The sequence below is a fragment of the Pseudophryne corroboree genome, chromosome 3 (assembly GCF_028390025.1).
Source record: "Pseudophryne corroboree isolate aPseCor3 chromosome 3, aPseCor3.hap2, whole genome shotgun sequence".
Classification (NCBI taxonomy): Eukaryota; Metazoa; Chordata; class Amphibia; order Anura; family Myobatrachidae; genus Pseudophryne; species Pseudophryne corroboree.
Window position 1 is genome coordinate 643,608,046 of NC_086446.1, and position 287,670 is coordinate 643,895,715.

Sequence of the window (287,670 nt, forward strand, 5' to 3'; positions counted from 1 at the left end):
GAGCTGCTCTGCCTAAATCATCCAAGATCCAATCAGCATAAGGAGACGAATTTGAGAATCACAAGATCCTCGACTCCCGCAGACGATATGGTCGCCTCCAGTACATGGTTGATTGGAAGGGATATGGACCAGAGGAAAGATCTTGGGTAGAAGCAGAAGATGTCCATGCTCCAAAACTTCTTCGGACATTTCATGCCAAGTTTCCTACTAAACCATATAGGTGTCCGGAGTCCACCCGCAAAGGGGGGGGAAATCTGTCAGCATCCGGAGTCTTACTGGTACGCTGGGGCCGCGGGGCTGGCTTCTCAGGCACCGTGCGGGCAGCGGCGGAGGTAGGCTGCTGCGCCGGGTCCGAGGGCAGCAGTAGCAGTGGTGAGGGGGTCCGCTTGTGGGGGCGGGTCGCTCTTGCTAAGCCATTGCTAGGAGACCAGGGGCAGTGAGCTGTGTGGCTATGCAGAAAGGTCTACATTACTGGGCGCCGCCATGTTGGAGACCAAGTTTGAGGCATAGTTCCTATTTCCTGTTTCTTCCAGCCAATCCAGGGGAAGTTCTCCCTATAAAAGGGGGCTGGTTTAGGACAGGGACGCCAGTGCTTCAAGTTACAACCCTGTTGTAGGTGCTTTAGCCTGTGCTCCCAGGATTCTTGCCGTATTCTGGTTACTCCTGACCCTGCTTGGCCAGTTCTCTGTTTCTGCTGCAGCCCTGCCATTCCTAGCCTGCTGCTGCCTGTAGAAGCGCTCCTGGAAAATCCAGTCCAGTAAGACTCTTTGGGCACGGTCGGTCCCGGGTCTTCTGCCTCGTTTTTCAAGCCACACTCCACAGATCTTCATCTCCAGCCACGTCTTTAACCACCATCCACAGTTCCGCAGTTCATAATCTACAGCCTCGTCTTACAAACCACAGTCCACAGTCCTCTGTCTCCAGCCACGTCTTTAACCACCATCCACAGTTCCGCAGTTCATTATTCACAACCTCGTCTTTCAAGCCACAACCCGCAGTTCTTTGTCTACAACTACGTCTTTAAGTCATCGTTCACCAGCCACAGTTCTCTACCTCAGCTCTATCCATAAGAACTACAATCCACTGACTCTTAGCTCCTCCTACGTTCTTCATTGCCCCTCATCCCATGAGAAGGAACTATATCCAACTCCCTCATCTCGATCATCCACAGCCAACTACCTCCTTGGGCAAGTCTCAGCTGCCGGATCCTCAAACCTCGCTAGTCGTGACACACTGGAAGTATGTATTCCACACCCGGTAATAGATACATGCAGAGGCCAGCTTCCACGCTCTGAGCATAGTCTGGAGAACAGAGTGAGGGAAACCTTTGTACCTTAGGAGGGATGATTCAAGAGCCAAGCTGTCGAAGACAGACGGGCTAGGTCCGGGTGTAGACAGGGACCCTGAGACAACAGGTCTGGTTGAAGCGGAAGTGGAAAGGGAGCATCTATGGAGAGTCTCTGGAGATCAGACAACCAATAGCGTCTGGGCCAGGCCGGAGCTACCTCAGTCTTGCTTGAATTAGTGCGGGACCCGAGGAAAGAGGGAAACTGGAGGGAAGAGGTTTGCCAGACAGAAGGTCCACTTCACTGCATGGGTGTTCATGAAGGCTGTTTCATGATCTCTTGTTCTGGACCCGTACATGGGAACCTTGTGGTTGTGTCAGGAGGCCATGAGGTCCATGTCTGGCAGGCCCCACTTGTCTAACAGAAGCTGCAAGACCTCTGGGTGTAGAGCCCACTCACCTGCATGCACGTTGTAACAGTTGAGGAAGTCCGCTTCCCAGTTGAGGATCTGTGGGATGAACACTGCCGAGATGGCTTGGAGATGCCGTTCAGCCCATCAGAGGATGTGAGCCGCTTCCTGCATTGCCAACCGACTGAGAGTGCCTCCCTGAAGATTGAGGTATGCCACTGCAGTGGTGTTGTTGGACTGGTCCTGGATCACTCTGGATCTGGATCGGTCTGCCTGGAGCTCTATCCAGGGCTCTATAGACAACTCGTAGCTCCAGGACGTTGATTGGTATGCAACTTTCTGTGGGAGTCCAACAGCCCTGAAAGGAGTGTTGCCCGTTCACTGTGGAGACTGGCATCCATGGTAAGAAGTACCCAATCTGGAATCCAGAAGGGTTGACTCATATCCAAGTACACTATCTTGAGCCACCAGGTTAGACACTGTCGAACCTCCAAAGAGAAGACAATCATCTGGGACCTGATCAAATGCAGTAGTCCATTCCACCTGGACAGGATCAGGTGTTGCAGGGGTCTGGAGTGGAACTTTGCGTACTCCACCATGTCAAAGGTGGAGACCATGCATCATGGGACTTGCATGGCTGGGTGGAGTGACACTCGGCGACTATGCAGTAACTTAAGTACTCACTGTAGTAGCGTTTGAATTTTGTCTGCTGGCAGGATAATTCTCTGGACCTGAGAATCCAGGAGAGCTCCCAGATGTAGCATCCGTTGCAAAGGTGTGAGGGATGACTTTTTCAAGTTGATTAGCCAGCTGTGTTGCTACAGGAAGACAATAATCAGCTGAAGATGGTGGTGAAGGACTTCCAGAGAGTATTCTGAACCCCTGATGATGCAACTGTGCTGTCATAATAGCGATAATTTTGGTAAAGACGCTGGAAGCAATAGAAAGGACAAAGGGCAGTGTCCAAAATTGGTAATGCTGTTGGAGAATAGCAAGCTGCAGGAATCACTAATGAGAGAATGCTATAGGGACATGGAGATAAGCATTCTGAACATCAAGAGACACCATAAAGTCCATGGAAGGGGACATAGCTGGGACTAGTATAGCAGAGTGTACCTGCTTGAGAAATCCCAACTGCAGCGGTTGCAAGGCAGTCAGCTATCTGACCCAGTAATTGTGAAAAGGAAGCGCAGGAGAGATCCTACACTGGGGCTGGAGGAGCTGGTTGGGCAGGCGAGATATAGCAAGATGCAAATAAACCATTCTATACAATGTCCTGAGGGGATAAACCCGCTGAAGAAGACCTGTATGAGACCAACAGAGCTGCAGCAGCCTCCTTGTGACCCTTGCCTTTGCTAGACATAGCTGCAAGAGTAGGACAAGCACACAATATGGCACTAGGCAGTGTTCATCAATGGCAGTACTGTGACAAATTTCACAAACTCAGGGAGCTGGGAAGTATTAGAAAGCCCCAAACATCTGTTCACAGGGTTGAAAGAAACAAAGGGAATGGTATAAGCTGACAGTAGAAAGACATCAGACAGCAGACCTCGCACATGTCACAGACAATGCAGAATACAATAAAATACACTGCAATGGGCACTAAATCAAATACACAGACCATAGTGGTTGGTAGGATATAGCACTGTGTAACCTGGCTCCTAGGAGAGGCATACAGGGAGACTGGACCCAGTGTTCCCGGAGACCTGTAGCTGCAGAGGTGAAAATGGCTGCCGTGGGCAGGGCTGGACTGGCCCACAGGGGTACAGGGGAAGCCCACAGTGGAATGGCGCCCTGAGCTGGGGGAGGAGCCGCAGGGAAGAGGGCTGACCTCCCCTATGCAGACTTAACCCACCAGTTCCCTGGCCTCATTAAGTACACCTGTGCCAGTCAATTTGCCCTGGTGGTTTAGTGGAGTCCCAAATGAACCGTTGTCCACACCAGCCCCTCCAGTCTGTTTCCTGAGGACTTCCTACAAGACACAGGTTCCTGCTTGTGGGAACCTGCCTTACCTGTCCCCTCTGTGCCAGCTTGCAGTCTGGGGTCCTCCGTGGGAGCAGGGGTGTAGTGAGGGTGGCACCAGTGGAGCACAAGCTCCAGGTGCTGGCAAAGTTAGAGGGCGCACCGCCGCCTCCCCCCCTGCTGTGCTGCGGACCGTTGTACAGGCAGAGCAGGAGAGGGATAAAAGAGGGTGCGCACATTAACTCGGACTTTGAGACTAGGTAAGGAACAGGGCAGGCCAGAGGCAACAGCAGGAGATAATGAAAGCCAGTATATGCTGGAGCTCTGTCTGTCCTCTGTATATGGCTCATTGTGTGCTAGCACCTGTGCAGCAGAGTTACGTCTGTCCTGCAGCACCACTCTCTGTCTCCGCTGCTGCAGCACCTCTCTCTGTCTAGCCCAGATGCTGCAACACTTCTTTCTGTCTAGCCCAGCTGCTGCAGTACCTCACCACCACATGTTGTCCATGACCCAAGTCCAGTACAGGGGAGGGGGGCACCAAAACATACCCTTGCTCTGGGCACCATGGCACCTAGCTACACCTCTGCATGGGAGCCATGCTAGTAGAGGTCCCAGGGGCCCTGCCGGAATTACCAGGCCTAGGGCTGGAATTTTGGCGCTGGTTGGGGGTGATGGAGCAGCAGCACTGGCGTCCAAAGGACTACCTAGCGCTGCTGCTTTTGTCAGAAGAGAGAAAAAATAATAATAATAAAGCTTGGGAGCAGCCCTACTGTTTAAGCGGCGAACCAGCTCCTGCCAGCACCAAAACAAAACTGAAGTGCCTGAGCTGTTTCAGGGGTATAGGGGGAAAGGACTGGAGCATCCTGGGATATCTAAAGCTTTAACTGTTTGGTGCCCAGTCCTTACCACCACCTACATCCCATTGTCTGCCCTGTGGAGCCCTGTGGAACACGAAGAAGAAACATAACTTTTCTGTATTACAGGGTAATATTGTCTCCTGATCTCTAGTCTAAAAATAGTTTAGGGCCACATCCATTCTTTCAAATGTGGGCTCTTCTATCCATACAGGTGAGCAATAGGCCTGTAGGGCCCACCCACACATGTGCAGTAACACCCACACATGTGGGCCCACCCACACATGTACAGTAACATGTTTTTTGTAACACAGGGTAATGTAGTCTGGTGATCAGACAGTAAGAAATAAGGATCCCCACAGTGGCGGTACTGTGACACTCTTAGAGTAAAGATAACTGCAGTCTACACATCAGGGGGTATATTTACTAAAATTTCGCGTTTGTCCGATTTGTGTTTTTTTTTTCTAAGTCCCAACACGGGAATTTACCAAGCACAAATCTCGGCAGTGTTTGGGCTATTCGTAATGGTTTTCACGGCTAAGTTCAGAAATACGAATGAATAGACCATAGGCCAAACGCAGCTGTTTGTTCATACAACACGGTAATTTAATATTCATTCGTATTTGGGTGTTAGTCTCTGCTTGCTCAATTGCGGTTGTATTTTTTTGCGATTCGTAAAAAAAAGCAGCAAAAAAAATAGACCTGCTTTTTTCAGGCGTGTTTACATGTGTTGCAACTCCAAAATCAATCACACCTGAATTAGGATGCCTATAAAAGGAACTTAGGCCCAAGTCAAACAAGCTACACTCACAAATGGCTGCTGGAGTATGGTGCAGTGATCTTCTGTGTGCTGTGGGATTCCTCAGACTCAGACATCAGCCTGTAAGTAACCAGGGCCAAGAAACTGATCATGGTCAGCAGGTTGTACAGGTTCCGCAGAGGCTGCGTAGGCCTCGTTTTTTTAGGGGGCGTTTAAACTTGAATGCATTGTCCGATGACAGGGTCATACAGATGTTCCGTCTAAATCGTAACAACATTTTCCGTCTGTATGACCTTGTCAAACTGGGCCTAGATCCTGACACAGCACGCTCTCTCGCCCTGTCTCAGGCCTGCACAAACTCCTGGCTGTGTTGCACTTTATGGCTACTGGGAGCTTTCAGGCTGTGTCTGGGGATGTCATTGGAATCTCACAGGCCACCTTTTCAAGAATACTGACACAGGTGACATATACCTAACAACCTCCTCTGTTTGTTTGATGTTATAATTAGTCTCAGTGTCCAGTGATGATGTTATGTCATTAACTCACATTTTTTATTTTTTAACAAATATACACACAGGTGTTGGATGTTTTGCAGCCCCACATCGATGCCTCAATCTGCTTCCCTACCCAAGAGTCTCAGTGGCATGCTGTCAGGGTAGCTTTCTATGAGCTTGCTGGCATGCCCAATGTGCTGGGAGCTATAGATTTCGCACACATTCAGCTGAGACCACCTAGGGGCAGGAAGCACATCTATACAAATCGTCATCTAGACCACTCAACAAATGTGCTGGTGGTTTGTGATGCAAATCTAAAAATAATGAGGATTGTTGCTGGTTACCCTGGGGGCTGCCATGACTCCTTCATCCTCAGTCAGTCATCCCTCTGTGATAAGTTTGAGGATGGACAAATTTGAATTGTTTTGGGTTTGGTATACTAAATAAAAAAGCACTGTGTTACTTATGTGTTGTTGTATGTTAACATGAAGTACGTTACTATATCTGTCTTTCAGGTGATGGAGGATATGGCTGTTTCTCTTGGCTTCTAAATCCATTGTCCCAACCTGATTCCCCTGCTGAACACAATTACAATAATGCACATAAGTCCACGCAGAATGTGATAGAAAGATGTTTTGGGGTGCTGAAAGCGAGGTTTCGGTGTCTGGATAAGTCTGCTGGGCTTTTGTTGTATAGTCCCTTGAAGGTGACTCAAATTATGTTCTGCTGCTGCTTTCTTCATAACATGTGTTTGCACCAAGATCTGCCACATGTTGATGATGATGAGGAGGATGAAGAAAGCAGCCAGCAAGCAGAGTAATTAGAGTCATCTGGCGACACTTGGAGTACAGATGTAGGGAGGCAGGTAAGGCAACACCTCATAAATAAACATTTTTAAGGTAAGTATGTTTTGCATCTTTCATTTATTGTGTAAGGCTAAATTTGGTCAGAGAATCTATCTGTTAAAAACCTTTACTCAGAATGTGTCTATCTCCTTTACACATACAAACATACCCTTGCTATATGTTTTTTAAATGCAGCATGTGTATTGCGTTGTTTGAAATTGTCCACACATCAGAATCAGAGTCACGTGTCTGAATTGGGGTTGAATATTCATAAACTTAAAAAGTGATTTACTTTAATGAATATTAGAAACCTGGCAAAAAATGATGATGTCATTTACTTTCTAAATGTGTGTTACTTACTAATGCAACACTTACACACATTTATTAACTTAGCCTTGCCGCATACATGTGTCCCTATGTGTGGTGTACCATTTGATTTAAGGAACATACAAAACTGTTTATTTTCTTGGTTTTGCTGAAGACAACTTTCTGTTTTTGAACACATAGTTTACAACATTTTATTACCCACTTTCATGTTTGTTTTTGTTAAAAAAATTTCTTTGGTTGTGCCTCATGTTTCAGATTCACATTTATTCTTTTCACCACATGCAAAAATGTTAGAACAGTAATGTCCTTCATTTTGAACCATAATGTTCAAATGTGTATTCTAAAATTGAAGGACAATATTTACACACACAATTGTGTTCTTAGTGTCATGTCCAATATATAATACATTTAAAAGAGTTTGCATTCACAATGTAAGTTGTATTGGTCATGGAATAATATGGCTGGCTGCCAATTAGTATGGCTGCAGGAGCTTAGATTGATTGGAATCTAGAAAGAATCATTATTGGAATCAAATATACTGGTCTTAATTCTGCAGGCTAAAGACATTCTTCTTGGCTGCCAATTAGTATGGCTGCAAGAGCCTAGATTAAAAGGAATCTAGAAAGAATCATTGGGGGTAATTCCAAGTTGATCGCAGTAGGAATTTTTTTAGCAGTTGGGCAAAACCATGTGCACTGCAGGGGGGGCAGATATAACATTTGCAGAGAGAGTTAGATTTGGGTGGGTTATTTTGTTTCTGTGCAGGGTAAATACTGGCTGCTTTATTTTTACACTGCAATTTAGATTGCAGATTGAACACACAACACCCAAATCTATCTCTCTCTGCACATGTTATATCTGCCTCCCCTGCAGTGCACATGGTTTTGCCCAATTGCAAACAAACTTGCTGCTGCGATCAACTCAGAATTACCCCCTTTTGGAATCAAATATACTGGTCTTAATTCTGCAGGCTAAAGACATTATTATTGGCTACCAATTAGTATGCCTGCAGGAGCTTAGATTGATTGGAATCTAGAAAGAATCATTATTGGAATCAAATATACTGGTCTTAATTCTGCAGGCTAAAGACATTCTTATTGGCTGACAATTAGTATGGCTGCAGGAGCTTAGATCAGGGGTTCTCAAACTCGGTCCTCAGGACCCCACACAGTGCGTGTTTTGCAGGTAACCCAGCAGGTGCACAGGTGTATTAATTACTCACTGACACATTTTAAAAGGTCCACAGGTGGAGCTAAGTATTTCACTTGTGATTCTGTGAGGAGACCTGCAAAACATGCAACGTGTGGGGTCCTGAGGACCGAGTTTGAGAACCTGTGGCTTAGATTGATTGGAATCTAGAAAGAATCATTATTGAAATCAAGTATAGTGCATGTATTTCTGCAGGCTAAGATCAATGTGCAGCTCAAAGAACATTTCCCTCCTCACCCAAAAAAAAAAAAAAAACAGTTCACGAAACAAAATAACCCACCCAAATCTAACTCTCCCTGCACATGTTATATCTGCCTCCCCTGCAGTGCACATGGTTTTGCCCAACTGCTAACAAAATTCCTGCTGCGAACAACTTGGAATTACCCCCGTAGTGCCCCTGATTCATATTACATCACATAGTAATGTCCCTTATTCAGGATACATCACTCAGTAGTGCCCTTTATTCACATTGCACTACACACTGGTACCCTCTATACATGTTATACCACACACAGGGGCGCTTTAAGAGAAGAAGAGGCCTGCAGCACTGCTGTCGTCAATGCGATACTCCAGAGGGGTGGGTATTAAAAAAAAATCTTTGCAGCTGCACCCATTATAGATAAGCCAGTAGCCACACTGTAGTGCCACTTATACACATAATGCCCACAGAAGTACCGCTTATACACAAAATCCCCACAGTAGTAGTACACTTATATACTGAATGCCCACAGTAGTAGTACACTTATATACTGAATGCCCGCAGTAGTAGTGCCCCTTACACATAATGCCCATAATAGTAGTGCCACTTACACATAATGACCACAGTAGTGCTGCTTATACACATAATGCCCACAGTAGAGCCGCTTTTACACATCTCTGCCTCTGTCAATCCAGCAGCTCCCCACCTGTGTCCCTCCAGCAGCTCCAAGTCTTGTATCCCTCCAGCAGTTTCCCTACCTCTCTTGTCCCTCCAGCCTCCTCTCATCTTGTCATCAAGATGCACAGAGCCAGCTGCTCTTCATGCCTCCTCTTCACTCCAGCAGCAGTGACAGCATGACATCACATATGCTCTGTTGGAAAAGGAAGCCACTGGGACCTGGGGAGGGGATGAATGCTGACCAACACACAGCATGTATCAGTACCAGGAGAGATGGGCTGTAGATGGAGGAGGACCATGGAGCCACCAGGACCTGAGGAAGGGGGAGGTGGCTGCAGCTCATCAGTAACACTAGCGCCGCCTACATCATCTATTGATATAGGTGATGGGGCAGGTTTCTTTGAGAATTACTGTGCAATGCAATGGAGGTGGTGGAACTAGTTCCTCCTACCATTACAGGTGGTGGAACTCAACTCCACCTCTCCCCCCCCACACACACACACACTTTAACCCCTGGCCATGAGCAACTTCTCCACTGGCTCACTTCTCCAGTTTTATCACTGCTTAGTACATGTCCCCTAAGTTCTTGAATTATACATTATACATATGTTACCTTATACTGCACAGGACTATGGTGTATTCTCTACAGTGTATTGCTGTTATTAATCCGCTACATAATCATGCATGCACTAACAGTATTTACTATATTTATTAAAGGGCCCAGACCATGCATTCTCTAATGGTTAGGATAACAAATATGCCAGCTGGCCACACCCCCTCTGAAGACTGGTCACACCCCTAAATTTGGGCCCTACCACTGTGTTCCCCTGGTGGGCACTTCATGCCCCAGTCCGACACTGCGTATATCACTCATGAAATAATGTGAAAATGACTCATCTGCCAGTTTTTGAACATCGAATGGCTGTTGCCACTCACAGCAGCAGCAAAACAGCTGCACATGTGAAGTGTCCGAGGGCGCAATTGTATACACAGTGGATCAGCGAGCGCAAGGCCTGTGGTTGTAAACAGCTGCTGAAAGATCATGTTTTCATGGGAGTGTCTGGGCCTTTTGATTCGTGTGGACAGTTAGTAGATTCCATGCCTAGAAGAATTCAAGCTGTATTAAGGGCAAAAGGTGACCACTACCGCGATGGTCATAATAAGTTGTATGTTGTAGTACTAGCTGTAAATATTTTACAAAATCTTTTAATAAAAGTTAAATTTGAATTTACATAATCTTACAACTCACATTTCATGTACAGATTGTGCCCCTTTCTCAGAGAACTGTTCTGTCCTCTCATTGGGCCTAATTCTGAGTTGATCGCAGCATCAAATTTGTTAGCAGTTGGGCAAAACCATGTGCACTGCAGGAGGGGCAGATATAACATGTGCAGAGAGAGTTAGATTTGGGTGTGGCGTGTTCAAACTGAAATCTAATTTGCAGTGTTAAAATAAAGCAGCCAGTACTTACCCTGCACAGAAACAAAATAACCCACCCACATCTAACTCTTTCTGCACATGTTATATCTGCCTCCCCTGCAGTGCACATGGTATTGCCCAACTGCTAACAAAAATCCTGCTGCGATCAACTTGGAATCACCCCCATTATGTTTGCAGTCCACGGGGGTGATTCAGACCTGATCGCTAGGCTGCTAAAATTGTAGTCCTGAGATCAGAGAGTCACTGCCCACTGGGAGTGTATATTTGCCGTGCAAGTGTGCAATCACATGTGTACGCCAAGCAGCTAAAAAAATTCCTCAGTCAGCGGACAGCTGCAAATCCGTTCACACCTCACTCAACAGTGAATGGTTTGTACCAGTGTGTGCGCAGCCCAAGACTCACTCCTACAGTGCAATGAGAATGGGCTGATCGGGGCCGGAGCTGACGTCACACACTCTCCCTGAAAATGCTTGGGAACACCTGTGTTTTTCCTGACACTCCCAGAAAACGGTCAGTTACCATCCTCAAACGGCCTCCTCCTGTCAATCAGCATGCGAATGGCTGTGCGATTGGAATTTTTGTACCAGTCTGTCGCTGCAAGCGACGCCTGTTGTTTGCCGATGCTCATGCGCATTGCGGTGCAAGTTAAACGCTGATCGCCCGCTGTGCAAAAACACACAGCAGCGATCAGGACTGAATCGGGCCCTATGTTCCCTACCAAATGCACACTAAGGTATTTTTCTTGCAAGCCAATTAAGCTACTAATATATTTTTGGGTTGTGGGAGGAAACTTGAGTACCAAAAGGAACCAAAGCAAGCACAGTGAGAATATACAAACTCCACAGATAAGACCATGGTGGGAATTGAACCCAAGTCTTCAGTGCAGAGACAGTAATGCTAACCATTACACCAACCATGCGCCCAGTGTTTTGTACACTGTCCATCAACCCCTCAAAAACTGTATGCTCATTTAAATAACAGGTTGTCTTAAGGCTTGAGATTAGTCCAGGACTGCAAGGAAATAGTCCATGCTATACAGGTGGAAGTGTGTAGTACATACTTACCGACTATTTATGTTTCCTTTCCAGGCGAGGATGTGAGGGGATGGGAGGGATGTACCAGTCATGTCATTAGGCCCCACCCCCTCACAGTAAAATGAATAAGGGACTGGGCAAAAATTATGGTATTACCGTAGAATAGTGCCATTAGTTCCCATCCCCACCAACGGACAGTATTTATGCCTCATTCTACCCACTTCACTAGGAAGTGGGCAGAATGCAGGAGGGGTGGCCAATCTTCCAGGGTTGCGGGTACTATCCAAAAAATTGTGAGTCTCCTGCAGTGGTGCAAGTAGAAAAAATGTCTTACGGGTACTGTGTGCGCGCGCCTAAGGCGCGCGAGCAAAAAAAAAAGGGTGTGGCCAAATGCCACATGGGGCGTGGCCAATGAAAATGGGGGCGTGATACACATATGGGGGAGGGGCAGATACACGTATGACCCCAATAGTGCCAGATACACGTTGCCCCACAGAGCCAGATATACATTGCCCCACAGTGCCAGATACACATTGCCCCACAGTGCCAGATACAGAAATGCCCCCAGAGTGCCAGATATACATTGCCTCGCAGTGTCAGATACACGTTGCCCCACAGTGCCAGATATACATTGCCCCACAGTGCCAGATACACATTGCCCCACAGTGCCAGATACACAAATGCTCCCACTGTGTCAGATATACATTGCCCCCCGTGCCAGATACAGAAATGCCCCTACAGTGCCAGATATGCCCCCAGTGCCAGATATCCCCCAGTGCCAGGTATACATGCCCCCCCAGTGCCAGATATCCCCCAGTGCCAGGTATACTATACATGCCCCCCTGTGCCAGATATCCCCCAGTGCGAGGTATACATGCCCCCCTGTGCCAGATATCCCCCAGTGCCAGGTATATATGCCCCCCTGTGCCAGATATCCCCCAGTGCCAGGTATATATGCCCCCCAGTGCCAGATATCCCCCAGTGCCAGATAGAAATGCCCCCCCCCCAGTGCCAGATATCCCCCAGTGCCAGATAGAAATGCCCCCCCAGTGCCAGATATCCCCCAGTGCCAGGTATAACATGCCCCCCCTTCCCTGCTCACCGCTGCCGCTGGCCGCTGCCGTCCTGTGTGAGGGAAGGAGAGCGCAGCCTGTGCCTCTCCTTCCCCTCAGTCTCCGGCGGGTGTCTCACAGTTTAATTCAGCGCGATCCGTGAGCCAATCAGAGCTCGCACCGCGAGCTCTGATTGGCTCACGGATCGGCGCTGAATTAAACTATGACACCCGCCGGAGACTGAGGGGAAGGAGAGGCACAGGCTGCGCTCTCCTTCCCTCACATCAGCGGCGGTGCGAGGAGCGGCGGCCCGTCGGTGTGGGTACGGCGTACCCACGGCTAAATTCTTACGGGTACGCCGTACCCACCCGTACCCGCCCACTTGCACCACTGATATATACACACACACACTGCCCCAGGCCGCTGACACTGTTTTATAGTATATATACATATATTTATATCCTAAACTAGTACAGACAGTACACTGTACTAGTCTAGTATATATATATACTATTAAAACAGTGTCAGCAGCCTGGGGCAGTGTGTGTGTGTGTGTGTGTGTGTGTGTGTGTGTGTGTGTATATATATATATATATATATATACACACACACACACACACACACATGGACTGTTTATAAATTTACACTGAGTGTGTACCTCACTCAGGCAGTTAGGCTGCTAGCGCTCCAGCTCCCAGCTCAACTACAAACTGTGATGGCTCTCGAGCCTCATATCTGCTGCTGACAGACACCTATCGTACTCTACACATTTACAATATAAAACATTACCCTCCGTGGCGATAAGCTCCGCTTCACAAGCCTCCTCACACCCGCCGTGCGCAGCCAGCCCTCAGCCGCGGGAGCGTGATGACGTCATGATCACGCTCCCAGCAGGCTGAGACGGGGAGGCGCCAATGCGGAGTCGCACAGCGGCAGCAGCGGGACCTGGGGAACACTCACAGAGTCACATGATCAGTCACACAGTCCAGTGAGCGGCGCGGCCCGGCGGAGTGGGTACGGCGTACCCGCGGCAAAACTCTTAAGGGTACGCCGTACCCGCCCGTACCCGCCCACTTGCAGGGCTGGTCTCCTGCAGGTTCCAGGTGAGTAGGCAAGCATGGTGTAGCAGATCTGGTACTAGACTGGATGGGCATGGAGGGGTTATCATGAAAAAGAGAAATAAGAATTTTGCATGTACAGTATATTAGTTAATATTACTTTTCATATTGTTCAGTGGCTCTCCAATATCTATAAACCATAGTCATGCAATATCACACTATGGGTCAAATGTACTAAGCCACAGATTGCAGGAGCCTGCACAATTTCTGCGAGATTGCTGCTTTAAAACTATCTGGCCAGAATCATGGGCTATTACATTTGGCCCTAAGGGACAGTTACAATCTACTTAATTCATCTACATATTTAATCTATGATTCTGCTGTGATACCCTACAATAGGACTATCTATTTATGTGGTGGTATCACACACATAATAAAGAAAATATGGCCACCTATATGTGTACCAATGGGTGGTACCCCCCCCCCCCCCCCCCCCCCCCCCCCCCCCCCCCCCCCCCCATCCCCTTCCCACTGTAGCAAGGAAGGAGCTATTTGGTGTCACGCTGAGCCTTAGGGGCAACTGTACTAAGACTTTAAGGGGTATAATCATGCAGCAGTGAAAAGAGTGGAGAAGTGAGCTAATGGAGAAGTTGCCCATGGCAACCAATCAGCTGCTCTGTATAATTTTATAGAATGCATTTCAGAAATGTTATTTTGAGGCTGATTGGCTGCCATGGGCAACTTCTCCACTGGCTCACTTCTCCACTCTTTTCACTGCTTCATGAGTAGACCCCTAAGAGTGATATAGTGGGGAGTGATAAAATACCAACCAATCAGCTCCTGTCATTTTTCAAACACAGCCTTTCTCATACGTCCTAGAGGATGCTGGGGACTCCATAAGGACCATGGGGTATAGACGGGATCCGCAGGAGACATGGGCACTTTAAGACTTTGAATGGGTGTGAACTGGCTCCTCCCTCCATGCCCCTCCTCCAAACTACAGGTAGATTCTGTGCCCAGAGAGACTGGTCACACACTGAGGAGCTCTACTGAGTTTCTCGGAAAAGACTTTATGTTAGGTTTATTATTTTCAGGGAGCACTGCTGGCAACAGGCTCCCTGCATCGTGGGACTGAGGGGAGAGAAGTCAGACCTACTTCTGTGAGTTAAAGGCTCTGCTTCTTAGGCTACTGGACACCATTAGCTCCAGAGGCTCTGATCACTTGGTACGCCTAACTGCTCGTTCCCGGAGCCGCGCCGTCACCCCCCTCACAGAGCCAGAAGAAAGAAGCCGGGTGAGTAAAAGAAGAACAGAAGACTACAGTGACGGCAGAAGACTTCAGTGTCCCAGAGGTACCGCGCAGCGGTCGCGCTGCGCGCCCATTGCTCCCACACACAAGCGGCACTACAAGGGTGCAGGGCGCAGGGGGTCACCCTGGGCAGCAATATACCTCATATATTAGCCTGGCAAAGAGGTATACAGTGCATAGGCACTGTATACAGACCCCCGCCAGTATAAAAATTTGAAAAAGTAGCAGGACTGAAGCGCGCTGATAAGGGGGCATGGCTTAGTCCTCACAGCTCTATCCAGCGCCATTTTCTCCTCCCAGAGACGCTGGCCCTGCCAAAGCACTGATGAACAGCTCACAGTGAAAAACGGGGGGGGGGGGCACAGTTGTTTAGTGCAATATATGTAAAAAAATAAAGTACTATATATAATGAGCATGTGGTAAATGAGCTGGTAAACGTTTTCTGTGTTTTCCCTTATAGCCAGTGTAATGTTGGTGGGTGTTTAGTACGCGTGTGTCGGCATGTCTGAGTGCTGTGCCCCAAACGGCTATGGGAATCCCTCTGTCGGCACCGCCGACTCCTGATGGTACTTGATTCATGAAATTAAGTGTCAACATGTCAGTAGTTGTATGCTTTTCCAAAAGAAAACACTATATGGGAGACACAGGCGTGTGTGGGTGACCCTGTCAGCACCAACTAATCTGACTGGGTATAAGTTAACATGATAATGTGATGTATTTCAAAAAGCTATACCTGTATATATATATATATATGTATATGTATGGTACGGTTGCATTGATCTGTGGCTCGAGCACAAACGTAGTAATATTTGTGGAGGGCGTAATATTAATAATATATATATTTCCCTCAGACCCCTCGGGGTCGCAAAAATGTTACTAGTTACTACTCCCTAGTTACTACTCCCTGTTGTCAACACGAATAATATGTCAAATGTCGACCATAATGTTTCCTGATTAGATCTACAACACGGCATTCAGTACATGTTTCATACACATTAAGAACGTATTAATGTCACTAGGGACCCTGCTGTTCCTGACAAAAAAAATAAATAAATAAATAAATATATATATATATATATATATATATATATATATATGAGATATGTATATATAGATATATGTGTGTATATGTGTATTTAAATTTGTATATTTATACAAAAAATTTATAATGAATGCTGAAGTAAACTTTTCCTTCTCATGTGCTGGTCGCTCTGTTGAATAACTCTAGGTCAGCCGTGTCAAGATGGTTTCAAATCATCACGAGGAGTCCGAGTGTTTATTCTTTTCCCGCCGTGGATAGAATAAAGTGATAGTCAACCCCTGTTCTGCACGGGGCCCTGTCATAAAGGATCGTTTACAAGAAGCTAAGTGATATTTTAATTATATGCTTTGATTATACTTGCATTGCATGCGCAGGGGGGAGTGCTTGTATTCAGAAATGGTCGGTTACTTTGTCATCCGATTTAATTACCCTGGGGAGAGATGGGATACTCCTTAAATTGAGTCATATCTAGAACATTGCAGCATACTGCCGTGCGACTACAAAGGATGGGACTCTTGGGTGCGCGGGCCACTTCCATGGCGGTCTCGGCTAGGAGGGCGTTGTGGATTCACCAAAGGGATGCAAATGCTGACTCCAAAAAGAAGTGGAGTCTCTTCCCCATGAAGGTGAAGCCTGGTTTGGTGATGGCCTTGTTAATATGCTCTCAGCAGGTGCCACGGGTAAGTCTACCTTCTTGCCCTATGTTCCCTCACAACAGTTGGTGACGCATTGTTGTAGGATGCAGTCATTTCGACCGAATAGATAAGGATTCCCCTTTCATTGTAGGTAAAGGCAGGGCCGGTGCAAGATTCTTCAGCACCCTAGGCAAATCTTTGCCCCCCCCCCCCCCCACCCAATACACGGTGGCAGCGTCTACAGCCACCACCTGTTACTAACATAAATGTCAGTGTCACACTAAAGAGATATTTTCTCCCACATCCTCCCCCCTCAGAAAGCTGCCAGCTGCAGTATTGATTAGACTGTAACAGTCTATAGTACTTGTTACTAGATTTCTCTTCTAATAAGTAACCGTCTCTGCTATTATAGCTGCATAATCTATAATAGCAGTCATGACCAGTTCTAAACCTTGTGGCGCCCAGGGCGAACGTTCCTTTTGGTGCGTTCCCACTTCCCCATCGAAATCAAGGACAATGTGTGCCAAAGGTGTGCAACAAAAATATAGGGGCATGGCTTCACGGAGAAGGGGAGTGGCCACAGAAAAGTACCAATTCACATTACAACACACAGTAGTGTCTGTCAGTCACATTACACCACACAGTAGTATCCCTTATACACGCCAGGAAGAGCCCCTTATACATAGTGCACCAGGTAGAGAACCTTATACACATTACGCCAGGTAGAGCCCCTTTTATACACCTAACACCAGGTAGAGCCCCTTTTATAGACATTGCGCCAGGCAGAGCCCTTTATACACATTGTGCCAGGTAGAGACCCTTTCATACACATTGAGCCAGGTAGCTCCTTATACACACTGCACCAGGTAGCCCATTAAATACACTGTGCCAGGTAGCCCCTTATACACACTGCACCAGGTAGCCCATTAAATACACTGTGCCAGGTAGCCCCTTATACACACCTGGCGCAGGTAGCCCATTATACACATTGCGGCAGGTAGCGGCCATAGGGGGTCATTCCGAGTTGATCGTAGCTGTGCTAAATTTAGCACAGCTACGATCATGAACTCAGACATGCGGGGGGACGCCCAGTACAAGGCTAGTCCACCCCGCATGTCAGTGCCGGCGCTCCCCCCCCCCTGCAGAAGTGCAGGCATCGCACAGCGGTGATGCCTTTGTACTTCAAGAGTTGCTCCCGGCCATCGCAGCTTTAGCGTGCTGGCTGGGAGCTACTCATCGCTCCCCGGGCTGCAGCAGCTGCGAGTGACATCACGCATCGGCTGCGGGCCACTCCCCACACGGTCCGGCCATGCCTGCGTTGGCCGGGCCGCGCCCACGAAACGGCGGCCAAACACCGACATTTCGCCCCCTCCCGCCCATCGACCGCCTCTGCCTGTCAATCAGGCAGAGGCAATCGTAGCGCAGCGATGGGCGGCCATGAGCAGTTCTGACCCGATCGCTACACTGTGAAAAACTGCAGCATGCGATCGGGTCAGAATGACCCCCATAGTCTTTAAGCCTACTCACAAATTGCAGTTGGTGTATGACTAGCTGTGGGGTCAGTGCTGCTGTACTTACAAAATTGCTGGCTAATGGCTATCCATGATCGGTTGTGTCTATGTTGCCTTCGTGCAAAGGACCTGGACGTGACAAAGCGAGTGGGCAGGAGACAACTTCCGCCCTTACAGCTCCTAAATGTTTTCTTCGTTCTCCGTTCGTTTGGGGTATTTTTTTTTCTCTATGCAGCATTGGACCCTCGCGGGCTCGCTTCCCTCGCCACGCATCGGGCTCGGTGTCTCGCTTCACTCGCCACACTTTTCTATTCCAAATAGATTGTGACATGGACCCAGGGGATTATGGGAAAGGTCCTCTGCACGAAGAGAATCTAGACGCTACCATCCATGATCTCCTTTCCAGGAAATGCTCCCCCGACTCCTCCCTCTCTCAGGCCAGGTCTGGTGTTATAGGCTGCCTTGCATGCAGGAGCCGAGTCACTTCCTCCGAGTCACCGCCCCCTGTCAGTCAAAGAAGCGCTCTGACCCCTTCGTTGTCACTGCTGTTGCAGCTAAACTGGAGCCGACAAAGCCGCCTCAGGGATGACTGACGCTATAAAGGTATAGCTGCCACCAGCTCACCCTTGTGGACTGCGCTGCCTCAGCTTCTGCCTGCGCCGTCTACAACCGCAAAGACTCTCAGCGCCGCCACTATGTTTATAGTCTTGCTTCTTGCCGTGGACGGCGCTGGAAGCTTAGGAGTGAGCCGGCGCAGTGCAGGTGCTGAGCGCGCGCGCCTGCTAGCCATGACGTACAGTCACAGTGGTGGCAGCCGCTGTTAGGATGTTCAGAGGCATACTTTTTTTTTTCTGTTCCACTCAGTGACTCAATGCCGCCCTCTAAGTGCCGGCGCCCATAGGCAGCTGCCTAAAGCTGCCTAATGGTAGCGCCGGCCCTGGGTAAAGGAAGGTAAAAAAGGTAAGAGGTCAGCTGCCTTTTCAGGTTCACAGGAGCAGAAATCATCCGTTGTTTTCTGCCACGTCCACTGCAGGATGTTGGCTCTATCTTGCGGGGGTCCACACCGGTGGGACCACGTCTAAAACTCTTCAGTCAGTCGTGGAAAGGACATGGACCAGTGAGTTAAGGATAGAGTCCCTAGGGGGACATACAGGAGTTTCCAGATGATCCCCTCACCGATTTTTTCAAATCGACCTTACCGATCCTCCTCAAGACAGGGAGGTAGTATGTGACGCAATACAAGAGTTGTGTCAGGATCAGGTCATTGTCCTGCTGTTCCGGTCATAAAAAAAAAAAAAAAAAAAAAGAGAAGAAGCTGTTATTCAAGCTTTTTCGTGCTCCCGAGGCTGGACGGCTCGGTCAGACAAATCCCGATATTCCTACTTAAACTCCATGAGGGAATCTCATGGCAGGGTTCTCCACTCTGAAAGAGTAGTAAGGAGGTCTAATTACGGTTTCTTCCGCATTAGGCTTACCTGAGGTTTGCGATTCAGGATTGTTGTTACCATTTCACCAGGGTGATGGCGGCATGATGGGTTTCCTTCGATAGTAAGGAGTCATAATTATTCTGTACTGGATCGCTCTCCGAATTACGGAGAGCTCAAGAAGCCAAATTGTGCAAAACGTTGTTTTCTACTTGACAGTTCTTCAACAACAGAACTTGCCAGAATCCCTGTTGGTCCCAACGACGCGGTGATCGGCTTGGGCAATATTATTAGATGCAGTACTGAGGAAAGTTTATTTGCTTCCAAAAAAAAATAAAAAAAAGGAAAGCTCTGAGAATTCCGAGTCTGGCAGTCCTGCAATGGTGTCAATCCGTCAATACATTCAGTTGCTGAAAAAGATGGTTGCGGCCTACGAGGCCATTCAGTGGGCAGGTTGCAGGCCTGAGTGTTTAGCGGGACCTGTTGGACAAGTGGTCCGTTTCCTACCTGGGATAATCATGGTTTCAAGACCAGTATCTCACTCCTGTGGTAGCGGCGCAATTCTCACCAAGGACAAGTGTCATGTTAGGATACTTGTCGCCTCATTAACGGTCTAGAGTTAAGTGCCGTTTATAACAGTTTTCTACAGACAAAAACCGGAGAAGAAATGGCAGAAGCCAGAAAGATTTTCCGCTGGGTGAGGAATACATTTACGCGCTCTATCAGCGATGTTCGTTCCAAGAGTGGACAACTGGGAAGCAGACTTCCTCAGCGGACACGTTCTCTGTCCAGGAGGATGGAGTCTTCATTAAGCGGTTTTCACAGAAGTGACAAGTCTTTGGAGAATTCCGCAAATAGACATGGTGGCATCTCGCCTCGACAAGAAACTTCAGAAATATTGTTCCAGGTCGAGGGTCCCTCAAGCGATAGCGGTGGACGCCCTAGTGACACCGTGGGTGTTTCGGTCGGTCTATGTGTTCCCTCCACTTCCACTCTTTCCAAAGATGTTAAAGATTATAAGAAGAACAAAGGTTCAGGTGATCCTCATTGTTCCAGACTGGTCAAGGAGGGCTGGTATCCGGATCTTCAGCAGTTACTCATAGGAGATCCCTGACCTCTTTCTCTACGAGAGGATCTGTTATAGCAGGGGCCGTGTGTGTTCCAAGACTTACCGTGGTTTCCATTGACGACTTGGAGATTGAACGTCGGATCCCAGCCCGAAAGGGTATTCCCAGTGAAGTCATCCCTACTCTTCTTCAGGCAGAAAAGAAGTAACGCCAAAACATTACCACCATATTTGGAGGAATCTATGTGTCTTGGTGTGAATCCAAGAAGGTTCCTACGGAAGAATTTCAGTTGGATCGTTTTCTCCATTCATTTCTAACAAGATCGGGTGGATGCGATCTTAGGTTGGGCTCGATTAAGGTTCAGATTTCACCCTTATTGGTTTTCTTCCAAAAACTTGGCCTCCTTTACAGAGTTTCAAACTTTCGTAAAAGGAGTCTTACACATCTATCCTCCCTTTGTGCCTCTGTGGCACCATGGGATCTTTATGTGGTGTTTCAGTTCCTGCAATTTCTTTGGTTGAACTTTTCAATATGGTTGAGTTGAAATTCCTCACTTGGAAAGTGGTCATGCGGTTGACCTTGGCATCTGCAAGGCGGGTGTCTGAGTTGGCGGCTTGGTCTCACAAGGGCCCTGTTTAATCTTCCATGAAGATAGAGCGGAGTTGAGAACTCGGCAGCAGTTTCTGCCAAAAGTGGTTTCATCGGTTTTACTTGAACAAACCTATTGTGGTGCCGGTGGCTACTGACGCCTGGGCGACATCGATGTATCTCGATGTGGTCTGAATTTTTTCATTTTGTGTTGCCAGATTGCCTCAGATCAGGAAAACAGGGGATCTGTTTATCCTATATGCTCCCAACAAGATTGGGGTTCCTGCTTCCAAGCAGACTATTGCACGCTGGATCTGTAATACGATTAAGCTGGCTCATTTTACGGCTGGATTGCCGTTACCGAAATTGGTGAAGGCCCATTCTACCAGGAAGGTGGGCTCATCCTGGGCGGCTGCCCGAGGGGTCTCGGTTTTATAGCCTTGCAGAGCAGCTACTTAGTCGGGTTCAAACATTTTTGCAAATATTCTACAAGTTTGATACCCTGGCTGATGAGGACCTCTTGATTGGGCAATCGGTGCTGCAGAGTCATCCGCACTCTCCCGCCCATTTTAGAGCTTTGGTATAGACCCCATGGTCCTTTTGGAGTCCCCAGCATCCTCTAGGACGTATGAGAAAATAGGATTTTAATACCTACCGGTAAATCCTTTTCTCTTAGTCCGTAGAGGATGCTGGGCGCCCGTCCCAGTGCGTACTGTATCTGCAGTTATTGGTTATGGTTACACTCATGTTGTGTTTCTTTTCAGTCAGTCTGTTGCTGACGTTATTCATGCCATGGCATGTGGTATGCTATTATTGGTTGTGTTTACACACAGGTTGTGTTACATTTTCGCTCAGCATATTGCTGTATATTTCATATGCTGTTGGCTGGTGTTCTATTGAATGCCACGTTCTGCAGCATGTTTGAGGTGTGAGCTAGTATGACGCTCACCGTGTTTAAACAATAAATTCTTTCCTCGAAATGTCCATCTCCCTGGGCACAGTTCTATAACTGGAGTCTGGAGGAGGGGCATAGAGGGAGGAGCCAGTTCACACCCATTTAAAGTCTTAAAGTGCCCATGTCTCCTGCGGATCCTGTCTATACCCCACGGTCCTTTTGGAGTCCCCAGCATCCTCTACGGACTAAGAGAAAAGGATTTACCGGTAGGTATTAAAATCCTATTTTAAAATGGCAGCTAGGCACTGATTGGCTGGTATAACTCTCCAAGGCTTACTACATCCCCCTTAGTGTTTGCAGTGCATCAGATCTCCTGTCTTCTAGCAGCAGCTGAGGTGCCACCTATAGTGGAGTCAGAACTGACGCTTTGCTTGCCCTATGTACAGCATCTTGTAAAAGGGGTAGCAGAACAGAGAGGTCCTGGCGGAAGTCAGCGCTGAGTGGTGGCGCAAAGGTCAGAAGCACAGGAGCAGGCATCAGAACAGAAAGATGATGCGAGGATGCACTGATGAGCCCTGGAGCTGATGAGGGTGAGAGGTCTAGTCAGAGACTGACTCCAAACAAGCTTGGAGGTGTCAGGGGCTGCTATTGGCCTCGAAAGGTGGAGCTGAAGTCCCAGGATCTGCCCACCAGACGGAAACGTGCCTTTCCCTGAAGCCAAGCTGCTGCTGTCATTAAGAAGGCAGACCTGGAGGTGGCTAGCGGGTGGCAGAGTCAGACCCCCTAGAGGAGCAGCTTGGAGTGAGGCGATTACCCTCAGAAAGACAGCTGCAGAGTACCTGTGAAAGTAGCGCTGTCCTGGCTCTATGTAAGGGAGCCTGCTTCTGGCACTGGACCATTTAACAGGTAACTTCAGCATTCCACAGACTACTGACAGATTATGTCAGCGTGCCATACAAAACAAAAAAAACCTGAGAGTACTTAACGGCTGCTGATCATTCAACCCGTCAGTCCTGTTAGGTTGCATTCTGTAGTGATCTAGATGGACTTTGAGTGTAAATGCATGGCATTCAGTCAAACAAGTGGCTCCAAAAGTCATGAAGTATCTGACCCAGGGGTGGATTAAGGGGTCAGGTCACCCCTTCCCCACTGCCCACCAATAACGTCACTGCTCCCATCATTTCGGGGCCAGTACAGATGCCTCGAGGCCACCAAAGCAGCTCCAACTTCACCCCACTACCAGCTCCTGGATAACAATTTGCTGCCCATTGCCCCACTCCCATCAGTTGCAAATACAATACAAAAAAAAAAAAATTAAATAACAAAAAAATTTGCTGGCCCTATGCATGTGCCTCATGTGCTAGTGGGAAATCCACCATTAATCTGTCCCTAACATACCTAAGCTAGATCAGTGTTATTTTTGTAGTGGTTCAGCAGCATAATTCCCCACGTCTTTTCTGATACCTACAATTATTGTAAACTGGATGAAAGCAAATTATTTTAAAAGGAATCTTAGACATAATTCAACAATTAAATAGCTGGAGCTCAAACACTAGATAGGTCCCTTACCAATCTACCCAGGGAAAATAATAAACTGTGGGCCAAATGTAATAGAGTGAGAGTTTCAAAAAGTGAGAGATTTGGTAAGGTTTTGCAGTTTTTTTTAAAGTGTCAATCATTTACACAGCTAGATCGGGTGGTACTCATGTGACCGCCGGTCAGCTGACCGACAGTCACATGACCTCCTCCACCAGCCCGACGGGTTACTATCCCGATGGTCGGCATGCCGACCAACAGGGACTATTTCCACTCGTGGGTGTCCACGACACCCATAGAGTGGGAATAGAACCCGTGGCGACCGCAGGTCGCCACCGAGCCCGCAGCGTGGCAAGCGTAGCGAGCCCGCAAGGGGCTTGCTGCACTCACCCCTCCCCGCCGGGATCCCGGCGTCGGTAAGCTGACCGCCGGTCACCAGTACTACACCCGCTAGATCAACCTGGTAAATGATTGCCACTTTAAAAAACAACAACTGAAAAACCTTACCAAATCTCTCACTTTCTGAAACTCTCACTCTGGGGGTCATTCCGAGTTGATCGCACATAGCAACTTTTTGCTGCCCGTGGGATCAACTAGATGCTGCCTATGGGGGAATGGATTTTTGCATAGCAAGGCAGCGAACGATTGTGCAGCCGAGCTATGCAAAAACATTTTGTGCAGTTTCTGAGTATCTCTGGAGTTACTTACCCGCTGCAATGTCTTCAGCTTGTCAGGTCCTGGAACGGATGTCAGACACCTGCCCTGCAAACGCCTGGACACGCCTGCGTTCGCCGCACCACTCCCAGAAAACGGTAAGTTGACGCCCTGAAATGCCTTCCTCCTGTCAATCTTCTTGCGATCGCGGTAGCGATCGCTTTCTTCATTCTTCATGTCGTTGCCCGACGCGCCTGCGCATTGCGGCTGCCGCGCATGCACAGAGCCGACCCGTTCGCACCGATGCAAAAAACAGCAGCGTGCAAACGGGTCGGAATGACCCCGTCTATTATATTTGGCCCCATATGTTCAGCAAAAGGAATAGACTCCCTTAAGGGGACTAATATAGTGCTGCAGTTGTGTTTTCTAAATGTTTATGTAGTGTGATTGGATATATACACTGTTAAGTATAGGAATATGCAGGTATAGATTGAAACCTCAAGTTAAGAAATGATTTGTGGAATGTTTAATGTTACAATATGTTCATGTAATTTGTTGCAAAAGAAAACGTAATTTTGAATGATACAATGTTTGCACTGAAAAAAACCTATTCTACCAAAATAGCATAAGTGCCAGAGTTCAGTAAGAAAAAAAAGAAAAAAAGAAAATGTGTATTTGTTTGTGAATTATGTGTAAATATTTATTGTTTGGAGATATATAGTGTATGTTATTGAAGCTGAAATCATAATTGTGATTATCTAAACCTATCTGAAGAACTGCATTCTATTTGGAAACAACTGTTGTAACTGGGATGCAGTTAAAATGCCAGCTGTTGGCAGTTGGCATTTTACCATCGGCCAGAAGCCCAACACTGGCCTGGTATTCCCACTCAGTTGGTGGGTCCAAGCCACCAACAGAGTGGGAATAAAACCTGTGGCGAGCAAAATGAACCACTGGGCCCGAAGCTTTGCAAGCACAGCTCGCGGGCTGCGAGGGTACTTGCTGCTGGCATTCCGGCAGTCAGGATATCGCTTTCGGTATACTGACAGCTGGCATCTTGTCTGTCGGTTTCTCATACAGGATTCCTGTAACCCACTGTGTCCGTACGACCCTCCTTATCTTTCTGTTCTATCAAGATGATCAACAGAACCTGTACAAACAGCAACAAACCATCTAGGCCTGGTGAGGTTTTAGAGCATTACAACACAAAACAAACACATACACTATCCAGCGGGATATTACACTTACACTAAAGCAAATTGGCTTTGAGGTTGTATCCAAATATATTACACTTTCCAAAGCAAAACATGTGAGAAGGCTTTAGAAAATGGTGTTTTAAGTCCTCAGAATGTTAAACTATAATGCAGGCCAAGTATGATTCTACCTGGTCTTGTGGTTGTAATTGTTAGGATTGTCATTATTAGATACAATTAGTGGTGGATTTTACCTAGGGGCTAGAGCTGCAGCTCCCCCCAGGACAATCCACCACCTCAGTGGGCCAATTGTAGTCTGACTGCACTAGCTACATGGTGTCTGGCAGTGACTTTCCATTTGAAGTCTACCTGCCATTTACACATAGGACAGGCAGTCCTCATGGACTGCCAGTACAGGCTGTGATAAACAGAGAGTGTGCTTCCAGTGGGAAGCCACTCCCTGCCTTTCGGGCAGCCCTACCCATTTTCTATGGACTGCAGCCGATGCAGCCCATAGACGCCGGTGTTTTGCACATGCGCCTGTACCTGCCAGATCCCGGGGTGGTCTCCTTCTCTCCAGACTTGTGCAGCAGAAGCCCCCCTCATACAAGCAGGTAGGAGCCACTGCTGGAGACATCAGCTGTAAGTTTTTGCACACTAAACACATTTACTTTTGTAGCAAGTCTTCCTGATGCACTATATACAAAATAAATGGCAGTGGAAGACACCATGAAAATAAAATCATTTAAGAAGAAATAGTTTTAAAGCTAGAACTGCAAATAATAAATCAGAATCTGAAGCCCCTTAAGGGGGGTACTCACGGGAGAGATGTGTGCTGAGCGATCTTAACACAGACCGCTCAGCACACATCTCTCACCCCGCTCAGCACAGCGCGATGTGCTGAGCGAGGGGGAAAGCCGACGGGGGGCCGCTCACTTCACACAACGGTGAAGTGAGCGACCCGCTAGATTGAGCCTGCATGCAGCTCAATCTAGCATCGGCGATAGCGATGCGCGGGGCCGCGCATCGCTATCGCTGGAGGGCATACACACGGCAGATCCGTGCTTAAAATCTAAGCAATCTAGCAAGATTGCTTAGATTTTAAGCACGGATCTCTCCGTGTGTACCCCCCTTGACACACAGGGAGAGATGTGTGCTGAGCAATCTAGCACAGACTGCTCAGCACACAGTGCGATGTGTGCTGAGCGAGGTGGGGAGGGAAGACAGGGGGCGCTCATTTCACCCATTGGTGAAATAGATACCTGTTAGATTGCGCAATCTAGTACCGGCAATTGCGAGGCTCGGAGCCACGCATCGCTGTCGCTGTGGGTAATACACACAGAGAGATCTGTGCTTAACTTCTAAGCAATCTAGTCAGATTGCTTAGAATTTAAGCACAGATCTCTCCGTGTGTATGCCCCTTAACAAACAAGTGTAATACTGTGTTGTATTTAAGTTTGCTACATTTCAAAAATAAATATCTGGGACACATTCTTACGTTTTATCAATACATTAATATAAAATCGACACAATAGACTGTGGTCCACATAAGTTTAAACAACCTTCCCAGACTTGGCTGGACTGAGCGTTTAGCTGTAGGATTAGTTGCTGTGAGTAATATTAAGCACTGCTAAGGAGGTATAAGAATGGGTGGCAAGGTGTGGCTGGAGAGCTGCCAGTCAGTCTTTGACCACAGCATTGAGACTGGCAAAGGCTGTACTTTGTATCAGCTGAGAGGCACCTGATACAAACTAAATAGTAACTGCAACATCTCTGCATCATGCAGACAGTGCATACACTGTACCACAAACACAATGTGCCGTCTTACATCTTCTATACTCCAATACCCTGGGGCAGGCCTGGCCAACCTGTGGCTATCCAGCTGTTGTGAAACTACACATCCCAGCATGCTCTGTCACAGTTATAGCCATCCCAAATATCAAAACTGTGTCAAAACATGCTGGGACTTGTAGTTTCACAACAGCTGGAGAGCCACAGGTTGACCAGTCCTGCCCTGGGGAAACACTGCCAGCCTGTATACACTTCCTACACTCCAATAACCTGAGGCAGCACTCTGCCAGCATATTTACTTATTTATTAACAGTTTCTTATATAGCGCAGCAAATTCCACTGCGCTTTACCATTGGACACAATGATAAAACAAAACTGGGTAATAACAGACAATCATAGAGGTAGGAAGGCCCTGCTCGCAAGTTTACAATCTATAGGGAAATAGGCATTGATACACAAGGAGAGGTGCTATCTATTGCATAGTTGTCCACTGTATTGCAAAGGTTCTAGGTGGGCTGCATGATATCACATCAAAGCAATGATGAACCAGGGTCAGAAGGAAGGGAAAGTGAAGAAAGAGAAAATATGTGGAGGACATTTGTGTGGATTGTACAGTGGGGATATAATTGGATAAGAATGCTTATGCAGGTTGAGTGAGCGGTTCTGGAATGTGATAAGCTAGTCTGAAGAAGTGAGTTTCCAGGGAATGCTTGAAGGTTTGGAGACCAGGGGAGAGTTTTATTGTGCATGGTTGGCCATTCCACAGAGAGGGTGCAGCCCGAAAAAAAGTCCTGCAATCATGCATGGGAGCGAACAATAAGTGTGTATGAGAGATGTAGATCTTGTAAGGAGCAGAGACGTCAGATTGGGAGATAATTTGAGATAAGCAAAGAGATGTACATTGGTGTAGTTTAGTAAATGGCCTTGTGTGTGAGCAAAAAGAAGTGTTATGGTAGACTTACCATTGTTAACACTCTTTCTGCAAAGTATACAGGGTTCCACAGGGAAACATTGGGGTGTAGAGTGGATCTGGATCCAGAGGCACCAACAGGGAAAGCTTCAGCTGTCCCAGGATGCATAGGGGCCTCCTCTATAACCCTGCCTCCAGGCACTGAGAGCTCAGTTTTGATAAAGAGTCCAATGCAGGAGCAGTCAATAAAGAAGGCAGATGTTAGTCACATAAAAACACATTTTCACGACAGGAGAAGGTACCAGTGGCTAATGCCATACAAACCCAGAGAAGGGTGGGCGCACTGTGGAACCCTGTGTACTTAGCAGAAAGAGTGTTAACAATGGTAAGTCTACCATAACACTTCTTTTCTGCAGCAGGGTACACAGGTTTCCACAGGGAAACATCAGAGATGTCCTAAAGCAGTTCAAGGGAGGGGATGCGCCTGAGCAGATGTGAGAATCTGGCGTCCAAAGGAAGCATCCTGGGAGGCGAAGGTATCAAAGGCATAGAACCTAAGAAAGGTGTTCACAAAGGACCACGTAGCCACTTTGCACATTTGTTCTGCATATGCGCCACGGAGGGACGCCCACGGAGGTCCAACTGACCGGGTAGAATGGGCCTTAATCGAAGCTGGAGCTGGAAGACCAGCTTGCTTGTAAGCATGTGCAATCACCATTCTAATCCATCTGGCCAAAGTTTGCATGTTCGCAGGCCAGCCACATTTGTGGAAACCAAACTGGACAAAGAGGGTATCCGAACGCCTAATGGAAGCAGTCCTGTCCACATAAACACAGAGGGCCCTTACCACATCCAAAGAACATTCTTTGGTCGACAAGTCCGAAGAGATAAAGGTCGGGACCACAATCTCTTGGTTAAGTTGAAAGGATGACACCACCTTAGGTAAATAACCCGGGCCGAGTTCGTAGAACCGCCCTGTCATGGTTAAAAACAGAGCCGGCCATAGGCATAGGCAAACTAGGCAATTGCCTAGGGCATTTGATATGCCTAGGGGCATCAGCAGCTTCTGCTGATTAAAATGATATGCAGCATGCCTATATTCTGTGTATGCAGATACAGCCACAGTCTCACACAATATATAGGCATGCTGCATATCATTTTAATCAGCAGAAGCTGCTTGTGCATCCTAGCCACATAGCAATGCAAATAAGTTGCATTTTCATAAAAAAAGGTGCCCGACCTTAGCATTGAGGCAAGATTTATGAGGACACATCTGTATCCAAGCAGAGGCAGAGGTCACAGTGTTAGTGGCAGTGTGACTGCTGTGTGCATGTGAGTGGGTTGGTTGTGCAGTAGTGTACGGAATATGTGTAAGGAGCATTATGTGTGTCATGTAAAAATGCATTAATAATGTGCAACATATGTGTAAAGGGGCACTGTGTGTGTCATTATGTGTATAAGGGTATTAATAATGTGTGGCATATGTGTAACAGGGTACTACTATATGCGAGTCATTATGTGTATAGGGGCACTAATAATGTGCAGCAAATGTGTAGGGGGCACTATGTGTGTCATTATGTGTATAAGGGCATTAATAATGTGCGGCATATGTGTAAGGGACATTATGTGTAAAAGGGCATTAATAAAGGTTGTCATAATGTGTAAGGCACATTATGTTTATAAGGACATTAATAATGTGTCTCATATGTGTAAGGGGCATTACTGTGTGGAATTATGTGTATAAATGCATTACTAATGTGTGGCATTATGTGTATAAGGTGCTCTACTATGTGGCATTGCATATAGAAAGGGCACTACTGTGTCGTCTAATGTGAATAAAGAGCAATAGGGTGTGGTGTAATGTGAATAAGGAGCAATTCAGTGTGATGTAATGTGAATAAGGGGCTCCACTGTGAGGAGTAACGTTTATAAGGCAAAGTGATACTACTGTGGGATGTAATATGAATTATGGACACTATCGCATGATAAAATGTGAATAAAGTTGCAGTACTGTGTGGTGTAATTGGAATTGGGGTTACTATTGTGTGGCCATGACCCTTGCCAGCAAAAACATACCCCTTTTTGGGTTGTGCGCCCAAAGTGTGAACTGTTCCTATTTAAAATATAGGGGGTACAAACACCAATATAAGGACTGCTATGGGTGAGGGGTAATGGTGCTGGGAAAGAGGTGCAAGGACAGAGGCGGAACCAGCAGTGGTGCTAGGGGGCACCAGCCAAACTCTTGCCTAGGGCATCATATTGGTTAGGGCCGGCTCTGGTTAAAAATCAGAAAGGGTGGACGACTGGATACAGCGCCCAAGTCCGACACCGGTCTTGCAGAAGCAATAGCCAGCAAGAACAGGACTTTGGCCGTGAGCCACTTGAGGTTCACCGATTCAAGAGGTTCTTGAAGGGCTTTCAATTAGAGATGAGCGGGTTCGGTTCCCTGAGAACCGAACCCCCCCTTCCCCCGAACATAACATCTTCCCGTCATACTCGGAAACCAGAACAAGGAAAAACTTCATCATCCCGCTGTCGGATTCTCATTAGATTTGGATTCCATATAAACAGCCGTGCATCACCGCCATTTTCACTCTGGACTTGGAGAGTGTGGGAGACAGACCTCTGTCTCTTTGTCGGTGGTGGTGTCGGGTGGGGTTAGGGTGTGCTCTGTAGGGGTGCTGCTGCAGTCACTGTTGTGTACCTGTGCTGTGTTAGGGGTGCTGTCCTGGCTGTCACTGGTGTTTCATGTGCTGCAGCTGTACATGGGTGTTGCTGTCCTGGCTGTCACTGTGTTGTACAGGGGGCAGGGGCACTGTAAAATATAGGGGTGCTAATGTCTCAATAACATTACCCTGGCCCTGTCTGCTATAAAAATTCAGGGGTGCAGTTCTTACATATTAAAAGCACACTGCTCCTGTATGCTGTGAAATATAGGGGTGCTGATGTCTTAATAACAGTACACTGGCCCTGTCTGCTATAAAAATTCAGGGGTGCAGTTCTTACAAATTAAAAGCACACTGCTTCTGTATGCTGATGTCTTAATAACTTTACACTGACCCTGTCTGCTATAAAAATTCAGGTGTGCAGTTCTTACAAATTAAAAGCACACTGCTTCTGTATGCTGTTAAATATAGGGGTGCTGACGTCTTAGCAACATTACACTGGCCCTGTCTGCTATAAAAATTCAGGGGTACAGTTCTTACAAATTAAAAGCACACTGCTCCTGTATGCTGTGAAATATAGGGGTGCTGACGTCTTAGCACCATTACACTGGCCCTGTCTGCTATAAAAATTCAGGGGTACAGTTCTTACAAATTAAAAGCACACTGCTCCTGTATGCTGTGAAATAATAGGATTTTAATTACCTACCGGTAAATCCTTTTCTCATAGTCCGTAGAGGATGATGGGGTCCACATTAGTACCATGGGGTATAGACGGGTCCACCAGGAGCCATTGGCACTTTAAGAGTTTGAGAGTGTGGGCTGGCTCCTCCCTCTATGCCCCTCCTACCAGACTCAGTCTAGGAACAGTGCCCGAGGAGACGGACATCTTCGAGAGAAGGATTACACAGATAGTGGCGAGATTCACACCAGCTCACACAACAAGGCAAACCAAGTTAACTAGCTTGAAACTCAGTAACAGCTGAAAAACATTTCTTAACCAAGTAACAATGCAGTACAAAACTAAAAACAAAGTCGTACTGAATCAAGTAAACACTGCAGGATAACAAAGCGCTGAGCGGGCGCCCCGCATCCTCTACGGACTACGAGAAAAGGATTTACCGGTAGGTAATTAAAATCCTATTTTCTCTTACGTCCTGGAGGATGCTCGGGTCCACATTAGTACCATGGGGATGTACCAAAGCTCCCAGAATGGAAGGGAGAGCGCGGAGGCTCCTGCAGAACTGATTGACCAAACTTTAGGTCCTCAGAGGCCAAAGTATCGATCTTGTAGAACTTAGCAAACGTGTTCGACCTTGACCAAGTAGCCACTCTGCAATGTTGTAAAGCGTAGACACCCTGGGCAGCTGCCCAGGAAGAACCCACCTTACAAGTAGAGTAGGCCTTAACTGATTTTGGACCTGGCAATCCTGCTGTAGAATACGCATGCTGGATAGTGAACCTGATCCATCGAGAAATCGTCTACTTCGAAGCAGGACCCCCAAGTTTCTTGGGATCATACAGGACAAACAGAGAGGTCGATTTTCTGGGATGAGCAGTCCTCTTCACATAAATTTTCAAAGCCCTCACAACATCCAAGGACTTAGATGTAATTGAGGAGTCAGTAGCCACTGGCACCACAATAGGTTGGTTGATATGAAAAGCCAACACAACCTTTGGAAGAAACTGCTGACGCATCCCGAGCTCAGCTCTAGCTTCATGGAAGATCAAATAGGGGCTGTTACACGATAAAGCCCCCAACTCCGACACACGTCTAGCAGAAGCTAAGGCCAACAAAGTGACAGCCTTCCATATGAGAAACTTGACCTCAACCTCCTGTAGAGGCTCGAACCAAGCCGATTGGAGGAACTGCAACACCACGTTAAGATCCCAGGGTGCCGTAGATGGCACAAAGGGAGGCTGGATGTGCATGACCCCTTTCAAGAAAGTCTGAACCTCAGGGAGAGAAGCTAGCTGTTTCTGGAAAAAAATGGATAGGGCCGAAATCTGGACCTTTACGGATCCCAACCTCAGGCCCATATCCACACCTGCTTGCAGGAAGAGGAGAAACCGTTCCAGTTGAAACTCCACCATAGGAAACTTCTTGGCTTCACACCAAGAGACATACTTGTTCCAAATGCGATGGCAATGTTTAGATGTTACTCCTTTCCTAGCCAGTATCAGGGTAGGAATAACCTTGTTTGGAATGCCTTTCCAAGCTAATATCTGGCGTTCAACCTCCATGCCGTCAAACGTAGCCACGGTAAGTCTTGATAAGCATACGGACCCTGTTGCAGTAGGTCCTCCCGAAGAGGAAGAGGCCTCAGATCTTCCAGCAGAAGACCCAGAAGATCCATGTACCAAGCCCTTCTTGGCCAGTCCGGAGCAATGAGGATTGCCTGAACTCTTGTTCTCCTTATGAGTTTTAGAACTATTGGAATGAGTGGAAGTGGAGGAAACACGTACACTGACTTGAACACCCACGGAGACACCAGGGCATCCACTGCCACGGCTTGCGGGTCCCTTGACCTGGAACAATACCTCCAAAGCTTCTTGTTGAGACGGGAGGCCATCATGTCTATTTGAGGTAGACCCCAAAGATCCGTCACCTCCGTGAACACCTCCGGATGGAGGCCCCACTCTCCTGGATGGAGATCGTGTCTGCTGAGGAAATCCGCTTCCCAGTTGTCTACACCCGGAATGAAGATTGCCGACAACGCCAACGCATGTTTTTCTGCTCATAGGAGGATTCTTGTTACCTCTGACATTGCAGCTCTGCTCTTCATTCCGCCCTGTCGGTTTATGTAGGCCACTGTCGTTACATTGTCCGACTGTACTGGAATGGCTCGATCTCGCAGAAGATGAGCCACTTGGAGAAGACCGTTGTAGATGGCTCTTAGTTCCAGAATGTTTATCGGAAGACTGGATTCCAGGCTTGACTACCTTCCTTGGAAGGTTACCCCCTGAGTGACAGCGCCCCAGCTCCTGAGACTTGCATCCGTGGTTAGGAGGATCCAATCCTGAATCCCGAACCTGCGGCCCTCCAGAAGGTGAGGTAATTGCAGCCACCATAGGAGTGAAATCCTTGCTTTTGGCGACATATTCTCTGGTGCATGTGGAGAACCCGACCACTTGTCTAGGAGATCCAGTTGGAAGGACCGAGCATAGTAACATAGTAACTAAGGTTGAAAAAAGACAATTGTCCATCGAGTTCAACCTATTTGTGGTCTCCTTTGCAGACTTATTATAGGACTATTTTTATGTTAGGACTAGTTATATTAACTTTATTGCTTGCCTATGCACCATAACCTTGAATATCTTTATCCAATAGGAATTTATCTAACCCTTTCTTAAAGGTGTTGACTGAGTCCGCTGTTACTACTCTCTCAGGCAGGGAATTCCAAACACGTGTTGTCCTTACTGTGAAAAAACCTTTTCGCCTCAATGTGCGGAAACTCCTCTCCTCTAACCTAAGCGAGTGACCACGTGTCCTCTGTGCTGATCTTATAGAAAACAGGTCCCTCCCGAGCTCTGTGTATTGACCCCTTATATATTTGTAGATGTTGATCATGTCCCCTCTTAGTCTCCTCTTTTCCAATGTAAACATGCCTAGCCTTGCAAGCCTTTCCTCATATTCCAGCGTCTGCATGCCCTTGATTAGTTTGGTCGCCCACCTCTGAACCTTTTCTAGCTCCAGGATTTCCTTTTTGTAATATGGTGCCCAAAATTGCACACAGTATTCAAGATGTGGCCTCACTAGTGATTTATATAATGGGAGTATAATACTCTTGTCCCTTGCATCAATTCCCCATTTTATGCATGCTAATATCTTATTAGCCTTCTTTGTTGCACTCCTGCTTTGGGTACTGCTGCTTAATTTGTTATCTATGTGAACCCCTAAGTCTTTTTCCAGTACAGAATCCCCTAGTATTACCCCATTTAGTATGTAGGTGTAATTTTTGGTCTTGCCACCACAGTGCATTACCTTACACTTGTCTGTGTTGAATCTCATTCTCCATTTTGCTGCCCATGCTTCCAGCATGAAACCTTCCATACTGTAGAGCCTCGTAAGAGGCAACAATCTTCCCCAGAAGGCGAATGCACTGATGAACCGATGCCCGGGTGGGCTTCAGGACGTCCCAGACCATTGTTTGAATCACCAATGCGTTCTCCTCTGGTAGAAACACCCTCTGTACTTCTGTGTCGAGGATCATTCCCAGAAAAGACAATCTCCTTGTTAGCTCCAAATGTGATTTTGGAAGGTTCAGGATACAACCGTGTTCCCTGAGCAGATGAGTCATGAGAACAATGGACTGTAATAGCGTCTCCCTGGAGGATGCCTTTATCAGCAGATCATCCAGATATGGGATTATGTTCACCCCCTTCCTGCAGAGGAGAACCATCATCTCTGCCATCACCTTGGTGAACACCCTCGGTGCTGTGGAGAGGCCGAATGGTAGTGCCTGGAACTGAAAGTGACTAACAGTGCGAATCGGAAATAAGCTTGATGCGGCGGCAAAATCGGAATGTGGAGGTACACATCCTTGATATCCAGGGATACCAGAAACTCCCCCTCCTCCAGACCTGAGATCACCGCACTCAGAGACTCCATTTTGAATTTGATCTCCCTCCATTTCAAAATTGTCCTGACCGAACCATCCGGTTTCGGTACCACGAAAAGGTTCGACTAATAACCTTTGTTTTACATATGAGGTGGAACTGGGACAATGACCTGTGAATTTTCCAATTTTTGGATGGCTTCCTGTAGTACAGCCCTGTCTGCCAATAAAGATGGGAAGCCTGATTTGAAGAAATGGTGAGGCGGGAGTTCTTGAAACTCCAGTCTGTACCCCTGGGACACAATATCCTGTACCCAAGAATCCAGACCGGATGACACCCCCACCGGCCCCTCCTCCAGGCTGTGCGGTCCACCGTCATGCTGAGGATTTTGATGTACCAGAAGCAGGCTTCTGTTCTTGGGAACCTGCAGTAGCAGGCTTTGGGGATTTTGCCCGACCTCCTCTAAAGAAGGTGTTAGAAGGCTTGATCCTCTTTGTATTAGCCGTCTGAAAGGACTGCGATGTAGATGAAGAAAAAGGTTTCTTCGTAGCTGGCGAGGCTGAGGGAAGAAAAGGTGACTTACCCGCGGTTGCCGTGGAAATCCACGCATCCAACGCCTCCCCAAATAGAGCCTGACCTGTGTAGGGTAGGGTCTTCACACCTCTCCTGTATACCGCGTTGGCAGACCATTGGCGTAGCCAGAGTCCCCTGCGAGTTGAGACAGACATGGAAGATATCCCTGCAGCCATCGAACCCAGGTCTTTCATGGATTCCACCATAAATCCGGCAGAATCCTGTATGTTACGTAAAAACAATTCAACGTCACTGTTATCCATTGTATCCATGTCCTCAAGCAACGCACCTGACCACTTTACAATAGCTTTAGAAATCCATGCACAGGCAACAGTAGATCTCAGTATCGCCCCTGAAGCCGTGTATATGGATTTGAGCGTAGTGTCAATTTTGCGATCTGCCGGTTCTTTTAACGCGATAGATCCCGGGACAGGTAAAACCACCTTCTTTGACAGTCTGGAAACAGATGCGTCAACTATGGGTGGGTTTTCCCATTTCTTTCTATCCTCCTCAGGGAAGGGAAAAGCAATCAGAACCTTTCTTGGGGTCTGGAAGTTTTTCTCTGTGTTTTCCCAGGATTTTTCAAATATAGCGTTTAATTCTTTTGTCACTGGGAAGGTTAGCAAGGCTTTCTTATTATCTGTGAAGTAAGCCTCCTAAACCTCAGGTGTTGTGTCAGCAATATTCAACACATCTCTAATGGCCTCAATCATCAACTGCACTCCTTTTGCAAGAGATGTCGCCTACCGCAGCACATCCTCATCACCGTCTGCCGTGTCAGAATCGGTATCCGTGTCATCTTGTATAATCTGGACAAGAGCACGTTTTTGAGGGTGTATGCTAGGGGCCCCAGAAGGAACAGAACCGGACCAAACCGCCATAGAATTCTGTTGCAGTCTCAGTCTGTGCTACCCTAGTAGGAATCTGAGAAATCATACCCTTAAGAGAGGCTAACCACTCAGGCTCCCTTGCAGGGATCTGTGATAAAACAGTACAATCCTGATTACATGGAATGGGATCATCCTGAGAGGAATTATCCTCTGCAGCATATGACACAGAGTCCCTAGACATGGCTTTTGGAGACAGCAAACACTACATACACACACACACACACACACACACACACACACACAGAAAGGACAGATACAATCTCCCCCTAAGAATGCTAAGAGAGCCACAGAGATTGGAGGCAACCCACACACAGTGCTTTTTTAGATAGAGGGAAGCCACTACCCAGCGCTTACTGTGAACCTTAATAGGCTACACTGCATTTACACAGCCCCCCCCCCCCCCCCCCCCTCCCACCTCTCTCTAAAACCCACTGGTACCGTACAAGATAGCTGGAGTTGATTTGGAGGGACAGCTCTCCCTGTCAGTCTCCACATTGATCTGCAGGCAGGAAAAATGGCACTGAACGCTGCTGGGTCCACTCTGAGGAGAAGCTCCACCTCCTTTCATGGCACTGCTTCCCGCTCCACTGTTCATTTATACTGGCCTGAGGATTTTGCTGGTGTAGGAACCGGGGCCCCTGACAGACTTCAATACCAGTGTAGGGTACGGCGCTGGCTCAGGGCACCCCTCACAGCGCCGGACTAAGTACCGCTGAGCCTCCAGAACGCAGTTAGTACTGCGCTCCCACCCTGTTGCCGCCATCTTCACACTTGCTCCCTGCTTGCTAGGGTAGCCGGTGACTCACTCGCCACTTGAATCTTCTGGCTCTGTAAGGGAGTGGCGGCATGCTGGGGGGTGAGAGATCACCTGTGGCGGCGAACGATCATTTCCCTCAGGAGTTCAGTGTCCTGTCAGCGGAGATAGTGGCTCAGACCCCTCAGGGCAGATACAACTCCCCCCCTTAGTCCCATGAAGCAGGGAGGCTGTTGCCAGCAGCCTCCCTGTGCCTATACTCTAGTAAAATAATAAAACCAGAGAAACTCCTATGGAGCTCCCCTAGCTGTGACCGGCTCCTCCGGGCACATTTTCTAAACCGAGTCTGGTAGGAGGGGCATAGAGGGAGGAGCCAGCCCACACTCTCAAACTCTTAAAGTGCCAATGGCTCCTGGTGGACCCGTCTATACCCCATGGTACTAATGTGGACCCCAGCATCCTCTAGAACGTAAGAGAAATAGGGGTGCTGATGTCTTAATAACATTACACTGGCCCTGTCTGCTATAAAAATTCAGGGGTGCAATTCTTACAATTTAAAAGCACACTGCTCCTGTATGCTGTCAAATATAGAGGCGATGATGTCTTAACATTATACTGGCCCTGTCTGCTATAAAAATTCAGGTGTGCAGTTCTTCTAAATTAAAAGCATACTGCTCCTGTATGCCGACGTCTTAATAACATTCCACTGGCTCTGTCTGCTATAAAAATTCATGGGTGCAGTTCTTCTAAATTAAAAGCACACTGCTGCATGCTGTAAAATATAGAGGTGTTGCTGTTCAAATTACATTATGCAGTTAAATATAGGGGTGCTGACGTCTTAGCAACATTACACTGGCCCTGTATGCTATTAAAATTCAGGGGTGCAGTTGTTAAAAATTAAAAGCACACTGCTGTATGCTGTAAAATATAGAGGTGTTGCTGTTCAAATTACATTACACTGGCCCTATATGCTATAAAAATCCATGTACACTGGCTCTGTCTTGTATGCTGTAATAATTCTAGGATGCAGTGAAAAATCAATGTACACTGGCCCTGTCTTATATGCTGTAATTTTTCTAAGGTGCAGTGAAAATCAATGTACACTGGCTCTGTCTTGTGTGCTGTAATTATTCTAGGGTGCACTGAAAAACAATGTACACTGACCCTATCTTGTATGCTGTAATAATTCTAGGGTGCAGTGAAAATCACTGAGGTGTTGCTGTTCAAATTACATTACACTGGCCCTATATGCTATAAAAATCCATGTACACTGGCTCTGTCTTGTATGCTGTAATAATTCTAGGATGCAGTGAAAAATCAATGTACACTGGCCCTATCTTGTATGCTGTAATAATACTAGGGGGCAGTGAAAATCAATGTACACTGGCCCTGTCTTGTATGCTGTATGCTTCAAGAGGTTCGAATGGAGGCTTTTCAAGGGCTTTCAATTAGAGATGAGTGGGTTCGGTTTCGTGAGAACCGAACCCCCCAAACATCACGTCCCCTGCAAGTGCTAGTAGGAGCACCGCCAGTCCAGTTGCTGATATTGAGATTGAGGATGTCACTGAAGAAGTACACCAGGATGAGGAGGATATGGGTAGCTGGAGCTGCGGAGGAAGTTGACAATGAGGATTCGGATGGTGATGTGATTTGTTTGAATAAGGAACCAGTGGAGACAGTTGAAAAAGCCCATTGTCATGCCTGGGCAAAATACCAAAAGAGCCACCTCTTCAGTATGGAATTATTTCTCCACAAACCCGGACAACAGGTGTCAAGTCATCTGTTGCCTTTGTCAATCCATAAGTAGGGGTAAGGACATTAACCACCTAGGAACATCCTCCCTTATATATCACCTGCAGCGCATTCATCATAAGTCATTGTCAAGTTCAGAAACTTTGGGTAATAGCCTAAGCCAGTGGTTCTCAAACATTTTTGAATCGTGGCACCCTAGAGTATCAGAATTTTTTTCATGGCACCCCTAGGCCAAATTTTCTGATTGAGAAATTTAGAAAGAAATATTAAATGAAGTAAATTGTGTTTATATGTCATCCTTAGGGTCAGTTATGTGGTGAGGGACAGGATATGTTTGTGTTTGTCCACATATTTTATGATTGACAGCCACCAGCACTGGTTTTGCCTATTAAATTAATCATAAATAATTTGAATTGGTCCTAGACCACCAATCCAAGGCACCCCTGCATGTGTCCCGAGGCACCCCAGGGAGCCACGGCACACAGTTTGGGAACCACTGGCCTAAGCAGTCCACTTACACCTAAATGATGTGATTTTGTTTAAATATTATTTCTCTGTGAGGATGAGGATGTAAACAGTGAAGGGGGTGGGGGGGGGGGGTGATCTGAGGATGAGGACGACATCTTGCCACTGCAGAGCCAGTTTGTGCAAGGAGAGATTAATTGCAATAAAAGCAATAATTTCAGCCACAGTCGTGTGCATGTCCTGTTTTTACAACATAAGGGTAGGTGGGAGGGCCCAAAGACAATACCATCTTGCACCTCTTTTTTTCTTTGCATTATGTGCTCTTTGGGGTCTAGTTTTTAAAACTGCCATCCTTTCGGTCACTGCAGTGCCACTCCTAGATGGGCCAGGTGTTTGTGCCACCCACTTGTGTCGCTTAGCTTAGTCTTCCAGCTACCTCGTTACACCTCTTTGTCTTTGTTTTCTTTGCATTATGTGCTCTTTGGGGCCTAGTTTTTAAAACTGTCATCCTGTCTGCCACTGCAGTGCCACTCCTAGATGGACCACGTGTTTTTGCCGTCCCCTTGTGTCGCTTAGCTTAGTCATCCAGCTACCTCTGTGCAACCTTTTGGCCTAAAAACAATATTGTGAGGTGTAAGGTGTTCAGAATAGACTGGAAATGAGTAGAAATTAATGTTATTGAGGTTAATAATACTGTAGGATCAAAACTACCCCCAAATTCTGTGATTTTAGCTGTTTTTTTTTCTCCAAAAATCATCCAGATCCAAAACAAAAACAAAAAACAAAACCCGAAAGGGTGGTTTTGGCAAAACCAATCCAGATCCAAAATACGAGCAGGGATCCAGATCCAAAACACGAAAATGGCCCGCCACACAGCTCTACTTTCAATACAATAGACAGGTCCCATGGAGCCACTGGGGGGACATAGGGAGGCTGAATACGTAAAACACCCTAAGTAAACGTGTGTATGTCAGGAATAGAGGTGATCCTGCGCTGAAACCAAACCGACAAGGCAGATATGTGCACCTTAAGGGAAGCCAGACGAAGACCTAAGTCTAAGCCTCTTTGCAGAAAAGGCAGAATTCTGGAAGTTTTGAATCTGTAAGTGTCATAATTCTTATCAGCACACCAGGTGAAGGGGGTAATTCAGAGTTGATCGCAGCAGCAAATTAGTTAGCAATTGGGCAAAACCATGTGCACTGCAGAGGGAAGGGGGGTGGGGACAGATATAACATGTGCAAAGAGAGTTAGATTTGGGTGGGATGTGTTCAAAATGAAATCTAAATTGCAGTGTAAAAATAAAGCAGCCAGTATTTACTCTGCACAGAAACAAAAATAACCCACCCAAATCTAACTCTCTCTGCAAATGTTATACCTGCCACACCTGCAGTGCACATGGGGGGTAATTCTGAGTTGTTCGCAGCAGGAATTTTGTTAGCAATTGGGCAAAACCATGTGCACTGCAGGGGAGGCAGATATAACATTTGCAGAGAGAGATAGATTTGGGTGTGGTGAGTTCAATCTGCAATCTAAATTGCAGTGTAAAAATAAAGCAGCCAGTAGTTACCCTGCACAGAAACAAAATAACCCACCCAAATCTAATTCTCTCTGCAAATGTTATATCTGCCCCCCCTGCACTGCACATGGTTTTGGCCAACTGCTAAAAAATTTCCTGCTGCGATCAACTTGGAATTACCCCCATGGTTTTGCCCAACTGCTAACAAATTTGCTGCTGCAATCAACTCTGAATTAGTCCCCTAGTAAGAGGCCAGTTTGCGGGCCTTCAGCATAGTCTGAACAACCGCCTCAGTAAATCCTTTGGCCCTCAGTAGCGATGCTTCAAGAGCCACACCGTCAAAGCCAGTCTGGCCAGGTCCGGGTAGAGACAAGGACCCTGTATGAGGAAGTCTTGATGCGGAGGACGTAGGAGGGGACGCTCTGCAGAGAGACCCTGTAGGTCTGAGAAACAATGCCGTCTGGGCCACGCAGGAGTGACCAGAATCAGTATACCTCCTTCTTGCTTGAACTTGCGCAGTGCCCTGGGCAGGAGTGACACTGGAGGGAATATGTAAGGCAGCCAAAAGTTCCACAGAACCACCAGTGCATCCATGAATGCTGCCTGAGGGTCCCTGGTTCGTGATTTTAAGACCGGAACCTTGTGATTGTGTCGAGACGCAATGAGGTCTATGTCCGGCAGACCCCACCTGTCCGTGAAGTCGGAAGACTTCTGGATGAAGGCTCCACTCTCCAGAGTGAACGTTCTGCCGACTGAGGAAGTCCACTTCCCAGTTTAGGATGCCCGAAATGAACACTGCCGATATGGCTGGCAGATGGCGTTCCGCCCAACAAAGGATTTTTGACACTTCCATCATTGCCATGTGGCATCGAGTGCCGCCTTGATGGTTTAAATATGTCACTGTGGTGGTGTTGTCTGACTGTACCTGAACAGGCCTGTTCCGTACCAGAGGCAGGGCAAGAGATAGTGCATTATACACTGCCCTCAACTCCAGAATGTTGATCGGGAGAAGTGATTCCTCCTTGGTCCAATGACCCTGAAATGAATGTTGCTCCAACACCGCTTCCCATCACTGCAGAATGGCGTCTGTTGTCAGTAGGACCCAGTTGGGGATCCAGAATGGACGGCCCTTGCACAATTACTGGTCACGGAGACACCAGGACAGCGACAGACAAACCTCCAGAGTCAACGAGACCATCTGGAATCTGATCCGATGAGGTAGGCCAACCCACTTTAACAGGATCAACTGTTGCAGAGAACGAGAGTGAAATTGAGCGTACTCTACTTTGTCGAAGGACGACACCATCAGGCCAAGGACTTGCATCACCAAGTGTATCGACACTCTGGGGCAACAAATGATGTGTCTTATCCTGTCCTGAAGTTTCAGGACTTTGTCTGGAGACAGGAACAGTCTCTGACTGTGTGTTTCCAAGGAGAGCCCCTACTCTGAGCTGGGATCAGCGAGGACTTTTTCCAATTCATTAGCCACCCATGGGCTTGCAGAAAGGTCACCATCAGTTGTAGATGACTGAGAACTTTATGGGAACTTGCCAGAATCAGCAGGTCATCCAAGTCCAGATATGCATCCTGTATATCCAGGGATACCATATAGTCTCGGGTTCCATAGCCAGCACAATTGAGCGCAGCGTTTCCATACGAAACTTGGACACACTCACAAACTTGTTCAGAGATTTGAGGATGAGTATAGGCCTGCATGACACATTGGGTTTCGGGACTAGAAACAGGGTCAATTAATAACCTTTACCCCATTGGGACTGAGGAACTGGCACAACCACTCCCGTACTCAGGAGGGAACGGACAACCGTTTGGAGAGCCTGCGCTTTCAACGGATCCGTAGGGAGAGTCGTAGTGCAGAACTGGTGAGGGGGACGTCTCTTGAAGGAAACAGCGTACCCATGAGAGACAACTTCCAGTACCTATGCATCTGAAGTGGTCGTGAGCCAGACCTGGGTGAAATGCAGAAGTCGGCCTCCCACCCTGGGGTCCCCCAGGGGGAGGCAAACCCCATCATGCAGCAGGCTTATCATGTTTTGCAGCAGGCTGACGGGCTGCCCAAGACTGCTTTGCCTTGGGCTTGGAGGTTTTGGGAGCACGAGATTGTCTAGGGTATGTCTGACCTTTCACTTTCCCTTGAGGCCGAAAGTAACGAAAAGTGGTACTTTTTGCCTTTCGTGTAGAAGGATTAGTAGTTGGGAGAAAAGCACAATTTTATTTAGATCTTCCCCAAACAAAATGTCCCCAGTGAAGGGGAGGAATTCCAAAGTCTTCTTGGAGTCCAAGTCCACTTTCCATGACCTCAGCCACAGTATGCAGCGCGTGAGGACAGACATAGCCGATGCCTTGGCCGCAAAATCTCCCACCTCAGAGGACGCCTCTTGAATGTAATAAGAAGCGGTGGTAATATGAGACCGGTATTGTCTGGCATTGTCAGAAATATCCTCAGGTAGCTCCTCCTCTAACGCCTGAACGCACGCCTCAATACCTTTTGCAGCCCAAGAGGCAGCTACAGTGAGTCTATGAATAGCCCCTGTAAGGGAATATACAGATTTCAGGCACCCTTCAACATGCTTATCTGTTGGCTCACTCAGTGAGGTGACAGTGGTGACAGGCAGAGTGGATGACACCACTAGGTGGGTGACATGAGATTCCACTGGCGGTGGACTCTCCCATTTGTTACACAACTCCGCATAGAGAGGGTAATGAGCCAAGGCCCGTTTAGGAATAGGGAATTTCTTCCTTGGAGTAGACCAGGGTTCCCGTCTGATGTCCACCAAATGGTCACAATGAGGTAAAACAGTTTTAACCACCATCTGCTGTTTAAACTTATCAGTTTCTTTGCCACAGTAGTGGAATCCTCCTCATCAGTGGTTTGAAGGATATGCTTAAGAGCAACCAGTATGGCTGGGACAATCAATCAATAAGGGAAATTCCTCGTCAATAACACAGAATTAGTGTCAGACAGGACCGTATGCTCCCCCTCCTCTTCAGATGAGACATCAGAGAGGTTTGTAGACTGTGACGAGAAAGCAGCCCGCTTAGAGGGACCAGGGGCACGGGAGTGACCCGAGGTAGATTTCTGTCTAACCAAGATTGGTTTAGTTGATGCAGTTGGTTAGACAAATTTTCCGCTCAAGGCGGGTTTACCATAGGGACAATTTGTGGGGGTAATAGCACAGGTGTCCCCATAGGGGCGCCAGAGTACCCAGCAGGGTAGTAAAAGCTGCCCATGGTGGCTCCCGACTAGGTGCAGGCGCTGCGGGCTGAGTAGGAGGTGCATGACAAGCAGCACAGAGACCCTCCTGCAATAATTTCCCCTCTGAGAAATCCACGGAGCATGCTCTGCATTTCGCAGGAGCTTCCGCTGATTTACTGTCCTTTCTGTTAGACATTGCACAATGTAAACGATGGGCTTATACAGTATGATTATATTAGCCGGACAAATACAATAACCTGTAAAATGAAACAACAGGGAATAATGTGACTGTAACACAGAAGTAATATACTTATATAAATATATAAACTCTGTGCACAACTATATTATTTGACCCAAACGCACCTAGCCCAGGGTACAGAATATAGTGATGGTAATATCTGGAAAACACTGAAAGTGAAACCACACAGCATATACAGGCACACAGTCACATGCAATGCCGAAATTATTAGGACAATAAAGGTGCACTGGACTTATATATATATATATATATATATATATATATATAAAACGAGATTTATGGTAAGAACTTACCATTGTTAAATCCTTTCTGCGAGGTACACTGGGCTCCACAGGGAATAACATCGGGGTGTAGAGTAGGATCTTGATCCGAGGCACCAACAGGCTAAAAGGTTGTGACTGTTCCCAGAATGCATAGCGCCGCCTCCTCTATAACCCCGCCTCCATGCACAGGAGCTCAGTTTTGTTAACCAGCCCAATGCAGTAGCAGGCAAAAAGAGACGACAACCGTTAGTAGCCACATACACCACATTCTCACGACAGGAGAAGGTGTCAGCGGCTAATGCCATACAAACCCAAAGAAGCTAAGTGCGTCAGGGTGGGCGCCCTGTGGAGCTCAGTGTACCTCGCAGAAAGAGATTTAACAATGGTAAGTACTTACCATAAATCTCGTTTTCTGCAGCAGGGTACACTGGGCTTCACAGGGAATAACATCGGGGATGTCCTAAAGCAGTTCCTCATGGGAGTGGACGCACTGTAGCGGGCACAAGAACCCGGCATCCAAAGGAAGCATCCTGGGAGGCGGTTTTATCAAAAGCATAGAACCTTATGAACGTGTTCACTGAGGACCACAAAGCTACCTTGCACAATTGTTCAAGGGTCGCACCACGGCGGGCCGCCCAAAAAGGTCCAACCGACCGAGTAGAATGGGCTTTGATGGTAGCAGGAGCTGGAAGGCCAGCCTGTACATAAGCATGTGCAATCGCCATTCTAATCCATTTGGCCAGGGTCTGCTTGTGAGCAGGCCAGCCACGTTTGATTCTCTCTTTGTACTGTCTGGTTTTCACAGACTTCCTGATAGGAGCTGTCCTTTTCACATAGATACGGAGAGCCCATACCACATCCAAAGACCGCTCTTTGGAAGACAATTCAGGAGAGACAAAGGCAGGAACCACAATGTCCTGATTAAGGTGGAAAGAAGACACCACCTTAGGTAGGTACCTGGTCACGGTGAAAAATTAGATTGGGGGACCTACACGACAAGGCACCCAAATCTGACACCTGTCTAGCAGAGGCAATAGCCAGCAGAAACAATACCTTAAGGGAAAGCCACTTGAGGTCTGCAGATTCAAGAGGCTCAAACGGAGACTCTTGTAGAGACTCCAGAACCACCGACAAATCCCAAGGAGCTACAGGCGGGACGTAAGGACGTTGAATCTGTAACACACCCTGAGTAAACCTATGAACATCAGGCAGAGAGGCAATGTTTCTCTGAAACCAAACCGACAAGGCAGAAATATGAACCTTGATGGAGGCCAGACGAAGGCTTAAGTCCAGGCCCTGTTGCAGAAAGGCCAAAAGTCTGGCCGTGCTAAACTTGTAAACATCATGATTATTAGATGCGCACCAAACAAAGTAAGCATTCCAGACCCTATGGTAAATCCGAGCAGAAGCCGGCTTATGGGCCTTCAACATAATCTGAATGACTGCCTCTGAAAAACCCTTGGCCCTTAGTATGGAAGCTTCAAGAGCCACGCTGTCAAAGCCAGACAGGCCAAGTCCTGGTAAACACAAGGGCCCTGAACAAGGAGGTCTGGTCGTTGTGGAAGCAGAAGAGGACGCTCCAACGAGAGACCCTGGAGGTCTGAGAACCAATGCCGTCTGGGCCATGCTGGAGCGATCAGAAGTAGGATTCCTCCTTCTTGCTTGAACTTCCTTATTACTCTGGGCAGGAGTGACACCGGAGGGAACACATACGGCAGCCGAAAGTTCCATGGAATTGCCAGAGTGTCCACGAAAGCTGCTTGAGGATCCCTTGTCCTTGCTCTGAAGACCGGAACCTTGTGATTGTGTCGAGACGCCATCAGGTCCACATCTGGGAGGCCCCACTTGTCCACTAGGAGTTGAAATACTTCTGGATGGAGACTCCAATCTCCAGCGTGTACGTCCCGATGATTGAGGAAATCCGCTTCCCAGTTTAGGACTCCTGGGATGAACACTGCCGATATGGCTGGCAGATGGCGTTCTGCCCACTGAAGAATTCTGGATACTTCCCTCATTGCCATGCGGCTTCGAGTGCCGCCTTGATGATTTATATACACCACCGTGGTGGCGTTGTCCGAATGTACTTGGAGAGGGTCATGTTGGGAGGGAAAGAAGAGGAATAGTAATCTTTGAGGAAGCCTCCTCAAGACATCTACCATCCAACACGAACTAATTGGGAATTAATACTATAACGAATACACCCATTGACCCGTAAGATCCCAGGGGGTGCGCACATCTGCAACCTGTGACGTTATTAGTACCCCTTGCCTCTCCGAGCCAGAGGCACCTGTACTACCACTCCTCTGTCCAGGACAGACTGTACCACCGAATTAAGAGTTTTTGCCTTCACCTGATCTGAAGGGACGTCTGGTCAGGCAAAATCGATGAGGGGGCCGATTCTTGAAGGATACGGCGTAACCTCGAGTGACGACCTCCCGGTACGGGAGGTCATCACTCGAGGTTACGCCGTATCCTTCAAGAATCGGAAGTGGTCTTCAACCATTCCTGGGTAAACCCTAGAAGTCGGCCCCCCACCCTGGGATCCCCCAGAGGGAGGCCCGCCCCGTCATGCAGCAGGTTTGTCCGTTGGAAGCAGGCTGACGGGCAGCCCAGGCCCGTTTAGGTTTGGGCTTAGCGGTTTTGGAAGTGCGAGCCTGTTTCGGGTACGCCTGACCTTTTGCTTTACCTGAAGGACGAAAGGAGCGAAAGGAAGTACTCTTAGCCTTCGGTACCGAAGGAGCAGTACTAGGTAGACACGCTGTTTTAACAGAAGCTAAGTCAGCCACTATCTTGTTGAGGTCCTTCCAAAAAGAATGTCTCCCTTAAAAGGGTTTTCTTAGAGTCCAGATCCACAGACCAGGACCGTAACCAGAGAATCCAGAGAGCCAAAATAGACGTAGTAGAAGTCTCTGCCGCCAGAATACCGGCCTCAGAAGCCGCCTCCTTAATGTAATGAGATGCTGTGACAATATACGAGAGACATTGTCTAACATTATCAGAAAAGTTGGATGGCAGCTCTGCTTCCACCTCCTGAGCCCACGCTTCAATAGCCCCTGCAGCCCATGTTGCTGCAATAGTGGGCCGATGCGCAGCACCTGCTAATGTGTAAATCGCTTTTAAGCAACCCTCCACACGCTTATCCGTCGGTTCTTTCAGAGAAGTGACGGTAGTTACAGGCAGTGCCGAGGACACCACCAGCAGCGCCACTTGCGAATCCACTGGCGGGGGTGTTTCCTCATTTTTACTTAGCTCCGCAGCGAGGGTATAGCGAGCCAGTATCTTCTTGTGAGGTGTGAATTTCTTTCCTGGATTTTCCCAGGATTCCTGACGTATTTCAACTAAATGGTCAGAATGAGGTAAAACTTGTTTAATAACCTTCTGATGTTTAAATCTGTCCAGTTTCTTGGAGGTAGCATCAGGCTCTGGGTCATCAGTAATTTGAAGAATTAGCCTGATAGCCTCCAATAAGTCAGGAACATCCACCTGAGAGACCGATTCCCCATAAGAATTATCTGAATCAGTGTCTGTGGGGTCAGTATATACGCCTTCTTCATCAGACGAGGTGTCTGGGACGTGGGTGGATTGTGAGGAAGTAATGGCCCGCTTAGAGGACCCCTTGGTCTTAGGCGGGCAAGGGTTAGATGTCTGTTTAGTCAGTGAGTTGTTCAATTGCTGTAACTGAGCGGACAGTTGATCTGCCCAAGACTGATTAACCGCAGGGACCATAAGCGGTTGTACCGGCACAGGAGGTCCCATAGGGGGCGCAAGTCTAGTCACCAGCGTACTTAATAACGTGGAGAAAGTAGCCCAAGGTGGGTCATTATGAACCCCTGTAGCTACAGTTCCACTGGAGGGTAAGGAACCCCCAGAACCTGAACCCTCTGCTGCTACGTTTTCCTCTAATATGTCTGCAGCGTCACCAACACGCGATGTGGGATCAGCCCCAGCTCCGTCGCCCCTTGTAGCTGACATGTTAGAAAGCTCAGTTCACGGGCAATCTAGTACAATATCAGCAGCCTAATACCTTAACAAGAACCCCTGTGCAGTGTACGAGCACAGAGAATTCAAGAGGTATATGGTGACTGAAAATCACAGAGAAAAACACACAATAAGTATATCCTGTGAAACACCTGTATTAATCAATAACCCTGACGCACTTAGCCTCCTTATTTTACAGAATATAGGGATAGCAAACTGAGTGATATACATGAAATGGAAGTCACGCAGCAGCTATATGCACACACACAGAGTCACATGTACAATGCACAAATTATGACATGCAATAAAACTGCACTGGACTAGCAATACAAAGTAATACGAAGTACAGCTATATAATCAATAGATATAACAATGCACAGTAAAGACTGGATGTATATCACAGGGTACTTGTACTAAATAACCCTGACTAAATGCACTATTTCTTAACTAACACTGTCTAAATGACATGTAGAATACTTAAGTGTCCTGTAAAATGCACAGCGCTGACGTGCAGGCGGCTTTACAGAGGAGGATTTGCTCAAACAGTCCCAGGATCAGCTCAGCTTGAGGTAATGGCGCCCAAATGCTGACAGGGAGTGAGGGAGAGAGAGAGATGCAGCTCCAGGGCAGGAACAATTACTCTAAATGGTGCCTGGGGGAGGGGCTACAGGTCAAAGCCTTATCCCCTTGCTGGACTTCACCACTGGGTACTGTGGGCTATGTAATAAATGTTTTTTTAGTAAAACCGACCTGTGCCCTTGCCCTGGTGGTCTAGTGTGGTCCCTGTACTACCACAGTGTCCACGCCAGCGCGTGCGGCCGCCTCCCACCGGCCGCACCGGATCGCGGTTTCCAGCAACAGGAGCGTGCGGCGTCACTTGGGAGGTGATGGAGCTGCAGCACTGAATGTCACAATGACATACAGTGCTGCCAGCTCAGAAGCAAAGACTCTTTCTTTAAATTGAAAAGCTTTCAGGGCTGCTCAGCGCAGCCCCCCTGTTCAGTGACCTGCTGCTGGAGGCACCAACTCAGAACTGAGCTCTCAGCGCCTGTAGGTGGGGTTATAGAGGAGGCCCCTATGCATCCTGGGACAACTAAAGCTTTACCTGATGGTGCCTATGGATTCAGATCCACTTTACACCCCAATGTTTCCCTGTGGAAACCTGTGTACCCTGCTGCAGAAAGTATTTTATATTGAATACAGTAGAATACAGGTAACCAATGGAGGTACTGACAGAGTGGATCTGCAGGAGATGAACGGCTAGCGAGGAAGATTAGCCTCGCAGCTGCATTGAAAATTGATTGTAGTGGTGAGTGTCTCTTTTTGGTAAGACCAGTAAGAAGATTTTTGCAATTATCAATGCGGGAGATAATGAGAGGATGCATTTGTTTTTACAGTGTCTTGTGTAAGGTATGGTTGTATTTTGGATATGTGTTTTAGATGCATGTAACATGATTTTGAGACAGATTGAATGTCGGGAGTAAAGGACAGTTCTGAGTCAATTATGACACCTAGGCAGAGAGCTTGTGGGGTAGGATTGATTATAGAGTTCTCAACAGTGTTAGAGGTATCAGGTTGATAACTACTATTTGCCGGTGGAAATATAATTAACTCTGTTTTGGAAATATTAAGTTTGAGGTGGCGAGATGACATCCAAGATGAAACGGCAGAAAGGCATTCAGTGACACGGACAAATACAGATGGCGACAAATCTGGGGAGATAGATTGGAGTATTATCTGCATACATATGATACTGAAATCCAATAGAGCGAAATTAGTTTACCATGAGATGAGGTATACAGTAGATTGAGAAAAGCAGAGGACCGAAGACCGAGCCTTGCAGTACTCCAACTGAAAGAGGAGGTGGATTCAGAGAAGCAAACACTGAAGGCGCGATTAGATAGGTAGGATAGGGACAAAGAGAGGGCTGTGTCTTGAAGACCTAGGGATTGTAATGTTTGTATGAGAAGAGAATGGTCAACAGTGTCAAAAGCAGCAGAGAGATCTAGAAGAATAAGAAGGGAGTAATGGCCTTTGGACTTCCCAGTGCCCAGATCATTCACTACTTTAGTCAGTGCTGTCTCTGTGGAGTGTTGGGAACGAAAGCCTGACTGAAGTGGGTCCGATAAATTGGTGAATTAAGAAAGTGTGTGAGGTAAGTGTAGGCAAGTATCTCAAGTAACTTGGAGAGGCATAGAAGCTGAGAGACTGTGTGGACATCAGTCTTTTGAAAGCGGCATAGGAGCCTCCAGCACGGGCATTCATCTTGCCATTCCAAGCAGACCTGACATCGTGAGCCCAGCCGAGGATACAGCCGTCTGTCCAGAGGTTTTGCAGTGAATGCTGTTATCACGACCGGGGCAGCGGTAGGCGGGCCACTATACTTCGGACGGCAGTAAGGTGCTTCTATAGACGGAGCCCAAAGATCTAGTGAGAGGCGCAACCCTAGAGAATATCCTGCCGAACATCACGAGGTGGTCGCTGGATCACTAACGGCAGAGAGACGGTGCAGTGCGCACGAAATAGAACTTCAAGCCTGACAGGAGGCGCAGCCGCTAAATGCATGGTGAGACACAACCATTTATTCTATACAGCCTGATAAAGAACTACAATTATCAAGGAGCATGATAAATGATCTCACTAAAAGTGGAACCCAGATAAATTATTTGTACAATTAATACACAGGGATGCCCGTGGGAAACATCAGAGTCACCTGGTGTGAGTACCCCCGGTGAGGAAAATTCATTGATTGGCAAACGTTAATGCTCCAATTAATTAGTATGTTCTAATTCCAGTGATATTGCTGAATGTCTGGAGTTATATGATCTTCCCAGTGGAAGGATTCAAGCGATAATAAATCATCATATATCTATACAAACATAACTGGGACTGTGACCTATTGATTATACAATTTTAGGAAGTTATAATTCATATTGAAAGGCTGTTGATTAGAATATTATAATTGATGCATATTGTGGTGCAATATTTGTAGTAATACTCTTATGAGCCACAGATACAAATGTTGCTTTTTAATGAGGTATATTTGTTATAATAAAATTGTATCCACTGTGCACAGTTGTGTTTCTAAAAAGTATTGCAAGGACAAAAGCAGTCTTTGAAATACTTTATGTCCATTGTCGGACTTAATAATCACAGAGACCTTTTGGATTAGTATTTAATGTGGATGTATTTAATTTTGTTGTTTAAAAAAAAATAAAAAATTTAATATTATATCTGAGGAAGTTGCTTGGAATATGAGATTTACGCCACTGATGTTCAACTTTCCGAGACAGTATTTGTAGGGGTCTTGTTAATTTAGAGTGCCACGGTTGACATCTAGGCCTACGTGGAGTGTGATGGGTAGCTGGAGCCACTTGGTCAAGGGCTATTTCTAGAGTCTGTTTCAGGTGTGATACAGCAGTCACAGGAGAAGTAAATACAGATATAGGTGGGTCTCAGCGATAGGCCATCTCTATCAAGATGGAGTTCTCTCCTTTGACTATTTGGCCTCCACGTATGATACTCCTAGGCATTATTTCTTCCGTTACCTACAGCTCCGTCCAGACTTAAATGCACAGTGGGGGGGGGGGGGGGGGGGGTTGCCTCAGTCACTCACTGAAACTCCGGTCCTTGCCTTGGTTCGGAATATGCCCAGTCATATAACAGTTTCGGTGATGTATTGCTCCCTTTTCTCCCGCTCTGGTTTGGGAACACTGCATACCAAGTAGTGGGTGGTTGTTTTGTGTGTGTAGGTGGATGAGGACTGGGAACATATTCTTAGTTCACCGAGGTCTGCTATGGCCTATGGCAGATTCCAGCGGATCCAATTGTATAATTTGCACAGGGTCTACTGGACCCGAGTAGGCTTTTTAGAATTGGAGGATAAGCGCCAGACGTCTGTACTAAATGTTCAGCTTCTACTGCTGGTTTTAGGTATCTGTCGTGGCTTTACCCTCGGGTAACTTCATTCTGAAAGGCGGTAATGAATCGCATTTGTTGTACGGGTATTTAGATCATTCTTTTGAACACGCGTATTTGTTTTTGGATTGGATTGGATTTGGAGATATATTTACCTACACATCTCAGATTATATGTTTCCAATCTTCTCACCTTGGCCCGTGTATGTATTGCTCTTGGATTGGTGGTGATCCACCCTCTCAAGCGGCTTGGGTGGGGCTGGTTAATATCACACTTTCACATGAACGTTTTAGGTTTGCCAGAAAATAAGATATGGGGACTCTGGCAGAATTCAAGATATTCTCTTGATCCACCTGCCTAATCTATGCTGTATACTCGATTCCTTGCTGACGGCCTGCCTTTTGCTGGTGCTGACCTCCCTCCATGCGTGTTTATGGTATGGAGCTTAATTGATGTATTGTATATAGGAGATCCTCAGGGTCGACTATGTTATGCCGGCGCTTGGGATCCCGACCGCCGGCAGCGGAGCAAGCGCAAAAGAGCCCCTTGCAGGCTCGCTACGAGCGTCACACTATTTATTCTCCCTCCAGGGGGGTCATGGATCCCCCAAGAGGGAGAAAAGTTGTCAGTATGCCGGCTGTTGGGATTCCGGCACCAGTATGCTGAGCACCGGGATCCCGACAGCCAGCATATGAAATGCCTCCCGATCCTCAGTTTCCTGCATACAATACTGACCCTTATTTCAAAGGATCTATTGAAGTTTTGTATAATATCTCAATGCTCTGTGACTTTACATAAGTGCCTGGAAAAGTGGCACTACTGTGCTTTGTTGTACTACTGGAAATGCATATGATTCTTTGTTTGGTGATGGGTTATTTTATGTTTTTGTGCGTCTCTATGTCTTGTCTGTTTTGCAACTTTAATATTCAATAAAATACACTTAATAAAAAAAATAAAAATGCAAAAATAGGTGAAAGCAGTTGTTAGAGAGGTGGCCAGTATTTTGAAAATTGTGCTAATATTTCTGCAGGTTTGAGGAGGATTTCAATGACTGAGTTTGAAATAACGGCAGAGAGCATGTAGGTGATAAGGTTGTGATCTGAGAAAGAGAAAGGAGTTAGTGAATTCAGAAGTGGGCCCTCCTCATGAGTAGAGGAGTCAGTCCATTTGGAGTGGCCGAGAGAGGAGGTTAGAAAGAGTAGTTTGGAGGCATGAGCAGCAGATTATGGACTATCAATAACAATATTGAAGTCACCTATGATGATGGTGGAGATGTCAGAGGATAGAAAGGGTGGGAGCCACTCAGAAAAGCTTCCAGAAATGGTTTGGGTTGCCCACGTTACCAGGCCTGGAGGGGTGGGGGGGGGGGGGGGGGGGTGTGTGTGTGTGTGTGTGTGTGTGTGTGTGTGTGTGTGTGTGTAGCGGAGACCACCATGTAACAGTGCTGCAGAGGAGGCAGGGTCTGGTTGTGTAAGCCATGTTTCTGTTATAGCCAGCAGATTGAAGTTGTTAAATATGAAAAGGTCAAGTATGGATGTTAATTTGTTTCAAACAGAGCGTGCATTCCACAAGGCACATTTTAGTAATTTGGAAGGTGCAGGGAGACATGAGGTTGATGAGGTTGGCTGGATTTCAATATCGCTGGGACTCTGATGTGAGTGGGGCAAGTGATTGGGTCCCATACTCTGTGATATGTCACAAGCTAATAGAAGCAGGAGAGAGATAAATAAAGTTGGAGGTTTGTGGATGTTTTATATGGTGACCGGTTGTGTATGTTATTGTCAAAGTAGAAAGATAAGTAAAAATCTTATGAGTGTTAATAAGAGGGGAATGAATAATTGAGGCGTCAATGAGTACAGAGTGGTGAGTTGCAGGGAGAATGAGGAATGTTATTGTTTTACAGAAAAAACTATTGAGTGCAATGAAGAAAATCAATTTGTGATACATGGTTCATTTGAGATAAAAGTATAGTTCTTTAGGCTTGGAGTGTAAAGAAGTTGCAATATTTAAATTTAAACATTCAAATACCTGTTTACTGGTATTGTTCTGCTATTTATTTACACTTAGTATTATGAACAATTTGCATATGTGAGCGCAAATTGATCAGCACCGCTGACCCTAGATTGCATCTAAAGGAATACTTGGTAAATTAATAAAGGCTTCCAGTGAGGCAAATGTTTAGTATTGATCAGTGAAAAATTACCCTGTATATAAGTACGCAAATACCAGGCCAGCTTTCCTTCATTAACTATGCATAACTGACCAAACTCAGGTATTTACAGTCACAAGCAAATCAGGATATAACAACTGATTTTCTTATATAAAAACTGGTTGCATTCGGTTCTCAGACTGCATGAGGATGTCAGAGACAAAGATATGTACATATGTTTAAATGAACAGAAGAGTTTGCATGAGGTTGAAAGGCATGTTGAATGTCTGTTCCTTTGATGCAAAGTTGATTGGATGTTTCTATCTGTTTTCGTCCTGTTTAAGCGCTGGATAAGTCTTTTTCTTTTCATAATATTTCAGAACAATCCTTATAATACAACCCTGATTAGCCCGGCTGATCAGACTAACATCTCTCCTTAACAATGGATACTATCCATGTGTGTCCAATAATTCCAATCAATGTATCAACACCCCACTCCCAATTACAATAAAACTCCTCTAGAATAAACACGGAGATAGCAGATTACCGACAGTTTAAAAAAAAAGTTTCATCCTAGTATACAATAACAACTGCTGATGTAAAAATTATCGGTCTAGTTACCCAATATAATATATTTGACTGCAGCAAGAGTTTTCTTAACAGAACCAAACTGCAAAGTATAGGTGTAGTTACCCAATATAATATATTTGCACTGCAGCATGAATTTTCTAAACAGACCCAAACTGTAAGGGATCAGCCACTATGTAGGTCCTGGATAAGTCTTTACATAATATTTCATAACCCTTTTAAACAACCCTTATAATACAACCTTGATCAGCCCGGCATCTCTCCAACACTGTACCGGGTTACATCTTCTAAACTCCGATACCCTTGGGAAACACTGCCAGCCTGTATACACTTCCTGCCCTCCAATAACCTAAAGCAGCACTCTGCCAGCATACACCGACTGTACCACAAAAACCCTGTCCTCTGCTTGTATACACTTTTTATACTCCAATATGCTGGGACTGCACTCTGCCAGCTTTCATACACTGTGGCTGCATTGCTATATTCCATTTTGCACAGCAGCACCTACTCGGGTCACACAAGCCTCTGCTAAGACATCTGCAATTCATGTACTTATGGACTCTGCTCCCAGCCCCCAGGCAGCTCCTGCAGAAGTTTGTGACTGATGTGCATGCTGCTCTCTAAAGACCCATTAATATATCAGGCTGTCTGGAGGTAACCAGAAAGGACACATTCTTTGGCTATGAACAGGGTGGGGTGCAGATGTGCCATGTGTCCTGCAGTAGAGGCGACACTGGCAGATCCAGCTGCTGCACACATACAGTGTACTTCAGTGTTCAGGCTGCTGCACAGGCTCCGTCTTGACTGTGGAATGTGTAGTGGGGGTGTGACTGGACATGGGGCCACAATACTGCCCTCAGTAACCTTGTCCAGAACACAGTCCCCAATTCCAGTACAATCCCAGGATGTATAAAAACCCTAGTTGCATTATAAGAAAAAAATAAGAATTTACTCACCGGTAATTCTATTTCTCGTAGTCCATAGTGGATGCTGGGAACTCCGTAAGGACCATGGGGAATAGACGGGCTCCGCAGGAGACTGGGCACTCTAAGAAAGAATTAGGACTACTGGTGTGCACTGGCTCCTCCCTCTCTGCCCCTCCTCCAGACCTCAGTTAGGGAAACTGTGCCCGGAAGAGCTGACACAACAAGGAAAGGATTTGGAATCCCGGGTAAGACTCATACCAGCCACACCAATCACACCGTACAACTCGCGATACTATACCCAGTTAACAGTATGAATAACAACTGAGCCTCACGAACAGATGGCTCAATAACAATAACCCTTTAGTTAGGCAATAATTATATACAAGTATTGCAGACAATCCGCACTTGGGGTGGGCGCCCAGCATCCACTACAGACTACGAGAAATAGAATTACCGGTGAGTAAATTCTTATTTTCTCTGACGTCCTAGTGGATGCTGGGAACTCCGTAAGGACCATGGGGATTATACCAAAGCTCCCAAACGGGCGGGAGAGTGCGGATGACTCTGCAGCACCGAATGAGCAAACTCAAGGTCCTCCTCAGCCAGGGTATCAAACTTGTAGAATTTTGCAAACGTGTTTGATCCCGACCAGGTAGCAGCTCGGCAAAGTTGTAAAGCCGAGACCCCTCGGGCAGCCGCCCAAGAAGAGCCCACCTTCCTCGTGGAATGGGCCTTTACTGATTTAGGATGCGGCAGTCTAGCCGCAGAATGTGCAAGTTGAATCGTGGAGCAGATCCAGCGAGCAATAGTCTGCTTAGAAGCAGGAGCACCCAGCTTGTTGGGTGCATGCAGGATAAACAGCGAGTCAGTCTTTCTGACTCTAGCCGTCCTGGAAACATAGATTTTCAGGGCCCGGACTACGTCCAGCAACTTGGAGGCCTCCAAGTCCCGAGTAGCCGCAGGCACCACAATAGGTTGGTTCAAATGAAACGCTGATGCCACCTTAGGGAGGAATTGGGGACGCGTCCTCAATTCTGCTCTGTCCATATGGAAGATCAGATAGGGGCTTTTACAGGACAAAGCCGCCAATTCTGACACCCGCCTAGCCGAAGCCAAGGCCAAAAGCATGACCACTTTCCACGTGAGATATTTTAATTCCACGGTCTGAAGTGGCTCAAACCAATGTGATTTTAGGAAATCCAACACAACGTTGAGATCCCAAGGTGCCACTGGGGGCACAAAAGGGGGCTGAATATGCAGCACTCCCTTAACAAACGTCTGAACTTCAGGCAGTGAAGCCAGTTATTTTTGAAAGAAAATAGACAGGGCCGAAATCTGGACGTTAATGGAACCCAATTTTAGGCCCATAGTCACTCCTGACTGTAGGAAGTGCAGAAATCGACCCAGCTGAAATTCTTCTGTGGGGGCCTTCATAGCCTCACACCAAGCAACATATTTTCGCCATATGCGGTGATAATGCTTTGCTGTCACATCTTTCCTAGCTTTTATCAGCGTAGGAATGACTTCAACCGGAATGCCCTTATCCATCAGGATCCGGCGTTCAACCGCCATGCCGTCAAACGCAGCCGCGGTAAGTCTTGGAACAGACAGGGCCCCTGCTGTAGCAGGTCCTGTCTGAGAAGCAGAGGCCAAGGGTCCACTGAGATCATTTCTTGCAGTTCCGGGTACCAAGTCCTTCTTGGCCAATCCGGAACGATGAGTATAGTTCTTACTCCTCTCTTTCTTATTATCCTCAGCACCTTTTGTATGAGAGGAAGAGGAGGGAACACAAACAGACTGGTACACCCACGGTGTCACTAGAGCGTCCACAGCTATCGCCTGAGGGTCCCTTGACCTGGCGCAATATCTTTTTAGTTTTTTGTTTAGGCGGGACGCCATCATGTCCACCTGTGGCCTTTCCCAACGGTTTACAATCAGTTGGAAGACTTCTGGATGAAGTCCCCACTCTCCCGGGTGGAGGTCGTGCCTGCTGAGGAAGTCTGCTTCCCCGTTGTCCACTCCCGGAATGAACACTGCTGACAGTGCTATCACGTGATTTTCCGCCCATCGGAGAATCCTTGTGGCTTCTGCCATCGCCATCCTGCTTCTTGTGCCGCCCTGTCGGTTTACATGGGCGACCGCCGTGATGTTGTCTGACTGAATCAGCACCGGCTGGTTTTGAAGCAGGAGTGTTGCCTGACTTAGGGCATTGTAAATGGCCCTTACTTCCAGAATATTTATGTGTAGGGAAGCCTCCTGACTCGACCATTGTCCTTGGAAGTTTCTTCCCTGCGTGACTGCCCCCCAACCTCGGAGGCTTGCATCCGTGGTCACCAGGACCCAGTCCTGTATGCCGAATCTGCGGCCCTCTAGAAGATGAGCACTCTGCAGCCACCACAGCAGAGACACCCTGGCCCTTGGGGACAGGGTGATCAGCCGATGCATCTGAAGATGCGATCCGGACCACTTGTCTAACAGATCCCACTGAATGATCCTTGCATGGAACCTGCCGAATGGAATCGCTTCGTAAGAAGCTACCATCTTTCCCAGGACTCGCGTGCAGTGATGCACCGACACCTGTTTTGGTTTTAGGAGGTCTCTGACCAGAGATGACAACTCCTTGGCCTTCTCCTCCAGGAGAAACACCTTCTTCTGTTCTGTGTCCAGAATCATACCCAGGAAGGGCAGACGCGTCGTAGGAACCAGCTGCGACTTTGGAATATTCATAATCCAGCCGTGCTGTTGTAGCACTTCCTGAGATAGTGCTACTCCGACCAACAACTGCTGCCTGGACCTCGCCTTTATAAGGAGATCGTCCAAGTATGGGATAATTATAACTCCCTTCTTTCGAAGGAGTATCATCATTTCGGCCATTACCTTGGTAAATACCCTCGGTGCCGTGGACAGACCAAACGGCAACGTCTGGAATTGGTAATGGCAGTCTTGTACCACAAAACGGAGGTACACCTGGTGAGGTGGGTAAATGGGGACATGCAGGTACGCATCCTTGATGTCCAGTGATACCATGTAATCCCCTTCTTCCAGGCTTGCAATAACCGCCCTGAGCGATTCCATTTTGAACTTGAACCTTCTTATATAAGTGTTCAAGGATTTTAAATTTAGAATGGGTCTCACCGAACAGTCTGGTTTCGGTACCACAAACATTGTGGAATAGTAACCCCGTCCCTGTTGAAGGAGGGGAACTTTTATTATCACCTGCTGGAGGAACAGCTTGTGAATTGCCGCCAGCACTACCTCCCTGTCCGGGGGAGTAGCTGGCAAGGCTGATTTGAGGTAACGGCGAGGGGGAGACGTCTCGAATTCCAGCTTGTATCCCTGAGATACCACTTGTAGAACCCAGGGATCCACCTGTGAGCGAACCCACCGGTCGCTGAAGTTCCAGAGACGGGCCCCCACCGCACCTGGCTCCACCAGTGGAGCCCCAGCGTCATGCGGTGGATTTAGTGGAAGCAGGGGAGGATTTCTGTTCTTGGGAACTGGCTGTATGGTGCAGCTTTTTCCCTCTACCCCTGCCTCTGGGCAGAAAGGACGCGCCTTTAACCCGCTTGCCTTTCTGGGGCCGAAAGGACTGTACCTGATAATACGGTGCTTTCTTTGGCTGTGAGGGAACCTGGGGTAAAAATGTCGACTTCCCAGCTGTCGCTGTGGAAACGAGGTCCGAGAGACCATCCCCAAACAATTCCTCACCCTTGTAAGGCAAAACCTCCATGTGCCTTTTAGAATCCGCATCACCTGTCCACTGCTGAGTCCATAATACTCTCCTGGCAGAAATGGACATTGCATTTATTCAAGATGCCAGTTGGCAAATATCCCTCTGTGCATCTCTCATGTATAAGACTACGTCTTTAATATGCTCTATGGTTAGCAATATAGTGTCCCTGTCAAGGGAATCAATATTATCAGATAGGGAATCGGACCACGCTGCTGCAGCACTGCACATCCATGCTGAAGCAATAGCAGGTCTCAGTATAGTACCTGAGTGTGTATATACAGACTTCAGGATAGCCTCCTGCTTTCTATCCGCAGGCTCCTTTAAGACGGCCGTATCCTGAGACGGTAGTGCCACCTTTTTTGACAAGCGTGTGAGCGCTTTATCCACCCTCGGGGATGTCTCCCAACGTACCCTGTCCTCTGGCGGGAAAGGGTACGCCATTAGTAACTTTTTAGAAATCACTAGTTTTTTGTCAGGGGAAGCCCACGCTTCTTCACACACTTCATTTAACTCATCTGAAGGGGGGAAAAACCACTGGTTGCTTTTTCTCCCCAAACATAATACCCTTTTTAGTGGTACTTGGGTTAATGTCAGAAATGTGCAACACATTTTTCATTGCCGTAATCATGCAACGGATAGCCCTAGTGGAATGTACATTAGTCTCGTCGTCGTCGACACTGGAGTCAGACTCCGTGTCGACATCTGTGTCTGCCATCTGAGGTAGCGGGCGTTTTTGAGCCCCTGATGGCCTTTGAGACGCCTGGGCAGGCACGGGCTGAGAAGCCGGCTGTCCCACGCTGTTACGTCATCCAGCCTTTTATGTAAGGAGTTGACACTGTCGGTTAATACCTTCCACATATCCATCCACTCTGGTGTCGACCCCGCAGGGGGTGACATCACATTTATCGGCACCTGCTCCGCCTCCACATAAGCCTCCTCATCAAACATGTCGACACAGCCGTACCGACACACCGCACACACACATGGAATGCTCTGACTGAGGACAGGACCCCACAAAGTCCTTTGGGGAGACAGAGAGAGAGTATGCCAGCACACACCACAGCGCTATATAAACAGGGATTTACACTACACAAAGTGATTTTCCCTATACCAGCTATAATACACAGTATTGCGCCTAAATTTAGTGCCCCCCCTCTCTTTTTTACCCTATTGAGCCTGGAAACTGCAGGTGAGAGCCTGGGGAGCGTCCTTCCAGCGGAGCGGTTTAGAGGAAATGGCGCCAGTGTGCTGAGGGAGATAGCCCCGCCCCTTTTTCGGCGGGCTTCTCCCACTCTTTATATTAATATTATGGCAGGGGATTTTTACACATATATAGTTTATTAGACTATATTATGTGTTTTTTGCCATTTTAAGGTAATCTAATTGCAGCCCAGGGCGCCCCCCCCCAGCGCCCTGCACCCATCAGTGACCGGAGTATGTGGTGTGCATGGGGAGCAATGGCGCACAGCTGCAGTGCTGTGCGCTACCTTAATGAAGACCGGAGTCTTCAGCCGCCGATTTCCAGGACGTTCTTCTTGCTTCTGGCTCTGCAAGGGGGACGGCGGCGCGGCTCCGGGACCGGACGACCGAGGCTGGGCCTTTGTTCGATCCCTCTGGTGTCCAGTAGCCTAGAAGCCCAAGCTAGCTGCAAGCAGGTAGGTTCGCTTCTCTCCCCTAAGTCCCTCGTAGCAGTGAGTCTGTTGCCAGCAGATCTCACTGAAAATAAAAAACCTAATAAATACTTTCTTTACTAAGAGCCCCTAGTGTGCAACCAGCTCGAGCCGGGCACAGATTCTAACTGAGGTCTGGAGGAGGGGCATAGGGGGAGGATCCAGTGCACACCAGTAGTCCTAATTCTTTCTTAGAGTGCCCTGTCTCCTGCGGAGCCCGTCTACTCCCCATGGTCCTTACGGAGTTCCCAGCATCCACTAGGACGTCAGAGAAATATACTGCACAGAATTTGGAGGCAGAGGTATCATGTAGCTTGTGATACATCTGAGCTGGTAGCACTTTTCTTCACAATATTCAGAAAGCGTGGTTACATAGGCCACTGTGTAAATAACTACCAAAACTCCATGAAAACAGGTAGTCAAATATAAATTTATTTCCGTATGATTAGTCTCGATACCTTGACATTGATGATAAAGATAATTTTGTAACTATCTGTTCTGAGAGCATGCCTCAATGGACATGGGTCCAAAGATAGTACTGTATTAGGATGTATTGCAGTGGCTTTCATGGAGTCATTAAAACCAGGGGACGTGTTTGCCTCTGACAAGCTTAATAAAGCAAGTCACAATCAGGAACATATCCACACAAGTAAATAAACGGGTTTTAGACCTATTTAAGGCCATATACTCAAATCATACAATTTTTTAAGTTCGTCTGAAGCTTAATTTTACCCATTTAGCCCTTGATCTCTTAATTAAAAATATATTTGCTATATGCCGGTATGTAGGACTCCTGACAAAAATTAGGCTTAATATCGGTTTTCTGACGATTTGGTGAAGCGGTAGATGCTCTCAGCCAGCAGATTATAATACAATAGCACTCCGCACAGTCAGTCACTCAGCGCATAGACAAGAGTCCACCATAATGCAGAAGTCAGGAAACTATCATCGATATATTTATGTGTGAAATTTCTTCTTTTTGCGTTTCTTTTTGCCTTCTGCACGGGCGGCCTTTTCGGCAATGATTTCCTGGTACTTCTTTTTATTGTATCTGGGAGGAAATTTAAGGAATAAGGTGTTAAGATAGTTATATACACCAGATTTAGAATTTTCAATAAGAATAGATTCATATTTTCATTAAGATGTGAATAGGAACTACAGTTTTGTTTGGTCCGATTTGTCTAGTAGGCTTGAGGTGTCATTAACATACACCATTAAAAGTATTAGCAAGTGTCACATCATCATAAAAATACTTTAAACACTTTAGATATCATAATATTCTATTAAATAGCATATAAATAGTTTCATAGTAACAGGAACACTGGGGTAAATGCATCAAACCATCTAAACTGTGGAGAAGTGGACAAGTAAAGAAGTTGCCCATAGCAGCCAATCATTTATCAAGTACATGCTACAAAATGACAGGTAAAAGCTTATTGACATACACATACATACATACATAAATATCAATACACGAACCAGTGGCACTCAGGAATGAAAAAAAAGAAGAAAAAAAAGAAGAAGAAAAAAAAAAAAAGGGGGGGGGGGGATTTTGGTACTTACCGATAAATCCATTGCCGAGTCCACTCGGGGACACTGGGGATCTACAAGCTGGGGTGTGAAGGATGCAGACCGGAGGTAGCACAATGTAATCAACTGCCCTCTCCCCCTTTACACCCCCCCATCCATCCAGTTTTAAGAACTGACGGAGAGAAGAGGGAGCATGAAAGATCAAGGTCATACGGGAAAGAACCAACTGTAACAACACGTCAAACCGCAACCAAGAACTAATAACCAAACTGTTTGAACTAAATTTTACAAGAACACGCAGGCTGACAACACCGAGGCGGGCGTCCAGTGTCCCCGAGTTGATTTAGAGAAATGGATTTTATAGGTAAATACCAAAATCCTATTTTCTCTTTCATCTACTAGGGGATACTGAGGATCTAGACAGCTGGGGATGTCCCAAAGATACTCCCATGGGCGGGAGTGCTGTCCGAAGCCTGAAGAACCAAACGTCCAAAACTTGCATCTCTCAATGCAAAACGCATCAAACTTGTAGAAACGAGTGATTGTGTGTGCCGATGACCACGTTGCAGCTCTGCAAAGTTGGGTAATGGAAGCTCCTCTAGCCACAGCCCATGAAGCGCCCACTGATCTGATAGTATGAGCACCTACCCGAAAAGAAACTCTTACCACAAGAAATATATGCCTGTTTGATGGTTAGTCATATCCATCTGGACAAGGTTTGTTTTGAAGCCGGCCAACCACTCCTGGGTCCTTCATACAGTACAAACAAAGCGCCAGACTTCCTAATAGAATTTGTAGCCTGCACGTAGACCTGTAAGGCTCTGACCACATCCAAGGACAAGTCCCCCTCTGCCAATCCTCAGAAGGAGGGGACCACAGTCGGCCGGTTTATGTGGAAAACCGAAACCACCTTAGGTAAAAACAACGCTCTTGTACGAAGCTCCGCTCTGTCTTCATGAAAAACTTAGGAAAGGACTTTTACATGACAGGGCACCTAACTCCGAGACCATTCTCGCTGATGCTAAAGCAAGGAGCAGGACTGCTTTCCAGCTCATATATTTTAGTCTGCCTTTTCCAAAGGCTCAAAAACTGCCGATATCAAAAATGTGAGCACTAAATTTAGATCCCACGGGGCCGTGTGAGGTTGAAAAGGTGGTTGTATTCTCAACACACCCTGTAAAAATGTCTGGACCTCCTGTACGGACGCCAGACGTTGCTGGAAAAGGATTGAGAGGACCGAGACCTGTACCTTCAAGGATGCCAATCTCAAACCGCCGTCCAAACCATTTTGGAGAAACTTCAACAGTCTAGTAAGGCGGAACTCTCTGGGATCCCCCAACCCTTAAGTTGGCACCAGTCCATGCATTTCCTCCAGATTCTATAGTAATGTGCCGCAGTGACTGGCTTCCTTGCAGCTAACATTGTCGGGATAACTGATTTCGAGATACCTCTGTCTCTTAGTATCCTGGTTTCAAGAACCACGCCGTCAAACGTAGACGGTTCAGATCTGGGTGAAGAAACGGGCCTTGTGACAACAGTTGCCAAGGATCTTCCGCCAGAAGTCCGCTCAGGTCCATGTACCAACTTCTGCGAGGCCAGTCTGGTGCTATTAAAATCACCCATGCCTTTTCCCGTTTCACCTTCTTCAACAATCTTGGTAAAAGGGGAAATGTCAGGAAGATGTACACCAGTTCGTATGTACAAGGAATCACCAGCGCGTCCACCATCTCTGCTGCTGGATCCCGCGTCCTGGACACATATCTTGACAGTTGATGGTTGTTCCGAGAGGCCATTAGGTTTATCTGTGGTAGGCCCCACCGTCGTACCACTGCCTCGAATACCTGTGGGTGTAGACACTACTCCCCTGGATGCATATCCTGACGACTGAGGTAGTCTGCTTCCCAACTTTCCACTCCTGGAATGAAGACTGCTGACAGGGTTACGTTGCGCTTTTCTGTCCAAGACAGAATCTTTGTGGCCTCTCTTAAAGCCATGCAGCTTCTTGTTCCTCCCCCTCGCCGTCACATTGTCCGACTGCACTCTCACGTGTTGAGCCCATACTAGGTTTTCCGCCAGAAGAAGTGCATTGTAAATGGCTCAACTCCAGTAGATTTATTGGGAGACTGCTTTCCTGCGGTTACCATCTTCCCTGAAACTGATGGCAGTCCAGTACTGCTCCCCATCCTCAGACTGGCATCTGTTGTTAAATATTTTCCAATCCCAAATTCCAAACCTCTTTCCTGTCGCTAGGTTGCTGTGGACCGACCACCAAATTAAAGAGGTCCTGGCCTGGGGCGACAAGCAAATTCTTCGGTGAAGAAGAAAATGCATGCCTGCCCCCTGAGCAATCAGATTCAGCTGAAAGAGTCTGGAATGTAGTCTGCCGTATTGGATCACTTCGAAGGACGTTACCATCTTTCCTAGAAGGTGTACATAAAGATGCAGAGAGACTGTCTGGTTCTGTAGAACCAGACGTACCATCTCCTCGATGTCTCGAATCTTGTCTTCTGGGAGAAACACCTTCAGTTGTATTGTATCTAAAACGAGACACAGAAATTGAATCCTCTGCGGCAGTTGCAGATTGGATTCTTTTAAATTCACGATCCAGCTGTGTCGAGTCAGAATCTGATGACTGATCTGAGCATCCCATGTCAACTGGTCCTGAGAGGGAGCCTTGATAAAGTTGTCCAGATACGGTATAATAGTTACCCCTAACGATCTCATTTTTGCCACCATGACTGCCATGATCTGTGTGAGAACTCTCGGGGCTGATGATAGGCTGAACAGTAGAGATCTGAATTGGTAATGAGACTTGCCCACTGCAAACCGTAAATAGGCTTGGTGCGGGATCCAAATTGGGACATAGAGGTACGCGTACTTTAGGTCCATGGACACCATGAACTCCTGTTGTTCCAGTCATGCAATAACTGGCTGTGTTGATTCAATCTCGAATCTGTAAAATGATCAGGAATTGATTTAACACCTTTAAATTGAGGATTGGACTGACCGACCCCTCCGGTTTTGGCACTACAAAAAGATTTGAATAAAATCCCATTCCTCTTTGAGAAGTCGGGACAGGCATAATTACTTCCGACTGAAGTAATTTTTGAATAGACGTGTCTAAAGCCCTCGCTTTTTGAGGTCACCGAGGAAGGCCTGTCGTAAACTGACTGAGGTTGGTTCAGAAATTCTATTTTGTATCCCTGGGTAATAATATTGGTGATCCAGACTTCTTGTGAGGTTTCGGCCCAGGTGTCCTGAAACCTTTCCAACCATGCGATCACCATAGGAGACCCAAGGTGAGCTGGTAGACCGTCATGCCACGGTCTTGTCAACAGGTTTAGGGTCCTGTTTTCGGGCTGTGGACTGGGAACGACCTCTACCTCAGTTTCCACGAGCTTGACCGCCGAAACCTTTTCCTATGGCTCGAAGGGACTGAGACCTAAATTAATAGAACACCGGACCAGAGTCATTTCTTCTGACCGGTGGCGTAGTTCTAAAATATGTGGTAGGCAGAAAAATAGGATTTTAATTACCTACCGGTAAATCCTTTTCTCGTAGTAAGAAAGGGATATTGGGGAATTAGTACGATGGGGTATAGACAGGGTCTAAAGGAGCCGGTGCACTTTAAATTTCTTCAAATGGGTGTGCTGGCTCCTCCCCTCTATGCGCCCTCCCACAGGCAGTTATAGGTAAAACAGTGCTAGAAAGGAGAATGGACATACTTGAGAGAAGGAACATAACAAGGAGCGGTGAGATTCACACACCAATAACAGAAAACGACAAGCAACGGCTGGCAACAAAACAGCAACAGCTGAAAAGGTAACCATATAAGAGAAAACCTGCAGAAAAGTCAACGCACTGAGGCGGGCGCCCAATATCCCTTATGCCTATGGACTATGCGAAAAGGATTTACTGGTAGGTAATTAAAATCCTATTTTCTGTAGCATCCATAAGGGATACTGGGGAATTAGTACAATGGGGACATCCCAAAGCTTCCAGAACAGCCGGTAATGTGCGGAGACATCTGTAGCAACGCCTGTCCAAACTGGGTATCCTCTTTGGCCAGGGTATCAAACCTGTACAACTTCACAAAAGGTGTTATTTCCCGACCAGGTAGCAGCTCGGCATAGTTGCAAGGTTGTAACTCCACGGGCAGCCGCCCAGGAAGACCCCACTGATCTCGTAGCGTGGGCCTTCAGAGACTGTGGAACAGGTAAAGCTGCCGACACATAGGCCTGTTGGATAGTAAGCCTAAGCCAACGAGCAATACACTGCTTAGAAGAAGGGCAACCCTTTTTCTGCACATCATAGAGCACAAACAAGGTATCCGTTTTTCTGATTAGAGCTGTTCGCTTGACATAGATCTTCAAGGCTCGCACAGCATCCAATGCCTCCAGAGGAGCATAAGTGCCAAAACTTGACGGAACCACAATAAGTTTATTCAAGTGGAACGCAGAGACGACCTTCGGCAGGAACTGCTGTCTAGTCTGGAGGTGCGCTCTGTCCTCGTAAAAGACCAATAAGGCCCCCAATTCTGAGATACGCCTAGCAGAAGCCAGGGCCAGTAACATCACTGTCTTCCACGTGAGGTACTTGTCTTCTTCCGTCATCAGAGGTTCAAACCAGGAGGACTGTAGAAATTCAAACACTACGTTCAAATTCCAGGGTGTCGTGGGCGGCACAAAAGGAGGTTGTATGTGAAGTGCCCCTTGCAAGAAGGTATGAACTTCTGCCAACACTGCCAAATTCTTCTGAAAGAAAATTGAGAGAGCTGAAATCTGGGCCTTAATGGAACCTAAATGTAAGCCCTTATACACACACCAGCCTGCAGGAAACATAAGAAATGTCCCAAGTGGAACTCTGCAGGCAGATACGTATATGTTTCTTGCACCAAGAGACATATCGTCTCCAGATAGGATTGTGTTTTGACGTCACAGGATTCCTGGCCTGAACCATGGTAGCAATAACCTTTTTGAAAAGGCCTTTGTGCATTAGGATGTTCCGCTCAACCTCCATGCCGTCAAATGAAGTCACCGCAAGTCCGGGCAAACAAACGGCCCTTATTGAAGAAGATCTCTTCTCAGCAGCAGGGGCCAAGGGTCTTCGACAGATATGTCCAGAAGATCTGCGTACCACGCCCTCCAAGGCCAATCCGTTGCAATCAGAATTGCCTGGACTCTGATTCCCGAGTCACTTTAGCACCCTTGGGATCAATGGAATCGGAGGAAACAGGTAGACCAGCCGGTAAGGCCAAGGCGACATCCATGCATCTACTGCCCTTGCCTGAGGGTCCCTGGTTCATGAGCAATACCAGAGAAGCTTCTTGTCGAGTCGAGTAGCCATCATGTCTATCTGTGGGCAACCCCACCGGTCGATAATCTGCTTTAACACCTGATGGTGGAGCCCCCACTCTCCCGGGTGGAGATTGTGACGACTCAGGAAGTCCGCTTCTCAGTTGTCCACTATGAATATTGCGGACATTGCTCTTGCATTTCTTTTTGCCCAGAGGAGTATCTTTGAGACTTCTCGCATGCAGGCATTGCTTTTTGTCCCTCCTTGTCGATTTATGTACGCCACTGCTGTGGCGTTGTCCGACTGAACCTGGATCGCGTGATCCCTGAGGAGAGGCCTGAAGCAGAGCATTGTAGAACGCACTGGAACTGAGCCCCCTGGGTGATAGCTCCCCATCCTCTCAGACTCGCATCTCTGTCGTGAGGAGGATCCAATCCTGAATCCCGAAACGTCAAGCTTCCAATAGGTTTGAGGACTGTAGATACCACAGGAGGGAAATCCTGGCCTGAGGTGACAGCCATATTATCCGGTGCATTTGAAGATGTGATCCGGACCACTTGCTCAGGAGAGCCAATTGAAATGTTCTGGCATGGAACCTTCCATACTGGATCGCCTCTTATGAGGCTACCATTTTCCCTAACATTTTTATGCAAAGATGGATGGATATTCGAGTAGGCCGTAGAACCATTTGGAACATCTCCTGAAATGTTCTCACTTTGTCCTCTGGGAGGAACACTTTCTGGGCCACAGTATCCAGGAACATTCCCTGGAACAGGAGCTGCTGAGTTGGCTCCAGGTGGGACATCTGTAAATTGAGAATCCACCCATGGTATGACAGAAGTTAGATAGTGTGGAGTATATGGAGCAATAAAAGCTCCCTGGATCTTGCCTTTATCAAGAGATCATCCAGATAAGGGACAATATTGAGCCCCTGCACCCGGATTGGGAACATCATCTCCGCCATCACCTTCGTGAACACCCTCGGAGCTGTGGACAGGCCGATGGGTAGCACCTGGAACTGGTAGTGATCATACAGCAAGGCAAAGCGCAGTTAAGACTGGTGAGGTGGCCAAATCGGAATATGGAGATAGGCATCCTTTATATCCAGGGAGACCATGAACTCCCGTTCTTCCAGGCCCTCAATCACTGCTCGCAAAGATTCTATCTTGAACTTGAAAACCTTTAGGAAAGGGTTCAAGGATTTTAGATTAAAATGGGCCTTACCGAACCATCCGGTTTCGGTACCATGAACATGTTGGAGTAGTAACCCTTTCCCTGTTGCAGTGGCACTGGAATGATAACTTGGGACTGGACCAATTTTAGGATGGCATGTTGCAGCGTAACACGCATATCCTCCAAAGCTGGTAAGCTTGATTTGAAGAATCGTTGGGGAGGAGCACCGAACGCCAGCTTGTAGCACTGAAAAATTAGGTCCTTTACCCAGGTATCCTGGCAGGAGCTTTCCCATACGCGGCTGAAGTGATGCAGCCAAACTCCCACCTCGAGATCTCCTCGGGGTGGGTGGGCACCGTCATGCTGAGGCCTTAGTGGAAGCTGAACTGGTGCTTTGTTCCTGAGAACCTGCGGTTGCTGGTTTTCTTGTCTTACCTCTGGTGCCTCTAGCCACATTGGAGGCACCTCTGGCCCTAGATCTAAATCTGTTAGACCGAAAGGACTGGGCAGACAGCCCTGGGTAGGAACGTCTAACCAGCAGGGCCCCGGAGGGGAGAAACGATTTCCCTGCAGAAACTTTAGAAACCCATGTATCCAATTCCACCTGAAGAGCCAATCCCCTGAAAAAGTTTGAGACTCTGCGTCCACTATCCACTGACGAAACCACAAAGCTCTGCGTGCCGACACTGCCATAGCAGTGGTCCTAGCATTAATATTGCCTATCTACTTCAGAGAGTCACACAGGACGCGTGCCCTCTTGAATTTGAGTAGCCCACCTATGAATGGCACGAATCATCCAGCAACCCACTATGACCGGTCTTTGTGATATACCAGCCGCTGTGTAGATAGACTTCAGTGTAGTCTCTTCTTCTATCCCCAGGGTCCTTTATGGTAAAGGAGCCTGGAGCTGGCAGCACCGCCTTTTTAGAGAGGCGAGAGACTGATACGTCTACAGCCGTACTTGATATTTCTTATCTGGATTTTTCCAGGCTAACTTAACAGGTCATCCAGTTCTGCAGAATCAGGGAAAGTGACACTGAGTTCATTCTGTGATCAGAAAAAACGACTGCTGTGCTGCAGTGTCCACTAGCAGGAGTTTTAACACATCCCGTATAGCAAGAATGAGGCGCTCAACACCCTGTGTAGAAGGGGAATCCCCAGTAACAAGATCCAAGTCCTCCTCCTCCTGTACCTACTCAGAGTCTGAGAGTAAAGCAGGTAACAAACGTTTTTGTGGTCCTGATCTAGAGAGGGGGGGGGGGGGGGGGCCTGTGGAGCATCTGCCCTTGCAGCTAGGTCTGCAACAGCCTGCTGTTGTTGAGTTTTGTGAGTATTAGCAGTGAGCTGAGATGACATATCTGACTTCATGGATTTTATGGCACCTAGCCAGGAAGGCTCTTGACCGTTTCCCCCAGCCCCCTCACTGAGTTGTGAGGACTGGCTGCATTGTTCACATGATATGGAACCAGATGTAGAGGGAGAGAATCTAGTGTGACATACACTGCATAAATGGTGTTTTACCATGTTTACAGTAAACACTTACACACACAGACAAGTAATATAATAGCAAGCCTGCCCCTACTGTATGTGAGAGGGAGACCGAGAGAAGGGGACAGCACACTCAAAGCTAAACAGCCTCAGTGAGACTGCAAGCTGTTATATCACAGTATAACACCGGAGTTTTGGTCCTTTGCAGGACAGATTTTGTACAGTAGCAGTTCTCCCCCTTTGCTACACCCCTGTACCACCATTTTTCCAGCATTATCTGAGAGTCTGGAGTGGCTGAGCGAGCCTGCTGCTGCAGCTGTAAGCAGAGGAAGGCACCAAAACGCGTCTGATCCAGCTCTGAGGAAGCTCCGCCCCCTGTAATGGCACCAGAGCTTCATAGATATTTATACTGGCAAAAGTGTAAAAACATCACAGAAGTGTAAGTTTCCACTACTGCTGCCAGTGTACACAAGGGGGTTATAGCAGGTCCCCCCCAGGAGGGTCCCGTATGCCGCCCCTGAGTTTTTGCCGCACCATGAACCGGGGGACCCCCCCGAGCGGGGCCCCCGGTTTGTACTCCGCACTCTTCTCACCTTCAGGCTACTGTTAGGGGTGTGCAGCATGCTGCGATTGTGACCGCTAAGGCGCAGTGCCCCGCTGTACAACAACCCCTCAGGACGTGGGGGTCTCCCCACTAACTCCCATGGTGCAGGTATACTGTTGCCCAAACAGCATACCGAAAATAATAAACGTTTTAAAAGAAACTGAAGAACTCTCTGGAGCTTCAGAGTGTGCATCCTCTCCTGAGGGCACTTTTTTCTTAACAGCCTGTGGGAGGGGGCATAGAGGGGAGGAGCCAGCACACCCAGTTAAGAAATTTAAAGTGCACCGGCTCCTTTGGACCCCATCTATACCCCATTGTACTAATTCCCCAATATCCCTTATAAATGCTGGAGAACTACCAATGCAAAGTGAATTAGTACATACTGAGAAATACTGAAATACAAACCACAGGCAGCATGTTCAGGGAATACTGAACCGCCCTATCTACAGCAAAGAGGTACTTCAAGTTCTTGCATATCTACCAGTGATTCCTAAATAGAAACTGCATAAATCTTTCAGAATGTGAGGATTAACCAGAACAACCAGTCTACAAAGTGATGAATGGAAACTATAAACAAGTCTACGTTACCTTCTAAACTCGGAATCTGCAAGAAGTTCTTCCACAATTGTCCGCTTTCTCTGCTTCTTGGGAATTCGGGAATGGTAGTAGTCTACAGGGTTGTCCACCACCGTGCCAACCTAAGACAAAAAGTGATCTTACTACTCGTGAAATGGAAACTGTATAAAATACAAAATATAAAATGACAAACAAAAAAGTAAAGAACGTCAACCATTCATACAGTACTTCAACCACTGCTTCACTTTCCCGGTAACTGTATAACTGGAGGCCATATTATTCCTCATTATGGTGCAAAATCTAGTGCTAAAGTCTTCTTAAAGGCAGACTATAATAATATTGAAGAGGCAAATGGATAAAACGGTTATATAACAAATTTTCTGAAACATCGGATTTTTTTTCTTTCAAGAAAAAATAAGATTTTAAACCTACCGGTAAATCTTTTTCTCCTAGTCCGTAGAGGATACTGGGGACTCCGTAAGGACCATGGGGTATAGACAGGCTCCACAGGAGACATGGGCACTATAAAGAACTTTAGAATGGGTGTGCACTGGCTCCTCCCTCTATGCCCCTCCTCCAGACCTCAGTTAGAGAAACTGTGCCCAGAGGAGACGGACAGTACGAGGAAAGTATTTTGTTAATCTAAGGGCAAGATTCATACCAGCCCACACCATATAACATGGAATATACGAACCAGTTAACAGTATGAAACAAAACAGCATCAGCCCGAGACTGATCCAAACTGTAACATAACCCTTATGTAAGCAAACACTATATACAAGTCTTGCAGAAATTTGTCCGCACTGGGACGGGCGCCCAGCATCCTCTACGGACTAGGAGAAAAAGATTTACCGGTAGGTTTATAATCTTATTTTCTCTTAGGTCCTAGAGGATGTTGGGGACTCCGTAAGGACCATGGGGATTATACCAAAGCTCCAGACCAGGTGGGAGAGTGCGGATGACTCTGCAGCACCGATTGAGCAAACATGAGGTCCTCATCAGCCAGGATATCAAACTTGTAGAACTTTGCAAAAGTGTTTGAACCCGACCAAGTCGCCGCTCGGCAAAGCTGTAATGCCGAGACGCCTCGGGCAGCCGCCCAAGAAGAGCCCACCTTCCTAGTGGAATGGGCCTTTACCGAATTTGGTAACGGCAATCTAGCCGTAGAATGAGCCTGCTGAATCGTGTTACAGATCCAGTGAGCAATAGTCTGCTTAGAAGCAGGAGCGCCAACCTTGTTGGCTGCATATAGGACAAACAGAGCCTCTGTTTTCCTAACCCAAGCCGTCCTGGCTACATAAATTTTCAAGGCCCCGACTACATCAAGGGACTTGGAATCCTCCAAGTCCCCTATAGCCACAGGCACAACAATAGGTTGGTTCATATGAAACGATGAAACCACCTTAGGCAAAAATTGAGGACGAGTCCTTAATTCTGCTCTATCCACATGGAAAATCAGATAGGGGCTCTTGTGAGACAAAGCCGCCAATTCAGACACCCGCCTTGCAAATGCCAAGGCCAACAACATGACCACCTTCCAAGTGATAAATTTTAATTCCACCTTTTGAAGAGGCTCAAACCAGTGAGATTTCAGGAACTGTAACACCACGTTAAGGTCCCATGGTGCCACAGTAGGCACAAAAGGAGGCTGGATGTGCAGCACTCCCTTTACAAAAGTCTGGACTTCTGGGAGAGAAGCCAATTCCTTCTGAAAGAAAACTGATAGGGCCGAAATCTGTACCTTAATGGAGCCTAATTTTAGGCCCATATCCACTCCTGTCTGTAGAAAGTGGAGAAAACGGCAGAGATGGAAATCTTCCGCAGGAGCATTCTTGGCCTCACACCAAGATACATACTTTCTCCATATACGATGATAATGCTTCGCCGTCACCTCCTTCCTAGCCCTTATCAGAGTAGGGATGACTTCTTCCGGAATGCCTTTTCCAGCTAGGATTCGGCGTTCAACCGCCATGCCGTCAAACGCAACCGCGGTAAGTCTTGGAACAGACAGGGCCCCTGTTGCAACAGGTCCTCTCTGAGAGGAAGAGGCCACGGATCTTCTGTGAGCATTTCCTGAAGATCTGAATACCAGGCCCTGCGAGGCCAATCTGGAACAATGAGTATTGTTTGCACTCTTTCGTCTTAGGATTCTCAATATTTTTGAGATGAGTGGAAGAGGAGGGAACACATAGACCGACTGAAACACCCACGGTGTCACCAGGGCGTCCACTGCTACTGCCTGAGGGTCCCTTGACCTGGCACAATATCTCCGAAGCTTCTTGTTGAGGCATGACGCCATCATGTCTATTTGAGGAAGTCCCAAATGACTTATTTCTGCAAAAACTTCTTGATGAAGTCCCCACTCCCCTGGATGGAGATCGTGTCTGCTGAGGAAGTCTGCTTCCCAGTGGTCTACTCCCAGAATGAAGACTGCTGTCAAAGCGCTTACATGATTTTCCGCCCAGCGAAGAATCCTGGTGGCTTCCGCCATCACTACTCTGCTCCTTGTTCCGCCTTGGCGGTTTACATGCGCCACGGCTGTGACATTGTCTGACTGAATCAGAACCGGTAGGTCGCGAAGAAGATTCTCCGCTTGACGCAGGCCGTTGTTTATGGCCCTTAATTCCAGTACGTTGATGTGGAGACAAGCCTCCTGGCTTGACCATAGTCCCTGGAAGTTTTTTCCTTGTGTGACTGCTCCCCATCCTCGGAGGCTCCGTGGTCACCAGAACCCAGTCCTGAATGCCGAACCTGCAACCCTCTAGAAGGTGAGCACTCTGCAGCCACCACAGGAGAGACACCCTGGCCCTGGGAGACAGGGATATTTTCTGATGCATTTGTAGATGCGACCCGGACCACTCGTCCAGAAGGTCCCACTGAAAAGTCCTCGCATGAAACCTGCCGAAGGGAATGGCCTCGTAGGACGCCCCCATTTTTTCCCAGTACTCGAGTGCATTGATGGACCGACACTTTTCGGTTTCAACAGATCTCTGAACATGTTCTGGAGTTTCTGGGCTTTCCATCGGGAGAAAAACCCTCCTTTGTTCCGTGTCCAGAATCATGCCCAAGAAAGTCAATCGGGTCTTTGGAACCAACTGTGACTTTGGTAGATTGATAATCCAGCAGTGTTGCTGCGGCACTCTTAGGGAGAGCGACACGCTTTGTAGCAAGTACGGGATAACTGTGACTCCCTGCCTGCGCAGGAGCACCATCATTTCCGCCATTACCTTGGTGAAAATCCTCGGGGCCGTGGAAAGCCCAAACGGCAACGTCTGAAACTGGTAATGACAGTCCTGTACAGCGAATCTCAGGTACGCCTGATGAGGATATATGGGGACATGAAGGTATGCATCCTTTAGGTCTAGTGACACCATAAAATCCCCCCCTTCCAGGCTGGAGATAACCGCCCTGAGTGATTCCATCTTGAATTTGAACCTTTTCAAGTACAGGTTTAGGGATTTTAAATTCAGAATAGGTCTGACCGAGCCATCCGGTTTCGGGACCACAAACAGGGTTGAATAGTACCCCTTCTCCTGTTGAAGTAGGGGAACCTTGACAACCACTTGTTGCTGACACAGTTTTTGAATTGCAGCTAAAATCTCCCTTTCTGGGGAAGAAGCTGGTAAGGCCGATTTGAAAAAACAGCGAGGAGGCACGTCTTCAAATTCCAGCTTGTAACCCTGGGATACAATTTCCATTGCCCAGGGATCCACCTCTGATTGAACCCAGACGTGGCTGAAGAGTCGAAGACGTGCCCCCACCGGGGCGGACTCCCTCAGCGGAGTCCCAGCATCATGCGGTGTATTTAGTAGAAGCCGAGGACGATTTATGTTCCTGGGAACTAGCCGTAGCAGGCAGTTTTTTCCCTCTACCCTTACCTCTGACGAGGAAGGAAGAGCCCCGACCTCTTCTGGACTTATGCGACCGAAAGGACTGCATCTGATATTGTGGCGTTTTCTTTTGCTGTGAGGAAACATAAGGCAAAAAAGTAGATTTACCTGCAGTAGCTGTGGAAGCCAGGTCCGTGAGAACCTCCCCAAATAAGTCCTCACCTTTGTAATGCAAAACCTCCATATGCTTCTTTGAGTCGGCATCACCCGTCCATTGGCGGGTCCACAGGGCTCGCCTAGCAGAAATCGCCATGGCGTTGGCTCTCGAACCTAGCAGGCCAACGTCTCTCTGAGCATCTCTCATATATAGGACTACGATTTTAATGTGACTCAAGATCAATAAAATGGTATCCCTATCCTGGGTATCAAAGTCAGCTGACATGGTATCCATCCAAGCAGCCACAGCGCTACAAACCCAAGCCGACGCTATTGCCGGTCTGAGCAAGGCACCCGTATGTGTATAAATTGACTTCAAGGTAGTTTCCTGCCTGCGATCCGCAGGATCCCTGAGGGCTGCCGTATCCGGAGACGGCAGTGCCACCTTTTTGGACAAGCGCGTTAAAGCCTTGTCCACCCTGGGCGAGGATTCCCACCGTACCCTGTCCTTTGCCAGGAAAGGATACACCATATGAATTCTCTTGGGAATCTGCAGTTTCTTGTCTGGGGTTTCCCAAGCTTTTTCAAATAACTCATTCAGCTCATGAGATGGGGGGAAAAGTTACCTCAGGTTTCTTTTCCTTAAACATGTGTACCCTCGTGTCAGGGACAGAGGGGTCATCTGTGATATGTAAAACATCTTTTATTGCAATAATCATATGATGAATACTTTTGGCCACCCTTTGGTGTAACCTCGCATCATCGTAGTTGACACTGGAGTCAGAATCCGTGTCGGTATCAGTGTCTGCTACTTGGGACAGTGGGCGTTTCCGAGACCCAGAAGGGCCCTGTGACACAGTCAAAGCCATGGATTGACTCCCTGTTTTATCCCTGGACTCTGCTTTGTCCAATCTCTTATGTAATAAAGCCACAATTGCATTTAAAACATTCCACATATCCAACCAGTCAGGTGTCGGCGTTGCCGACGGAGACACCACAATCTGCTCCACCTCCTCCCTAGAAGAGCCTTCCGCTTCAGACATGCCGACACACACGTACCGACACCCCCACACACTCAGGGAAATAAACTATATGGAGACAGTTCCCCAATAAGGCCCTTTGGAGAGACAGAGAGAGAGAGAGAGAGAGTATGCCAGCACACACCCAGCGCCACCAGACCCTGGAATAAAATCCCAGTTAGGACAGCGCTTTTATATAAATATATATAACACTATAACACTCACTGCGCCAAATACATGTGCCCCCCCCCCCCCCTTTTTGCCCTCTGTGATCGTGTTCAGCAGGGGAGAGTCCAGGAAGCCAGCTTCTCTGCATGTGCTGTGGAGAAAATGGCGCTGGTTAGTGCTGGAGGATCAAGCCCCACCCCCTCAGCGGAGGGCTTCGGTCCCACTCAAATAATCAAACAACTGGCGGGGGTTAATAATATACTGCCTCCGCAGTATATTTACATCTGCCAGTGTCCCTTGAGGCTATTAATTGCTGCCCAGGGCGCCCCCCCTGCGCCCTGCACCCTTACAGTGCCCGCAGTTGTGTGTGTGCATGCGCGTGTGCGCGGGAGCAATGGCACACAGCGTTACCTCACTGAAGAACTGAAGTCTTCTGCCGCCTTTGTAGTCTTCTTTCTTCTTCTACTCACCCGGCTTCTATCTTCCGGCTCTGTGAGGAGGACGGCGGCGCGGCTCCGGGACGAACGGCGAGGGTGAGACCAGTAGCGGATCTTGCCACGGGCAAGCAGGACTTTTGCCCGGGGCGCCGCCTCACAGAGGGCGCAGGGCGCCATCCGGAGGGCGTAGCACCAGGGCAAGATCCGCTGCTGCTGTGCCCCCCGCTGCCCGCTGTGAAGGGAAACTAGACGCGTACGCGTCTAGATTCCCTTCGTGGAGAGGACCTTTGCTGTGCGGTGCGGGATGACGTCATCGCGCACCGCACATCATTTCATCCTGTACAGGGGGCGTAAATGACCACGCCCCCTGTACGAAGCCACGCCCTATTGCCGCCAGGGGCGCACAGAGCCCCAGAACCGGCCCTGGGTGAGACCTGCGTTCCGACCCTCTGGAGCTAATGGTGTCCAGCAGCCTAAGAAGCAGGGCCTATCACTTAAGTAGGTCTGCTTCTCTCTCCTCAGTCCCACGATGCAGGGAGCCTGTTGCCAGCAGTGCTCCCTGAAAATAAAAAACCTAACAAAATTCTTTTACAGAGAAACTCAGGAGAGCTCCCCTGTAATGCACCGTCTCCTCTGGGCACAGGATCTAACTGAGGTCTGGAGGAGGGGCATAGAGGGAGGAGCCAGTGCACACCCATTCTAAAGTTCTTTATAGTGCCCATGTCTCCTGCGGAGCCCGTCTAAACCCCATGGTCCTTACGGAGTCCCCAGCATCCTCTAGGACGTAAGAGAAAAAGGTGTTATGACCGAGGGTTTATAGTAACAATCTTATTTTGAATGCCAGTAGTCTAACAACACATTTTGTGGATAAAAGTGCTATGTCCAACTGTTAAGTCAGCAACAATGTATCTAACTCAAAATATGTTTTTCTTCAACGTAATATAACACCTTCATTAACTCGCCTCTTCAATTATTTTTTGTAGTAGGACTTGATCTAACTTAGACAAATGTCATTAATTCTAGGCAAGCTGCACTGTGCAAGCAGAGATTCTGGTTTTTGTATCTTGTATCTCTCCACCTATAATATACTCCTATCAGTACATACAATGAAAACAAAAAAACAAATTATGTTTATTGAGAACAGCGAGCACTATAAAAATGTATTCCTACATTACTGTGTGAAACGTTTTAGGCAGGTGTGGAAAATGCTGCAAAGTAAAGGTGTGTACACACGGTGAGATCCTTGCTATGTGCAATTTTGACTATGCGATTTCCTTTGAACTCCCCCAGTGCCCAGATAGTACAGATTTTGACTATCTGTGCCTGAGATTTTGTCTATGTACGATTTTGACTAAGGCTATGTACACACGGTGAGATCCTTGCTATGCCCAATTTTTACTTGCGATTTTCCTTGAACTCCCTGGAGCCCAGATTCTGACTAACTTTTCTTGAGATATGGACTATGTGTGCTTACAATTTTGGCTTATTCATTGACATGTGAGATGAACTAGATAGTACACCGATCAAGCAAGGATTGACTTGCCTGCACAGTATCTGTTCTTGCGATGCCGACCTGGCGGGTCCGCGCATCGGGATCGAATCGGGATCGCAAGGTGACTTTCTGCACTAACTTTTCTTGCGATTTTGACTATATAGTCAAAATCGAAAGAAAATATCTCACCATGTGTACACACCCTAAGTACCAATTTTGACTATACTTTGTACTAGATAGTACACTATATAGTCAAGATAGACTTTGCAGGCAAATCAATCTAGCCTTACGATACCGACCCCATGGAAGAGCGCATCAGGATCGAATCTGTATCGCAAGCTGCCTAACACCTTGAGATATGCACTAACTTTTCATAAGATTTTGACTATATAGTCAAAATCTTACAGATTTATTTCACCATGTGTACACACCTTAAGAATGCTTTCAAAAATACTGTTACTGGTGCACTGGACTGAACAGTCAAAATCTGAAATATTTGGTTTTAACAGAAGGCAGTTTGTTTGGCGAAGGGGTGAAGAGCGGTACAATAATGAGTGTCTGCAGACAACAGTGAAGCAGGATGGAGGATCCTTGCAAGTTTGGGGCTTCATTTCAGCAAATAGAGTTGGGGATTTGGTCAGAATTAATGATGTCCTCAATGCTGAGAAATACAAGCAGGTACTTATCAATCATTTTTCTTTTTTTGTGATTATATTGGGAGTGACTTCCCTCTCAAACTAGGCTGCCGCTTAGCCGAGCATCTCGTCTCACAGCGCCCGAATACCCTTGGGTATACATAATCCTTCTCGCACTTATCAATCATCCAATACCATCAGGGAGGCATTTGATTGGTTCCAAATTTATTCTGCAGCATGACAATGACCCCCAAACATACAGCCAATGCCATTAAGAACTAACTTCAGCGTAAAGAACAAGGAGTCCTGGATGTGATGATATGGCCCCAAACAGAGCCCTGATCTCAACATTGAGTCTGTCTGGGATTACACGAAGAGACAGAAGGATTTGAGCAAGCGTACAGCCACAGAAGATCTATGGTTAGGTCTTCAAGATGTTTGGAACAACCTCCCTAACAAGTTCCTTCAAAAACTGTATGCACAAGTGTACCTGGAAGAATTGAGGCTGTTTTCAATGCAAAGGGTGGTCACACTAAATATTGATTTGACTTCGATTTCACTTCTAAATACAAAACAGTTATTCTGCGCCGTAAACCACTTAATCAATGATAAATGTGCAGTCTGTCATGGAGTAATTGACTCAGTGAGGCTTGAATATAAAAATAAAATTTATCAAAGACAATTCACAAATACAACATATATAACAATAAAGATAAAATTAGTAGCTAATTAGTTACTTTATAACAAAAGCTATCAGTTAGCAAGAATTAACAAAATTGCATGCAATCATGAATAATTCAGATGATCAGTAAGATGATCAAGTAAGATAATCAAAACACTGGCGTCCCAGTGAATAAGATTATATATATCTCTCTCCCGCAGTAAATAGTTGCAGTCCCAGTTAGTAAGTTAGTAGTAAAGTGCAGTTAATAATAATTACCCACGTGCTGGTTCCTGTAGATAATGCAATCAGGGTACTTTTTGATAGTAAGTTGCACGTGGTATAAATAGTATGCTACCATGTAGCTACTACTGTAATAATGAAAAAGCGGCCGCCTTGCTACAGAGACACTGTTCGTCTCCAGAATGTAATGAACGCTGGCCGCTGCCCTCCCACACAGCCTCCGGCAATCACCTGCAGCGGTGTTCGGGCAGACCTCACAGCGGAGGTCACTGAGTTCTCCCGGCAGTGGATAGAGGAGCTGTGCGGCACAGGCGCCGGGACCCGCAACGGAGGCAAAGCAGGGCTCACCCGGCGGTAGACGGAGATGTCCATGCGGCAAAGTGCTGGGACTCGTGAGCAGCCGTGGAATGTTAGGGCTGGCGGGTCAAATCAGCTGGAGAGTTCGAAATGAGAGGTGGGCGTCAACGCGTTTCGTCTCCTAGCAACCAGAGACTTCCTCAAGACGGATCTGTATTTAGTTTTCTATTTGAGTGCAGCCTAGCAAGCTGCTTTTATTCAGCTGCCAATAATCACTAATTAATATTAGTTCAATTGTATTTATCTTTTAACATGGTTTATAGCGCCATGTAGTATAGATCGGTGATTTTTGTCCCGATTTGTCCATTTTTTTCCTCTTAGATTTCACTTCTGTTCATTCACTTTGCATTTTGTTAATTTACAAAAATAAACTATTAACACTTCTCTTTTTGAAAACATTCTTACTTTGCAGCATTTTTCCACACCTGCTTCAGTACTATATATATGTGCATCACCAAACCTGATGCTTACATTTGACTTGCCAATATTTTATGCCTTATAATTTAAATTAAAACTTGCTTACTGTATTTTAGATGTTTACCAAGACTATGCTCCATCTCTGAACTCACTAACACTCCTTTCCCCCTCTCAGATCCCAACCTTACCACCTGCATGCTCTCCTCTGTTAATTCAAACTCTGTGTTGCTTAAGTCCTCCAATCTTCCTCAAACCAGCAGAAATATTACCACAATAAATCTTCAAGAACTTTCCACCTCACTCCAAAAACTGCTTTCACCTATTTCTGCATTAACCACTCCTGAGATGACTATCACATCTGAATGAGACTCTAGAACTAGCCATTGATGAAGTGGCTCCAGCTACCCATCACACTCCACGTAAGCCTAGATTTCAACCATGGCACTCTAAATTAACAAGACAACTACAAAAACTCACACGAAAACTTGAACGTCAGTGGCGTAAATCTCGTATTACAAGTGACTTCCTCACATATAAAAGACTGTCTACCACTCTTATAGAAATACCCTGGACACTGCCAAACAAACATATTTCCAAACTCTTATCTCTGCTCAAGCCTCTAACTCCAAACGACTCTAATACATTTAAATCACTTCGGAATCCTCCCTCACCTACCCCACCAGCCACTATCAAGGCACAGGATCTTGTTTCCTACTTCAAGGAGAAGATTGAGAAGATCCGAGATGAAATGGTATGCTCTTCGGCAGCCATTGACCTGCTCCATTCTTTACCAGAATCCTCTGGCACTCTCTCTTCATTTGATCCCACAAATGAAGATGAAGTATTATCACTCTTCTCATCCTGCTCCCCTACTACCTCTCCTCTTGATCCTTTACCATCACAAATAAGTAAAGCTCTGTCTCTGGTGCTCATCCCTATCTTAACTAACATCTGTAATCTCTCTCTACTGGTATTTTTCCTTCACTCTTCAAGCATGCAGTGATTACTCCCATTTAAAAAAAAACAAAATTCTGACCCTAACGCTCTCTCAAACTACCGCCCTATCTCTCAGCTCCCTTGTCTCTCTAAGCTACTTGAGAGACTTGCCTACACTCGACTCACACACTTTCTTAACTCACTTTATTGGACCCACTTCAGTCAGGCTTCCGTTCCCAACACTCCACAGAGACAACACTGACTAAAGTGGTTAATGATTTGGTTACTACGAAGTCTAAAGGCCATTACTCACTACTTAATCGTCTAGATCTATCTGCTGCATTTGACACTGTTGACCACTCTCTTCTCATACAAACACTACAATCCCTAGGTCTTCAAGACACAACCCTTTCTTGGTTCCTATCCTACCTATCTAATCGCTCCTTCAGTGTTCGCTGCTCTGAATCTACCTCCTCTTCGCTACCTCTTTCAGTTGGAGTACCGCAAGGCTCGGTCTTTTCTCTATCTATACTTCACCTCTTGGTAAACTAATCAGCTCTTTTGGATTTCAGCATCATCTGTACGCAGATGATACTCAAATCTACCTATCCTCCGCTGACTTGTCCCTATCTGTACTGGGCCGTGTCACTGAATGCCTTTCTGCCATTTCATCCTGGATGACATCTCGCATCAAACTTAATATTTCAAAGACAGTCAATTATATTTCCACTGGCCAATAGTAGGTACCAACCTGATATCTCTATCACTGTTGAAAACGCGACTATCTACCCTACCCCACAAGCTCGCTGCCTAGGTGTCATCCTTGACTCTGATCTGTCCTTTGTTCCTCACATTCAATCTGTCCCAAGATCATGTTACATGCATCAAAGAAACATATCCAAAATACGACCATATCTTACACAAGACATTGCTAAAACTCTAATCCATGCTCTTATTATCTCCCGCAGTGATTATTTCAAAAGTCTCCTAACTAGTCTTCCCAAAAAGAGACACTCACCACTACAATCCATTCTGAATGCAGCGGCGAGGCTAATCTTCCTCGCTAGACGTTCATCGTCTGCAGATCCACTCTTGTCAGTCCCTCCATTGGTTACCTGTATTCTACTGTATTCAATATAAAATACTTTTACTCACATACAAGGCCTGAAAAGAAAGAAGCTTAACAGCGCCAATATGCGATACCAGTTAATACTAGTATATAGACCAAAAGTGCTAGTGCGGATGGGTAAAAGATAAGTACAAAAAGCTCTCTTAGTAAGACACTCCCTCTACTGCTTTAGGGCGTCAGCTACACCTTAAGGAAAAAGCAATGGTGAGCTGCTTTATAAATAATGTAAAAAAGGAAATAGATAAGGTGTTTAAAAGCGACCAATGGTGTCATAAAATTTTAAAAAGAGGCTAACTTACAAATTTTTAAGTATTTAATCAAATAAAATTAGCACCAGTGAAAAGTACAATACAAAACCACATGTAAAAAGAAAAACCAATAAAAAAATATTTAAAAATGTCTCTGGAGTTATAAAAAAAAAGTACACAGACTATATGCAATGGTACTATAAAAAGTTACTCTAAGAACAGGAGGATCAAATTACTACTAATAAAAGTGATAAGATCAACGTAGGTAAAAAGATAGTTATCTTAACTTTGAGAAGGCATGTATCACATACAAGGCCATTAACCAAACTACACCAACGTACATTACTTTGCTTATCTCAAAATATCTCCCAACCCGACCTCTTCGCTCTTCACAAGACCTGCGTCTCTCATCCACACTCATTACTCGCTCCCACTCACGATTGCAGGACTTTCATCGGGTTGTACCCGCTCTGTGGAATGCCCTACCATGCACAATAAGACTCTCCTCTAGTCTCCAAACCTTCAAGCGCTCCCTGAAAACTCACCTCTTTAGACAAAGCATATAAAATTCCAGAACCCCCCACATAACTTTCATAACCTTTCTATCAAATTGCATCCACTCTGCACAGTCCACACATATCCTCACATGTCTTCTCATTCTTCACTTTACCTTCCTCTCGAACCCAGTTCATAATTTCTGTATGACCATATCATACAGCCCACCAAGAACCTTTGCTATCTGGTGGACAACTATGCAATAGATAGCACCTATCCTTGTGTATCAATGCCTATTTCCCTATAGACTGTAAGCTTGCGAGCAGGGCCTTCCTACCTCTATGACTGTTTGTTATTACCCAGTTTTGTTACATCATTGTTATTTCCAATTGTAAAGCGCAACGGAATTGGCTGCGCTATATAGGAAACTTAATAAATAAAATAAGAAATACATTAGGACTATTTTCATGAATCAAACATTAACAAAGTTTACAATCCACATGATTCTCTAGGTATACCTAGCAGGAGCTTATTTCACTTTATCATCTCATATATTCAAACCTGGAAGTATTTGGGAAAGCCATCTCGGTCATTCTTTTTATAAAAGTGTTTTGGGTCCATGGCTGATCTCATTTTCAAGGCCTTAAGATCATTCTTTAGTTCTGCTGTCATTTCTGGAGCTTTCATGTCAAACCAGCCACATCCAGTTGTTTTCTCCCGTTCTTCCTACAAATATACAACATACTAAAATCAGTTTTAAAATGTAACAAAATACAGTCAAGAGGAACAAAAGGCATCACATGCTTCATAGATAAAATAAACATTCACTGAAGCTATACGAGTATTATACACAGCATTTATATGCAACATCCACTGTAAGCAACGGACTGGTACACTAATGTACACACCATTCTCTTGGTGCAAGTCACCATCTTTAGAATAGCTCTGAAAAGCAGTAATCAACAACATCCTATATAGTATGCAAAAATCAAGATTCAGAAGGTAAAATGCAAAAAAGAGAGACATCTTTTATATGAATTGTGCCATTACTGTGTAGACACATAGCACAAGATGAAACAGAAAGAGTGGAGAATCCTTGCTATGTGGCGCTAAAACAAAAAAAGCTGCCCTAGATTGTCTGCCTCCCTAGATGTCACCAAACATCTACATACAAGCCTAGATATAACAAATTTTTGGAAGGTATACCATCCTAGGCGCTAAAATAATAAGATTTTACTCACCGGTAAATCTATTTCTCATAGTCCGTAGTGGATGCTGGGAACTCCGAAAGGACCATGGGGAATAGCGGCTCCGCAGGAGACTGGGCACAACTAAAAGGAAGCTTTTAGACTACCTGGTGTGCACTGGCTCCTCCCACTATGACCCTCCTCCAAGCCTCAGTTAGGATACTGTGCCCGGAAGAGCTGACACAATAAGGAAGGATTTTGAATCCCGGGTAAGACTCATACCAGCCACACCAATCACACCGTATAACTCGTGATACCATATCAAGTTAACAGTATGAAACATAACTGAGCCTCTCAACAGATGGCTCATAACAATAACCCTTTAGTTAACAATAACTATATACAAGTATTGCAGACAATCCGCACTTGGGATGGGCGCCCAGCATCCACTACGTACTACGAGAAATAGATTTACCGGTGAGTAAAATTTTATTTTCTCTAACGTCCTAGTGGATGCTGGGAACTCCGAAAGGACCATGGGGATTATACTAAAGCTCCCAAACGGGCGGGAGAGTGCGGATGACTCTGCAGCACCGAATGAGAGAACTCAAGGTCCTCCTCAGCCAGGGTATCAAATTTGTAGAATTTAGCAAACGTGTTTGCCCCTGACCAAGTTGCAGCTCGGCAAAGTTGTAAAGCCGAGACCCCTCGGGCAGCCGCCCAAGATGAGCCCACTTTCTTCGTGGAATGGGCTTTTACTGATTTAGGATGCGGCAATCCAGCCGCAGAATGCTCCAGCTGAATTGTGCTACAAATTCAGCGAGCAATAGTCTGCTTAGAAGCAGGAGCACCTATTTTGTTGGGTGCCTACAGGATAAAAAGCGAGTCAGTTTTCCTGACTCCAGCCGTCATGGAAATATAATTTTTTAAGGCCCTGACTACGTCCAGTAACTTGGAATCTTCCAAGTCCCTAGTAGCCGCAGGCACTACAATAGGTTGGTTCAAGTGAAAAGCTGATACCACCTTAGGGAGAAACTGGGGACGAGTCCTCAATTCTGCCCTATCCATATGGAAAATCAGATAAGGGCTTTTACATGACAAAGCCGCCCATTCTGACACACGGCTGGCCGAAGCCAAGGCCAATAACATGACCACTTTCCACGTGAGATATTTCAAATCCACAGTTTTAAGTGGCTCAAACCAATGTGATTTTAGGAAACTCAACACCACGTTGAGATCCCAAGGTGCCACAGGAGGCACAAAAGGGGGCTGAATATGCAGCACTCCCTTCACAAATGTCTGAACTCCAGGCAGTGAAGCCAGTTCTTTCTGGAAGAAAATCGACAGAGCCGAAATCTGGACCGTAATGGAACCCAAGTTTAGGCCCATAGTCACTCCTGACTGTAGGAAGTGCAGAAAACGACCCAGCTGAAATTCCTCTCTTGGGGCCTTCCTGGCCTCACACCACGCAACATATTTTCGCCAAATACGGTGATAATGGTTTGCGGTTACTTCTTTCCTGGCTTTTATCAGCGTAGGAATGACTTCCTCCGGAATGCCCTTTTCCTTTAGGATCCGGAATTCAACCGCCATGCCGTCAAACGTAGCCGCGGTAAGTCTTGGAACAGACAGGGCCCCTGCTGTAGCAGATCCTGTCTGAGCGGTAGAGGCCATGGGTCCTCTGATATCATTTCTTGAAGTTCTGGGTACCAAGCCCTTCTTGGCCCATCCGGAACCACGAGTATCGTTCTTACTCCTCGTTTTCTTATTATTCTCAGTACCTTTGGTATGAGAGGCAGAGGAGGGAATACATAAACCGACTGGTACACCCACGGTGTCACTAGAGCGTCCACAGCTATTGCCTGAGGGTCCCTTGACCTGGCGCAATATCTAATTTTTGTTTAGGCGGGACGCCATCATGTCCACCTGTGGCCTTTCCCAACGGTTTACCAACAGTTGGCAGACTTCTGGATGAAGTCCCCACTCTCCCGGGTGTAGGTCGTGTCTGCTGAGGAAGTCTGCTTCCCAGTTGTCCACTCCCGGAATGAACACTGCTGACAGTGCTAAGACGTGATTTTCCGCCCATCGGAGAATCCTTGTGGCTTCTGCCATCGCCATCCTGCTTCTTGTGCCGCCCTGTCGGTTTACATGGGCGACTGCCGTGATGTTGTCTGATTGGATCAGTACCGGCTGGTTTTGAAGCAGAGGCCTTGCCAGACTTAGGGCATTGTAAATGGCCCTCGGTTCCAGAATATTTATGTGTAGGGACGACTCCTGACTTGACCAAAGTCCTTGTAAATTTCTTCCCTGTGTGACTGCCCCCCAGCCTCGAAGGCTGGCATCCGTGGTTACCAGGACCCAGTCCTGTATGCCGAATCTGCGGCCCTCTTGAAGATGAGCACTCTGCAGCCACCACAGTAGAGATACCCTGGTCCTTGGAGACAGGGTTATCAGCCGATGCATCTGAAGATGCGATCCCGACCACTTGTCCAAGAGGTCCCACTGAAAGGTTCTTGCATGGAACCTGCCGAATGGAATTTTGCTTCGTAAGAAGCTACCATTTTTCCCAGGACTCGTGTGCAGTGATGCACCGATACCTGTTTTGGTTTCAGGAGGTCTCTGACTAGAGATGACAGCTCCTTGGCTTTCTCCTGCGGGAGAAACACTTTTTTCTGTTCTGTGTCCAGAACCATCCCCAGGAACAGTAGGCGTGTGGTAGGAACCAGCTGTGACTTTGGAATGTATAGAATCCATCCGTGCTGTTGTAGCACTTCCCGAGATAGTGCTACTCCGACCAACAACTGCTCCTTGGACCTCGCCTTTATAAGGAGATCGTCCAAGTACGGGATAATTAAAACTCCCTTTTTCGAAGGAGTATCATCATTTCTGCCATTACCTTGGTAAAGACCCTCGGTGCCGTGGACAGTCCAAACGGCAGTGTTTGGAATTGGTAATGGCAATCCTGTACCACAAATCTGAGGTACTCCTGGTGAGGATGGTAAATGGGGACATGTAGGTAAGCCTCCTTGATGTCCAGGGATACCATGTAATCCCCCTCCTCCAGGCTTGCAATAACCGCCCTGAGCGATTCCATCTTGAACTTGAATTTTTTTATGTATGTGTTCAAGGATTTCAAATTTAAAATGGGTCTCACCGAACCGTCCGGTTTCGGTACCACAAACAGTGTGGAATAGTAACCCCGTCCTTGTTGAAGTAGGGGTACCTTGACTACCATCTGCTGGGAATACAGCTTGTGAATTGCCTCTAGCACAGCCTCCCTGCCTGAGGGAGTTGTCGGCAAGGCAGATTTGAGGAAACGGCGGGGGGGGGGAAGACGCCTCGAATTCCAGCTTGTACCCCTGAGATACTACTTGAAGGATCCAGGGATCCACCTGTGAGCGAGCCCACTGATCGCTGAAATTTTTGAGGCGGCCCCCCACCGTACCTGGCTACGCCTGTGGAGCCCCCGCGTCATGCGGTGGACTCAGAGGAAGCGGGGGAAGAATTTTGATTCTGGGAACTGGCTGACTGGTGCAGCTTTTTCCCTCTTCCCTCGTCTCTGTGCAGAAAGGAAGCGCCTTTTACCCGCTTGCTTTTCTGAAGCCGAAAGGACTGTACCTGATAATACAGTGCTTTCTTAGGCTGTGAGGAAACCTGAGGTAAAAATTTTTTCTTCCCAGCTGTTGCTGTGGATACGAGGTCCCAGAGACCATCCCCAAACAATTCCTCACCCTTATAAGGCTCTATGTGCCTTTTAAAGTCAGCATCACCTGTCCAGTGTCGGGTCTCTAATACCCTCCTGACAGAATGGACATTGCATTAATTTTGGATGCCAGCCAGCAAAATATCCCTCTGTGCATCCCTCATATATAAGACGACGTCTTATGTTCGCAAAATAGTATCCCTGTTTGACAGGGTTACAGACCACGCTGCAGCAGCACTATCTGCAGGTCTCAGTTTAGTACCTGAGTGTGTAAATACAGACTTCAGGATAGCATCCTGCTTTTTATCAGCTGGTACCTTCAAAGTGGCCGTATCCTAAGACGGCAGTGCCACCTTTTTTTGACAAACGTGTGAGCGCCTTATCCACCCTAGGGGATATCTCCCAGCGTAACTTATCCTCTAGCGGGAAAGGGTACGCCATCAGTAACTTTTTAGAAATTACCAGTTTCTTATCGGGGGAACCAACGCTTTTTCACACTTCATTCACTCATTTGATGGGGGAACAAAACACTGCCTGCTTTTTCTCCCCAAACATAAAACCCTTTTTTAGTGGTACTTGGGTTGTCAGAAATGTGTAACACATTTTTTATTGCCGGGATCATGTAACGGATGTTCCTAGTAGATTGTGTATATGTCTCAACCTCGTCGACACCGGAGTCAGACTCCGTGTCGACATCTGTGTCTGCCATCTGAGGGAGCGGGCGTTTTTGAGCCCCTGATGGCCTTTGAGACGCCTGGGCAGGCGCGGGCTGAGAAGCCGGCTGTCCCATAGCTGTTACGTCATCCAGCCTTTTATGTAAGGAGTTGACACTGTCGGTTTATACCTTCCACCTATCCATCCACTCTGGTGTCGGCCCCACAGGGGGCGACATCACATTTATCGGCATCTGCTCTGCCATCACATAAGCCTCCTCATCAAACGTGTCGACACAGCCGTACCGACACACCGCACACACACAGGGAATGCTCTGACTGAGGACAGGACCCCACACAGCCCTTTGGGGAGACAGAGAGAGAGTATGCCAGCACACACCAGAGCGCTATATAATTTAGGGATTAACACTATATTGAGTGAATTTTTCCCAATAGCTGCTTGTATATACAATATTGCGCCTAAATTTAGTGCCCCCCCTCTCTTTTTAACCCTTTGAGCCTTGCAAACTACAGGGGAGAGCATGGGGAGCTGTCTTCCAGCTGCACTGTGAAGAGAAAATGGCGCCATTGTGCTGAGGGAGATAGCTCCGCCCCTTTTTCGCAGACTTTTCTCCCGCTTTTTTATGGATTCTGGCAGGGGTATTTATCACATATATAGCCTCTGGGGCTATATATTGTGATATATTTGCCAGCCAAGGTGTATTTATTGCTGCTCAGGGCGCTCCCCCCCAGCGCCCTGCACCCTCAGTGACCGGAGTGTGAAGTGTGCATGAGGAGCAATGGCGCACAGCTGCAGTGCTGTGCGCTACCTTGGTGAAGACTGATGTCTTCTGCCGCCGATTTTCCGGACCTCTTCTTGCTTCTGGCTCTGTAAGGGGGACGCGGCGCGGCTCCGGGAACGAACACCAAGGCCAGTTCCATGCGGTCGATCCCTCTGGAGCTAATGGTGTCCAGTAGCCTAAGAAGCCCAAGCTAGCTGCAAGCAGGTAGGTTCGCTTCTTCTCCCCTTAGTCCCTCGATGCAGTGAGCCTGTTGCCAGCAGGTCTCACTGTAAAATAAAAAACCTAAAATAAACTTTCTTTCTAGGAGCTCAGGAGAGCCCCTAGTGTGCATCCAGCTCGGCCGGGCACAGAAATCTAACTGAGGCTTGGAGGAGGGTCATAGTGGGAGGAGCCAGTGCACACCAGGTAGTCTAAAAGCTTTCTTTTAGTTGTGCCCAGTCTCCTGTGGAGCCGCTATTCCCCATGGTCCTTTCGGAGTTCCCAGCATCCACTAGGACGTTAGAGAAAAAATGGTGAACAAACAATGGTGTAGTCACTTATTCAAAAGACTTCAGTGTTGTTCCATCTGTTGATAATTCGCTTGATTTCAACGATGCAGTGCATGCAAATAAAGAAAAAATATACATAGTGTAATACAGTTTTGAGTGAACAAAACATTTCTTCATGAATTACATATGATGTAACTCTATAAATGATGATAAATCCAATATTTAGACAAGGCGTACCCCACTCACTATGTGAATGAAGCAGACTAAGCACATCAAGGTATCTTTAATCAATGAAGCATGGCGTACCCAACTCACAATGTCACAAATGGTTTGAAGCTCATCAAGGTATCTTTCTTGTGGAATTTGGACCTTATCTTTCGACCCAAGTTGCTTTGATCCACGTGTACCCAAAACAAACAAACAAATTCTCCAATGTGTAGTAGAGCTTCCAAAACCATGTGGGATGTACAATAACTATACAATAGCGTACTTTTAAGATTAATGTTTTAATTATATTAAGAAGAATAAGCGTACCCCACTCACACAAATGGGGTGCTTTCTATACACATCAAGGTATCTTTAGTAATCTTGCATGCAGAAGTATGGAATGCGTACCCTACTCACAGAATTAGGCGAGATTTGCAAAGCCCATCAAGGTTTCTTTCATTTTCAATTTCCTCTCCAAAGAAAAAAAAATGCTGGATGTTTCTTAAAACCATAAAAATGTATTGTACAAAACCCCAATCGGTAGGGGAAAGTTCCAATGAAACAGAGAATATAGTAAAATACCAAGAAAAAAACAAAGTTAAAAACATGAACCATCCATGCTGAAACTCTGGAGGTATTTCTTCCAAAAAAACAACAATATCTTCAAGAGATTACCTTATCCAGAGTTCAGCTGCGTATCATGGATGGATAAAAAAAAAAAAAAAGGCTGGCTATCCCCACTCCTGTTTGTCAGTCAATGCATTTCGGTCTAAATGACCTTTTTCAAGATGTCTTGAAAAAGGTCATTTAGACCGAAATGCATGGACTGACAAACAGGAGTGGGGATAGCCAGCCTTTTTTTTTTTTTTTATCCATCCATGATACGCAGCTGAACTCTGGATAAGGTAATCTCTTGAAGATATTGTTGTTGTTTTTTTGGAAGAAATACCTCCAGAGTTTCAGCATGGATGGTTCATGTTTTTAACTTTGTTTTTTTCTTGGTATTTTACTATATTCTCTGTTTCATTGGAACTTTCCCCTACCGATTGGGGTTTTGTACAATACATTTTTATGGTTTTAAGAAACATCCAGCATTTTTTTCTTTGGAGAAGAAATTGAAAATGAAAGAAACATTGATGGGCTTTGCAAATCTCGCCTAATTATGTGAGTAGGGTACGCATTCCATACTTCTGCATACCAGATTACTAAAGATACCTTGATGTGTATAGAAAGCACCCCATTTGTGTGAGTGGGGTACGCTTATTCTTCTTAATATAATTAAAACATTAAATCTTAAAAGTACGTTATTGTATAGTTATTGTACATCCCACATGGTTTTGGAAGCTCTACTACACATTGGAGAATTTGTTTATGTTTGTTTTGGGTACACGTGGATCAAAGCAACTTGGGTCGAAAGATAAGGTCCAAATTCCACAAGAAAGATACCTTGATGAGCTTCAAACCATTTGTGACATTGTGAGATGGGTACGCCATGCTTCATTGATTAAAGATACCTTGATGTGCTTAGTCTGCTTCATTCACATAGTGAGTGGGGTACGCCTTGTTTAAATATAGGATTTATCATCACTTCTAGAGTTACATCATATGTAATTCATGAAGAAATTTTTTGTTCACTCAAAACTGTATTACACTATATATTTTTTCTTTATTTGCATGCACTGCATCGTTGAAATCAAGCAAATTATCAACAGATGGAACAACACTGAAGTCTTTTGAATAAGTGACTACACCATTGTTTGTTCACCATTTTATTTTAGCGCCTAGGATGGTATACCTTCCAAAAATTTGTTATACATAGCACAAGATGCCCACTGGTTAGATGCTCCCCCACAGGTTTCGATTGCCGGATTTACATACTTATTTCTAAATTGAGCGTCTGTGTTGTATTGTAGCTGCATTCAAAGTCTCTCTACATTACAAAGTCATGCCCTAATTCTAAACACCTTTTAAGAGGTGTTACCATGCTGAGACTTGTAGTGCCACACAAGGCGTGCAGTCCAGCCCCCCTCCCCTATACATTCATTATTGTGTACACTTGAAGATGGAGACTTCTTCAACTGGAACTAGCACCCCTATACCGGTCATTGGGTGTTAATTAGCACGGGTCTTAAGGTGCATACACACGGAGAGATTTTGACTAACTTTTCCCTTGAACTGGCAGTAGGAGATTTTGACTAACTTTACCAGAGATTTTGTCTAACTATGCAAGAGATTTTGACTATCTCATTTAAATAAGGGGATGAGTGTCATATATAGGATGATTTTACAGGGTGGCTGGTATTTAAATAGCTAAATGTAAAAAAAAATTTTTTGCGTGGGGTCCCCCCTCCTATGTAAAACCAGCCTCGGGCTCTTTGAGCCAGTCCTGGTTGTTAAAATACAGAGGAAAAAATGAGTAGGGTTCCCCTATATTTAGACAACCACCACCAGGCTCTGCGTCCGGTCCTGGTTTAAAAAATACGGGGGACAAAAGACATAGGGGTCCCCCGTATTTTTCAAACCAGCATCGGGCTCCACTAGCCAGGGAGATAATGCCACAGCCGGGGGACACTTTTATATTGGTCCCTGCGGCCGTGCCATTACCCCCCCAACTAGTCACCCCTGGCCGGGGTACACTGGAGGAGTGAGGACCCCTTAAATCAAGGGGTCCCCCCCTCCAGCCACCCAAGGGCCAGGAGTGAAGCCCGAGGCTGTCCCCCCCATCCGTGGGCGGTGGATGGGAGGCTGATAGCCTTTCAATAGTAATATTGTTCTTTACAGGTGGCCTACAGGTCCCAGCAAGCCTGCCCCAGCATGCTGGCACTTGGAGAACCACAAGTGCCAGCATGCCCGGACATAAAGGGCCCGCTGGCACCTGTAGTCCACCTGTAAAGAAAATATTGGAAAAAAACACGACACATTCTTTAAAAAATCCTTTATTAAACTGGGTCTTCACCTGGGGGCGGCGGCCTTTAAGCTCTTTTGCATAGCCGCCGCCTTCCCAGGGCTTCCGGCGTCTTCACCTGGGGGGCGCCACCTCCCCAGGGCTTCTGGGGTCTTGCTCCGGCGTCTTCACCTGGTGGGCGGTGGCTGCTAAGCTCTTTTGCATAGCCGCCGCCCATCCAGGACTTCCACGGCGTCTTCAGGAGCTCTTCTCCGCTCCTCCTCCGCCGTCGGACTGAAAGCCGCTGCCTCGCGCTGACTTATATAAGTCAGCGGGAGGGGGCGGGGCGATGACGCGGCGAGCCGTGATTGGCTCGCGGCGGCCATCTTGAATTTAAAAAATGAGGCGCCATTTTTGAAACTGGTACCGCTCCGCTGCCAAACTCTGCAAGATTAAGGTAAATTTCCCCCGCCCGCACCGCTGCCGCAACCCGCCGCCGCCCCCACCGCCACCCGCCGCAACCCGCCGCCGCCCCCACCACCGCTATCGCTGGGAAAAATCGCTGGCCTCTTAAAGTATTAGCGATTTTGACTAACTTTTGCAGCGACATAGCCAAAATTGACTTGCCTGCACTGACTATTTTTCCCAGCGATAGCGACCTAGCGGGGACGCGCATCGCTATCGCTGCCTGTATACACACGGAGCGATCTGCACTAACTTTCTGAGCGATTTTGACTATATAGTCAAAATCGCTCAGTTATATCGCTCCGTGTGTATGCACCTTTAGCATTTGCAAACTATGAATAGTAAGTCCTGGATACATTTATATAATATGTAGCATTAGGAATGGGTTCAGGGCATCATTATTGTAACAGTTAATGTTAACACTTTTTAGCATTTAAATTGCATTTTACTTATTTAACACTTTATCACCTTAATCACTAGTCACCTATGTAACATGTTTGAACATGAGGAATATTAGGGGCCCACCTGATCGTGGTAGTTGGTCCCATATTTTTGGCCAAAAATTATGCCAAGAACCTCAATTTTATTCTATGCTAACACCTTTCACAAAGCACATTTAACCCAGATTATTCCTGGGGTTGGCCCCTTTCACACATAACCCAGGTCAGACCTGCAATATACCGTGTGTCATAAGAAATGTACTGTTTTATGGCACAGAGATGAGGTAATGAACAGTGGGTGGTGACTGCTCACTGCATTGCATTAACCATGACTAACTAGTTCAGGAAGGGGAAACTATGACCCTCAAGGTGTTGTGGAACTACACATACCAGCATGCCCTGCAACAGTTTTAGCATGGCCAAATAGCAAAACTGTAGCAGGGCATGCAGATGTGTAGTTCAACAATAGCTGGAGGGTCAAAGGTTCCCCATCCCTCGACTAGTTACTACCGAGTGGCCCGGAGTTCCTGCGTTCTTGCCGTTTTACACCGCAAATGAGAGCCTGATGCAGCTGCATACACTGTGTTAGCTGGCACAGACTTATGCCAGAAGCAGAAGGGAGCAAATTCTGGCGGAGAGGGCTAAAACTCGACAGATGATCTCCTCCTTCCAATGCGCCACGCTGTCTCTCTCAATTTATGCAGCACAATTGTGACAGACGCCAACGCCAATACCCCGCCTGCTCAGCCAGAGAGATCCAACCGCTCAGCCAATAGGCGCTGGTAACAGCGACTCATTTTGAAAAACCCAGGTCAGACCCTTTCACACAGCTGGCAACCAGAGTAAGATCCGGGAAAAACCCCAGGTAAAAACCTGGGTCAAAGTCCCGGGAATTCAGCCCAGGCTGACCCTTTCATACAGAAAACAAAAAAAAAAAAAACCTGGGTTGACCCTGCTCGAATCATGAAATTAACAGGTTGTTTTCTCTGTCTGAAAGGGGTACTAGTTGTATATTTACTGAAGTGCGGGTTTTTAGAAATGGAGATGTTGCGCATCGCAACCAATAAGATCTTATTTATCTAGCACCTTCTAGAAGATAATAGGTAGAATCTGACTGGTTGTTATGGGCAACATCTCCACTTCTTAAAACCTGCATATTAGTAAATATAACACTTACAGTGTGCACCTGCATCTTCTCTTTTTTTCTGTGTAGCACAATTGTTCCATTTTGTGACACAATGGATTTGGCATAAAGTAAGAGATTACGCTCAATGCTGTGTGGCGCTTTGTGCAACTGACATATCGGTACTTGTGCTTTCACCTTTTTACCCAGGTTAAATGTCCAAGTTGTGCACAGTCGCTGCAGGCAATGATAGTGCCAGTGTCCAGGTTAATTGTGCATTGTACCTTTGTCTCATCAGCAATGTGAATAAGATGCAAATTTGATACAAAGCTGTGCTGCGGGACATTATGATGCAGCTTAGATAAACGATCCTTGGCGATTTGGGTGCATTTGGGCACATCTGTGGCAATATACAACCAAAGAGACGAAGAACAAAGGTAACGTGATAGAAACGCGCGATACCCTGCTGTTAAAACTCACCTTGCGCTGTTTTTTAAACTTGTTCAGACTCTCTGTGTATGGTGGGACAGTTTCTTTCTTTTCAAAGTCAGGAGTAATGATGCTTTTCTGGAGGAGCTAAGAGAGATTACAAAATGGTATTAAATGACATTAACAGGAAATCAAGTCTAGCTGGCAAACTTGTTTTTAGCTAAATTGGAACGACATTACATGATAGGTGGTCAAAGATTACAGAATGCCGATCAATCAAAATACAGTCAGATTTGCTTAATAGTGAAATATCTCATACAGTGTTGATCTAAGTCTGTGCGGGGTTTTTATCAGGAAGACTGGAAAAGATCCCGTTTTTCTGGGAGAGAACACTTGTGCTTAGCCTCTGCAGTCTCTGGGCTGCATTACAGTAGAACGGTGGGATATACAGCAGAGAATGCTGGCCCAAGGCGAGCATAACGTACATTGAGTGCCTTAAGCTAAGTACACACTATTCGATTTTATGGTTGTCTCGACAATTGGTGATCTTTCAGCAAGTGGAAGGGCCAGATACCGGCAGCAAACACTGAGCTATTTTTCATTTGACCATTTCCTGCCACACCACACTGAATTTGCATTTGTCCGCCAACAAGAAGGATGAGGTAATCATTATAAAATACAGGAAATATGAGCAGATTAATCAAGAATCCACACAATATTAACAATATCAGGACCGTCTGCCCAATATCATCCGTCAAGACTGAGCAATCATATAATAGAGGCCAAATGTTTCTGGACCGTTTTATCTGCGTTTGGCCAAACGTGCTCATGCCTTCACATTACAAAATAAAGCAGACTGATGGAGGCATTATTAGCAAATTGTCCCGATAACTGTGTAGTGTGTACCTAGCTTAACTCCTATTTCAAGTCATGCTGTCACCTTGGCCATGCCCTGTATTACATACTCTCAGCCAAATGGATTAATGAGAAATCCCATTTTCTCTGAGTGCAAGGCTACTTCCACAACAACATATTGCTATTGGTGCAGCATGTTGCTGTGAATATAGATGGTCATTCCTAGTTGTTCGCTAGCTATTTTCAATCGCTGCGCAGCGATGAGGCAAAAAAACTGCACTACTGCGCATGCGGCGCAATGCGCACGCGCAACGTACTTTCACAACAGCCGAAGTAGTTTCACACAAGGTCTAGCGACGCTTTTCAGTTGCACTGCTCGCCGCAGAGTGATTGACATGAAGTGGGCGTTTCTGGGAGGTAACTGACCGTTTTCGGGAAGTGTGTGGAAAAAATAAGATTTTACTCACCGGTAAATCTATTTCTCGTAGTCCGTAGTGGATGCTGGGGACTCCGTAAGGACCATGGGGAATAGACGGCTCCGCAGGAGACTGGGCACTCTAAGAAAGAATTAGTACTACTGGTGTGCACTGGCTCCTCCCTCTATGCCCCTCCTCCAGACCTCAGTTAAGGAAACTGTGCCCAGAAGAGCTGACATTACAAGGAAAGGATTTTGGAATCCAGGGTAAGACTCATACCAGCCACACCAATCACACCGTATAACTCGTGATAACATACCCAGTTAACAGTATGAACAACAACAGAGCATCAAACAACAGATGCCAACATAACATAACCCTTTTGTTAAGCAATAACTATATACACGTATTGCAGAAAGTCCGCACTTGGGACGGGCGCCCAGCATCCACTACGGACTACGAGAAATAGATTTACCGGTGAGTAAAATCTTATTTTCTCTAACGTCCTAGTGGATGCTGGGGACTCCGTAAGGACCATGGGGATTATACCAAAGCTCCCAAACGGGCGGGAGAGTGCGGATGACTCTGCAGCACTGAATGGGCAAACACAAGGTCCTCCTCAGCCAGGGTATCAAACTTATAGAACTTTGCAAAGGTGTTTGAACCCGACCAAGTAGCTGCTCGGCAAAGTTGTAATGCCGAGACCCCTCGGGCAGCCGCCCAAGAAGAGCCCACTTTCCTTGTGGAATGGGCGTTCACTGATTTTGGATGCGGCAAACCAGCCGCAGAATGAGCCTGCTGAATCGTGTTACAGATCCAGCGAGCAATAGTCTGCTTTGAAGCAGGAGCACCCAGTTTGTTGGATGCATACAGGATAAACAGCGAGTCAGTTTTCCTGACTCCAGCCGTCCTGGCTACATAAATCTTCAAAGCCCTGACTACATCAAGCAACTTGGAGTCCTCCAAGTCATGAGTAGCCGCAGGCACCACAATAGGTTGGTTCAAATGAAAAGATGACACCACCTTCGGCAGAAATTGCGGACGAGTCCGTAATTCTGCCCTGTCCATATGGAAAACCAGATAGGGGCTTTTACATGACAAAGCCGCCAATTCTGACACACGCCTAGCCGAAGCTAAGGCCAATAGCATGACCACTTTCCACGTGAGATACTTTAGCTCCACGGTCTTAAGTGGCTCAAACCAGTGAGATTTCAGGAAACTCAACACCACGTTAAGATCCCAAGGTGCCACTGGTGGCACAAAAGGGGGCTGAATATGCAGCACTCCCTTTACAAACGTCTGAACTTCAGGAAGCGAAGCCAGTTCCTTTTGAAAGAAAATGGATAGGGCCGAAATCTGGACCTTTATGGACCCTAATTTTAAGCCCATAGTCACTCCTGACTGTAGGAAGTGCAGGAAACGGCCCAGCTGGAATTCCTCTGTAGGGGCCGTCCTGGCCTCACACCAAGCAACATATTTTCGCCATATACGGTGATAATGTTTTGCTGTCACGTCCTTCCTAGCCTTTATCAGCGTAGGAATAACTTCATCCGGAATGCCTTTCTCCGCTAGGATCCGGCGTTCAACCGCCATGCCGTCAAACGCAGCCGCGGTAAGTCTTGGAACAGACAGGGCCCCTGTTGCAACAGATCCTGTCTGAGAGGCAGAGGCCATGGGTCCTCTGTGAGCATTTCTTGCAGTTCCGGGTACCAAGTCCTTCTTGGCCAATCCGGAACAATGAGTATTGTTCTCACTCCTGTTTTTCTTACGATTCTCAGCACCTTGGGTATGAGAGGAAGAGGAGGAAACACATAGACTGACTGGAACACCCACGGTGTTACTAGTGCGTCCACAGCTATCGCCTGAGGGTCTCTTGACCTGGCGCAATACCTTTGTAGCTTTTTGTTGAGGCGGGATGCCATCATGTCCACCTGTGGCAGTTCCCATCGATTTGTAATCTGTGTGAAGACTTCTTGATGAAGTCCCCACTCTCCCGGGTGGAGGTCGTGCCTGCTGAGGAAGTCTGCTTCCCAGTTGTCCACTCCCGGAATGAACACTGCTGACAGTGCTTGCACGCGATTCTCCGCCCAACGAAGAATCCTGGTGGCTTCCGCCATCGCTACCCTGCTTCTTGTGCCGCGCTGGCGGTTTACATGAGCCACTGCGGTGATGTTGTCTGACTGAATCAGCACCGGTTGGTTGTGAAGCAGAGGCTCCGCTTGACTCAGGGCGTTGTATATGGCCCTTAGTTCCAGGATATTGATGTGCAGACAAGCCTCCTGACTTGACCACAGCCCTTGGAAGTTTCTTCCCTGAGTGACTGCCCCCCATCCTCGGAGGCTTGCATCCGTGGTCACCAGGACCCAGTCCTGTATGCCGAACCAGCGGCCCTCGAGAAGGTGAGCACTCTGCAGCCACCACAGAAGAGACACTCTGGCCCCGGGGGATAGGGTGATCAGCCGATGCATCTGAAGATGCGATCCGGACCACTTGTCCAACAGATCCCACTGAAAGGTCCTCGCATGAAACCTGCCGAAGGGAATGGCTTCGTATGATGCCACCATCTTTCCCAGGACTCGCGTGCAGTGATGCACCGACACCTGTTTTGGTTTTAAGAGTTCTCTGACCAGAGTCACGAGCTCCTGAGCCTTCTCCGCCGGGAGAAACACCTTTTTCTGGTCTGTGTCCAGAATCATGCCCAGGAAGGGCAGACGAGTCGTAGGGATCAGCTGCGACTTTGGAATATTCAGAATCCAGCCGTGCTGTTGCAACACTTCCTGAGAGTGTGCTACGCTGATCAGCAACTGCTCTCTGGACCTCGCCTTTATGAGGAGATCGTCCAAGTATGGGATAACTGACACCCTGCTTTCGAAGGAGCACCATCATTTCCGCCATTACCTTGGTAAATATTCTTGGTGCCGTGGAGAGACCAAACGGCAACGTCTGGAATTGGTAATGACAGTCCTGTACCACAAATCTGAGGTACTCCTGATGAGGTGGATAAATGGGGACATGCAGGTAAGCATCCTTTATGTCCAGAGACACCATAAAATCCCCCTCTTCCAGGCTTGCAATGACCGCTCTGAGCGATTCCATCTTGAACTTGAACCTTTTCAGGTAAATGTTCAGGGATTTTAAATTCAATATGGGTCTGACCGAACCGTTCGGTTTCGGAACCACAAACATTGTGGAATAGTAACCCCTTCCCTGTTGAGGGAAGGGAACCTGTACCACCACCTGCTGGAGATATAATTTGTGAATTGCCGCTAACACTACTTCCCTTTCTATGGGGGAAGCAGGCAGGGCTGATTTTAGGTAAACGGTGAGGGGGCATCACTTCGAATTCCAGCTTGTATCCCTGAGACACAATCTGTATAGCCCAGGGATCCACCTGTGAGCGAACCCACTGGTGGCTGAATTTTCGGAGACGCGCCCCCACCGCTCCCGGCTCCACCTGTGGAGCCCCAGCGTCATGCGGTGGATTTAGTGGAAGCCGGGGAGGACTTCTGTTCCTGGGAACTAGCTGTATGGTGCAGCTTCTTTCCTCTACCCCTGCCAAGAAAGGACGCACCTCTGACTTTCTTGCCTTTTTGTGATCGAAAGGACTGCATTTGGTAATACGGTGCTTTCTTAGGCTGTGAGGGAATATATGGCAAAAAATTTGACTTCCCAGCAGTAGCTGTGGAAACTAGGTCCGAGAGACCGTCCCCAAACAATTCCTCACCCTTGTAGGGTAAAACCTCCATGTGCTTTTTAGAGTCGGCATCGCCTGTCCATTGTCGAGTCCACAGGACCCTTCTGGCAGAAATCGACATTGCATTTATTCTAGAGCCCAGTAGGCAAATGTCCCTCTGGGCATCCCTCATATATAGGACAGCATCTTTTATATGCCCCAGGGTCAGTAAAATAGTATCCTTGTCCAAGGTATCCAGTTCCTCAGACAGTGTATCTGTCCATGCTGCTACAGCACTACACATCCAGGCCGACGCAATTGCCGGCCGCAGTATGGTACCTGAATGTGTATAAACAGACTTCAGGATACCTTCCTGCTTCCTATCCGCAGGATCCTTTAGGGAGGCCGTATCCTGTGACGGCAGGGCCACCTTCTTAGATAAGCGTGTCAGAGCTTTGTCTACCCTAGGGGAGGATTCCCAGCGCATCCTGTCCGTTGGCGGGAAGGGGTACACCATAAGTAACCTTTTGGAAATCAGCACTTTCCTATCAGGAGAATCCCAAGCTTTTTCACATAACTCATTTAACTCATGTGAAGGGGGAAAAGTCACCTCTTGCTTTTTCTCCCCAAACATATAAACCCTCTTGTCAGGGACAGGTTTTACCCCTGATATGTGCAATACATCCTTCATAGCTACAATCATGTAGCGGATGGCTTTAGCCATTTTAGGCTGCAATTTTGCATCATCACCATCGACACTAGAGTCAGAATCCGTGTCGATATCTGTGTCAACAATATGGGATAGTGGGCGCTTCTGAGACCCTGACGGCCTCTGCGCTGTAGGATCAGGCATGGGCTGAGACCCCGACTGTCCCAAGGCTTCAGCTTTATCCAACCTTTTATGCAAGGAGTTTACATTATCATTTAACACCTTCCACATATCCATCCAATCAGGTGTCAGCGCCGTCGGCGGGGACACCTCATTCATCTGCACCTGCTCTGCCTCCACATAGCCCTCCTTGTCAAACATGTCGACACAAGCGTACCGACACCACACACACACATAGGGAATGCTCTATATGAGGACAGGACCCCCACAAGGCCTGTTGGAGAGACACAGAGAGAGTATGCCAGCACACACCCCAGCGCTATATGACCCAGGAATCACACAGTAACTTATGTAAATTTATGTGCCCCCCCTCTCTTTTTACCCTCTTTCTACCGTGAGTCTGCAGGGGAGAGCCTGGGGAGCTTCCTCTCAGCGGAGCTGTGGAGAAAAAATGGCGCTGGTGAGTGCTGACCCGCGATTTGGTGTAAAAAATGGCGGGGGCTCATGCATATATACAGTGCCCAGCTGTATATATGCTGCTTTTGCCAGGAGGTACTCAATTGCTGCCCAGGGCGCCCCCCCCCCTGCGCCCTGCAGTGACCTGAGTGTGTGGGTTAGTGTGGGCGCAATGGCGCACAGCTGCAGTGCTGTGCGCTAACTCATGTGAAGCCAGGAGTCTTCTGCCGCCGATTTTGACGTCTTCTTGCTTCATCCGCCGGCTTCGGTCTTCTGGCTCTGCGAGGGGGACGGCGGCGCGGCTCCGGGAACGGACGACCAAGGTTAAGTTCCTGTGTTCGAACCCTCTGGAGCTAATGGTGTCCAGTAGCCTAAGAAGCGCAACCTAGCCGCAGTTAGTAGGTTTGCTTCTCTCCCCTCAGTCCCACGTAGCAGAGAGTCTGTTGCCAGCAGAAGCTCTCTGAAAATAAAAAAACCTAACTAAAATACTTTATTAGCAAGCTCAGGAGAGCTCACTAAAATGCACCCAGCTCCTTCCGGGCACAGATTCTAACTGAGGTCTGGAGGAGGGCATAGAGGGAGGAGCCAGTGCACACCAGTAGTACTAACTCTTTCTTAGAGTGCCCAGTCTCCTGCGGAGCCAGTCTATTCCCCATGGTCCTTACAGAGTCCCCAGCATCCACTAGGACGTTAGAGAAAAGAGGATTTTGGTACTTGCCGATAAATCCATTTCTCTGAATCCTCTAGGGGACACTAGAGCATTCTTAGACAGTAGGGGTGTGAAGCTTGCAACCGGAGGTGTGGCACAATCTAAAATTAGCATTCTCTGCACAGCCGGCTCCTCCCCCTACACATCCCTCCTCCCTCAGTTTGGAAAATTTGACTGAGAGAATAGGACATGATACTATAGCACCTGGCGAGGAACCGTACCGTACAACATATTAAACAGCATCCAAGAACTTCTTAACCGAAAAACGAACGCCGTTTGTACGAACTGTTTGAACAAGAACTCAGAACACAGCAGGTTGACAGCACCGAGGCGGGCGTCCAGTGTCCCCTAGAGGATTCAGAGAAATGGATTTATCGGTAAGTACCAAAATCCTCTTTTCTCTTTCATCCACTAGGGGACACTGGAGCATTCTTAGACAGTAGGGGACGTCCCAAAGTTAACCCCCGGGGAGGGAGTGCTGTCGGTGGCCTGCAAAACGGAACGTCCGAACTTACAATCTTCGGATGCAAAGGTATCAAACTTGCAAAATTTCGCGAACGTGTGGGCTGAGGACCACGTCGCCGCTCTGCAAAGCCGATTAGTGGAGACACCTCTGGCAGCCGCCCAGGAGGCACACACAGATCGGGTGGTATGAGCACCCGTCTGAACCGGAATCTGTCTGCCACAGGAAACAAGCCTGCCGAATGGCAAGTCTAATCCATCGAGACAGAGACTGTTTAGAAGCCGGCCAACCCTTCTTTGGCCCATCATAAAGAACAAACAAATGGTCTGACTTCTTAAAAGGACGACGTAACCTGTATGTACACCCGTAAAGCTCGGACAACATCCAAGGACACGTCACCATCTGCGAGACCCTGGAAATATAGGACCACAATTGGCTGGTTTACGTGAAACCCCGAAACAATTTTAGGAAGGAAATCCGCTCTTGTACAGAGTTCCGCCCGATCCTCATGAAAAATCAAAAAAGGACTCTTACACGATAAGGCTCCCAACTCAGAAACCCGCCTAGCCGAAGCCAAGGCCAGCAATAACGTTACCTTCCAAGAGAGATATTTCAGGTCTGTTCTCGCTAACGGCTCAAAGAGTGGCGATTTTAAAAATGTCAACACAAAATTTAAATCCCATGGCGCAGTGGGAGGACGAAAAGGGGGCTGAATCCGAGGAACCCCCTGTAAAAAGGTTTGAACGTCTGGCAAGGATGCCAACCGTTGTTGAAAAAGGATGGAAGGAGCCGAAACCTGAACCTTCAGAAAGCCCAGCCGCAGACCTAACTCTAGGCCGGCCTGAAGAAAAAGTAAAAGTCTGGACAAGTGGAAGGTCGTCGAATTCCACCCCCGTTCCTGACACCAATCCATGTACTTCTTCCAAATTCTGTGGTAGTGCATGGCTGTGACCGGCTTCCTAGCGGCAATCATCGTAGGAATGGCCGTTCGAGGTATCCCTCTACTTCTTAAGATCCGGGTCTCAATAGCCACGCCGTTAAACGCAGCCTGTTCAGGTCCGAGTGGTGAAACGGTCCCTGAGATAGCAGGTCCTCTCTCTGAGGTAACCGCCAAGGATCGTCCGCTAATAACCCTCGTAGGTTTGAGTACCAACTCCTGCGGGGCCAATCTGGTGCGATTAGAATCGCCCACACTCGTTCTCGTTTCAACCTCTTCAGAACCCTGGGTATGAGTGGGAAAGGTGGAAAGCCAAGGAAGTGTTAACACCAAGGAAGTGTTAATGCATCCACTCCTTCTGCTGCTGGATCCCTTGTCCTGGACACGTATCTGGGCAGCTGGTGGTTCTGCCGAGACGCCATCAGGTCGACTTGAGGTAGACTCCATCTTCTCACCACCATGTTGAAAATCCGTGGATGCAGGCACCACTCTCCTGGATGCATGTCCTGGCGACTGAGATAATCTGCTTCCCAGTTCTCCACACCGGGAATGAACACTGCCGAGAGGATGATGTTTCGTCTTTCCGCCCACAACCAGATCTTTGTGGCTTCTTTTAACGCCATCCTGCTCTTTGTACTTCCTTGACGGTTTATGTAAGCAGTCGTCGTGACATTGTCTGTCTGTATCCTTACGCATTGACCCATGACCAGGTCTTCGGCTAGGAGAAGCGCATTGTAACCTGCTCTTAGTTCGAGAATGTTTATGGGTAATCTGCTCTCCTGTAACGTCCATCGTCCCTGAAACTGACGGTCCTCTAAGACGGCACCACATCCTCTGAGACTGGCATCCGTTGTCAGGATTCTCCAATCCCAAATGCCGAATCTCTTCCCTGCTGCGAGATTTGTGTGTAAGGACCACCAAATCAAGGAGACTCGTACGTGCGGTTGAAGTCGGATTTTCCGATGAAGAAGCCAGTGCGAACTTGCTCCCTGAGCAATGAGGTTCATCTGGAATGGTCGGGAATGAAGTCTGCCGTACTGGAGAGCTTCGAATGATGCCACCATTTTCCCGAGAAGTTGCACACAGGAGGTGCAGAGACACAGTCGGTGTCCTTAGTACCTGAGCCACCAACTTCTGTATGTCCTGGATCTTGACCCCGGCAGGAAAATTCTCAATTGCACCGTGTCCAGGATGAGACCGAGGAACTGAATCCGTTGAGTTGGAATGAGGTTGGATTTCTGGAAGTTCACAATCCACCCATGTCGAATGAGAAATCGGTGAGATGTCTGAGCATCCTGTATCAGTTTCTCTGGAGAGGAGGCCTTGATCAGAAGATAGTCTAGATAAGGTATTATCTTGACTCCTAATAGCCTCAAGCCTGCAACCATGATCTTCGTGAAGATCCTTGGAGCTGATGATAGACCGAATGGTAGGGCTCTGAATTGCTAATGATCCTTCACCAGTGCAAACCTTAGGTAAGCTTGGTGGGGAGACCAAATTGGGATATGCAGGTATGCATCCTTTATGTCCATGGACACCATGAACTCGCCCTGTTCCAAACCTGCAATGACCGACTGGATTGATTCCATTTTGAATTTGTAGATCTTTACAAACCGGTTTAAAACTTTTAAATTGAGTATCGGCCTGACCGTCCCGTCTGGCTTTGGCACGACAAAGACTGGAATAGAAACCCGTACCTCTCTGAAAGGCGGGAACTGGAGTAATGACCTCTGACCGTAGCAATTTTTGAATTGCTGTCAGTAGTGCTTTTGCTTTCTGAGGGCACCGAGGCAATCCTGTTGTAAAAAACTGACACTGAGGCCTCTGTTGAAAATCCAGTTTGTAACCCTGGGAGATTATGTCGTTTATCCAAAGATCTGGTGAGGTGTTGGTCCAGATGTCCCGAAAACCCTCCAGCCGTGCACCCACCAAGGGGGATTCCAGGTGGGCCTGGAGACCGTCATGCCACGGTCTTGTCAGTAGGTTTATCCTGCTTTCTGGTTGTTGCCTGTGAGTGGCCTCTACCTCTGCCTCCACGTACTTGTGTACCAAAACCTCTTCCTCGGGCTCGAAAGGACTGCGATCTAAATGAATTAAACGCCGGTCCCGAATAGCCTCTCCTAACCTGCGGAGCGGCTCTCGTATAAGGCGTAGGCAGAAAGGTGGATTTCCCTGCTGTAGCCTGCGAAATCCACTTGTCCAACACTGAACCGAAAAGCATCTCACCCCTAAAGGGGATGGCTTCTACCGCCTTCTTGGTGTCAGAATCGCCTTGCCAATCTCTGAGCCATAAAATCCGTCTAGCCGATATGGCCGATGCGGAGATGCGCGATGCTATTCTGGTAAGATCCTTAGAGGCTTGACACAAGTATGAAGCAAATTCCCGAATGTGTTCTGCTAGTTGGGTAAATTTTTCCAAGCTATTTTCCTCCTCAATAGCCTGTACAATACGTCCGGACCATGCTCCCATGGCCTGTTGACCCAAGCACAGACAATCGCAGGTCTCTGTGCTGCACCTGCTGCTATGAAGATTGACTTTAAAGCTGTGTCAACCTTACGATCAGAAGCATCCTTTAAAGTCGTTACATTAGGTATTGGTAAGATTGTCTTCTTTGACAACCTCCCTAGGGAAGCATCCACTACTGGTGGAGTCTCCCACTTATCCATTACACCCTTAGGAAGGGGATAAGTCGCTTGAAACCTCTTCGGAAATTGAAAGCGTTTGTCCGGCTGTTTCCAAGCCTCCTCCATCGGAGATTGGAGGGACTTAGGAATGGGAAACACTGCTGAACGCGGCTTTTGGGAATTTAATTTTTCTGTCTCCTTTACGTCTTCTGCCTTAAAGTTTAGGATCTCCTTTACTGGAAGACTCAATACCCGAGATTGCAGTGTCCTCTTCTGGAAAATCGGCCTCTAGGGTAGATTCAATTAACTCACCTTCCTCCGTATCAATGAGAAGACGCTCCTCCTCCTTCCGGTATAATAGGAAGAGGTCTTTTAACTGCCTTGCGCACATTCGTTTCTGCATGTGCGGGTGGCGTTAACTTGATGAGAAATTCCTCCATCGTCTTAAGAGAATCCTACAGCCCATTCCGATTGCTGCTTGCGTGATTCCGCCATCTCTTTGGAGATTGTATTTGCCAGGTTGTCTTCCCATGACCTAGTCGGAGCACTGCTCCCAGGTGGGGCGTCCTTGTCAAAGCAGGAGTCGCACACCCCGGAGCTGCCAACCCGCGTGCTTTTCTTGTTACATTTCGTACAAACATAACACGTCTTGGAAGTCTTGGTTGGTGCCTTAGACATGTTATTTAAACCCCTTACCAGGGTAGTACGCAGCTCTTTCACCCTTTAAACTAGGAAGAGAAAGACTGAGAGATGACGGAAGCGAAGGTATTGGATCTGGCTGGACAAACTTTTCCTGTCTATATGTAGAAAGGGAAGAGACAAAAAACAATAACAATCAAAAAAAAAAAAAAAAATTTTTTTAACACCAGCCGGTTTGCAACCCTCACAGACCAGACTGTAAATCAGTTACGATGGTTGGGTTGTCCACGTGCTTCCCAGTATTTTCTTCAGGATCCTTATATAGAATTCCCTTGAAAATATAAATAGTAATGGTAGAATTATTATGTTCAGGAGATCCTCATCATTTAAAAAAAAAATATATATATTTTTACCAGCAGAGGGAGCTATTGCTACAGTAAACATGCCTTTTGTGTCTATACGAGGGGGAGGGTTATACCTTCCCCTTAGAATGGCGCCTGTTGTATAAAATTAAAATGGCCGACATTAAAACTTTTCCTTTACTAGCCTGCTACTTATGTACATATTACAGGGAGGTGCGCTTTTGAGTCTCATGAGCGTCCCGTTCCCCTCCAGCGGCTGAAGGTTCACCTCAGCCCGCGGTAACAATGTAGTACTAGCCAGCGCTTCAGCTGGCGCGCTCCGGGACAGCTGCTCAGTGAGTCCCGCAGCAGCGCCAAGCACAGTCTCCTTGGCGTACGCGCTACGGGACCGCTCTCACTAAGTCCTGTAGCGGCGCCAAACAGACTCTCTCTCCCGCAGCTGAAAATAAGATTTTACTTACCGGTAAATCTATTTCTCATAGTCCGTAGTGGATGCTGGGGACTCCGTAAGGACCATGGGGAATAGACGGGCTCCGCAGGAGACAGGGCACTTTAAGAAAGAATTTGGATACTGGTGTGCTCTGGCTGCTCCCTCTATGTCCCTCCTCCAGACCTCAGTTAAAGAAACTGTGCCCGGAAGAGCTGACAGCACAAGGAAAGGATTTTGGAATCCAGGGCAAGACTCATACCAGCCACACCAATCACACCGTATAACTTGTGATAAACTTACCCAGTTAACAGTATGAACAACAACGGAGCATCAGATCAACCCTTATGCAACCAACATAACCCTTATTTAAGCAATAACTATATACAAGTATTGCAGAAGAAGTCCGCACTTGGGACGGGCACCCAGCATCCTCTACGGACTACGAGAAATAGATTTACCGGTAAGTAAAATCTTATTTTCTCTAACGTCCTAGTGGATGCTGGGGACTCCGTAAGGACCATGGGGATTATACCCAAGCTCCCAAACGGGCGGGAGAGTGCGGATGACTCTGCAGCACCGAATGAGCAAACACAAGGTCCTCCTCAGCCAGGGTATCAAACTTGTAAAACTTTGCAAAAGTATTCGAACCTGACCAAGTAGCCGCTCGGCAAAGCTGTAAATGCCGAGACCCCTCGGGCAGCCGCCCAAGAAGAGCCCACCTTCCTTGTGGAGTGGGCTTTTACTGATTTAGGAAGCGGCAATCCAGCCGCAGAATGAGCTTGCTGAATCGTGTTACAGATCCAGCGAGCAATAGTTTGCTTTGAAGCAGGAGCACCCAGCTTGTTGGGTGCATACAGGCTAAACAGCGACTCAGTTTTCCTGACTCTAGCCGTTCTGGTTACATAAACCTTCAAAGCCCTGACCACATCTAGTAACTCGGAATCCTCCAAGTCACGAGTAGCCACAGGCACCACAATAGGTTGGTTCATATGAAAGGATGACACCACCTTTGGCAGAAATTGTGGACGGGTCCGCAATTCTGCCCTGTCCATATGGAAAACCAGATAGGGGCTTTTATGTGACAGAGCCGCTAATTCTGACACACGCCTAGCTGAAGCCAAGGCTAATAAAATTTCTCACCTGGAAGGTGGTCATGCTAACTCCACGGTTTTGAGTGGCTCAAACCAGTGTGACTTCAGGAAACTCAACACCACGTTAAGATCCCAAGGTGCCACTGGAGGCACAAAAGGAGGCTGAATATGCAGCACTCCCTTTACAAAAGTCTGGACTTCAGGAAGAGAAGCCAGTTCCTTTTGAAAGAAAATGGATAGGGCCGAAATCTGGACCTTAATGGAACCCAATTTTAGGCCCAAAGTCACTCCCGACTGTAGGAAGTGAAGGAACCGGCCCAGCTGGAATTCCTCCGTAGGGGCCTTCCTGGCCTCACACCAAGCAACATATTTTCGCCATATACGGTGATCATGTTTAGCCGTCACGTCCTTCCTAGCCTTTATCAGCGTAGGAATAACCTCATCCGGAATGCCTTTTTCTGCTAGGATCCGGCGTTCAACCGCCATGCCGTCAAACGCAGCCACGGTAAGTCTTGAAACAGACAGGGTCCCTGTTGCAACAGGTCCTGTCTTAGAGGCAGAGGCCATGGGTCCTCTGTGAGCATTTCTTGCAGCTCTGGATACCAAGTCCTTCTTGGCCAATCCGGAACAATGAGTATTGTCCTCACTCCTCCTCTTCTTAGGATTCTCAGCACCTTGGGTATGAGAGGAAGAGGAGGAAATACATAAACCTACTGGAACACCCACGGTGTCACCAGTGCGTCTACAGCTATCGCCTGAGGGTCTCTTGACCTGGCGCAATACCTCTGTAGCTTTTTGTTGAGGCGGGATGCCATCATGTCCACCTGTGGCAGTTCCCACCGACCTGCAATCTGCGCGAAGACTTCTTGATGAAGTCCCCACTCTCCCGGGTAAAGGCCGTGCCTGCTGAGGAAGTCTGCTTCCCAGTTGTCCACTCCCGGAATGAACACTGCTGACAGTGCTCTTACGTGATTCTCCGCCAAGCGAAGAATTCTGGTGGCTTCCGCCATCGCCACCCTGCTCCTTGTGCCGCCTTGGCGGTTTACATGAGCCACTGCGGTGATGTTGTCTGACTGGATCAGCACCGATTGGTCGCGAAGCAGGTTCTCCGCTTGACTTGTATATGACCCTTAGTTCCAGGATATTGATGTGAAGGCAAGTCTCCTGACTTGACCACACCCCTTGGAAATTTCTTCCCTGCGTGACTGCCCCCCACCCTCGGAGGCTTGCGTCCGTGGTCACCAGGATCCAGTCCTGAATGCCGAATCTGCGTCCTTCGAGAAGGTGAGCACTCTGCAGCCACCATAGCAGAGACACCCTGGCCCTGGGGGATAGGGTGATCAGCCGATGCATCTGTAGATGTGATCCGGACCACTTGTCCAACAGATCCCATTGAAAGGTCCTCGCATGGAACCTGCCAAAGGGAATGGCCTCGTACGATGCCACCATCTTTGCCAGGACTCGCGTGCAGTGATGCACCGACACCCGTTTTGGTTTTAAGAGGTCTCTGACCAGTGTCATGAGTTCCTGAGCCTTCTCCGTCGGGAGAAAAACCTTCTTCTCGTCTGTGTCCAGAATCATGCCCAGGAAGGGCAGACGCGTCGTAGAAATCAGCTGCGACTTTGGAATATTCAGAATCCAGCCGTGCTGTTGTAACACTTCCCGAGAGCGTGCTACGCTGATCAGCAGCTCTCTGGACCTCGCCTTTATGAGGAAATCGTCCAAGTATGGGATAATTGTGACCCCTTGCTTTCGCAGGAGCACCATCATTTCCGCTATTACCTTGGTAAATATTCTCGGTGCCGTGGAGAGACCAAACGGCAACGTCTGGAATTGGTAATGACAATCATGTACCACAAATCTGAGGTACGCCTGATGAGGTGGATAAATGGGGACATGAAGGTATGCATCCTTTATGTCCAGAGACACCATAAAATCCCCCCCTTCCAGGCTTGCGATGACCTCTCTGAGCGATTCCATTTTGAACTTGAACCTTTTCAGGTATATGTTCAGGGATTTTAAATTCAATATTGGTCTGACCGAACCGTCCGGTTTCGGTACCACAAACATGGTCGAATAGTAACCCCTTCCCTGTTGAAGGAGGGGAACCTTTATCACCACCTGCTGAAGATACAATTTGTGAATTGCAGCTAACACTATTTCCCTCTCTAAGGGGGAAGCTGGCAGGGCCGATTTGAGGTAACTGTGAGGGGGCATCTCTTCGAATTCCAGCTTGTATCCCTGAAACACAATCTCTATAGCCTAGGGATCCACCTGGGAGTGAACCCACTGGTGGCTGAAATTTCGAAGACGCGCCCCCGCCGGGCCTAGCTCCGCCTGTGGATCCCCAGCGTCATGCGGTGGATTTAGTGGAAGCCGGGGAGGACTTCTGTTCCTGGGAACTAGCTGTGTTGTGCAGCTTCTTTCCTCTACCCCTGCCAAGAAAGGACGCACCTCGGACTTTCTTGCCTTTTTGTGATCGAAAGGACTGCATTTGGTAAAACGGTGCTTTCTTAGGTTGTGAGGGAACATATGGCAAAAAATAAGATTTTACTTACCGATAAATCTATTTCTCGTAGTCCGTAGTGGATGCTGGGGACTCCGTCAGGACCATGGGGATTAGCGGCTCCGCAGGAGACAGGGCACAAAAATAAAGCTTTAGGATCAGGTGGTGTGCACTGGCTCCTCCCCCTATGACCCTCCTCCAAGCCTCAGTTAGGATACTGTGCCCGGACGAGCGTACACAATAAGGAAGGATTTTGAATCCCGGGTAAGACTCATACCAGCCACACCAATCACACCGTACAACTTGTGATCTGAACCCAGTTAACAGTATGACAACGTAGGAGCCTCTGAACAGACGGCTCACAACAAGAACAACCCGATTTTTTTGTAACAATAACTATGTACAAGTATTGCAGACAATCCGCACTTGGGATGGGCGCCCAGCATCCACTACGGACTACGAGAAATAGATTTATCGGGAAGTAAAATCTTATTTTCTCCAACGTCCTAGTGGATGCTGGGGACTCCGTCAGGACCATGGGGATTATACCAAAGCTCCCAAACGGGCGGGAGAGTGCGGATGACTCTGCAGCACCGAATGAGAGAACTCCAGGTCCTCTTTAGCCAGGGTATCAAATTTGTAGAATTTTACAAACGTGTTCTCCCTCGACCACGTAGCTGCTCGGCAGAGTTGTAATGCCGAGACCCCTCGGGCAGCCGCCCAGGATGAGCCCACCTTCCTTGTGGAATGGGCCTTGACAGATTTAGGCTGTGGCAGGCCTGCCACAGAATGTGCAAGTTGAATTGTGCTACAAATCCAACGAGCAATCGTCTGCTTAGAAGCAGGAGCACCCAGCTTGTTGGGTGCATACAGTATAAACAGCGAGTCAGATTTTCTGACTCCAGCCGTCCTTGAAATATATATTTTCAATGCCCTGACAACGTCCAGCAACTTGGAATCCTCCAAATCGCTAGTAGCCGCAGGCACCACAATAGGCTGGTTCAGGTGAAACGCTGACACCACCTTAGGCAGAAAATGAGGACGCGTCCGCAGTTCTGCCCTGTCCGAATGGAAAATCAGATATGGGCTTTTATACGATAAAGCCGCCAATTCTGACACTCTCCTGGCTGAAGCCAGGGCCAGTAGCATGGTTACTTTCCATGTAAGATATTTCAAATCCGCCGATTTGAGTGGCTCAAACCAATGGGATTTGAGAAAATCCAAAACTACATTAAGGTCCCACGGAGCCACTGGGGGCACAACCGGGGGCTGTATATGTAGTACTCCTTTTACAAAAGTCTGGACTTCAGGAACTGAAGCCAATTCTTTCTGGAAGAAAATCGACAGGGCCGAAATTTGAACCTTAATGGACCCCAACTTGAGGCCCATAGACAATCCTGTTTGCAGGAAATGTAGAAATCGACCCAATTGAAATTCCTCCGTGGGGGCCTTCCTGGCCTCACACCACGCAACATATTTTCTCCAAATGCGGTGATAATGTTGTGCAGTCACCTCCTTCCTCGCTTTAACCAGTGTAGGAATGACCTCTTCTGGAATGCCTTTTTCCCTTAGAATTCGGCGTTCAACCGCCACGCCGTCAAACGCAGCCGCGGTAAGTCTTGGAATAGACACGGTCCCTGCTGAATCAGGTCCCGTCCTAGAGGTAGAGGCCACGGATTTTCCGTGAGCATCTCCTGAAGTTCCGGGTACCAAGTTCTTCTTGGCCAATCCGGAGCCACGAGTATCGTTCTTACTCCCCTTTGCCGTATAATTCTCAGTACTTTGGGTATGAGAGGCAGAGGAGGAAACACATACACTGACTGGAACACCCACGGTGTTACCAGAGCGTCCACAGCTATTGCCTGAGGGTCTCTTGACCTGGTGCAATACCTGTCCAGTTTTTTGTTGAGGCGAGACGCCATCATATCCACCTTTGGTTTTTCCCAACGGTTCACAATCATGTGGAAGACTTCTGGATGAAGTCCCCACTCTCCCGGGTGTAGATCGTGTCTGCTGAGGAAGTCTGCTTCCCAGTTGTCCACTCCCGGAATGAACACTGCTGATAGTGCTATCACATGATCTTCCGCCCAGCGAAGAATCCTTGCAGCTTCTGCCATTGCTCTCCTGCTTCTTGTGCCGCCCTGTCTGTTTACGTGGGCGACTGCCGTGATGTTGTCCACACCGGCTGACCCTGAAGCAGGGGTTTTGCCAGGCTTAGAGCATTGTAAAATCGCTCTTAGCTCCACTATATTTATGTGAAGAGACATCTCCAGGCTTGACCATACTCCCTGGAAGTTTCTTCCCTGTGTGACCGCTCCCCAGCCTCTCAGACTGGCATCCGTGGTCACCAGGACCCAGTCCTGTATGCCGAATCTGCGGCCTTCTAACAGATGAGCACTCTGCAACCACCACAGAAGAGACACCCTTGTCCGTGGCGATAAGGTTATCCGCTGATGCATCTGCAGATGCGATCCGGACCATTTGTCCAGCAGATCCCACTGAAAAGTTCGTGCGTGGAATCTGCCGAATGGGATTGCTTCGTAAGAAGCCACCATCTTTCCCAGGACTCTTGTGCATTGATGCACAGACACTTTTCCTGGTTTTAGGAGGTTCCTGACAAGTTCGGATAACTCCTTGGCTTTCTCCTCCGGAAGAAACACCTTTTTCTGAACCGTGTCCAGAATCATTCCCAGGAACAGCAGACGTGTTGTCGGGGTCAACTGAGATTTTGGAAAATTCAGAATCCACCCGTGTTGTTGCAGCACTACTTGGGTTAGTGCTACTCCGTCCTCCAGCTGTTCTCTGGACCTTGCCCTTATCAGGAGATCGTCCAAGTAAGGGATAATTAATACGCCTCTTCTTCGCAGAAGAATCATCATTTCGGCCATTACCTTGGTAAAGACCCGAGGTGCCGTGGACAATCCAAACGGCAGCGTCTGAAACTGATAATGACAGTTTTGCACCACGAACCTGAGGTACCCTTGATGTGAAGGGCAAATTGGGACATGCAGGTAAGCATCTTTTATGTCCAGGGACACCATAAAGTCCCCTTCTTCCAGATTCGCTATCACTGCTCTGAGTGATTCCATCTTGAACTTGAATTTTTGTATGTACAGGTTCAAAGATTTCAGATTTAGAATAGGTCTTACCGAGCCGTCCGGCTTCGGTACCACAAATAGCGTGGAGTAATACCCCTTTTCCTGTTGTAGGAGGGGTACCTTGACTATCACCTGCTGAGAAAACAGCTTGTGAATGGCTTCCAATACCGTCGCCCTGTCTGAGGGAGACGTTGGCAAAGCCGACTTTAGGAACCGGCGAGGGGGAGACTTCTCGAATTCCAACCTGTAACCCGGAGATACTACCTGCAGGATCCAGGGGTCCACCTGTGAGCAAGCCCACTGCGCGCTGAAATTCTTGAGTCGACCCCCCACCGTTCCTGAGTCCGCTTGTAAAGCCCCAGCGTCATGCTGAGGGCTTTGCAGAACCCGCGGAGGGCTTCTGTTCCTGGGAAGGAGCTGCTTGCTGCCCTCTCTTACCCTTTCCTCTGCCTCGGGGCAGATATGACTGTCCTTTTGCCCGCTTCTTATAGGACCGAAAGGACTGCGGCTGAAAAGACGGTGTCTTTTTCTGTTGGGAGGGGGTCTGAGGTAAAAAGGTGGATTTCCCGGCCACCAAATCCGATAGACCGACGCCAAATAATTCCTCCCCTTTATACGGCAATACTTCCATATGCCGTTTGGAATCCGCATCACCTGACCACTGTCGTGTCCATAAACTTCTTCTGGCAGATATGGACATCGCACTTACTCTCGATGCCAGAGTGCAAATATCCCTCTGAGCATCTCGCATATAAAGAAAAGCATCCTTTAATTGCTCTAAAGTCTGTAAAATACTGTCCCTATCCAGGGTATCAATATTTTCAGTCAGGGAATCCGACCAGACCACCCCAGCACTGCACATCCAGGCTGAGGCGATGGCTGGTCGCAGTATAACACCAGTATGTGTGTATATACTTTTTAGGGTAGTTTCCAGCCTCCTATCAGCTGGATCCTTGAGGGCGGCCGTATCAGGAGACGGTAACGCCACTTGTTTTGATAAGCGTGTGAGCGCCTTATCCACCTTAGGGGGTGTTTCCCAGCGCGCCCTAACCTCTGGCGGGAAAGGGTATAATGCCAATAACTTTTTTGAAATTAGCACTTTTTTATCTGGGTTAACCCACGCTTCATCACATACATCATTCAATTCCTCTGATTCAGGAAAAACTACAGGTAGTTTTTTCACCCCCCACATAATACCCCTTTTTGTGATACTTGTAGTATCAGATATGCAAAGCCTCCTTCATTGCCGTGATCATATAACGTGTGGCCCTACTGGAAAATACGTTTGTTTCTTCACCGTCGACACTAGATTCGGTGTCCGTGTCTGGGTCTGTGTCGACCGACTGAGGTAAAGGGCGTTTTACAGCCCCTGACGGTGTCTGAGACGCCTGGGCAGGTACTAACTGGTTTTCCGGCCGTCTCATGTCGTCAACTGATTTTTGTAATGTGCTGACATTATCACGTAATTCCATAAACAAAGCCATCCATTCCGGTGTCGACTCCCTGGGGGGTGACATCACCATTACCGGCAATTGCTCTGCCTCCACACCAACATCGTCCTCATACATGTCGACACACACGTACCGACACACAGCAGACACACAGGGAATGCTCTATTGAAGACAGGACCCCACTAGCCCTTTGGGGAGACAGAGGGAGAGTTTGCCAGCACACACCCAAGCGCTATAATATATATGGGAACAACCCTATATAAGTGTTGTATCCTTATAGCAGCTTAAATATAGTAATATCGCCAAAAAAAGTGCCCCCCCTCTCTGTTTTACCCTGTTTCTGTAGTGCAGTGCAGGGGAGAGTCCTGGGATCCTTCCTCACAGCGGAGCTGAGCAGGAAAATGGCGCTGTGTGCTGAGGAGAATAAGCCCCGCCCCCTATTTCGGCGGGCTCTTCTCCGGAGTTTGTGAGATCTGGCAGGGGTTAAATACATCCATATAGCCTCAAGGGCTATATGTGATGTATTTTTTAGCCATAAAAAGGTATTATACATTGCTGCCCAGGGTGCCCCCCCAGCGCCCTGCACCCTCCGTGACCGCTGTGTGAAGTGTGCTGACAACAATGGCGCACAGCTGCAGTGCTGTGCGCTACCTCAGGAAGACTGAAAAGTCTTCTGCCGCCTGCTTCTGGACCTCTTCCATCTTCGGCATCTGCAAGGGGGGTCGGCGGCGCGGCTCCGGGACCGGACTCCATGGCTGGGCCTGTGTTCGATCCCTCTGGAGCTAATGGTGTCCAGTAGCCTAAGAAGCCAATCCATCCTGCACGCAGGTGAGTTGACTTCTCTCCCCTAAGTCCCTCGATGCAGTGAGCCTGTTGCCAGCAGGACTCACTGAAAATAAAAAACCTAAAAACTTTTTCTAAGCAGCTCTTTAGGAGAGCCACCTAGATTGCACCCTGCTCGGACGGGCACAAAAACCTAACTGAGGCTTGGAGGAGGGTCATAGGGGGAGGAGCCAGTGCACACCACCTGATCCTAAAGCTTTATTTTTGTGCCCTGTCTCCTGCGGAGCCGCTAATCCCCATGGTCCTGACGGAGTCCCCAGCATCCACTAGGACGTTAGAGAAAATTTGACTTTCCAGCCGTAGCTGTGGAGACCAGGTCCGAGAGACCGTCCCCAAACAATTCCTCACCCTTGTAAGGTAAAACCTCCATGTGCCTTTTTGAGTCGGCATCGCCTGTCCATTGCCGAGTCCACAGGACCCTTCTGGCAGAAATCGACATTGCATTTATTCTAGAGCCCAGTAGGCTAATGTCTCTTTGAGCATCTCTCATATATAGGACAGCGTCTTTTATATGCCCGAGGGTTAGTAATATAGTATCCTTATCCAAGGTATCAAGTTCCTCAGATAAGGTATCTGTCCATGCTGCTACCGCACTACACATCCAGGCCGACGCAATCGCCGGCATTAGTAAGGTACCTGAATGTGTATAAATGGACTTCAGGATACCCTCCTGCTTTCTATCAACAGCATCCTTTAGGGTGGCCGTATCCTGTGACGGCACGGCTACCCTCTTGGATAAGCGTGTTAGAGCTTTGTCCACCCTAGGGGAGGATTCCCAGCGTAGCCTGTCCGTTGGCGGGAAGGGATACGCCATAAGCATCCGTTTGTAAATCTGCAGTTTCCTATCTGGAGATTCCCAAGCCTTTTCACATAACTCATTTAACTCATGTGAAGGGGAAAAGATCACCTCTTGCCTTTTTTTCTACATACATATAAACCCTCTTGTCAGGGACTGGGGTTTCTTCTGTGATGTGCAACACATCTTTTATTGCTATAATCATGTAACGGATGGCTTTAGCCATCTTAGGCTGTAACTTTGCCTCATCGCCATCGACACTGGAGTCAGAATCCGTGTCGAGATCTGTGTCAACAATTTGGGATAGTGGGCGCTTCTGAGAGCCTGACGGCCTCTGTGACATAGGATCAGGCATGGGTTGAGACCCTGACTGTCCCAAGGCTTCAGCTTTATCCAACCTTTTATGCAAGGAATTAACATTATCATTTAAAACCTTCCACATAGCCATCCAATCGGGTGTCGGCGGTGACCCCACATTCATTTGTTCCCGCTCTGTTTCCACATAGCCTTCCTCGTCAAACATGCCGACATAAGCGTACCGACACACCACACACACACAGGGGATGCTCTATTTTAAGACAGTTCCCCCACAAGGCCTTTTGGAGAGACAGAGAGAGAGTATGCCAGCACACACCCCAGCGCTATATGACCCAGGAATCACACAGTAACTTAGTGTTAACCCAGTAGCTGCTGTATATACTGTTTCTCTAACGTCCTAGTGGATGCTGGGGACTTCCTAAGGACCATGGGGAATAGACGGGCTCCGCAGGAGACAGGGCACTTCAAGAAAGAATTTGGATACTGGTGTGCTCTGGCTCCTCCCTCTATGTCCCTCCTCCAGACCTCAGTTTGAATCTGTGCCCGGACGAGCTGGGTGCTACTTAGTGAGCTCTCCTGAGCTTGCTAGAAAGAAAGTATTTTGTTTGGTTTTTTTTATTTTCAGAGAGATCTGCTGGCAACAGACTCTCTGCTATGTGGGACTGAGGGGAGAGAAGCAGCCCTACTCACCGAAGATAGGTCCTGCTTCTTAGGCTACTGGACACCATTAGCTCCAGAGGGATCGTACACAGGATCGCATCCTTGGTCGTCCAATCCCGGAGCCGCGCCGCTGTCCCCCTCGCAGAGCCAGAAGTCAGAAGATGGCGGATGAAGCAAGAAGACGTCAAAATCGGCGGCAGAAGACTCCGGTCTTCACATGAGGTAGCGCACAGCACTGCAGCTGTGCGCCATTGCTCCCACACTAACCCACACACTCCAGTCACTGTAGGGTGCAGGGCGCAGCGCCCTGGGCAGCAATTAAGAACCTCTTGGCAAAAAAGCAGCATATATACAGTTGGGCACTGTATATATGCATGAGCCCCCGCCATTATTTTTACACAAATGCGGGACAGAAGCCCGCCGCTGAGGGGGCGGGGCTTCTTCCTCAGCACTCACCAGCGCCATGTTTTTCTCCACAGCTCCGCTGAGAGGAAGCTCCCCAGGCTCTACCCTGCAGAATCACGGTAGAAGAGGGTAAAAAGAGAGGGGGGGCACATAAATTTGGCGCAAAAACAGTATATACAGCAGCTACTGGGTTAACACTAAGTTACTGTGCGATTACTGGGACATATAGCGCTGGGGTGTGTGCTGGCATACTCTCTGTCTCTCCAAAGGGCCTTGTGGGGGAACTGTCTTCAAATAGAGCATCCCCTGTGTGTGTGGTGTGTCGGTACATGTGTGTCGACATGTCTGAGGTAAAAGGCTCCCCTAAGGAGGAGATAGAGCAAATATGTGTGTGTGAGGGTGTCTCCGTCGACAATGCCGACACCTGTTTGGATATGTGTTATTAAGTGCTAAGTGTTAGGTTCCTGGTGCTCAGAACAAGGGAGATGTTATGAAGTGAGTCCAGAGCACCAGGACGTAATGCTGGGAAAGGGGAATAGCCCCTGGCGCCCTATCTCCGTTGTCTCGCCCGTGCTGTCAGTACACTCTTGCGAGACTATGGTTGCTTGAGCCCATGGCAGCCGCGTTTGAAGGGCGGATTACGTCTGCCCAACTTCGATGCCCCCTCAGGTCTTAATGAGAGACAAAGAGTGAACCGAGACAGGGTGATAACAAGGGGCCCTCTAACTAAACAACAAGGCCAGGGGCTACTAACAAACCTAAAACCAAAGTATGTGCGGCTTGCCGCCAAAGGAAAACAACAACAAAGGAAATGGTGACCACACGCCGACACAATACTTGTGTACCGGCGGTGACAGCATAAGCAGAACCCTCTGCAAAACACCAGTGACAGAAATAACAGAATACAGCGGCCTAGGCCGACGGACGCGGCAGAGCCGCTACTCACGGAACCGGTACGAATACTGACAAACGGACAGGAACCCCCAATGCTGCCGACACAGACTCTCAGAACTGGAGGACAGGCAGAATCCCAAACGACAGACCGGTGGACACCAAGAAGCCAGAAACTCGACCAGGCATAGGCAAAGCCACAGGACTTCTGGACAGGAACGCTTCACGGCAGGACACGGGATCAGACACAGGAATCGACACAGGGACTGACACAGGAATCGACACAGGAAGCAGCTCGACAGACACTGCTACACAGGAGCTCAGGAACTGGCAGGAACAAGCTCAGAACTCAAGCAGACTGGAAACCTAGAAATATCACCAGCGTCTGTGAATTGCACTCAGCCAGCATATAACAGAAAGGCCTAATTAATAATGTCATGCAGCTGCCCTGTTGCATGACTCCAAACTGACAAGATGCAATTAGCAGCCAGGTGCGGCTGAACACATGGGAACAGACTGCAATTACACAGACTGACCTCTGACAGCAAACAATAATCCTCTAAACCAGAGCAAAGGGAAATCCTGGCCTGCAAGACAACTTATAAACATAAAATAGGAATGAACCACTACCTGTGGTTCATAACAGTATCCGCTCCTTAAGGGTGAGATCCGAGCACCCCATGACACCCACGGGGAACATAAACAGAAGTATAACATAAAATACATAACCAAAATGCAAAATGGAAATGAGCCACAGCCGTGGCTCATAACACTAAGGTGAATTTATTGCACAAAAGATTAGAGAACAGACAGGAAATCTACCCATGTCTGTCCCTATGTCGCAGAGACCTTCAGAGTCTCTCAATGCTCACTATCCAAAATAATAAACACTGATATCGACACGGAGGTTGACTCTAGTGTCGACTACGATAATGCAAAGTTACAGCCAAAATGGCAGAAAAGTATTCAATATATGATTATTGTAATAAAAGATGATTTGCATATCACTGATGACTCATCTGTCCCTGACACAAGGGTACACATGTTTAAGGGGAAGAAAGCGGAGGTAAATTTCCCTCCTCTCATGATGAAAAAGAGCGGGAATTTCCAGACAAGAGACTGCAGTTTCCCACAAAGAATTCTCAGGCAGTATCCTTTCCGCACTAGGGCAGGATAGGATGGGAATCTTCCCCTAGGGTGTCACGTTTGCCCAAAAGGTAGCCCTGACGTAACAGCTATTCTCAGGGATCCTGCAGATAGCGTGCACATTCTGGTACACTACTCAGACCGGTGATTGTGTCGGCATGGGTTTATAGCGCTGTGGCAGCGTGGTCAGGTACCTTATCAGCAGAGATTGAGACCCTAGTATGGAGATATATATGTATATATATTAAAGATGCTGTCTTAAGAGAGAGAGATATATATATTATATATACACTGCTCAAAAAAATAAAGGGAACACTAAAATAACACATCCTAGATCTGAATGAATGAAATATTCTTATTAAATACTTTGTTCTTTACATAGTTGAATGTGCTAACAACAAAATCACACAAAAATTATCAATGGAAATCAAATTTATTAACCCATGGAGGTCTGGATTTGGAGTCGCCCTCAAAATTAAAGTGGAAAAACACACTACATGCTGATCCAACTTTGATGTAATGTCCTTAAAACAAGTCAAAATGAGGCTCAGTAGTGTGTGTGGCCTCCATGTGCCTGTATGACCTCCCTACAACCCACACAAGTGGCTCAGCTAGTGCAGCTCATCCAGGATGGCACATCAATGCGAGCTGTGGCAAGAAGGTTTGCTGTGTCCGTCAGCGTAGTGTCCAGAGCATGGAGGCGCTACCAGGAGACAGGCCAGTACATCAGGAGACGTGGAGGAGGCCGTAGGAGGGCAACAACCCAGTAGCAGGACCGCTACCTCCGCCTTTGTGCAAGGAGGAACAGGAGGAGCACTGCCAGAGCCCTGCAAAATGACCTCCAGCAAGCCACAAACGATCAGAAACAGACTCCATGAGGGTGGTATGAGGGCCCGACGTCCACAGGTGGGGGTTGTGCTTACAGCCCAACACTGTGCAGGACGTTTGGCATTTGCCAGAGAACACCAAGATTGGCAAATTCACCACTGGCACCCTGTGCACTTCACAGATGAAAGCAGGTTCTCACTGAGCACATGTGACAGAGTCTGGAGACGCCGAGGAGAACGTTCTGCTGCCTGCAACATCCTCCAGCATGACCGGTTTGGCAGTGGGTCAGTAATGGTGTGGGGTGGCATTTCTTTGGGGGGCCGCACAGCCCTCCATGTGCTTGCCAGAGGTAGCCTGACTGCCATTAGGTACTGAGATGAGATCCTCAGAACCCTTGTGAGACCATGTGCTGGTGCGGTTGGCCCTGGGTTCCTCCTAATGCAAGACAATGCTAGACCTCATGTGGCTGCAGTGTGTCAGCAGTTCCTGCAAGACGAAGGCACTGATGGTATGGACTCGCCCGCCCATTCCCCAGACCTGAATCCAATTGAGCACATCTGGGACATCATGTCTCGCTCCATCCACTAACGCTACGTTGCACCACAGACTGTCCAGGAGTTGGCGGATGCTTTAGTCCAGGTCTGGGAGGAGATCCCTCAGGAGACCATCCGCCACCTCATCAGGAGCATGCCCAGGCATTGTAGGGAGGTCATTCAGGCACGTGGAGGCCACACACACTACTGAGCCTCATTTTGACTTGTTTTAAAGGACATTACATCAAAGTTGGATCAGCCTGTAGTGTGTTTTTCCACTTTAATTTTGAGGGTCACTCCAAATCCAGACCTCCATGGGTTAATAAATTTGATTTCCATTGATAATTTTTGTGTGATTTTGTTGTCAGCACATTCAACTATATAAAAAACAAAGTATTTAATAAGAATATTTCATTTATTCAGATCTAGGATGTGTTATTTTAGTGTTCCCTTTATTTTTTTGAGCAGTGTATTATATATATATATATATATATATTAAAGATGCTGTCTTAAGAGAGAGAGAGAGATATATATATAGATATATGATGCCGTCTTGAGAGAGAGAGATATCTCTCTCTCTCTCTCTCTCTCTCTCAATAGCAATGAGAGCGGCACTGGGAGTCGTGATGAACAAAGTGAAAAATAAAGTGTTTTTATTGAATCTACGTTTCAGGGACGCAGCCCCTTCGTCAGGATATGTTGTATAGCAATGTACAGTGTTTAAATACCTGTGCAAATAGAGGTTACTCACCGCCTCCAGCCGTCACGCCGCCCAGATCACGGAACTGACGTCACTCCCCTCTCAGGAAGTGACGCGTCACCGGTCCGTCTAGCCGGCGTTCTCGGGCTGTAGGAAACAGGTAACCATGACAACGTAAACAAAAATCGTGAGAACTCCGTAAAATTCAAACATAAAGTGCAGTGCAAATTACTCAAACCGCGTTGTCATTGTTACATATATGTGCAATCGATTTAAGCCAAACAATAATTATGGTGCTCACTGATGCTAAGGCCCCTTGCAGTATTTAGAAAACAATACACTACTGTATTCATTTATATAATAAACTTCATATAAGTAAAACAAAATATAAGTGACATCTAAAAAAAACACACACTAAGGCTGGAGGACATCGACTAACTTCCATATGCCTAAAATATATATCAATCAGGTAGCTACTAGCACCTGCTCTTCCTTATTCAAGGATACTCATGTTTATATTGTTAACTCAATATAACCTGCATATATTTAAACATATATACAGACATGTATCTATGCATACAAATATAAGTATACCCCTGGAACTGCTTACAAAAAACATTTCAAGCTAAGCATCTCATTTAATCCCTTGGGATGTACTGTATTAAGAGTGGAAATCCACTTTGCCTCGATCTGTAGCAATTTCTTAGATCGATCCCCTCCACGTAGCGACGGTGGAACCTGGTCAATGATCTTATAACGCAGGGTGGCCATACCATGTTTAGCTGTCACAAAGTGGCGAGCCACAGGTTGGTCGCTAGTACCCGCCTTGTAAGCCTCCCGTATGGCATACCGATGTTGCGCCATTCTTGTTTTAAATGCACAATCGGTTTTACCGACATATGTTAACCCACAGGGGCATGTCAACATATATACAACGAATTTTGAGTCGCAAGATAGTGGGTATTTGATGCTGTATTTCTTCCCTGTATGGGGATGCAGGAAAAAATCTCCTGGAGACAAATAACTACAGGTGGTACATCCACTGCACTTGAAGCAGCCATTTTTGCGTTTCAAGAAGTTTTTATCTGGGAGGTTTTTACCAAACTTAGATATATCCGTTTTCACCACATAATCCCTGATGCTCCTTCCTTTAGAATAGCTATTAAGGAGTTTAGATAGATAAGGATTTGGGTGAAGTATATCAATCTAAACTCCTTAATAGCTATTCTAAAGGAAGGAGCATCAGGGATTATGTGGTGAAAACGGATATATCTAAGTTTGGTAAACACCTCCCAGATAAAAACTTCTTGAAACGCAAAAATGGCTGCTTCAAGTGCAGTGGATGTACCACCTGTAGTTATTTGTCTCCAGGAGATTTTTTCCTGCATCCCCATACAGGGAAGAAATACAGCATCAAATACCCACTATCTTGCGACTCAAAATTCGTTGTATATATGTTGACATGCCCCTGTGGGTTAACATATGTCGGTAAAACCGATTGTGCATTTAAAACAAGAATGGCGCAACATCGGTATGCCATACGGGAGGCTTACAAGGCGGGTACTAGCGACCAACCTGTGGCTCGCCACTTTGTGACAGCTAAACATGGTATGGCCACCCTGCGTTATAAGATCATTGACCAGGTTCCACCGTCGCTACGTGGAGGGGATCGATCTAAGAAATTGCTACAGATCGAGGCAAAGTGGATTTCCACTCTTAATACAGTACATCCCAAGGGATTAAATGAGATGCTTAGCTTGAAATGTTTTTTGTAAGCAGTTCCAGGGGTATACTTATATTTGTATGCATAGATACATGTCTGTATATATGTTTAAATATATGCAGGTTATATTGAGTTAACAATATAAACATGAGTATCCTTGAATAAGGAAGAGCAGGTGCTAGTAGCTACCTGATTGATATATATTTTAGGCATATGGAAGTTAGTCGATGTCCTCCAGCCTTAGTGTGTGTTTTTTTAGATGTCACTTATATTTTGTTTTACTTATATGAAGTTTATTATATAAATGAATACAGTAGTGTATTGTTTTCTAAATACTGCAAGGGGCCTTAGCATCAGTGAGCACCATAATTATTGTTTGGCTTAAATCGATTGCACATATATGTAACAATGACAACGCGGTTTGAGTAATTTGCACTGCACTTTATGTTTGAATTTTACTGAGTTCTCACGATTTTTGTTTACGTTGTCATGGTTACCTGTTTCCTACAGCCCGAGAACGCCGGCTAGACGGACCGGTGACGCGTCACTTCCTGAGAGGGGAGTGACGTCAGTTCCGGGACCTGGGCGGCGTGACGGCTGGAGGCGGTGAGTAACCTCTATTTGCACAGGTATTTAAACACTGTACATTGCTATACAACATATCCTGACGAAGGGGCTGCGTCCCCGAAACGTAGATTCAATAAAAGCACTTTATTTTTCACATTGTTCATCACGACTCCCAGTGCCGCTCTCATTGCTATTGATATAGAAGGGAACTTTCCAGGAGGTCACGTGAAGGCACGGGGGCAAGATTTCTTCAACGCTGGGGAGCGCAAGGAGTGCCGGGTCACACTGCACGAGAGATAGATATAGATATATAGATATAGATATATATATAGATATAGATATATATATATATATATATATATATATATAAAAAAACATGCCCAAAGAGACATGAGTATACTGGGTCCTACAGTCAAAGCTATGTCGATTTCTGCTTGACGTGTCCTGTAGAATATGCAATGGACAGATGCCAACTTAAGTGGCATATGGAAGGCTGAGGATTGTGTGGAGAAGGGTTCTCGGACCTGGTCTCCACAGCTATAGCTGGTAATGCTGATATTTTGCCTTATATTCCTGCACAGCCTAGGAAAGCACGACATTATCAAATGCAGCCTTTCGAACAAAGAAACAAGAAAGTCCGAGGTGCGTCCTTTCTTGCCAGAGGCGGGGGCAGAGGAATGAAGCTGCACAACACAGCTAGTTCCCAGGAACAGAAGTCCTCCCCGGCCTCTACAAAAATCCACCGCAGGTCGCTGGGGCTCCACAAGCGGAGCTAGGCCCGGTGGGGGCACGCCTTCGTAAGTTCAGCCACAAGTGGGTTCACTCCCTGTTAGATCCCTGGGCAATAGATATTGTGTCTCAGGGATACAAGCTGGACTTTGAGAAGATGCCCCCTCACCGACGGCCCTGCCGGCTTCCCCCCACGAGAGGGAAACAGTGGTAACTGCAATTCACAAATTGTATCTTCAACAGGTGGTGGTCAAGGTTCCCCTCCTTCAACAAGGAGGGGGTTATTATTCGACCATGTGGTAGTCCCGAAACCGGACGGTTCGGTCAGACCCATATTGAATTTAAAATCCCTGAACATATACCTGGAAAGGTTCAAGATGGAATCGCTAAGAGCGGTCATTGCAAGCCTGAAAGTGGGGGATTTTATGGTGACTCGGGACATAAAGGATGCATACCTTCATGTCCCCAATTATCCACCTCAGACGTACCTCAGAATTGCGGTACGGGATTGTCATTACCAATTTCAGACGTTGCCGTTTGGTCTCTCCACGGCCCCGAGAATGTTCACCAAGGTAATGGCGGAAATGATGGTGCTCCTGCGGAAGCAAGGTGTCACTATTATCACGTACTTGGACGATCTCCTCATAAAAGCGAGATCAAGAGAGCAGTGGCTTAACAGCGTATCACTTTCTCTGGAAGTGTAACGGCAACACGGCTGGATTCTATATATTCCAAAGTCGCAGTTGGTTCCTACAGCTCATCTGCCTCTCCTAGGCATGATCCTAGACACAGACCAGAAAAGGGTTTATCTCCCGATAGAGAGCTCAGGAGCTCGTGACACTGGTCAGGAATCTATTAAAACCAAAACAGGTGTCAGTGCATCACTGCACTCGAGTCCTGGGAAGGATGGTGGCATCATACGAGGCCATTCCCTTCAGCAGGTTCCATGCGAGGACCTTCCAATGGGACTTACTGGACAAGTGGTCCGGATCACATCTTCAGATGCATCGGTTAATCACCCTATCCCCCAGGGCCAGGGTGTCTCTCCTGTGGTGGCTGCAGAGTGCTCACCTTCTCGAAGGTCGCAGATTCGGCATTCAGGACTGGGTCCTGGTGACCACGGATGCAAGCCTCCGAGGGTGGAGGGCAGTCACATAGGGAAGAAATTTCCAAGGGCTGTGGTCAAGTCAGGAGACTTGCCTTCACATCAACATCCTGGAACTAAGGGCCATATACAACGCCCTACGTCAAGCGGAGTCCTTGCTTCGCGACCAACCGGTTCTGATTCAGTCAGACAATATCACCGCAGTGGCTCATGTAAACCACCAAGGCGGCACAAGGAGCAGGGTGGCGATGGTAGAAGCCACCAGAATTCTTCGCTGGGCGGAGAATCACGTAAGAGCACTGTCAGCAGTGTTCATTCCGGGAGTGGACAACTGGGAAGCAGACTTCCTCAGCAGGCACGACCTCCACCCGGGAGAGTGGGGACTTCATCAAGAAGTCTTCACGCAGATTGCAAGGCGGTGGGAACTGCCACAGGTGGACATGATGGCATCCCGCCTCAACAAAAAGCTACAGAGATATTGCGCCAGGTCAAGAGACCCTCAGGCGATAGCTGTAGACGCACTAGTGACACCGTGGGTGTTCCAGTCGATTTATGTATTTCCTCCTCTTCCTCTCATACCCAAGGTGCTGAGAATCATAAGAAAAAGAAGAGTGAGAACAATACTCATTGTTCCGGATTGGCCAAGAAGGACTTGGTATCCAGATCAGCAAGAAATGCTCACAGAGGACCCATGGCCTCTGCGACAGGACTTGTTGCAACAGGGGCCCTGTCTGTTCCAAGACTTACCGCGGCTGCGTTTGACGGCATGGCGGTTGAACGCCGGATCCTAGCAGAAAAAGGCATTCCGGATGAGGTTATTCCTACGCTAATAAAGGCTAGGAAGGACGTGACTGCTAAACATTATCACCGTATACGGCGAAAATATGTCGCTTGGTGTGAGGACAGGAATGCCCCTACAGAGGAATTCCAGCTGGGCCGTTTCCTTCACTTCCTACAGTCGGGAGTGACTTTGGGCCTGAAATTGGGTTCCATTAAAGGTCCAGATTTCGGCTCTATCCATTTTCTTTCAAAAAGAACTGGCTTCTCTTCCTGAAGTCCAGACGTTTGTAAAGGGAGTGCTGCATATTCAGCCCCCTTTTGTGCCTCCGGTGGCACCTTAGGATCTTAACGTGGTGTTGAGTTTCCTGAAGTCACACTGGTTTGAGCCACTTAAAACCGTGGAGTTAAAATTTCTCACGTGGAAGGTGGTCATGCTATTAGCCTTGGCTTCGGCTAGGCGTGTGTCAGAATTAGCGGCTTTGTCACATAAAAGCCCCTATCTGGTTTTCCATATGGACAGGGCAGAATTGAGGACCCGTCCACAATTTCTGCCAAAAGTGGTGTCATCTTTTCATATGAACCAACCTATTGTGGTGCCTGTGGCTACTCGTGACTTGGAGGATTCTGAGTTACTAGAGGTGATCAGGGCTTTGAAGGTTTATGTAGCCAGAACGGCTAGAGTCAGGAAAACTGAGTCACTGTTTATCCTGTATGCACCCAACAAGCTGGGTGCTCCTGCTTCAAAGCAAACTATTGCTCGCTGGATCTGTAACACGATTCAGCAGGCTCATTCTGCGGCTGGATTGCCGCTACCAAAATCAGTAAAAGCCCACTCCACAAGGAAGGTGGGATCTTCTTGGGCGGCTGCCCGAGGGGTCTTGGCGTTGCAACTTTGCCGAGCGGCTACTTGGTCAGGTTCAAACACTTTTGCAAAGTTCTACAAGTTTGATACCCTGGCTGAGGAGGACCTTGTGTTTGCTCATTCGGTGCTGCAGAGTCATCCGCACTCTCCCGCCCGTTTGGGAGCTTTGGTATAATCCCCATGGTCCTTACGGAGTCCCCAGCATCCACTAGGACGTTAGAGAAAATAAGATTTTACTTACCGGTAAATCTATTTCTCATAGTCCGTAGTGGATGCTGGGCGCCCGTCCCAAGTGCGGACTTCTTCTGCAATTCTTGTATATAGTTATTGATTAAATAAGGGTTATGTTGGTTGCATCAGGGTTGAGCTGATGCTCCGTTGTTGTTCATACTGTTAACTGGGTAAGTTTATCACAAGTTATACGGTGTGATTGGTGTGGCTGGTATGAGTCTTGCCCTGGATTCCAAAATCCTTTCCTTGTACTGTCAGCTCTTCCGGGCACAGTTTCTTTAACTGAGGTCTGGAGGAGGGACATAGAGGGAGGAGCCAGAGCACACCAGTATCCAAATTCTTTCTTGAAGTGCCCAGTCTCCTGCGGAGCCCGTCTATTCCCCATGGTCCTTACGGAGTCCCCAGCATCCACTACGGGCTACGAGAAATAGATTTACCGGTAAGTAAAATCTTATTTTTTGCGCCAAATTTATGTGCCCCCCCTCTCTTTTTACCCTCTTCTACCGTGATTCTGCAGGGGAGAGCCTGGGGAGCTTCCTCTCAGCGGAGCCGTGGAGAGAAAATGGCGCTGGTGAGTGCTGAGGAAGAAGCCCCGCCCCCTCAGCGGCGGGCTTCTGTCCCGCATTTGTGTGTAAAATAATGGCGGGGGCTCATGCATATATACAGTGCCCAACTGTCTATATGCTGCTTTTTTGCCAAGAGGTTCCTAATTGCTGCCCAGGGCGCCCCCCCCACCCCCCTGCGCCCTACAGTGACCGGAGTGTGTGGGTTAGTGTGGGAGCAATGGCGCACAGCTGCAGTGCTGTGCGCTACCTCATATGAAGACTGGAGTCTTCTGCCGCCGATTTCGACGTCTTCTTGCTTCAGACACCGGCTTCTGTCTTCTGGCTCTGCGAGGGGGGCGGCGGCGCGGCTCCGGGTTCGGACGACCAAGGGTGCGATCCTGTGTACGATCCCTCTGGAGCTAATGGTGTCCAGTAGCCTAAGAAGCAGGACCTATCTTCGGTGAGTAGGGCTGCTTCTCTCCCCTCAGTCCCACGTAGCAGAGAGTCTGTTGCCAGCAGATCTCTCCGAAAATAAAAAAACCTAACAAAATACTTTCTTTCTAGCAAGCTCAGGAGAGCTCACTAAGTAGCACCCAGCTCGTTCGGGCACAGATTCAAACTGAGGTCTGGAGGAGGGACATAGAGGGAGGAGCCAGAGCACACCAGTATCCAAATTCTTTCTTGAAGTGCCCTGTCTCCTGCGGAGCCCGTCTATTCCCCATGGCTCTTACGGAGTCCCCAGCATCCACTAGGACGTTAGAGAAAAATCATTATCACCCGGCGTGCGCGCTACGGGACCGCTCTCACCAAGTCCCGTAGCGGCGCTTGTCAGTAGTATGCGGACTGTGACCCACGGCGCGCCCTTCAGCCCAGCGCTAAATCCTAGTGACCGCTAGTTGTGGCGACCTCATGTTAAAAGACATTATGCTAACAGGGCGGTAAATAAACATAACAAACCTAATATGGCCCTCATTGTAAAAACCAGTACTCACTCTGCCCTTGTTAGAGGATCTCCCTGTTGAGAGCTGCAGGTCCCTTCAAAAGGGATCTTTGTCTCTCCAACCTAATGTAGCCTTGTCTCCCTTTACAGTAGGTTGACGCGGCTACAGTATAATTTGATAGTTTTTAGTCAGGAGCTCAGAGCTCCATGTGCAGTACCTCCAGCACAATTTTCCAAACTGAGGGAGGAGGGATGTGAAGTGGAAGGAGCCGGCTGTGCAGACAAAGCTAATTTTAGATTGTGCCACACCTCCGGTTGCAAGCTTCACACCCCTACTGTCTAAGAATGCTCCAGTGTCCCCTAATGAATTAAAGAGAAAACGCAGGCATGCCTGGGGAAAACGCAGGCGTGGCTGGCCGAACGCAGGGCGTGTTCGTGACGTCAAAACAGGAACTAAATAGTCTGAAATGATCACAAGCTAGGAGTAGGTCTGGAGCTGCTCAGAAACTGCACAATCTTTTTTTGTAGCAGCGCTGTGATCCTTTCGTTCGCACTTCTGCTAAGCTAAGATACACTCCCAGTGGGCGGCGGCTTAGCGTTTTCACGGCTGCTAAAAGCAGCTAGCAAGCGAACAACTCGGAATGAGGGCCATAGTCTTCTTAGAATAACAGTGTCCCAATTCTAAGTAGTCAAAACACCCAGCATCCAGAGCACAAGATTAAACAATAAGAACCACATAACATTACCTCATCTTTCTTTTTACTTTCTTTCTTCAGTTTATCAAGAAAGCTTGGGCCAGGATTTGGCTTTTCTGCATCAAAATTTATATATAGTCCTCCCATTTTCTTTATGTTAATTCCCGTATCTATACTGGTTGACAAAACACTAAAAAAAAAAAAAAAAAAAAAGTTTTGAAAATAAAACTACAAAACCTTTATAACAAGTCAGTTTTGCAAGTTATTCTTACCATTTATTTTAGGATTAAAAATTGTTTTTCAGAAACACTTTTATAACAGTAAAAATATATTTGCAATGCGTAACATCTTGTAATTCCTAGCCATGTGCTAAACACTAATCAAATGTTTATTTTTGGAAATATTTAAATAGATTTCTAAAACCACGTGTATAAATACTATGGGGCATATTTAAATACCTGCAGGATTTTGCCCACAATTTTTTTTATTTTTTATTTACCTAAACCAGGGTCCCTTTTTTTCATTCACTCTCCCGATACCGGGATGTGAAACACGCCTGACAGGGGTCACAAGGGACTTAAACACACCGCAAGTAGCCTGTCTTGATGGGGAGAAAGACAACACCACCGACCGCAGAAGGTGAGTAAATAAGAGGTAATTAATGTAACTGAGAATTTCTACTTACTTAGTCATGGGGGGGTGGCCAAGCAAGAATATACATTTCTATAAATGTAACCGTGGCTCATTTTCTCTCCTTCAATTGAATAGGTAAAACCCAGAGGCTGCCAGAAAAACGTGCACAATTTAATGTCATTAAAAGTTTTGTTTAAAAGGGGTAGTCCTGCAACTTCAACTCACTTAGCTGTTGACACTACTTATACATATTGGGTGTCACAGGATTTCCTTCTGCTTCCGGTTGAAGAATAACCTGCCTTGACTACAGTGCTGACATAGTATTAGGCTGAGGACTTGCTTGTATCTGGTAATCTTAGGAAAATCTAATTGTTGCATAAATTGGTATTGAAAGCTCTATCTAGTTCAAAGATAAAACAGAACACAAAGAACGGAACTATGTATAATACCACATAATATAATGTTTACATTGTAACAAAATTGGCCTCTTTGCCAGTGGCTTAAATCTAACAGGTCATTTCAGCACCCCTATACTGTAGTTTAGACCCTGTAAACTCACTTTCACCTGTATTAACCTTGCTACAGTAGGAAAAGCAGTGCAGAGGTCCTGTTGCAACAAAAGCTCATATGAACTGCATCACTAATAAAACATACATGATCAGCACTTATCCTCTCTCAATCCGTGCAGGCAAACACACCATGCAAATGCCGGGACATCAGCAGATCTTACTCCACACTTCCATACTATATCACAAGCCTTAAATAAATAAATGAGTTTGTCCAATAGGGGAAATCCACTTTAATGAAAGTCAGAATTTATCATTATTTTCAAATACTTACAAGCCTCTTTTGGGTCGATTTAATAACTCATCTTCATCCTCATCAATAAAATCATCATCATCATCTATTTCCGACAGATTTTCATTTTCACTTTCCTCGTTCTCTACTTCTAGGTGACCTTCCTTTGGATCCACATAATATTTTTTACTGGAGTCCAAGCCAGGAGCTTTATCAATGACAAAAAGCCCATCTTCCACTACATCTGGTAATGGCTGTGTGGATGCCTTTTGGAGATGTCCTTTTTTTACAAGTGGTGTGTTGTTCTCTTTCGCCTCAATCTCTATCACCTCTCCATCCCCCATTTCGCTGTCCTCCTCTATTCTTTCATCCTCTCCAGTCTCACTGTTACTATCAAGATTCAAAAATATATCTTTATTTTTTGTCACATTGTCTGTGTCGTCGTCGTCATCATCATCATCTATGCTTTGAATTTGCTCCTCATCTACTAAATCTTCTGTAAGGTCAATAATTTGGTCTCGGACATTTTCTTTTTCTGTTGGCTGGGAGACGCACAACTTTGTAACTGAAGCAGCCTTAACTTCAACAGGCAATTCAACCACCTCTTCTCTTATTGGCATGTCATTTTCTTCTGGCTGTTCTATGGCTGAAACCTTGTTTAAGTTTCCTTTACTTGGAGAGTCACTGACAGAAGCCTCTGTAACAACATCACTCTGACTTACTGAATAATTTTGCAAACTCCCACGAGGAGGGGATACAATATTGCGCCTTGCCCTAGGAGATAATTCTCCTGACACGGTTACTCCAACTAAACTAGGCTTCTGTTTTTTCAATGTCTCTTGTTCTGGACTACTATCTCTGCTGTTTTTAGTGACACACTCCTCCTCACCTGAAACCTTGTCTGAGACTTCCTTACTTGGAGATTCATTGGCAGAAAATGCTTTACCATCATCTTTCTGGTGTACTGGCTGATTTCTTAAACTCCTACGTGGAGATGATAAAATCTGCTGTGTCACAGTAGACAAATCTTCCGACGCAGTTAGATTATGTAAATAAGACATCTGTTTTTTGATTGTCTCATGTTCTTGATTACGATCTCTGTTGGTTTCATTGACACACTCATACTTGTCAGAGACTTCCTTACTCTGAGATTCGCTTACAGAAACTACTTTATTATTTTTCTGGTTTACTGACTGATTTCGTGAACTCCTTCGGGGAGAGGATAAAATATTTTGTTGAGCCACAGTAGTCAAATCTCCCGACACAGTCACACCCGATTGTAACTGACATTCTATTCTCCTGCTCGAGCGTTTGGGAATAGGTTTTAAAGTGTAACCAGAGCTACAGGATTCATTGTCAGATATTTCTTTTTGCTGGTATTCCACAATAGGTGAAGCTGGATATTTTACTGAAGTCTTTTTTGCAGATTTTGTGCCAATACAATGAACCCCTGAGATTGAAGAACAGTGTGATTCAGCCTCAGAATGATCAGAAATAGATTCGGATATCAAACCAGACTTTTGACTTCTACTGATTAAACGTGAAGCACGCCTAGGTGGCCTTCTCTTAGCCCTGGTAGAGACAGATGAGCAATTTGATTCAGCTTCTGATAGTTCCCCTTCTATGGACTCAATAATTGGTTCGGTTATCAAAGTGGATTGACGACTTCTTAAGCTCCTGGGCGAGTTTGCCAAGTGCCCGAGGCTTTGCCTACTGCGAGTTATTCTTGTGGTAGGATTGGAAGAAGTAGATTCCGCTTCAGAAACATCAGCATTTGACTGCCCACTACTTCGTCTACTTCGGGTCACAATCTGTTTAACATCTCCCATCGTGGTCTAAAAAAGACAAAGTTTTTGTAATTTTTTTTATAAAACAATTCTGATTAAAAAAACAAAAAACATGTTCAAAGATTGAAAAATGTCTAGAATGTGTTTACAAAATACATGTGTATCAAAATGTTTGAGATGGTATTGAAAATACAAACATTTTTCTCTAAACATTTTGGATAGCTGTTGGGGCACCTCAGAGAATTAATAACAACAAAATTCCTGGAGAGCTTGTGACATATGTATTCCTTGGAGGGGGGGGGGGCACAAGACAGTTAGAGACAATGACTGATTTAGTGCACACCAATGCTGTACATACAGTAGTCCCTGAAGCCCCTACGCACACCTACAGGGCTGCTAACAAAAATATAAGTGATTTAGGAGAGAAATCAAAGATATTTAGGGTGCTGTTGCTTGCGTTATAATGCTGCTGCAAGAGCACATTGTCCCTAACTGAACGGACCTCATAATGTTAAGTTAGTTCACATAAGGGTTGATTCAATTAAGACTGGCCCCCTTTGTGCTGCATTCACAGACAGTGGCTCCAGGCTCGCAGCAGATTTTTGTTGGCAGCCCTATAGGCCTGTGTACAATAAGCCATGAGATGAGGTGTCAGTGCTGCTTATCTCTGTGACGCTACAACAACTTTCTCCTGTAGCAGCTAACTGAATTGACCCTACAATATACAGGGTGTGGATCACTAGGTCAACAGTGAAAAGGTCAACCCCAAAAGGTCAGCTTGGACAAAAGGTCTACACAAGTTTTTTGGTGTTGTTTACTCCAACCAACAACTCCAATTAGTGTACCGCTTCGTTCAGCATGCTAAAGGCAAGTGCCGAGCGCATAGTCCACATGGATGGTAAAGTATGAAAAAGTAGCAAAAATTCATGTCAGCCATATGCTGTGTCGACCATTAGTGGTTGACCTATTGACTGTCAACCTAAAGACCAGATACCTAGTATACAGTAGGCTGAGGCTCTGCAGCTGCTGTAGAAACACATATCCCAGCATGTTCTGCCAGCCTCAACAAGCTGGGACAGGTCTAGGAGAGAACCAGGTTCGCCATTAATCTATTCGATATGTCAAAAGAACACTGCACCTAAACACCAAATATGGCAAGCAGTTGTCCCACTTAGCGGCAGTCAGACACCTATCCCAATGTGCTGGTGATGGCCCCAGCTGCAGTGTACAGTATCGGGACGTGCCCAGCGCCAGTACCTGCTCCACCTCTGCGCCGCTCTCCTCACTCTCCTCCTGGCAATGCACACGCGTTCCCCGCCTGGTCGCCACCATCTTCCTCCTAACCAGCTATACTTCCAATGCGGTGCCAGCAGATTGGCTCTACGAGACACACGCTTTCCGGAAGTCCCTGGTCTCGGTGCACCGAGAACTCCGCCCGGCAGGAAACATTAGCATTGTGCAAGCGTTCCGCCGGCGTACTGTCGCCTCTACGTCCCTACAGAGTGTCCTGGCATCTGCCCTCTATACTGTGTACAGCCGCACCTGCACTACGCACACGGTGAATGCCGGGGACGGGCGCCGTTATCCTGCACGGACTGCACTGGGCCTTTTAGGGCACCCGGAAGTGACGTATGAGCTCCAGCATGCAGCGCGGTTAAGCGGGACAGAGGGTCGGTGCTGTGAGGCGGACATGGTGCTCCTGTTATCCAGAGGTGTTGGGCTCCTTGCAAAGTCCTTGGTCGGGTTCAGCTGTACACAGACTGCAAGGTGTCAGCCACAGGGGTATGCTGAGGAGTTACACATCACATTACCATCAATGCATCACACTACTGGTGCATTACAACTACCAGTACATCCCATCCCATAACCACCGATACACTACATTACCCATACCTCCCAACATGACCCTCTCCAGGAGGGATACAATGCTCTGCTTCTAGACTTCCCTCTTAATGTATGATTGAAATCACCTGTGGTGAACAGGTGAATAGATAAGAAAGGTGTTTCAGCACAGGTGATGGCAATAATACATAAAGGAGGAAGTCCAGGAGCAGAGCATTTTGTCCCTCCTGGAGAGGGTCATGTTGGGAGGTATTCAATAGAGCCCATCACAGTACAATACCAGTGTATTCCATCATCCACCAGCTGTACATTACCCCTAAAATATCACATTGCCATCAAAAGACCACTTGTACATCCCATCACGTTACCAGCTGTACATTACCAATACATATCAGGGGGCATAGTACCTGCTGTAACACTGAATGCAGAGTAACTAATGATATCGGAGTAAACTAGCCTGTCATTATTCCTAATAGAAACTATCAAAAGATGTATTTTGTGTATTGTATTTATAGTATTATTACACTGTAACAGTCCCTGGATTATATTATATACTGTTATCCCTACACTATTGTCAAAGCTGGGTTATATTCTATACTTTTATTCCTACTATATTATTATTCCTGCATTATATTATGTACAGTTGTCACTACTATGTTATCTCTGGGTTATATATTATCTGTTGCAACAAATGTCCCTGAGTTATACTCTTTGCTGTGATCCCCTGCTATTATCATCCCTGGGTTATATGTGTAATTTTGAAGCAATGTAGTGTATAGCAAATACAGATTATTAATAAAGCACTCGCTCATGAAGCGCTCTGAAAAGGACCTTTAGTTGAATATAATTCAATAAAAACACATGCTAAACAATACGAAATCTCGCCCTGGATAAAATATGTAAATCTTTCCTGAAGATTAAAATATTGTATCTGTTTTTTCTTTATGTGGGCTTGCTTTTTTTTAAAGTTCTACATACATGCAGTGATTTAAATGGTCAGTGGGCTGCTGCATGTGTGAGTTCAAAACAGCTGTGAGTTCTGCTCACCATTCAGCTGGGATGCAGTCAGTATACAAGCTGTCAGGATCCCGGCGACGCAATCCCGACAGCTGGTGAAATACAGACTCCCGACAAACGTTTGGTAATCCCACTCGTTTAGTGGGTCCACGCCACCAACCGAGTGGGAACATAACTTTTGGCGAGCAAAGGGATCCACAGGGCCAGATGCGTGCTGAGTGAACTTGCTGCCAGGATTCTGGTAGATGGGATGCTGCTGTCGATATACTGACAGCCGGCATCCCGTCTGCTGGGATAGTGAATGTATCCAATTCAGCTGGTATCGTCCAGAAATACAGGTGCCTTTTGACTGTGATCAGCTAGTGTGTGCTGTTATTTCTAACCACACTAATACCCCTTTTCCACTGTTACTAAAACCTGGGTTATTGCTGTTATAACCGGGGAGCAACCCAGTGCAAAAGGGTTAACCTGTGTCCAGTGACCCGGGATTCCAGCCTGGCTAGCTTGCAGGGTTGGTCACAGCACCCATTTACAGCACAGGGAGAGCCGATGCTAGGAGATGATATCATGGCTGCTCACTTGTCCAGTGACGTATTGCCAGGTCCATCCATTACTCTGATAGGGTTGTAAAAATGGTATCATTGTGCTTTAGAATATCCAGTTGCTTGGTCTGAGTACCTAACAATTGGTGACATTTTTTATATAGCCACTGGTGTGGACGACAAAATTGGACAGATGTGGCCATTCAACGTTAAGATACCCATACCCGAGCAGAGCACTTAGCAACTGTATTGGTCTAATATTCTGTAAATGTGGTTTTACAAATGGGATGATGGTTGGCCTGAGTGAGCAGATCACATGCACTTGCTTAGTGCAGTTATCCAGTGACAACACACAGCATTAGTCCAAATTGGGTTTTGATTGACCCTGCTTTGAGCCCACAAGTACAAATTTTGGGTTAATTTTATCCAAGGTGACCAAATAATTTTTTTTTATTTTTTTTTTCATTCCTGTGTTTATAGACAGCTTTATAGTGGAATTACTCTAAAGCTGGGTACCCACTAAACGATGATGTGTCACAGCGACGTCCAGACACGATGTACTGATATATTGCGTATCCGTACACACTGCACGATATATCATTTCTATGCGCAATATATCCATCATTTAACTGCATGTCGACTTACCAGGTAGTCTGCCTTCTGACGTGCAGATGACAGCTGTGAATGTGCAATTGAATTGTGGGTACACACTATACTATGTGGATGATACATTGTTCCGATCTGGGGCGGAACACATATCATCCAGTATGTCCCTTAGTGTGCATCCAGCTTTAGGGAATTGGTGGGGCGTTGATGAAATTGTGGCAGTGTGTGATTATGAAGCTAAACCTTTTTCCAGCCATTAGACACTGAAACTCCTAAAGAGCCATGCATTCTTACAAGCTAGGGGGAGGGCAATAAAAGTGGTGTGTATCCCTATCATGGCAACTTGTTTGAAAGACCCTCTTTCAAACTTTGCTCCTCCTTATTAGTTATCTGGTGATCAGTGCAAGATGATGATAGCAATAAGGTTTAAGTTGCCTTGATACTACATAAAAAATTACTGATATTGATATGTTACCAGGCTGCAGAGTGCCAACGTAGGCTCTTCACAGGGGTGGTAAAATCCACATTGGCGAAGGGGCTAATCAACCGATGCACATAATGTATTTTCCCAAAGTCTGCCAAGCTGCTAGCCACTATCTGCATCAGCCCAACAGGGCAGTGTGTCCTACAGGAGTAAAAGAGAGCATAGACTTAGGGGCCCTACACATTGGCCGATCCGCCGCCGAGCTGCCCGACGGCGGATACGGGCGACCCGGCGGCGGAGGGACAGTGACGGGGGGAGTGAAGTTTCTTCACTCCCCCCGTCACCCGGCTGCATTGAAGTGCAGGCAAATATGGACGAGATTGTCCATATTGGCCTGCATGTACAGCCGACGGGGGACCAGCGATGAACGAGCGCGGGGCCGCGCATCGTTCATCACTGGAGCCTCCACACTCAAAGATATGAACGGTATCTCGTTCATTTATGAACGAGATCGTTCATATCTTTGACTGATGTCGGCCAGTGTGTAGGGCCTATTAGATTAGTATGAACACTCCAGTAGTCTTTCTGGTAGGCTGTTTCAGTGGGGCGCCATGCCCGATTCTAAATTGACAAAATGTGCCCTGTACTTATGGCTGTGCCCCACTGAAGCAGTCTGCCATACCCATCTGCATACAGTAGTGTTCCACAGATGGGAAAAGTTGTGGTTAGCGATCATCAGTGAATAGATGCCGTACACATGTGCACATCATCTATTCACAGTAAGGGGAAAGCTTAAGCGGCCCAGCATCTCCGTAAGTGCTGGGCATGCTGGTAAAGAGTGCCGTAGATGAGGCCATTCCCTCTCCCTGACCAGCCATGCTTCCTTTGCAGGTGCGCACAGAAGTACATGGTTTCTCCCAGGCAGCGCCCTGCCGTTTACTTTAGAGTGACCACTACCCAAGTGATTTCATTTTTAATAAGCTACATAGAAATCTTAAACGCTTGATACACATTTCAGAAATGTATTTACTTGCTCTTGAATGAATTACAGTTTAATCACTGGGTGATTCAGTTACAGATGTAGCAGCCTCACCGGAGCAGTTTCAGCCTTGCAACATTCAGCATCAAGGTGGTTCTCAAGAAACGAACACCAAGATGAGTTTAAGAAACTTCCAAGTCGAGATGATTACCCAAAACGTCCTCTGACATCTTTTTTTCGTTTTATTGCTCATCAGCGACCAAATGTCCTGAAAAAGTATCCCGGTGAGTTATGACACCTACTGGCCTAACACACATTTCAGTGTAATTACTCCATGCTTTGTGATGTACTGATTTCTAGGCAATGTAGCGTTTATTAGTAAATACAGTGAACTAATTAACCTCTCCCCGGCCTTCAGATTTTCAAACGCTCTCTGGAAAGCCCGTAGAGCCTACCTTTCTTATATATACTGTATACTGCTCAGTGATACAATGTGGCTGACTCTGTGCTGGGAATAAAATAAATATGAGCAAGTAACTTTGCATGTACAGTATGAAATACCACGTTGCACTGCAATTGGTGAAAATATAAAATGTGCAGAGATTTATATTTGGAAGGAGCAAGTCCAAACGCAAATGTAAATTGCATTGTAGCAATAAAGCTGTCAATCCATTTGTGGACTACATGAAAAAGCCAACAGAATTTACCCTGCAAGCAAAAAAAAAAAGTATATATTTGCATTTCTTACATTGGTTTGTTCCAGGTGCAGTTACTTTATTTTTTTATTTTTTTTTGCTTTGCCCTAACTGAGAATCGCCTCTAATATAGACATCTTTAGTGCTGAACAGTCTCACTATTGTCCAAATTTCTACTATGAGCTACAGTACACTCGCTCTATCCTTTTCCCACTGCATTGTAAGCGGGAAGTTATAATTACATGTAAAGTTACTGGTAATGTACAGTACACTCGCTCTATCCTTTTCCCACTGCATTGTAAGCGGGAAGTTATAATTACATGTAAGGTTACTGGTAATATACTGTGCACTTGCTCTGTCCTTTTCCCACTGCATTGTAAGCGGGAAGTTATAATTACATGTAAGGTTACTGGTAGTGTACTGTACACTCGCTCTGTCCCTTTCCCACTGCATTGTAAGCGGGAAGTTATAATTACATGTAAGGTTACTGGTAATATACTGTGCACTTGCTCTGTCCTTTTCCCACTGCATTGTAAGCGGGAAGTTATAATTACATGTAAGGTTACTGGTAGTGTACTGTACACTCGCTCTGTCCCTTTCCCACTGCATTGTAAGCGGGAAGTTATAATTACATGTAAGGTTACTGGTAATGTACTGTACACTCGCTCTGTCCTTTTCCCACTGCATTGTAAGCGGGAAGTTATAATTACATGTAAGGTTACTGGTAATATACAGTACACTCGCTCTATCCTTTTCCCACTGCATTGTAAGCGGGAAGTTATAATTACATGTAAGGTTACTGGTAGTGTACTGTACACTCGCTCTGTCCCTTTCCCACTGCATTGTAAGCGGGAAGTTATAATTACATGTAAGGTTACTGGTAATGTACTGTACACTCGCTCTGTCCCTTTCCCACTGCATTGTAAGCGGGAAGTTATAATTACATGTAAGGTTACTGGTAATATACTGTACACTCGCTCTGTCCTTTTCCCACTGCATTGTAAGCGGGAAGTTATAATTACATGTAAGGTTACTGGTAATATACTGTACACTCGCTCTGTCCTTTTCCCACTGCATTGTAAGCGGGAAGTTATAATTACATGTAAGGTTACTGGTAGTGTACTGTACACTCGCTCTGTCCTTTTCCCACTGCATTGTAAGCGGGAAGTTATAATTACATGTAAGGTTACTGGTAGTGTACTGTACACTCGCTCTGTCCCTTTCCCACTGCATTGTAAGCGGGAAGTTATAATTACATGTAAGGTTACTGGTAATATACTGTACACTCGCTCTGTCCTTTTCCCACTGCATTGTAAGCGGGAAGTTATAATTACATGTAAGGTTACTGGTAATATACTGTACACTCGCTCTGTCCTTTTCCCACTGCATTGTAAGCGGGAAGTTATAATTACATGTAAGGTTACTGGTAGTGTACTGTACACTCGCCCTATCCTTTTCCCACTGCATTGTAAGCGGGAAGTTATAATTACATGTAAGGTTACTGGTAATATACTGTGCACTTGCTCTGTCCTTTTCCCACTGCATTGTAAGCGGGAAGTTATAATTACATGTAAGGTTACTGGTAATATACTGTACACTCGCTCTGTCCTTTTCCCACTGCATTGTAAGCGGGAAGTTATAATTACATGTAAGGTTACTGGTAGTGTACTGTACACTCGCCCTATCCTTTTCCCACTGCATTGTAAGCGGGAAGTTATAATTACATGTAAGGTTACTGGTAATGTACTGTACACTCGCTCTGTCCCTTTCCCACTGCATTGTAAGCGGGAAGTTATAATTACATGTAAGGTTACTGGTAGTGTACTGTACACTCGCTCTGTCCTTTTCCCACTGCATTGTAAGCGGGAAGTTATAATTACATGTAAGGTTACTGGTAATGTACTGTACACTCGCTCTGTCCCTTTCCCACTGCATTGTAAGCGGGAAGTTATAATTACATGTAAGGTTACTGGTAATGTACTGTACACTCGCTCTGTCCCTTTCCCACTGCATTGTAAGCGGGAAGTTATAATTACATGTAAGGTTACTGGTAATATACTGTACACTCGCTCTGTCCTTTTCCCACTGCATTGTAAGCGGGAAGTTATAATTACATGTAAGGTTACTGGTAATATACTGTACACTCGCTCTGTCCTTTTCCCACTGCATTGTAAGCGGGAAGTTATAATTACATGTAAGGTTACTGGTAGTGTACTGTACACTCGCCCTATCCTTTTCCCACTGCATTGTAAGCGGGAAGTTATAATTACATGTAAGGTTACTGGTAATATACTGTGCACTTGCTCTGTCCTTTTCCCACTGCATTGTAAGCGGGAAGTTATAATTACATGTAAGGTTACTGGTAATATACTGTACACTCGCTCTGTCCTTTTCCCACTGCATTGTAAGCGGGAAGTTATAATTACATGTAAGGTTACTGGTAGTGTACTGTACACTCGCCCTATCCTTTTCCCACTGCATTGTAAGCGGGAAGTTATAATTACATGTAAGGTTACTGGTAATGTACTGTACACTCGCTCTGTCCCTTTCCCACTGCATTGTAAGCGGGAAGTTATAATTACATGTAAGGTTACTGGTAGTGTACTGTACACTCGCTCTGTCCCTTTCCCACTGCATTGTAAGCGGGAAGTTATAATTACATGTAAGGTTACTGGTAGTGTACTGTACACTCGCCCTATCCTTTTCCCACTGCATTGTAAGCGGGAAGTTATAATTACATGTAAGGTTACTGGTAATGTACTGTACACTCGCTCTGTCCCTTTCCCACTGCATTGTAAGCGGGAAGTTATAATTACATGTAAGGTTACTGGTAATATACTGTACACTCGCTCTGTCCTTTTCCCACTGCATTGTAAGCGGGAAGTTATAATTACATGTAAGGTTACTGGTAATATACTGTACACTCGCTCTGTCCTTTTCCCACTGCATTGTAAGCGGGAAGTTATAATTACATGTAAGGTTACTGGTAGTGTACTGTACACTCGCCCTATCCTTTTCCCACTGCATTGTAAGCGGGAAGTTATAATTACATGTAAGGTTACTGGTAATATACTGTACACTCGCTCTGTCCTTTTCCCACTGCATTGTAAGCGGGAAGTTATAATTACATGTAAGGTTACTGGTAGTGTACTGTACACTCGCTCTGTCCTTTTCCCACTGCATTGTAAGCGGGAAGTTATAATTACATGTAAGGTTACTGGTAGTGTACTGTACACTCGCTCTGTCCTTTTCCCACTGCATTGTAAGTGGGAAGTTATAATTACATGTAAAGTTACTGGTAATGTGTTAAAGATCTGTGTACTCATTGAGCTTCAATGTGCAAAATTTGTATGCAAGCCTATTGTAGGATTGTATAGTTAATAGGCCACTCTGAAAGCTTTGCCAGGTTTTAGGCAGGACATATTGGCAAGAATTAGTATACAAACATCACAGATTTGCCTTTGTACCGCTACGGCTGCAGAGAAAACTCAGCAAGTTGGTTGCTGCAATTTGCCAGGGAAAAGTCAGTCTGAAATCTGGTAACTCACAGCCATGGCTAAGAGTTGAATTATATGTAAAATATAATTGTATAAATTAAAAAAAAGGCCCCCTCATGTTGATCAGTATATTTTAATTTTTTTCATTCAATATGGAGATGTAGTAATATTACAGGTTACTTCATGTAAGTTCCTAATGTACTTCTAGTAGTTGTAAGTATTACAGCTTTAAAAATGAAACAAATCGTCTGTATATGGGTTACCACATTTTATTACAGTCTGCTTTATAGAAGAAAACACCATTCATGCACAATATTTTGTGTACAGTTTTCTCAGTCTGTGATTTATAATGTTCTTGACTATAATATGTAACATAAATGTGTTATTTTTTCGTGTGGTCCATTTATGGTGTCAATTTGTTTTTCAGATATAAGGATATTTGAAGTCTCTAAAATTCTTGCACTGGAATGGAAAGAACTTTCAGAATCTGCCAAAAAGGTAATTACTGAGTTTTCAAGTTGGATAATAAAATACATGTCTTGCACAATGAAATAAGGCTCGATTTTTCTTTTCCGCTTTCCAGCCATTGATTTACATGGGGGCCTGACCCCATTTGGGATACAATAAACCTAAATCCTACACTGACTAGCATTACTATTTGAGGAGTTATTAGCATGATGATTAAATGTAAACAGTGATTGGTTATCCTTAGAGGATTGCTTGATCATGTGACCTTGGACACTGATGTGATACAGAAGTCATGATTTAGGTTTATTACATGCATGAAAAAACACTGAGAATTTTCCTCACACACAGCAATAAGCTAGTATAAAGGCTAGCACTCTATGGTGATTCAGTTGTTTATAGCTGATGCCAAAAGTGAATGCAAGCTATTCAATTGCTTGCACAACCAGCCCTTCACTCGTCATAATGACCATGCTATTGCACCCAAATGCATGGGCTTAGCTGTAATAAGCAGTGCCCAGCACTTGTGCCCTGATCCAATGCCCTGTCAGTGCTGGCTACCCTGGAAGATTTCCGGGCAAGCCACTGAAGGGGTTAAGGCAGTTCTTATAAGAGTAATTCTGACTAGACAATGGGAGCCACTGTATATAATACTTACCTGGAGGTACGGTACCCCCAAAACCAACTCTTCAGTATGGTAGTACAAGATCAGCACTCTCTGGCATCTACTGATGCTGTATGTGCCTCTCATAACATTGATATACAAAATGCCATTCGTTCAATCAACATATATAGGAGGAATTCAATTAATTGCAGTATTTTTTCGCATTAAAAAAACAGGTATTTTTTAAATAATTTTTGCCTGATGGTCAATTAAATGACACCCCCGTGGTTTTTTAGCGTAAAAAATACCCATTTTCAAACAAAGGGATACAGGATCTTATTAAGAATCCCTGTCTTTTCGCTTTTGTGGGGGCGTTAAAAAATGTCAGTTATCAGGGTTTTTGTTTCTCCTACCATCTGGCAACAAAATCCTACGTAATGCCAGCTATCAGGGATAGATTAAATACCCCCAGGGATCAATTACCTAATTGAATTCCCCCCATAGGCTTAAAACAGTTGCTTATTAGGGCCATTCCAAGTTCATGTATGATACATTTGTACAATTTTTAACTTCAAGATTTGTTAAAACTTAACACGAGGAAGTGAAGTAAAAAAAAAAAAAAATGGATGTTATATCAAAGTGCCTTACTAGGCTTATATTTTAGGTTGAAAAACAAAAAAAATGTCCATTTATACCCAACACAATATCACAACATTTAGTTGTCATATAGGGGACAAGTTCACACCTATTTTGTAAAGGAAACTTCTACTTGATGACTTCCCTCAACTCTGAATTAAGAGCCTGTTTGTTTGTTTGTTTGTTTGTTTGTTTATAAAAATCTATGAGAATAACTATAATTTAAGTTGTCAACCTTGGTTGAAAATTCAGATATACACAGCTACAGATTTATTTTACAGTGTCTCGTATGGGACATATTTAATAATTTTCATGGAATGGCCAGATAGGTAGCGGTGTATCTAGACCAGTGGTTCCCAAACTCTGTCCTCAAGGACCACGAACATTTCACGTTTTCCAGGTCTCCTCACAGAATCGCAAGTGAAATAAGTTTGGGAATTATTTATCTAGGCAAAAAAAACACTTAGAACATTTTCCCCAGCACACTGCATTTGTCTTACGTCCTAGAGGATGCTGGGGTCCACATTAGTACCATAGGGTATAGACTGGTCACCCAGGAGCAATTGGCACTTTAAGAGTTTGAGAGTGTGGGCTGGCTCCTCCCTCTATGCCCCTCCTACCAGACTCAGTTTAGGAGGAGCCGGTCACAGCTAGGGGAGCTCTCCTGATCTTTTCTAGTAAAGTTTTATTTTACAGGAGTCTGTTGGCAACAGCCTGCCTGCAGCATGGGACTAAGGGGGGGGGGGGGGGAGCAGTGTCCACCCTGCGGGGTCTGAGCCACTGACTCCGCTGACTGGACACTGGGCTCCAGAGGGGTCTGATAGGTCTCCGCCACAGGGCTCCAGAGGGGTCTGATAGGTCTCCGCCACAGGGGAACCGCTTGCCCCAGCAGCATGTCGCCGACCCCTTACAGAGCTGAAGAAAGTGGTCAGTTAGTCACCGACCTCCCTGGCAAGCGGGGGGGCCAGTGTGAAGATGGCGGCAATGGGGTTGGGAGCACGGTATTAACCGCGCTCCCGGGATGGTACCAGAGGCACATGGTGCAGCGCTGTGAGGGACCCCCTGGGCCAGCGCCGACCCCACACACTGGTCAGCAAGCCTGTCGGGGTCAGGGATCTCAGCCAGCAGCTTTTCCTCAGGCCAGTATAATCACCTGAAAAGCGGGAAGACAGCGCCATTATGGGGCGGAGCTTCTCCTCAGAGCGGACCCAGCAGCGTTCCAACGCCATTTTCCTGCATGCAAGCACTGTGAGGAAGATTCAGGTCCCTCCACAGCAACTCCAGCTTACTGTACATGGTACCAGGGGGTTGTAGAAGGGAGGAGGGGAGGCTGTAAAACGACTGTGTCTCCTATTAAGGGACACAGCCTGCGCTGACAGGGGGTTTTCTCCTTGTTTTAAAGCGCTGTGTGTGGGTTGGCTCCAATCTCTGTCTCTCTCTTGCCATTCTTGTGGGGGAAACTCTGTCTACCCACACCTGTGTGTGTGTGTAGTGTTTGGTGGTCACCTTTATATATGTCCAGGGACACTGTCATATGCTGCAGAGGATTTATCCTCCCAGGATGATCCCATTCCATGTAATCAGGTTAGCACTTGTTTAGCACAGATACTAGCAAGGGAACCAGAGTGGTTTTCCTCTATCTCAGATTTCTGACAGGGTTGCTAGTAATGAATCTGCAACCCAGGTATTACAGAGCTCTATGGCAGTATGGCCTGTGTCTGGTACCTCAGGACACCCCGCTATATACCCCGACAAACGTGCGCTTGTGCATGTCACACAAGACGACACGGATACCGACTCTGACACTACAGATGGTGATAGGAATGTGTTGCGGAGGTCCGCATCTCTTGCAAGTGGTGCAATTGTTGATAGCCTCTATCAGGGATGTGTTAAATGTAAGTGATACCAGACCTGAGCAGGTTGAGGAGGCTTTTTTCACTGAAAATAAAAAAGCCTCGCTAACCTTCCCTGTGTCAAAGGAGCTGAATGCTATATTTGAAAAAGCATGGGTAATCCATGAAAAGAAGTTTCAGATCCCTAAGAGGATTCTGGTGGCTTTTCCTTTCCCTGAGGAGGATAGGAAAAAATGGGAAAACACGCCGATAGTTGACGCATCTGTATCCAGACTCTCAAAAAGGGTGGTCTTACCTGTACCGGGCTCTACCGCCTTAAAGGAGCCAGCAGATAGGAAAATTGATAACATGCTTAAATCAATGTACACTGCTTCAGGGGCAATATTACGATCCACTATTGCTAGTGCATGGATTGCAAAGGCAATAGTAAAGTGGTCAGCTACCTTACTTGAGGATTTGGATACAATGGATAGGGATAACGTTGCATTGTATTTACGCAATATTCATGATTCTGCAGGTTTTATGGTAGAATCCATGAAAGACCTGGGTTCCATGGCTGCGGGAATTTCTTCCATGTCTGTTTCAGCTCGTCGGGGACTATGGCTCCGCCAGTGGTCGGCCGATGCGGAATCCAGAAGAAGCGTGGAGTCGCTACCCTATACAGGTCAGGCTCTCTTTGGGGAAGCTCTAGGAAGGTGGATATCCACCGCTACAGCGGGTAAGTCTCCGTTTCTTCCCTCAGCAGCACCTGCTCCGAAGAAATCCTTCTCCTCAGCTGCGCAGCAGTCCTTTCGGCCCAACAAGCCTAGAAAGGCCAGATCATCCAATACCTTCTTTAGGGGAGGTAAGGTTAAGTCCAGGAAACCTGCCGCTGCAGGTTCCCAGGAACAAGAGCCTGCTTCTGGTACCCCAAAGTCCTCCGCATGACTGTGGACGGGACGGCCCGGAGGTGGGGCCTGTGGGAGTGAGACTCAGACAGTTCTGTCATGTCTGGGTATCGTCCAGCCTTGATCCCTGGGTAATAGATATTGTGTCTCAGGGATACAGGCTGGAATTTCAAAGTCTCCCTCCTCATCGTTTTTCAAGTCGGGCTTACCAACTCTATTGGAGGACAGCACAGTGCTTCAAGACGCTGTCCAAAAGCTGGTGGAGGCACAGGTCATTGTGCCGGTACCACCTCACATGCTGACAAAGGGTTACTATTCGAACCATTTCGTGGTACCGAAACAGGATGGATCGGTCAGGCCCATTCTGAACCTTAAATCGTTGAACCCCTTTCTAAAGGAGTTCAAGTTCAAGATGGAGTCACTCAGGGCGGTGATATCAGGTCTGGAAGAGGGTGTATTCCTGGTATCACTGGATATCAAGGATGTGTACTTTCACATTCCGATTTGGCTGCCGCATGTTTACCAAGGTGATGGCGGAAATGAGGATGCTACTCCGCAAGCAGGGTAGATATGGTGAGCCCCCTGACATTTGTTGTACCCAAAAATATGCTACTAGAGAGACTGGCGTTTCTTCAAGCAGGCACGGTTTTATTTATTCTCTTACGTCCTAGTGGATACTGGGGATCTGTACTTTAGTACCATGGGGTATAGATCAGGTCCACTGGAGCCTGGAGCTTTAAAACCTTTAGGGTGGGATTCAAATCTTCTCCTCCCCCTCCCGCCCCCATCGAGCCCGCCAGCAGTATTCAAATGTTACTGCCGATGGGCGCGATATCAGCATTTCAGCTCGCCACCCCCTGGGGTCCCAAACGGGACTTTTGACGATCGCGCCCATGTCTTTAGTCAGGTTTAGCTGCTTTACGCTGCTAAACACGGCTGTTATGGGCGCGATCAGAGCGAAAACGGGGGTCATTAGAATATCGCCCTGCGATCTCCCGTCACTTTAGACAGGAGATCGGGGGCAATAGAAGATTTGAATCCCGCCCTTAGTGTGTGTGTGTGTGTGTGTGTGTGTGCGCTGGCTCCTACCCTCTATGCCCCTCCTACCAGACTCCGTTTAGAAAAATGGGCCCAAGGAGCCGTGTGCATTTCTATGGAGCTCCAGAGAGTTTCCTTTATTTTTTATTTTAGTTCCTAATCCCTGCTGACAGGACACTGAGCTCCTGAGGTGCTGTTCACACACCATTAGTGTATGTGCCCACGCCAGCAGCTAGCCGCCACCCTCTGATAGATGCTGTGAGTGTTAACACTGAGGTCCCGGTTAGCGGGTCCCCGGTGCGGTTTTGGCGGCATGCCACGCGGTGGCCACGAGCTGTGGTGCCTGCCGCAGACTACACTGGCTCAGGGCTCATGCCCCGCAGTGCTCACTGTCAAGCAAGGCTTTGTGTGTACTGTTATGTATTTGATGTTGTTAACATGGCCAGTATAATGATACAGGGGCCGCGCACAATTGCGCGGAGCGGGACCAGAGGCGCGAAGGCGCCATTTCCTACTGCTGCGGATCATCAAGGCTGCATGCATGACTCTCTGCTGGTACCAGGGGGTCATAGCAGGGGGGGAGCTCGCCAGCCGTAGCGCCGCTGCACTTCTATCAGGTTATACACATATTTTCACACACTGTGCTGCTGTGTTTGTGTGCTGGTCTCCGTTCCTCAGTGTCACTCCAGTGGCTCTCTAGGGTCTGTGTGGAGGTTTTTGAGTGAGCTGAGCTATTTTACTGTTGTTTACATATGTCTGTGGACATGGTTATGTGTGCTACTTGTAACTCTACCCCTTCATCAGCAGGGTTCCTCATGTGTGAACAGTGTTCCTTATCTCCACAGGGACACAGTTCATAGGCACCTGACTGGTTAGTTAATTTTAAAAGCATGATTCAGAATGTAAGTTCAGAATTGGCTGCAACTAAAAAGGAGAGACAGGTGTTGAAACAGTCTATTGATTGTATGGCTAAAGCAGCAGATATCAGAAAGGCTTCTCAGCCCAACCCCCAAACCCCCCCTCCCCCCCCCCCCCTTGTTGGTTTCACATAAACGCTCACTGCCACAGGTGCTCCAGTCTGATTTTGATCAGCCTGATGTGGATGATGATGATATGGATGAGGACAGCTCTCTGTCCCCTGGGGCGGAGGCCCTCAGTTATGCCGTAAGAGAGGTTCTTCACATACCGGATCAGGACGCAGAACCAGATGAGGAGTTGTACTTTAATGTTAGACCCAAGACCTCGATCACCTTTCCTGTGTCTAGAGAATTAAATTCCCTGTCCAGGGAGGCATGGTTAAACCCTGATGATAAATGTAAAATTCCTCAGAGGTTTTTAGCTACTTTTCTGCTGTGGGGTACACTGTGATTCCACAGGGAACAGGGAATTACATCGGGGTGTAGAGTTGAATCTTGATCCGAGGCACCAACAGGCTAAAAGCTTTGACTGTTCCCAGGATGCATAGCGCCGCCTCCTGTATATCCCTGCCTACAGGCACTGGAGCTCAGTTTGTAAGTTGGTTCCTGCAGTGCAGGCAGCTAACAGAGAGAGCTGCGCTAGGCAGCCCTGAAAAGAGCTTTTATTGAAGAAAGAAGACTTCAAGGGCCGCAGCACAGGCACTTAGGAGTGCTATATGTCATACTGACATATCGTGCTGCGGCTCCCTCACCTCCCCCAGCGGCGCTGTATACTCCCACGCCCTGGTGGCCGGGTACTTACAGCGGAGGGCTCCGGTCACTTCAAGGGCACACACACTCGCCGCCGCTCTCCTGGATCGCTTGGCTGCACATCTAGGGAGGAGGTAAGAGGGTCCCCCAGGCGGGACCCGCGATCCGGCGCAGTCTATGGGACGCGGACCGCGCGTGCTGGCGTGGACACTGTGGCCGTACAGTGACCCCACTAGACCACCAGGGCAAGGGCACAGGTCGGATTAAGGTATAATCCATTTTACATAGGCCCGCAGTACCCGGTGGTGAAGTCCAGCACGGGGATAAGGCTCTGACCTGTAGCCCCTCTTCCAGCCATTTATTGCAAATGTTCCCGCCCTGGAGCTGCATCTCTCTCTCTCTCCCTCACTCCCTCTCAGCGTTTGGGTGCCATTACACAGAGCCGGCCCTACCTAATATGATGCCCTAGGCAAAATTTTGGCTGGTGCCCCATAGCACCGCCACTAGTTCCACCTTTGACCCGGCACACCTTTCCCAGCAGGATCACCCCTCACCCATAGCAGTCCTCGTTTTTGTGTTCCTACCCCCTACAGTATATTTTAAATAGGAACGGTGTGCACATTCGGTGCACAGGCCTTTTTTTAAAGAAAATGCGTCTTCTTTGCATTACTATGTGGCTAGGATGCACAAGCAGTTCCTGCTGATTAAAATGATATTCAGCATGCCTATATTCTGTGTGCGACTGTGGCTGTATCTGCATATGAAATGCTATGTTACAGTGATTTCCAGGAATACACTGTAGCATTTCGTATGCAGATAGAGCCGCAGTCGCACACAGAATATAGGCATGCCGCATATCATTTTAATCAGCAGAACCTGCTTGTGCCCTTAGGCATTTGCCTAGTTTGCCTATGCCTTGGGCCGGCTCTGCCATTACACACACACAGATGCGCTGACTCTGGGACTGCTGGGCAATGCCTCCTCTTTAAAGCCGCCTGCATCATCAGCACTGTGCATTTACAGGACACTTAAGTATTCTACATGTCATTTAGACAGTGTTAGTTAAGAACAAGTGCATTTCTATAGGAATATTTAGTACAGGTATCCTGTGATATACATCCAGTCTTTACTGTGCATTGTTATATCTATATTCATACATAGCTTTACTTAGTAGTACAGTTACTTAGTGTTGCTAATCCAGTGCAGTTTTATTGTTTGTAGTAATTTCTGCATTGTACATGTGACTGTGTGTGCCAATAGCTGCTGTGTGGTCTATACTCCTTGTATCTCACACATATTGCTATCCCTATATTCTGTACCCTGAAGGGGGCTAAGTGCATCAGGGTTCTCATATAATATAGTGTTTCACAGGATATACTATTTTAGTATTTCTCTTACGTCCTAGAGGATGCTGGGGACTCCGTAAGGACCATGGGGTATAGACGGGCTCCGCAGGAGACATGGGCACCTAAAAGAACTTTCTAGTATGGTGTGCACTGGCTCCTCCCTCTATGCCCCTCCTCCAGACCTCAGTTAGATCTTGTGCCCAGAGGAGATAGAGTGCATTACAGGAGCTCTCCTGAGTTTTCTTTTTTGGCGTTTTTATATGTACTGTACTGGGGCATTATATGTATGTGGCACTGTACAACATGCCGAAAAAACGGGGTTATGATATGAGGTCATACTCCTACAAACGTCATACCGAAATGTGTGCGTACAAAAATGGGGTGTGGCTTTGTGAAAACTATGCCATGCCCCCATTTTTGCACGCGCGCCTGTGGCGCGCGCAGGATAGTGGCTCTTGCTCTTGACTATAGATCTTTTCTGGCTCTTTGCTTCTGACTGGTTGGCCAGCCCTGCTCTACACACTCCAATGCCCGAGTGAAAATGGCGGGGACGCGCGGCTCCTTATATGGAATCCAAATCTGGGAATCCGACAGCAGGATGATGACGTTTTGCCTCGTTCTGGTTTCCGAGTCAGACGGGAAAACCCGAGCCTGACTCGGATCCGGGCTCGTGATATGAAGTCCAGGAGGGTTCGGTTCTCTGAGATGGTGTGCCACAAGGGTCTGTACTTGAACCGCTATTGTTCAACATTTTCATTAACGATCTAGTGGAAGGTCTAGATAGCATGGTGCCAATTTTTGCAGACGATACCAAACTATGTAAGGTTATAAATTCGGAGGGAGATGCTGAGTCTCTCCAGAACAGTTTATTCAAACTGGAGTCATGGGCAGCAAAATGGAGAATGACGGGGATTCGTAGTTTACTGCCCCGCAGCCTAACTACATGCTTCTTGCCTAAAAACGAGGTTTATTGCTGCCCAGGGCAGTTCCGACTCTCTCTGGAGCTAATGGTGTCCAGTAGCCTAAGAAGCAGAGCCCTTAAACTCTTAAGAAGTGGGTCTGCTTCTCTCCCCTCAGTCCCACGATGCAGGGAGTCTGTTGCCAGCAGAGCTCCCTGAAAATAAAAAACCTAACAAAATTATTTTTACAATGATCCCTCAGCACTAACCAGCGCCATTTTCTCCACAGAGGCTGCAGAGAACGCTGGCTCCCCGGACTCTCCCCCCGGACTCTCCCCTACTGAGCATCAGAAGGCTGAAATAAGAGAGGGGGGCACATATTTAAAGCGCAGTGAGTGGGGTGACCATGCCTATTCTATACCCTGTATAAAACACGCTAAAAGGTTAAAGAACACAGTACGCAATTGGTGCACAAGTACCATAAGGGTACGCCCTTAGCGTAGCGGACGCTGTATCGGGAGCGAGCCGCTCGAACGACACAAACGCTCGCGAGAATACGCTGTTGGTATCGGGCACACTATAGGTGAGCGACTACCGTAATGCTACGCTATCAGCGTAGCGGACGCTCGAGACCACGAGGAGATCACGAGCGGCGCAGACGCTCACAGTGTTAAACCTTTATAACTATACCATAAACAATGTACTTATACTGTAAACCTTGTGCAGTGATAATGTGTGAATGCAACACAGTGTAACCTTGTTAGTCTAAAAGCTGTATGAGCGTATGTGACGCTCAGAGAACCCCTTAGCAATATAATAAACACTCAAATACCGGTCAAAGGGTCTAACGCCTTTTAAGGAAATGAATGAACGTTCAATTGCAAAAGAATAATACAATACAAGTTATACACTACCAAGATAACATAAAATACCTAACCGGATAACTACACATAAAATACAATACAGATACAATTACATTTAAAGGGGGGAAGGAGAGAGAGAGAATGGCTTATAACATTAAAATAAGAGACAATATGGTTGCAGAGAACTTACGCACCAGGGGAAACAATCGCAAGCGCCTTTCTGGATATCCAGCTCCCGATTATCAGCAATGAGAACCGTTGAAGAGAGTAGAGAGCTGGCCCAGATCGGCTTGTCCTTTTATACACTACACACAATACAGTACAATGGCCCCTACATTCTTATTGTTCATTGGACACAGGAATTCGTCTTCGCATTATAACAAAAGGTCATAGGTTGGTTCATACAGGTGGGCTGTGACTATTTCAAACTGCTCAGGTGGGAGGGAAACTGGGTTTCCCGCCGCATGGGTAATAAAGTGCAAATATAGTAAATGTCCATAAACTTCTTATGTCCATAACTGTACGCACGAGCGATTAATCCGCTTCAAACCAACACCGGAATATTGCTAATTATATTCTCTTCCGATGGATACTAAACACCACTGTGTAACCCCTGTCTGACCCTTCGTATCAAACAAAGAGGAATCTCTTTGTCCCCGAACATACTACATTAACTAAACTTTCAGATTCTATCAAAGGGACCATAATCTACAAAATACATTATATGAATAAAATATGTTACGATTGAGTCGCCCGCTAGACGAACATAAACTCTACCGTAAATGCGCATACCGCGCGCCTGCGGGTGCACGCAACTGAGAGTATGCGCACGCACGGGAGGGCTCATGCACACGCAGCAGGCACTCGCATGAGGTGCATATATGGCAGTGTGTAGCGTGATATTTTTCTGACTTTGACAGTCCACCCTTTGGCAGTCACCAATAACTGCCACTTCCTAAAACATTTCAAAAAGAGAAAAATATATGTCATGTATAATACATTTCTGTGATTGGGTAGGGGAGGAGAGGAGAAGGTAGGAAAAAGGTATGACCTAGTGAGATAGCAGAAGCATGTGTGTATGAATCCATGTTTGGGGGGTCATGTATCATCGTGCCGTACGTGTTTTAAATCAAGCTTCGAGGTATTGCGAAGTATACATTTGAATTCCTTCTTATCCCGTGGTACGGGTCTGTGGATGGGCTGTCAAACTTTACCGAGCTCTCTTCGGCTTTTGGTTGCAACAAAATGGGGGAGCACATTTTAGTTGATGATACATGAATGGGGGAATATGTGAGTGCTGACATCTGTGCCTATATTCCCTATCGACTATGTGTGTTATTACCTGAAGGTTGTAGAGATGAAGATAAAGAACAATTATGGTAAATGCAGTGATAAACTATGTGAGTTTAATATACATTTGCCGATTGAGGTCTTGTCTTGTGTCTTGTCTTGTCTCGATGTACATGTTGACTGTAGTCTCCCGATGCTTTTGCCAACAATGCGAGCAAAGCTTTATCAATGTCCATAGACTTACAAAAAGTGTTGGGCTAGCGTAAAATTTAAAGTACTAGGGATATGGGGGTCTATGGCATAGTCCATCAGTTGTCTGTGTAAAAGGTTGTCAAATTCTTCTTCCAAGCGGATGTCTTTTTACCTTGGAGGAAAACAAAGGAGAAACGGGTGAAAGAAACGGACCGTGGAATCACATTTTCATCACAACATTGTCTCTATCGTTGGGTCATAAACCAAATCAGTCGTTGTTATTACAGTATCTTCACTTCTTAAACTCATCACTCGGGCGCTATGTTTACACTTTGTTAAAACCCGAACGCATCTAAATATCAGACCGACCAATATGACTCCTCCCAGAATACACAAAAGAAATTTCCCTACATCCATGATAATTCCTTGAGTCCATTCTCCTAAACCAGAGAACCAATTTCGTGGGTTCAACCATGACACCCAACTGGTCAGCTCATTACCCACAGCGGCAAGGGTGAGATTGTGTTTCCTTCGGAACTCCCATTTTAATTGCAAAATGTCATCCATCTTTTGGTCTATGACCTCGACCGGGTCCTCGGTGCTGTTTGTAATATATGTGCAGCACTTTATTCCATACTGAGTCGCTAGGGTAACACAATACCCGCCTGTCACAGCTGTGAGATAATTGAGAATCATCCTATGCTGAACCAGTTCTGTTTTATAAGCTCGGAGCTCCCTTCCGGTATACCTGAATGTGTCATCATACATTTCAGTGATATTGTCTAATAAATTTGCAAGCGCAGATATGTATTTATAATTTATCACTCCTCTGGCGGTACGAGTGATATCTAACGCGATTAGGAATTGAATCCCGGTGGATTCATTGATCAGGTCAGAGGCCGGATGCTCTGTTCTTTCTATTAGGTGCCGTTTAACGATGTGTTCGTAATGAGTGTGAGTATAAGGAGCTTGGGCACTGCGGTGAATATCCTTCATTTTAGTGTGGGATACGGTCATTACCTCAGGCAGTACTTTTCCAATATAACATAACCCTTCTGAGTTTGGGGCAAGCCACTTATACGCCTTCCTCCCGCATATGAAATATGCATCATCGGGGAGAACATATGGGACGGAGTAGGACATTACCATATTACACATTTCTCTGACGTCCTAGTGGATGCTGGGGACTCCGTCAGGACCATGGGTATTAGCGGCTCCGCAGGAGACAGGGCACAAAAATAAAGCTTTAGGATCAGGTGGTGTGCACTGGCTCCTCCCCCTATGACCCTCCTCCAAGCCTCAGTTAGGTTTTTGTGCCCGTCCGAGCAGGGTGCAATCTAGGTGGCTCTCCTAAAGAGCTGCTTAGAAAAAGTTTTTAGGTTTTTTATTTTACAGTGAGTCCTGCTGGCAACAGGCTCACTGCAACGAGGGACTTAGGGGAGAAGAAGTGAACTCACCTGCGTGCAGGATGGATTGGCTTCTTAGGCTACTGGACACCATTAGCTCCAGAGGGATCGAACACAGGCCCAGCCATGGAGTCCGGTCCCGGAGCCGCGCCGCCGACCCACTTGCAGATGCCGAAAAGTGAAGAGGTCCAGAAACCGGCGGCAGAAGACTTTTCAGTCTTCATGAGGTAGCGCACAGCACTGCAGCTGTGCGCCATTGTTGTCACACACTTCACACCAGCGGTCACGGAGGGTGCAGGGCGCTGCAGGGGGCGCCCTGGGCAGCAATGAGAATACCTTGTTCTGGCTAAAAAATACATCACATATAGCCCCTGGGGCTATATGGATGTATTTAACCCCTGCCAGGTCTCAGAAAAACGGGAGAAGAAGCCCACCGAAAAGGGGGCGGGGCCTATTCTCCTCAGCACACAGCGCCATTTTCCCTCACAGAAATGCTGGTGGGAAGGCTCCCAGGCTCTCCCCTGCACTGCACTACAGAAACAGGTTTAAAACAGAGAGGGGGGGCACTTATTTGGCGATATGATTATATATATTAAGATGCTATAAGGGAAAAACACTTATATAAAGGTTGTCCCTGTATAATTATAGCGTTTTGGTGTGTGCTGGCAAACTCTCCCTCTGTCTCTCCAAAGGGCTAGTGGGGTCCTGTCCTCTATCAGAGCATTCCCTGTGTGTGTGCTGTGTGTCGGTACGTGTGTGTCGACATGTATGAGGACGATGTTGGTGAGGAGGCGGAGCAATTGCCTGTAATGGTGATGTCACTCTCTAGGGAGTCGACACCGGAATGGATGGCTTATTTAAGGAATTACGTGATAATGTCAACACGCTGCAAGGTCGGTCGGTTGACGACATGAGACGGCCGGCAAACCAATTAGTACCTGTCCAGGCGTCTCAAACACCGTCAGGGGCGTTAAAACGTCCTTTTACCTCAGTCGGTCGACACAGACACAGACACGGACACTGACTCCAGTGTCGACGGTGAAGAAACAAACGTATTTTCCTTTAGGGCCACACATTACTTGTTAAGGGCAATGAAGGAGGTGTTACATATTTCTGATACTACAAGTACCACAAAAAAGGGTATTATGTGGAGTGTGAAAAAACTACCTGTAGTTTTTCCTGAATCAGAGAAATTAAATGAAGTGTGTGATGATGCGTGGGTTTCCCCCGATAGAAAATTATTGGCGGTATACCCTTTCCCGCCAGAAGTTAGGGCGCGTTGGGAAACACCCCTTAGGGTGGATAAGGCGCTCACACGCTTATCAAAGTGGCGGTACCGTCTCCAGATAGGGCCGCCCTCAAGGAGCCAGCTGATAGGAGGCTGGAAAATATCCTAAAAAGTATATACACACATACTGGTGTTATACTGCGACCAGCGATCGCCTCAGCCTGGATGTGCAGCGCTGGGGTGGCTTGGTCGGATTCCCTGACTGAAAATATTGATACCCTTGACAGGGACAGTATTTTATTGACTATAGAGCATTTAAAGGATGCATTTCTATATATGCGAGATGCACAGAGGGATATTTGCACTCTGGCATCAAGAGTAAGTGCGATGTCCATATCTGCCAGAAGTTGTTTATGGACACGACAGTGGTCAGGTGATGCAGATTCCAAACGGCACATGGAAGTATTGCCGTATAAAGGAGAAAAAGACAACGTCTTTTCAGCCTCGGTCCTTTCGTCCCCATAAGGGCAAGCGGGCAAAAGGCCAGTCATATCTGCCATGGGATAGAGGAAAGGGAAGAAGACTGCAGCAGGCAGCCCATTCCCAGGAACAGAAGCCCTCCACCGCTTCTGCCAAGTCCTCAGCATGACGCTGGGGCCGTACAAGCGGACTCAGGTGCGGTGGGGGGGTCGTCTCAAGAGTTTCAGCACGCAGTGGGCTCACTCGCAAGTGGACCCCTGGATCCTACAAGTAGTATCCCAGGGGTACAGATTGGAAATTCGAGACGTCTCCCCCTCGCAGGTTCCTGAAGTCTGCTTTACCAACGTCTCCCTCCGACAGGGAGGCAGTAGTGGAAACAATTCACAAGCTGTATTCCCAGCAGGTGATAATCAAAGTACCCCTCCTACAACAAGGAAAGGGGTATTATTCCACACTATATTGTGGTACTGAAGCCAGACGGCTCGGTGAGACCTATTCTAAATCTGAAATATTTGAACACTTACATACAAAGGTTCAAATCAAGATGGAGTCACTCAGAGCAGTGATAGCGAACCAGGAAGAAGGGGACTATATGGTGTCCCGGGACATCAGGGATGCTTACCTCCATGTCCCAATTTGCCCTTCTCACCAAGGGTACCTCAGGTTCGTGGTACAGAACTGTCACTATCAGTTTCAGACGCTGCCGGTTGGATTGTCCACGGCACCCCAGGTCCTTACCAAGGTAATGGGCCGAAATGATGATTCTTCTTCAAAGAAAATGGACGATCTCCTGATAAGGGCAAGGTCCAGAGAACAGTTGGAGGTCGGAGTAGCACTATCTCAAGTAGTTCTACGACAGCACGGGTGGATTCTAAATATTCCAAAACCGCAGCTGTTTCCGACGACACGTCTGCTGTTCCTAGGGATGATTCTGGACACAGTCCAGAAAAAGGTGTTTCTCCCGGAGAAGAAAGCCAGGGAGTTATCCGAGCTAGTCAGGAACCTCCTAAAACCAGGAAAAGTGTCAGTGCATCATTGCACAAGGGTCCTGGGAAAAATGGTGGCTTCTTACGAAGCGATTCCATTCGGCAGATTTCACGCAAGAACTTTTCAGTGGGATCTGCTGGAAAAATGGTCCGGATCGCATCTTCAGATGCATCAGCGGATAACCCTGTCTCCAAGGACAAGGGTGTTTCTTCTGCGGTGGCTGCAGAGTGCTCATCTACTAAAGGGCCGCAGATTCGGCATTCAGGACTGGGTCCTGGTGACCACGGATGCCAGCCTGAGAGGCTGGGGAGCAGTCACACAAGGAAAAAAAAAAAAAAAAAAAATTTTTTTCCAGGGAGTGTGATCAAGTCTGGAGACTTCTCTCCACATAAATATACTGGAGCTAAGGGCAATTTACAATGTTCTAAGCTTAGCAAGACCTCTGCTTCAAGGTCAGCCGGTATTGATCCAGTGGGACAACATCACGGCAGTCGCCCACGTAAACAGACAGGGCGGCACAAGAAGCAGGAGGGCAATGGCAGAAACTGCAAGGATTCTTCGCTGGGCGAAAAATCATGTGATAGCACTGTCAGCAGTGTTCATTCCGGGAGTGGACAACTGGGAAGCAGACTTCCTCAGCAGGCACGACCTCCACCCGGGAGAGTGGGGACTTCATCGGGAAGTATTCCACATGATTGTGAACCGTTGGGAAAGACCAAAGGTGGACATGATGGCGTCCCGCCTGAACAAAAAACTGGACAGGTATTGCGCCAGGTCAAGAGACCCTCAAGCAATAGCTGTGGACGTTCTGGTAACACCGTGGGTGTACCAGTCGGTGTATGTGTTCCCTCCTCTGCTTCTCATACCCAAGGTACTGAGAATTATAAGACGTAGAGGAGTAAGAACTATACTCGTGGCTCCGGATTGGCCAAGAAGGACGTGGCACCCGGAACTTCAAGAAATGCTCACAGAGGACTCATGGCCTCTGCCGCTAAGAAGGGACTTGCTTCAGCAAGTACCAGGTCTGTTCCAAGACTTACCGCGGCTGCGTTTGACGGCATGGCGGTGGAACGCCGGATCCTAAGGGAAAAAGGCATTCCGGAAGAGGTCATTCCTACCCTGGTCAAAGCCAGGAAGGAGGTGACCGCACAACATTATCACCACATGTGGCGAAAATATGTTGCGTGGTGTGAGGCCAGGAAGGCCCCACGAAGAAATTTCAACTCGGTCGATTCCTGCATTTCCTGCAAACAGGAGTGTCTATGGGCCTCAAATTGGGGTCCATTAAGGTTCAAATTTCGGCCCTGTCAATTTTCTTCCAGAAACAATTGGCTTCAGTTCCTGAAGTCCAGAAGTTTGTCAAGGGAGTATTGCATATACAACCCCCTTTTTGTGCCTCCAGTGGCACTGTGGGATCTCAACGTAGTTCTGGGATTCCTCAAATCACATTTTAAACCGCTCAAATCTGTGGATTTGAAATATCTCACATGAAAAGTGACCATGCTGTTGGCCCTGGGCTCGGCCAGGCGAGTGTCAGAATTGGCGGCTTTGTCTCACAAAAGCCATATCTGATTGTCCATTCGGACAGGGCAGAACTGCGGACTCGTCCCCAGTTTCTTCCTAAGGTGGTGTCAGCGTTTCCCCTGAACCAGCTTATTGTGGTACCTGCGGCTACTAGGGACTTGGAGGACTCCAAGTTGCTAGATGTTGTCAGGGCCCTGAAAATATAGGTTTCCAGGACGGCTGGAGTCAGGAAAACTGACTTGCTGTTATCCTGTATGCACCCAACAAACTGGGTGCTCTTGCTTCTAAGCAGACGATTGCTCGTTGGATTTGTAGCACATTTCAACTTGCACATTCTGTGGCAGGCCTGCCACAGCCTAAATCTGTCAAGGCCCATTCCACAAGGAAGGTGGGCTCATCCTGGGCGGCTGCCCGAGGGGTCTCGGCATTACAACTCTGCCGAGCAGCTACGTGGTCGGGGGAGAACACGTTTGTAAAATTCTACAAATTTGATATCCTGGCTAAAGAGTACCTGGAGTTCTCTCATTCGGTGCTGCAGAGTCATCCGCACTCTCCCGCCCGTTTGGGAGCTTTGGTATAATCCCCATGGTCCTGACGGAGTCCCCAGCATCCACTAGGACGTCAGAGAAAATAAGATTTTACTTACCGATAAATCTATTTCTCGTAGTCCGTAGTGGATGCTGGGCGCCCATCCCAAGTGCGGATTGTCTGCATTACTTGTACATAGTTATTGTTACAAAAAAATCGGGTTGTTATTGTTGTGAGCCGTCTGTTCAGAGGCTCCTACGTTTGTCATACTGTTAACTGGGTTCAGATCACAAGTTGTACGGTGTGATTGGTGTGGCTGGTATGAGTCTTACCCGGGATTCAAAATCCTTCCTTATTGTGTACGCTCGTCCGGGCACAGTATCCTAACTGAGGCTTGGAGGAGGGTCATAGGGGGAGGAGCCAGTGCACACCACCTGATCCTAAAGCTTTATTTTTGTGCCCTGTCTCCTGCGGAGCCGCTAATCCCCATGGTCCTGACGGAGTCCCCAGCATCCACTACGGACTACGAGAAATAGATTTATCGGTAAGTAAAATCTTATTTTTCCATATGAAATCTCCTAACCCTAATTCTCCCATCTGTTTAGTACACGTATCTGTTTGTACGACATGTGCACAGTATCCTGGTGATACCTCTCCAACTCTCATGGTCCTACTTCCTAGGGTATACCTATATCGGAAATATTTTCCACTACCGGCTATGTGGCGTATAAGTTCTGTATCTGTAGGCAATCTATCGGCTCTGTATGAAAAGGTCATGGTTTGGTTATTCCATGACACTTCCCAATTTCCCGGCTTTCGGGGATTGGAAATGTTAAAACATACTAGGGATCTATCCACATGATATTGGTGGAGCTTCAAACTAGGAGGACTGGAGATATTAAACCTCCTGTCGACCGGCCTCCCACCACTTAGCTCAAGTACCTCCCCTATAGTTAAAGGGAAGGGCACTAATCCTGATTTGCTATGGCCTTGGGGTACTTGAGAGCATACCCAACAATCTGTCTGATTTAACACTTTACCCACTAAGGAGTGATAGTCACTCAATGGATGCCGGTCCATGTGGATATTAAAACTGGATTGGCATTTCTTGATACACCCATCCTCAACTACACTGTCACAGAGTCTACAAATACAGTTCTCTTCAGCTAACATTCCTTCACAATTTCTTCTATTGTCAATGCTACCAGATCGTTTTCTGATACTCGCCTTTACTCTGTGATTATGTTGTTCTTGGAAATCTACGCCTCCATCTCTGTCATCAGAACCCATTCCAGAACCTCTCTCGACCTCCATGGTACTCTCGCCGGAACAGACTGCTCTGGTCAACATCATGGTCAACAGGAAAATCCGGATCACAGTCTCTTGGGGCAAGTCCATCTTGTAGGAGGAAATGGAGAAGAATGAGAAGGGGGAAAGAAACAATTGAGGGAGATGGGATGGGAAGTGGAGAAAAACAATAAAAGGGAACAGGGAATCGACAACTGCCTCCGATCTTATTATTCTCAATGCTCAGGTGCCGTTTCAGTCCTCCTGAAACAGACACTCCAGTGATACAACTTCCTCTACCGTCTGTTCCTTATCACGGGACCTCTCTGGATCAGCAACCTTCTTACAATGGGACGAATGAACCCAAGTCTCTCTCTCTGCAACCTTCAATGCTGTCGTGCTAATCAATAAGACTTGGTATGGTCCTTCCCATCTGTCAATAAGGCAACCTGAGCGTAGAAAATTCCGTATCATTACATAATCCCCAGGTTCAATGTCATGACAATTACTATCTGGCAGATCAGGAATCACTAATTTCAAATTATCATTCTGATTCTTTAGCTGTTTACTCATCTTAACCAAATACTTTACAGTCACTTCATTGTTACACTTCAAATCATCCTGAGGGTTAATCATGACATGCGGTTGTCGACCAAACAGAATTTCAAAAGGGGACAGATTAAGAGGGGCCCTGGGAGTGGTTCTGATGCTGTATAATACAAGGGGCAAAGCTTCTGGCCATGTCAATCCTGTTTCCGCCATAACTTTGCTCAATTTATTTTTAATAGTGCTGTTCACTCTTTCTACCTTCGCACTCGCCTGGGGGCGGTACGGAGTGTGCAACTTACTATCAATTCCCATCAACTTACACATTCCTTGGAAGACATCACCTGTAAAATGGGTACCCCTATCACTTTCAATTATTCTAGGGATACCATATCTACACACAAATTCCTGTACAATTTTCTTAGCAGTAAACATTGCGGTATTTGTGGCCGCAGGAAATGCTTCGACCCAATTTGAAAACACATCTATACAAACTAGTACATACTTCAAATTTCGACAAGGGGGTAATTGTATAAAATCAATTTGTATTTCCTGAAAAGGGCCGCCTGTAGGTGGGATATGAGATGGTTCTGTTGGTATTGCCTTTCCGATATTCTTCCTCAAGCAGGTGAGGCATGACATTGCTCTCTTTCCCGCATGGGAAGAAAATCCTGGGGCTCACCAATATGCTCTTACCAACTTGCACATCCCTTCCTTGCCTAGATGAGTCAGCCCATGTGCTGCTTCAGCCAAACTTGGAAGGTATGCTCTGGGTGCCACTGGTTTACCCTGTCCATCTGTCCAAAGTCCTGAGGACTCCTGGCCATATCCCTTTGCCCTCCAAACTGCCTTTTCCTGTGTGGAACACAAATTTTGCATGTCACACAATTTCTGTGTGTTGACGGTATTAAATACCATCAGTTGTGTGGTGTCTGTCTGTCTGGGGGTACCAGCTGCTAACTAAGCAGCTTCGTCTGCTCGGCTGTTACCAAGTGATACTGGGTCTTGGCTATATGTATGTGCTTTACACTTGATAACAGCCACTCTGTCGGGTTCCTGTATCGCTGTTAGAAGCCTTTTGATGTGAGCTGCATGCGCTACCGGTGTACCAGCTGCCGTTATGAAATTTCTGAGGCGCCATAGGGCTCCGAAATCATGGACTACCCCAAAGGCGTATCTAGAATCGATGTAGTTATTGGCTGACTTGCCCTTAGCCAATTCACATACTCTGGTTAGGGCAACCAGTTCAGCAACCTGGGCTGAGTGAGGTGGGCCTAGCGGTTCTGCTTCTATGGTGCCTTGGTCATCTACGACTGCGTATCCAGTACACAAGTCTCCCGAGTCCGTCTGTCTGTGACAACTACCGTCAGTGTAGAAAGTAAGATCTACATCTTCCAGTGGGTTGTCACTGATGTCAGGCCTTGCCGTGAAATTTTGGGTCAAATACTCCATACAATCATGCATGTCATCTCCTGTATTAAATCCTCCTTCCCCATCACTCTCATCCTCCACCCTTTGTGCCTGTGCAGGCACACCTGGGAGATACGTTGCAGGATTTAATGCACTGCATCTCTTTATGGTGATGTTTACGGGGGCCATTAATGCCAATTCCCATCTTGTAAACCGCGCTGATGAGACGTGCCTGGTTTGGGCAGAATTCAGCAAGGCTGATACTGCATGCGGTGTATGGATTGTGAGGTTGTGTCCTAGCACTACATCTTCGCTTTTTGTAACTAGCAATGCTATCGCTGCAACACTTCGCAAGCATGTGGGGAGGGATCGCGCTACCGTATCTAGCTGAGCGCTGTAGTATGCTACTGGCCTGCTGGCATCACCGTGCTTTTGGGTTAGGACGCCTGCCGCGCAACCAGCACTTTCTGTTCCGTACAGCTCAAAGGGTTTCCCATAGTCTGGCATACCTAATGCTCGTGCCTGCGTTAGGCACTGTTTAAGTCTCTCAAATGCCATCTCGGATTCGTCTGTATGCGAAATCCGATCAGGTTTGTTTGATGAGACCATCTCCTGCAAAGGTAATGCTAGAATGGAAAAACCTGGGATCCAGTTACGGCAATACCCACACATTCCTAGAAATGTTCTGATCTGTTGCTGGGTTTGTGGCAGAGTCATGTCTCGAATTGCTTGAATTCTATCAGCGGTCAGGTGTCTCAGTCCTTGTGTCAGACAGTGTCCCAGATATTTTACTTTAGTCTGGCATAATTGCAACTTGTCTTTGGAAACCTTGTGTCCTGTGTCTGAAAGATGAAACAGGAGCTGTTTCGTATCTTTCAGGGACGCTTCCAGTGAATCTGAACATAGTAGTAGATCATCCACATACTGTATCAATACTGATCCACTCTCTGGTTGGAAAGACTGTAAACAATCATGCAAAGCTTGTGAAAATATACTTGGGCTGTCTATGAAACCTTGTGGTAATCGAGTCCATGTGTATTGGACTCCTCTGTATGTGAATGCAAACAAATATTGGCTGTCAGGGTGCAGAGGTACCGAGAAGAAGGCGGAGCAGAGGTCAATAACAGTGAAAAATTTCGCAGTGGGAGGGATTTGCATAAGGATGACAGCTGGATTTGGCACTACGGGGAACTGACTCTCAACTATTTTGTTAATCCCCCTTAGATCCTGCACTAGCCTGTAACCCCTCCCCCCACTCTTTTTCACAGGGAAGATGGGACTATTGGCAGTGCTGGATGTTCTTACCAGAATGCCCTGTTGTAGCAAGCGCTCTATTACGGGGTATACTCCTAACTCCACCTCTGGCTTCAGAGGGTATTGTGGGATTTTTGGAGCTATCCTACCATCTTTTACTTGCACAACTACTGGAGCTACGTTTGCCATTAATCCAGTGTCTTGTCCATCTTTAGTCCAAAGTGACTCTGGTATTTGGGATGTCATTTCTTCTACCTGGGATGAACTCCTATTTATCATAACGGTCTGTGACATTAATTTTGATGGGGAGTCTAGCATGTCTCGTACTTCCTGAGCGTGATTCTCAGGTATGTCTAAGAATACACCTTCAGGAGTACAATAAATGACGCACCCCATTTTACACAATAAATCTCTTCCCAGGAGATTAGTCGGTGCCGATGCAGCCAGCAAAAAGGAATGCTTGGTATGCAAGGGCCCTATTGTAATCTCTGCTGGTTTGCTAACAGGGTAGTGCTGTACTACTCCCGTTACTCCCATGGCTGGAATTGTTTTACCAGTGGTTCTCATGCCCACTGTCGAATTTATCACTGATTTGGCCGCTCCCGTATCTACAAGGAAATTTAATGATTTACCAGCTACATCAATTGTGATCTCGGGTTCACTTCCAAGACTTGCAATCAATTTCACTGGCTGCAGATTACAGGTGTGGCCACACCCCTATTGGGTATGGTGACCTCCCTGAATCGCGCTGGCAGCAATTACTTGTGGTGGGGGTAGATGGGAACTATCAGAGATTTGCCAGTCTCTTCTTGGGGGATACCTTTTTGTTTCCCCTGCATGTGGCTCATAGCTCCGCCCTTTTGGTCCTTGATCCCAATGTCTCGTGTCAGGTCGTTGTCTAGGGGATTGATATGAATTTTGCCTTTGTTTTGTTTTACAATCACGTGCTATGTGTCCCTCTCTGTGGCAATAATAACATTTTACACCTGTTGACTTACCCACAGGGGTCACAGTTCTGGGCTGAGGTGGCCGGGTAGTGAGGGCCTGTATGCTTACAGCCATTAACTTATCACTCTGTGACTCCCTGTGTCTGATGATATTCCGATCATGCCCAGCAGCAGCCTCTCCCAATGCATCCACCGACATACCTCTCCAATCAGGCCTAGTGGTTTGTGTTCTATTCCTTAAAACCTCTTTTAGCCCGTCCATTAACACTGAAACGGCTACTTCCCTGTGGTGTACATTTGTTTTAATGTCATCTATACCAGTGTACCTAGCCATATCCTGCAGAGCCCGGTGAAAATACTCTGATGTGGATTCACCTTCTTTTTGTTTTATTGTAAAGATTTTATTCCACTTTACAACTGCAGGAAAATATACTCCTAACTGTAAGTTGATTCTCTTTACATTATCCTGATTATACTCATCTGTTAGTGGTACTTCCTCATCTAACTTGCAATCAGCGATAAACTTTAACGGATCAACACTGGGGGGTAAACATGCCCTCAAAACTGTCCTCCAATCTTTGTTATTTGGCTCTGCAGAATTTCCTAGCTCTCTAATATACTTTTGACATGCAGCTAAGTCTTTTCTAGGATCAGGGAATTCAGACATCATTGACCTTAATTCCGTTCGGGAAAAGGGACAGTGCATGGCGATGTTTCTGATAGGGGTTGCCCCTGAAGTATCAGTCTTCCCATTTGGCACTGCTATTACCCTAACGGGATTAAGTCTAATAACATCTGTCTGTGTAGATTCTACAATACTTGGTGAAATGGTTTCAGCGTAGTGCATGGTGCCGTACTTACCAGTCGATACGACCTCACCTGTCCCTCCGCTAGGGGCCTTTGATGCTAATCTTACGGGTTGAGTCGTGCCTACTGCTGTTTCTGATATGGTGGCTGCTAGGGAGAGTGCTGATATTGTTGTGGGCTCATCCTCTTGGTCACAATCCTGGGGAAAGTTCAAAACAGGGTACAACTTGCACGGATTAGTGTTAGCATTAATTACTTTGGTTACATTATCCTTAACTTCTACACATTTAACATGACCCTGAGTGCCATTCTCTGCAACCAATTTCTCTCCAGGTATGTATGGTGGTGGGGGAGCAGTGGCTATCAGTTTCCTGATAGGGTTAGATCCAGTGGCTTGCGCCAACCCCCTTTGTATTTCACCTTCCTGTTGCCACAATGTTAAATAATCATAATGTCTAATACGCCTTTTTGAAGACTTAATCAGACAAACTCTTCTCCTTAAATTCTGTAACACTTCTGGGTTAAAACTACCTACCCGGGGAAACTTTTCCCCGTCATGCACAGTCATCCTTTCCCATTCATTGCACAACATTTCTGTGTGATGACCATATTTCTCACACATGATATACCTTGCCGACCCGATTGGTCGGTTTACCAAATCAACCTGAACCTGGGTTGATCGCCCCTTACCTGAACAACTGGCCCCCATCTCTGCAGGCGTTGCTTTCACTACCTCTGACTTCCAATCAGGGTCTCCGGCAACCCTCACAGAAAACCAAAATGTCCGGGGTAAGGCTGCGGTGGGGGTTTTGCCTCGAGGTCCGCCCACTTAACTCCGCCCACGCTGGCCAATACGGCGACCAAAGTTCCCAGAGGTTCCGTACCCAACCTAGGGCCCCTAAGTACGTCTACTTGCTCGGGCGTGTGGGAGTGTCTTACCCTCCCCAGCAAGTGTCAGTCGCTGGAATGTCCCCGAGTGATCAGGCTACTTCCCTTAAAATAAAAAAAAATTACACAAATCACGTTAACAATGTGCAAGTAGCGTTCTTCTGAATTCAAGACACGCTAATGCACACAATCACATGCGGTACAATCGCATCTGCACACAAGCAACTAATCTTATGTGCGGAACGATCAGTGGAATTGAAAATTTCAACTGCAAATTCCTTCAGCGATGAGCTTCTTTGGCCTATATGGGTCTCGCACCAACCCCTCTTCAGTTGTGCTCTCTACTTCTAGTCTGCTGTACCTGAACCTCCTGTTCTGTGACCTCCTGGTCTGTGCCTGGTCTGTGACCTCCTGGTCTGTGACCTCCTGACCTCCTGGTCTGTTATGTACAGCAGACTCTACTGCTCATTAATGTGTCGAGTCTAACAAGGGACGCCTCCCAAGCCACCCCACGATATCACTCTCGCTGGTGTATCTTTCTACTGGCCTATGGTTCCCACTTCCGTAATAAAAGAGAAATCTTATATATACACACACTCTTACCACATGTACACTTTAATTTTTATTTCTGCGCAGAAATCCTTTCATTCGGTATTAGCTTAACCCAGAAGAATTGCAACAGAGAAAGTCTTTTTCTTTTAACTTTTAAACTTTTGGATTTGAGATAGATTTGTGTTATTTTAACGTTATTTCCTTAAATATTACTTGTAGCTATTAATAACAACAAATGTCTCAACACGTTATCACTAATGTGTGGCAATCAGGAGAATGAAATACGGACAAATACTACTAACCAAGGAATACAGGTGTGTATATTTATGCGTGCGTTCGCAAAACAGAAACTAAACAGGTTTTAAAAGACAATAACGTACTGTTCCTACCTTTCGGTTCTGGATTCCTTCAGCACTCCTTACTAAGCGAAGCAGACGCTTATCTGGTCAGCACTACGAGGAATATTACCTCCCGCCTTTTGCTGACCGATAATGTCTGCTGGAATTACCTAGTGCAGATATGTGAAGAGCGGGCGAGTCCCCAATTGACAATGCCTATTCTATACCCTGTATAAAACACGCTAAAAGGTTAAAGAACACAGTACGCAATTGGCGCACAAGTACCGTAAGGGTACGCCCTTAGCGTAGCGGACGCTGTATCGGGAGCGAGCCGCTCGAGCGACACAAACGCTCGCGAGAATACGCTGTTGGTATCGGGCACACTATAGGTGAGCGACTACCGTAATGCTACGCTATCAGCGTAGCGGACGCTCGAGACCACGAGGAGATCACGAGCGGCGCAGACGCTCACAGTGTTAAACCTTTATAACTATACCATAAACAATGTACTTATACTGTAAACCTTGTGCAGTGATAATGTGTGAATGCAACACAGTGTAACCTTGTTAGTCTAAAAGCTGTATGAGCGTATGTGACGCTCAGAGAACCCCTTAGCAATATAATAAACACTCAAATACCGGTCAAAGGGTCTAACGCCTTTTAAGGAAATAAATGAACGTTCAATTGCAAAAGAATAATACAATACAAGTTATACACTACCAAGATAACATAAAATACCTAACCCGATAACTACATATAAAATACAATACAGATACAATTACATTTAAAGGGGGGAAGGAGAGAGAGAGAGAATGGCTTATAACATTAAAATAAGAGACAATATGGTTGCAGAGAACTTACGCACCAGGGGAAACAATCGCAAGCGCCTTTCTGGATATCCAGCTCCCGATTATCAGCAATGAGAACCGTTGAAGAGAGTAGAGAGCTGGCCCAGATCGGCTTGTCCTTTTATACACTACACACAATACAGTACAATGGTCCCTACATTCTTATTGTTCATTGGACACAGGAATTCGTCTTCGCATTATAACAAAAGGTCATAGGTTGGTTCATACAGGTGGGCTGTGACTATTTCAAACTGCTCAGGTGGGAGGGAAACTGGGTTTCCCGCCGCATGGGTAATAAAGTGCAAATATAGTAAATGTCCATAAACTTCTTATGTCCATAACTGTACGCACGAGCGATTAATCCGCTTCAAACCAACACCGGAATATTGCTAATTATATTCTCTTCTGATGGATACTAAACACCACTGTGTAACCCCTGACTGACCCTTCGTATCAAACAAAGAGGAATCTCTTTGTCCCCGAACATACTACATTAACTAAACTTTCAGATTCTATCAAAGGGACCATAATCTACAAAATACATTATATGAATAAAATATGTTACGATTGAGTCGCCCGCTAGACGAACATAAACTCTACCGTAAATGCGCATACCGCGCGCCTGCGGGTGCACGCAACTGAGAGTATGCGCACGCACGGGAGGGCTCATGCACACGCAGCAGGCACTCGCATGAGGTGCATATATGGCAGTGTGTAGCGTGATATTTTTCTGACTTTGACAGGGGAATTCTGTATAGATTTATATGTAAAAGGGTTATCTGGGTTTTTTTCCCCTGAGTCAGTTGGCGCTGGTGTGTGCTGGCATACTCTCTCTCTGTCTCTCCAAAGGGCCTTCTTTGGGGAATTGTCCCCTTATAGTTATATCCCAGTGTGTGTGGGGGGTGTCGGTACGTGTGTCGGCATGTCTGAAACGGAAGGCTTATCCAAAGAGGAGGTGGAACAGATGAGTGGTGTGTCTCAGTCGGCGGTGCCGACTCAGGATTGGATGAATATGTGGCATATGTTAAATGCTAGTGTAGCTTCACTGCATGAAAGACTGGACAAAGCAGAGTCCAGAGCGTCGGCAGGTAATCAATCTACAGATTGTGCCGACTCACAGGACCCGTCGGGGTCTCAGAAACGTCCCTTATCACAAATAAGGGACACAGATACCGACACGGACTCTGATTCCAGTGTCGACTATGATGAAGTAAGGTTGCACCCCAGGGTGACAAAAAGTATTCAGTGCAAGATTATTGCAATAAAAGATGTTTTACATATCACTGATGAGCCCTCGGTGCCCGACACGAGGATACACATGTTTAAGGGAAAGAAACAGGTTATAAACTTTCCTCCTTCCCATGAAATTAATGAGTTATGTGAAAAAGCTTGGGAAACTCCAGATAAGAAACTGCAGATTCCCAAAAGGTTTCTTATGACGTACACTTTCCCTACACAGGACAGGGTACGTTGGGAATCCTCTCCCACAGTGGACAAAGCCTTAACACGCCTTTCCAAGAAGGTGGCGCTACCGTCCCCTGACACAGCGGCCCTCCCCTCAAGGACCCTGCGGACCACAGGCAAGAGACTACACTAAAGTCTATCTACACTCATACTGGTACTTTGCTTAGACCGGCAATTGCGTTGGCATGGGTATGTAGTGCAGTAGCAGCTTGGACAGATACACTGTCAGCTGACCTTGATACCCTAGATAGGGATACAATTTTGTTAACATTAGCTCATATTAAGGACGCAGTCTTATATATGAGGGACGCTCAAATAGACATTGGTTTACTGGGTTCAAGAGCCAATGCTATGGCTATTTCGGCAAGAAGAGCCTTGTGGATCCGCCAATGGACGGGGGATGCAGACTCAAAAAGGCATATGGAGGTTTTACCTTACAAAGGTGATGTATTGTTTGGGGACGGCCTCGCGGACCTGATCTCTTCAGCTACCGCGGGTAAGTCGACCTTTTTACCTTTTGTTCCCCAACAGCAAAAGAAACCCCCACAATATCAGATGCAGTCCTTTCGGTCGCATAGATCCAGAAGAGGTCGGGGCTCCTCTTTCCTCGCCAGAGGTAAGGGTAGAGGCAAGAGGACACCTGCTGCGGCTTGTTCCCAAGAGCAGAAGTCCTCCCCGGCTTCCGCTAAGTCCATCGCATGACGCTGGGGCTCCCCTGCAGGAGTCCGCTCAGGTGAGGGCACGCCTTCGACTATACAGCCAAGTCTGGGTTCAGTCAGACGTGGACCTTTGGGTGATAGAAATAGTCTCCCAGGGCTACAAGCTGGAATTCGAAGAGGTGCCCCCACGCCGATTTTTCAAGTCGGCCTTACCAGCTTCTACTCCAGAGCGGGAAGTAGTGCTAGCTGCAATTCAAACGCTGTGTCAACAGCGAGTGATTATCAGGGTTCCCCTGAGCCAACAGGGAAAAGGGTATTATTCAACCCAATTTGTGGTCCCGAAGCCGGATGGTTCGGTCATGCCCATTTTAAACCTAAAATCCCTGAACCTGTACCTGAAAAGATTCAAATTCAAGATGGAATCGCTCCGAGCGGTGATAGCCTGCCTGGAAGGGGGGGATTTTATGGTGTCACTGGACATAAAGGATGCTTACCTTCATGTCCCCTTATATCCCTCTCATCAGGAGTACCTGAGATTCGCGGTACAGGATTGTCATTACCAGTTTCAGACGTTGCTGTTTGGGCTGTCCACGGCCCCGAGGATTTTCACCAAGATAATGGCGGAAATTATGGTGATCCTGCGCAAGCGGAGAGTCACAATTATCCCATACTTGGACGATCTCCTGATAAAAGCGAGATCAAGAGAGCAATTACTGGAGAACGTGGCACTCTCTCAGAGAGTGCTTCAGCAACAGGGGTGGATTCTCAATCTACCAAAGTCACAGTTGGTTCCGACAACTCGACTAGCCTTCCTTGGCATGATACTGGACACGGAACAAAAGAAAGTTTTCCTCCCGTTGGAAAAAGTCCAGGACCTCCAGAACATGGTCCGAGAACTACTGAAGCCGAAAAGAGTGTCAGCTCATCAAGGCCATTCCCTTCGGCAGGTTCCATGCAAGGACGTTTCCATGGGATCTTCTGGACAAATGGTCCGGGTCCTATCTACAATTACATCAAAAAATAACACTGTCCCCCAGGGCCAGGGTGTCTCTTCTATGGTGGCTGCAAAGTGCTCTCCTTCTAGAGGGTCGCAGGTTTGGCATTCAGGACTGGATCCTGGTAACCACGGACGCGAGCCTCCGAGGATGGGGAGCAGTCACCCAAGGAAAAAATTTTCAGGGACTATGGTCAGACCAGGAGTCCTGTCTACACATCAACGTGTTGGAGCTAAGGGCCATATACAACGGCCTTCGACAAGTGGAAATTCTTCTTCGCAACCTACCGGTTCTGATTCAATCAGACAATGTCACAGCAGTAGCTCATGTGAACCGCCAAGACGGTACAAGAAGCAGAGTCGCGATGGCGGAAGCCACCAGGATTCTTCGCTGGGTGGAAAATCACGTAAGCGCTCTGTCAGCTGTCTTCATTTCGGGAGTGGACAACTGGGAAGCAGACTTCCTCAGCAGACACGATTTCCATCCAGGAGAGTGGGGACTTCATCAAGAAGTCTTTGCAGAGATAACGGATCTCTGGGGAGTTCCTCAAATAGACATGATGGCGTCACGCCTCAACAAGAAGCTTCGGAGGTATTGTGCCAGGTCCCGGGACCCTCAGGCAATAGCAGTAGACGCTCTGGTAACACCATGGGTATTCCAGTCGGTCTACGTGTTTCCTCCTCTTCCTCTCATCACAAAAGTGTTGTGGATCATAAATCGAAAAAGAGTACAAACAATACTCATTGTTCCAGACTGGCCTCGAAGGGCCTGGTACTCAGATCTTCAGGAGATGCTCACGGAAGATCCCTGGCCTCTTCCTCTAAGGGAAGACCTGTTACAGCAGGGGCCCTGCATGTTCCAAGATTTACCGCGGTTACGTTTGACGGCATGGCGGTTGAACGCCGGATCCTAGCAGAGAAGGGTATTCCGGAGGAGGTCATACCTACTCTAATAAAGGCTAGGAAGGAGGTGACCGGTAAAACATCACCGTATTTGGCGGAAATATGTCTCTTGGTGTGAAACCAAGAATGCTCCTACGGAAGATTTCCATCTGGGTCGTTTTCTCCACTTCCTACAGACAGGAGTGGATATGGGCCTAAAGTTAGGCTCTGTTAAAGTACATATTTCGGCCTTGTCAATATTCTTTCAGAAGGAATTGGCTTCTCTCCCAGAAGTCCAGACGTTTGTAAAAGGAGTACTACACATCCAGCCTCCTTTCTTTTTCATCCACTAGGGGTCACTGGAGTACTCTTGGGATATGGACGGCTTCCACCGGAAGAAGGCACTGAATAAATTAATTTTTGAGACTACTCCTCCCCTCCATATCCTCGAGCACTTCAGTGTTTTTTCTGTGCTCGACACAGTTAGAAGGCATAGTGGAGCTCGTCCACAAAGTATTGGAATTTTTTCTAAGTTTTTTTTTTTTTTTTCCTTTCAAGGATTTCCACGTCCTTTCCCCCCTTCTAACAGGCGTGGGTCAGGGACAGTGGAAGCGGCTGAGAACAGCCGTGAGTGTCGGACCTCTCTGTAAAGAGCTCCCTCACTCCACCTGCAGGCTGCCTGCAAAAAGCTGGACGGAGCTTGGATGAGAAGCCCCGTCATAGACTTTTGTTACGGTCCAGGTATGTTGGGTAGGGGCGGTCAGCTTATGCTGCCGCCCCACTATTGGGGATTGTATTGGGCATGTTTTTACTCACTAACGACCGCTGCCCGGAGCGCGTGTGCATGGGCCGCTTCACGGCTCTATGCAGCGCGCTCTCACTCTCCGCCGCTCCCAGCATCTTAAGTTACCTAGCAGACCGCTGCTCCCTGCGCCGCAGCAGCCGATATGTTCCCCGCTGCCTGGCTACACAGGAGGCCACTCCACTCTATGCTGTGTGTGGCGGGCCGGGAGCGCGTGTGCATAGGCCGCTCCACGGCTCTATGCAGTACGCTCTCTGCTCCCGCTGACCGCCCGCATCAGCCGAGGAGTTCCCCGCTGCCTTGGCATACAGGTACAGGCCGCTCACACGGCCCTATGCAAAGTTCCACAGGCCCCGACCCGGTGCTGTACACGGAGGTCGTGGGGGTGGGGGGAGACATTAGCAGTATTGGCAGTGTTAAGCTTTGTAGAAAAACTTGGTACTTAACATGTTTAATGTTCTCCTGTCTGTTCCAGGATTCCTATATTACATCTCGGCTTAAGAGTGGTACTAGGGGAATTTGGGGGTCAGTTTTCTTATTGCTGGCAGGCACTGCACTTGCCTGATATATACAAGGAACTTTGGTGTTATTACTGAGTCGTGCAGACTGTCTGTGTGTAGTTTGTATTGTCTGTCTTTATAATGAGTAAGACACCAGCAAAATCTAAGAAACATTTTTCATGTCATGTCTGTAAGAGTGTGTTGCCTGATGGATCCACCACATGTACAGCATGTGTTGTTAATACAGCCACAAATACGATTTCCACAGAAGTAAAGCCAGCATCTCTGGACCCTCCATGGGCTTTACTTGCAGATGTATTAGTTGGTTTACAATCAGAGCTGGCCGCCTCTCGTGAAGAAAGAGAGGCGGCAAGATCTGAGTTTAAAATGAGACCATTTGAGTTACCAGGGGAGTCTCAATCTGGTCAGAGGTCCACCTTGAGTGGAAAAGATAAGTTTCCTTTTCCTAATAATTTTCCAGTCTCTGGGATACTAGACCTCACTGAACATGAGTATGAGGAGGGCGAAATAGACCAACAGTCAGATAGTGACGATTTTGACAGCCCAGGTATTGATAATCTCATCAGAGCAGTACGTCAGTCGCTGGAGTTTACGGAAACTGAGGAGCCCCTGACGAATGATGAGGTAGTCTTTACTAAACGACAGAGATCTCCGATGTGTTTCCCTATTTCGGAATCTCTTAATAAAATGTTACTGGAAACACGGAAGAATCCGGATAAACGGTTTTCTATACCTCGTAGATTTAAATCGAGTTACCCGTTTCCAGAGTCCATGACAGCTACATGGGAGAACCCACCATCGGTGGATTCATCCGTATCTAAACTTACAAGGAAGTTAACCATACCAGTACCAACTGCTACTACGCTTAAAGACCCTGCAGATCGTAAAATAGAGGCTATGCTAAGGTCCATGTATACAGCAGCTGGAGTGCTGCTGAGACCTGGGTTGGTTGGCATTTGGGTTACTAAAGCATTAATGGTATGGATAAAAGAGCTCAAGTCGGCTCTGCAAGATGACCATCTTATACTTCTCGCGGATCAAATCTGGGAAGCTGCTGAATATCTATGTACAGCTTCTACTGACGTCTGTCAGCTTACTTCTCGCCTGTCCTCATCGCTAGTCATAGTACGACGAGCACTTTGGCTGCGTTCTTGGCAGGCGGAGACGGAGGTTAAAAAAGGTATAGAGGCATTGCCTTATGATGGCGAGAAGCTTTTCGGTCCTGAATTGGACAAATGGATTTCTGAGGCTACTGGAGGAAAGTCTGTGTTTCTTCCATCGCCTACAACTATACCTAAACGGAAATATTCTGGTCCGGCGTTCAAATCCTTTAGAACTCAGCCCTTTCGTGGGCAGGGCACAGGAGCAGTCACGCCTGGTAGAAGAGGTCGGGGACGTAGTGCCCGACAATCCAATGCACGTCGTCAAGACACTAAGACCACTAACAAACCAGTGGCATGACGGGCTCCCAGCCCATCTCGGATCTCCAATTGTGGGAGCACGCCTTCAGAGCTTTCAGGGGGCGTGGCTGCAGACGTCCACAGATGGGTGGATCCGCAATTTAGTATTAGAGGGTTACAAAATAGAGTTCGATTATCTTCCGACAGGAAGATTTTTCACGACAGGACTGCCTGTGTCGGACGACAAGAAAGCAGTTCTGCAGGTGGCCATTCAGTCTCTGCTGAATGCTGCAGTTGTAATTCCGGTCCCCGTGCAGGAACAGGGGCAGGGTTATTATTCCAGTCTGTTTCTGGTACCAAAACCAGATGGCTCAGTCAGGCCAATATTGAACCTAAAAGGTCTCAATCATTACGTCACTTACCACAGATTCAAGATGGAATCTCTCAGGTCAGTAATTGCAGGATTAGAGCCACAGGAATTCATGATTGCACTGGATCTCAAAGATGCGTACTTACACATTCCGATTTGGCCACCTCACCAGAGTTTCTTAAGGTTTGCAATAAGGCGAGACCATTACCAGTTTCAGGCTCTGCCGTTTGGCCTCTCATCAGCGCCTCGGGTATTCACCAAGGTAATGTCCGTGATGATAGCTCATCTCAGGTCCCTAGGAGTAATAATTGTTCCGTATTTGGACGATCTACTCATAAAGGCTCCGTCTCAACAATTGCTTCTCCAGCATGCTTTGCTAACGTACAATGTACTAGTTCAGCACGGTTGGATAGTCAGTTTAAAGAAATCACATCTAATTCCGTGTCAACGACTTCAATTCCTAGGGATGATTCTCGATACAGTAAATCAAAAGGTTTACCTGCCACAACAGAAAGTACAGGTCATTCGTCATCTGGTGCAATTAGTGCTCAAGCCACGCACAGTCTCAGTACATTTGTGCATTCGCCTTTTAGGCACAATGGTGGCGGCTTTCGAAGCACTTCAGTTCGGAAGATTTCACTCACGTCCGTTTCAACTGGAGGTGTTAGCGCAATGGTCGGGATCACATCTGCAGATGCACCACAGGGTGAGATTTTCGCCACAAGTCAGGGTGTCTCTTCTCTGGTGGTTAAAAATACACAATCTATCTGCAGGGAGACGATTCGGCGTCGTGAATTGGATAATTCTGTCAACAGACGCAAGTCTCAGAGGTTGGGGAGCTGTAGTTCAGAGTTATCGGCTCCAGGGCCTCTGGGCAGATCACGAAAGATCGCTATCCATAAATGTTCTGGAACTCAGGGCGATTTACAATGCTCTAAGACAAGCAGTGTACATGTTTCGTTTTCAGACTGTTCAGGTGCAGTCAGACAATGCGACGGCAGTCGCATACATAAACAAACAAGGAGGAACGAGAAGCCGCATGGCAATGCGGGAAGTAGCTCGGATCCTCAGATGGGCCGAATATCACCAGGTGATATTGTCGGCAGTGTTCATTCCGGGAGTGGACAACTGGGAGGCAGATTTTCTCAGTCGTCGGGATTTTCATCCAGGAGAGTGGGCATTAAATCCAGAAGTGTTTCAGATGTTGATCCAGAGGTGGGGTTACCCTCAGGTGGATCTGATGGCATCCCGCCACAATCATCAGGTGTCACGATATGTGTCCAGAACAAGAGATCCAGGGGCAGTGGCGGTGGATGCTCTCACAGCCGCGTGGCCGTACAGCCTCGTGTATCTGTTTCCACCGTTTCCGCTGCTCCCGCTGTTGCTAAAACGGATCAAGAGAGGGTCCGTCACAGTCATACTAATAGCGCCTCATTGGCCTCGGAGAACTTGGTTCTCGGATCTCCTCGGTTTACTCGCAGACGATCCGTGGCCACTCCCACTACGTCCGGACCTGTTACAACAGGGTCCGTTCCTTTACCCCGATTTAGCGCGGCTGCGTTTGACGGGGTGGCTGTTGAAAAGGCCATCTTGAGAAGAGAGGGCATTCCGGAGTCTGTTATACCAACCATGGTACGAGCTAGGAAGCCGGTTACGGCAGCTCATTATTACAGAATCTGGCGTACTTATATAGGTTGGTGTGAAGCTCGGAAGTTTCCGACATCATCTTTTAATTTATCCCGTCTTTTGTTATTTTTACAGATGGGGTTAGATGGAGGACTACGTCTTTCCACACTAAAGGGGCAGGTATCTGCGTTGTCAATTTACTTTCAAAGGAAATTGGCCTCGTTGCCGTCAATACATACGTTTCTACAGGGTGTAATGAGGATACAGCCTCCTTTCATTCCACCTACAGCACCATGGGACTTGAATCTGGTTTTAGATTTCTTACAGTCCGATTACTTTGAACCCTTACAACAAGTGGATATTAAATTTCTCACTTGGAAAACGATTTTTCTTTTAGCCTTAGCTTCGGCTAGGCGAGTTTCAGATCTGGGTGCCTTGTCGTGCAAGTCACCGTATTTAGTTTTTCATGATGACAGAGCGGAACTTCGGACGAATCCCGCTTTTCTACCAAAGGTAGTGTCGTCTTTTCACATCAATCAACCAATAGTAGTTCCGGTATTAACAGAGAATGCTGAAACGTTGGATGTGGTTCGCGCATTACGCGTCTATGTATCCCGAACGTCTACGGTTCGTAAGACGGATACGTTGTTTGTTCTCTATGATGCGGCTAAGAGGGGTTGGCCAGCCTCTAAGCAGACCTTATCCAGATGGATCAAACTGACCATACGTCAGGCTTACCTTCATGCTAGGTTACAGCCACCTACATCAGTAACGGCTCATTCCACACGTTCTGTGGGAACGTCATGGGCAGCGAGTTGTGGGGCTTCTACGACACAGCTTTGCCGTGCGGCTACTTGGTCTTCAGTGCACACGTTTGTGCGCTTTTACAAGTTTGATACGTTCGCGGCATCAGCATCTAGCTTTGGCCGTTTAGTGTTACAAGTGCCAAACAGCTCTCCCGCCACGGAGGAAACTTTGGTACATCCCAAGAGTACTCCAGTGACCCCTAGTGGATGAAAAAGAAAGTAGGATTTTGGTACTTACCAGGTAAATCCTTTTCTTTGAATCCATAGGGGGCACTGGACGCCCACCCAGAGCAGTTTATCTGTTTTAGGAAGTTCAGTGGTTCTTATGGTAACACACTTTCACGACTGGTTTAAATTTAACAAAGGTTAATCAGTTAGGGTGTCAACTGTTTAGTTGTCTGTTACGTTTTGTGTCAACTTTATTGTTGTCCGTGAGATTATAGGTAATTCTCCTTTTGTCAATCTCTCTATCGATCCTGTTCGGCTCAGTAAAAAACACTGAAGTGCTCGAGGATATGGAGGGGAGGAGTAGTCTCAAAAATTAATTTATTCAGTGCCTTCTTCCGGTGGAAGCCGTCCATATCCCAAGAGTACTCCAGTGCCCCCTATGGATTCAAAGAAAAGGATTTACCTGGTAAGTACCAAAATCCTACTTTTGTGCCCCCGGTGGCACCATGGGACCTGAGCGTGGTGTTGCAGTTCCTTAAATCACACTGGTTCGAACCCCTTCAAACGGTGGAGTTGAAATTTCTCACCTGGAAGGTGGTCATGTTGTTAGCCTTGGCATCTGCGAGGCGTGTGTCAGAATTGGCGGCCTTGTCTTACAAGAGCCCTTACTTGATTTTTCACGTAGATAGAGCGGAATTGAGGACTCGTCCTCAATTTTTACCCAAGGTGGTGTCTTCATTTCATATGAACCAACCTATTGTGGTGCCTGTGGCTACGAGTGACTTGGAGGATTCCATGTCCCTGGATGTAGTCAGAGCCTTAAAAATTTATGTAGCCAGGACGGCTAGAATTAGGAAAACAGATGCATTGTTTGTCCTGTATGCTGCCAACAAGATTGGCGCGCCTGCTTCGAAGCAGACTATTGCTCGCTGGAGCTGTAACACGATTCAGCAGGCTTATGTTACGGCTGGATTGCCATTACCGCATTCAGTAAAGGCCCATTCCACTGGGAAGGTGGGCTCTTCTTGGGCGGCTGCCCGGGGCGTCTCGGCATTACAGCTTTGCCGAGCAGCAACTTGGTCGGGGTCAAACACTTTTGCTAAATTCTACAAGTTTGATACCCTGGCTGATGAGGACCTAGCATTTGCTCAGTCGGTGCTGCAGAGTCATCCGCACTCTCCCGCCCGATTGGGAGCTTTGGTATAAACCCCATGGTCCTTACGGAGTCCCCAGCATCCTCTAGGACGTAAGAGAAAATAAGATTTTAAACCTACCGGTAAATCTTTTTCTCCTAGTCCGTAGAGGATGCTGGGCACCCGTCCCAGTGCGGAAAATCTGCAAGACTTGTATATAGTGACAATGCTAAATTCCTTTGTCGTATAAACAACCCTTTATGAAGCTAAGAACACTGTACGCTGTTTACTTAAGAAGTACCGTAATGGTACGCTATCTGCGTAGCGATCGCTCAGCCGTAGGCGAGACGCTCAAGCGTCACGTTCGCTCACGGCCCAGTGATCACAGGACACGTTATTGGTTATGTCTAGGGGAAAGATTCGCTGTAACGTAGCGTACGCTCGAGACCACGAGGAGGTCACCAGCGGCGCAGACGCTCACAACGCTATACCTTTATGTTAAACCTTATACCGATGAAACACACAGAATACCTTAATGTGAGTACAGGGTGTAAATGCAACCTTGTGGAACCTGACTATCTACAAAGCTGCATGAGCGTCACCGACGCTCAAATGAACACTTATCACTATAGGAAATACACAGATACTGGTTTAGGTTTCCAAGGCCTATTAACTGTATTATGTCTAATATACTTGTAAAAGGGGATAACAGTACATATGATACACTACAATATAACAGAGACTTCCTAACCACAGAACTAAACAATAAATACAAAAAGACAATACTACACTGACCTAAATGCAATACGATACAATACTATAATACTATAAGGTATTTAAGAGAAAAAGAGGAGAGAGATAGAGAGAGAGAGATTGGCTCGCAGAAAGACAATGATTATGGAGAGAACTTACGCACAAAGGGTATGATCGCCAGCGCCTCGATATCCAGCTCCCGATTATCAGCAGATAACCGTTGATGAGAGAGTGAGAGCTGGATGTGGTCGGCCTGCCTATTTATGCTCCACACACAATGCAATCTCCTGGTCCTACAATCCCATTGTCCATTGGCCGAAGGAATTCGGCCCTGCATCATAACAAAAGGTCATAGGGTGATTCATACAGGTGGGCTGTGACGATTTCCAACAGCTCAGGTGGGTGGGAAACTGGGTTTCCCGCCGCATACCTGAGTATGTGCAAATCATAGAAATGGACATAAACTTCTTATGTCCATAACTATTCGCACGAGCGATTAATACGCTCCAAACCAACACCGGAATATTGCTAATTAAATACTCTTCCGATGGGTACCAAACACTGCAGTATGATTCCTGTTAAACCCTTCGTACGATGCAAAGAGGGATTCCTCAGCTCTGGGACATTATACTTTAACCAAACTTACAGAAACTATCAAAGGGATCATGATCTATAAACTACATTAATTGTGAACATTTGTAACTAATGAGTCGCACGCTACGATCACATAAACTCTACCGTAAATGCGCATACTGCGCGTGCGAGTGCACGCTATTGCGGGTATGCGCTTCCACGGGAGAGCGTACGCATGCGCAGCACGGACCAGTGTGCGGTGCAAATATGGCAACGTGCATTGAGACATTTTTCTGACTTTGACAGTCCACCCTTTGGCAGTCAATAATAACTGCCACAAAACATTTAAGGAGAAAAATGTAAGTCAGGGGTTAATTGATTTCCATGGTTGGGTAGGGGAGGAGAGAGGAGAAGGTGTGAAGAGGGTATGACCTAGTGAGAAAGCAGGAGCATGTGTGTATGAGTCCATGTTTGGAGGGTCATGTATCATCGTGCCGTACGTGTGGTAGATCAAGCTTCGAGGTATTGCGAAGTATACATTTGAATTCCTTCTTATCCTGTGGTACAGGTCTGTGGATGGGCTGTCAAACTCTACCGAGCTCATTTCGGCTGTGGTTGTAACACAATGGGGATGCACATTTTAGTTGATGATACATGAATTGGGGGGGTATGTGGTTGCTGCTATCTGTGCCTGTATTCCCTATCGACTATGTGTGTTATTACCTGAGGGTTGCAGAGATGAAGATAAAGAACACTTACGAAAAATGCAATGATATTCTATGTCAGGTTAATGTACGTTCGTCGATTGGGGTCTTGATTGGTGTCGGTTGATTGGAGTCTTCTTCTTTGTGCTTTTGCTCATAAATCGTGAGTAAAGCAAACAACGTCCATGGATTTACAAAAAATGTTGGGCTAGCGTGATTTTAAAGTTCCTAGGGAAACTGGGGTACCCATGGCATTGTCCATCAAAATCTTGTATATCAGGTCGTCTGCTCTTCTTCTTTCCATCTTTCCGTTGTCGGCCCCTTGGCTCATCAAATCCTTCGTCTACGTGGGTCTTTGTACCTCGGAGGAAAACATAGAAATGGGTGAAAGACGGACCGTATACTCATTACATCATTACGTCATGGTTTCTAGCATTGGGTCATAAATCAAATCCAGGTTAATTACAGCTTCCTCACTCCTTAAGCTCATCACTTTCGTACTTTGTTTACACCTCATCAAAGCCTGCCCGCATCTAAATATCAATCCAAACGATATAACGACACCCAAAATACACAGTAGAAACTTTCCAACATCCATTATGACTCCTTGAGCCCACTCTCCCAAACCGGAGAACCAATTTCGCGGGTTCAACCATGACACCCAACCAGTCAGCTCATTACCTACAGCAGCAAGGGTGAGATTGTGTTTTCGACGAAATTCCCACTTTAATTGCAGAATATCATCCATCTTTTGGTCTATGACCTCTACCGGATCCTCGGTGCTATTTGTGATATACGTGCAACACTTTATGCCGTACTGTGTTGCCAATGTAACACAATATCCGCCTGTTACTGCTGTAAGATAATTAAGAACCATCCTATGCTGAACTAGTTCTGTTTTGTAAGCTTGAAGTTCTCTTCCAGTGTATCTAAACGTGTCATCATACATTTCAGTGATATTATCTAACAAATTGGCGAGTGCGGAAATGTATCTATAATTCATCACACCTCGAGCGGTGCGAGTGAAATCTAACGCTACCAGAACCTGAATCCCGGTGGATTCATGGATAAGATCAGAGGCCGGATGCTCTAACCTTTCTGACAGTTGTCTTTTAACAAGGTGCTCGTAGTGAGTGTGAGTATAAGGAGTTTGGGCACCACGGTGTATGTCCTTCATTTTGTCATGTGTAACAGTCATTACTTCAGGCAATACTTTTCCAATATAACACAATCCTTCAGAGTTTGGGGCAAGCCACTTGTACGCCTTTCTCCCGCATATGAAATATGCATCATCGGGGAGAACATATGGGACGGAGAAGGGCATGACCATGTTACAAACCTTCCAGGTGAAATCTCCTGACCCTAATTCTTCCATCTGCCTAATGCACGTATCGGTTTGTACGATATGTGCACAGTATCCTGGTGATACCTCTCCAACTTTAGTAATCCTATTTCCTAAGGTATATCGATACCGGAAAGATTTTCCTCTACTGGCTATGTGGCGTACGAGCTCTGTATCTGTAGGCATTCTATCTGCTCTGTGTGAAAAGGTCATGGTAAGGTTGCTCCATGACACTTCCCAATTTCCCGGTTTTCTGGGATTGGAGATGTTAAAACATATGAGGGACCTATCCACATGGTATTGGTGGAGCTTCAAACTAGGAGGGCTGGAGATGTTAAACCTCCGGTCCACCGGTCTCCCACCACTTAGCTCAAGTACCTCCCCTAACGTTAAAGGAAATGGTACTAGCCCTGATTTACTGTGACCCTGAGGTACTTGAGAGCATACCCAACAATCTGTTTGGTTTAACACGCTACCCACTAGAGAGTGATAGTCACTCAATGGATGCCGGTCCATATGGATATTAAAACTAGATTGGCATTTCTTTATGCATCCATCTTCAACCAGATTATCACATAGCCTACAGATACAATTTTCCTCAGCTAACAATCCATCACAATTTCTTCTATCGGATCGTTTTCTGATACTCGCCTTTGCTTGTTGGTTTGGTTGATCTTGGAAAACTACGCCTCCATCATCATAATCGGGACCCATTCCAGAACCTCTTTCGACCTCTATGGTACTCTCGCCGGAACAGACTGCTCTGGTCAACATCATGGTTAACATCAAAATCCGGATCACAGTCTCTTGGGGCAAGTCCATCTTTGAGGAGGAAATAGAGAAGAATGAGAAGGGGGAAAAAGAAATTTTAAGGGAGAGGGGATGGGAAGTGGAGAAAAACAATAAAAAGGAGAGGGGAGTCGACAACTGCTTCCGGTCTTCAAGGCTCAGGTGCCGCCTCAGTCCTCCTGGAACAGACACTCCAGTGATACAACCTCTACCGTCTGTTCCTTATCACGGGACTTCTCTGGATCAGCAACCTTCTTGCAGTGGGATGAATGGACCCAAGTCTCTCTCTCAGCAACCTTCAATGCTGTGGTGCTAGTCAATAAGACCTGGTATGGTCCTTCCCATCTATCAATAAGACAACCTGAGCGTAGAAAATTTCGTATCATTACATAATCCCCAGGTTCAATGTCATGACAATTACTATCTGGTAAATCAGGAATCACCAACTTCAGATTATCATTTTGATTCCTCAACTGTTTACTCATGTTAATCAAGTACTTTACAGTTACTTCATTGTTACATTTCAAATCATCCTGAGGGTTAATCATGACATGTGGTTGTCGACCAAACAAGATTTCAAAAGGAGACAGATTAAGAGGGGACCTGGGAGTGGTTCTGATGCTATACAAAACAATGGGTAAAGCTTCTGGCCACGTCAATCCTGTCTCTGCCATTACTTTACTCAATTTATTTTTAATAGTGCTGTTCACTCTTTCGACCTTCGCACTCGCCTGTGGACGGTACGGAGTGTGCAGCTTGCTATCAATTCCCATCAACTTACACATTCCTTGGAAGACATCACCTGTAAAATGGGTACCCCTATCGCTTTCAATGATTCTAGGGATACCATATCTACATACAAATTCCTGCACAATTTTCTTAGCTGTAAACATAGCAGTATTTGTAGCTGCTGGAAAAGCTTCGACCCAATTTGAGAAAACATCTATACAGACAAGTACATACTTTAAATTTCTACATGGGGGCAATTGAATGAAGTCAATTTGTATTACTTGGAAAGGGCCGCCGGCAGGTGGGATATGGGATGGTTCTGTAGGTATTGCCTTTCCAATATTCTTTCTCAGACAGGTAAGGCATGACATTGCTCTTTTACTAGCATGAGAGGAGAATCCTGGGGCGCACCAGTATGCTCTTACCAATTTGCACATCCCCTCCTTGCCTAGATGAGTCAGCCCGTGAGCTGCTTCAGCCAGACACGGAAGGTATGCCCTGGGGGCCACTGGTTTACCATGTCCATCCGTCCAGAGCCCTGAGGACTCCTGGCCATATCCCTTTGCCTTCCAGACTGCCTTCTCCTGAGTGGAACACAAATTCTGCATTTCACACAACTTTTGTGTGTTGATGGTATTAAATACCATCAGTTGTGTGGTGTCTGTCCGTATGGGGGTAGCAGCTGCAAGCTTTGCAGCTTCGTCTGCTCGGCTGTTACCAAGGGATACTGGGTCTTGGCTATATGTATGTGCTTTACATTTGATAACAGCCACTCTGTCGGGTTCCTGTATCGCTGTTAGAAGCCTTTTTATGTGAGCTGCATGCGCTATCGGTGTACCAGCTGCCGTCATGAAATTTCTGAGACGCCATAGCGCTCCGAAATCATGGACTACCCCGAACGCGTATCTAGAATCGGTGTAGATATTGGCAGACTTACCCTTAGCCAATTCACATGCTCTGGTTAGGGCGACCAGTTCAGCAACCTGGGCTGAGTGAGGTGGGCCTAGCGGTTCCGCTTCTATGGTGTCTTGGTCATCTACGACTGCGTATCCAGTACACAAGTCTCCCGAGTCTGACTGTCTGTGACAACTACCGTCCGTGTAGAACGTGAGTTCTGCATCTTCTAGTGGATTGTCACTGATGTCAGGCCTTGCGGAAAAATTTTGGGTCAAATATTCCATACAATCATGTGCATCTTCCTTTGCATTAAATCCTCCTTCCCCATCACTCTCACCTCCCACCCTTTGTGCCTGTCCAGGCACACCTGGGAGAAATGTTGCAGGGTTTAATGCGCTGCATCTCCTTATGGTGATGTTTACTGGGGCCATTAATGCCAATTCCCATCTCGTAAACCTTGCTGATGAGACATGTCTGGTTTGGGCAGAATTCAATAAGGCCGATACCGCATGTGGTGTATGGATTGTGAGGTTGTGGCCTAGCACGACATCTTCGCTTTTTGTCACTAGCAATGCTATCGCCGCAACGCTACGCAAGCATGTGGGGAGGGATCGCGCTACCGTGTCTAGCTGAGCGCTGTAGTATGCAATTGGCCTGCTGGCATCACCGTGTTTTTGTGTTAGTACACCTGCTGCGCACCCAGCACTTTCTGTTCCGTATAGTTCAAAGGGTTTCCCATAGTCTGGCATACCTAGTGCTGGTGCCTGCGTTAGGCACTGTTTGAGTCTCTCAAATGCTGTTTCAGATTCGTCTGTATGCGAAATCCGATCAGGTTTGTTTGAGGAGACCATTTCCTGCAAAGGTAGTGCCAATATGGAAAACCCTGGGATCCAATTACGGCAATACCCACACATTCCTAAAAACGTCCTGATCTGTTGCTGGGTTTGTGGCAGTGTCATGTCTCTAATGGCTTGGATTCTATCAGCGGTCAGGTGTCTCAGTCCTTGTGTTAGACAGTGTCCCAAGTATTTTACCTTAGCTTGGCATAATTGCAACTTGTCTTTGGAGACCTTGTGACCTGTGTCTGAAAGATGAAACAGGAGCTGTTTCGTATCCTTCAGGGATGCCTCCAATGAATCAGAACACAGCAGTAGATCATCCACGTACTGTATCAACACTGATCCACTTTCCGGTTGGAAAGACTGTAAACAATCATGCAAAGCCTGAGAAAATATACTTGGACTATCTATGAAACCTTGGGGTAACCGAGTCCACGTATATTGGACTCCTCTGTATGTGAATGCAAACAAATATTGGCTGTCAGGGTGCAGAGGTACCGAAAAGAAAGCGGAGCAGAGGTCAATAACAGTGAAAAATTTGGCAGTGGGAGGAATTTGCATTAGGATGACAGCTGGATTAGGCACTACGGGGAACTGACTCTCAACTATTTTGTTAATCCCCCTTAGATCCTGCACTAGCCTGTAACCCCTCCCCCCGCTCTTTTTAACAGGGAAGATGGGACTATTTGCTGTGCTGGACGTTCTTACTAGAATGCCCTGTTGTAGCAAGCGCTCTATTACCGGGAAAACTCCTAACTCCACCTCTGGCTTCAGAGGATACTGTGGGATTTTTGGAGCTATCCTACCATCTTTTACTTGTACAACTACTGGAGCTACATTTGCCATTAATCCAGTGTCCTGTCCATCTTTTGTCCAAAGCGACTCTGGTATCTGAGATGTCATCTCTTCTACTTGGGATGGATTCCTATTTGTCATAATGGAATGTGACATTAATTTTGATGGGGAGTCTAACATGTCTCGTACTTCCTGAGCGTGATTCTCAGGGATGTCCAAGAATACACCTTCAGGAGTACAATAAATGACGCAACCCATTTTACATAGTAAGTCTCTTCCCAGGAGATTGGTCGGTGCCGATGCAGCCAGCAAAAAGGAATGCTTGGTATGCAAAGGCCCTATTGTAATCTCGGCTGGTTTGCTAACAGGGTAGTGCTGGACTACTCCTGTTACTCCTATGGCTGGAACTGTCCTACCAGTGGTTCTCATGCCCACTGTCGAATTGATCACTGACTTGGCCGCCCCTGTGTCTACAAGAAAGTTTAAAGTTTTACCGGCTACATTGATTGCAATCTCTGGTTCGCTTCCAAGACTGGCAATCAATTTAACTGGTTGCAGATTACAGGTATGGCCACACCCCTATTGGGTATGCTGACCTCCCTGAATCCCGCTGGCAGCAACTACTTGTGAGGGAGTTAGCTGGGAACTACTAGAGGCATGCCAATCTCTGTGTGGGGGATATCTTTTTGTTTCCCCTGTATGTGGCTCAAAACTCCGCCTCTGTGGACCCTGCTCCCAATGTCGTGTGTGGTGTTGTTGTCTAGGGGGTTGAAAAGATCTTTGTACATTTCTCACTCTACAGTCTCGTGCAAAATGTCCTGGTTTGTTACAAGAAAAACATGTTATTACACTTGCCTTACCCACAGGATTCGGTGGTACATACGCAGGCTGCCTTGTGGTCAGCGCCTGTATACTTACGGACATCAACTTATCACTTTGCGACTCCCTGTGCCTAGTGATATTTCTGTCGTGATCAATAGCAGCCTCTCTCAAGGTGGACACTGACAGACCTCGCCAACATGGCTGTGTGGTCTGTACCCTAGCTTTTAATGTTTCTTTCAAACCATCCATCAGTACAGATACTGCTACTTCTCGATGGTTTGGGTTGGTCTTAATGTCTTCTATACCAGTGTACTTTGCCATTTCTAATAGTGCCCGGTGAAAATATTCTGTTGCCGTTTCGGACTCCTTTTGCTTAATGGAAAATATTTTATTCCATTTAACAACGGCTGGGAAATACTCTTTTAGCTGTAAATTTATCCTTTTTACATTATCCTTGTTGTACACGTCTGTAAGCGGTACATCTTTATCCAATGCACAATCAGCTAAAAACTGAGTTGCATCGACATTGGAAGGTAAACAAGCTCTTAGCAGTATCTGCCAATCCTTGTTGTTGGGTTCTACCGTGTTACCTAAATCCCTGATGTATTTTTGGCTAGCAACTAAATCCTTCCTGGGGTCAGGAAATTCGGACACTATTGTTCTTAATTCCATTCTGGAAAATGGAGTGTACATGGCAATGTTCCTTATGGGAGTGGCTCCAGAGATATCTGTTTTTCCATTGGGGACTGCTATTACCCTTACAGGAGCAATTCTAACAGCCTCTTCCTGTGTAGATTCTACAGCTTGTTGTGGTACAATTGTTTCAGTGTAGTGCATGGTGCCGTACTTACCCGTTGACACGACCTCACCTATCCCTCCGCTAGGGGCTTTCACTAATCTCGTGGGTGTCGCTGTGCCTACTGTGGTCTCTGCTATGGTGGCTGCAAGAGAGAGAGCTGAAATTGTTGTTGAATCGTCTTCTTGATCACACTCCTGAGGAAGGTTCAAAACAGGGTACATCTTGCACGGGTTAATACTTGCATGAGTTATTTGGTTAACATCATTAACATTTACAGTGTTACTAAGAGTTTGTGTTTTACAACCCAGTGCGTTTCTCTCCGCAATCAACTTCTCTCCTGCAATGTATGGTGGGGGAGGAGCTGTGGCAATCAACTTCCTGACTGCCCCAGATCCTGCCGCCAGAGCCAAACCTCTCTGTATCTCACCTTCCTGGTGCCATAACTGTAAATAATCATGATGCTGAATTCGTCTCTTTGCTGATTTTACGAGACATATCCTCCTCCTTAAATTTTGTAACACTTCTGGACTGAAGCTACCTATTCTTGGGAATTTGTCCCTGTCTTGTACAGTCATTCTCTCCCATTCATCACATAAAGATTCGGTGTGAATTCCATATTTTTCACACATTACATATCGTGCCGACCCAACTGGTCGGTTCACAGAATCAACCTGAACCAGGGTTGATCGCCCCCTACCTGAACAAATGGCCCCCATAATCTGCAGGCGTTGCTTATTCCTCCTTGAATATCAAGGCTTTCAGCGCACCCTTACAAACAAACCAAGATGTCCTTGGGCAGGCCGGCGGTGGTGGTTTATCAAGTACCCCACTTACTTCTCGCCCACGTTGGCCTATGCCGCAATCACTGTAAACCAGAGCTGTGGTACCCAACCCAGGGCCCCTGTGAACCTTTAGTTTACTGGAACATATGAGGGTTACCCGCAGGACACTTACTCTTTCCAGTAAAGTTGGGGTTGTTAGATAGTTCCTGAGTGACCAGCGAACTTCCCTTCCAAAAAAAAAAAATTACACAAATCACGTCAGAATGTACAGATAGCGTTTGTGACCACTTTACTCTAATGGTATTAGGTCAGATTACTAACTACTGCACACAATAACGTGCGGTCCAATCGTTCAGTATACGAGCACTACTTGTCATGTACTGAAAGATCAATGGAATCGATGTTTTCGGCTTGCGATTCCTTCAACCAGAGCTTGTATGGCCTATATGGGTTCTGCACCAACACCCCAGGCGTTGTGCCACTGGACTTTTATAGCGGACCTTTTTACCTTATGACCTCCTGGTCTGTTACCTTATGACCTCCTGGTCTTGTTACCTTACCTTATGGTCCGCTATACTCTAATGCTCAAATATTATTTAACCAGGGATGCCTCCCTGGCCACCGTATATGTCACTTACACGTATGTTCCTTAACGAGTACCCGACTTTCCTTTTGGTTCCACCTTTAAAATTGTATAAACTTTTGTATACAAAACACACTCACTCAACACATGTACACTTTGTTTCTATATCTATTTCTGCGCAGAAATTGTCTTCAGGCCAAGAGTGTTACCAATTAGGAGCAGGATCTGTTAAACTAAATTTTCAGATTTTCCAAAAATAGATTTGCGTTATTTACCGCTTCGCGTTATCTACCGCTGTGCGTTACTTATCGCTTTGCGCTAATTATCGCTTTGCGCTAATTCAACTTTTCGTGACTTGGGCTACGTGGGCGTAACCAGACGCTACGTTGCGTAATGAACGCTGCGTGCGTCTGCCTTTTGGATTGCGTACGCTAGTCTTTGTTAGCGACACGTGTACGCAATGCAAAGGATCCACCGTAACACAATATATATACTTTTATCAATGTAAATGATCCCTGATCATCTACCGCAATCCACACTGACTGCCTTGTATCTCAGACAAACCGTGTGTTTGTTCTATACTTTAACTATTACCTCTACTATTAAATAACAGCAAATCTCCTTTTAGCCCTTTCTATCAACTATAAAATTTGGCAAACAGGAATAGTGATATACGAAAAAATGAAATACACAAGTGAAAAGAAATGCAGGTATGTATGCGTACGCAAGACAAAAGAAAAATAAACAGTTTTAAAAAGACACAAGCGTTTTGTTCTTACTTCCGGTTACCGGATTCCTTCAGCACTCTTTACCTAAGCGAAGCAGACGCTTATCCCGTCAGCAACTGCGAGATAACCTCCCACCCTTTTGCTGGGGGATAATGTCTGCTGATCTACCTAGTGCAGATGTGAAAAGGACCGGACGAGCCCGCAATTGACAATGCTAAATTCCTTTGTCGTATAAACAACCCTTTATGAAGCTAAGAACACTGTACGCTGTTTACTTAAGAAGTACCGTAATGGTACGCTATCTGCGTAGCGATCGCTCAGCCGTAGGCGAGACGCTCAAGCGTCACGTTCGCTCACGGCCCAGTGATCACAGGACACGTTATTGGTTATGTCTAGGGGAAAGATTCGCTGTAACGTAGCGTACGCTCGAGACCACGAGGAGGTCACCAGCGGCGCAGACGCTCACAACGCTATACCTTTATGTTAAACCTTATACCGATGAAACACACAGAATACCTTAATGTGAGTACAGGGTGTAAATGCAACCTTGTGGAACCTGACTATCTACAAAGCTGCATGAGCGTCACCGACGCTCAAATGAACACTTATCACTATAGGAAATACACAGATACTGGTTTAGGTTTCCAAGGCCTATTAACTGTATTATGTCTAATATACTTGTAAAAGGGGATAACAGTACATATGATACACTACAATATAACAGAGACTTCCTAACCACAGAACTAAACAATAAATACAAAAAGACAATACTACACTGACCTAAATGCAATACGATACAATACTATAATACTATAAGGTATTTAAGAGAAAAAGAGGAGAGAGATAGAGAGAGAGAGAGAGAGATTGGCTCGCAGAAAGACAATGATTATGGAGAGAACTTACGCACAAAGGGTATGATCGCCAGCGCCTCGATATCCAGCTCCCGATTATCAGCAGATAACCGTTGATGAGAGAGTGAGAGCTGGATGTGGTCGGCCTGCCTATTTATGCTCCACACACAATGCAATCTCCTGGTCCTACAATCCCATTGTCCATTGGCCGAAGGAATTCGGCCCTGCATCATAACAAAAGGTCATAGGGTGATTCATACAGGTGGGCTGTGACGATTTCCAACAGCTCAGGTGGGTGGGAAACTGGGTTTCCCGCCGCATACCTGAGTATGTGCAAATCATAGAAATGGACATAAACTTCTTATGTCCATAACTATTCGCACGAGCGATTAATACGCTCCAAACCAACACCGGAATATTGCTAATTAAATACTCTTCCGATGGGTACCAAACACTGCAGTATGATTCCTGTTAAACCCTTCGTACGATGCAAAGAGGGATTCCTCAGCTCTGGGACATTATACTTTAACCAAACTTACAGAAACTATCAAAGGGATCATGATCTATAAACTACATTAATTGTGAACATTTGTAACTAATGAGTCGCACGCTACGATCACATAAACTCTACCGTAAATGCGCATACTGCGCGTGCGAGTGCACGCTATTGCGGGTATGCGCTTCCACGGGAGAGCGTACGCATGCGCAGCACGGACCAGTGTGCGGTGCAAATATGGCAACGTGCATTGAGACATTTTTCTGACTTTGACAATAGTTATTGCTTACATAAGGGTTATGTTACAGTTAGACTCGGTCTTGGACCGGTACTGTTGTTTGTTCATACTGTTAACTGGTTATGTGTATTCCAGGTTATATGGTATGATTGGTGTGGGCTGGTATGAATCTTGCCCTTAGATTAACAAAATCCTTTCCTCGTGTTGTCCATCTCCTCTGGGCACAGTTCTCTAACTGAGGTCTGGAGGAGGGGCATAGAGGGAGGAGCCAGTGCACACCATACTAGAAAGTTCTTTTAGGTGCCCATGTCTCCTGCGGAGCCCGTCTATACCCCATGGTCCTTACGGAGTCCCCAGCATCCTCTACGGACTAGGAGAAAAAGATTTACCGGTAGGTTTAAAATCTTATTTTTTCTCTGTGTGTTTCAGTCACCATATACCTCTTAAATTCTCTGTTTGTGCTCTGCTCTGCAGTCACACTATACAGGGGATTTTTGTCAGGCACTTTGTCTGCTTATATTGTACTGTTACGCCCTAAGGGTTACGCTTACAAATAATGTCAGCTAAAAAGGGTGGTAAATCCATTGCTGACCCTGAACCATGCAGTGCTGATGCCACGGATCTTTCAGAGAAAAACATTGCAGGGGAGGGTTCAGGTACTGCGAGTTCTATGCCTCCCAGTCAGTCGGCAGCAACGGGGGCACATCAAGACCCACCTTGGGCTGCTTTCTCTAATTTACTGACTACGCTAGTTACTAGACTTGTGCCCCCTGTGGAACCTCCTGTGCCATTACAGCCATATATTGTCCCTGCAGTTAATCCGCCATGGGCAGATACTCTACCTCGCAGTTACAGCAATTAAATCAGTCTCTACAAAATCCTAACCCTCGCCCGCCTAGGACCAAGGGGTCATCTAAGCGGGTCATTACTTCCTCAGAATCCACACATGTTTCGGATACTTTATCTGATGAAGATGGCGCATATACTGACCCCTCAGACACTGATGCTTCTGATGGGGAATCTATGACACAAGTGGATGTTCCTGACCTTTTGGAGGCTATCAGGTTGATTCTTCAGATTGATGATGAAGAAGAACCTCCCGCTACCTCTAAGAAACCAGATAAATTCAAGCTTCATTAGGTTACTAAATTGGTTTTACCTCATTCTGACCACTTAGTTGATATTCGTCAGGAATCCTTGTAATATCCAGGAAAGAAATTCTCCCTGTCTAAAAAGATGCTAACTCATTATCCCCTCGCTGCAAAGTAAAAATTGGGAAACACCGCTGCTGGTGGATTCGCAAGTCGCGCGTCTGGTGGTGTCTTCTGCTCTGCCTGTCCCTACCATCCCCTCGTTGAGGGAACCGATGGATAAGTGTGTGGAGGGTAGCTTGAAGTCTATTTACACTCTTGCAGGATCTGTGCATAGGGCCACTATAGCGACTTCTTAGGCCTGGGTTCTGGAAGTTGAAGCGGAGCTACCTTCTGATTTTCCTGATAATGCTAGACAGTGTCTCTCATATATTATTACAGCCTCTCATTATATTCAGGAGGCGGCATCTGATGCCGGTGTCCTGGCTGCCAAAGCGTCTACTACGTCCATTCTGGCTCACAGGATTCTCTGGTTGCTGTCCTGGTCTGTTGATCTGGACTCTAAAAAGACCTTGGAGGTGATCCCTTTTAAGGTAAACCTACTTTTTGGGAATGATCTCAACAAGAATGTTGCTGACTTGGCATCAGCTGAGACTGCATGTCTGCCTAGTACTACTCCTTCGGCTCCGAAGGCTAAGAGTACTTCCTTTCGTTCCTTTCGACCTCCAGGTAAAGAAAAGGGTCAGGCATACCCGAAACAGGTTCGCACATCCAAATCCACTAAGCCCAAACCTAAATGTGCCTGGGCTGCCCGTCAGCGTGCTTCCAAAACAGACGAGCCTGCTGCATGATGGGGCGGGCCTCCCCCTGGGGGATCCCAGGGTGGGAGGCCGACTTCTACCGTCTGCCCTGGCGTGGTTACAGACCACTTCGGACGCCTGGGTAAGGGAAGTCGTCACTCACGGATACGCCATCTCTTTTAAGAAACGTCCCCCTTGCCAGTTTTGCTCAATAAACATCCCTTTGGATCAGGTAAAAGCAAAAACTCTCCATTTGGTGGTACAATCTCTCCTGGATACAGGAGTGATGGTGCCTCTGGCTCAGAGAGGCAGGGGGTACTATTCAACGCTGTTCCTAGTCCCGAAACCGAATGGGTCCTCCCGGCCCATTCTCAACCTCAAGTCTTTGAACAGATTTGTGAAATTTTCTAAATTCCGTATGGAAACTCTTCGCTCTATTGTTCTGGCTTTGGAGCCCAAGGACTATATGGTATCCCTGGACTATGGTGGCCAATCCCGGGATCGGGATCGGCGGGATCCCAGGATTTAGGCTCAAAAATGGCCGGGATTCAATCCCGGGATTGGAAGCTCCAATCCCGGGGATTGAGGGATCAGCGTTGAGCGTCCACAGGACGCTCAGATGCTGCCCGGCTTCCTCCTTCCGGGTCCCCAGCGCAGCGTGAGAGGTCACGATGTGCTGTCAGAAGCCGTCGGCAACGATGAAAGGATGATTCCCTCCCGCCCGCCCTCGGTATATGGTAAATTATATGTGCGGGGCGGGGTGGGGCGAGGGGGCGGCCACCTATCTAAAAGCCAATCCCGGGAATCCCGGGATTGGCCATTTTCCAATCCCAATCCCCGGGATTGAAAAAATGGCCCGGGATTGGCTTCCCTACCCTGGACATACAGGATGCTTACATGCATATTCCTATTGCCGTGTCACATCAGCAATACCTGAGGTTTGCTATTGGCAACCTAGATTTTCAATTCCAGGCCTTACCTTTTGGTCTGACCACGGCTCCAAGAATTTTCACCAAGGTCATGACGGCTCTCCTCCGCCGTCAGGGCATCAGGATCCTGCCGAATCTGGACGACTTGTTGATCCTGGCGAACTCATCAGAGGTTAACTCACCAGAGGTTTTCCTTCGTCATCTGGAACTGACGGTCCAATTCCTACAAGCCCACGGGTGGCTCATCAACTGGAAGAAATCCTCCCTGGTTCCTGCTCAGAGCATGGTGCACCTGGGGACATTGTTGGACACCCACAACAGCGGTTGTTTTTGTCTCCGGAGAAGGTCCTGAAATTTCAGGACAAAATAAGACACTTCCTATCCCATCCATGTGTGTCGATACACTCGGCGATGCAAGTACTGGGCCTCATGGTGTCGGCTTTCGACATGGCAGAGTACGCTCAATTTCACTCCCGCCCACTCCAGAGGTTGATTCTTTCCAAATGGGACGGCCTGCCTCACCGGATCAGAACTGACATGATCTCCTTAACTCCGGAGGTTAGCCTGTCACTTACCTTGTGGCTACAGGATCAGCAGTTGAGCAGGTGTCGTCCCTTCTGGATCTCCAACTGGGTCCTTCTGAAGACGGATGCCAGTCTGCGGGGTTGGGGCGCAGTGTTGGAGCAACACTCTCTTCAGGGTCGGTGGACCAGGGAGGAATCTCTCCACCCGATAAACATTCTGGAATTGCGGCCAGTGTTCAATGCATTGACACTAGCCCTGCCTCTGTTACAGAACAGGCCTGTTCAAGTACAGTCAGACAACGCCACCATAGTGGCGTACATAAATCATCAAGGCGGCACTCAAAGCCGCATGGCAATGAGGGAAGTGCCAAGGATACTTCAGTGGGCGGAACGCCATCTGCCAGCCATATCGGCAGTGTTCATTCCGGGAATCCTCAACTGGATGTACACGCCGGAGAATGGAGCCTTCATCCAGAAGTCTTTCAACTTCTAGTGGACAAGTGGGGCCTACCAGATGTGGACCTGATGGCGTCTCGACACAATCACAAGGTTCTGGTCTTCGGAGCAAGGACAAGGGATCCTCAAGCAGCGTTCGTGGATGCGCTGGCAATTCCATGGAACTTTCGGCTGCCGTATGTGTTCCCTCCGGTGTCATTCCTGCCCAGGATAATAAGGAAGTTCAAGCAAGAAGGATGAATTCTACTTCTAATTGCTCCAGAGTGGCCCAGACGGCATTGGTTCTCAGACCTGCAGGGTGTCTCGATAGAGCATCCTCTTCTGCTTCCAGACCTCCTCGTTCAGGGCCCTTGTGTCTACCAGGATTTGGCCCGGCTGGCTTTGACAGCGTGGCTCTTGAGGCTTCAGTACTGAAAGCCAAAGGTTTTTCTGAGGTGGTCATTCAGACTATGTTGAAGGCCTGTAAACCAGCTTCTGCTCGGATTTATCATAGGGTCTGGAATTCTTACTTCGCCTGATGTGCGACTAACAATTATGATGCATACAAGTTCAGTACTGCCAAACTTTTGGCTTTCTTGCAACAGGGCCTGGACTTAGGCCTTCGTCTGGCCTCCCTCAAGGTTCATATTTCTGCCTTGTCGATATGGTTTCAGAGAAAAATTGCGACCCTGCCTGATGTTCATACATTCACTCAGGTGTTTTGCGGATTCAACCTCCCTATGTCCCTCCTGTGGCTCCTTGGGATTTGTCGGTTGTTCTAGATGCCTTACAAGAGTCTCCGTTTAAACCTCTTGAGTCTGTGGACCTTAAGTGGCTTACTCTTAGGGTCTTGTTTTTACTGGCTATTGCCTCTGCTAGACTGGTTTCAGGTTTGGGTGCCTTGTCATGTCGGTCACCCTTTCTGATTTTTCACCGTGACCGGGCGGTTCTTAGAACTTACCCTGGTTATCTGGCTAAGGTGGTGTCGTCTTTCCACCTTAACCAAGAGATTGTGGTTCTGCTGACGACATCATGGACATACCAGTTTGTGTACCTGTTCCCTCCTCTACCGCTAATCCCAAGAGTTCTAAAAAGACTAAGAATGGAAAGTGTTCAAGCCATGCTAATTGCCCCGGATTGGCCTCGACGGGCGTGGTACTCGTACCTCCTAACCATGGCTCTGGAGGATCCCTGGCCTCTGACGCTTCAAAAGGATGTTCTTCAGCAAGGTCCATTCGTCTATCCAGACTTACAGCTGCTACGTCTGACGGCTTGGAAGTTGAGAGGCAGATTCTAGCTGGAAAAGGTCTTCCCTCCCGGGTTATTTCCACCATAGTCCAAGCCAGGAAGATGGTTACGTCTAAACATTATCATCGTATCTGGAAAAAGTATGTTTCCTGGTGTGAAAGTAGAAATGTTTCTCCCATGGAATTTAGAATGGATCGTTTTCTACTTTTTCCTGCAAGCGGGAGTGGATATCGGCCTACGTTTAGGCTTCATCAAAGTCCAGATTTCGGCGCACTCTATTTTCTTCCAGAAATAGCTTGCCATGTTGCCTAAGTACAGACTTTCCTAAAAGTGTTCTTCATATGCAACCGCCCTTCGTACCTCCAGTGGCTCCGTGGGATCTCAATGTGATTCTGTCCTTTCCTTTCTTCAGTCGGACTGGTTTGAACCCTTACATAGGGTGTAGTTGAAATTTCTCACCTGGAAGACGGTGATGTTATTAGCACTGGCGTCTGCCAGATGTGTCTCTGAATTGGGGGCCTTATCCTGTAAGAGCCCTTATTTGATTTCTCATGAAAACAGGGCGGAACTCAGGACCAGACCGGTGTTGTCTTGACGCCTCCGTTGGTCCAGAGTCCTTTGATGTGGTGAGGGCTCTGAAGATTTATATCAAACGGACTGCTCGTCATCGGAAATCTGACTCGCTGTTTGTCCTTTATGATGCCACCAAGATTGGTCCTATGGCTTCTAAGCAATCAGCTGCTCGTTGGCTCAGGTTGACCATTCAACAAGCTTATACTTCGGCGGCTTTGCCTTTGCTGATGTCTATTCAGGCCCACTCAACGAGATCTGTGGGCTCTCCCTGGGCGGCTGCCCGGGGTGTCTCGACCTTACAGTTGTGCCGAGCTGCCACTTGGTCTGGTTCAAACACTTTTGTTAAGTTCTGTCGGTTCGACACCTTGGCCACGGATGAACTTCAATTTGGTCAGGCGGTGTTATAGGGGTCTCGGCACTCTCCCACCCGTTTGGGAGCATTGGGACTTCCCCATGGTACTAAAGTACAGATCGCCAGTATCCACTAGGACATAAGAGAAAATAGGAATTTAATACCTACCGGTAATTCCTTTCCTCGTAGTCCACAGTGGATACTGGGCGCCCGCCTCATTGCTTCGATTCCGGTACCGTTTTGTTGTTGAGATAGCTTTGCTGTCTTGGTTGGGTTGGTGTTGCTATCCTCTGTTTTGGTTAGCGCCCTCCTTTCAGTTATGGTTGTGTGTTGACTTAGTGCCTCACCACTGTTGTACCTGTTTTCTTCTCTCGTGGTATGTCAATCTCCTCTGGCACAGTTTCCTACACGGAGTCTGGTAGGAGGGGTATAGAGGGGAGGAGCCAGCGCGCGCGCACACACACACACACAAACACACTAAAGGTTTTAAAGTGCCAGGCTCCAGTGGACCCGATCTATACCCCATGGTACTAAAGTACAGATCCCCAGTATCCACTACGGACTACGAGAAAAGGAATTACAGGTACATATTAAATTCCTATTTCTCTGACGTCCTAAGTGGATGCTGGGGACTCCGTCAGGACCATGGGGATTAGCGGCTCCGCAGGAGACAGGGCACAAAAGTAAAAGCTTTAGGATCAGGTGGTGTGCACTGGCTCCTCCCCCTATGACCCTCCTCCAAGCCTCAGTTAGATTTTTGTGCCCGGCCGAGAAGGGTGCAATCTAGGTGGCTCTCCTAAAGAGCTGCTTAGAGTAAAAGTTTGTTAGGTTTTTTATTTTCAGTGAGTCCTGCTGGCAACAGGCTCACTGCTACGAGGGACTTAGGGGAGAGAAGTGAACTCACCTGCGTGCAGGATGGATTGGCTTCTTAGGCTACTGGACACCATTAGCTCCAGAGGGAGTCGGAACACAGGTCTCACCCTGGGGTTCGTCCCGGAGCCGCGCCGCCGACCCCCTTGCAGATGCCGAAAAGTGAAGAGGTCCAGAAACCGGCGGCAGAAGACTTTTCAGTCTTCATAAGGTAGCGCACAGCACTGCAGCTGTGCGCCATTGTTGTCAGCACACTTCATAGCAGCGGTCACTGAGGGTGCAGGGCGCTGGGGGGGGCGCCCTGGGCAGCAATGATAGTACCTTATTCTGGCTAAAAATACATCACATATAGCCCCTGGGGGCTATATGGATGTATTTAACCCCTGCCAGGTCTCAGAAAACGGGAGAAGAAGCCCGCCGAAAAGGGGGCGGGGCCTATTCTCCTCAGCACACAGCGCCATTTTCCCTCACAGAAATGCTGGTGGGAAGGCTCCCAGGCTCTCCCCTGCACTGCACTACAGAAACAGGGTTAAAACAGAGAGGGGGGGCACTTATTTGGCGATATGTATATATATATATTAAAATGCTATAAGGGAAAAACACTTATATAAAGGTTGTCCCTGTATAATTATAGCGTTTTTGGTGTGTGCTGGCAAACTCTCCCTCTGTCTCCCAGTGGCGTAAGTTCGCCCCAGTCGCCCGGAGGCATGATAAAATGCTGGTGCCCCCCCCTATACATATAGGAATATATATATATATATATATATATATATATATATATATATATATATATATATATATATATATAAATAAAATGAAGAAGTGGCACTCACGGGACTTGATTGATAAAAATAAGACTCAGGACACGGCGGTCTCAGATGAAAGATCTTTCAGCTGAGACCGCCGTGTCCTGAGTCTTATTTTTATCAATCAAGTCCCGTGAGTGCCACTTCATTGATTTAGCTACAAGGTCCCACAAACCTGTTAGGAGGCACCTGGGCATTAACTGGAGGAGGAGAGAGTGCCGGCACTTTTATATATATATATATATATATATATATATATATATATATATATATACATATATACACACACACACACACACACACACACACACACACACACACCATATGTAGATATCTGGTACTTGGGGTGAACAGTAGCAGCGTACTCACAATAGTACTTTCACAATAGTAGTATAGATACGGGATGCGGTCAAGATGCCGCCGGCCGGAATCCCGGCGGTCGAAATACCGACGCCGGAATCCCAACCGCCACAATCCCGACATATTCTCCCTTCGTGGATGTCCACGACACCCATAGAGGGAGAATATAATAGTGTGCCGAGCGTAGCGAGCCCGCAAGGGGCTGCGTTCCGCTCGCCACCCCTGTCGGGATTGTGTGGTCGGGATTCCGGCGTCGGTATTTCGACCGCCGGGATTCCGGCCGGCGGCATTTAGTACTGATCCCATAGATACACATACCTCTTTCACTTACACAAACCTCTTTCAATTAAACAGACACACACATGCCTCTTTCAATTACACACACACACACATGCATCTTTCACTTACACACACACGCCTTTCACTTACACACACGCATCTTTCACTTACACACACATGCATGTCTTTTACTTACACACACTTACATGCCTCTCACGTAAACCCACACTCACATGCCTCTTTCACTTACACACATATGCATCTTTCAATTACACACACACAATTACACACACACGCCTTTTTCAATTACACACACACACACACACACACACACAATTACACACACACATGCCTCTTTCACTTAAACAGACACACCCATGCCTCTTTCAATTACACACACACAATTACACACACACACACACACATACCACGCCTCATTCAATTACACACACACACTCACATGCCTTTCACTTACACACTCACATGCCTTTCACTTACATACACACACGCCTATTTCAATTACACACAAACACAGTTACACACCCACAATTACACACACATGCCTCTTTCAATTAAACAGACACACACATGCCTCTTTCAACTACACACACAATTACACACACACACACCACGCCTCATTTAATTACACACACAATTACACACACACACACACACACACACACACACACACACACTTACACACACACACCTCATTTAATTACACACACAATTACACACACACACTTACACACACCACGCCTCATTTAATTACACACACACACACACACACACACACACACACACACGTCTTTTTCACTTAAACACACAACTTTCGTTAAAACACACAGACACACACACACCTCCCTTAAAATTATCAACACACATAAACAGTCAGTGTTGCCAATATTTATTAAAGATACCCCCAGTAATCAACCCCATACACACACATACACCACACACACCACACATACACAGTGCAGCAGCATGAGGCAGGTGGTGCCAGTGCCTACCTTCGGCTAGCAGCAGGATGGAGGAAGAGAGAGCTATAGACGGCCAGCTCTTCTGGAAGTGCCTGTGATCAGCTGTGCGCTGGAGCTCCCCCTAGCTGCAGCCAGCTGCCAGCTCGTCTCTGTGGATACGAGGAGGCAGCTGCTGCAGCCGTGTCACGACACGGACACCGATCCTCCATCCACATTTGGCAGAGCGGCGATTGATTGTCGGGCAGTGGGAGGCAATGGAGGACAGGTGCCCCCTTGAGGTCAGGAGCCCGGCGGCAGCCGACTCCACTGCCTCCCACAGTTCCGCCACTGCTGTCTCCCCAAAGGGCTAGTGGGGTCCTGTCCTCTATCAGAGCATTCCCTGTGTGTGTGCTGTGTGTCGGTACGTGTGTGTCGACATGTATTAGGACGATGTTGGTGAGGAGGCGGAGCAATTGCCTGAAATGGTGATGTCACTCTCTAGGGAGTCGACACCGGAATGGATGGCTTATTTAAGGAATTACGTGATAATGTCAACACGCTGCAAGGTCGGTTGACGACATGAGACGGCCGGCAAACAAATTAGTACCTGTCCAGGCGTCTCAAACACAGTCAGGGGCTGTAAAACGCTCATTTACCTCAGTCGGTCGACACAGACACGGACACTGACTCCAGTGTCGACGGTGAAGAAACAAACGTATTTTCCTTTAGGGCCACACGTTACATGTTAAGGGCAATGAAGGAGGTGTTACATATTTCTGATACTACAAGTACCACAAGAAGGGTATTATGTGGGGTGTGAAAAAACTACCTGTAGTTTTTCCTGAATCAGATAAATTAAATGAAGTGTGTGATGATGCGTGGGTTTCCCCCGATAGAAAATTATTGGCGGTATACCCTTTCCCGCCAGAAGTTAGGGCGCGTTGGGAAACACCCTTTAGGGTGGATAAGGCGCTCACACGCTTATCAAAACAAGTGGCGGTGCCGTCTCCAGATAGGGCCGCCCTCAAGGAGCCAGCTGAGAGGCTGGAAAATATCCTTAAAAGGTATATACACACATACTGGTGTTATACTGCGACCAGCGATCGCCTCAGCCTGGATGTGCAGCGCTGGGGTGGCTTGGTCGGATTCCCTGACTGAAAATATTGATACCCTTGACAGGGACAGTATTTTATTGACTATAGAGCATTTAAAGGATGCATTTCTATATATGCGAGATGCACAGAGGGATATTTGCACTCTGGCATCAAGAGTAAGTGCGATGTCCATATCTGCCAGAAGATGTTTATGGACACGACAGTGGTCAGGTGATGCAGATTCCAAACGGCACATGGAAGTATTGCCGTATAAAGGGGAGGAGTTATTTGGGGTCGGTCCATCGGACCTGGTGGCCTCGGCAACAGCTGGAAAATCCACCTTTTTTACCCCAAGTCACATCTCCGCAGAAAAAGACACCGTCTTTTCAGCCTCAGTCCTTTCATCCCCATAAGGGCAAGCGGGCAAAAGGCCAGTCATATCTGCCCAGGGATAGAGGAAAGGGAAGAAGACTGCAGCAGGCAGCCCATTCCCAGGAACAGAAGCCCTCCACCGCTTCTGCCAAGTCCTCAGCATGACGCTGGGGCCGTACAAGCGGACTCAAGTGCGGTGGGGGGTCGTCTCAAGAGTTTCAGCGCGTAGTGGGCTCACTCGCAAGTGGACCCCTGGATCCTACAAGTAGTATCCCAGGGGTACAGATTGGAAATTCGAGACGTCTCCCCCTCGCAGGCTCCTGATGTCTGCTTTACCAACGTCTTCCTCCGACAGGGAGGCAGTATTGGAAACAATTCACAGGCTGTATTCCCAGCAGGTGATAATCAAAGTACCCCTCCTACAACAAGGAAAGGGGTATTATTCCACACTATATTGTGGTACTGAAGCCAGACGGCTCGGTGAGACCTATTCTAAATGGGAAATCTTTGAACACTTACATACAAAGGTTCAAATCAAGATGGAGTCACTCAGAGCAGTGATAGCGAACCAGGAAGAAGGGGACTATATGGTGTCCCTGGACATCAAGGATGCTTACCTCCATGTCCAAAATTGCCCTTCTCACCAAGGGTACCTCAGGTTCGTGGTACGGAACTGTCACTATCAGTTTCAGACGCTGCCGTTTGGATTGTCCACGGCACCCCGGGTCTTTACCAAAGTAATGGCCGAAATGATGATTCTTCTTCAAAGAAAAGGCGTCTTAATTATCCCTTACTTGGACGATCTCCTGATAAGGGCAAGGTCCAGAGAACAGTTGGAAGTCGGAGTAGCACTATCTCAAGTAGTTCTACGACAGCACGGGTGGATTCTAAATATCCAAAATCGCAGCCGTTTCCGACGACACGTCTGCTGTTCCTAGGGATGGTTCTGGACACAGTCCAGAAAAAGGTGTTTCTCCCGGAGGAGAAAGCCAGGGAGTTATCCGAGCTAGTCAGGAACCTCCTAAAACCAGGAAAAGTGTCAGTGCATCATTGCACAAGAGTCCTGGGAAAAATGGTGGCTTATTACGAAGCGATTCCATTCGGCAGATTCCACGCAAGAACTTTTCAGTGGGATCTGCTGGACAAATGGTCCGGATCGCATTTTCAGATGCATCAGCGGATAACCCTATCTCCAAGGACAAGGGTGTCTCTCCTGTGGTGGTTACAGAGTGCTCATCTTCTAGAGGGCCGCAGATTCGGCATTCAGGATTGGATGCTGGTGACCACGGAGGCCAGCCTGAGAGGCTGGGGAGCAGTCACACAGGGAAAGAATTTCCAGGGAGTGTGATCAAGTCTGGAGATTTTTCTCCACATAAATATACTGGAGCTAAGGGCAATTTACAATGCTCTAAGCTTAGCAAGACCTCTGCTTCAAGGTCAGCCGGTATTGATCCAGTGGGACAACATCACGGCAGTCGCCCACGTAAACAGACAGGGCGGCACAAGAAGCAGAAGGGCAATGGCAGAAACTGCAAGGATTTTTCGCTGGGCGGAAAATCATGTGATAGCACTGTCAGCAGTGTTCATTCCGGGAGTGGACAACTGGGAAGCAGACTTCCTCAGCAGGCACAACCTCCACCCGGGAGAGTGGGGACTTCATCGGGAAGTCTTCCACATGATTGTGAACCGTTGGAAAAGACCAAAGGTGGACATGATGGCGTCCCGCCTGAACAAAAAACTGGACAAGTATTGCGCCAGGTCAAAAGACCCTCAGGCAATAGCTGTGGACGTTCTGGTAACACCGTGGGTGTACCAGTCGGTGTATGTCTTCCCTCCTCTGCTTCTCATACCCAAGGTATTGAGAATTATAAGACATAGAGGAGTAAGAACTATACTCGTGGCTCCGGATTGGCCAAGAAGGACTTGGTACCCGGAACTTCAAGAGATGCTCACAGAGGACTCATGGCCTCTGCCGCTAAGAAGGGACTTGCTTCAGCAAGTACCATGTCTGTTCCAAGACTTACCGCAGCTGCGTTTGACGGCATGGCGGTTGAACGCCGGATCCTAAAGGAAAAAGGCATTCCGGAAGAGGTCATTCCTACCCTGGTCAAAGCCAGGAAGGAGGTGACCGCACAGCATTATCACCACATGTGGCGAAAATATGTTGCGTGGTGTGAGGCCAGGAAGGCCCCATGAAGAAATTTCAACTCGGTCGTTTCCTGCATTTCCTGCAAACAGGAGTGTCTATGGGCCTCAAATTGGGGTCCATTAAGGTTCAAATTTCGGCCCTGTCGATTTTCTTCCAGAAAGAATTGGCTTCAGTTCCTGAAGTCCAGAAGTTTGTCAAGGGAGTACTGCATATACAACCCCCTTTTGTGCCTCCAGTGGCACTGTGGGATCTCAACGTAGTTCTGGGATTCCTAAAATCACATTGGTTTAAACCGCTCAAATCTGTGGATTTGAAATATCTCACAGGGAAAGTGACCATGCTGTTGGCCCTGGCCTTGGCCAGGCGAGTGTCAGAATTGGCGGCGTTTGTCTCAAAAAAGCCCATATCTGATTGTCCATTCGGACAGGGCAGAGCTGCGGACTCATCCCCAGTTTCTCCCTAAGGTGGTGTCAGTGTTTCGCCTGAACCAGCTTATTGTGGTGCCTGCGGCTACTGGGGACTTGGAGGACTCCAAGTTGCTAGATGTTGTCAGGGCCCTGAAAAGATAGTTTCCAGGACGGCTGGAGTCAGGAAAACTGACTTGCTGTTATCCTGTATGCACCCAACAAACTGGGTGCTCTTGCTTCTAAGCAGACGATTGCTAGTTGGATGTGTAGTACAATTCAGCTTGCACATTCTGTGGCAGGCCTGCCACAGCCAAAATATGTAAATGCCCATTCCACAAGGAAGGTGGGCTCATCTTGGGCGGCTGCCCGAGGGGTCTCGGCTTTACAACTTTGCCGAGCTGATACTTGGTCAGGGGCACACCCTGACTGAGGAGGACCTGGAGTTCTCTCATTCGGTGCTACAGAGTCATCCGCACTCTCCCGCCCGTTTGGGAGCTTTGGTATAATCCCCATGGTCCTGACGGAGTCCCCAGCATCCACTTAGGACGTCAGAGAAAATAAGAATTTACTTACCGATAATTCTATTTCTCGTAGTCCGTAGTGGATGCTGGGCGCCCATCCCAAGTGCGGATTGTCTGCAATACTTGTACATAGTTATTGTTACAAAAATCGGGTTATTACTGTTGTGAGCCATCTTTTCAGAGGCTCCGCTGTTATCATGCTGTTAACTGGGTTCAGATCACAGGTTGTACAGTGTGATTGGTGTGGCTGGTATGAGTCTTACCCGGGATTCAAAATCCTTCCTTATTGTGTACGCTCGTCCGGGCACAGTATCCTAACTGAGGCTTGGAGGAGGGTCATAGGGGGCGGAGCCAGTGCACACCACCTGATCCTAAAGCTTTTACTTTTGTGCCCTGTCTCCTGCGGAGCCGCTAATCCCCATGGTCCTGACGGAGTCCCCAGCATCCACTACGGACTACGAGAAATAGAATTATCGGTAAGTAAATTCTTATTTTTATTGATTACCAGTTATTTATATAGCGCACACATATTCTGCAGCTCTTTACAGAGATAATATTTGGCCATTCACATCAGTCCCTTCCCCAGTGGAGCTTACAATCTATATTCCCTAGCACATTTACATGCAAACACATTCATACTAGGATTAATTTTGTCAGAAGCCAATTAACCTTCCAGTACACTTTTGGATTGTGGGAGGAAACCGGAGTACCCGGAGGAAACCCACGCAAGTATGGGGAGAATATACAAACTCAACACAGTTAGGGCCATAGTGGGAATCGAACCCATGACCTTAATGCTGTGAGGTTTTGTGAACCAACATGTACAGTATATATTGTGACAAACAGGATAGTTTGTCCCAGTCTCTTATGAAAGAGAATGCTTTCCATGGGAGTTTGCAGACTCATGTTAAAAACAGGGTTAATTACTCTCATATCCCTGAACACAGATACACAGGTGGAGCACATGGGTGTGACTGATCAGCTAGTTAGTGCTTGGTGAGGAGCCATAAGTAGCTATTTTTGTGTTTGCCACAATATGTCATCGGCCTCATCAAGGATGGGGACGAATCGGCTTATAGACAGGAAGTAGACCGACTGGCCCAGTGGTGCATCCACAACAACCTTGACCTCAACCCCCTCAAAACTGTCGAGATGATAGTGGACTTCAGGAAGTAGTCATCTAGTGCACCTCCGCTAACGATTGCTGACAGTGTGGTATCGCTAGTGGACTCCTTCAAGTTTCTAGGGACCACAATCTCCAGGGACCTTAAATGGGGGTCCAACACTGACGCCACTGTTGGGAAAGCGCAGCAGAGGTTGTTCTTCCTCAGGCAACTAAGGAAGTTCAACATCCCACAGAAGCTCCTGCTCCTCTTCTACTCCGCGATTGTGGAGTCGGTACTGTGCTCCTCGATACTCGTATGGTACAGCTCCGCCAGCGCGAGGGACATATGCAGGCTCCAAAAGGTGGTCAGAACCGCAGAGAAGATCATCGGGGGCCGACCTTCCCTCAGTCCAGGACCTGTACTTGTCCAGAGCTAAAAAGCGGGCAATGAAGATAGTAAAAGACCAGCTACACCCCGGCCACAGCATGTTTAACTTGCTTCCTTCAGGCAGGCGTTACAGGGCTGTCTCCACCAGAAGCCTCAAAAGTTTCTTTCCCCAAGCTGTCCGCCTGCTGAACTCCTGAACATTGACTGACTAGACGTACATGTAACTCACTTGTGTCCCTATGGTATACCTATCTGTATGACTTTACTTGCCCCCCCCCCTCCCCCCCCCCCAACACACACACACACACACCTGCTTACCTGTTACCTACTTGGCTGTTGTATAGCAAACCGAAGACAAATTCCTAGTATACGTAAGTATACCTGGCCAATAAAGCTGATTCTGATTCTGAATATGTTCAAACAAATTAACTGGAATACATTTGTATGACCAGTGTCAAATGTTCACCTTAGTTGCCTAAAAATGTAGATACAGATGGAGCCTCACTCATCTAGCCTTCTCTGGTGCGCCATGGTGCGCCAAGGTTTATTAGCATAAGCCTTTCATCTATTGTTCTCAGCTGCAATGGAATACACAGAGAACAATACAGCAGGGGATTAAGTCATTACAGCAGAGGATTAAGTCCGACAGCACTGCCTCAGGTAATCCTATTAAAGGGATAGATGAGCAGAGCTTCATCTGTATGTGTTATTTTTGCATGAACGGTGACCTTATTTAAAAAAAAAATTGTATTTTTAGCCATACATAGATGCTTCAAATGCTGATTATTTGAATTACAAAGATGAAATGAGAAAATTCAGAGCAAAGCTGAGTCCTGTTGAAATGGAACTAATAAAATGTCAAAGAAAACAAAAGCTGGTAAAGAGAATACACACCAAGCGGAGAAGGGTAAGATGTACCAACCTTTAGTTTGCACTTTCTAAGAGGGGGGGGGGGGGGGGGGGGGGGGTCTGTTACCTCTCAGTAAGCATGCCTAGTCTTTCTTAGTAGGGACATATTTTACAGAAATACAGCTTTGTAACTCCCATTCTCCTCCAACGCACAATAAACCCCTATAGAAACACCTTATGATGTGTGTGTATATTTGTAGTATGCTGGATGTGGTTTAAAAGTTCACATGTCAGTGGTTTTGGGAGGCACTAGAGCTCATTTTCACCTCTATTCTCTGTTGCTGGCTATGCACTCCCAGTCCATGAGTTTTGGAGAAGAAACAGAAATATGTAGTTTGCAGATGTGCTTGTGTAGGTCAGTGTGCATAGGCAGCTTGGGGATCACTATGTCCCAGTGGCCAATTTGGTGTCCACTCAATGGGAGTGATTCAATTGTTTCAGCGGCTCCCACTGACAGCAATTTAATTTTGCTGCTGTTTGGGTGCTCATGCTGCCGGTGCTGATATAGCTGCTAGTAGCCCCCCGAGCTGTGAGACGAAATGTGCGGAGTGTGTCCCAAACAGGACTTTTTGCGTTGCAGGCAGCACTTTAGTTGGGTTTAGCTGTTTTCTCTGACGTCCTAGTGGATGCTGGGGACTCTGTAAGGACCATGGGGAATAGACGGGCTCCGCAGGAGACTGGGCACTCTAAAGAAAGATTCAGGACTATCTGGTGTGCACTGGCTCCTCCCCCTATGACCCTCCTCCAAGCCTCAGTTAGATTTCTGTGCCCGGCCGAGCTGGATGCACACTAGGGGCTCTCCTGAGCTCCTAGAAAGAAAGTATAGTTTAGGTTTTTTATTTTACAGTGAGACCTGCTGGCAACAGGCTCACTGCAGCGAGGGACTAAGGGGAGAAGAAGCGAACCTACCTAACTGGTGGTAGCTTGGGCTTCTTAGACTACTGGACACCATTAGCTCCAGAGGGATCGAACACAGGACCCGACCTCGTCGTCCGTTCCCGGAGCCGCGCCGCCGTCCCCCTTACAGAGCCAGAAGCAAGAAGGTCCGGAAAATCGGCGGCTGAAGACTTCTGTCTTCCTCCAAGGTAGCGCACAGCACTGCAGCTGTGCGCCATTGCTCCTCGTGCACACCACACACTTCGGTCACTGATGGGTGCAGGGCGCTGGGGGGGGGGGGGGGCGCCCTGAGCAGCAATAATATACACCTTGGCTGGCAAACTAACACCCTGCCAGACGTTTTAAAATAGCGGGAGAAAGCCCGCCGAAAAAGGTGCGGAGCCTTCTCCCTCAGCACACTGGCGCCATTTTCCCTCACAGCTTCGCTGGAAGGATCGCTCCCTGGCTCTCCCCTGCAGTCCTGCACTACAGAAAGGGTAAAAAAGAGAGGGTGGGCACAATTTAGGCGCAGTATACAATATATATGCAGCTATAAGGGAAAACACTTTTATAAGGTGATATCCCTGTGATATATAGCGCTCTGGTGTGTGCTGGCATACTCTCCCTCTGTCTCCCCAAAGGGCTTTGTGGGGTCCTGTCCTCTGTCAGAGCATTCCCTGTGTGTGTGCTGTGTGTCGGTACTGCTGTGTCGACATGTATGATGAGGATAATGATGTGGAGGCGGAGCAAATGCCTGTGAATGTGATGTCACCCCCTGCGGGGTCGACACCTGTGTGGATGGACTTATGGAAGGAATTACGTGACAGTGTCAGCTCCTTACATAAAAGGTTTGACGACATAGGACAGCCGGCTTCTCAGCTTGTGCCTGTCCAAGCGTCTCAAATGTCATCAGGGGCTGTAAAACGCCCGCTACCTCAGATGACAGATACAGATGTCGACACGGATACCGACTCCAGTGTCGACGACGATGAGACTAGTGTACCCTCCAATAGGTCCACCCGTTACATGATTGAGGCAATGAAAAATGTATTACACATTTCTGATAATACCCCAGGTACCACAAAAAAGGGTATTATGTTTGGTGAGAAAAAACTACCAGTAGTTTTTCCTGCATCTGAGGAATTAAATGAGGTGTGTGAGGAAGCGTGGTCTTCCCCAGATAAGAAATTAATAGTTTCTAAACGGTTATTGGCAGCGTACCCTTTCCCGCCAGAGGATAGGTCACGTTGGGAAACACCCCCTAGGGTAGATAAAGCGCTGACACGCTTATCAAAAAAGGTGGCACTACCGTCTCCGGATACGGCCGCCCTAAAGGAACCTGCTGATAGAAAGCGGGAACATACCCTTAAAGCTATATACACACACACCGGCATTATATTGAGACCCGCTATTGCATCGGCTTGGATGTGCAGTGCTGCAGCTGCGTGGTCAGATTCCCTGTCGGATAACATTGATACCATGGATAGGGACAATATTTTGCTGATGATAGAGCATATAAAAGACGCCGTCTTATACATGCGTGATGCACAGAGGGATATTTGCCGGCTGTCATCAAAAATAAGCGCTATGTCCATTGCCGCCAGAAGGGGGTTATGGACTCGGCAATGGTCAGGCGATGCCGACTCGAAGCGGCACATGGAAGTTTTACCCTATAAAGGGATGGAACTTTTTGGGGATGCTCTGTCAGACCTCGTTTCCACAGCTACTGCTGGGAAATCGACCTTTTTGCCACAGGCTACCCCACAGCAAAAGAAAGCACCGTATTATCAGGTACAGTCCTTTCGGCCCCAGAAAAATAAGAGGGCTAGAGGCTCATCCTTTCTGCCGAGGGGCAGAGGTAGGGGGAAAAAGCTGCAGCACACAGCTAGTTCCCAAGAGCAGAAGTCCTCCCCTGCGTCCGGTAAGTCCACAGCATGACGCTGGGGCTGCTCAGGCGGACCCGGGTACGGTGGGGGCCCGTCTCAGGAATTTCAGCACACAGTGGGCTCTCTCACAGGTGGATCCCTGGGTCCTTCAAGTAGTGTCTCAGGGGTACAGGCTGGAATTCGAGACGTCTCCCCCCTGCCGTTTCCTAAAATCTGCCTTACCGGCAACTCCCTCTGCCAGGGAGGCAGTGTTGGTGGCTATTCAAAAACTATATTCACAGCAAGTGATTGTCAAGGTACCCCAATTTAAAAGCCTTGAACACTTATATCAAAAGGTTCAAGATGGAATCGCTCAGGGCGGTTATTGCGAGCCTGGACGAGGGGGATTACATGGTCTCCCTGGACATCAAGGATGCGTACCTGCATGTCCCTATTTACCCTCCGCACCAGGAGTACCTCAGATTTGTGGTACAGGACTGTCACTATCGGTTCCAGACGCTGCCGTTTGGGTTATCCACGGCACCGAGGGTCTTTACCAAGGTAATGGCCGAAATGATGATACTCCTTCGCAAGAAGGGAGTTTTAATTATCCCATACTTGGACGATCTCCTGATAAAGGCGAGGTCCAGAGAACAGTTGGTAGTGGGGGTAGCACTTTCTCGGGAAGTGCTACAACAGCACGGCTGGATTCTCAATATTCCAAAGTCACAGCTGGTCCCGACGACACGTCTTCTGTTCCTGGGAATGATTCTGGACACAGACCAGAAAAGAGTGTTTCTTCCAGTGGAAAAAGCCGAGGAGTTGTCATCTCTAGTCAGAGACATCCTAAAACCAGGACAGGTGTCGGTACATCAATGCACACGAGTCCTGGGAAAAATGGTAGCTTCGTACGAAGCAATCCCTTTCGGGAGGTTCCACGCAAGGACGTTCCAGTGGGACCTGTTGGACAAATGGTCCGGGTCCCATCTCCAGATGCAACAGCGGATAACCCTGTCTGCAAGGACCAGGGTGTCGCTGCTGTGGTGGCTGCAGAGGGCTCATCTACTAGAGGGCCGCAGATTCGGAATACAGGACTGGGTCCTGGTGACCACGGATGCCAGCCTTCGGGGCTGGGGTGCAGTCACACAGGGAAGAAATTTCCAAGGACTGTGGTCAAATCGGGAGATTTCGCTTCACATAAATATTCTGGAGCTAAGGGCCATTTACAATGCCCTAAGCCAAGCAAGGCCCCTGCTTCAGAACCAGCCGGTACTGATCCAATCAGACAACATCACGGCGGTCGCCCATGTAAACAGACAGGGCGGCACAAGAAGCAGGATGGCGATGGCAGAAGCCACAAGGATTCTCCGATGGGCAGAGAATCATGTGTTGGCCCTGACAGCAGTGTTCATTCCGGGAGTGGACAACTGGGAAGCAGACTTCCTCAGCAGGCACGACCTCCACCCGGGAGAATGGGGACTTCATCCAGAAGTCTTCCAAATGCTGGTAGACCGTTGGGAAAGACCACAGGTGGACATGATGGCGTCCCGCCTCAACAAAAAGTTGAAAAGATATTGCGCCAGGTCAGGGGACCCTCAGGCGATCGCTGTGGACGCTCTAGTGACACCGTGGGTGTACCAGTCGGTTTATGTGTTTCCTCCTCTGCCTCTCATTCCCAAGGTACTGAGAATAATAAGAAAGCGAGGAGTGAAAACTATACTCGTGGTTCCGGATTGGCCAAGAAGAGCTTGGTACCCGGAACTTCAAGAGATGCTTGCAGAGGACCCTTGGCCTCTGCCGCTCAGACAAGACCTGCTGCAGCAGGGACCCTGTCTTTTCCAAGACTTACCGCGGCTACGTTTGACGGCATGGCGGTTGAACACCGGATCCTAAAGGAAAAGGGCATTCCGGAGGAAGTCATCCCTACCCTGATCAAAGCCAGGAAGGATGTCACCGCAAAACATTATCACCGCATTTGGCGAAAATATGTTGCGTGGTGTGAGGCCAAGAAGGCCCCGACGGAGGAATTTCAGCTGGGTCGATTCCTGCATTTCCTGCAAGCAGGGGTGACGTTGGGCCTCAAATTGGGGTCCATTAAGGTCCAGATTTCGGCCCTGTCGATTTTCTTCCAAAAAGAACTGGCTTCACTGCCTGAAGTTCAGACGTTTGTCAAAGGAGTTCTGCATATTCAGCCTCCTTTTGTGGCCCCAGTGGCACCTTGGGATCTCAATGTGGTTTTGGAATTCCTGAAATCACATTGGTTCGAGCCACTTAAGACTGTGTGGGGGGGGGGGGGGGTCTGTTACCTCTCAGTAAGCATGCCTAGTCTTTCTTAGTAGGGACATATTTTACAGAAATACAGCTTTGTAACTCCCATTCTCCTCCAACGCACAATAAACCCCTATAGAAACACCTTATGATGTGTGTGTATATTTGTAGTATGCTGGATGTGGTTTAAAAGTTCACATGTCAGTGGTTTTGGGAGGCACTAGAGCTCATTTTCACCTCTATTCTCTGTTGCTGGCTATGCACTCCCAGTCCATGAGTTTTGGAGAAGAAACAGAAATATGTAGTTTGCAGATGTGCTTGTGTAGGTCAGTGTGCATAGGCAGCTTGGGGATCACTATGTCCCAGTGGCCAATTTGGTGTCCACTCAATGGGAGTGATTCAATTGTTTCAGCGGCTCCCACTGACAGCAATTTAATTTTGCTGCTGTTTGGGTGCTCATGCTGCCGGTGCTGATATAGCTGCTAGTAGCCCCCCGAGCTGTGAGCCGAAATGTGCGGAGTGTGTCCCAAACAGGACTTTTTGCGTTGCAGGCAGCACTTTAGTTGGGTTTAGCTGTTTTCTCTGACGTCCTAGTGGATGCTGGGGACTCCGTAAGGACCATGGGGAATAGACGGGCTCCGCAGGAGACTGGGCACTCTAAAGAAAGATTCAGGACTATCTGGTGTGCACTGGCTCCTCCCCGTATGACCCTCCTCCAAGCCTCAGTTAGATTTCTGTGCCCGGCCGAGCTGGATGCACACTAGGGGCTCTCCTGAGCTCCTAGAAAGAAAGTATAGTTTAGGTTTTTTATTTTACAGTGAGACCTGCTGGCAACAGGCTCACTGCAGCGAGGGACTAAGGGGAGAAGAAGCGAACCTACCTAACTGGTGGTAGCTTGGGCTTCTTAGACTACTGGACACCATTAGCTCCAGAGGGATCGAACACAGGACCCGACCTCGTCGTCCGTTCCCGGAGCCGCGCCGCCGTCCCCCTTACAGAGCCAGAAGCAAGAAGGTCCGGAAAATCGGCGGCTGAAGACTTCTGTCTTCCTCCAAGGTAGCGCACAGCACTGCAGCTGTGCGCCATTGCTCCTCGTGCACACCACACACTTCGGTCACTGATGGGTGCAGGGCGCTGGGGGGGGGGGGGGCGCCCTGAGCAGCAATAATATACACCTTGGCTGGCAAACTAACACCCTGCCAGACGTTTTAAAATAGCGGGAGAAAGCCCGCCGAAAAAGGTGCGGAGCCTTCTCCCTCAGCACACTGGCGCCATTTTCCCTCACAGCTTCGCTGGAAGGATCGCTCCCTGGCTCTCCCCTGCAGTCCTGCACTACAGAAAGGGTAAAAAAGAGAGGGTGGGCACAATTTAGGCGCAGTATACAATATATATGCAGCTATAAGGGAAAACACTTTTATAAGGTGATATCCCTGTGATATATAGCGCTCTGGTGTGTGCTGGCATACTCTCCCTCTGTCTCCCCAAAGGGCTTTGTGGGGTCCTGTCCTCTGTCAGAGCATTCCCTGTGTGTGTGCTGTGTGTCGGTACTGCTGTGTCGACATGTATGATGAGGATAATGATGTGGAGGCGGAGCAAATGCCTGTGAATGTGATGTCACCCCCTGCGGGGTCGACACCTGTGTGGATGGACTTATGGAAGGAATTACGTGACAGTGTCAGCTCCTTACATAAAAGGTTTGACGACATAGGACAGCCGGCTTCTCAGCTTGTGCCTGTCCAAGCGTCTCAAATGTCATCAGGGGCTGTAAAACGCCCGCTACCTCAGATGACAGATACAGATGTCGACACGGATGCCGACTCCAGTGTCGACGACGATGAGACTAGTGTACCCTCCAATAGGTCCACCCGTTACATGATTGAGGCAATGAAAAATGTATTACACATTTCTGATAATACCCCAGGTACCACAAAAAAGGGTATTATGTTTGGTGAGAAAAAACTACCAGTAGTTTTTCCTGCATCTGAGGAATTAAATGAGGTGTGTGAGGAAGCGTGGTCTTCCCCAGATAAGAAATTAATAGTTTCTAAACGGTTATTGGCAGCGTACCCTTTCCCGCCAGAGGATAGGTCACGTTGGGAAACACCCCCTAGGGTAGATAAAGCGCTGACACGCTTATCAAAAAAGGTGGCACTACCGTCTCCGGATACGGCCGCCCTAAAGGAACCTGCTGATAGAAAGCGGGAACATACCCTTAAAGCTATATACACACACACCGGCATTATATTGAGACCCGCTATTGCATCGGCTTGGATGTGCAGTGCTGCAGCTGCGTGGTCAGATTCCCTGTCGGATAACATTGATACCATGGATAGGGACAATATTTTGCTGATGATAGAGCATATAAAAGACGCCGTCTTATACATGCGTGATGCACAGAGGGATATTTGCCGGCTGTCATCAAAAATAAGCGCTATGTCCATTGCCGCCAGAAGGGGGTTATGGACTCGGCAATGGTCAGGCGATGCCGACTCGAAGCGGCACATGGAAGTTTTACCCTATAAAGGGATGGAACTTTTTGGGGATGCTCTGTCAGACCTCGTTTCCACAGCTACTGCTGGGAAATCGACCTTTTTGCCACAGGCTACCCCACAGCAAAAGAAAGCACCGTATTATCAGGTACAGTCCTTTCGGCCCCAGAAAAATAAGAGGGCTAGAGGCTCATCCTTTCTGCCGAGGGGCAGAGGTAGGGGGAAAAAGCTGCAGCACACAGCTAGTTCCCAAGAGCAGAAGTCCTCCCCTGCGTCCGGTAAGTCCACAGCATGACGCTGGGGCTGCTCAGGCGGACCCGGGTACGGTGGGGGCCCGTCTCAGGAATTTCAGCACACAGTGGGCTCTCTCACAGGTGGATCCCTGGGTCCTTCAAGTAGTGTCTCAGGGGTACAGGCTGGAATTCGAGACGTCTCCCCCCCTGCCGTTTCCTAAAATCTGCCTTACCGGCAACTCCCTCTGCCAGGGAGGCAGTGTTGGTGGCTATTCAAAAACTATATTCACAGCAAGTGATTGTCAAGGTACCCCAATTTAAAAGCCTTGAACACTTATATCAAAAGGTTCAAGTTCAAGATGGAATCGCTCAGGGCGGTTATTGCGAGCCTGGACGAGGGGGATTACATGGTCTCCCTGGACATCAAGGATGCGTACCTGCATGTCCCTATTTACCCTCCGCACCAGGAGTACCTCAGATTTGTGGTACAGGACTGTCACTATCGGTTCCAGACGCTGCCGTTTGGGTTATCCACGGCACCGAGGGTCTTTACCAAGGTAATGGCCGAAATGATGATACTCCTTCGCAAGAAGGGAGTTTTAATTATCCCATACTTGGACGATCTCCTGATAAAGGCGAGGTCCAGAGAACAGTTGGTAGTGGGGGTAGCACTTTCTCGGGAAGTGCTACAACAGCACGGCTGGATTCTCAACATTCCAAAGTCACAGCTGGTCCCGACGACACGTCTTCTGTTCCTGGGAATGATTCTGGACACAGACCAGAAAAGAGTGTTTCTTCCAGTGGAAAAAGCCGAGGAGTTGTCATCTCTAGTCAGAGACATCCTAAAACCAGGACAGGTGTCGGTACATCAATGCACACGAGTCCTGGGAAAAATGGTAGCTTCGTACGAAGCAATCCCTTTCGGGAGGTTCCACGCAAGGACGTTCCAGTGGGACCTGTTGGACAAATGGTCCGGGTCCCATCTCCAGATGCAACAGCGGATAACCCTGTCTGCAAGGACCAGGGTGTCGCTGCTGTGGTGGCTGCAGAGGGCTCATCTACTAGAGGGCCGCAGATTCGGAATACAGGACTGGGTCCTGGTGACCACGGATGCCAGCCTTCGGGGCTGGGGTGCAGTCACACAGGGAAGAAATTTCCAAGGACTGTGGTCAAATCGGGAGATTTCGCTTCACATAAATATTCTGGAGCTAAGGGCCATTTACAATGCCCTAAGCCAAGCAAGGCCCCTGCTTCAGAACCAGCCGGTACTGATCCAATCAGACAACATCACGGCGGTCGCCCATGTAAACAGACAGGGCGGCACAAGAAGCAGGATGGCGATGGCAGAAGCCACAAGGATTCTCCGATGGGCAGAGAATCATGTGTTGGCCCTGACAGCAGTGTTCATTCCGGGAGTGGACAACTGGGAAGCAGACTTCCTCAGCAGGCACGACCTCCACCCGGGAGAATGGGGACTTCATCCAGAAGTCTTCCAAATGCTGGTAGACCGTTGGGAAAGACCACAGGTGGACATGATGGCGTCCCGCCTCAACAAAAAGTTGAAAAGATATTGCGCCAGGTCAGGGGACCCTCAGGCGATCGCTGTGGACGCTCTAGTGACACCGTGGGTGTACCAGTCGGTTTATGTGTTTCCTCCTCTGCCTCTCATTCCCAAGGTACTGAGAATAATAAGAAAGCGAGGAGTGAAAACTATACTCGTGGTTCCGGATTGGCCAAGAAGAGCTTGGTACCCGGAACTTCAAGAGATGCTTGCAGAGGACCCTTGGCCTCTGCCGCTCAGACAAGACCTGCTGCAGCAGGGACCCTGTCTTTTCCAAGACTTACCGCGGCTACGTTTGACGGCATGGCGGTTGAACACCGGATCCTAAAGGAAAAGGGCATTCCGGAGGAAGTCATCCCTACCCTGATCAAAGCCAGGAAGGATGTCACCGCAAAACATCATCACCGCATTTGGCGAAAATATGTTGCGTGGTGTGAGGCCAAGAAGGCCCCGACGGAGGAATTTCAGCTGGGTCGATTCCTGCATTTCCTGCAAGCAGGGGTGACGTTGGGCCTCAAATTGGGGTCCATTAAGGTCCAGATTTCGGCCCTGTCGATTTTCTTCCAAAAAGAACTGGCTTCACTGCCTGAAGTTCAGACGTTTGTCAAAGGAGTTCTGCATATTCAGCCTCCTTTTGTGGCCCCAGTGGCACCTTGGGATCTCAATGTGGTTTTGGAATTCCTGAAATCACATTGGTTCGAGCCACTTAAGACTGTGGATTTGAAATATCTCACGTGGAAAGTGGTCATGTTGTTGGCCCTGGCTTCGGCCAGGCGAGTATCAGAATTGGCGGCTTTGTCTTGTAAAAGTCCTTATCTGATTTTCCATATGGATAGGGCAGAGTTGAGGACTCGTCCTCAGTTTCTCCCGAAGGTGGTCTCAGCTTTTCACTTGAACCAACCTATTGTGGTGCCTGCGGCTACTAGGGACTTGGAGGATTCCAAGTTACTGGACGTAGTCAGGGCCCTGAAAATGTATGTTTCCAGGACGGCTGGAGTCAGGAAGACTGACTCGCTATTTATCCTGTATGCACCCAACAAGCTGGGGGCTCCTGCTTCTAAGCAGTCTATCGCGCGCTGGATTTGTAGCACTATTCAGCTGGCGCATTCTGCGGTGGGATTACCGCAGCCTAAATCAGTGAAAGCCCATTCCACAAGGAAGGTGGGCTCATCTTGGGCGGCTGCCCGAGGGGTCTCGGCTTTACAACTTTGCCGAGCTGCTACTTGGTCAGGGGCAAACACGTTTGCAAAATTCTACAAATTTGATACCCTGGCTGAGGAGGACCTGGAGTTCTCTCATTCGGTGCTGCAGAGTCATCCGCACTCTCCCGCCCGTTTGGGAGCTTTGGTATAATCCCCATGGTCCTTACGGAGTCCCCAGCATCCACTAGGACGTCAGAGAAAATAAGAATTTACTCACCGGTAATTCTATTTCTCGTAGTCCGTAGTGGATGCTGGGCGCCCATCCCAAGTGCGGATTGTCTGCAATACTTGTAAATAGTTATTGTTACTATAATCGGGTTGTTATTGCGAGCCATCTGTTCAGAGGCTCCATTGTTATCATACTGTTAACCGGGGTTCCTATCACGAGTTATATGGTGTGATTGGTGTGGCTGGTATGAGTCTTACCCGGGATTCAAAAATCCTTCCTTATTGTGTCAGCTCTTCCGGGCACAGTTCCTAACTGAGGCTTGGAGGAGGGTCATAGGGGGAGGAGCCAGTGCACACCAGATAGTCCTGAATCTTTCTTTAGAGTGCCCAGTCTCCTGCGGAGCCCGTCTATTCCCCATGGTCCTTACGGAGTCCCCAGCATCCACTACGGACTACGAGAAATAGAATTACCGGTGAGTAAATTCTTATTTTTGCGCTGCTAACCCCAGCACTTCCATACAATTGCATACCACCTTGTCTACAGTGAGGGGGAATTGCAGATATGGGCACCCATTAACAATTGAATCACCCCCAATATGTAATACGATCAGCCATATATAGCTCAAGCCTTCTGTTTGCTTTAGACGTTGTACTTCAGTGTAATAGCTGTGTGCTAAGTATTTGGCTGGGTTTATCGTAACACCTGTTTATTATTTCTTTGATCTATTTAGGAGTTGTCACTACTGGGAAAACCCAAAGGAAATCGTAATGCGTTTAACATTTTCATGTCGGAAAACTTTGTGGATAACAAAAGCGCTTCATTATCGGTATGTGGGTGTAATGTGACACACACCTATGGACAGATGTATTAAACCTGGAGAAGTGATAAGTGGAAGGTGATGACGCACCAGCCAGCCAACTCCTAACTGTCATTTTTCAAACCTAGCCTGTAACTTGACAGGAGCTGATTGGCTGTTGCGTTATCACGTTCCATTTATCACTACTCCAGGCTTAATACACCTCCCCCTAATTCCTTAGGTGTTAACAGAAACTACTTCTTAGCCAGGCCAAATTCAGATGTAGTTTTAGTGTCTCTCGAGATTGTTCATCCTGGAGATATAGAGCAAATGCCATCATACCTGGCATCAAGTCTTAATGCTGTTGTGTATATATTGAACAGGTTGGGTTGCTGGTGAGTATACATTGCTTCTGCTGGGGATTCCATACACTGATGGTAGGCCTAGGGTAAGCCTTAAGATACCATATATAAGAATATCCTGCATCGGGCTGGAGAGACTGAAGTTATTGTAATGCATCTCATAGGTAGCTCTTCGGAAATTTCTGGGGCATATTCAGTTCTTGCTGGTGGACATCACAGCTTTGTCCAGCTGTGCATATCACCTGTTAATACAGTTTGCAATCTTCGCTCCTTTTCCTGTGTACCTTTTACGGCGTCAAAGGAAAATTGATCATATTGGTGACTTCGTCCAACCATTCTACAGACACTTGAATGGCCTCTGTAAGTTATGAATAAGGGAGACTAGCATTAAAATGCTTAACAGCGTAAGCTGTACAACCTCAGCTGGTAGCAGGAGTGTTACAGCAACACAAGGGAAGTTTAATGCAGTAGCCTGTGACGGGATTTAGGACTTTGGTAGTTTCCATCAACTAGTACTCATTGATTACACCACTTGGCCACACCAGCCACTCACTGACTGTGAGCGGAAATTATGAAGGCTGCTGCCATCCCCAGTCTGCGTCACCAGCTTGTGCTCTTGGGCAATCATAGCTGCCAGGTTTCGTCTATGTGTGTACTACTATACTTACAAATGTCTAGTTACTATGATGGTTTAGGTGCTGACGTTCACCTTCAGCAATATTGGCGAATGCCATTGTCCGTACTTTATTGTACTTTCGGCTTTTATGTTTACAGGACAGATTGATCAGTCTGCATGATAAGTGGAAAAATATGAACAGCCCACAGAAACAGGTAACTAACACACCCTTTTATGCTCTTTCAAATGGCTTTTTACCACCATTCTCCATTTGTATTGTCATTTATTTTCTCTATGTACAGATGTGTCCTCATAAATCCAGCCTTTATATTGTATAGCGCATAAGGATCAAGATTGTAATCATATAGAGAAAATAGTACGTTTTCTAAACCTTGACTGTTTTGTTATATTTCGCTGATAGTAATTATGTTACACATATCCATTTTTAATGAATACAAAGCTTTTTTTTTTTTTTTTCTTTAATAAGCTGTTACCTATCACTAAACCTTTTTCTCTAACGTCCTAGTGGATGCTGGGGACTCCGAAAGGACCATGGGGAATAGCGGCTCCGCAGGAGACTGGGCACAAAGTAAAAGCTTTAGGACTAGCTGGTGTGCACTGGCTCCTCCCCCTATGACCCTCCTCCAAGCCTCAGTTAAGATTTTGTGCCCGAACGAGAAGGGTGCAATCTAGGTGGCTCTCCTGAGCTGCTTAGAGTAAAAGTTTAAATAGGTTTTTTATTTTCAGTGAGACCTGCTGGCAACAGGCTCACTGCATCGAGGGACTAAGGGGAGAAGAAGCGAACTCACCTGCGTGCAGAGTGGATTGGGCTTCTTAGGCTACTGGACATTAGCTCCAGAGGGACGATCACAGGCCCAGCCATGGATGGGTCCCGGAGCCGCGCCGCCGGCCCCCTTACAGATGCTGAAGCAAGAAGAGGTCCATAAATCGGCGGCAGAAGACTTTCCTGTCTTCATAAGGTAGCGCACAGCACTGCAGCTGTGCGCCATTGCTCTCAGCACACTTCACACTCCGGTCACTGAGGGTGCAGGGCGCTGGGGGGGGGCGCCCTGGGAAGCAATGAATTTACCTTATTTGGCAAAAAATACATCACATATAGCTCCTGGGCTATATGGATGTATTTAACCCCTGCCAGTTTTCCAGAAAAAAGCGGGAGAAGAGCCCGCCGTGAAGGGGGCGGGGCCTATCTCCTCAGCACACAGCGCCATTTTTCCCACACAGCTCCGCTGGTAGGAAGGCTCCCAGAATCTCCCCTGCATCCTGCAACTACAGAAACAGGGTAAAAAAGAGAGGGGGGCACTTATTTGGCAAAATAACAGATATAAGCAGCTATAAGGGATAGACACTTATTGTAAGGTTGTCCCTATACATATATAGCGCTCTGGTGTGTGCTGGCAAACTCTCCCTCTGTCTCCCCAAGGGGCTAAGTGGGTCCTGTCCTCTATCAGAGCATTCCCTGTGTGTGTGCTGGGTGTCGGTACGTGTGTGTCGACATGTATGAGGAGGAAAATGATGTGGAGGAGGAGCAATTGCCTATAATAGTGATGTCACCCCCTAGGGAGTCGACACCTGAATGGATGGCCGTAATTAAGGAATTACGTGACAGTGTCGGCACGTTACAGAAAACTGTTGACGACCTGAGACAGCCGGCAGCTCAGTTAGTGCCTGTCCAGGCGTCTCAAACACCGTCAGGGGCTATTAAACGCCCGTTACCTCAGTGGGTCGACACGGACCCAGACACAGACACTGACTCCAGTGTCGACGGTGAAGAAACAAACGTATTTTCCAGTAGGGCCACACGTTACATGATCACGGCAATGAAGGAGGTTTTGCACATCTCTGATACTGCAAGTACCACAAAAAGGGGTATTATGTGGGGTGTGAAAAAACTACCCGTAGTTTTTCCTGAATCAGATGAATTGAATGAAGTGTGTGATGAAGCGTGGGTTACCCCCGACAAAAAACTGCTAATTTCTAAAAAATTATTGGCACTATATCCCTTCCCACCAGAGGTTAGGGCTCGTTGGGAAACACCCCCTAGGGTGGATAAGGCGCTCACACGCTTATCAAAACAAGTGGCGTTACCGTCTCCAGAAACGGCCGCCCTTAAGGAGCCAGCAGATAGGAGGCTGGAAAATATCCTTAAAAGTATATACACACATACTGGTGTTATACTGCGACCAGCAATCGCCTCAGCCTGGATGTGCAGTGCTGGGGTGGCTTGGTCGGATTCCCTGACTGAAAATATTGATACCCTGGACAGGGTCAATATATTATTGACTATAGAGCATTTAAAGGATGCATTCCTATATATGCGAGATGCACAGAGAGACATTTGCACTCTGGCATCAAGAGTAAGTGCGATGTCCATTTCTGCCAGAAGAGGATTATGGACGCGACAGTGGTCAGGGGATGCGGATTCCATATGGAAGTATTGCCGTATAAAGGGGAGGAGTTATTTGGGGGCGGTCTATCGGACCTGGTGGCCACGGCAACGGCTGGGAAATCCACCTTTTTACCCCAAGTCACCTCGCAGCAGAAAAAGATACCGTCTTTTCAGGCTCAGTCCTTTCGTCCCCATAAGGGCAAGCGGGCAAAAGGCCACTCATATCTGCCCCGGGGCAGAGGAAGGGGAAAAAGACTGCAACAGACAGCTTCTTCCCACGAACAGAAGCCCTCCCCCGCTTCTGCCAAGTCCTAAGCATGACGCTGGGGCCTTACAAGCGGACTCAGGCACAGTGGGGGCCCGTCTTAAGAATTTCAGCGCGCAGTGGGCTCACTCGCAAGTGGACCCCTGGATCCTGCAGGTAGTATCTCAGGGGTACAAATTGGAATTCGAGACGTCTCCCCCTCGCCGGTTCCTGAAGTCTGCTTTACCAACGTCTACCCCCGACAGGGAGGCGGTATTGGAAGCCATTCACAAGCTGTATTCCCAGCAAGTGATAATCAAGGTACCCCTCCTACAACAGGGAAAGGGGTATTACTCCACGCTGGTTGTGGTACCAAAGCCGGACGGCTCGGTGAGACCCATTTTAAATCTGAAAGCCTTGAACACTTACATAAAAAGGTTCAAGTTCAAGATGGAGTCACTCAGAGCAGTGATAGCGAACCTGGAAGAAGGGGACTACATGGTGTCTCTGGACATCAAGGATGCTTACCTCCATGTCCCAATTTGCCCTTCTCACCAAGGGTACCTCAGGTTTGTGGTACAGAACTGTCACTATCAGTTTCAGACGCTGCCGTTTGGATTGTCCACGGCACCCCGGGTCTTTACCAAGGTAATGGCCGAAATGATGATTCTTCTTCGAAGAAAAGGCGTCTTAATTATCCCTTACTTGGACGATCTCCTGATAAGGGCACGGTCCAGAGAACAGTTAGAGGTCGGAGTAGCACTATCTCAAATAGTACTACGACAGCACGGATGGATTCTAAATATTCCAAAATCGCAGCTGATTCCGACGACACGTCTGCTGTTCCTAGGGATGATTCTGGACACAGTACAGAAAAAGGTGTTTCTCCCGGAAGAGAAAGCCAGGGAGTTATCCGACCTAGTCAGGAAACTCCTAAGACCAGGCCAGGTGTCAGTGCATCAGTGCACAAGGGTCCTGGGAAAGATGGTGGCTTCTTACGAAGCGATTCCATTCGGCAGATTCCACGCAAGAACTTTTCAGTTGGATCTGCTAGACAAATGGTCCGGATCGCATCTTCAAATGCATCAGCGGATAACCCTGTCTCCAAGGACAAGGGTGTCTCTCCTGTGGTGGTTACAGAGTGCTCATCTCCTAGAGGGCCGCAGATTCGGCATTCAGGATTGGGTCCTGGTGACCACGGATGCCAGCCTGAGAGGCTGGGGAGCAGTCACACAGGGAAAAAATTTCCAGGGCTTGTGGTCAAGCATGGAAACGTCACTTCACATAAATATCCTGGAACTAAGGGCCATTTACAATGCCCTAAGTCAGGCAAGGCCTCTGCTTCAGGGTCAGCCAGTATTGATCCAGTCGGACAACATCACGGCAGTCGCCCACGTAAACAGACAGGGCGGCACAAGAAGCAGGAGGGCAATGACGGAAGTGGCAAGGATTCTTCGCTGGGCGGAAAATCATGTGATAGCACTGTCAGCAGTGTTCATTCCGGGAGTGGACAACTGGGAAGCAGACTTCCTCAGCAGACACGATCTTCACCCGGGGGAGTGGGGACTTCACATGATTGTAAACCGTTGGGAAAAACCAAAGGTGGACATGATGGCGTCTCGCCTCAACAAAAAACTGGACAGATATTGCTCCAGGTCAAGGGACCCTCAGGCAATAGCTGTGGACGCTCTGGTAACACCGTGGGTGTACCGGTCAGTGTATGTGTTCCCTCCTCTTCCTCTCATACCAAAAGTACTGAGAATCATAAGAAGGAGAGGAGTAAAGACTATACTCGTGGCTCCGGATTGGCCAAGAAGGACTTGGTACCCGGAAATTCAAGAGATGCTCACGGAAGACCCGTGGCCTCTACCTCTAAGACAGGACCTGCTCCAGCAGGGACCATGTCTGTTCCAAGACTTACCGCGGCTGCGTTTGACGGCGTGGCGGTTGAACGCCGGATCCTGACGGAAAAAGGCATTCCGGATGAAGTCATCCCTACCCTGATCAAAGCCAGGAAGGATGTAACCGTACAACATTATCGCCGTATTTGGCGTAAATATGTTGCGTGGTGCGAGGCCAGGAAGGCCCCTACGGAGGAATTTCAACTGGGTCGATTCCTGCATTTCCTGCAAACAGGACTGTCTATGGGCCTCAAATTAGGGTCCATTAAGGTTCAAATTTCAGCCCTGTCGATATTCTTCCAAAAAGAACTAGCTTCTGTTCCTGAAGTTCAGACGTTTGTCAAGGGAGTACTGCATATACAGCCTCCTTTTGTGCCTCCAGTGGCACCTTGGGATCTCAATGTAGTGTTGGGATTCCTAAAATCACATTGGTTTGAACCACTCACCACTGTGGACTTGAAATATCTCACATGGAAAGTGGTAATGCTGTCAGCCCTGGCTTCAGCCAGGCGTGTATCAGAATTGGCGGCTTTATCCTATAAAAGCCCTTACCTAATTTTTCATACGGACAGGGCAGAATTGAGGACTCGTCCTCAATTTCTCCCTAAGGTGGTTTCAGCATTTCACTTAAACCAACCTATTGTGGTGCCTGCGGCTACTAGGGACTTGGAGGATTCCAAGTTGCTGGACGTAGTCAGGGCCCTGCAAATATATGTTTCCAGGACGGCTGGAGTCAGAAAATCTGACTCGCTGTTTATCCTGTATGCACCCAACAAGCTGGGTGCTCCTGCTTCTAAGCAGACGATTGCTCGTTGGATTTGTAGTACAATTCAGCTTGCACATTCTGTGGCAGGCCTGCCACAGCCAAAATCTGTAAAAGCCCATTCCACACGGAAAGTGGGCTCATCTTGGGCGGCTGCCCGAGGGGTCTCGGCTTTACAACTTTGCCGAGCAGCTACTTGGTCAGGGGCAAACACGTTTGCTAAATTCTACAAATTTGATACCCTGGCTGAGGAGGACCTGGAGTTCTCTCATTCGGTGCTGCAGAGTCATCCGCACTCTCCCGCCCGTTTGGGAGCTTTGGTATAATCCCCATGGTCCTTTCGGAGTCCCCAGCATCCACTAGGACGTTAGAGAAAATAAGAATTTACTTACCGATAATTCTATTTCTCATAGTCCGTAGTGGATGCTGGGCGCCCATCCCAAGTGCGGATTGTCTGCATTACTTGTACATAGTTATTGTTACAAAAATCGGGTTATTGTTGTTGTGAGCCATCTTTTCAGAGGCTCCTTCTGTTATCATGCTGTTAACTGGGTTCAGATCACAAGTTGTACGGTGTGATTGGTGTGGCTGGTATGAGTCTTACCCGGGATTCAAAATCCTTCCTTATTGTGTACGCTCGTCCGGGCACAGTATCCTAACTGAGGCTTGGAGGAGGGTCATAGGGGGAGGAGCCAGTGCACACCAGCTAGTCCTAAAGCTTTTACTTTGTGCCCAGTCTCCTGCGGAGCCGCTATTCCCCATGGTCCTTTCGGAGTCCCCAGCATCCACTACGGACTATGAGAAATAGAATTATCGGTAAGTAAATTCTTATTATTTCTTCAATCTAAAACTTATCATATGGGAAAGTTTTGATCATAAATACGTTATTAGTAAAAATAATGGTGAATGTAAAAGTAGGCACTTGCTGGTCATGGGGGAGATGTATCAAGCGTATGAAAGGGGACGAGTTGCCCACAGCAACCAATCAACTCATGACTATCATTTTATAAACTGTATTAGAATGATTAATTGTTCTGGGCAACTTCTCCACTCCTCAGAAGTCTTGATACCCCCCCCCCCCAATGTCTCAGTGAATAAAACTGTCTACCAAATAGCCCTTATTCACTTTTAATGAAGATTCACATTTTCTGAACTTAGCGAAGGGTAGATCAGAAACTTTGTAAATTGTATTTATTGAGATTGCTAATGACTGTTTTGAAAATATCCTTCATTCTTGTGAGATCCCAGATGTACGTATAATACCAATAACCATTACATGTGTAAACTTGAATGTTAACATGAAGAGGCTTGGGCTAACTTTCCTATACTTGGTCACAGGAGCTGAAAATACTTTGTGCTGCAGTTACAATACTACTGCTCTTTTTGGCCATATTTTGGTTTTAGCCCTATCCTCTTCACAAATGGTTCCACTCAGACTTGTAGGTGTTTAAGAAGGACTACGCTAGGTGCCTTTGGCCCATTTATACACGGCTAAATGCTGCTTTCTTACATACCCCCTATCAGTTTAGTGAAACATTTATCTTCTCTCTCTCTTTATAAAGCGCTAAGGAAATAGCTAAAACTTTTAATTTTAATGGGAATATAAAACTTGGATTTTTATTTTGTTTTTAGTATGTGTATGAAATGCAATATAACTGTAAAGAATATTTCTATGTTGTAGAAAAACAACTTTACATAAACCATAATGTGTAGAAAATATATATTTTTTTTAATCTTTTGCGTGATCTTTACAGATGTATATTCAGTTAGCTGAAGATGACAAGATCAGGTATGAAAATGAAATGAAGTCTTGGGAAGAGCAGATGCTGGAAATCGGTAGAGAAGATCTCATTCGGTTAAAAGTAAAGAAGCGTCTTGGAATTCATAAAGCTGCGGTGATGCACAAAGCATCTACCAGTAGGAAGTTGCCTAAGGTGGTCAAAAAGTCGTCTGAAGAGACCCCAGGAAGCATAAGAGTCCATTCTGAGAGGAGGCCTGAAGAGTAATGCATTGGTGGGACTTTACAGTACTTACATGCCATGTACCCTGCCTTCTAGGCTCTGATTGTCACGTGTCGCTGTCTGTGTGCACAGTGGCTGGTTCACCACAAGGTGGCGTAATATCACTGTGCAACTACAGGAACAGTGAGTGAATGTGTGGACAGCTCTACCACCATTATCAGTGGTATTTTAATGTTGATTGAGAGAAAACTGAAATTGTTATTTCAAACTCTTGTCAGTCAAACGACAACAAGTTGCAGACATGTCAATGACTCCCTCCATTTCAACAATTTTGTTGGTAATTAAATTATGTATATACACCTTCACGTTTGTCACCTGCATTGTTACCACAGTAGAACCAGTCTGACCAGTTTTCATCCTTGGAGTAGAATTAATGTTTTCTAAATCTTGAAACTGTCCAAGAATTGTGTGATTTGCTAAGGAATGTTAAATTTTGAAACGGTGTAGCATATCCTGCTTTGTTTTAACAAAAAAAAGAAAATCTTTTGTTATCAATGTATGCTACAAAGCATTGTTATTAAACACTTATTTTTTTCATATGCAATTCTCTGTTTAGTGGGGAATTACCATTTGTTGGTCTATCGATGACCCAATAAGTGTTAAAGGTGGAATTTAGTTAGGTGTGAGTTTGAACTCGCAAGGCAATTTCACAGCAAATTTGCGCTGTGAATTACATCTGCAATTCAATTCCAAACTCGCATTTCTTTTTCAGAGTAAATTTTCCTGTTTTTGTCTGCTTCCCCCTCAGGTGAAAAGGTAGGGATAATCTTTATTTAAATGTAAAAATGTCAGAACTTTCTTCAAAACCCCTTGGACACCCCCTCCCCTCTATGACTAGTTAGACATTTGGAAGTTTTCAATTGGCTTAATTGAACCAGTAATTACATGTCATTTTTTGTGGTGAAAATAAATAAATAATGGCCTCAAATTACCTCAAAGTTAACATATTTTTGTTAGGTTGTGTACCCCATAGTGGCCTCAAAATACCCCAAAATTACATTTTATTTATTTTTTACAACTTTTTTGCATTTTTCGTTTTAGTTTCTTCGTAATTAAATGAAATTTGTAAGCTGCTTACATTGTTTTACTTTTTTTGTAAAAAAATGCAAAAATCAGCCGTCACCTTTTAAAAGCATCCAGTACTTTCCTTATGCCCACTAACAGCCTTCTACATGGTCCTGCTAATGAAGTTGTCTCTTTTTTGGTGACAAGGATGGTCTCTCCACTTTTTCATGCTCTTTTCCCGATTTCATTTTTGGACAAAATTCACACACCCTCTCAGGAAGTAGTGCGAATTGGCATTTCTAACTGAATTGTGCGAATCTCAGGTATGCGCATGAAGGTAAAGTGTGTGAATTTTCCTTCTGCAAACTGGCATCTAATTGAATTCCACCGTAAGTGGCTACTTAGCCCGTAAGCTAGGTACAGATTGTACCGGGTGTGGTATACAAGATCTGCAATGTCTAGGTTGACAGTAATTAGTTCGTTTCCATATGGTCGACATGCATTAGGTGGACAGTGACATAACATCGACATGGCCAAAATGTGAAACTGTGAAAGGTCTACACAGGAAAAAGTCGACATGGACAAATGGTCAACATGATCAAAAGGTCAACATGACTCAGTGTGAATAGTTTTTCCATCTGGGACACCATTTTCAAAAACGCCTCTCCTTGTGGCCTCGCTTTGCTCGCCACGTTTCGTGCATGGTGTCTTGCTCCAATACACTTCACTCAACACAAGGTTACTAAAGGATATGATTTGAACATGGATAGTCAAGGATGCAAAAAAGTAAACCTTTTCCAGTGTCATCCTTTCGTAGGTCGGCATTTTGTCCATGTCGACCATATGGGGTCATCCTAGACATTGTTGACCTATAGTCCAGATCCCGGGGGTGATTCAGAGCTGATCGTAGATGTGCTAAATTTAGCACATCTACGATCAGATTCTAAGACATACGTGGAGGACGCCCAGCACAGGGCTAGTCCGCCCCGTATGTCGGACTAGCTGCAGCGATCCAGTCTGAATTAGGACCCCCGACTGTACCAATGCTTGACTGGTTGTTCTAATTGCACAGCATCTGGGGCCGACTGTCATTCAGAAACCAGACAGATCGCCGCCCCCCCCCCCCCCGACATCAGTAGTTCTGCACAACTTTCCTCGTTCCCAGTGAGCTGATGTCTGTACTCAATGCATTAGCTGCACGACATCACCTTACAAGCTGCGTGTAAAAATATCACCACAACAATCTAGGGAAAGCTTATTCATACAAGACTGATTGGTGATCCAATAAGTGCTAAGTGTCTGCTTAGCCAGTGAAGTCCATATAGGAACAATAATTGTGTAGGACGGGTGTAGTATGATATGCCGGCGGTCGGGCTCCCGGTGACCAGCATACCGGCGCCGGGAGCCCGACCGCCGGCATACCGACAGTGTGGCGAGCGCAAATGAGCCCCTTGCGGGCTCGCTGCGCGCGACACGCTATTTTATTCTCCCTCCAGGGGGGTCGTGGACCCCCACGAGGGAGAATAAGTGTTGGTATGCCGGCTGTCGGGATCCCGGCGTCGGTATACTGTGCGCCGGGATCCCGACAGCCGGCATACTGAAGACCACCCGTGTAGGACAGGCGTTCCCAAACTCCGTAAAGCACCTTAACAGTCCATGTTTTAAGGAAAGCCATGCTTGAGCATAAGTGACTTAATTAGTATGTCAGTCAGTTTTGAATATACCACCTGTGCTGAAGCATGGCTATCCATAATGCCTGCATATTAGGGTGTCTTGAGGACCAAGTTTGGGAGTCCCTGGTGTAGTGTGGATACTGGACACAGGATGTTCTATGGATTTTATTCAGCGGTCAGGAAAAAAATGTGTGGATCATTTCTCTTGTATTTTAGGTGTGTCTATTTTAATATTCCCTGCATGAGGCCCCGTAAAGGGGAAGCGGTCACTATACCGACGCCGGAATCCTGAGAGGGGAAAAGCCCGACAGTCGGCATGCCGACTAACTGGGACTTTTCCCTCTCACGGATGTCCATGACACCCATAGAGTTGGAATAGAACCTGTGGCGAGAGCAGCTAACCATTGAGCCCGATGCGTGGCGAGCGCAGCAAGCCTGCGAGGGGCTTCGTTGTGCTCGCCCCCCTGCCGGCATTCTGCAGCCGGGATCTGGGATCCTGGCCGCCGGTCTCCCAGTACCAACCCCTGTAAGTTGTGAGTTTATTAAAGTGGAGATGTTGACCATAACAACCAATAAGATTGTAGCAATTCTATTCTAGAAGGTGCTAGATAAATAAGTACAATCTGATTGGTTGCTATGGCAGCATCTCCACTTCTATAAGCCCACACTTAAATATACCCCTAAGACTCTCACTTAATCGCATTAGGATCAGAGCAGAATTTTTTTTTGTCCATTGAAGATCCAAAAGTAAGCTGTGCAAAAGCCTTCTACAAAGAAAAATACCTAAGAAATAGACCACATTGCGATGAGTAACTACATGCATTTCCAATTTAACTACCACATAGAATTATATGGCAATTGATAATCACATACAAGGAATTTACAAACATTTTTATGGAACCTTGTTACAGTTTTGCTTTTTACAGTAGGTGCTGCTCTGTGTTTAAGATTTGTAATTTTTCTTCTTCTGGGTCTATAGTCTCCACAGGGTTACCTTGGGATATGCTGGAGCAGACCAGGACTTGCACCAACAGCAGAGTTTTACAAGCTCCCAGGATGCACTGCAGGAGCTGGTCATTTGTTTACAATTTTTTAGTCATTTTATCTTATACTATTTAAGCAAGCAGCGCTAGGTAGTCCCTTGGATGCCAGCGCTGCTGCTCCATCACCCCCACCTGCTCCGCGACTCCAGCCATGGCTAGGAACTTTCGGCGGGACCCTGCAGCACTCACTAGCAGGGGCACACGCAGGGCCATGTTAACAGCAGTGTAGATCCCTGGGCAAAGTAATGCACTGGGTCCTCCGCCCTTCCTCCAGCAGGAGGGGTGGGGGTTGCTATCAGTGGCAGCTTTGATGTCCCGCGAGCGATAGGGAGTGGTCAATCTTCCGGTCAGCATGTAGGACCTGGAGCAGTAATTTCTGCTAGTTATGCCTTTTCTGCACAGATGATGGGAGATGGAGCGGGAGGAAGAACACTAAACTGTAAAAGGGGGTATTAGGCTGAATGAAGGGGCCCTGGTACATGACTTCCAGGGTGGTAGGGAATGTTTAATACAAAGGGGAAGGGTGGATAGTGGAGAATGCTTAATATTCATAAATTTTCCATTGGAAGGACCGCTTGCTTAACTGCAGAAATCTCCAGTTCTTGGAGATAGATTTCTTAGCTTTTAATGGGATAAAAAAAAAACTATAGGTACTGAGATTTGGGGATCAGAGTTCAGGAGCCAGAGGAATCCACTGACAAAAATATAAAACTGCATACCAGGTTTGTGGAGCTGGAGCAGGGACCAGCTGCTGGCAGGCTGATATCTCTGGTTCTGGGCATAGTAGAAACAATCTGCTAGTGTCCACCAAAATGGTAGAGTCCCAGCTTTTGGAGTATACCCTCAGAAAAACGTCAGACAGAACCCGAGATATCACAGGCTCAGATGGGGACCACTGCTTTTGAAGTCGAATATATCCGGTTCCAATGGTACCCCTGGAAAAAGGGCACCTTCAGCTATCAGCCTAGTGCCCTTATATCCCTGGGGCCCTTAGGCAACAGCCCATACAAAAAGACATACCTGGGCACACAGGGGCACCCCGGACTGCAACCGGACACTGAGGAACAGGTATGTCGGGTTCCCGCTTGCGGTACCTACGATCGCGGCAGTCCATACCTCCGGTCCCGGAAGATGGACCGGAGGTTGCTGATGTGTGTACCCATACCATTGCAAGCCTTGGACTACACTAGACCACCAGGTCATATACACTGCTCAAAAAAATAAAGGGAACACTAAAATAATACATCCTAGATCTGAATGAATAAAATATTCTTATTAAATACTTTGTTCTTTACATAGTTGAATGTGCTGACAACAAAATCACACAAAAATTATCAATGGAAATCACATTTATTAACCCACGGAGGTCTGGATTTGGAGTCACATTCAAAATTAAAGTGGAAAAACACACTACAGGCTCATCCAACTTTGATGTAATGTCCTTAAAACATGTCAAAATGAGGCTCAGTAGTGTGTGTGGCCTCCACATGCCTGTATGACCTCCCTACAACGCCTGGGCATGCTCCTGATGAGGTGGCGGATGGTCTCCTGAGGGATCTCCTCCCAGACCTGGACTAAAGCATCCGCCAACTCCTGGACAGTCTGTGGTGCAACGTGGCGTTGGTGGATGGAGCGAGACACGATGTCCCAGATGTCGGATTCAGGTCTGGGGAACGGGCGGGCCAGTCCATAGCATCAATGCCTTCGTCTTGCAGGAACTGCTGACACACTCCAGCCACATGAGGGTCTAGCATTGTCTTGCATTAGGAGGAACCCATGGCCAACCGCACCAGCATATGGTCTCACAAGGGGTCTGAGGATCTTATCTCGGTACCTAATGGCAGTCAGGCTACCTCTGGCGAGCACATGGAGGGCTGTGCGGCCCCCCAAAGAAATGCTACCCCACACCATTACTGACCCACTGCCAAACCGGTCATGCTGGAGGATGTTGCAGGCAGCAGAACGTTCTCCTTGGCGTCTCCAGACTCTGTCACGTCTGTCACATGTGCTCAGTGAGAACCTGCTTTCATCTGAAGAGCACAGGGCGCCAGTGGCGAATTTGCCAATCTTGGTGTTCTCTGGCAAATGCCAAACGTCCTGCACGGTGTTGGGCTGTAAGCACAACCCCCACCTGTGGACGTCGGGCCCTCATACCACCCTCATGGAGTCTGTTTCTGATCATTTGAGTAGACACATGCACATTTGTGGCTTGCTGGAGGTCATTTTGCAGGGCTCTGGCAGTGCTCCTCCTGTTCCTCCTTGCAAAAAGGCGGAGGTAGCGGTCCTGCTACTGGGTTGTTGCCCTCCTATGGCCTCCTCCACGTCTCCTGGTAGCGCCTCCATGCTCTGGACACTACGCTGACAGACACAGCAAACCTTCTTGCCACAGCTCGCATTGATGTGCCATCCTGGATGAGCTGCACTACCTGAGCCACTTGTGTGGGTTGTAGACTCCGTCTCATGCTACCACTAGAGTGAAAGCACCGCCAGCTTTCAAAAGTGACCAAAACATTAGCCAGAAAGCATAGGAGCTGAGAAGTGGTCTGTGGTCACCGCCTGCTGAACAACTCCTTTATTGGGGGTGTCTTGCTAATTGCCTATAATTTCCACCTGTTGTCTATTCCATTTGCACAACAGCATGTGAAATTGATTGTCAATCAATGTTGCTTCCTAAGCGGACAGTTTGATTTCACAGAAGTGTGATTGACTTGGAGTTACATTGTGTTTAAGTGTTCCCTTTATTTTTTTGAGCAGTGTATATTACTGGCGCTGAGACTCTTTATTAAGGCCAGGCAACCGGTGGTTAATGTCAGCCGGGGTAGGCATACTTCCTCCACGACCCCTCTTCCAGCACAGGGCTTCATTCTGCTGAGGTCTTCCCACCCTGGACTGCTGCTCCTCCACCCTCCTTCCTCACAGAGACACTGGGCAGCCATTACAAGAGCTCTGCAGGTCTCCAGGAACGCTGGGTTCGTTCTCCCTGTAAAACTCTCCTTGGAGTCAGGTTAAACACAGCACTAATTCCTACCAGCTCTAATAGCTGGGTAGTTGAATTTAGTGCCCACTGCAGTTAAATTGTTTATTCTGCATTATATATTAGTTCTGCTGTATGTTGTTTTCTGACTGTACATTTTTATAGCTTTCCCTTTCTACTTTCCATCTTAAGTAACCCTTAGATACTGGCGTGTGCAGTGTTTACTGTTGCCCCCATTACAATTTATTATATTTGTGAAGGCTCATGGTCACATACTGTTTTCAATTACACGCTGCACATTACCGTATTGTGTGTATACTCTTCTTGCAGTTACGTCTAACAAAGGCAAGGCAGTCAAACAGGCTTGGGCCACTACACTAGTGTCATGTAGGACCTGTGAGGCGGGGGTTATCGCCTCAAGATATATTACAAGACGGTCACTGCGCCTCTTGTTTTGTACCCCTGGGACAGTCAGCTCCCATAGTGCCAGCACAGGAGCCTCCCTGGGCCTCATTCTCTCACATGCTAGCTAAAATCGCTGACCATATTACAGCTCCACCTGTGCCCCTTTCCTCCAATGGGTCTGCCTCAGCAATTACAACCTGTTTTTCAGCCCAACTGTCCCTGCTCTCTAGTTGGACATGTTTTCTAACTCCGTACAGAAGGCCCAATTCAGGTTGGTTCGCATTACGCGATCCAACTGCACAAATTACTAAAATAATTGCGGGCGTGTGTGCAGGGCCCGACCTGCGCATGTGCCCACATTTTCTGTGGGCGCCCACAGAAATGTGAACACCTCTGCCTGTCAATCAGGCAGAGGTGTTCGCGCGGGTGCGGGGGACACGCTCCATTTCCAACACAGGGCATTGCGGGGGCGTGGATTAGAAATGGGGGTGCGCCGGAGTGAATGGGGGGTGTGATCGGGTCGGCTGTGTGATGTCACACGCAGCCTCTGAGATCAAAAAGATGACGGCGGGCCTCCTGCGGGCGCAGCCAGGCTGCTCCGGCTGGAGGCTTTCTTAATTTTAGCGATCAAGCAGAAATTGTGGTGCGATCGCAATTTCTGCATGGTCAAGTGGGGAAGGGGGGGTCAGCATGTTGAGTGGCCTTGCCCTGCAATGGGTGGCCCCCCAAGCATGCGATCTCAAGGAGAATTTGCAATCCTTACTGAATCAGGTCCAGAGTCTTGCAGCTTCATCTGCTGCTTTTCATAATATCTTGCAGGGCCAGGTACCAGTACCTACACCTACGGCCACCAAGCGTACTGTGCCATCGTCACAGTCTATGCCACTTTCAGATTCTGAGGAATCTTCTGCTGCGGCTCTGGGGAGGAAGAGGTGCAATCTAAATTTAATGTGGCTGCTCTGGTTAGAGCAGTTAAATTCTCTCTCCAGCTAGAAGATGCTGAACTGGCTCCAAAGGCAAAAGATCCTTTGTGTAAACGCCAAAAAGTGGAAGTGGCTGAATTTCCACACTCAGACCACTTTTCAGATGTTATGAGCGCGGCATGGAAAACTCCTAGCAAGAAATTTACTGTCCCTAAAAGGCTCAGCTCCTTTTATCCTTTACCTGCTACTGATTATACAAAGTGGGAAAATCCCTCTAGTGTGGAGTCTCATGTGACACACTTGATAAATAGTTCCACTTTACCTATTCCAACAGCGTCCTCCCACAAGGACGTGCCTGATAGACAATTAGACACATGTCTCAAGTCTTTTTATTCACTTACTGGTGCCACAGCCAGACCTGCCACAGCTACAGCCTGGGTGGCTAAAGCTTTTGAAAACTGGGTTGATTCCCTTGAAAACAATTTCCCTTCTGAGGCTACCAAGGAACAACTGTCATTTATTGCTAACATCCGAGATGTTGCCTATTACATTGGCGAGGCAGATCTGGATACAGCCCTTCTGTCATCTAAGGTTTGGCTGCTTCTGTAGTAGCCCAACGCATTGTTTGGCTTTGTTCTTGAAAGGCGGACTCTAAGAAAACCCTGGAAGCACTACCGTACACAGGCGAATTTCTTTTTGGACCAGAATTGGACAAGATAGTCGCTAACCTGGCAGCCTCTAAAACGGCTGGTCTACCTTCAGCCTCCTCTACGCAGCCTTGGACTTTGTCCATCCAGTCCTTTCACCCTAAGGGCAAGGCCATAGATCAGACCTTCCCTAGAGACCTTCCCTAGACTGTCACATCCCACAAAGGCTTCTAAACCCAAATCCAAACAGGCCTGGACTGCTAGGCGCCCAACTACCAAACCCGAGTATAAACCCTCATCCTAATAAGGTGGGCCTCCCCATGGGGAACCTCCGGGTGGGAGGCCGACTTCTTCCATGCTTGCCATCAGATCACAACAGACGCCTGAGTTCAAGAAGTAGTCTCACATGGGTACGCTCTCTTCTTCCCGAAGCGTCCTCCCAGACAATACTTTCCTACCAGCCCTCCAGCAGACCTCAGCAAGGCCAAGTTGTTGAACACTGTTATTAACTCCTTACTGCAATCAGGCATGATTATTCCTGTCCCCGTGTTTCAACAGGGCCAGGGGTTCTATTCCACACTCTTTTTGGTTCAGAAACCCAATGGGTCTCATCGACCCATACTCAGTCTAAAATTACTGACCAAATATCTGAAGGTGCCCAGGTTTCGTAAGGAAACTCTATGTTCCATTGTCCTGGCTATGCGACCTGGGAATTTTATGGTCTCCCTGGATATTTTGAATGCTTACCTACATGTACCTATAGTACCCTGTCATCAACAGTTCCTCTGGTTTGCTGTCCTACATCAGCATTTCCAGTTTAAGGCCCTACCCTTTGACCTTTCCACAGTCTCCAGGGTTTTCACCAAACTCATGGCAGTGATGGCTGACACCTACAGCAGCTGGGAATCTGGATACTCCCATACCTGAACGACCTCCCCCTCCTTGCACATTCTCCGGAGGTACTCAACCATCATCTCCAGGTGACTATGTCATTCCTTCAGAGACACGGTTGGCTGATCAACTTGACCAGATCCTCACTCATCCCATCTCAGAGCATGCTCCAACTTGGAGCTCTGCTGAATGCTGAAGTACAACACATCTTCCTTCCTCCGGACAAGATTACAGCACTACAATTGCGCATCCACACCTTACTCCGCAGTCACAGTCTCTCTATGCACTCCGCCATGCTGACCCTGGGCTCCATGGTATTCGTCTTTGACATGGTAGAATATGCCCAATTCCTCTCCAGGCCTATACAATGCCTTATACTCTCCAGGTGAAATGGGCAGCCCAAGCAGATCAAATCCCAGACAATGGTCCTACATCAGGAGGTTTGGACGTCCCTCTCATGGTGGCTACAAGCCTCCAACCTGTACAAGGATCATCCATTCTGGATTCCAGAATGGGTACTTCTCACCACGGATGCCAGTCTCCGGGAGTGGGGGGCTGTCACAGGTAGTCACTCCTTTCAGGGCCATTGGACCCCAACAGATAGTGTCCTTCCAATCAACGTCCTGGAATTTCTGGCAGTTTGCAGATCCCTCACACTGGATCAGGACATTCTTTACGGATCTCCCGTTTAAGTCCGATCAGACAACGCCATGTTAGTGGCTTATATCAATCAGCAGGGGGGCACTCGCAGTACCACCGCAATGACAGAACTGGCTCAGATTCCCGCATGGGCGAAACGTCATCTTCCTGCTATCTCCATAGTCTTCATTCTGGGGGTCCTCAGCTGGGGATCAGTATGAAATCCCGCTGGACGGGATCCTGGCGGTCGGAATACCGACACCGGAATCCCGACCAGCACAATCCCGACAGGGGCAACAAAGTCCTTTTAAAAAAGCCTTACTTACATGTTTCTCCGCTATTCTGCACCAGCGGTTTTGTCAGAGGATAATCAGGTAAAAGGACTTTGTTGCCCGGAATACTACAACATACTTCACCTCTTGGAATACAAATTTGCCGATGTGCTGCTTTATATGGGGACCAAACTTATGAGAGACCAGGCTAAGGAGGACCGTACCCCGTTTGAAAAAGAACAATCACAGCTGTGAGTATCAATATACAGTGCGGCTACATTTCGCAGGGGTCGTAGAATACCGCTGTGACCATTCATCTAAACACAGCGCTCGCCCCTTGCTACACTGTTACATAAATTTATGTGATCACGCTGAACTGGACACACAGAACTATTCCGCATAAAGCAATATATTCGCTTGCCATTTGGTTTTAAGAAAATAAAGTGTGTTGTTATAGACACAGGAAAAACAAAATAAGCTACACATCGGATTTAAAAAGTCCTTTAATTGTTGTGGAAAATTTGAACTTTTCTTGATTGGAGTAAAGGGCAAGGGCTATTTAATTGTTTTTGAAACACATTTGCACTGATATATCTCTTTTATGCATTTGTTCATTTATATGTACAGAAATGTTTTTTTAAATGATTGTGAATAAACAAACTGTTGCGCTCCCTTGATAAGAATATGATATTTATTTTCACATTTATAGATGGTTGTTAATAAGCTAATAAGCTGAAAGGGGTATAGCTTACTACACATTTCATTCTGCACCCTACCTGTAATCGTAGTTTGTATTAAATATGCAAAATGATTTCCCAAGGTCTGCTCCATATAAAGGCGTTATCCCGGTAGCCTTTATTTTTTGGAGACATTAGTGGTTCTGAGGGCCTGATTCAGAGAAGAATGTTAATGTAGGGGGTAATTCCAAGTTGATCGCAGCAGGATTTTTGTTAGCAATTGGGCAAAACCATGTGCACTGCAGGGGAGGCAGATTTAACATGTGCAGAGAGAGTTAGATTTGGGTGTGGTTTGTTCAATCTGCAATCTAATTTGCAGTGTAAAAATAAAGCAGCCAGTATTTACCCTGCACAGAAACAAAATAACCCACCCAAATCTAACTCTCTCTGCAAATGTTATATCTGCCTCCCTTGCAGTGCACATGGTTTTGCCCAACTGCTAACAAAATTCCTGCTGCAATCAACGTGGAATTACCCCCGTAATTGCAAGTGCGATTTTCTCAGTTTTGCAATGTTGATATCAGCAAGTGAAATTAAAAAAGATGCCAGCCGGAGATATCGGAACACATTCGCAATTGCATATACATATTTAGCTTATATGCAAGAACAAGGGTTTAAAGGTAGCCCTATGGATATGCACTGGACACGGCAGTAGCAACGCAGGTGCCATGTTTTTGTACAGAAGAGCTCAGAGCAGACGGCAGATGCACATCTCAAAAATGACAATGACAAGTCTGTATTTTTGCAACCACTCCACGTTAACACCTTCAAATGGTCACTGTTAATCACTTTCCCATTAAATCCTCATTGCGAGCGGGATCGCAGCAGCACTTTAGCACATGCGCAATGCGATTGTGGCACATGCGCAGTCTGCCGAGAAATGCTGTATTGTGTGTAACATCAGCAATGCATCCATCTCTGATTAAGGCCAAGAGTTGCTTGCTGGAAGATGTTTGTTGTAAAATTGAGAAATCCATTAATAATTCAGCAAATGACCTGCAGGTGGTGCCATTAACACAAAATAAATCTTGTGGTTGATACCTATCTTTTTAACAATAGTTAAAATGCATTTTTACCCAGACAACCATCACCTAAATGTATTTGTTATGGTATACCGTATCCATATGTAAAAAAAATATATAGTGAACAATATCCTAAAAATGGAAGTTATTATTGCACAACTTGAGACATCATCTCACATGAAACAGTCAATCAGGGTAGTCATTTGATGTGTCTTTCATCTCTGCACTAAGGGGGTAATTCCAAGTTGATCGCAGCAGGAAATTTATTAGCAGTTGGGCAAAACCATGTGCACTGCAGGAGGGGCAGATATAACATGTGCAGAGCGAGTTAAATTTGGGTGGGGTGTATTCAAACTGAAATCTAAATTGCAGTGTAAAAATAAAGCAGCCAGCATTTACCCTGCACAGAAACAAAATAACCCACCCAAATCTAACTCTCTGCATATGTTACATTTGCCTCCCCTGCAGTGCACATGGTTTTGCCCAATTGCTAACAAACTTGCTGCTGCGATCAACTCAGAATTACCCCCTAAGTTTTCATGTCTGACCACTGCATCTACCGTCCTCAATGTAGGCCACTTCTTTTTGCTTCAACACTGAGAAATACTGGCAGTTACTTATCCATCATACAATACCATACCTCCCAACATGACCTTCTCCAGGAGGGACAGAATGCTCTGCTTCTGGACTTCCCTCTTAATTTATGATTGTCTGCACCTATGTTGAACAGGTTAATGGATAAGAAAGGTGTTTCAGCACAGGTGATGGCAATCATAAATTAAGAGGAAAGTCCAGGAGCAGAGCATTCTGTCCCTCCTGGAGAGGGTCATGTTGGGAGGTATGCAATACAATCAGGGTGGCATCAGATTGGCTCCAAATGTATTCTGCAGCAGGATAAAGACCCAAAACATACAGCCAATGTCCTTAAGAACTATCTTCAGCTTAAAGAAGAACAAGGAGTCCTGGAAGTGATGATAAGGCCCCCATAGAGCCCTGATCTCAATATCATCAAGTCTGTCTGGGGATACATGAAGAGACAGAAGGATTTGAGCAAGCCTACATCCGCAGAAGATCTGTGGGTTAGTTCTCCAAGATGTTTGCAACAACCTCCCTGACGAGTTCCTTCAAAAATTGTGTGCAGGTGTTTAGACTTCTCTTCTGTTCATTCACTTTGCAGTTTGTTAATTGATATAAATAAACTATTAACATTTCTATCTTTGAGAGCATCCTTAGTTTTCAGCATTTCTTCCACACCAGCCTAAAACTTTTGCACAGTACTGTGTGTGTATGTATGTATGTATATATATATATATATATATATATATATATTAGGGTTACAACCTCATCCCTTTAACTCTGGACACATATTAATTACAGGTCCTGTGGCTGCTTGAAACCAGGTGAAATTGAGTCTTCATGTCAGCCAGCCACAGAACCTGTGTAATTAATATGTGTCCAGAATTAAAGGGATGAGATAGTAACCCTAATATAGGGACGTGCAGTGAGCTAAATGGCTCAGGAGGCACTGGTTAGCCCCAGAGTCAGATTTACATGCAATATATGAGCCAAAGCGTACATCTGGACATTGGGGGTAATTCAGAGTTGATCGCAGCAGGATTTTTGTTAGCAGTTGGGCAAAACCATGTGCACTGCAGGGGAGGCAGATATAACATGTGCAGAGAGAGTGATAGGCCCTACACACTGGCAGATATTCCTCAAAGATATGAACGATCTCATTCATTATTGAACGAGATAACGTTCATATCTTTGAGTGTGGAGTCACCAGCTATGAACGATGCGCGGCCCTGCGCTCGTTCATCGCTGGTGCCCCGTCTGCTGTGCATGCAGGCCAATATGGACGATCTCGTCCATATTTGCCTGCACTTCAGTGGAGCCGGGTGACGGGGGGAGTGAAGAAACTTCACTCCCCACCGTCACTGCCCCCCCGCTGCTGGGTCGGCCGTATCCGCCGGCGGGCAGCTCGGCGGCGGAACTTTATATGTGTAGGGCCCTTAAGATTTGGGTGGGTTATTTTGTTTCTGTGCAGGGTAAATACTGGCTGCTTTATTTTTACACTGCAATTTAGATTGCAGATTGAACACACCCCACCCAAATCTAACTCTCTCTCTGCACATATTATATCTGCCTCCCCTGCAGTGAACATGGTTTTGCCCAACTGCTAACAATGTTCCTGCTGCGATCAACTCAGAATTACCCCCATTATACACAGGTGCAGCAGTATAAACTCCTGCAAATTTGCAGAGTTTTGATCAGAGATGTGCGGAAAAGATAGGAAGGTGAGACACTGCCTCACCTACCATAGACTTTTTACTCCAGATTTTTGGCTATAAAAATGATTAGAATAATACAAAGAAGATATTTCAAACAAATTCTTTGTATTTTTCATATACTTTATACAGTGAAAACTCTGGTACAAACATTAGTATGACAGGAAAGGCTCTGCCTCGCCCCACCGCACTTCACTGTAAATATATATATATATATATATATATATATATATATATATAAAAATAATAATACCTCCCAACATGACCCTCTCCAGGAGGGACAGAATGCTCTGCTTCTAGACTTTTCTCTTAATTTATGATCGCCTGCACCTGTTTTGAACAGTTTAATGGAGAAGAAAGGTGTTTCAGCGCAGGTGATGGCAATCATACATTAAGAGGGAAGCCCAGGAGCAGAGCATTGTGTGCCTCCTGGAGAGGGTCATGTTGGGAGGTATGTGATACTAACATGTTATTGCTTTGTGAACTACGTGCCAGAAATGAATATAAGCATACTTGCGAAAATCCAAGATTTGAATGCACACTGGGTTTGACCTTATATAAAATGCTCTGTTGTGTGACCTATTACATCATGTGAAAAAGCTTAGATAATCAGACATTTTTAACAATTAGTTTACCAGTTAGTTCCAGACGGCCATATAAAATGTAAATGCCTTCTAAAATTAATGAATCCAAACTCCACATTGCTTTTAAAGAGACCAGATGCAAACATGCTAATGGTGCAAGCAGCCACTCTGATTGGTAAAAAGAAACCACTACTGTGAACTTTATAAAGACAATCAGTCCTGTCTTTCAAATGGTGTCTTTTGTACCTTTTTATGCCAGTATCTACTGTTACATTACATTGCGGCAATTGCTTTAGCAAGGGTCTTCCTTCCTATATACAAATAACTGTTTCCTTGACACCAAGCAGGCCGAGTTTGTGCAAAGCAGAGATACCCTTTCTTGCCAACTCTCCTGACGTCCCACAGGCTCCCAGATTTGTTAGACAACCTCCCACGTACAGCGTAGGTCCTAGTGAAATGGGTTTATGCGATGCAGCAATTACAGCCTTGTGTCACAGGGGGCTGGCCCAAATGATGCAATTTATTGCCTCCTTCTTCGCTAGTCACCACCATCAATTTTAAATATAGACAAGTATAGTTTAAATCCCTTTTGCTAGGGTCAGATCACATTTGCTAGATGTATTTCACTACTAAACCTTCATTACAATGAATAGGTTGAACTCGTTGGACAAATTGTCTTTTTTCAACCTCAGACACTATTACTACAGTATGTTACATTATTGTGAGTGTGTCTAGAGTTTTGTAATAGGCACTGTTAATACATTCTGCAACCAGTCAGATCATCACAGTAAGCACAGCAGCACTCATTTTTGCTGTCAGATGCTGCTCTAGGTGTACAGTGGACAGCATGGGATCCCCTAACTCAAGGGCCCATGGGGGGTCATTCCGACCCGATCGCTCTCTGCAGTTTGTCACAGTGCAGCGATCGGGTCGGAACTGCGCATGCACCGGTGCCGCAGTGCGCCGGCACGTGGCAGCTTTCGTTGCCTAGCGGTTGCCTGTGAGACAGAGGCGGTCACTGGGCGGGAGGGTGCTGAACGGCGGCGTTAAGCCACCGTTTAGGGGGAGCGGTCCGGCCAACGCAGGTGTGGCCGGACCGTTGGGGGTGCGGGCAGCGGCGGCTGCCGTCAGTGGCAGCGACACTTAACTCCTTTGTATTTGAGGAGTAACTCCCGGCCAGCGCAGCTCCTGCGGCTGGCCGGGAGTTACTCCTCAAATACAAAGGTATCGCCGCTGTGCGATGCTTTTGTACTTGTGCGGGGGGGGGGAAGGGGGCGGACTGACACGCGGGGCAGACTAGCCCTGTGCTGGGCGTCCCCCCCACATGTCAGGGAAGATGATCGTAGCTGTAAAAAGGGGGAGTCCGAAGACAAAAGTGGGCGCTGATTGAAAAAGTTTTTTTCTAAAAAGTATGATAGTGTTAATACTTCAATTCTATATATTTTTTTCAAAAGAAACGTATCACCCTTCTGGCTGCCCACAATGGTGGACCTGGGTATCCACCGTACTCAACAGAAACAAGGAAAGGATATTGTGGGTGCTCGGAGGGGATCGTAATACAACGGCTGCTGGTTTTGTAAATACTCAATTTTGTTTATTGGTAAGAAAATTCTAACACATAGACATTATGGCTAAAGTGCCATTAGCAATTCATATACACAATTAAATGAGAATAAAAATAAAAATCAAATTAAAACAATGATTAAAAATAATGACTGTGTCCTGGGCCTCAGAACTTGTAAATGTTTAGGTACCAACTCTAGTTAATGTTAGTTCTCTTACATGCAAACGCCAGCTGTTATATTGTTAAGAGTTAGTGCATATTTAGCTCAAACTGCACTCTGCAGGAGAAGAGGCTAATTGATATTGAATAAAGCCTGTTGATACTTCACCAAGAAGAGCTGATAGATGTAATGTTCAGTAGTAGAGCTGAGTGCATAACGTGCCAATCCCACAACTGTCTCCTGTCCGTGAGATTTATTTGATCCACTCACTGTTTAGATGGCTGGCCACACAGCGGCGGTTCTCTTTAGCAGTGCCTGCAGTAGATGGTATGGTGTGCTGTCCGTTGGCACTGAGCCTGAGCAGGAGCGGAGACAGGGAGTCGCACGTGCAAATCCTGGGTAGCAGGGGACGCTGTGATGCCGCGATCCGCGGCTTCCGGGTTCGGGGCTTCCGACTTCCGGTTGCGGTCCACCTGCGTTCCACAGTCGTAACAGGTCACCTGACGTGTTTCTCCGCCTCCAAGGTGGGCGGTTTCATCAGAGGTATGCCTCTGTGCTGGGCAGCGATCCTTCCCGGGCACTGCTGCTGCTCTCTCCTTGCCCTGGCTGGGTTTAGCAGCTGCAGGCTGTGAGCTGTGAGTGGAACGGAGGAGGAGCTGTGCAGGCAGGGGGGAGGAGCACAGCACGTAGCGAGGCAATGCTGCTGCTGTGACCAGGCCACTCTGTCTCCCCTTCTTCCGCTCCTGCTCAGGCTCAGTGCCAACGGACAGCACACCATACCACCTACTGCAGGCACTGCTAAAGAGAACCGCCGCTGTGCGGCCAGCCATCTAAACAGTGAGTGGATCAAATAAATCTCACGGACAGGAGACAGTTGTGGGATTGGCACGTTATGCACTCAGCTCTACTACTGAACATTACATCTATCAGCTCTTCTTGGTGAAGTATCAACAGGCTTTATTCAATATCAATTAGCCTCTTCTCCTGCAGAGTGCAGTTTGAGCTAAATATGCACTAACTCTTAACAATATAACAGCTGGCTTTTGCATGCAAGAGTACTAACATTAACTAGAGTTGATACCTAAACATTTACAAGTTCTGAGGCCCAGGACACAGTCATTATTTTTAATCATTGTTTTAATTTGATTTTTATTTTTATTCTCATTTAATTGTGTATATGAATTGCTAATGGCACTTTAGCCATAATGTCTATGTGTTAGAATTTTCTTACCAATAAACAAAATTGAGTATTTACAAAACCAGCAGCCGTTGTATTACGATCCCCTCCGAGCGCCCACAATAAGATGATCGTAGCTGTGCTAAATTTAGCATAGCTACGATCAACTTGGAATGACCGCCCACGTGCATAGCGCACTCTACTCTACAACTAATTTAGATATGCCGCTATGTAGCCACAAACTGACAGGATGACAGCAGAAGGAGCAGGGTACCCTTTAGCACAGAATGGAAGCTTCTGTCAAAGTGATGTGTAAAGACTGTAATGCCAAATGCTCCTCTATATGAAATAAAGATTATCCAAGTTAATTCAGTCTGATACTAAACAAACATCCAGAAGGTCCAGGGTAAAGACTGAAGACCTTGATCTGAAGATAAGAACTTGTGATGCAGGCAGTGAAAAGGACAGTCACCTACTGTAATTATGTGGGAAGATCCTTTTTTCATGCTATTTTGCCAGTTTATCAAGAGGAATGTTCAGTATGTTTAGATAGCTCTGCTTATCTTCACACTTTTTGCTTGATTTTTTTGTTTAACTGGGATCGAGCTGCTAAGATAAGCCAATGACCTACTGGTAAAGTGTGGAGAGCAGGGCAGAAGGATAATGTTTTATTGTGTCCAACACTTTCAATGAATGACAGAATAAATAAATATTTTGATGAGGCAGTTGTCATGCAGATAATGGTAGAGGTAAAGGTAAGCTGAAGTGAATACTTGCTGTTTTTAACACATTTTAATAGAAAAGCAGAACAGACTCCTAATTCAACAGATATAGCATATACATATATGTCCGCATACATCTTTGCTGCAGTCATATCAATCAGCCCCTCTTGGCATGCCAGGTCCCGTGAGAATCTTCTAGCGTTGGGCGACTTATTTGCTAAATTTTTGCTGAAAATGCGTTGTATATCTGTGTGCGACAATCTCAAAGTAGCAGCTGCAGCTTGTTTCCAATACAAGTTCTGTTCTGCTCTGTACACAGACTCAGTCATACACAATATACAAGTGTCATATAGCACATTAATCAGCACAGGCTCCCCGTGCATCCTTGTCACATTGTGTTGCGACTAAGATGCATTTTTGGCAAAAAGACACCTGACGTTGGCAAAGCTGCACAGGACCTGGTGGCTCACTCACGCCAGGCATCTCGTGGTGCATGACGTACAGTAGCGGATCTTGCCACGGGCAAGCAGGACTTTTGCCCGGGGCGCCGCCTTCCGGAGGGCGCCGCACCATGGCAAGATCCGCTACTGTTTGGCAGTGCCCCCCACTGTGTCACCCGCTCTGAAGGGAACTAGACGCTACCTGTCTAGTTTCCCTTCGTGGAGAGGACCTTTGCTGTGCGGTGCGCAATGACGTCATCGTGCACCGCACAGCATTGTGGGACTGGCACAGACGCTATGGGTCATAATTGACCTCTAGTGTCTATCTATTCTGTGCTATGGGAGAGACGTCATGACGTCTCTCCCATAGATCCGAGGAGAGGAGCGGCGCCGGCGGAGGTCTGCAGCGGTCGGGAATCAGGAGCGGGGATAGTAAGTATTCATTTTTAATTTTTTTTTGTAAGCGGCGCTACTGTACAGGGGGCACAAATGGGGGCACAACTCTACAGGGGGCGTAACTGACCACACCCCTGTATGAAGCCACTCCCCTATTTTTTGCCCGGGGCGCCACCAGGGCTAGAACCGGCCCTGATGACGTATTGAGGCTGGTTGTATGAGGACACATCTATATAGGGGACCATGCTGAGCCAGACACAGGAAGAGCATTGGGCACAAGTGGCCTATGTTTTCACTCTGTGCATGTATATACACTGCGCATGCATTGTGTTGGTATAAACTCAAAGAGCAATGCAATTTTGATGAGTGTGGGTGGTAACTGCAGTGGTGTTGTTGGTGTGTTTTGGGCGTGTGGGTGTTTGCAGCTATGTCTCAAGCTGCTCTCTCACTAGCGGTTGTGGAAATATACAAATCCTAATGTCAGTCTTCCCTTTGTGCTTTGTTATGTGAGAACTGAGATACCCACTTTCAGTCTCCATAGCCTGTGCAATGGCGATGGAGATTGTACACACTCCAACATCGACACAACATCAGTTCCACCATCGATTTTTGCAGTAGCCTAGGGTCTTCTCTAGCTACTCTCCTCAAATCCAATTAAACTTGGGCTCTGAAGCAGTGGATTTGCTATTGGAAACACAGAAGCTTTCCTAGACAAACCCGTGATGTACCCATAACACGCCCATGAAACGGACCCTTTTTGCATTCACTTTAGGTCACCTCCAGTCCAGTCTCCACCCTAAAACACTCAGGGATCTTAAATTACTTCTCAAGTGCTGTATGTAGTTGTGAGCACCATCAGTCACTTGGATTCGCGTGTGTGCAGTATGGGTTATCAGGAAGTTTCATGCAAGCACAGTGGCAAAAAAAATGCAACTGTGCGAACATCGATACTGCGTCTATCTCTATGCCCTATGTGCCTTAGTGTTGCGCATGGTGCGCCAAAAGATTTATTATAAAGCCACACCAAAAGATTCACCTCTGAATCAACCCATGTAGCCTATGTATAATTCTCTTTTCAATTGTTAAGTGTTCAAATGACAATGGGGCTGATTCAGACCTAATCGGTGCTGTGCGTTTTCGCACTGCACCTGATTGAATAGCAAAGGCGGTCGCTGGGCGGGAGGGGGCGGGCTGGTGGCGAATGGCCACCGTTTAGGGGGCGCGGTCCAGGAAATGCAGGCGCGACGTCACACGCAGCCGCTGCGACCTGAGCAGTGACGAGTAGCTTCCTGCCAGCGCGCAGGAGCTGCGCTGGTGGGGAGCCACTCCTACAGTACACAAGCATCGCCGCTGTGCGATGCTTTTGTACTTGTGTGACATGGCAGGGCCTGACATGCTGGGCGAACTAGCCCTGTGCTGGGCATCCCCCCGCATGTCAGGGAAGCTGATTGTAGATGTGCTAAATTTAGCACATCTACGATCAGGTCTGAATCACCCCCAATAACTTGTTACATAACTTCTAGTAGAACGTACTGCCAGATACAGGACTGGTCCTGTTGTTTTCGTTTTTACTGGTCTCTGCTTTCATGATGCCAAATAAATGTGATAAAATCTTTGAAAGTATAGACAAGTGTTAGTTTGTTTTATTTTTATATGCTTAGTTCTTGTAGGATTGAAATTCTGGAATATTACATTATGGCCAATGGCCCTTGGCTTGGAGAAATCAAAACAGTATAGTTGGTATTTTACATGTGTAATGTTTGTGAGGGTTTTTTAATGTTTATGTGCTGGCAATCTGCATGGAATGTTGGGATTCCCATGTCAGACAGGTACCCAATGCCGCTGCTTAGTCTCACGGCCAAGCGTGAAAAATATTGCAATGTACCAGCTGACTTTCATAGACTTTAAATATTTTCCAATAACAGCATGACATCTAAGGAAAATTACTAATTGTACTGCTAAAATGTTTGTGATCAGGGTAGGAATTGCATCTCACATAAATTATATGCGTTAGCTCTTAGCAGAACTTTTAAAAGCTTGTATAAATAGAAAGTAATGCTCACTTGTAACTTGTTCTTAAATCTACCTGGGGTCGGGGGCGTAGCGAGGGCGGAAGAGAGGGAAGGGGTGGTTTCCACACTGCCTGCATGTTCCATGTCACTGATTGCAGTGCAGAGTCACATGCAGTGCAGTGTGGTGTGATGTTAGGGAAGAGGGGAGGTTTGGATGCTTGCCAGAAGAACCTTCCTGGCTGTCAGGTATTGTATCTTCATTCAGTGACATGGAACATGCAGGCAGTGCGGTGGCCAGTGTCAGACTGGGGCATGAAGGGCCCACCGGGGAAATGCAGTGTTAGGGCCCATATTTAGGGGTGTGGTCAGTCTCCAGAGGGGGTGTGGCCAGCTTCCATAAAGGTTTGGCTAACCATTGACAAATTTATATTGTAAATACTGCTTGTGCAAGCATGATAATGTACCAGATTAATAACAGCAATGCACTATAGAAAATACACCATAGTCCTGTGCAGTTTAAGGTAACACATGTAATGTATAATTCAAGTGCAAATTCTGGAACATGATCCCTAGAGGAGGAGGTGGGGTCAGTGGCGTCACAAGGGGGGTGCGGGGGGTGCGGCCCGCTCCCGGGTGTCACCCGCCGAGGGGTGACACCAAAATGCCGGCTCCTGCAGAGTGACAGAAGCCGAGTTCTGCACTGTTATATTATGTGCAGCACTCTGCTCCTGTCACTGTGTAGGAGCCAGCACTGCAGGGACAGCACCTCCCGGGAGTCACAGCCCTCACCTCCCACAACCCCCAGTGAAAAAAAAAAAAACGGGTGTCGGGACGCGAAGCCCCGCCCCTCCGGAAAGCCCCGCCCCCTTTGCGAGCCTGCAATGGTCTAAAAGTGGGTTCCGCCCGTGAAGCCCCGCCCTCTATTTAAGCCACGCCCATTCCCGTGAAGCCCCACCCCTTTATCCTCGCTGCCGCACCGGGTGTCACAGAGGTGAGTGACGCCTCTGGGTGGGGTCCAGGCATTGTGGCCCATCGGGGGTTTCCCCTGTACCCCTGTGGCCCAGTCCGGCCCTGGTGGTGGCCACCCCTACCCTTTCCTCAGTCCTTTCCTCCTACCCATGGAGGCCCAACCTGTCAATCACCTAGATGCTCCGCCCCTGCAGGCTAGAACGAGGAACTGCTGCAGTCTTCTTGGTTAGAATTGATGTGTGTATATGTCTGTGTTTATGTGTATGTGTTTGTCTGTTTAAACTGTGTGTTTACATCTGTGTATACTGTGTGTTCGTGTGTATATATGTGTGTATATGTATGTACAGTATATATGTGTAAATGTGAGTGTTTGTGTGTAAATGTGTTTATATGGGTGCATATGTGTGTTTATGTGTATATGTTTATGTCTGTGTATATATATATATATATATATGTGTGTGTGTGTGTGTGTGCTTATGTATGTCTGTGTGTATATGTGTGTTTGTGTATATTTATTTGTATACAGTATGTGTGAGTATAGGTGTGTGTTTATATGTCTGTGTGTATATGTGTGTGTTTATGTATGTGTGTGTATGTATGTCTGTGTATATGTGTGTGTTTATGTATGTCTGTGTATGTGTATATCTGTGTGTATATGTGTGTGTGTGTATGTTTGTATTTATGTGTATATGTCTGTGTATATACCTGTGTATATGTGTGTGTTTTATGTATGTCTGTACCTGTGTGAATGTGTCCACGCTACGCCTCTGCCTAGGGTGATTAAATACATGAACATGCAGGCTCAGACTGAGCCACAGGGGAGCCGGTGAACCACCGGTAGGCCCTACTGATTTTTAGACATGCCCTCTTTTGTGAGAGGGAGGAGCATACAGCGCCAGTGACATTTACTACATGAATGGCAAGGCGGCAGGAGCCACATTAGCACTGATTTCCACTACTGCTGGAATCAGCGCGGTTACTTGAGCAAGGGTCAGGGAGGAGTCCAGCAACAGCCGCTCCCTGTCCCTGCACAGACAGAGGCGGCAGCTTCCATCAGGGTGCACCGTCTACCAGCACTGATTCCACTTCCTAGAATCAGTGTGACGACGTCAGCATGGGGAGGAGTCTAAATACAGCAGGTGATGTCCAGTGTCCAGTGAGGTACACAGAGGAACCGGGCACTAGTGTCTGTCATGGCAGAAATCAGAGTGATGACATCAGTGGGGAGGAGCCAATCTGCATGCATGAAGCATGCAAGAGGAGCCAAAAACTGGAAAAAATAAGAAGGTGGATCCAGGGAGCCTCAGCCGCAACAAGCAATGAAGAGACATGCAACATGTGAAAAGCATATGTGTGAGAGGAAGTACAGAGTACATGTGTTAAATAGTTGCCTGTGTCACATATACCTACCTGTCTGCCCAACTGCGTCACATCCACCTACCTGTCTGCACGACTGCATCACATCCACCTACCTGTCTGCCTGACTGCATCACATCTACCTACCTGCGTCACATCCACCTACCTGTCTGCATCACATCCACCTACCTGTCAGCCCAACTGTGTTTCACATCCACAGGGCCGGCTCCAGGCACGTACTTAGGAGCGGCCGCCCTGGACGCCGACTCCTAAAGTTGGCCAGTGCAATTGTAAATCAGCCACCGGTTTATCAGCCAATCAAAGCTTGTGGACCGGCAGCGGCAGCTGCTGCCGGGCCGCGAGATTTGACTGGCTGATGGACCGGCGGCTGATTTCTGGCAGGGGGGCTCTGGAGACAGGACTGAGGGGCAGGAGAGGCGCACGCTGTGCTCTTCTCCCCTCCCACAGAGGCAACGGAGGCTGGCAGTGGTAAGCAGCACTTTGGAGGACATATGTATCTGGCACTGTGGGGGCACGTGTTTCTGACACTGGGAGCACGTGTATCTGGCACTGTGGGGGCATATTATCTGCATCTGGCATTGTGGGACATAAGATGTGTATCTGGCACTGTGGGGGCATATTATCATTATCTGGCACTGTTGGGGCATATTATGTGCATCTGGCACTGTGGGGGCATATAATGTGTATCTGGCACTGAGGCATATGATGTGTATCTGGCACTGTGGGGGCATACAATGTGTATCTGGCACTGTGGGGGCATATAATGTGTATCTGGCACTGTGGGGGCATATAATGTATGTCTGGCACTGCACTGCTGGGGCATATGTGTACCTGGCACTGCTGGGGGCTTATGTGTAACCGGCACTGCACTACGGGTGGCATATTTGTATCTGGCACTGCTGGGGGCATATAATATGTGTCTGGCACTGCTGGGGGCATATAATATGTGTCTGGCACTGTTTGGGCATATAATGTGTATCTGACAATGTGGGGGCATATTATGTGTATCTGGAACTGTGGGGGCATATTATGTGTATCTGGCACTGTTGGGGTATATTATGTGTATCTGGCACTGTGGGGGTATATTATGTGTATCTGGCACTGTGAGGGCATATTATGTGTATCTGGAACTGTGGGGGCATTTTATGTGTATCTGGAACTGTGGCGGCATATAATGTGTATCTAGTACTGTGGGGGCTTAAATGTGTATTTGGCATTGTGGGGTCATATAATGTGTATCTGGCACTGCACTGTTTGGGGCATATGTGTATCTGGCACTGCTGGGGGCATATGTGTATCTAGCACTGCACTACTGGGGGCATATTTGTATCTGGCACTGCTGGGGGCATATAATATTTGTCTGGCACTGTTTGGGCATATAATGTGTATCTGACAATGTGGGGGTATATTATGTGTATCTGGAACTGTGGGGGCATATTATGTATATCTGGCACTGTTGGGGTATATTATGTGTATCTGGCACTGTGAGGGCATATTATGTGTATCTGGAACTGTGGGGGCATTTTATGTGTATCTGGAACTGTGGCGGCATATCATGTGTATCTGGTACTGTGGGGGCTTATAATGTGTATTTGGCATTGTGGGGTCATATAATGTGTATCTGGCACTGCACTGTTTGGGGCATATGTGTATCTGGCACTGCTGGGGGCATATGTGTATCTAGCACTGCACTACTGGGGGCATATGTGTATCTGGCACTATTGGGGGTGTATGTGTTTTTGTCACTACTGGGGGCGTATATGTGTATCTGGCACTGCACTACTGGGGTCATTATGTGTATCTGACACTATACTGGAGACATTGGGGGTGATTCAGACCTGATCGTAACTGTGCTACATTTAGCACAGCTACGATCATCCACACTGACATGCAGGTGGACGCCCAGCACAGGGCTAGTGCGCCCTGCATGTCAGGCCCGGCCCAACCGCACAAGTACAAAAGCATCGCACAGCAGCAATGCTTTTGTACTTGAAGAGTAACTCCCAGCCAGCGCAGCTCCTGTGTGCTGGCCGGGAGTTACTCGTAGTTGTGATAGTCGCAGCGGCTGCGTGTTATGTCATGCAGCCGCTGCGGCCTGCCCCCGCATGGACTGGCCACACCTGCGTTGGCCGGACCACGTCCACAAAACGGCGGCCAAACGCAGCTGTGCCGCCCCTTCCCGCCCAGCATATGCCTCTGCCTGTCAAACAGGCAGAGGCGATCGCTGGACTACGACAGCCATTGGCTGTCTGGCATGCGCCTGCGCAGCATGCGCACGTCTGACCTGATCGCTGCGCTGCAATGAACGGCAGCGTGCGATCAGGTCAGAATGACCCCCATTATATGTAAGGAACACTACTGTGGACATTGGGGGTAATTCCAAGTTGATCACAGCAGGAAATTTTTTAGCAGTTGGGCAAAACCATGTGCACTCCGGCGGAGGCAGATATAACATGTGCAGAGAGAGATAGATTTGGGTGTGGTGAGTTCAATCTGCAATCTAAATTGCAGTGTAAAAATAAAGCAACCAGTATTTACTCTGCACAGAAACAAAATAACCCACCCAAATCTAACTCTCTCTGCAGTGCACATGGTTTTGCCCAACTGCTAAAAAATTTCCTGCTGCGATCAACTTGGAATTACCCCCCATGTGCACTGCAGGGGGGGCAGATATAACATGTGCAGAGAGAGATAGATTTGGGTGTGGTGTGTTCAATCTGCAATCTAATTTGCAGTGTAAAAATAAAGCAGCCAGTATTTACCCTGCACAGAAACAAAATAACTCACCCAAATCTAACTCTCTCTGCACATGTTATATCTGCTCCCCTGCAGTGCACATGGTTTTGCCCAACTGATAACAAAATTCCTGCTGCGATCAACTTGGAATTACCCCCATTATGTGTAATGCTGCTAATTGTGTGCGTAGAGGGGGTGTGAGAATATATTTATATATGGTTTGATAATATAAAGTTGTGAGGCCACACCCACTTTTCCAGAAGGCGTGCGCGTGGGGCGGGGACTTCAAAATTTTCTCGCTCAGGGTGCTAGTAGGCCTGGAGTTGGCCCTGCACATCCATTGCCTGTCTGTGTCACACCCACCTACCTATTTTTCCTGACTGACACATTCACTTACCTGTCTGCCTGTATCAGTATCTGCCTGCCTGTGTCATATCAACCCACATACCTTACTGCATCACATACATCTACCTGTCTGCCAGTTGTGTCAGATCAACCTGTCTGACTGTGTTACCTTTACCTGCCTGACTGTGTCACATCTACCCACCCGATTGCCTGCCTCATCACGCCAATCTACCTGTCTGCCCCAGGACCAGCCACCCTATCACATACCCTCCAACATTTTACACACAAAAATCGGTACATATTCGAAAAGGGGGCGTGACCACGGGTAAAGGGGGCGTGGTCACGTCCCTTTTCCTATACTTTCAATGGAAGTTTGGAGAGCCAAAAATAGGTACAGACCATAAAAAAAAGGTACTGTACCTATTAAAAAGGTACAGTTGGAGGGTATGCTATCACAGTGGCCACACGGACCAGCCCAGGCCTGATCCCTCCCCCTCCTGTCTCCTACATGCGCAGCATGGCCCCATAGGAGGGAACCAGGAAGTGGTGGCAGCTCAGCATCTCATGTAGTATACTAATCTCAGAAGTACCGCTGGAGACTGCCAAGGTGAAGTGGCACACATATAACAGTGAGGAAAGGATCAGTGCGACAATAAGTACAAATGTGTAAAAACTAGTTGCTGGATGGAAGGGTATGTTGTAATAAATGAATGTATGTTTGTGTGTTAGATAGAGACAATGTGTGTGTGAGAGACACAGGGCGGGAAGTACTTTAAGTGAAAATACGGTAAAAACACAGTTTTCTGAGGTTTTACCACATTTTCATATGTACTTACCTCCGTCCGCCGCACAGGATTTTGCTGCCGTTACCCTGTAGAACCTATGGCGTTTCTTCTGCAATGTGGTGTGGAGAGGGTTCCGTCACGGAACGCTCCCAGCTTCCCTCATGGCCGCCACTGGTCTGCACATACGCAGATGGACTCCTGGGTCATATGCAGTGGCGTCACAAGTTGGGTGCGGGGGGTGCGGCCCACTCCCGGGTGTCACCCGCCGAGGGGTGACACCAAAATGCCGGCTCCTGCTCAGTGACAGGAGCTGAGTGCTGCACTATTACATTATTTGCAGCACTTGGCTCCTATCACTGTGTAGGAGCCAGCACTGCAGGCACAGCAGTCCCCGGGAGTCAGCCCTCACCTCCTGAACCCACGGAGTGACTAAAAAACAGGTGTCGTGACGCAGAGCCCTGCCCCTTTCCGCAAAGCCTGCCCCCTTTTGGACATTCAAGCGTCGAAAACGGGTGCAATGCAGCAATGGTAAATCAATGGTAAATCAAGAAAAACTCAAGTAACAAAAGAAATAATACAAACAATAAAACATACAGACCAGGGACTTACTAAACTAAAGTGTATGCTTGCAAATGCAAGAAGCCTAACAAGTAAAATGGGGAAATTAGAAACAATTGCACTAAATGATCATTATGATATCATAGGCATTACGGAGACATGGTGGGATGATTCCCACGATTGGGCAGCAAATTTGGAGGGGTATACTCTCTTCAGGAGAGATAGGACTAATAAAAAGTGAGGGGGAGTTTGTCTTTATGTTATGCCATTCTTAAAACCATATTTAAAGAACGTTATTTACACATAGGCCCTCATTCCGAGTTGTTCGCTCGCTGCTAATTTTAGCAGAATTGCTAATAGGCTAAAATCCGGCAGTTCTGCGCATGCGTATGCACAGCAGGGCGCACGCGCTAAGCAATTTTACACAAAACTATGCTATTTTACTCACGGGCGAACAAAGCTTTTCAATTGTTCTGCTGATCGTAGTGTGATTGACAGGAAGTGGGTGTTCCTGGGCGGAAACTGGCCGTTTTCAGGGAGTGTGCTAAAAAACGCAGGCGTGCCAGGTAAAAACGCAGGAGTGGATGGAGAAACGGAGGAGTGGCTGGCCGAACGCAGGGCGTGTTTGTGACGTCAAACCAGGAACTAAACGGATTGAGGTGATCGCAATCTAGGAGTAGGTCTAGAGCTACTCAGAAACTGCAAGGAAATTGCTTTCATTAGCAATTCTGCTAATAATAGCAGAATTGCTAATCTTTCGTTAGCAATTGCTAATCTTTTGTTAGCAATTCTGCTATGCTAAGATACACTCCCAGAGGGCGGCGGCTTCGTGTTTGCATTGCTGCTAAAAGTAGCTAGCGAGCGAACACCTCGGAATGAGGGCCATAGTTGTAGCTGATGTTTTAGCAAGATCAGATGAAACCGATGTCTGAGCAGTATCGACTGGAACCAATGTTTTGCCAGGATTGGCTGGAACTGATGTTTTGGCAAGATCATCAGGAACTGATGTTTTAGCAAGATCAGCTGGAACCAATGTTTTAGCTGGGTTGGCTGGAACCAATATTTTATAGGGAATGTCTGAAACTGATGTTTTTTCAGGATCGAATGTTGTAGCATTGTCTGGAACCAATGTTTTAGCAGGCACAGCAGAAATACTACAGGACCTGGAGCCACTAGACACAGGGATGTCCAACCTTGTGCTAGCAACTCCTGAGGCTCAGAACTACTCTTTTATCCCCCTTGCCTCCCTGCTATTGGTGGACCTATATCATCTGACTGAGGGCTTCACTCCCATTGGCTCTTTCAGAATCAGCTGACCTGGACCAAAGATGGCATTGTCCTGTCACCCAAAATAGCTATATGAGGAGTAGGCCCAGAGGCCCTGCAGCTGAGTGGGAGCAGACACCTGCAGAGACAACCACTGGGTGGGCACATACCTCGCCATCCAGCACTAGCTTCCGACCTCCAGCAAGCATGCTGCAGCACCTGGATCTGACTGAACAATTGTAACAAAATAAAATTTCCTGTAACGATGACTAAGAAGCCTAGTCTCTCCTTTAATGTGAGCCATACATCAAAGGGGAAATTCCCTTATACCAATCCAATCATCAGTGAACCATGTTGGATTTTGCTGATGACCAGTAATCCAATATAGAGAATTGCCCCAAGTGATTGTAGATGTATAGGCCCTTTAAGATCTAACCTTAATCTCGTCCCACTGCTGCTTCCATGTGTTACTGCTCAACTAATGAACAAGTACACTAATTGAGATGTGGTTAATAAAACAGTGTGTCGTGGTGCAGTGCTCACTTATCTAGTAGCAGATCTCTGGCGGCTTGGCAGTGTCTTTTAGGTCAGGCGGTCAGGTGATCGTGTCTTCTAGTTGTCACGTAGCAGTTTCAGTGATAAGTAACTATGGGGTCTACAGTATTTACTAAGCCTTGGAGAGCGATAAAGTGGACGGAGATAAAGTACCAAGCAATCAGAGCCTATCGGTCATTTTTCAAACACATCCTGTAACATGGCAGTTAGGAGCTGATGGTACTTTTTCTCAGTCCACTTTATCTCTCTCCAAGGCTTAGTACATAGACCCCTACATCCCCCAACCCTTCTCCTAGTGCCTAACCCTCCACTCCGTACAGAATGTCAACACTGGTGTTGAATTTATGAATGGTGACATAGGGTTCGATTCAGCTCAGAGCAAATTGAATAGCGTGGGAAGGAGCTCCCGGAGCTATTTCATTCATCATGATGTTATCCCCCACTAGAGAATTTCTTCTCGCACCTCTCTGGGGGTGCAAGTAGACATCCAACAAAACTACGTCCAGGATGCTGTTATATGCCCTAGCGCAGTGCAAATAGCATTGCGGCGAGGCACTTTAGTCAGATAATACCCATTTACTCCGCAAGTACGGGCATTCTCAGACTTAACATCGCGCTGAATTGAATAGCTCCCGGAGCTCTTTCCCAACACCCCATAGTGAGTAAATCCCATCTTCTGGCACTCCAGTTTCTTGTGTGTGTTCTAGACTAATTTATAACACTTGTGCTCCAGACATCACCCAGCAACCTTTTTTTCTCACACAATTTTCATTGAAACACTTTGTACACTTATTTAGCGTAGCACTTTATATGTAACATTCAATGTTTTTTTTCCCTCTTTCCAAATGTTCTTGTTAAAAATCATTCAAATGCTGGCAAGCCTAATGTAATGAAGCATTTTATAATGTGTGATTCAATGCTGGTTACTTATTTATTAAAATTACCCTGTGGCTTGTTTTAACATACAAAACAGTTCACATACTAATGCAAAATAAGATTTTTGGAACATAAAATGAAAACTTTTAGGTATATAAAGTATTTGGAAAAATACATAATTGCCCAAATCTGTTTATATTAACTGAAATACTTTAGTCTGCCAAGTTTGCTATATATATTATTACATATGTTATATCACTGTGGAATGTCTTAAACAGATTTTTATTTCAAATGAAAATTTAATGACACAGGATTATAATTATAATAAGTCAATCATTGTAGAATTAAATGATAACCCCTACAAGCCAAAATTAAGAATTATAGCAAATATCTAAATGGAAGCCAACGCTCAATTGTCAATAATTATACTGGTTGTCCATTTCTGGACTCAGAGGAGTATATTTACTAAAGGTCAATTTACAATCAATCTAATATGATGTCGTGTTTCATGGCCTAAAAATTACACATGTGCTAACAGGCAATTTTTTATATTGTTTTTTAAATGTTAGTAAATGTGCGCTTTAGCCCCTGAAAAAGAACATTGATTTAGACGGCTTTAAAATTGATGAGTATCGACCTTTAGTAAATATACCCCTTTAGTAACTATATAACCCCTAGAGTGTTTTAAACATGCTGCTCCCAGGCAGATAGACACCATGTAGAAACCCATACTCCTGACCTTTTCCCTACTGGATGGAGGATGATAGACAATTCCTTGGTGGAAGCAGGGAAGACCAGGGCTGTCAAGAGGGGGGGGGGGGTACTAATTACCCGAGCCCAGCATGTCGGATGGGACAGGGTGCACCCCCCCCCCCCACCTTAACCCCCGCCCTGTCAGCAGCAGCAGAATCTCTATACGGTCTGGCACATGGTGCTGTGGCAGGCTGCAGCGGGGCCAGGGAGGCCAGTCACCGCTGTGCTGGTGTAGGGCAAACACACTGATTTTGCCGGCCCCCCTGTGGATTTTGTCACTGGCTGTGGGGTTCATGGGGCCCCCCTGTTCAGCCAGCGGCGCACCTGAAAATACTTTTTTCCTATATTGTCGATTAGCCTGTTACTTCAAATTAGCTTTGAATCAACTGCAGCTTCACCAGGAGATCACTAACTCTCCAGGGACTAATGTAAACCAAACCAAAAAATAAGAAGCACTGATGTTTTAAAGCATCAACATTGCATATGTTGCAAAAACAAATTGTTACTGTGGCAATACAGTGTTTTTAACCATCTACCCACTTATCAAGCAGACAAGTTTAACAGTAACAACTTATTTTCTGCAAAAAAAATTGAGCCAGTCATTAAAATTAAACTTGTCACTCTCCCTCTGGCACTCTCTCTGTCCCTCTATCACTCTTTCTGTCACTGTGTCTCTGCTGTCACTTTCTGTCCCTGCTGTCATTCTCCCTGTCCCTATGTCCCTGCTGTCACTCTCTATGTCACTCTCCCTGTCTCTCTGTCACTCTCTCTGTCCCTATGTCCCTGCTGTCACTCTCTATGTCACTCTCCCTGTCTCTCTGTCACTCTCTCTGTCCCTATGTCCCTGCTGTCACTCTCCCTGTCTCTATGTCCCTGCTGTCACTCTCTCTTTCCCTGAATTTTGGCTCATTCTGCGTGAATTTTGGCTCATACTATGTGACAGAATGTGAAATTTGTCTCATACCATGTGGCATAATGTGAATTTTGGCTCATTCCATGTGGCATAATGTGAATTTTGGCTCATTCCTGTCAGGCAGCGGCGCTTACCGCTGCGACGGCAAGTCCTGGTGTCCGTCCATGCTTGTGCAGCTGTCTGCAGCACTCTGGGCTGCGGGGGAGTGCGGCGCGGTCGGCGGCGGGAGTGACAGCTTCCGGGAGGCAGGAGGGAGGACCTAGTGGCCGCAGCTTCCCTGGGTGTCTGCAGTATGGGGGCGGCCATGTTAGAGACCAAAGTGCAGCACCAATGAGCGATGGGTGAGTGACAGCCAATCCTGATTCCCTGCTGCCTATAATTAGGCTGGGATTTTTGCATTCTGTGCCAGTGCTTTGTTGTAGTTACTCTGTGCCTTAGCTCCCGCAGCTTGTTCTGTGCATCTCCTGTTAATTGGTCCCATCAGGCTCTCCGAGTCCTCTGCCGACTCTCGCTGCACAACGCCCGCCAGCACCCCAGTGTGCAGTCACAGTCGCCCGCTCTCCCACCGGTGCCTTCGGATTCCGCAGGAACCCCGTGGGGGTTCGCTGACTCGTTTTCGCAGTTCTTCGTCCACATCTTCATATGAGCCAGCATCCAGTTTTCACAGTTCTTCGTCCACATCTTCATATCAGCCAGCATCCAGTTTTCACAGTTCTTCGTCCACATCTTCATATTAGCCAGCATCCAGTTTTCACAGTTCTTCGTCCACGTCTTCATATCATCCAGCATCCAGTTTTCACAGTTCTTTGTCCACGTCTTCATACCATAAAGCATCCAGTTTTCACAGTTCTTCGTCCATGTCTTCATATCAGCCAGCATCCAGTTTTCACAGTTCTTCGTCGACGTCTTCATATCATCCAGCATCCAGTTTTCACAGTTCTTCATCCACGTCTTCATATCATCCAGCATCCAGTCTTCACCGTTCTTCATCCACATCTTCATATCATCCAGCATCCAGTCTTCACAGTTCTTCATCCTCGTCTTCATACCATCCAGCAACCAGTCTTAACAGTTCTTTAGCCTTGCTGCCGCATCATTCTACAGCTCGACTTCACAGTTCTTCAGTCTCGTCCTTATATCAACTTACGTACATTATTCACAGTTGTGCAACTTCGGCCTCATATCATTCAGTGACTTCATTCCCAGCAGTTTCCCAATCCTGAACTAATTAGCCCCAGCTCCCTGCAGTCTCATTCATATCTGTTGTCTTCAACAAATATATGAAAAGGAATTACCTTCATCCTCCTTGTTTCCAGCACTCAGGGGCATCTGCTCCTTCAGTTGGACTGAGTCCAACAGATCCCCAAACACCACCTGCCCTAACTATTCCGTGTGGCATGATCTGAATTTTGGCTCATTCTGTTTGGCATAATGTGAATTTTGACTCATTCCGTGTGACATAATGTGAATTTTGACTCATTCTGTGGGAATTTTGGCTAATACTGTGTGGCATAATGTGAAATTTGGCTCATTCCGTGGGGCATAATGTGTAAGGGGCATCAGTACTAGATAGTATAAGGGGTCCTACTATTGTGGTGCATAATGTGTATAAGGGGCATATGGTGTGGTACACTACACTGAAGGATATGCCCCCTTCTGAGTGGCCACACCCTCTTTTCCAGAGCGCATGTGCATAATTACAGCCTTCACTTTTCCATACCCCCACTGCAAAATTTCCACTTTGACCACTGTCCAGCCCAGTTCCCAGCAATTTAGGTCCCAGTCCTGTTTACAGAAATTCCAGTTCTATCCCGGATCCAGGCAATTCTAGTTCCAGCCCGTTTCACAACAAATCTAGTTCCAGTCCAGTTCTCAGCTCATCCAGTTCCAGACCTGCAGATTTTAACCCCGCTAAAGGTGCTGTGTATACATGGGGACAAAGAAGAATGCCCACAAGTGCACCTGCTGGTGGTGATTAAAGGACGACCAGTAAAAATGTGAGCAGCACTAGCATCCAAGCCTCCTTATCCGCTGATCCTGGTCCGGGACTTCCTGCTATTATAAGAGGTGGTCACCTGGCATAGCATTGACAGACAGACAGAGGCTGAGATGACCCAGGGGCCAAGATCTACTGGAGCCCAAGGTTGTATGACTGTAAAGCCTTCTCTTGCCAGTGAGCAGTAGGGGTAAGGTTAGATTGAGACGCATTGGCCCCCATTGGTGAAGTGTGTCTAAGCAGGACTTTAGGTGAGATTAACAGACCGATGGCAACTTGTCCAATGCTTTTGAAAATATGATAGTAGTAAATGGTAAAGTAATCTCTGGTTTACCACCTGAAGGTGTACCTTACTTTGTGGTGAAAAATGATTTGTTATACCATGTAACTTATTTGCAAGGTAAAAGGGTAGACCAGTTGATGGATTCCTGGAAACACAAGCAGATGGTATTGAGGGCAGCTAACATGCATTTATGGGGGTAGAAAACTCTCCAGTGTATCCAGCTACAGTATAGTTCTTCTGGTCAGGCATTCATGATGCAGTAAAAACATATTGTCAGGAATGCCCAGTGTGCCAAAAGACCAGCCAAAATTTAGGGCACCCTTGGTTCCCCTGCTGGAATCAGCGCGGTTACTTGAGCAAGGGTCAGGGAGGAGTCTAGCAACAGCCGCTCCCTGTCCCTGCACAGACAGAGGCGGCAGCTTCCATCAGGGTGCACCGTCTACCAGCACTGATTCCACTTTCTAGAATCAGTGTGACGACGTCAGCATGGGGAGGAGTCTAAATACAGCAGGTGATGTCCAGTGAGGTACACAGAGGAGACGGGCACTAGTGTCTGTCATGGCAGAAATCAGAGTGATGACATCAGTGGGGAGGAGCCAATCTGCATGCATGAAGCATGCAAGAGGAGCCAAAAACTGGAAAAAATAAGAAGGTGGATCCAGGGAGCCTCAGCCGCAACAAGCACTGAAGAGACATGCAACATGTGAAAAGCATATGTGTGAGAGAAAGTACAGAGTACATGTGTTAAATAGTTGCCTGTGTCACATATACCTACCTGTCTGCCCAACTGCGTCACATCCACCTACCTGTCTGCACGACTGCATCACATCCACCTACCTGTTTGCCTCACTGCATCACATCCACCTACCTGCGTCACATCCACCTACCTGTCTGCGTCACATCCACCTACCTGTCAGCCCAACTGTGTTTCACATCCACAGGGCCGGCTCCAGGCACGTACTTAGGAGCGGCCGCCCTGGACGCCGACTCCTAAAGTTGGCCAGTGCAATTGTAAATCAGCCACCGGTTTATCAGCCAATCAAAGCTTGTGGACCGGCAGCTGCTGCCGGGCCGCGAGATTTGGCTGGCTGATGGACCGGCGGCTGATTTCTGGCAGGGGGGCTCTGGAGACAGGACTGAGGGGCAGGAGAGGCGCACGCTGTGCTCTCCTCCCCTCCCATAGAGGCAACGGAGGCTGGCAGTGGTAAGCAGCACTTTGTGGGACATATGTATCTGGCACTGTGGGGGCACGTGTTTCTGGCACTGGGAGCACGTGTATCTGGCACTGTGGGGGCATATTATCTGCATCTGGCATTGTGGGACATATGATGTGTATCTGGCACTGTGGGGGCATATTATCATTATCTGGCACTGTTGGGGCATATTATGTGCATCTGGCACTGTGGGGGCATATAATGTGTATCTGGCACTTAGGCATATGATGTGTATCTGGCACTGTGGGGGCATACAATATGTATCTGGCACTGTGGGGGCATATAATGTGTATCTGGCACTGTGGGGGCATATAATGTATGTCTGGCACTGCACTGCTGGGGCATATGTGTACCTGGCACTGCACTACTGGGGGCATATTTGTATCTGGCACTGCAGGGGGCATATAAGATGTGTCTGGCACTGTTTGGGCATATAATGTGTATCTGACAATGTGGGGGCATATTATGTGTATCTGGAACTGTGGGGGCATATTATGTGTATCTGGCACTGTTGGGGTATATTATGTGTATCTGGCACTGTGGGGGTATATTATGTGTATCTGGCACTGTGAGGGCAGATTATGTGTATATGGAACTGTGGGGGCATTTTATGTGTATCTGGAACTGTGGCGGCATATAATGTGTATCTGGTACTGTGGGGGCTTATAATGTGTATTTGGCATTGTGGGGTCATATAATGTGTATCTGGCACTGCACTGTTTGGGGCATATGTGTATCTGGCACTGCTGGGGGTGTATGTGTTTTTGTCACTACTGGGGGCGTATATGTGTATCTAGCACTGCACTACTGGGGTCATTATGTGTATCTGACACTATACTGGAGACATTGGGGGTGATTCAGACCTGATCGTAACTGTGCTAAATTTAGCACAGCTACGATCATCCACACTGACATGCAGGTGGACGCCCAGCACAGGGCTAGTGCGCCCTGCATGTCAGGCCCGGCCCAACCGCACAAGTACAAAAGCATCGCACAGCAGCAATGCTTTTGTACTTGAAGAGTAACTCCCAGCCAGCGCAGCTCCTGTGTGCTGGCCGGGAGTTACTCGTAGTTGTGATAGTCGCAACGGCTGCGTGTGATGTCATGCAGCCGCTGCGGCCTGCCCCCCGCATGGACTGGCCACACCTGCGTTGACCGGACCATGCCCACAAAACGGCGGCCAAACGCAGCTGTGCCGCCCCTTCCCGCCCAGCATACGCCTCTGCCTGTCAAACAGGCAGAGGCGATCGCTGGACTACGACAGCCATTGGATGTCTGGCATGTGCCTGCGCAGCATGCGCACTTCTGACCTGATTGCTGCGCTGCGATGAATGGCAGCGTGCGATCAGGTCAGAATGACCCCCATTATATGTAAGTAACACTACTGTGGACATTGGGGGTAATTCCAAGTTGATCGCAGCAGGAATTTTGTTAGCAGTTGGGCAAAACCATGTGAACTGCAGGGGAGGCAGATATAACATGTGCAGAGAGAGATAGATTTGGGTGTGGTGAGTTCAATCGGCAATCTAAATTGCAGTGTAAAAATAAAGCATCCAGTATTTACTCTGCACAGAAACAAAATAACCCACCCAAATCTAACTCTCTCTGCACGTGTTATATCTGCCCCCCCCCTGCAGTGCACATGGTTTTGCCCAACTGCTAAAAAATTTCCTGCTGCGATCAACTTGGAATTACCCCCCATGTGCACTGCAGGGGGGGCAGATATAACATGTGCAGAGAGAGTTAGATTTGGGTGGGGTGTGTTCAATCTGCAATCTAATTTGCAGTGTAAAAATAAAGCAGCCAGTATTTACCCTGCACAGAAATAAAATAACCCACCCACATCTAACTCTTTCTGCACATGTTATATCTGCTCCCCTGCAGTGCACATGGTTTTGCCCAACTGCTAACAAATTTCCTGCTGCGATCAACTTGGAATTACCCCCATTATGTGTAATGCTGCTAATTGTGTGCGTAGAGGGGGGGGTGAGAATATATTTATATATAGTTTGATAATATAAAGTTGTGAGGCCACACCCACTTTTCCAGAAGGCGCGCGCATGGGGCGGGGACTTCAAAATTTTCTCCCTCAGGGTGCTAGTAGGCCTGGAGTTGGCCCTGCACATCCATTGCCTGTCTGTGTCACACCCACCTACCTATTTTTCCTGACTGACACATTCACTTACCTGTCTGCCTGTATAAGTATCTGCCTGCCTATGTCATATCAACCCACATACCTTACTGCATCACATACATCTACCTGTCTGCCAGTTGTGTCAGATCAACCTGTCTGACTGTGTTACCTTTACCTGCCTGACTGTGTCACATCTACCCACCCGATTACCTGCCTCATCACGCCAATCTACCTGTCTGCCCCTGGACCAGCCACCCTATCACAGTGGCCACACGGACCAGCCGCGGCCTGATCCCTCCCCCTCCTGTCTCCTACATGTGCAGCCTGGCCCCATAGGAGGGAACCAGGAAGTGGTGGCAGCTCAGCATCTCATGTAGTATACTGATCTCAGAAGTACCGCTGGAAACTGCCAAGGTGAAGGGGCACAGATATAACAGTGAGGAAAGGATCAGTGCGACAATAAGTACAAATGTGTAAAAACTAGTTGCTGGATGGAAGGGTATGTTGTAATAAGTGAATGTATGTTTGTGTGTTAGATAGAGACAATGTGTGTGTGAGAGACACAGGGCGGGAAGTACTTTAAGTGAAAATACGGTAAAAACAGTTTTCTGAGGTTTTACCACATTTTCATATGTACTTACCTCCGTCCGCCGCACAGGATTTTGCTGCCGTTACCCTGTAGAACCTATGGTGTTTCTTCTGCAATGTGGTGTGGAGAGGGTTCCGTCACGGAACGCTCCCAGCTTCCCTCATGGCCGCCACTGGTCTGCACATACGCAGATGGACTCCTGGGTCATATGCAGTGGCGTCACAAGTTGGGTGCGGGGGGTGCGGCCCACTCCCGGGTGTCACCCGCCGAGGGGTGACACCAAAATGCCGGCTCCTGCTCAGTGACAGGAGCTGAGTTCTGCACTATTACATTATTTGCAGCACTTGGCTCCTATCACTGTGTAGGAGCCAGCACTGCAGGCACAGCAGTCCTCGGGAGTCAGCCCTCACCTCCTGAACCCACGGAGTGACTAAAAAACAGGTGTCGGGACGCAGAGCCCTGCCCCTTTCCGCAAAGCCTGCCCCCTTTTGGACATTCAAGCGTCGAAAACGGGTGCAATGCAGCAATGGTAAATCAATGGTAAATCAAGAAAAACTCAAGTAACAAAAGAAATAATACAAACAATAAAACATACAGACCAGGGACTTACTAAACTAAAGTGTATGCTTGCAAATGCAAGAAGCCTAACAAGTAAAATGGGGAAATTAGAAACAATTGCACTAAATGATCAATATGATATCATAGGCATTACGGAGACATGGTGGGATGATTCCCACGATTGGGCAGCAAATTTGGAGGGGTATACTCTCTTCAGGAGAGATAGGACTAATAAAAAGTGAGGGGGAGTTTGTCTTTATGTTATGCCATTCTTAAAACCATATTTAAAGAACGTTATTTACACATAGGCCCTCATTCCGAGTTGTTCGCTCGCTGCTAATTTTAGCAGAATTGCTAATAGGCTAAAATCCGGCAGTTCTGCGCATGCGTATGCACAGCAGGGCGCACGCGCTAAGCAATTTTACACAAAACTATGCTATTTTACTCACGGGCGAACAAAGCTTTTCAATTGTTCTGCTGATCGTAGTGTGATTGACAGGAAGTGGGTGTTCCTGGGCGGAAACTGGCCGTTTTCAGGGAGTGTGCTAAAAAACGCAGGCGTGCCAGGTAAAAACGCAGGAGTGGATGGAGAAACGGAGGAGTGGCTGGCCGAACGCAGGGCGTGTTTGTGACGTCAAACCAGGAACTAAACGGATTGAGGTGATCGCAATCTAGGAGTAGGTCTAGAGCTACTCAGAAACTGCAAGGAAATTGCTTTCATTAGCAATTCTGCTAATAATAGCAGAACTGCTAATCTTTCGTTAGCAATTGCTAATCTTTTGTTAGCAATTCTGCTATGCTAAGATACACTCCCAGAGGGCGGCGGCTTTGTGTTTGCATTGCTGCTAAAAGTAGCTAGCGAGCGAACACCTCGGAATGAGGGCCATAGTTGTAGCTGATGTTTTAGCAAGATCAGATGAAACCGATGTCTGAGCAGTATCGACTGAAACCAATGTTTTGCCAGGATTGGCTGGAACTGATGTTTTGGCAAGATCATCAGGAACTGATGTTTTAGCAAGATCAGCTGGAACCAATGTTTTAGCTGGGTTGGCTGGAACCAATATTTTATAGGGAATGTCTGAAACTGATGTTTTTTCAGGATCGAATGTTGTAGCATTGTCTGGAACCAATGTTTTAGCAGGCACAGCAGAAATACTACAGGACCTGGAGCCACTAGACACAGGGATGTCCAACCTTGTGCTAGCAACTCCTGAGGCTCAGAACTACCCTTTTATCCCCCTTGCCTCCCTGCTATTGGTGGACCTATATCATCTGACTGAGGGCTTCACTCCCATTGGCTCTTTCAGAATCAGCTGACCTGGACCAAAGATGGCATTGTCCTGTCACCCAAAATAGCTATAATAAGAATTTACTTACCGATAATTCTATTTCTCGTAGTCCGTAGTGGATGCTGGGGACTCCGTCAGGACCATGGGGTTTAGCGGCTCCGCAGGAGACAGGGCACAATAATAAAAGCTTTAGGATCAGGTGGTGTGCACTGGCTCCTCCCCCTATGACCCTCCTCCAAGCCTCAGTTAGGATACTGTGCCCGGACGAGCGTGCATAATAAGGAAGGATATTGAATCCCGGGTAAGACTCATACCAGCCACACCAATCACACCGTACAACCTGTGATCTGAACCCAGTTAACAGTATGATAACAACGAAGGAGCCTCTGAAAAGATGGCTCACAACAAGAATAACCCGATTTTTGTAACAATAACTATGTACAAGTATTGCAGACAATCCGCACTTGGGATGGGCGCCCAGCATCCACTACGGACTACGAGAAATAGAATTATCGGTAAGTAAATTCTTATTTTCTCTAACGTCCTAAGTGGATGCTGGGGACTCCGTCAGGACCATGGGGATTATACCAAAGCTCCCAAACGGGCGGGAGAGTGCGGATGACTCTGCAGCACCGAATGAGAGAACTCCAGGTCCTCCTCAGTCAGGGTGTGCCCCTGACCAAGTAGCAGCTCGGCAAAGTTGTAAAGCCGAGACCCCTCGGGCAGCCGCCCAAGATGAGCCCACTTCCTTGTGGAATGGGCTTTTACTGATTTTGGCTGTGGCAAGCCTGCCACAGAATGTGCAAGCTGAATTGTACTACAAATCCAGCGAGCAATCGTCTGCTTAGAAGCAGGAACACCCATCTTGTTGGGTGCATACAGGCTAAACAGCGAGTCAGATTTTCTGACTCCAGTCGTCCTGGAAACATATATTTTCAGGGCCCTGACAACGTCAAGTAACTTGGAGTCCTCCAAGTCCCTAGTAGCCGCAGGTACCACAATAGGTTGGTTCATGTGAAAAACAGAAAACACCTTAAGGAGAAATTGAGGACGAGTCCTCAATTCTGCCCTGTCAGAATGAAAAATTAAGTAAGGGCTTTTATATGATAAAGCCGCCCATTCTGACACACGCCTGGCTGAAGCCAGGGCTAATAGAATCTTCACCTTCCATGTGAAATATTTTAATTCCACAGTGGTGAGTGGATCAAACCAATGTGACTTTAGGAAACTCAAAACAACATTGAGATCCCAAGGTGCCACTGGGGGCACAAAAGGAGGCTGTATATGCAGTACCCCTTTTACAAACGTCTGAACTTCAGGCACTGAAGCCAGTTCTTTCTGGAAGAAATTCGACAGGGTCGAAATTTGAACCTTAATGGACCCTAATTTTAGGCCCATAGACAGTCCTGTTTTCAGGAAATGTAGGAAACGACCCAGTTGGAATTCCTCTGTAGGGACCTTCTTGGCCTCACACCACGCAACATATTTTCGCCAAATGCGGTGAAAATGTTTTGCGGTTACATCCTTCCTGGCTTCGACCAGGGTAGGGATGACTTCATCTGGAATGCCCTTTCAGGATCCGGCGTTCAACTGCCATGCCGTCAACGCAGCCGCGGTAAGTCTTGGAACAGACAAGGCCCCTGCTGGAGCAGGTCCTCTCTTAAAGGTAGAGGCCACGGTTCTTCCGTGAGCATCTCTTGAAGTTCCGGGTACCAAGTCCTTCTTGACCCATCCGGAATCACGAGTATCGTTCTTACTCATCTCCTTCTTATGATTCTCAGTACTTTTGGTATGAGATGCATAGGAGGGAACACATACCCTGACTGGTACACCCACAGTGTTACCAGAGCGTCCACCGCTATTGCCTGAGGGTCCCTTGACCTGGCGCAATATCTGTCTAGTTTTTTGTTCAGGCGGGACGCCATCATGTCCACCTTTGGTTTTTCCCAACGGTTTACAATCATGTGGAAGACTTCCCGCTGAAGTCCCCACTCTCCCGGGTGGAGGTTATGCCTGCTGAGGAAGTCTGCTTCCCAGTTTTCCACTCCCGGAATTAACACTGCTGAGAGTGTTATCACATGATTTTTCGCCCAGCGAAGAATCCTTGCAGTTTCTGCCATTTCCCTCCTGCTTCATGTGCCGCCCTGTCTGTTTACATGGGCGACTGCCGTGATGTTGTCCCACTGGATCAATACCGGCTGACCTTGAAGCAGAGGTCTTGCTAAGCTTAGAGCCTTGTAAATTGCCCTTAGCTCCAGTATATTTATGTGAAGAGAAGTCTCCAGACTTGATCACACTCCCTGGAAATTTTTTTTCCTTGTGTGACTGCTCCCCAGCCACTCAGGCTGGCATCCGTGGTCACCAGGACCCAGTCCTGAATGTCGAATCTGCGGCCCTTTCATAGATGAGCACTCTGCAGCCACCGCAGAAGAAAACACCCTTGTCCTTGGAGACAGGGTTATCCGCTGATGCATCTGAAGATGCGATCCGGACCATTTTCCCAGCAGATTCCACTGAAAGGTTCTTGCGTGAAATCTACCGAATGGGATCGCTTTGTAAGAAACCACCATTTTTCACAGGACCCTTGTGCAATGATGCACTGATACTTTTCCTGGTTTTAGGAGGTTCCTGACTAGCTCGGATAACTCCCTGGCCTAATTCTCCGGGAGAAAACATCCTTTTCTGGACTGTGTCCAGAATCATTCCTAGGAACATTAGACGTGTCGTCGGAAAAAGCTGCGATTTTGGAATATTTAGAATCCACTCGTGCTGTCGTAGAACTACTTGAGATAGTGCTACTCCGACCGCCAACTGTTCTCTGGACCTTGCCCTTATCAGGAAAGCGTCCATATTTCTTTTAGGAAGAATCATCATTTCGGCCATTACCATGGTAAAGACCCGGGGTGCCGTGGACAATCCAAACGGCAGCGTCTGAACTGATAGTGACAGTTCTGTACCACGAACCTGAGATACCCTTGGTGAGAAGGGCAAAATTTGGACATGTAGGTAAGCGTCCCTGATATCCAGTGACACCATATCGTCCTGGTTCGCTATCACTGCTCTGAGTGACTCCATCTTGATTTGAACCCTTGTATGTAATTGTTCAAATCTTTTAGATCTCACCGAGCCGTTTGGCTTCAGTACCACAATATAGTGTGGACTAATACCCCTTCCCTTGTTGTAGGAGGGGTACTTTGATTATCACCTGCTGGGAATACAGCCTGTGAATTTTTTCCCAATACTGCCTCCCTGTCGGAGGGAGACGTTGGTAAAGCAGACTTCAGGAACTTGTGAGGGGAAGACGTCTCGAATTTCCAATGTACACCTGGGATACTACGTGTAGGATCCAGGAGTCCACTTGCGAGTGAGCCCACTGCGTGCTGAAACTCTTGAGATGACCCCCCACCGCACCTGAGTCCGCTTGTATGGCCCCAGCGTCATGCTGCGGACTTGGCAGAAGCTGTGGAGGACTTCTGTTCCTGGGAATGGGCTGCCTGCTGCAGTCTTCTTCCCTTTCCTCTAACCCTGGGCAGATATGACTGGCCTTTTGCCCGCCTGCCTTTATGGGTACGAAAGGACTGAGACTGAAAAGACTGTGTCCTTTTCTGCTGAGATGTGACTTGGGGTAACAAAAGTGGATTTTCCAGCTGTTGCCATGGCCACCAGGTCCGATGGACCGCCCCTTTATACGGCAATACTTCCATGTGCCGTCTGGAATCTGCATCACCTGACCACTGTCGTGTCTATAAACATCGTCTGGCAGATATGGACATCACATCTACTCTTGATGCCAGAATGCAAATATCCCTCTGCGCATCTCGCATATATAGAAATGCATCCTTAAAATGCTCTATAGTCAATAAAATATTGTTCCTGTCAAGGGTATCAATATTTTCAGTCAGGAAATCCGACCAAGCCCCCCCAGCGCTGCACATCCAGGCTGAGGCGATTGCTGGTCGTAGTATAACACCAGTATGTGTGTATATACTTTTTAGGATATTTTTCAGCTTCCTATCAGCTGGCTCCTTGAGGGCGGCCGTATCTGGAGACGGTAACGCCACTTGTTTTTATAAGCGTGTGAGCGCCTTATCCACCCTAAGGTGTGTTTCCCAACTCGCCCTCACTTCTGGCGGGAAAGGGTATACCTCCAATAATTTTCTATCGGAGGAAACCCACGTATCATCACACACTTTAATTTATCTGATTCAGGAAAAACTACAAGTAGATTATTCCCACCCTACATAATACCCTTATTTGTGGTACTTGTAGTATCAGAAATATATAACACCTCCTTCATTGCCCTTAACATGTAACGTGTGGCCCTAAAGGAAAATACGTTTGTTTCTTCACCGTCGACACTGAAGTCAGTGTCCGTGTCTGTGTCTGTGTCGACCAACTGAGGTAAATGGGCGTTTTTACAAGCCCCTGACGGTGTCTGAGACGCCTGGACAGGTACTAATTTGTTTGCCGGCCGTCTCATGTCGTCAACCGACCTTGCATCGTGTTGACATTATCACGTAATTCCTAAATAAGCCATCCATTCCGGTGTCGACTCCCTAGAGAGTGACATCACCAATACAGGCAATTTGCTCCGCCTCCTCACCAACATCGTCCTCCTACATGTCGACACACACGTACCGACACACAGCACACACACAGGGAATGCTCTGATAGAGGACAGGACCCCACTAGCCCTTTGGGGAGACAGAGGGAGAGTTTGCCAGCACACACCAAAAACGCTATAATTATACAGGGACAACCCCTTATACAAGTGTTTTCCCTTATAGCATTTTTATATATGTAATCATATCGCCAAATAAGTGCCCCCCCTCTCTGTTTTAACCCTGTTTCTGTAGTGCAGTGCAGGGGAGAGCCTGGGAGCCTTCCTCACAGCAGAGCAGAGCAGGAAAATGGCGCTGTGTGCTGAGGAGAATAGGCCACGCCCCCTTTTCGGCGGGCTCTTCTCCCGGAGTTTGTGAGATCTGGCAGGGGTTAAATACATCCATATAGCCTCAAGGGCTATATGTGATGTATTTTAGCCATAAAAAGGTATTATACATTGCTGCCCAGGGCGCCCCCCCCAGCGCCCTGCACCCTCAGTGACAGTTGGTGACTGTTGGTGAAGTGTGCTGACAACAATGGCGCACAGCTGCAGTGCTGTGCGCTACCTTATGAAAACTGAAAGTCTTCTGCCGCCTGTTTCTGGACCTCTGGACCTCTTCAACTTCGGCATCTGCAAGGGGGGTCGGCGGCACGGCTCCGGGACGAACCCCAGGGTGAGACCTGTGTTCCGACTCCCTCTGGAGCTAATGGTGTCCAGTAGCCTAAGAAGCAAATCCATCCTGCACGCAGGTGAGTTTACTTCTCTCCCCTAAGTCCCTCGTAGCAGTGAGCCTGTTGCCAGCAGGTCTCACTGAAAGAAAAAAACCTAACTTAAACTTTTATTCTAAGCAGCTCAGGAGAGCCACCTAGATTGCACCCTTCTCGGCCGGGCACAAAAATCTAACTGAGGCTTGGAGGAGGGTCATAGGGGGAGGAGCCAGTGCACACCACCTGATCCTAAAGCTTTTATTATTGTGCCCTGTCTCCTGCGGAGCCGCTAAACCCCATGGTCCTGACGGAGTCCCCAGCATCCACTTAGGACGTTAGAGAAATGAGGAGTAGGCCCAGAGGCCCTGCAGCTGAGTGGGAGCAGACACCTGCAGAGACAACCACTGGGTGGGCACATACCTCGCCATCCAGCACTAGCTTCCGACCTCCAGCAAGCATGCTGCAGCACCTGGATCTGACTGAACAATTGTAACAAAATAAAATTTCCTGTAACGATAACTAAGAAGCCTAGTCTCTCCTTTAATGTGAGCCATACATCAAAGGGGAAATTCCCTTATACCAATCCAATCATCAGTGAACCATGTTGGATTTTGCTGATGACCAGTAATCCAATACAGAGAATTGCCCCAAGTGATTGTAGATGTATAGGCCCTTTAAGATCTAACCTTAATCTCGTCCCACTGCTGCTTCCATGTGTTACTGCTAAACTAATGAACAAGTACACTAATTGAGATGTGGTTAATAAAACAGTGTGTCGTGGTGCAGTGCTCACTTATCTAGTAGCAGATCTCTGGCGGCTTGGCAGTGTCTTTTAGGTCAGGCGGTCAGGTGATCGTGTCTTCTAGTTGTCACGTAGCAGTTTCAGTGATAAGTAACTATGGGGTCTACAGTATTTACTAAGCCTTGGAGAGCGATAAAGTGGACGGAGATAAAGTACCAAGCAATCACAGCATGGTAGTTAGGAGCTGATGGTACTTTTTCTCAGTCCACTTTATCTCTCTCCAAGGCTTAGTACATAGAACCCTACATCCCCTAATCCTTCTCCTAGTGCCTAACCCTCCACTCCGTACAGAATGTCAACACTGGTGTTGAATTTATGAATGGTGACATAGGGTTCGATTCAGCTCAGAGCAAATTGAATAGCGTGGGAAGGAGCTCCCGGAGCTATTTCATTCATCATGATGTTATCCCCCACTAGAGAATTTCTTCTCGCACCTCTCTGGGGGTGCAAGCAGACATCCAACAAAACTACGTCCAGGATGCTGTTTTATGCCCTAGCGCAGTGCAAATAGCATTGCGGCGAGGCACTTTAGTCAGAGAATACCCATTTACTCCACAAGTACGGGCATTCTCAGACTTAACATCGCGCTGAATTGAATAGCTCCCGGAGCTCTTTCCCAACACCCCATAGTGAGTAAATCCCATCTTCTGGCACTCCAGTTTCTTGTGTGTGTTCTAGACTAATTTATAACACTTGTGCTCCAGACATCACCCAGTAACCTTTTTTTTCTCACACAATTTTCATTGAAACACTTTGTACACTTATTTAGCGTAGCACTTTATATGTGACATTCAATGTTTTTTTTCCCTCTTTCCAAATGTTCTTGTTAAAAATCATTCAAATGCTGGCAAACCTAATGTAATGAAGCATTTTATAATGTGTGATTCAATGCTGGTTACTTATTTATTAAAATTACCCTGTGGTTTGTTTTAACATACAAAACAGTTCACATACTAATGCAAAATAAGATTTTTGGAACATAAAATGAAAACTTTTAGGTATATAAAGTATTTGGAAAAATACATAATTGCGCAAATCTGTTTATATTAACTGAAATACTTTAGTCTGCCAAGTTTGCTATATATATTATTACATATGTTATATCACTGTGGAATGTCTTAAACAGATTTTTATTTCAAATGAAAACTTAATGACACAGGATTATAATTATAAAAAGTCAATCATTGTAGAATTAAATGATAACCCCTACAAGCCAAAATTAAGAATTATAGCAAATATCTAAATGGAAGCCAACGCTCAATTGTCAATAATTATACTGGTTGTCCATTTCTGGACTCAGAGGGGTACATTTACTAAAGGTCAATTTACAATCAATCTAAATTGATGTTGTGTTTCATGGCCTAAAAATTACACATGTGCTAACAGGCAATTTTTTATATTGTTTTTTTAATGTTAGTAAATGTGCGCTTTAGCCCCTGAAAAAGAACATTGATTTAGATGGCTTTAAAATTGATGAGTATCGACCTTTAGTAAATATACCCCTTTAGTAACTATATAACCCCTAGAGTGTTTTAAACATGCTGCTCCCAGGCAGATAGACACCATGTAGAAACCCATAGTCCTAACCTTTTCCCTACTGGATGGAGGATGATAGACAATTCCTTGGTGGAAGCAGGGAAGACCAGGGCTGTCAAGAGGGGGGAGGGGGGGGGGAGGGGGGGCGTGGGTATTAATTACCCGAGCCCAGCATGTCGGAGGGGACAGGGTGCACCCCCCCTTCACCCCCGCCCTGTCAGCAGCAGCAGAATCTCTATACGGTCTGGCACATGGTGCTGTGGCAGGCTGCAGCAGGGCCAGGGAGGCAAGTCACCGCTGTGCTGGGGTAGGGCAAACACACTGATTTTGCCGGCCCCCCTGTGGATTTTGTCACTGGCTGTAGGGTTCATGGCGCCCCCCTGTTCAGCCAGCGGCGCACCTGAAAATACTTTTTTCCTATATTGTCGATTAGCCTGTTACTTTAAATTAGCTTTGAATCAACTGCAGCTTCACCAGGAGATCACTAACTCTCCAGGGACTAATGTAAACCAAACCAAAAAATAAGAAGCACTGATGTTTTAAAGCATCAACATTGCATATGTTGCAAAAACAAATTGTTACTGTGGCAATACAGTGTTTATAACCATCTACCCACTTATCAAGTAGACAAGTTTAACAGTAACAACTTATTTTCTGCAAAAAAAATTGAGCCAGTCATTAAAATGATACTTGTCACTCTCCCTCTGGCACTCTCTCTGTCCCTCTGTCACTCTCTCTGTCACTATGTCTCTGCTGTCACTTTCTGTCCCTGCTGTCATTCTCCCTGTCCCTATGTCCCTGCTGTCACTCTCTATGTCACTCTCCCTGTCTCTCTGTCACTCTCTCTGTCCCTATGTCCCTGCTGTCACTCTCCCTGTCTCTATGTCCCTGCTGTCACTCTCTCTTTCCCTGAATTTTGGCTCATTCTGCGTGAATTTTGGCTCATACTATGTGACATAATGTGAAATTTGTCTCTTACCATGTGGCATAATGTGAATTTTGGCTCATTCCATGTGGCATAATGTGAATTTTGGCTCATTCCTGTCAGGCAGTGGCGCTTACCGCTGCGGCGGCAAGTCCTGGTGTCCGTCCGTGCTTGTGCAGCTGTCTGCAGCGCTCTGGGCTGCGGGGGAGTGCGGCGCGGTCGGCGGCGGGAGTGACAGCTTCCTGGAGGCAGGAGGGAGGACCGAGTGGCCGCAGCTTCCCTGGGTGTCTGCAGTATGGGGGCGGCCATGTTGGAGACCAAAGTGCAGCACCAATGAGCGATGGGTGAGTGACAGCCAATCCTGATTCCCTGCTGCCTATAATTAGGCTGGGATTTTTGCATTCTGTGCCAGTGCTTTGTTGTAGTTACTCTGTGCCTTAGCTCTGTGCTCCCGCAGCTTGTTCTGTGCATCTCCTGTTAATTGGTCCCATCAGGCTCTCCGAGTCCTCTGCTGACTCTCGCTGCACAACGCCCGCCAGCACCCCAGTGTGCAGTCACAGTCGCCCGCTCTCCCACCGGTGCCTTCGGATTCCGCAGGAACCCCGTGGGGGTTCGCTGACTCGTTTTCGCAGTTCTTCGTCCACATCTTCATATGAGCCAGCATCCAGTTTTCACAGTTCTTCGTCCACATCTTCATATCAGCCAGCATCCAGTTTTCACAGTTCTTCGTCCACATCTTAATATTAGCCAGCATCCAGTTTTCACAGTTCTTCGTCGACGTCTTCATATCATCCAGCATCCAGTTTTCACAGTTCTTTGTCCACGTCTTCATAACATAAAGCATCCAGTTTTCACAGTTCTTCGTCCACGTCTTCATATCAGCCAGCATCCAGTTTTCACAGTTCTTCGTCGACGTCTTCATATCATCCAGCATCCAGTTTTCACAGTTCTTCATCCACATCTTCATATCATCCAGCATCCAGTCTTCACAGTTCTTCATCCTCGTCTTCATACCATCCAGCAACCAGTCTTAACAGTTCTTTAGCCTTGCTGCCGCATCATTCTACAGCTCGACTTCACAGTTCTTCAGTATCGTCCTTATATCAACTTACGTACATTATTCACAGTTGTGCAACTTCGGCCTCATATCATTCAGTGACTTCATTCCCAGCAGTTTCCCAATCCTGAACTAATTAGCCCCTGCTCCCTGCAGTCTCATTCATATCTGTTGTCTTCAACAAATATATGAAAAGGAATTACCTTCATCCTCCTTGTTTCCAGCACTCAGGGGCATCTGCTCCTTCAGTTGGACTGAGTCCAACAGATCCCCAAACACCACCTGCCCTAACTATTCCATGTGGCATGATCTGAATTTTGGCTCATTCTGTTTGGCATACTGTGAATTTTGACTCATTCCGTGTGACATAATGTGAATTTTGACTCATTCTGTGGGAATTTTGGCTAATACTGTGTGGCATAATGTGAAATTTGGCTCATTCCGTGGGGCATAATGTGTAAGGGGCATCAGTACTAGATAGTATAAGGGGTCCTACTATTGTGGTGCATAATGTGTATAAGGGGCATATGGTGTGGTACACTACACTGAAGGATATGCCCCCTTCTGAGTGGCCACACCCTCTTTTCCAGAGCGCATGTGCATAATTACAGCCTTCACTTTTCCATACCCCCACTGCAAACTTTCCACTTTGACCACTGTCCAGCCCAGTTCCCAGCAATTTAGGTCCCAGTCCTGTTTACAGAAATTCCAGTTCTATCCCGGATCCAGGCAATTCTAGTTCCAGCCCATTTCACAACAAATCTAGTTCCAGTCCAGTTCTCAGCTCATCCAGTTCCAGACCTGCAGATTTTAACCCCGCTAAAGGTGCTGTGTATACATGGGGACAAAGAAGAATGCCCACAAGTGCACCTGCTGGTGGTGATTAAAGGACGACCAGTAAAAATGTGAGCAGCACTAGCATCCAAGCCTCCTTATCCGCTGATCCTGGTCCGGGACTTCCTGCTATTATAAGAGGTGGTCACCTGGCATAGCATTGACAGACAGACAGAGGCTGAGCTGACCCAGGGGCTAAGATCTACTGGAGCCCAAGGTTGTATGACTGTAAAGCCTTCTCTTGCCAGTGAGCATTAGGGGTAAGGTGAGATTGAGACGCATTGGCCCCCATTGGTGAAGTGTGTCTAAGCAGGACTTTAGGTGAGATTAACAGACCGATGGCAACTTGTCCAATGCTTTTGAAAATATGATAGTAGTAAATGGTAAAGTAATCTCTGGTTTACCACCTGAAGGTGTACCTTACTTTGTGGTGAAAAATGATTTGTTATACCATGTAACTTATTTGCAAGGTAAAAGGGTAGACCAGTTGATGGATTCCTGGAAACACAAGCAGATGGTATTGAGGGCAGCTAATATGCATTTATGGGGGTAGAAAACTCTCCAGTGTATCCAGCTATAGTATAGTTCTTCTGGTCAGGCATTCATGATGCAGTAAAAACATATTGTCAGGAATGCCCAGTGTGCCAAAAGACCAGCCAAAATTTAGGGCACCCTTGGTTCCCCTGCCTATCATTTCCATGCCTTTTGAGCAAATTGGTATGGATCTAATAGGGCCAGTGGAAAAATCTGCTCTTGGGCATCAATATATATTGGTAGTGGTGAACTATGCCACCAGGTACCCAGAGGCCATATCACTATGTAACATGAAATCTACCACTATTGCCCAGGAGTTGTTGATGCTGTATACCCATATGGGAATACCAAAAGAAATCTTGACGGACCAAGGTACCCCTTTTGTGTCTAAATTAATGAAAGACCTGTGTCATCTGTTAAAGGTAGATAGAATTACCACTTCGGTTTACCACCCACACACAGATGGCTTGACAAAACCCTTAAGCAGTTGATAAAAAGGACGGTGTTACAAGAGAAGGGAGATTGGGAACTACTATTACCCAGGGGTGGACTGGCCATAGGGACAATGCAGTGCAATTGGGCCACTTCTACAAAATTTTCAGGGCCACTTTTAGTTCTTAATCCACTCCTGGTCTCAGACACAACTGTAGCAAAAGATGCAATGAAGGCCGCAACTGTGTACAATGAGGCACTATGAGGACTTAGGGCTGCTTCCATAAATTTCCCGGGCTGCTTTTCCATTCCAATCCACCCCTGATCTTACCTTAGCTAATGTTTGCAGTTTGAAAGGTACCTCAAGCTTCTATGGGGTTTAGCTCCTTCGAGCTCCTCTATGGTAGACAGCCCAGAGGTATACTAGATCTGTAAAAAGAAGGGTGGGAGCAGCAATTGTCTCAAGAGTCTAATATTATTCAGTTTGTGTCCCAATTGTATAGCCATCTAAGGCAAATTGCGACACTTCTGAACGAACATATGGAAAGGGCTTAGCAGCGTCAAAAACGCCATTATGACGTTACCGCTGTTAACCGGACCTTTAATCCAGCGACAAGGTACTGGTACTCATGCCTACTGCTGACAGTAAACTGTATGCCCAATGGCAAGTTCCTTATGAGTTTATAGAGGTAGTGAGACCTGTGAACTATAAGGTACAGCAGGAGGGTAGAAGGCAAAAGGTACAAGTCTACCATGTAAATTTGTTGACAGCCAAGAACCCATCCGCTAGCATTTCATACCGATCCCGTTAGAGACAATTGTTGTAAAACAAAATGGAACTTGTGCAGTTATATCCAGGAATGGGAAGGTCAGTGATTTCCTTGCTTCCATCAAAAATCTGTAATGGTTTAGGAAGAATATCAGACCTTTATCATCTAGGATTAAACATGAGATAATTATAGGCTGCAAATTGCCAGCTGTGGAAGTATGATGTCCTCTAATTTGTGTATATCAGCAGAGGAACTTCCTTCTATGTGGAGACTATATGGGGGAAATTCAAATGTTTGTGTCTGTTTTTTCCTGTCTCTTAGATAGGAAAAAACAGACACCCAACTGACTTTTCAAACATTTGAATTCCCCCCTATAAATCATAATGTTGATTTAGTTAGCTTAAACTGAATTAAACTGAATTAAACTGAAAAGTGGTGTCATGCTTTTGAACATTCACAGAGATTTTAATATAATGCCACCTAACACATTAATTGTTATAATAAATTAAGAAACAATCTAGCAATAATACAAAATCCAGTATTTTAGTCACCCAGTTCAAAGACAAACATGTGCAGAAAGGTCTATGCAAGAATAATAATTAATATATAGACTTATAAGAAACTGGATCATGTAGCAACCCGTCTATGGGGCTGAGTCACACCGATCTCTGTGTGACACTCTAAACTGGACCCCCTTCATTTGTTTTATAAAGGGTTTTCTTTGCTGGCAACTGTCGGACTTGATAAGATATGAGTAAGGTTCACTAACTTTCCTCTTGCTGAGCTTCAATTACTACCCGTCCTGTTAATGCTGAATGGATGGCATATCTTGCCAACTTGAGATATACAGTGTCATTCCGAAGTGATAAGTCCAATGGAAATGCCGATGCCTTGTCTCACCTCCCAACCACCGATGTCGCAGAAGAGGAAAGGGATTGGTCTGAAGATATTGAGACCCCTGTGTTCAAACCTCCCAGGAAAAGAAAGCCAATAGTTACCTACGATCCTGTTACCACCACGGCAGACCTCACATCTGATGATGCTCCATCGGACAATCTTGAGTTCGATTTGGAAGAAAGTACAGGAAGTGAGTCTTGTATTACAAGACTTAATGGCCCTCATTCACAGCAAGAGTCATCTTACCAAGTCCCAGAGAGCAGCTGCTGATCCTTAACTGACCAAACTGTTGCGCCACCAAGACTGAATCAGCCTCTGACAGGGCCTTGTCTTCCGCACCAGCTTTGATCCCAGCACCCACCAGCCCATCTCACAAATTGTCATACCTAGACAGCAAGCTGATATGTTGCTTAACGCCTATCACAGTCAGTTGGGGCACTTCGGCACCCAGAAGACAGAGGTGGTACTCCAACAGAGATTCTTTTGGATCGGGATGAGATCTGATATCGACAAGTGGTGTTGTGACTGCAGGATATGTAATCTGAAGAGACCAGCTGATTCATCCCAAAAGGATCCTCTACAGCCAATACAGAGTTCAGGTCCACTTGAAATTGTTGCGTTAGATCATGTGAAACTTGCGCATATCTCTGCTGACTTCCAGCATGCTCTGACCATTACAGATCACTACAGCAAATTCATGGTGGTGGTGCCAGCACATGACTTGACAGCAAAAACAACGACTGAGCTGTTCCTCAAGCACTTCGTATGCCCTTATGGCTACCCCGACAAAGTTGTGACTGATCAGGGCCCTGCCTTCGACTCCCAGTTGTTCCAAGAACTCTGTTCTCTCTATGGTTGCAAGAAACTGCGGACTACGGCCAATCACCCACAGGGAAATGGTCTATGTGAGAGAGCCAACCAGATTGTAATTGGAATGCTCCGGAGCCTCTTGGCAGAGGAATTTACCCAGTGGCCTGACCTCCTTCCGGAACTGATCTACCTCTATAATAATACGGAGCACTGTTCTACGGGATTCACCCCGTTTTACTTGATGTTTGGGAGACAGGGCAAACTCCCAAAGGATTTAGAGCTGACGCCAATGGTGGATGAGCCTGACACCATGCAGACTGACTGGGTGCAAGAACATCAGTACTGGATAGAAACTGCTCAGCAATTGATTGAACAATGAATGGAAACAGTGCATCATCATCAGGAGAAAAACTATAACTCTGATGCTCGGCCAACGCCCCTCCAGATTGGAGATATAGTTTGGAAGAAGAAAAATCACCGGTCAAGTAAACTAGATGCCATGTGGGAAGATATTCCCTATGTGATTGTCCGAGTTCCAGCTGATGGACTATATACCTACCAAATCCAAAGACCAGATGGACATCTGAGTTCAGTTCCTCGTGACCAAGTGAAGCTCTACACGTTGAAGTCCCGGCAGTAGAGAAAGACTCACCTCTGGCGGAGGGGCAGGGAACCCCAGGGGGCATTCCATTCCATGACCACATAGAGCTCTTACTATTTATGGGTAGCACAATTTCGAGCTCAATGAAACCAGTGACCCCAAGACCCAGGTT

The 287,670-nt window shown here is 47.0% G+C and overlaps 2 protein-coding genes across 4 annotated transcripts; one reads left to right on the forward strand and one right to left on the reverse strand.

Annotated features, from left to right (window-relative positions):
* Positions 1 to 62,443: 62,443 nt before the first annotated feature.
* Positions 62,444 to 137,957, reverse strand: DNTTIP2 (deoxynucleotidyltransferase terminal interacting protein 2). Of its 2 annotated transcripts, none has more exons than XM_063961745.1 (7): positions 137,902 to 137,957; positions 134,615 to 136,407; positions 133,193 to 133,331; positions 97,356 to 97,451; positions 85,484 to 85,648; positions 72,712 to 72,821; positions 62,444 to 63,084 (listed from the first exon to the last, which is right to left on the reverse strand). In XM_063961745.1, the coding sequence occupies exons 2-7, from the start codon at positions 136,399 to 136,401 to the stop codon at positions 62,991 to 62,993; spliced, it is 2,391 nt and encodes a 796-aa protein (XP_063817815.1). In that variant the 5' UTR covers positions 136,402 to 136,407; positions 137,902 to 137,957; the 3' UTR covers positions 62,444 to 62,990. The 2 variants fall into 2 exon arrangements, with proteins under 2 accessions (XP_063817815.1, XP_063817814.1); XM_063961744.1 differs by lacking the exon at positions 137,902 to 137,957 and adding an exon at positions 137,617 to 137,783.
* Positions 137,958 to 138,049: 92 nt separating this feature from the next.
* TFAM (transcription factor A, mitochondrial) lies at positions 138,050 to 232,757 on the forward strand. 2 transcript variants are annotated; one of them, XM_063961746.1, is made up of 7 exons: positions 138,050 to 138,141; positions 141,863 to 142,053; positions 146,389 to 146,459; positions 212,296 to 212,445; positions 223,841 to 223,936; positions 225,043 to 225,099; positions 231,954 to 232,757. In XM_063961746.1, exons 1-7 carry the CDS (start codon positions 138,050 to 138,052, stop codon positions 232,203 to 232,205), a joined length of 909 nt encoding a protein of 302 aa, XP_063817816.1. In that variant the 3' UTR covers positions 232,206 to 232,757. The 2 variants fall into 2 exon arrangements, with proteins under 2 accessions (XP_063817816.1, XP_063817817.1); XM_063961747.1 differs by having other exon boundaries at positions 141,869 to 142,053.
* The last annotated feature ends 54,913 nt before the right edge of the window (positions 232,758 to 287,670 follow it).

Excerpts from the sequence above, each read along its gene's own strand:
- DNTTIP2 (XM_063961744.1), bottom strand. The coding sequence starts at position 137,691 with ATGGTGGCGACCAGGCGGGGAACGCGTGTGCATTGCCAGGAGGAGAGT. Across the intron at positions 133,332-134,614 it reads AATCGACCCAAAAGAGGCTT|TGTTTTGTCAACCAGTATAG; the intron begins GTAAGTATTTGA and ends TTTTTTTTTTAG. Across the intron at positions 97,452-133,192 it reads AAAGTAAAAAGAAAGATGAG|CTCCTCCAGAAAAGCATCAT; the intron begins GTAATGTTATGT and ends AATCTCTCTTAG.
- TFAM (XM_063961746.1), top strand. The coding sequence starts at position 138,050 with ATGGTGCTCCTGTTATCCAGAGGTGTTGGGCTCCTTGCAAAGTCCTTG. Across the intron at positions 142,054-146,388 it reads TGTCCTGAAAAAGTATCCCG|ATATAAGGATATTTGAAGTC; the intron begins GTGAGTTATGAC and ends TTTGTTTTTCAG. Across the intron at positions 146,460-212,295 it reads TTTCAGAATCTGCCAAAAAG|CCATACATAGATGCTTCAAA; the intron begins GTAATTACTGAG and ends TTGTATTTTTAG.